Below are 272,906 nucleotides of genomic sequence, written 5' to 3'. Positions count from 1 at the left end.
TCAGGAAAAAGAAACAGGTTCATTCACATGGTTATTGCTTCCCTGCTCTCGCTCTGTCCTGCACGGATTGACCAAGGATAGTTTCTCCTGCCCACACCAAGCTTTGCCTGAGCCCCAGCTCCAAAGGGACAAGAGGATCACCCATGAATGCTCCCTCTTCTGTCCCCCCTCCTCAAGGAGAACAGTGACAGCTGCCTAACTGAGTTTCAAGGACTTAAACATGTTTGGGCAGAGCTGTGCAAAAAATACTCATTTAGACCAGCACGTGCCCAGGGGCTGAGGGAAAATGCTGTTCTCTCCCTGCAGCACCGAGGTCAGAGCAGCCTGTGGAGAGCCAGCTCCTGGGCATGCAGGAGCCAGCTGTGCTGCCACATTCCAGCCCTGTGCCCACACCCAGATGCCAGTCCTCCTCCCTGCTCTCCTCCCATGGGATGCCACACGGGGCAGCGGATGCAGCATCTGGCACTGGCTTTGGAACGTCACATCCACATCGGGCCCTTGCCCAGGACACCCAGACAGCCCCAGCGCTGGTAATCCAGCCCTTCAGGACAAACCCTCCCACCAACTCATTCCAGGACCAGCTGCTGCTGACAGACAGAGGGTTTCTGGCCTTGCTGGACCCAATAAACAGCTGTTCCTCCCCGCTCCCGGCCATCAATCGCAGCTGACAGCCTTCCCCCCATGGTCAGCACTGTGCTTTTCACCTTAATTTCTTAGAAGGGCTTTTTCACCAGTTGGAAACTCATAAATACCACTTTGCAAACCCAGGTAGGGCTAATGATGGATGGCTGCTCCATAGATATGCCAGAGGCTGTGACCTAATTGTCACCGAAATACTTCCTGATTAACTAATAGATAAAACCCAATTAAAACTTCTGCTCTTCCCAAAGTCCCTGCTGCCTACTATTTTTCCCCTTCTCAAACTCTGTCTTAAATTAGATCCAGCCTGGCTCAACTGCTCTGAACAGATGAGGACACTCTGCCCACCATCTTACCTGCAGCCAAGGGCACTTTTGTGCTGTTTGAGGCCCTGGGGAGGTCCCAATGGACCCAAAGAGGGTTCTGCAGCGAGCCCACAGGTGTAAAATCCCTCTGTAAAACAGAGGATAATGACAGCAGGGAGGGCATGCTCTATTCCCCCTATTTTTCTTTCTCCTCCTCCGCTGAATAGAACTGCTGCACAGAAAAGCTGCTTTAGCACATTTGCTTTGATGTGCAACAAGTTAATTACTGTAATAGGTTCATCCTTCTCCCCCAGTATTGAATCATGTAGAACATCCATATAAATTGTCATGGAGTTCCTCATTTTGACTCCATTTGCTCTTTAAGCAGCCCTAGCAAGAGTTTCCTGAAGAGGGATTTGTTCCAAATCCCAGGTACCAGGTGTATCCATTATTATTTGTTCTCCTGATACTCATCTCAGTCACTTTTGGAGGGAGGGGGCTCATGGATGCCTCATCCTACAACTGCTGGGCTAGGGAGCAATTCCAGAGAGCACAAGGCTCTGGAGCCCAACTGGCTCCTGGCCTGGGCCCCTTTTCCAGCTGCAAAGGAAACCCAACTCCTCATCTCATGTTTTCAGCATCAACCCCTCTGCCCACGAGGTGAGCAGCAGGTGGAAGGACACTATGGAAAACATCACCTGGAGGGGGATTCCTGCTGTGTTCTCCAAAGGCTTCAGCTCAGGCTGTGCAGCTGCCTTCCCAACAAGCTCTGAGCAGCTCATACCTGGGAGGGACTTGGTGTGGGGAGCAAGGTGGGGGAACGCCTTCAGCCTTCTCTGCACCATCCTCTGCTACCTCTCAGATGTGTTTTTCTCTTAAATGTTTATGTGAGGAGGGCTGGGGAAGTCCCTGGTGCCTCAGAAGGTGACACGGATGCGCAGGAAGCTCCCTACACCTGGGATTTGCTTCCTGCCTGCTTTCCTCTCAGTAATCCCCAGCCAGCACGCTCTGTCCCGCTGGGCCCTGCGTTCTGCCACTCACCGAGTTTGCCAACTGCCTCTCCTGCTGAGAGCAAGTCTCTTATCAGGGATTAAGGCCTGGGTTGAGGAGTGTGGTGACTGAGTGTGCTGGCAGAGCAGGCAGCCGGCAGGAGCAGGGCTGGCAGGAGCCACTGGCACACGCAGAACCAGCAGCAGCCCAGGGAAGCAGAGCTGCACCAGGTGGCACTAATACATGATGGGGGGCCTCAAGCAGCCCCCTTGGAAAGCAGAGAGGTGACTGAACCACTCTGGAGAGGCAGAGCAGAGCTGACGGATCGACCTGAGGTGACAGGACCTTCTCTGACCTTCCCACTTGCAGGATCCATAGCCAGGCTATGGAGAGGCCATTCCCAGGGGAGGTGCAGCCGTGCTGGGGTGTGCTGTGGCAGAACCCTCTGTTAGTTTGGCTTTGGCACAGTCCCAAACTGTCATTAAGAAACACCAAAACCTCACACAGAAAAAGACTGAAAGCATGAAGACGAGTTGGTGAGTGCTGCAGGGCTGCTGAGGAAGAGCTTCCTCGGGAGGAGGATGCTTGGTCTGGTTCAGCAGCCGGAGCAGAGCTGCATCCCCACGTCCAGGCAGCTCCTGGCTCACCCACCACTGCCCCACAGCTGCCCCACACCCTCTGACCCCAGCCTGGGACCCCCAGCACCCTCCCAGTGCGGAGCAGGGACCCCTCCGGCACATTTCTGATGGCAGGACACTAAACTCCCACATTTTCTCCGATTTCCTGCTCTTGATCCAGCTCCACAGGCAGGATCAGCTTGACCGGTCTCATCACAGCGGTGTAACCTCGGCAGCATCGCTCCAACGGCGGCGCCTCGGCGGGAAATGGGAAGGAAAATGCCGGAGCAGGGCAGGTCTGCGGCTGGCAGGCGGGAGCTGCACATCAGCTCCGGGGGAGCTGCACATCAGCTCCGTGTGAGCTGCACATCAGCGCCGGGTGAGCCGGTGCCGTGGCCCCAGAGACCTTCCCTCCAGCGCCGCAGGAGCCGGAGGGTCCGGCCGTGCCCTCGGCGTGGAATGAGCTGCCAGCTCCTGCAGCCCCTCGCCGCGGGCTCTGCCCCTGCCGGCTCTGCCCCTGCCGGCTCTGCCCCTCGCTGCCAGGACCCCGCTCCCCCCGGCAGTGCCCGCCCGGCTCAGCGGCGCGGCCAGCGAGGCTGTTTGCTGCTTTACACAGGCTATCATGTGCTGTGCCACAGCAGGGGACCGAAAATGACTTTATAGTTATTGTTCCTCAAATTGGACACCCCCTTGGAGCTTAGATAATATGAGATGAAACAGCCTGCGGGAGGCTGCAGTCAAGTGGAACAGTGATGGAGGCTTTTTTTCCCCTTCCCAAGAAGAAACACTCCACCTATTTACTTCTCCCCCACACATCCTCCTCCTCCTCCTCCTCCTCCATGCCAGCCTGTTGAGCAGAGCCCCACCTGGCAGTGCCAGGGGACTGAGGCAACACACCCCATAAACTGGGACGCCCACACCTTCCACGGAGGAAGACATTCCACATGCTGGGACTGGGAAATGACAGCGAGCCCTGCAGAGTGATGGGAAGGACGAGCAAGGCTGCTGTGGCTCCTCACTCCATTTCCCACAGAAGCGGGGTGTGCAAGGAAACGTTATTACTGGCACAGCAGAACCATCATCTCGTGTCATTTGGCTTCAAGGAGCCGGAGGAACCGTGCGAGGGGTGCGGCAGGGAGATGCTGGAGGGAGTGGGGAGGAGGCTGTGAGGTCAGAGTGCAGGGAAGAGGCAGAAATAATGAGGGATTCGGGGAAGGACGATGGCAGGGATTACAGCTGTGTGCAGGGAAGGCAGCTTGTTATGGAGACAGGGGAAGCAGAGGCCTGGAAAAGAAAGGAAAGAGCATCAGAGAGCAAAGAAGTTCACAGAAGCCTGTGTGCCTCTGGCAGGGAGGGAGCAGGGTGGCACAGGAGAGGGACGGCACCTGGGTAGAGATACTCAGCCTGGAGAAGAGATCCAGAGCCAAGGAGCACAGCTGGGGACAGGCAGGGGAAGGACAGCAGCATGAGGGAAGCACTGGAAGCACTGGGAGCTCACAAGGATCCCAAGCCTCCAGGCACATGCCCTAAAATCACAGAGTGGAAGAAAAACATCAAAATATAATTCCAAGAGTGGCGCTTCATAAGTTTCCCAAGACGCTGGGCACTGGAGGGGGACAGCCCTGCCTGGCAGGGAACAGTCCTGGGAGCTGCAGGACTTCCCCACACGCTGTCTGCAGGCACGAGCACACGAGCACGGAGATCTGAGCACACAGCCCTCCTTTCTCTCAGGGCACACGGAACTGTTCTGTACTTTACAGGCACAGTGGAGGTCAGGAGCAGCCAGCAGCTGCCTCCAGGTGCCCCCAGGGCAGAGGAACCTGCTCTCTGTGCCCCTCTGTGCCCCTCGGCCCCGCGAGGGGAGCGGGTGCGATGGAGGCAGCGCAGCCACCAGTCCTGGAGCCACACGGAGGGAGAGCTCCAGCTCCAGCTCCCAACTGCTGCTGCTCTGTTTGCCTTTCCCACAGCAGATCTGATGATTTAAATTAGGTCTCGATTCTTGTTTAAATTATAGTTTACTGTTCTGCGCCCCGCTCAGAAGTGAATTACCTTAAGCAGCAGTATTAATAACATGGTTATAATTAAGCTTCATTACTGTAGGCAGTTTGCTGAAACAAATTGCTGCTTCATTATTATTATGGCACCTTTGGTAAAAAGACATTTCCCCAGAATGCGACCTTGATGCTTTATATAGCAAAAGCCTGGAGATGATAGAGATGTAAGGATGAATTAGCATCTTTTACCTTCTAGATCAAGCTCATTAAAAGGAAAGCGACTCAAGTCAAAACCAAGCAGCCTTGATGGAAATTTTAATCCAAGTGAAATGGGTAATGAATAGGTTTGAACTTTCCCTGACATTTTTATGGCCATGCCTTATTTGTATTATGCTTCTGCTCCAACATAAATAAATAAAGCAGGGGCAGGGTCGAGGGTGGACAGGAGAGTGACTGCAGAGCCTGCACTGAGCTGCTCCTCCTGCCACCAGCATCACGTTCCTGCATGGGGCAACGCTTCCTGTGGGAGATGCCAGTTTTTAAACCACTTCCCCACCCCTACTGGCCATCTACCAAAGAGCACAAACCACCTGAGAGCAAACAGCTCCTGGGGAGAGGAGGGTTGGCTTTGCCGTGGGTGCAGAGCTCTTGCTGCCCTGTGGCACCCAGGGGCCTCCAGCCACACACAGGGACCCCCAGAAGAGCTGCTGCAGCAAAACTGACACCTCACACCACCTCTGCTGCTATCACAACTGAGAGAGACATTAATTTCTGCACTTTAAGTGCTCAGCAGCTGAAACAGGACATTGTGGAGGGATGCAAATAGATATTTAGAGTCTAGAAAGGTAAAGACGAAGCACTTTTGGAGGAGATGAGATTATGAGAGTACAGAGGGGAAACAAGCAGCATCAGTACATCAGAGGGATGTGGTTGCTGGCTGGAGGAGGGGCACCCCCTGAACAGAAACACTTGAGAAGCTCATTCAGAGCTGGTGTTTTGCTCAGCTCAGCCAAAGGAAGAGAGGAGACAAACTGGACTGGAAAAGTGAGCTTTTCTGATTGCTCCTGCACCCAAAAGAGGTCCTGAGGCCTTCCAGTACCCGAAGGGAGACTACAAGAAAGCTGGAGAGAGATTATTCACAGCCTGCACCCTGAGGTGATGCCCATGAAGTGCTGGCTCTGCCCTGTACCCTGCAGCTCTGGAACTCTGCGTGCAGAAAAGCTCCTGCACTGCCAAGGAAAGCTCCCTCACCCCAAAAACCAGCAGCTGCCCCTGGAACCCTTGGCACAGGTGCCCTGGCAGCATCTGCATCAGCTGGGGCTCGTGCCTGGGTGGCAGCCACAGTGCTGGACACGCTGTGTTGGAGCTGGAGCAGAGCAGAGTCCACCTCTAACGACCCTTCAAACCTGTCAGTGGCTCCCCCGCTCCCGAGCAGCCTCGGTGAGTGACTGTTCACATGCAATTAAAGCACCTTCTCCAAAGGTTACCGAGAAAATCATCCCTGCCCATTGTTAAACGGGGCATTTACTGGGACTGGCCGTGACCTTTTGGATGACAGGATGCAATGCTGGCTCTGCAGAGGCTCTGAGCCTGCTCTTGTACCAGCCTGCCCAGTCCTGCAGCCACAGCAGTGTGGGACCCACTGGTGCAGGTGCCAAGCAGTCCTTAAAATCGGGCTCATGTCCCCCTGATCTCCCAGGACATTCATCCTCCCAAGCTGACAGCTCACTGTTACATAAGAGCCTCCCTTCCTGGATTTGCATTGGAAATGGCCCCCTCCCCACGTGTGTACACACACTCATTAAACAAATGTGGCTATCAATTTCTCTGAGTGCTCCCTCTGATAATGGCTGTATTTATCATTTAGCATCTCTGGAAGTGGTCCAAGTTTAAAATCTATTATGGGTATTATGATATTTAATAACTGTGTTTTATTTTTAAATGCAATAAAAAATAAAGATAAGGAGATTTTTTTTTTAAAGCCCCCTCCTGGGCTCTGAATCCATCTCTGTCACCGACATGCTGGGTGACCTTGGAGAGGTCGCTTATTGGCTCCGTGCTGGAGCTTCTGGATTGTAAGATGGGGATAATCATAGGATCTGCTGCTTGGAGCGGGTGTGAAGCCTCCTCTTAATTAATGTTCATCCAGTGATTTCAGCTCCCTGGATGGAAGGGGTGAGCTCTGGCTGGTGTTTTGTTTGGGAGCAGCTGGACTCCTCCACGGCAGTGCCACAGTGCCAGGATGGTTCCCACCCCCTGGGGGGCACTGGAAATGGGGGCAAAGGAGGAAGGAGGCCCGGGTGGGGCAGGGCTGTGCTGCACATCCCTGTGTTCTCACTCAGCCCTCACTGTGCCTGTACATGAGAGCATCACCCCTAAATCACCTCCTGCTCACCAGACCATCAGCTGGGGTCAGACAGACCCTGCGGGATATCCATGGGATGTGGAGAGGCAGCAGCTGGATGATGGGAATGGAGGCTGGAAGGGGGCAGTGCTGTGGGATGCTCGGAGGGAGGGATGGCCACGGAGCGTGTGGGCTCCCAAACAGCCCCATGGGCCCTTTGCTGTCTGCGAGGGGCACGGGCTCTGAGCTCCCCCAGCATCAGTCACTACTGTTTTGTGTAATCATTTAATTATTATTAATAATGCCCTCCTTTCTGCCCTGCCAGGCCAACTGCCCCATCCCTGCCTGCAGCCAGCACGGTCCAGCGGCCTCACACCCTCCCAGCACAGAGTGGACAAACAATTTGCATACCTTAATTAAATTTACAGTAATCTCCCCCAAAGTGGGCTGTAAGGGACGGCGGGTACACGGTCCTGAGCAAATCACCACTGGTGATGAAAGAGCCTATTCCAGTTAAGCAAATGATGAGGAGGCGGGTGATGTCCTCGGTATAATAATTCCATGTGAATTATTTATACGGAGTCTGCAATTACACCGAGCAAAACAGTGCATAAAGCACACTTAATTATCCAACCACCTGTTAGGAGTGCCAGCACAGCCGATGGCAGCTTCTCCCATGAATTACCCCACTGCCAGTGGCAGGGAGGGGAGCAGAATCCTGCTGGAAGGGGGAGCTGGGGACCCCACAGCGAGGGCTGGGAGAAGTGGGGTCTCATCCCCTCCGAGCCCCAACCCCAGCAGCCTGCACAGGCTGGGGCGTTTCCAGCATCCAGGAAATGCTCCATTTCAGGTCAATGTCTAATGTTTATTTTCCTCCTGAGAAAGGTCCTGTTTAGTTTTTTAACGTGGTTGTTGTTTCTTAAGCTAATGCCTAATAGAGAGATTCAGTGAAAGGATTAGCTGCTTGTGTCAGTCCCTGGAGACTTTCACAGGGCAAATGAACTCTCCTCAGCAGAGATCCAAGTCACCCCCAAGGAAGGAAAATCCCCTCTGCCCCTGCCTGTCCCACCTCGTGCTCGGATGGAGCTTTTCTCAGTGATAACTCCACTGTTTTGATATTCCCTGACCTGGAGCACATGTGCTTTCAGTCCCTCAGAGGCTGGGCCACTCCTGAATGGTTAATGGAAAAGAAACGAGTGCTTTTTCTTTAAAGATTTACCACGTATAAATGTATGAGAGTATTAAAGGCAACAATTAACTTTATTGGAAACTTTATATTCTCCAGCCTCATTAGAACTGCCAACAAGATCTATTATTAGTATTACTATGCAGATAATGTAATAAAAAGGGTATTTAAAGTGGATACTTTTGCACTGAAATAAAATAGCTTTTCTCTCGTGTTCTTTCTGCCTCTCTCCCTTTTGCCCTGTGCTGTATCAGAGACCTGGACTGAGACCCCAGATCTCATCTCCCACACTCCCAGCCAGCTCAGTCAGGCCCAGCTTCCACTCATCCCTGGGATGTGCTCAGCAACCTTCATCCCTGCAGGGACTGAGACCTGGCTTCCCCCTGGGATGCCAGGACAGGGCAGTGGGTTTGGCTGCAGCAGACCCAGAACGAGCACTGTGGTCCAGAGGCCCCTCCTGCCTCGGGCTGGGGTGGGATCAGCAGCTCCTCCCTGCCCTCCCCAAGGGCTCCAGCTCCTTGTGCTTTCCATCACGTTTATTACACCCTGCAGTCTAATTAACAGAGAGGAGTCAAAGGACCCGAAAGCAATGATTGTAATAAATAATCACTTGGTGACCGCGGAGTTAATATTCCACCAGGGTATCCTCCTGGCCTCTGGAAGGACTGGCAGAGAGGGAAGGGAGGAGAAATGAAGCCTTGCAGTGAGGTGCAGAGCCCTGCCTGGGGGAGAGCAGCCCTTCTCCAACACCTCACCTCCTCCCCAAAACTTGAGAGCAAAGGCAACAACTTCTCTGGCAGCTCTTTGACTCGGCACCCAGGGTCTGGGATTTAGGGATGCTCAGGAAACTGTGAAATGACATGAAAAGCAATGGGTGCCAGCTCATCTCTTCCAAAGGGATTGTCCCAGAGGGAACAGGACCATCACATCTTAGACCACCACAGCTCTCTGCTTCTCATGCCAGCCTGTAGCTCCCAGCACACTGGGGTCTGTTCCCACACCCATGGAAACACCCACAGCTCAGAGAAGGAACAGCACATGGAGGCACTGGGATCACTGCCCTGCTGAGGACATGTGGACCCTGAGACCTCCAGGAGGAGGCAAAGGATGCTCCAGACACTTTGCTAGGTCCTCCCACACCCCCTTTCCCGTGGAGCTCTGGCTGCTTTCCCAGAGGCCCCACACTCCCTGTGAGGTTCTGAGGCTGCGGTGGGACCCTGCGCCCGCCCCGAGCAATTATCCATGGAGAGCTGGGCTGTGCTGATCATCTGTTAGCTCCACACATATCCCTCCTAATTATAAATCTCAGCTGAGATTTGCATTTTTATGAAATGCTTGTGCTGGAAATCTTTATAAAAAAAACGCACATATTAATTCAATCTAATTTCGGTCATTCTGGGTTTCGTGAGAAAGCGTTTGCAGAGAGCTCCAAAGCTAACAGCTCTAATTTTGGAGTTTCACCAGAGCATTCCTCTGCCTTAAATTGGACATTTATCTCCCGAGATGGTGTGTCTGATGGGAGCTGATGGAGCGTGAGCCCTGCAGAGCCACCAGCCCGTGCCCGAGACACTTGGCCACGGCCACGCCTGCCAGGTTCCAGGAGGGACACCCAGAGGGGCTATTTCTGATGCAGGATGGAGGTTCAGGAGTTCAGGAGCCACCCCAGCCCTGGGCAGGACACCTCCATCAGTGTCCCTGCAGGAGCCATGTCCTGCTCTTCACCTGTTTTCCATTTAATCCACACCAGTGCCCGGAGATAATGAAACCCAGCGTGTGAGGCCTCAGCACCTCGTGCAAGTGACCTTCTCCCCTCTGCTGGGGACTCCTTAAGTGGCCCTGTCCCAGCTGAGGCTCAGAGCCAGCAATCCATCAGCAATTTGTATCTCCTTCAAAATGCCTTTGTCTGGAGCCAGAGGGGAAACAGATTAACTTCTCCTGCCTGAAATATGGCTGCGGGATGCGAGGGAAGAGAGAAGGCAAATAAGCAAAGCAAAGTTAAGCTCTCTGTACAGAGCTGGAGGCTTAACGGCGCAGATTACAACAGCAGGTGAGGAGCAGCCCTGGCCTCCTCTGTGTAGGCTGCAAAAATCCTGTTAAACTGCAAAGGCGGGTTAGCTACAGCCTCCATCCAGGAGTGACTGAGCTGGGAGACACGGCAGGTGAGGGACGGCGCAGGAGGAGGAGACTGTCTCGGGGCAAGCTCAAGGAAAGGTCAAGAGCTTTATTTTTTGCCTTCAGTAGGAGCCCATCTTCAAAGAAACTGGTGCCAAGGACAAAACCAAATCCATGGAGGTGTCACAAAGTGGGAGCAGGAGCAGGAGGAGCAGTGCAGTGCTGGGAGCACTGTCCTCTGTGCCCTTCTCACATCCAGCGTCCTCAGCATCCCCCAACCTGCCTGTGAAGGCAACAGATGCCAGCAAAGTTTCAGCCATTAGCTGCTAATAAGAAACTAATTAGCTAATTAGCTAATATTTGATCCTTTGGACTGGATTCTGTGGGTCTCTGCAGATCCAGGCTGCTTCCAGCCCCGCTGGGTCAGGACGAAGGCAGTGCCATCCCCTCCACCAACTTTTGGAAAGGGAGGCTGCCTTTGCTCCATCCCGTGGCATGTGGCCACGTTGATCCTGGGGGTGACACCTGTGCAGGCAGAGCACCCCCCACCCTGTCCATGTGATCCCTGCCAGGCAGCAGCCCATGCTCTTTGACCAGAAAACTCTCACCATCATCATCATCTTTCTGTCGGCGGCACATCCCCACAGCCCAGCCCAGGCTGCACTGGAGCTCCCTGTCCCCTCAGCTTCAAAACCAAGCCAAGTGTTTACTTTTTCCCAAAGAAAACCATGCCAGAGGCCCCCTTCAGTTGCCCCCTGAGCCACACAGGGCCGGGAGCAAATGCAAGAGCTTTCCAACAGCGGGAAGCGCTGCCCGGCTCCGGATGCGCGGGATTGCCAGACGAGCTTTAGAAAAGCAGCAGAAGTTTTCCAGCTTATCCAAAGCGAATCTCCGGTCCCTGTGAGGGTTGTCCTTCACTAGGAATTAGAGACGGGTTTGCAGTGCTTTCCGCTGCCATCTGCCCCAGCCGTAGTTGGAATGCAGGGTTTTACTCCGGCAATCAGTAGGTAATCCTGTCAGCATCGCTTAGAGAGCCCCGCTCCGTCCTGCCCATCTGATGCTCAGTGCAGCAGAGGGAAAATCACGGCTCCCTCTTGAAAGGAGGGGAGAAATTAAGGTTGACTTTGGCACAGGAAAACAAGCAATCCGGAGATGACAGTGTGCCACAGGAGCTTAAAATAAGCATCAACTAATTCAAACAAAAACAAATCTGCATTGAAAACAGCCTCTTCCCCAGACCACAGCCCCGCTTTAAAGTGCCTTTGAAATCTCCCCGGCGCATTTACAACACGCTCCCCCTCCGCAGCTCCCGCTCGCGCTGCTTCGCTGTTTGCTGGCAGGCAAATGAGGGCTGAAGCCTGAAATGATGTTTTCTTATTAGTGCAAATGCAAATACTAATAAAAGGCTCCTCACACTGCGCTGGCTCCCAGTGCTCCTGCTCTGCCCTGGCTCCCGGTGCCCCATGCTCTGCCCAGTTCCCCTCCCACGGGCAGGTGAGGACAAACAGACATTCAAAAAACACATCATCACATTTTCTTCCTAAGGGCAAAACCCAGATTTGCTCTCCCAGGGACCTGACTCAGCCTGGGCTTCAGCAGCTTCAGCTCTGACCCTCCTCATCCCACCTCTGCTGAGGTGAGGGGCTGGCCAGGCTTCACCAAATCAGCTTCCCCAGCATCAGCAGCAAAGGAAAACCTGCAGGAAATCAGGACATCCTTCGGCGGAGCCAAGAGACCAGAAAACCACCACACCTCAACTGCAAATGGGGATATTTGGGCTTCCTGGCAGTTTGGTCCTTAAGGGCTGCAGCTTCCGAACTCGTGCCGGTGTTTGCCAGGCTGTGCAGGGAGCCAAGGCTGGCAGAAGCCACTGTGGCTTGAGAGAGGCAGCAGATGTCAGGGCATGTGGAGGGGCCAGCACCACAGCCACCCCCACAGTGCCAGCAGCCTCCCTCCCTCCAGCCCCACGTGCTGCCCCTGTGCCTGCACCACCCAGCCTACTGCTCTCCACTCTCCATGGACAGACTGGCTTTGCCAGTGGAAAGCAATGGGGAGAAAGGGAGGAGAAAAGCTCCTGCCAGCTCCTCAAGATGCCAGCCAGCACCTCCCACAGCATTCCCGTCCCCTCCAGACACCACCGAGCTCCTCTGGGCGCCACGCAGGAGCCAGCATTGATAACTAATAAATCTTGCAGAAGGGGCAGCTGGATGTGCAGGAGCTGCCAGAGCAGAGGAGGGTGAGGGCTGAATCTCTGGCTCGAAGGAACGGGCTGTCCTGGACGTGCTGCAGGGCGAGGGAACAGCCTTGTGCATCAGCCCCGGGTGCTCAGGTCTTGATCTGTAACCCCAAATCCCAGTGCTCGTGCCTGAGCTGCCCCATTGCCAGGTATGGGGCTACAGGGACACGTGGCAAAGGTGTTGCAAGAGAGCAAATGTGGCTGCCCCACCCCTGGAAATGCTCAAGGCCAGGCTGGATGGGGCTTGGAGCAACTTGGTCTAGTGGAAGGTGTCCCTGCCAATGGTGGGGGGTTGGAAACCCAAAGCATCCTGCTATTCTGTGATTCTATGACTTTCCTCACTAGCTCCAGGTTTTGGAGCAGATTATGAATTGTTTGATATGGAATTTCAAATGATCACTTAAGTAGCTAATTAGCTCATAGCAACTTTGAGCAACCTGGGTGTAGTGTGTATTTAAGTGTTTAATGCCATTTTTTTCCCTCTCTCTTCCTTTCTAATTGGCATTTAATTAAAAGAATAAATAAAAAAAAGAAAAGCAGCTTTGCCTGGGCTGCTTGGGTTTAAATATTAAACTGCTTGGGTTTAAATATTAAACAGTTGCTGCAGTTTGGGCCCTGCAGCTGAGGGGAGGCAGAGGGGGCTGGTGTGTGTCCTCAGCAGGTCAGACCACGTCCCTTTCCCTGGGTGGCCAGGCATCAGCTCTGGAAGCATCGATGCACAAGGAGATTAAACCCCTCCTGTGTTTGGCACAGTGGGTGACCAACTGCTGCGAAAGTCGATGTCCCGAAGTTTAACTTTCCACATCTCCATTAGAGTTCGGGTGGATTTGATGCAGAAGCCAGCAAAGCGCCTGCCTGTGCATACCGAGCGTGTTAATAGGGTAAAGTAAACCCAAAGTAACATTTGAAAGCTGGAAGATGAAAGTAGATCACAGGGCAAAGATCAAACAATCTAGAACCACTTCTGAGCCTTTTAGTGCTGAGGATTATTAGCATTTGAAAGTGAGGAGCATTAGTGGAAGAAGAGGATGGGAGGCGAGGGCAGGAATTTCTGTTGTGCAGAGGAAAAGTGAAGGAATGACAGTGGAAGAGGAAGGATGCAAATGATGTGGCTGTGCACACCTGAGCACACCGACCAGAACCACCGGCTGGGTTTGAGATGGCAGGCACGTGTCTCGGACCGTGTCTCTGCTGGGATGCTTCCCAGGAGCATTCCCAGGAACAGCAGGCCCTTCTGCACCGGCACGAGGAGGGAAAACCTCCTGAAAGGAGCAGCAGAGCCCCAGGGTTGGGACAGCCAGAGCTGCCCAGCACAGAGGCAGCGCTTCGGAAAAGACATTTCGCTGTAAAACGAACTAATGCACCTTATTTTGTATTTGGGACGAGACACAGGGAGCTGAGAGCCCCCTCCACTCAGAACCACAGAATCATTTGGATTGGAAGAGACCTCCAAGATCATCAAGTCCAACATTTGACCGACCACCACCTTGCCAACCAGACCAGAGCACCGAGTGCCATGTCCAGGTGTTCCCTCAACACCTCCAGGGACAGTGACCCACACTCGGGCACAAGGAAGGGGGGACCAGGACACGGAGGGTCCCAGCCTCCCCCTGAGCAGACTGAGCACAACCATGGCCAGGAGGAAGAGGGAGCTGGGAGCCAAGGGCCCTGCCCTGCCCTCCAGCTCCTTGGCACAGAACCTGCCTGCCTGTGCTGCCCTTCTCTGATTCACAGCCACAGTAATTGTGTGCAATTAGGCCTGACAGGCACACAGGTATCTGCTCCCACTGCTTCCCTTTCTCCTATCTTTAAGGGTTGCCAAAACCCTCTTAGTCCAAGGGTGGCACCTTAATAATTAATGTTTGCCAAAGCTTCCTGTGGTGCTGTCCTGCCTGTACTCACTTTGGTACCTGGGATCTGGGATGGAAGATGCCACGGGGAATAAGGCATCCCTCAGTTCCCAAGGAAAGGGGATTTTGGCTGGGGAAAAGCACAGCCTGTCCAGCACCCCCAACACCTGTGGCAGCCCCGGGAGGGACCCCAGGGACCGGGTACCAAACCCCCCAGCACCTCTGGCTGCTCATCTCTGAGTGCAGTTCCAGGCGTGGGTTCTGCAGGAGGGAGAGTCGGTGCCACATCTGTCACATGCAGCCTCGGCTGCAATAAACAGTGAAGCTGCCTCTTCCCACAGGGACTTGCTAATATAGGAGGTTGCTCACTGCAGTGTAACCACCCAAGGGCTTTACACACAACTCTGACTAAACTCCCCATAAAATCAATCCAGCCTTTTCACCACTTTTGACAGGGTGTTCTAATATTAATCTACTCCCCTTGTCAGTCAGCTCTGCTAACAAAGGCTCTAATGATCTTTAACCAGGCACAAGGAATATTACACAGGTGGGTGGAGGATTCCTGCATCCCATCCTTTGCACTGGTGAAGGACTTGTATTGCTACCAAAAATAGTCATATTGTAATTACTATTGACAATGAAGCGATGAAGATGCAAAGCACAGCAGGGCAAGGCTGGGCCCTGGCAGTGAACACATTTCACCCCTCCCATGCCCCAGGAAGGGGTGAGCAAAGTGAAAACTGGCCTTGGGAGGATGCTGGAGGAAAAGGCACAGGGCCTGATGGTGCCAGTGCCAGCGTGGGGACCGACAGTGCCCGGGAGGCACAGCAGGCTGATGAGCACCCTGCTGCCATCCAGGCTCTGCACAGCCTCGGGCACCCGGGGGAAACTGAGTCCTCCTGGAGAAAACAAAGCACCTGATCAATCCACACAGACTACTCCCTTCCTCCTGCACAGCTTCCATGTCTCTGACTCAGGGTGAACTCATCCTGCTGACAGCTAGACAGGCAGGCACCCACCTCGGCTGCCTCACAGTGTAATTAGGCAGGTCCAGAGACACGTGGGGACAGCTGTGAGCTGCTGGCAGGATGGAACCACTCTGCTACCAGAGGGGCTGAGCATGCTGTGTCCCCCTGCCCGAATCACCTCTGCCCTCAGCTGCCCCCAGCCTCACCCCCAGCCCAAACACACCTCTCCATCACCCCCCCACACATTTGGGTAGCACTGCCTTTCCGTCCCCAAATCGATTCCTCCCAGCGAGGTGTGACCCCCGCGGGGCAGGGGCTGCCAGACCTCATTTGGAGGTGTCATACAGGCTTGGGTTGGCACTAGATGTGTCTTACACATTGTGGCTGGATTTTTCCAAGCAGAAATAGGTGTTTTCTCACGTGCTTGCCCTTCCCTCATGCAGTCGCAGCCTCACAGCCCCCACAGAGCATCCCTTGCCTTCAAAGCATCACAATGGACACGGGTCAAAGCTGGGCTGGTTTCAGCCCCGGCTCATGTTTATTTGTTGGCTTTGGAAGAAGTCACTCACTGCTGGGGGATGCATTTCTTATCAAGGAAGCCCCTGAGCACGCCCAAGGAACGCAGTTCCTCAGTGCTTGCTCCCACTTCTGACACAGCTCCTGAGGCTGGAGCACATCACTCATCCTCTCCCACCCTGTCCTTGGTTTTGCTAATGTTTTGGTGACTGTGCTGCTGCAAGGGCTTGGCTGCCGGGTGCTGCTGGCTCTGCTGGCTCAGCCCCAGTGCCAGGGACACCAGAGGTGGCAGCTGCTTCCCTGTACGCTCTGCTGAGGGGGACACTTGGCTGCTGCCTGGGACAGGAGCAGGGAATGCTGCTCACCGTGCCAGGCAGGCAGCCCTTGGCCTCATGCCTCAAGCCCTCCCACTCCCATTCCAACGCTGGTCAGGGTTAGGGCAGATTTTCTGGCAGCATGAGCCAGCGGACGCTGCTGAGCCCCGGGGCTGAACACACACACACCTTGGCTCTGCTGCAGTCAGGCAGAGCAGATCTTTAAAGAGAGACACTGGAAATCAGAGAAGGAAAAGGGATCACGGTCTGAATTATCTAGGGGTTAACAAGCCCCCGAAAACCTGCAGGACCCTTCCCTGGACTTCTTTATACGGCAAAATACTCAGTCAAAATTAGCATCTCACAGGCATCATCAGGAAATCCCAGTGACCCAGCCCAAGGATCACCCTAATGCCACAAAAGTTGGTCCTGGGCAGGATTGCCCTCGCCAGGATGTTACAAACAGGTGCAATGCTCTGCTTTGCTTCCCTCCTCGACAGAACTTCTAATCATGTATCTTGTGAATGCGCTTGGAAAATGGATTATCTGCACCAGCTGCTCGCTGCCGTGGCAGAACCTTCTCCGGCGCCTTTGTAGCAGCTCCAAAGCATTATCTGCCTTTCCTGTTCTGGCAGTGCCAGTGTGCCAAGGGGAAGGGGTCATTCCAGGGCAGTGAGGAGATGAGCTGGGCTTTGAGGCCAGCTGGGTGGTGTTCAGCCAGCACCAGCCCCAGCCTGGGGGATCGGGTGGCTTGCACAAGGCTGGATGACTTTGTAGCTTGCCTTGTTCCACAGCAGGATGGCAGGAGCGAATTCAGAAGATTTGCAAACCCAAACAAACGGCACATTAAAGGGATTTATCTCGTCAGCCTGGCAGGACCAGAGTCTGTTCCCACAAAGCCCGTGGGAGCAGAGCACATCCTTCTGCTCTGCACAGCCCTTCCGAGCCCCGGCCAGCAGCAGCCAGCCGAGATCACTCACCATCAGAGGAGTCACTTTTCTGTCCTCTGTTTTTTCAGTGCTTGGCATAACAGTGTCCTTGGACAACATCATCACTGCTGGGACCCTGGGCAGGAGAAGGGCCGTGTGCCCATGGCCATGCCCCCTCCCTGGGACACTGGACACACGCCCACCAGCACCCCTCGCTGCCTCGTCCCCATCATCCCCGAGGCAGAGGAGGAGCCATCCCTTCAATGAGCTCCCGAGGACACCCATTAATAAAGCACCACTTATCTCTCCTCAGCGGCCTCGCAGGGTGGGCACTGCACCGTAATGGAAGTTTTAGCTCAAGCAGCAATGACTTTGACCGTGCAAAATTACACTCTATTCTGGCCAAATTAACTAGGTAATGCCTTGCATTAGTGTAAAATCCTCCATCAAACCATGAAGGCTGCCGTTAAAACCACTCAAGGCCAAAATGTGTGGTGGGGGGGGTAGAGGGCTGCTTGGTTAGAAGCCTGAGAGGTGGATTTTTCCACCACCTTGCACCTCGTGGGCAAAGCAGGAAGGGATATTCCACCATCCTTGCCTGGGGGTCACGGGCACTGCCTGGCCCTGCCTGGCCTGGGGGGTCCCAGCTCCCTCCTCATGTTGTGCCCCCCACTCCCACTGACAACAAGGATTCATCAGACACACAAACAGCCTTCACAGGAGTGGACAGCAGGCCAGGCCCCTCTGTTACATCAGCTCAGCACCAGCTGACTGCTCAGGGTTCAGTGATTTAGGCATTTTCAGTGGTTTCTGCCCACGTGGCACCACTGAGGCACTTCCCTTCCCGCTCCAGCACAGCATGACTCTTCTCATTCCCCCTTTCCCCCTCCTAACTCGGCAGCTCAAGCTCCCCATAACCTTCAGCAGCTCAAGCAGGAGCAAGAAGCCAAATCCCCTCTGATGAAGGGTGTGCAGACACCAAATGCAGCTGAACCAGGAAAACCCAACTTTCCCATTAACACTCCCCATCCACGTGACACCGGCAAAGGGAAAGGGAAGAAACTGCCCAAGAGCCTATTTGTTTTGCAATTATGGCTGAAATAAAAAATTACGTGGTCTAATTAGACCTCTCTGAGTACAAGAGCCATGCAAAATAAACCCCGCTTCATTATCGATGCCGGCTCGAGTCTCCCTTGCACTTTATATGTTTAAGTGAAAATGCAGAAGGTCAATTTACTATGTAAATTTTTGCAAATTTGGCTAAGCTAAAATGATTACTCTAATGTGTATGCAAATTAGCTTAATTGATAATGACTTCTCTGGTAACTTTAAAGAGGGAGGGGGGGAATTATTCCAATTGTGACAATCCTCTAAAGCGTTTCTTCGCCCGAGAAAGAAATGATATCTTGACAAATTAAAGAGAATATAATGAAATCAGATTAATTAATGCTAAGACCAATTAGCAGACGCAAAGAGAGAGGAAGAGATTTACAGAAGCAAAATTCACTAGAGAAGACTACAAGAATTCATCACCTTTCAAGATGTTTATATTCCTTCCTTTTCTTTGGAGTAATGAGTTCTTTGCTGGTAGAAGTGCTTGGCTTTGCCAAGAAGGAGTTTGAAAAGAAACAAGCCTGGAGGTGACGGCATTGAGGGATGAGCCCCCCTGGCTCTCATGTCACCGTGGCTGCACACAGGGGCTGGGGTGCAGGCAGGCAGAGAAGTGCAGGCAGGCAGAGAAGTGCAGGCAGCAGAATGGCAGCACCAGACCTCTGAGAGCCTCTTCCTGGCGCCAGCCCAGCCCCGACCACAACACCTGACCCCGGCAGGTCCCTGCTCGGCCGCCCCGGGAACGTTAATTACAGCGGGACGGGAGGCGGCAGCTCGGAACGCGCCCAGCCACCACCATAAACCTCACACGGAGCCATGAAAATAATTACCAGCAACACCGTACGTAATATCCTTCTGTGTCATCTCTCTCCTGTTGGTAATAAAGCTCCCTAACACATTAACTGCGAGGGAGGGCCCGTTATTCACCCTGTAATTAGACCGTGCTGGAAACGCTCCGTATGGAGCGTGTGGTGCTGGGGGTACAGTGGGGAGTGCTGGGGTGTGGTGATGTGCCTGGGCAGGCACCAGCACAGCACCACAGACCTGCAGGGGTTGGGAAATGGCACCCAGGGAATCCCAGGATCCCCCTCTGGGAAACCCCTGGAACCCCGCACTGGGACCCCCCAAGATCCCCACACTGGGACCTCGCAGTGAGCTGCAAACCCCAGCCCACCTCCATCCCCACTGCACCCTGGGCACACACAGAGCCTGCCTCACACCCCCTGACACAGCTCTGACAGACATTAGGCTGCAAGTAAATTAATTGTACTATTAAATTCATCTCACAGCCCTCATCTCGCGGCCCCGCTCGTGCCCTGCTATCCACAAACACACTGGTCCCATAAACACCCCATCTGTCTTTCCACCCTTTTTTTTGGCCACGCTCTTTTCTCCCTTTCCTTTTTCTGTCATTTTGTTGCCTGCAAAGACAAGCAGCAAGAAGGAGGGAGAGGCTGTGCTGTGAGATCAGCCACAGCGATCTCTCCTCACTCCGCTTTCCCGGGCGATTTGTTAAACTGTAAAACATTAAAGGGAAGCTGGGGAGGGGGGAGAACGTGTTTTTTTCGACTTTGTCTCTCATTTGTTAATTGTGCTCATCAGTGAAAATCATTCGTGGCAGAGCAGGGGGAGCGAACAAACCCGAGGAAGGAGCTGATCATATGCAGGGGAAATAACTCAGATGTGAAAATACTTCAGCCGGGGAGATTGTGCTATTTATTCACACAAGTGTCCCGCTGTGCTTCAGAAACGCAGTGATTTAATGAGGTGCTCCAAAGGTGTTTGTTATTACGGAATCCCATCTCTGGTTACCCTCCCCACACAATGAGAACAGGCCCAGCAGAAGTTCTGTCTCAATGCCTTATTGAGGACTGCAGAATCATTTAGGTTGGAAAAGAACTCCAGGATCATCAAGCCCAACCTGTGATTGATCGATTGCCACCTTGTCAACTAGACCAGTGCACTGAGTGCCATGTCCAGGCATTCCCTGAACACCTCTCGGGGTGGGGACTCCACCACCAGCTCCCTCAGTCACTCCTCATAGCACTTACTCTCGAGACCCTTCCCCAACTTCACTGCCCTTCTCTGGACATGCTACAGCACCTCAATATCTTTCTTGAAGTGAGAAAGTGAGATTTGGAGGCTCTTCTCTCCCACTCCCGGCTTCGAAGCGCCTCTTGAATCCACTCCAGAATCAAGCACTGAACAAGCCAAGCGAAGCTTGTTGAACGCAGATGCCGAGAGAGAGTCACTGAGAACTTCGGAAGGCATTTGTGGTAACAGATGTTCCTCCTCCCTGCCTTGGATGGAGGAGCCTGGCAAGGGGGGCAGAGGGGTGAGGGGCAGCTGGGAGGGCTGGTGGGCCCTGCCCAAACCCTGCACGGTGCCCATAGGGGGGCCTGGGGGCTGAGGAGCTCCCTGTGTTGCCCCAAATATAGCACGTGTGCCACAGAGCCTGGCACAGGGATGTGCATGCCCACCTGTGGCTCACCTGGAGGAGCATCCCTCCTCTCAAGTTGCTGGAGCACCACTATTACTCCAAGGCTAAGCAGCGCTCACTGAGAACGTCTTCCAAGTTTCATTTTCCTCTGTAATGGAAAATGCAAGAGCAAGATTTCAGCCTGTGAGCCCTTCTCTGAAAAAACAAATATCTTTCCCGGCGCTGGACAGCCTGCCAATCAGGCACAAAATTGCTGGCTTCTCTTTCTCCCCTGAAGGAATGCCTCTGCATACAAAGATACCAGGAAAACTTCAGGGCCGGAGGATAAAAGGCCCTTCTCTGCCTTTCAGAGGGTGATTTGCAATGCATTGCTTCAGCATAATTTCCCATCTCCAGCGCTCACAAAGGAAGTTCTGTTGCTATCTGAGAGTTTAATAATTTCTCTCCCCTACACCTCGCATTCAGAATGCAGCTTCCAACACCTTGGCTCCTGCTCTCCAGCTGGGCTGTGGCTCTGCCTGCGCTCTCCCTCTTAGGCAGAGCTAAAGTGATAATAAACCCAGAGCCTTAACATTCAAAGGACATCTTGAGCCCAGGGGTGGGTGGGATGCTCGGCTGGAGGAGGGAGGTGGCAGGTGGAGACACCAGCTCCTGGCACTGCAACAAGTGCCCACCAGCTCCATCCTTTGGTCCCACTGCAGGTGCCTCTGCAGGAATATGGTCTGAATGAGCATCCCTCATCCCAGGGCATCAGTGGTCCCATCCCTGTGGCCTCTGCCACCTTCCACATCCTTGGTGCCCCACCCAGGGCCAAGCTGCTTGTACAGGTTTGTCCTCCCTGGGCTTTGGGCCACACCAAGCAGGTCTGCAGTGTCCTGAGAGGGAGCTGACAAACTCACTCATCACCACCTGTGTTCAGCCTGCAGGATTTGCATACATTATTCCCCAAAGCCTGCAGTCCCCACAGGACATATTCTTTATCCATTTAGCCAGGAATGCAGCTATTAAGAGCCTGCAGACATACAGCATTTGCAAAATTAGTACAAGAGACTCCAAATAATCCATAAATCCATCTGTTACATGAGCTACATCTGATCATTTCTTCTCCCTCTGGCTTTCTAAGAGGAAACGCTACAATTCCTCTAGCAATGGTAGCAACCATTTTGTGTGTGTTCCAGGCATGAAGCCCCCATTCCCTGGGCTGGGAAAGGTGAATCAAGAGATGTCTGCTCTGAAACCCATGAGTGATTGCTGCTCCTCAGCCGTGCCCACACAGGGACCTCTGCACTTCAGCATGAAATAAATGTTTCCTGGCTCTCACTCACCGGTGCCTGACCCTTTTATATCCACATGCATCCAAAGGCTTCTCCCACACCAGGCAGGAGCATTTCCACAGCCCTGAGGAGAAGAAGCTGCTCCATTATTTATCAGCACAGTCCTTACAAAGTTTGGCCCAAGCCACAGTCCCCCAGTGCCAGGCACTGCAGCTCCCCTGCTGACACCCAGCTGTGCAGGGAATCCCCCAAAAAGCCACCTGACTCTGCAGTACCATCTTACCCAGTGAGGGCACAAAACCCTGCACAGGTACCAAGTTCTGCAAACCCAGTGAATTATTCACCTGCTGAGCCCTCACGCCCTGTGCCTGTGACACGAATGGGTCATTAGTTATCCCTGGCACGGGTGAAGGAGACCAAAAACAGGAGGAGGACCTGCCAGAGCCCCCACCTGGACCCCCCCCCCCCGCTGCAGAATGAGAGCCCCCACCCCCAGGAGCCCCCATGCCCAGACCTCAGTGACCGTGGTTATTTATTTTTGGCACAGTTCGGCCGCACACACATAAATAATGCAGACCACTAACGGCTGCTGCGGCGGCCACTTTCCAGGGGATTTAATGTTCGTGTCCCTCCCATTCCTGCCACAGCAAAACAGAGGAATTACAACGCATCTGCAGGAGAAGGCTCCCCTCCCTGGCTCCTCAGCAGCTGCTTTGCCAGGCTGGGCTCACCCTGGGATCTGCGGGCAGGGGACAGGCAGCCACACAAGCCAGAGGCTGCTCCCTGCTCCTGCCCACTCCTGGGGCCTCTCCTGCAGTCCTTGACATTTCCCTTCTCGAGGGGCAAGTCCCTGGTGCATCCTCCCAGAGTAATTGGGAAATTATTATGGTTGGTGTTTTAATTTAAATTGGATGGAGAAATGTTGTACTGCGGCTGCCTCATTTGCTATGGATTTTCACTTAACCAAATTGATTAGTCAACCAACTAGACTTACCTTGGAAGTTGTAATCATTCATTATTAGATCTAATTTTCCTGTCGCTCCCAGACTACGCTGGGAAATGGAAGTGCAAGGATTTTAACGGGGCCAGGGTGGAGCGTGTGAACCCTTTGGGCTGTGGTGGCCAGTGCCACCCCACAGCTGCCTGGTCAGGGAATGATGCCAGTGGCATCACTGCATCCCATCCCCTTCCCAGGATGCTGGAGCAGCATCCAGGCTGCTGGGGAATGACCATGAAATACAGCACCAAAGGCGTCCCTCCTGTGGCTTATAGTGCAAATTAATCAGTGAAAGGAAGGAAACAGGTGAGAAATAATATCTTTCACTGAAGATGTGTTTCCTGACAGTAAAACTCTCCTGCTTGCACCAGGTCTCACTCATTGCACACGCTGGGTGTTCAAAGCACTGGAGTGGTGCAGAGAGGGGCCAGGAGGAGATGAGGGACAGCAGGGATGGATTCAGCCCCTCAGGCATTCCCTCAGGGTCCCTGCCTCCTCTCACGGCTCCCAGTGCCAGCGCTGTCCTCCCCAGGGATGGGGACAGAAGTTCCTCACGAGACCATGACACCCTGTTCCGCACTGGTGCCTGGATCTGAGGATGGCTCTGTGCAGCTCTAATTGCTGCCAGGCACCACAGAGGCCACTGCCTCTTTAAATAAGCAGGCTGCATGCCAATTAATACCTTTAATTAACAGAGAGGACTTGCTGGAGGGACTAGGACTGGCTCTCCCAGATGGACTCTCTGCCTGTTGGTCTGGACGGCGCAGCTCTGCCAGGTCAGGCTGCCCGGGTGCCACCGCTGAGGCACTGCCCTTCCCTGCCAACCAAAATGACTGCAAGGAGGAGACACCACGGGTGGACGGACAGACGGACAGCAGGGGACAGCTGGCACAGCCTGGCCTCCTGCAGGAACCCGTGGGGTCAGGCGTGGGCACCCCTGGGGTGCTGCTCTCCACCTCCCACCCCAGCGACCGGCGGGAGGAGCGGCGGAGGCAGATCTTTATTCAAAGCGAGGTATTAACGTCTCCAAAAGCTTTTAGCAGAGACCATTATCCCGCCCCGAGGATCGATGCGTTTTAATTCCCTCCGAGCTATTTGTTTGCCTTGGCTTCTGCTTTTCAGACGCAGGAGCCGCGTTAAGCAAAACGAGGGAGCCCTGAGAGAGAGACCCGCGCGCTGCCTCTTCCCTTGAAACTACTGGAAGTTCATTTTCAAAGCAGGGCAGTTTTCTTGGAATCGATGCATATCAACCAAAATCAATAGTTACTTTACGCAGATGGGCCGAGACACCTCAGCGATAGCGCTCGGTGCCATCGGTATCCAAATCTGTGTGGTTTTCAACAAGTCGATGCATTTAAGCAGCTGCCACTGTCCTTTCACTTAAAAATAATCTGTTTGCAGATGAGGCCACGGAGCACACTAATACCCCTGGCAATTTGGGGACTGCAGCCCCCCCTTCAAGGGAGCCCTGCCCACGCTCAGCAAAGCCCCCTCAGTGATGGGGAAAATTCCAAATCCAAATAAATCCTGTGCTCAGTGCTGAGCCCCAGCAGCTCAGTTGCCCCTCTCAGCTTGGGATGGGAACTCCAATAGACAGGCACACCAGCTCCGACCAATTCCATTCCCACTGCCATTTCAGGAGCTCTTTCATCCAGCTTTGCTCTCCCCATGACAATCACTGGCACATCCAGAGGCACCGCATGAAAGCAGAATGTGAGCAAATTTGTGCAGGACAGGGACATTCCTTTAAGTTAAAAGGCTCTGCCAAGTGCAGTGCTTTAAGCAGAGAGGACTGTGAGTCCTGCTCATGCCAGAAGAACTCTGGGCAGGGAGAGCAGCCAGGCTGGCACCTGCTTCAATACCCTGTGATGTTCAGGGGTGTTTTCCTCAGCTTTTCTCCCTCCTTTTGCTGTATGCAAACTGGAGTTAGGAGATAACAAAGGGCTGCTTTCTCTGCACAGGCTCACTTCTCTCTGAACCTTGTGAGAGAGGAATTAAGGAATGCTGTGCAGAGGGGTGGTCTCGCCCCTTCCCAGCAGTCTCCATGAGGAACCACAACAGGTTTCCTCCATCTGAAACACAGCTGGGTTTGGGGGGAGCAGAGGACAGTGTGGGCCCCAGGTCAGCTGTCCCCACTCACCCCCTCCACCAGTGTGACCACGGATGTTCACCCCACCCCTTTCTTTGGATCCCATAAAGGTGCCTGATCCCGCTCAGCACCGCCCAGGGGACATGGTGAGCTGTCTGTGCCAGGAGCTGGGTGCCCCTTCCCTTCCTCTGGACCCCGAGGGGCTCTGCTGAAGCCCCTCCAACCCTGCCTTGCTGGTGCTGCCCACCAGGCACCCAGTCCCCCTCTGGCAGAGCATCCCAGCAGGCCACATCCTGCCCGCTGCCGGCCGTGTTGCCATGGAGAAGATTTCCATGCCACCGGTGATACAAAGGAAACGGCACTTTCCCGAGCTTGCCTGGGATGCAGCCCCCAGTGAGGAGGAGGAGGAGGAGGAGAGGGCTTGCTTTCTGCTTTCCTTCCTTGCAGGAATCATGGGAGAAAACACAACTGTGGATGGGTCCCACAGCTCATCCCTTGTCCCCTCTCCCACCCTCTGCACCCACCACACGAGTGGTGGGTGTGTGTCCCAGGGACACACGAGTTTGAGGACCGAGCCAGCAGCACCAGGGCAAGTGGCACCACATCGCTGCCCCTGTCATCACTGCAGCCCATTCAGCATAAATTCTCATTTGCTCTATAGCATTTGATTTTTGAGCATCTCCCAGACACTTCCTCACTTTACTACAATTGATGGGATCATGTGTAATTTGTAAATGATGTTAAGTGAGGTAATAACACTCTGGGAACCCAGAGAAAATCATAAATTATTAAAAATTACTGCCCTGGAATGTTACTACTTTGCTTTTGCACCTGACTGATGGCTCACACACTGTCTTCTCTGCCCTCGAGACCTTCAATCCCACTCTTCTCCATCCATTACACCTGCACGGAAACCCAGCGGGTGAAGCACGGGGTGAGCCAGAGGAGCAGCTTAGCCAGCACTTTCCTCTCTGCTGAACTTAGGGAACAGCACTCCAAAACTCTCACATCTTCCCTGAGGCCTGCACAGGAGGTTCCTGCTGGGTTAAAAATCCTCTCTACAACGTGCCCGGAGCTTTTCCCACTGGTAAAACTGCACTGGTATTTCCAGTGAGTGTGTTGCCTGGTTTAAGAGCGAGGGGCAACAGCCTCCTGCCCTCCTGCTCAACACCCATCATGGGCAAGGAGTGGAGAACCCCACATGGGCTGCTGAGATTTGGGGTCCTCTCCCTGCAGCATCCCCTCCGCTGCAACGCCCCAGTGGCATCACATCCTGGTGCCCGGGCAGAGCAGCACCTCTCTGCCCCACTACACAGGGACTGTGGCAAGCTGGCACTCCAGGTGGGGTGGATATCCCCAGCAGTGCCAGGGCTTCGTGGAATAATGGGATTTTCCTGGAAATTGCAGTAAGGAAACGGTCCCAGCCGCAGCAAAAGCGGCACGGCTGCCGCAGGCAGCAACAGCAGGGTTTGCTCTCCAGCGAGGGCAGAGCACGGCTCCACCGCCACTCCCAGGGCTGGGGAGGATGCTGTGGAGGATGCTGGAAGGCTGAGCTGCCCCTCTCCTGGCGAGGGAACACGCTCATGCATTTTTCAGGGCGATCGATGCAGGCCGGCACCCCGCAGACATAACGACCGCGCTGGCCTGAATGCAGAGCCGGGCTGGGGAGCGGCTCCTGCGCCGGCAGAGCAGACAGAGCCCGCCGAGAGCGGGGCATTATTTATAATTTAACTTATAATTTGCTGCTCGAACCCAGTGGTTAAAAGTGGTTGGATGCCAGCATGCCTTTGGAGGAAGGAGCAGGACGGGAGAGGAGGAGAGCACAGCGCTTCCCACTTCCCAACCTGGGGCGCTCGGAAAGCCCTTCGCTCCGGCTCTGACCTACTTTGCACGGCAGAAGCAACCTCTGCTGTTAACCAAAGGAGACAAGATGGCAAAATACAGGCTGTGAAAACATGGACCCCATTGCTCTGCACAGCAGTTGGAGGCAATTTGGGAACCCCATCCTGGGTACTGATCTCGGACCCTCTGCAATGGGAGGGGAAGCCAGACTGGGGGAGAGTCCCCACAACTACTGGGAGAGGAATCACCTGCACTGGGGCAGCTTTTCCTTCATCCTCCAGCACTCCAGTGTTGCTGCCCTGTCCTTGCCACTCTGGCTGGCTGCAAAAACATCCTCAAAATTAAAATCATCAGCACAAGGGCTGCCGAAGGGTGCTGGGGGAAGTGCTCTGATGACACAAGAAAGCGACTTCCAGTGCCGGCGGCGAGACAGGACCCAGGTTACTGTAAAAACGTTTTGTCAAAACTTTTTTCCTCCCACGGAAAACAAGGTTTTCAATCAAACCCTTTCTGGTTGAAAGCAATCTGCTTCCTCTGAGCAGCTTTCCAGACCCAGCAGCTTGGGCCAAAAACGTGTCACTTTTAAGCCAGCACTTTTCTCATCTTTCAGCAGATGATTTTTCACTTTCAACAAAGTCACAAACCGTCCCCTGACTGGCACCAGGCAGGTTACAGCACGCAGCCATCCCAAATGGAACGTGATAAGGGGTTGGAGATACCCCTTTGGCATTCCCTCGCAGCCCCACAGCTCCTTCCAGGACTGGGCAAGAAGCATCCCACACTGCCATGCTGGGCAAAGGTAACCACTTCCCAGCATTCCAAAGCAAGAGGAGCTCACCTGCCTTTAAGGGGAAAGGCAAGATGGAGCTTCATGTCTGTCCCTGAAATGCATCCTGCCCCATGTGACAAGTTGAGCAAACACCCTGGAGCAAAGACCCTTGGTGGCTGTGGGCACTGTCAGAGGGCTCAAAGAGGGGGGGCTGCATCCTGCCCACTTTATGCTGAGCCCGTTGGATCCACACAGCAGCCTGTAAACTGTCAAATTCCATTTTTGGAAGCAATTTGCTTTTATAATTAATTTAATTATTATTACAGTGCCAAGTTTTTGTATTGGCTTAATAAATGTAATCAGGTTTTCCCTCAGTCTCCTTCCCCACTCCTGCTTCCTTTCCTGAGTTGGGCAATTTGGGGAGGGGGAAATCCAGGCACGGACCGAGTAATTGAAGTTCCAGTTGCTGGTCGTTAATGGTACACGTTTTAATTACCCGCCCAGTCTGTGCAAGCACCTGTGTGGGCTGTGGCTGTGTAGGGGAACCAGCCCCAGCCCACGCTCACCCACAGCAGAACAGTTCCTGCCAGGGCTGCTCCCTCCTCCCCCAGCCAGGAATTCTGCGTTGCCATGGAAACGGGCGGATGGGGCAGCTCACCATCTCCTTGCTGCCACTGCTGTGGGAAGAGCTGACAACTTCCCCAGCCTGTGCCCTCCCAGCCCAGAAGGGACCCCAAGCCTCCATCCCAAACCTTCGGAGCACCCACTGGACCATCTCCCATAGCCAAGGAGCACCTCATCAGCACTGTCACCTTTATCAAGAAAACTTGCAATCAAATCAAAAAGATACCAACTCAGCCTGACGAGGTCTCTTTTCCAGGCCCCCGTGATTGGCATTTGTTACATCACCTCCTTTAATTTTTTGTTAATGAGGTCCCGTATCAGCCCTTCCGCAGCATCGCCCAGGATTGATGCCCGCCTGGCAGGCCTGTAATTACCCACATTATCCCACTGACTCCTTGGAAATGCTGACATGCCACGAGGCTTCATACAGCCCATGGAGCCCCCCTGAAGAGAGCACCCAGAGAGCACTGTGCCCGCTCCTGGAGCCGCCGTGCCAGCGCCGTGCCCACTCCCCCACCAGCAGCTCTCTGCCAGACGCAGCCACGGGGCTCTCTGTCCTGTCATCTTATTAATTCCTAATTTCCAATTTGCAGGAGGAGAGAACCTTAGCCCTCCATCTCGCCAGCCCAGCAATCACAGCGATGAGCCAAGTATCTCTGGACAGTCTTTAATTTATTTCCCGGCGCACACGGACACTGCTGAGAGACTTGATGGCACCAGCTTAAACATAATAAATTACTCAAGTATCAGAGATTAGTTAATAAAGTGTCAAGCTCCCGTAAAGTGCTGCTTTGTCAAAGATACAAAATATTCCTCTGTTTCTCCCAAGATAAATAGCTCCAAAGGCAGGAGGAGTGCCCATCTTCCATGGCACGGCTGCCTCGGGAGCCGGTGCTCCTGGCATGCAGCATCCCTGCCCCGGGATGGTGCCAGACCTGTCCCACACACAGAGTGCCCATGAGAGGAATTAGGGTTATCCCAGCCTCTCCCCATCCTCCCGCCAGCTCCGGCACCTGCCCGCTCACCAGCACGGCCCTCACCCTGCAGACACCACCCAGCCTGAAGGACACGTGCCACAATCCCTGCCTGAGCTGCTGGACTCCCCCAGTGTCACGAGAAACCTTCTGCTACCTCCAGGACGAAGCCAAATCACCGTTCAGGCTGAAAATTCCCTGTGACTGGCCGGCGTTTGGAGGACATCCCAGGCAAACAGAGCGGAACCCGGGCCAGCCGCCCACGGCACGGGCTGCTGGGAGCTGCCAGCCTGCACACCGTGACCTGCCTGGCACCAGGCTGCAGGGCGAGGTGAGGGGGGCACGGCACTGACCCCCAGCCCTGCCCTTCGCCTTCAGATGCTCCCACTAATCCCAGAGATGCTGTGGGAACCCCTGGGCAGAGCAGCGCCCTGCTCCCGGGGGCAGCATCCCCTCCCACAGCCTGCACAGAGGGTCCCAGAGGCCCTGAGAGATGTGAAAGCAGAAATTAAACAGTCTGTTCCCAATGAGTGCTCTTGAGGCTGTGCAGGCAAACGGAGGGATTGGCAGCTCCGAGGTGTTGATGTAACGCCAGAGCGCAGCTCACGAGGTGTTTCTGCCCTTGTGCTGCTTGATTTAATTACCAGAGAACGGAAAATGCGGATAGAGAAGGGTAATTACAGAGCAAGGGAGGATTATTTGGGGGTAAAACTATAAAATATTCTTCAGGGAGCTCTGGAGAGCCCCGTGGGCTCCCCAGCACTGCCCCCGGCTGCTCCCACCGGGCTGGGCAGGGGGAATGCTCGGGACACGGATGGCTCGAGTTGTCCCTCGCTTCATTGCACCACAGCAGCTCTACATGGAGGAGATAAAACACTGAATGAGGCTTTCAGATCTCCCGTGCTGCGGCCAAGAGTCTGCAGGTTGTGTTTTGGCTCCTTTCATCGCTGTGGAGCTCCGTATTTAATCAAAACGTACGAGCGGTTTCACAGCGCCTGAGTCACGGATCGGCGCTGTCCGCCTCCCCTCTCCCTGCCACAAATCTCCCTGGCTCCCGGCCACGCCGCCCGCCGAGGCAGCTCCTTCTCCCCGTCTCCCTTGGAGAGCGACGGCGCTGCCTTCCCTTGTCAGAGCCTCTCTATTTATCCCACTGGTGCCGAGCGCGTCGTCGCTGCTGACTCACACCCGGAGTCACCCCGCTCCTCGGAGATAACTGATGAGACGAAGGGTTTCGAGGGAAGTTTCCTTGACGGGCCAGGCTCAGCTCCTGGAATCACATCCCTCACCCTCTGCCTGCCTGTGAGCAGCGTTCCCGTGGGCCTGGTGGAAGGTGCCTGTTGCAGGGACAGAACTCAGCCCCTGAGGTTTCCACAGGGCACCATTCCCACTGGCTCATGAACAGCCCATACCCCTGATATGGTGTGTGTACTATTTATGTATGGTTGGTGGGGACGTTCCAGCTGCAAGCAAGAAGACAACTTGGGATGTCCCAAACTGCTTCCAGCAGTGTCCACATGCCATGGCAGAGCATAAACCACCTATTATTCCATAAAGACCAAAATAAACACAGGAATAAGCATGACCTGAGACTCCTACAGAGCATTCCCTGACTCTGCTCCATCACCACCCTATAGCAGGACCCTGCAGAGGCCGGGAGGGGAACAGGGACAGGATTCTGAGAGGCTGCTCTGAGCTCACTCAAAGCCGAGTTCAGCCCCCTGTGGTTCTCCTCTTCCTCTCTCCTGCCGCTGGCCCTGCCGTGTTGCTAAGCAATGGGAAGAGCAAACCCAGCCTGACCTGACGCAGATAAATCCTGCAGGGCTGGGCAGCGGTGCCTCAGCACGTGGACTGATGGGTCCCCGGCTCTCCCCTGACCCCTCAGAGGGTGTCCCCCCTCACCATCGGGGCAGGGACCCGCTGCCCAGCTGGTTCTGTCCCTGCCAGCACTGCTCCCACACACCCAGCCCAACCTCCTTCGGTGCTCTGAACTCCCTCTGTTGGGATCAATTGGAGCATTGACACGGCTGTGCTGCAGATCAAACCTGCCACCCCTGTTTACACGCTGTGTGACTCCCAGTCAATAATCCTTGTCGGAAAGATCTGCTGTATTTGCTCGATACAACCTTTAGGGCTGAGGAAACCACCGAGGCTCGGGGAAAAAAAAGAAAACAAACCAACATTTTAAACAGGATTTCCTTATTTAAGCCTGGGCACAATAACAGCACCGTTTTCCTGCTGGTGTTTCCTCCCTTGCACAGAGGGAGAGAGGTGCTGGCTCACAGGGAGAGTCCCACTCCTCAGGAGCATTAATAACCTGTTCTGGAGCAATGCCTGGGGACAAGGGATACCCAGGGAGCCGGGCATGCTGCTATCCCAGGTGGAAAAGCAGAGGGTGGTGAGGGAAAAAAACGGTACTTTGTGTTCTTTACACAATGCCCTGGATCTCAATGCCCGCAGTGGGCTGGGAGAGCCCAAACACAGAGAGCCATGCCAGGGAATCCCTGCGTGGGATGGCAGTGCTGAGGGGCTGGGGAGCTCAGGATGCAGCATCCCGTGGGAGGGGACAGGGTGATCCCACCACGGAGCAGTGATTCCCATGGGAGTGGGGAGTTCTGCCCCACAGCACCCCAGGAGCAGAGCTCAGCCTCACTGGGGAGTAGCAGGGGCTGACAGACTCCAGAGGGGTTGGGACAGAACTTTTTGTGTGCACAGCATCTGTGGGGATAGACGGATTATTCAGGAGCAAAAGAAACATTCCCTCACTGCTCTGGTGTTCTTGGGAAAAATCTGGTTCAACATATGGCATCAGAAAAAAAACAACCCAAAACCTTCCAAAAAGCCAAACAGGACACAAACCAGGTGGTGCAGACTCACATGGGGTAGAGCACACGGCCAGCCCCAAGGCACACTGAGTAGCAATAACTCCTAGAGCTATTTTGGGGAAATCTCTCTTTCCAGGCACTCCTGAGCAGGGGTTGACCCTCAGGAAACACCAGGTGAGGATTTCTTCTTGAAGCAATAATCCCAACCAGATTAACAACCTCCCAGATCAGATTAGCACCAAAACATCCTCCTGTGAAATCTGGAGAATTCCAATCACATTTTTGAGTAAACTCCAGCCAGTTAGGCGGGGATCTGTAATTCCCTTGTGTACATCTTTGCATGCTTCACTAGAGTTTGTGGAGTCTATTTACCACATCTAAGACCAATTTCCTTCCCTTCAGTTGCTTTGAAGATAATTGAAGGTCCTTGCATCGTCTGCTTTCGAATGTAAAAGCCGGCTAATGTCGAAATCGATGCTTCCCAGTTAACGCTGCCTGTCTGGGGCCCCGAGCGCTGTGTAACACAGCCCTGGCTGACTGGAGCAGCACATCTTGGCCGGCCAGGTACTCTGTTAATCAGAGCAGGCTGGGAGCGAGCCCCCGACCCTCCAACAGCACCGACTCTATTGACTTGTTAAATCGACTTAAATATTTAATAGCGCACTTTGCAGGGCCGTGCACGGGGGCAGCTCTCAGAGATGTGCTGCTGAGCCTGGGCTGTCCCTCTGCCCGTGGGGCAAACCCTGGGGCTGCTGCGGGCACCAGGTTAGTGCCACATCCTCCCCTCATCCCCCAGTCCCACCGGAACAGATTTTCCCAAGCCTGGGGAGAATTTCACAGAAAGGATTCATCAAGACCTGCAGAGACAGGACAAGGAGGAATGGCTTCAAGTGGCTTAGATTAGCTATTAGGAAGAAATTCATCCCTGTGAGGGTACTGAGGTCCTGGCAGGGTTACACAGAGAAGCTGTGGCTGCCCCATCCCTGGCAGTGTCCAAGGCCAGGTTGGATGGGGCTTGGAGCAACCTGGGCTAGTGGGAGGTGTCCCTGTCCATGGCAGGGGGCTGGAACCAGATGATCTTTAAGGTCCCTCCCAACCCAAGCCATCCTATGATTCTATGATTGGTTTTGTACATGGAGCCTCCAGCACCAGCTGCCTTCGTTTGCAGACAAGAAAGATATAGATCAAACTTAGTTACTGTTGTTATCACCAGTACTAGAGCCTAAAGGCTCTTCCTGACATCCACAGCAATGGAGAGAGGGATAGAGAATATTCTGGAGAGCTGGTGATGAAACCAGGCAGGGAAAGGCAGAGCAGAGCAACTTGGGGGTCGGTGCCAGGCAGGGGATGCCAGCCCCCCCCAGGGCCATGCTCAGTGTCACCATGGTGACCCACTGTCCCATTCCTGGGGATGCTGCTTCCCCAGTGACTCCCTCCCATCTCTCATCATCACCTCACTGCCCCTTTTAATGCCCCTTTTTAATGCTGCCATCATTAAAAGAAGCACAGGTGACATTTATCATTTGCTTTTGTCACCTGAAAAATGCAAATGAAATGTGAAATTATCTGAGGATCTTCATGAGACACGCAGGCAGAGCATGACTTGGGGGTGTGGATGGGCAACAGTCCCCTGGGACTGTGGTATCCCAGCACCAGCCAGCCCAGAGAGGGCAGCAGCCCCCAGGCAGCCTGGACCTAGGATTGAGAGACAACACAAATCCTCTGGAGATTTGAAATGGCAGTAGGAGAAAAAAGCCTTTGGGGAGCTGAGCTGCCGTAAAAGCAAAGCTTTGAGCAAGAGGAAGGACCCAGAATGTCAGGCTGAAGCAGATGGAACAGTGCCACAGTCAATAAAACCTGTGACCTGCGTGTGCAGCTGTAACGGGAGCTGGTTTGGTGTTTAATTCAGACTCTCTATGAACGTGTCCATCTCTGCTCCTGGTCCCAGATTCCACCGAGCCCTCCCACCACACACCCACACTGCCCCAGCTGGGGGAGAACCCTGCTCAGTGCCAATTACCACCATTCCCCTAATTAATCACCTGCGGGGTGCCCAAAGCACCCCCGAGTTCTCCCTCCACCCCTGCACTCCCCAGGTGCCGTCGTGCATCCGCGCGGAGCTTCATTCCTTTATGACTTCCATAAACTTTATTGCACAGCAATGAAAACTCATTATTTCACCTGAGCCTGCAGGTCATAACGAGCTGCCAGGCACTTTTATAAGGGGACTGTAATGAGGTCTCCCCTCACATTGCCCCATGGCACCCTGCAGGGCCCAGAGGGATCTGTGGGGAGGGGTAGGACAGGCTCGCTCCAGCGACCCACGTGCCACAGCAGAACCAGCTCCACACAGCTTTGAGAGCCTTGGGGAGGCAATTCCCAAATCCAGGTGTCACGTGAAAGACATCCTAGAAAGCAGGTATCTGGATCTCTTTTCACTCTCATCATTAGTGGGGCAGCCAGATCCCAGCATCCCTCCCCCCGAACCACCCCTAGCACGGCTGCTCATCTTCCCTGCCTTCCCTCCAGAGGATGAGGATCACTGCCCAGGAGCTCTTCAGTGAGGGATTAGCTGCTCTAAGGTGAAGTCTATGAGGAAATCCCGGGAAATGCTCGGCATGGCTGAAGGGCTTTCCCATCCAACTGGCTTTTCCCTGCAGGCACTGGGAAACGGGGACTCACGAGGGCACAGGAGGGTTGTGCTGGTCCAGGGGACTGGACAGCCTTGCTGGGATCTGCTTGTGAAAAACATGACACTTTTCCAGGAGCCTCCTGGAGGGCATTAGGAATGGCACTGAGCTTTTCCTGTTTCGGGTTGGTTACCCACTGCCTCCCCAGGGCTCTCTGGAAGGGGCCACTCCGGCCTCACCTGCAGTGGGAGCAGAATCCAGACTGGCATGGAAAGCTCCGTGCAGGAGCAGGCAGCCCTTTCCCTTCTCCCTGCCATGGCATTTGTGACTGCACTTGAAGGCAGAGCAACGTGCAGCAAAGCTCCTGAACACAGGGAACACATCTTTAATTACACCCAGGTCTGACCCGGATCCTTCCACGTTTGAACATTCCTGTTCCCGGCAGGAACACCCTTGTCCTTGTACAACTGAATTAAAAGGTTTGGGAAGTACAAACATGGTGTGGAAGTTAATTGTATTCTAAAAGACACTTGGAATAAGAAGATGAGTTCAGCTTCCTTTTAACTAGGCAGATGAACCTGCTGGAGCTGCCGGCGCTCCCTGGAAGCTGTTAGTGTTTTAAGGGGAAAGCAGGGCTGTGGGAGCTCACCCAGGAGCATTCCCCACCCTCACTACTTATAAACCCAGGACACAGAGTATGTAAATATCTCCCAACTCTTATTTACCAAGGGCAGGCAGCAGTCTGCTCTAAGCCCCGGCAGCAGTGAGTGTCCAGAAGCGGGCACAGGGAAGCTGTGGAGCGGGATAAGGAGAGGGAAGGGAATCCTTGCCAAGGAACACCAATGCTAATGACAGCAGCCAGGAGACAAAATGTAAAAGATGCCCCTTCTGCCTCTCTGTCCCTTCCAGAGCTGGCTGTGGCTCTGTGGACCCCTTGCTGTGTGCCAGCGAGCCTGTGGCAGAGCCAGGCAAGCACCAGGGAAAACAGGGAATTACAGGAGGCTCACAGCTGCTGAGGGTGCAGTGGGACAGCCTGGCCTCAGGGCTGGTTGTTCTTCCCTCCTGGAGCCTGGAGTCCCTTAGGAAGCAAGCCCAGCTCAGCCAAGGAGCCTGGGCTCACACTATCCCCTTGCCTGCCTTAGGATCAGCTGCCCCATGGCTTTGGGGTCCCTGGGTGTCTCCAGAACCATAAAAACATTTTAACCTCCATCTTCTCCTCCTCGGACGGGCGAACAGCTGCTTAACAAAATGGATCTGCACACAGCAATAATTTTGCTGCATTACTTAATATAGCTCTCGGCTAAAGACATAATTGAGTTGGTTCACTAATCAATCTCTCCATAAGCAGAGATTTCATTTTGGGGCCCATTTATAAGTAAAAATAATAAAAATAGAAAGCCAGCGAGCTAAAGAGCGGTAGCAACAGGGCCTGGGGATCTGGGGTCTAGAAAGCCTGAGCCTTTCCTGGAAAGGTACTCAGAAAAATTAAACAAGTGGGATGCAGCTCCGGGAAGTGACCGGCAATGGCCACTGCCAGGACCCCTGGCATGTTTTCCAGGACAGAGGAAGCGGGAAAAATGAGAGGGATATTTTCTGGCAATGCTGGTGTGTGGAATTGCAGTTCTCTGGCTTTCTCCTGGTAAATGCCCTTTCCTGGGACACAAGGAGCCGAGGCTTGGGCAGGTCTGTTGGACCAGGAGAGCCGGACACGCTCCCACACGGCCCCAGGGATGGGTCACCTGTATCCAACACCCAAACGGGGACTACTGGAGTCTGCAGGAGCGAACCCGCCGCAGCCCATCCTGCTCTTGGCAGCTCCGCGTATCCCTCTTTCCCTTCCCAAGGCACACGCCCCTCCCACAGCAGCGCTCCGGGGAAGGCAAGGCAGGCAGAGCCAGCACAGCTCTCGCTGCGACCTCCCGGTGTCCCGACGCCAGCGCCGGGTGCTGCGGGACCTGCTGTCGTGCGCGGAGCCAGCGGATCCGACAGCGCCAGCCCTGCCAGAGCTGGTGCTAAAAGCTTCCAAAAATAACCCCCGGAGCATCTCTGACTCAAGCGTCTAATTCAGGCGAAGGATTGATCCTCCTCCAACTGTTGTTTCACGGTGTTAAAAGCGAGATTGATTGTAAATTTATGTTGTAAAAGTGCATCATTATTTCGGCGCATTAATGCAGCGCCTTTCTGTGCAAATTGATGTTATTTTTATGATGTTGTTTATGGGCTTGAATAATCGGATTGATTCTTAATTTCTAAGGCACTGTTGGGAACGAAAGAGGAGACTCCAAAGACAGAACTCTCTCCCAGCACCTCCATGCAGGACCCTGGGATGCACCCTAATGCTGCTCCTTGAGTCTACACCAGGGATGCTGGACCGCTGGACCACAGGAGCGGTTGCCATGGCGAGCGCATCGCTTGGGGCCAAAATACAGATGTTGAACGTGCAGGGGCTGGGGGAATCCGTGGGGATGGACTCCTCCTCGCACCACTTTGGGTGGCCTGGACTGGCTTTGGCCAGAGTGGGTGCAGGATTGCTCCCAGGGACTCAGCAGAGGGGGAACAGCAAACGGCTGGAGGCAGCGATGGCTTCAAACGGCACAGCTGGTCACAGAGCCAGCGCCTTCCTACAGCCAAAAACCCCAGTCTGCAAATATTCCTGAATATTCCGGTTCTGGCAAGGATCCTCCCACCCACGGATACCCAGGCATGTCTGGAGAGAGGGAGCACAGCACTGCTCCCCACCTGTGCCAGCTCCTGCCTCGTGCTGCGAGCTCTGGAGGAAGGGACAGAGGGGTCACCGCCGCAAGAGCCACCCCATTGCTGCAATTGATTTCCAGATGTACAAACAAATCCTGCCAAGCTGCCAGCCATGAATAATTAATTCCCACATGCCCACACCCAGATCTCCTTGCTGGGGGCTCTTCCCCTCCATTTCCTACCACGTTTTCCCTCTGCCACTTCTCCCAGCCCTGATATGACAGATAAGGAGGGTGAGAAGCCACTGCTCCTGCGGAAGAACTTTATTACAAGGCCATTTAAATCATTCTAATTACTCCAGAAACACACCATTAACTTTGCCAATGAGGTCTGCAGAGGGGAGAAAGGGAAAAAAAAATATATATATATATATATACACACACATATCGAATGTATCTTATGCAGCTTACGGGAATAACACAGAGGAATAAGAGAAGGGCAGGGGGAAAATAAGCAGCAGTGAAATGTCCTGACATCAGGAATTCAGAATTCATTAGAAAAGCATTGATTGCCACAGACTGATTTAGCACAGAGTGTGATTCCAGGGATACAGTAGAGCCTGCAGAAACCCATTGTAATTCAGATTAAAAACCAGCAAGAAATAGCAGCACTGCAAGGAGTTACCCAAAGCACTGCTCCCGCTCCCATCTCCATCCTGGCATGATTTTGCCCTACAAGATGGGCAGACATCAGATCGAATGCCCTAGCTGGGGGAAAATCAGCTTCTACTTCCCAGGATCAGCTCAGATCCCATCCTGTTGGAGGGAAACCCCCCTCTGCGGCCCTGTGGGTCCCCATTCTGGAGGACCCAACCCTCTAGGGAACCCTCAGCAGGGCGACACTGGCAGGAATGAGTTGGATTCGGGTCCGATGCTGCTCCCGACAAACTCACTGTATTTCAATTCCCTGACTTGAAACGAGATTTCAGCCACTCGCCTCTTTTCATTTGTGTGATACTTGTGCAAAATTAAACTAAAACTGAAATGTCCCACTTTGCCAGTCATTTCTGGGGTATTTTGGTTGAGGCCAGCCCCCGTGTGGGTCGTTATTTCCCTGGAATGCCCCCACATCCAGGAGGCAGCTCCAGGCTGTCCCCACAGCGCAGGGCTGTCACTGGGAGCGGGGACGCTGCTCGTACAGACACAGCCCATCAGTCTCCAGGTGAACTTCAGCTGCTCCAAACGGGCTTTTCAAACGGTTAGACACAAAGTTCCCTATCCAAATCCATGCTGGAACATCCCCTGGCCAGTGCTGCCTGCTTTCAGGATGTGGGTAAGGGGGGAGAGCAGGGACCTCCTTCCCTGTACCCCTGCACCCCACCGAGCCAGTTCCCAGCACTATTTGACTCTGGCACTGTCTCCAGCAGTGCCAAGCCATACCTCACTTCCTCACATCCCTTTTCCAGCCTGAGATCGTGGGGTGTGCTAATGAGCATCATTTTTCCACGCTTTCCTCAGCTGTTAATTACTTCTCCCCTGCATCCAGCACCCCACTGTTCATTACGGCGCAGTTTGGCATCGGCACGTCCCAGAGCTGGGCTGGCAGAGCCGCCCCTCCTGCCACTTCCTGGGGCACATCCCACCTCTGTCCGGGACAGGGAAGGATCAAGCAGTGCCAAGAGCAAACCCAGCCACCCCCCAGCATCCAGCCAGGATCAGCACTAGCATTAGAGGTGTCATTCCTACTGTCAGCTGTGACTTAAACCAAGGAAAAGACAAGTCACTGGGGTTTTAAAAAGTGATACGAATGTGGAGTTGTTAAAATAATAGTTCTAATTCCACAAAGTCCATTCCTTTTTAAGAAGGGCAGAAACAAGCACTCTTTGACTTTGGTGTGAGGAGTATGGGAGGGCACAGCCAATCCAGGGCAGGGCTGCAGGACAGTGACACGACACCCTGCTTTACAAACTGGGCAAAAAGCACAGGACAACATTCCAGGGAAATGGACGAAATTCCAGGGACAGTCAGACCTCACTCCAAACAGCCCAGCAGAGCCCATCCAGAGCATCTGGCCACAGGGCTCTCATCTCCCTCCCACTGCCTGGATCCCGTCGGCCTCTCCACATCATCCTGAATAAGCCAATCTTGCTAAATGGAAAACGGGGAGATCTTGGATGGGAAGCGACACTTATTTATCCTTTTACCAGACGGTCTAATGAATAATTTCATGTTTGCAAAAGCTCATGTTGAAATTTGAAGACAAGAGATATATTGCCAAGGCGGCTGGGAGACTGCGACATTCATTTTGTGCTGAAAGATTTACTTAAAAATTAGATTTTACAATTTTAATGCCTCCATTCTTTTCTTTAAATAAGCTGTGAAATGCAGTTAATTAGACTTAAACCCTAGAAGCTCAGACATTTGGGCTGCAGCGTCAGCTACAAAGGAAAATGCTCTTTTTCACTTGCAAATTAAATCCAAATTCATTAGGTGGCAAAACCTCCCTTCTCCCACATGGAGCCCTAGAACTGTTGGGATGGGGGGCCAGGAACAGGTCGAGGGGGTTCCCCCAGATGTGCACAGGGAAGGGGGAAAAGAGAGCAAGGGAAAAAGAGGCAAAGCAGGTGCTTGGTTCATCTGCCGGATGCTGAACTCCAGCCTCGGGAGCTGAGGGAAGGTGAGGGGCTGGATACCGATGGAGAGGAGGGGGATTTCTGCCCCAGAAAGGACAGAGGCTCCTGGCAGCCCCACAGAGGAGCGAGGCTCTCCCAGAGCAACCCCCCTCAGAAGGGCTGGAAGCACCAAACACCCAAACTCACATGACAACAAGCCCAGGCCAACAGCGATCGCTCCGTTCTCTCCCCTGGGACCTGCCTTTTGTCTGCCTGTAGCCACTTCCCATTCCAGGCACAATAACTAATTTTCCAGGAACACAGGTAAATGGCAAAGACCCCAGTAAATTCAGCCCTGGCAGTTCAAAACCAAGCAGGAAGGGAGAGGTGCCGGGTCCCAGGAGGGAGGGCTGGTGCCGAGCCGGGGAGGACTGAGCACAGGTCATTCCCATTCTCCCTTCACCCTTTACAGAGCACCCTGGCCATGCATCCTGTGGGGACCAAATGGTAGCAGCTGCCCAAGGTGCCCAGTTATTCCTGGCTAAACTATTTTTCACAAAGATTTTTTGGTGGGGGCAAGAAGTTACTAGTTGGAAGGGGTAGCCCCAAATGAGAGAAGAGGGAACAGCAAGATCTCTGCTGTGCCAAGGCCCTCAAAGGAGGAGAGAGGCTCTGTGGCCACTGTGATGAATTATACATATACATAGATATATATTTATATACATGCAGAGGAGAGCCCAGTGCAGAGTTCCTGGTGGTGAATTCCCACTGGCACGGGGGTACAAGGGTCTCGTTAAGGAGACAGGAGAACAGGGCCCCGGGTGACAACACAATGTGTCTGTTGGTTCAGCCCCGGCAGCCCTGCGTGTGTTTCAGCAGCAGCCAGCTCTTGAGAGGCACAGCGGGTAATTGGGAATAGCCTCAAATAAAAAAGGCATCTTGGGGCCCCAGGGGAAGTCTGTTAAAACATGAAATTATGAATGGTGTTAAACTGTAGAAGACAAAACGATGTCTCTGTTTAGATGCTGAATTTATAGTAAATACCAAGCTCTCCCTGTGGCTGCTGTTGCATTTATTAATGTTATTTGAACACATTGTAATGCCTGTGTTCAAAGGGGCTGCCAACAGCAGGGACAAATCTTGTCCAGGTGCCTCCAAGAAGAGGCTGCTCAAGCCCCAAGGGCTCCACCCTCCCCGAAGGCTGAGGGACAGCCCTTCTCTAAACCCTACCTTGGAGCAGAGACCCCTTGCTCCCATCACCTCCTGCCCTTGCAGCAGCCCTGTCTCCTGTTTCTCTGCCGTGCCAGAGATGACAAACACACACTGCACAGGGCGCTGCGTGCCCAGGCCGTGCGTCAGCACCGCTCTGCGATACCAGTGGCAGAGGGATCTCAAGATAATAGGAGCCTCTTCATCTTCAGTGGGGCTGGATGGGAGCAATTGCGTGTCTGCAGAAGATTACCAGCAGTTCTGGATATTGCCTGTCCTGCTGCCATCAGCAGCCACTGCCTCCGGCTGACCCGGCCCTGGCACCTCCAGGATGGATAACACCAGAACTCCTGACCCTGGGAATGAACCCACCAGCTGGGACACCCAAAGGGCCTCCCCAGACCCATCCAGGAATCCCGCCTCAAGGATGAGGATAACTCATTCACAAAGCTGCTGGGGATGATTAACCAATTAATGCCTTTGGTCCTGAGCCAGAGAGCAACCGGTTAATGACAGCGCTGCCACGGCAGAGGGAAACACGGGGTTATGTGCCATCTGCCTTCCAAGCCCAAATGGTTAACCAGGAATATTCATTCTGTTCCTATTAAGTATAATTACCCTCTAATCTGTAGGAGCCTTTTATTTCTCTATAATTACAGGATATTTAACAAATAAGCCAGAGGAGGGTGGAATCGGCAGGGCTGGGGCTGGGTGCTGGTGGGAGAGCTGGGATCTGGAGGGGATGCCAGTGGCACAGGGATCAAGCACTCACTGTTTGCTGTTCCCAGGGGCTGGCAGAGAGCCCGCACAGGGATGGCTTCTCACAGGGGTGAGACTCACAGAGCCTGGATGGGAACACCCCTGCCTGGCCGGTGGCATCCACTGCAGAGCTGTTCTCTCGCCCCGGGGCACGTCAGGCTGTTAATATTTACAAAGCTCAGTTCCTGGGATCAGAACATAATCCCTGCCTAATTTACAGCCCTGATTTCCCTCTTGAAGAGCCCAGCTATTTATTTAGCCTATTTCTTTACTGCCTCTCTCCCTCCCTTGCTTGCCTCAGCTGCCTGGGCCGTGGTGGGAAGAGGCTCCACTGGCTCACACGTGGCACAAGCTGCCAGCGAGAGCCACAGCTCTGCAGAGGGGCCTGGGATGTGTCCTGCTTCAATTTAGAGCAAATCCTGGCTGCGGCCAAGCCTCTGCCCTACCTGAAGCTGTGCTCTCACCATACCCACAGCCTTTATCTCACACCACTGAAGCACCTTTGGCCAATTGGTGCTTTAGAGAAAAAAAATATATCAAAGGGATAATTGCTTAATTTAGAGTGATTTATTCCATTAAGTAACTCTTTACCATAGGCCTTTTTTAGATGTTCAAGTGTATTTTTCATTAGTGCTGCATAATAAAATAATTGCAGACATAGGATGGGATTTCTCTTTTTTTTTTCTCAGAAAATTGAAATACAGAAAATCTCCCGTTTTCTGCCTTTTCTACCCTTTCTGACACAAGTCAGGGATCATCCGGGAGCGCATGGAAACACCTGGCACAGGGACAGAGGCAAGGATGAGGATGAAGATGCTGCAAGTGGGTACTGGCTCCCCAGGGGCAGCAGCCCAGGCTCCTGCCATCCCCCCAGGCACACGCACAGCGGGTGTTTCGGGTGTGAAACACCAGCCTGGTGTCCCCAGCGCGGTGGGGACAGGCTGCGGGTGCAGAGCGAGGGGCTCCCCGGTCCCCTGGGCTGAGCCAGCCCTCCGCGCAGCCGAGAGGGAAGGAATGGGCTGAGCTCCCCCTCATGGCTCCCAGCGGCAGCGCCGGGATGCCGGGAGGATCGGGATGCTGCGGGGGACCGGGGGACGTTGGGGATGTTGTGGTCCCATCATCCCTGAGCTCTCGGCTCTGACCAAGCAGAAAAAGGACTCGCGGCACAGACACAAACGAGATCATGCAGATTCTCCAGGCAATTTGCACACAACAGGAAGCGAGATGAGAGTTACAAACTATAAATAAACAGGACTGCCTTCCCTGGGTGGCTCCAGGGATGCAGGAGCCTGGCAGCTCCCACTGGGGCACAGAGATGTGCCCGCAGGATGGTTTGGCACAGAACTGCTGTGGCAGGCAGTGCACAGCTGGTGTCTGTCCTTGTCCCTGTGACCACTTGGCATTCCCAGACCATCCCACCCCCTGAGCATCCTTGTCCATCCCTCCCTCCCCCAGCATTGCTCCCACAGGATCACACTGGAGCAAAGTCAGAACTGAAGGGTACTCAGGTCTATTTTGGAAATGCTGAAGCATTTCCAAATGGGGCTTTTGATACTTTTTTCCTCCACATCATCTTGGCCAAAGCTATTTGCCACATTCAGTCTCAGCAGTGCTGGTCCTCCCCAGCATCAGTGGGGAGCTCATTTGCCAGGTGTCTGGAAAAACACCCAGTTGCCAACAGCTCCCACCACCAGCTGCTTTGAGAGCACACCTCGTGCCTGGCCCTGGCTCCTCGTCATTTATTCTGGGAAAAGCTGCCCAGCTGCCTCCCCAGGCGATCTGTGCAGGACAGTGCTCTGGAGCTGGGCAGCCCACAGAACAAGCCTGTGGCTCTGATTCTTCCAGTAAAGACAAAGAGGAGCAGCAGGCAGGTGCTCCATGGAGACAGGCTCTCCAGAGCAGCTCACGCATGCAGGGAATTTAATGGAGCTCTTTGTTTCCCAGGTATCTCCAGGGCCAGGCTGCATTTGAGCAGTGAGCCTGACCCAGCAAAGCTCTCCTTTAGGGTCCAGCCTGGATTAGTTTCCATGAACCAATTAGAGACCCTGTCAGAAGGATGGGAGCAGGGAGAGATTAAATCCCAAGACACCACATTCCTGCTCTGGCAAAGGGTGGTGCCGGGAAAATCCAGGAGCATCCCCAGCAGCACCAACCAAGGGAAGACCAAGATGTTCAATGGCATCTCAAGAAAGGAGCAGCCTCCCCACATCCCTTCTCCTCCCTCATTCATCACCCTCACATCTGGAGAGGGGTTTATTTTAGCCATCAACTGACTTCCAATCTGGGGCTGGAGCATCTCGCACAAACCCGCCAAAGACGCCGGGGCTGGGAACAAACGGAGGAGCCACAGTGGTTAATAAAAACTGCTGTCAAAGTACATCGGGCAAGAGATCTCCTGGAGGGAGACTGCAGGACACCGAGATGCACAAGCGGCCGCAGCAAACATCCCTCCTCCTCCTCCTCCTCCTCCTCCCCACGGCCACCGCCGGGGCCTTTCAGCAGCGCAGATTTATTTATTTGCCTTCCAGATCGCCCCGTCTCACCTTGGGAAGGCAACAAAAGCTTTCAGCAACAATTTATAGGGAGATAAGGCAGAGGGGCTGGCAGGGAGGGCCCCGGCATGGGGAGCTGTATTTCTCGGGGAGCAGCTCCGTACCCTTGCCGGTAAGGTCATGTTGCAGCCGTAGATGTTCTCTGGAACAACAATTACTCTAGATAAGAAAAATCTAACTGGATAAAGGGACAGCTAATCAAGAGACTACAAGCCCCCGAATTGCTCAAGGAATCCATATTGATCTGAACAAGATATCAAATGTAAAATAAAGGATTTTGCTAACTCCACAGGCTGCTTCAGCCCCTGCAACCTGGCACTGGATCAGAAAGCGGAGGAGCCGGCAGCCTGCAGCTTCTCTCCCAGCAGATATTGCCTCGTCTGCCCCTTCAAAGGCAGAAGCTACTTTTTCCCCCCTATTCCTATCTCTCCATAAGTCCCTAAACGGGGCAAGAGAAGCAGCCCCTGCAGAGAGTCCCTCCTCCCAGCTGTGATCTCCACGGAGTGGGGGCCTGGCCGGAGCTGCTCCCTCCTGTGTAGGGGCTGGGGGTCTGTCCAGCCAGCCAGGACTGTGCCCTGTGGGGCCCGGAGGGGCTGCCAGTGCTCCCTCTTGGGGGTTTGGTCACCACCTTCACACTAGCAGGGAGGCATCAGGGAGGCATTCACAGCACTCATCCTGCTCCCAGCACAAACCCTGGGAGGGGGCACAGCCCTGGGGAGCCTCTCCCAGCACCTAGACCTGAAGGGAGCAGCCAAGACAGTGCCAGCCCGCCGTGCCCTGGGGCTCAAGAGCCAGCTGGCAGCCAGGAGCAGAGATGGATGATGCCCTCCAGCCCTGCAGAGAACACACTGGCAGCCCTGAGTCATGTCTCTGAACCACGCTCTGCTCCTGCAGCCATTTAGCAGGGGAGTTGGTTTATGCTAAACAAACACCACTGGATTATTAAAAGCATATTTATGGAGGCTCAGCAGCTCTGGTAGCAGAGATGGGGCTGGAGATGGTGCCAGCAAGCCAAGTGCTCCTTGTTTCAGAGCTGACCAGTGGCAGCAGGGTGGTGCTGGTGCCAGTCCCTGTGCCAGGGAGGATCTTGCATCCCCCTCTGGAGTGGCACAAGGAGTCACCGACACCCGTGACCTGCCAGTGCAGGAAATCCAGCATTTTCTTCTTTCCACACACGGTTTGCACCCAGCTGTTGGCTGGCATCCACAAAGGAGGTGGCAAGGGGCAGCAGTATTCCAAGGAGCAGCCAAACCCTTGGATGGGGAGGGAGTGAGCACCATGGATCTGGCCACGCAAGGAGTCAACCCCTGTCTCCAATATTCCTGCAGCAAGGCAGGGCTCAATGGCAGCTGGAAGAGCTCCTTCCTCCCCCATTAAACCCAGTTTCCCTTCCTGCCAGGCTCTGCTCCGGCTCTGCCTTCTCCTGGTTGGGGTTGAGCAGTGGCAGGGAGGAGATGCAGGGAGCCCCCCGGGGAGCATCTCTCTCCCACTTGTGTTTTGATGTTACCATGGTGATTGCCGAGCGATAAATCTTGATTATTATTGCCCGGCGCTTTCAGCTGCAAGCAAAGGCAACCTTTCCCGAGCCGCCGGGGTGCCTTTGTTCCCGCTCTCCACCCGCTCCTGGCTTTTCTGCGCCAAGTCCTCCCTCGCCTGGGCACGCACCCCAGGCAGGTCCTGCTGCAGAGAGCTGGTCCCCACTCTCCCTCTCCATCCTCAGCTGGGGGTATATCCCCCAGGGCACTGCCAGCCCTGCACCGCCCGTGCCCCTTCCCAGCCCTGGGCACCTGCTCCCAGGGGAGTTTGGTTCACCATCATCACGTCTTTGCCCAGCCAGCTCTAGATCAGTAAACCCTCCCACAGCCCAGATGCACAGGAGCACCCCCAGATCATTTCTGTGCCATTTGCCCAGCTCTAATCGATCTCTCTCCATCAGAGAGCCAAGAGAATTCGGGGGGTCTAATGGGCAGTTACCAGCTCTCCTACATTACCTGTGCATAGGTGATGCCCCCTGGGCCCCCTGCACCTCCACCCAGCAAGCCAGCTCTGGAAGTCCAGGCTTTGGACTCCAGAGAGCGCGGCCCCCCCTCGGGCACGGGCTGTGCTGTCCCTCCCGGACAGATGCCATTTGCAATGTATATTCTGGGCTCTGCTTTCATCTCGGTCCCTTTCCTATTTTGCCAGAATATTTCTCTGTGTAATTTCACCCAGGGGGAAACAGGCGTCTGAAATTCTGCTTTTAAAATTCCCTTTCCTCTGCGTGCCCGGCTCTCTCCCGTGCTGGCTCTGCTCCGCGCCGGCACAGCCGCGGCTGGCGCTAAATCCATAAGCCAGCTCCCTTCCCCTTTGAAGTGCACCCGGCGGTGCTTGGATTCCCTGACTTCTTGCTCCTTTTATCTTCCCCCCTATTTCACTTGTGGATATTCAGATCCTCAGATTACATTTGTCTTCCAAAATTGCTTTCTCAGTCGGCAGCTCCTTCCCCAGCTCTTTCTTGTGGGGTTTGTTCAGCCACTTCTGCAAACCTTCCCATTCCTGCCAGCTCAGTGCTGCGGTGACACGGAACCCCTGGCTGAGCCCAGGGACCAGAGCCCCACCCCTAAGACAGGCAGAAGCCTCAGGATGCCCCAGGACCCCTCACCATCCTTCAGGCTTCCAGCAGCTTTCCGAGGGGCAAAGTGCTAATGGGAAGACCCAGGCCAGAGTACCCAGACGGATCCAGCCCTGGCCTCCAACATCAAGGGAAGATAATCAGGGCTCCAAGTCCCTCCCAGGGCAGTGGATACTGCAGTGGATGCTTCTGCCACCCCTGTCCCCTCCTCAGACCCCCAGCTTCCATCTACAAAATCAGTAACTGAATGAACTCTCTGTCAGGACACTGGGACAGCTCCAAATGCCATCCTGGCTGCCTTGCCATGGTGGACCGAGCTCAGGATGAGCCCTGGACAGAGGAGCAAAAGGAACAGACCAGGGGGGAAGGGGATATTAAGGGACACCATCCCATGCCCAGGGACTGGCCCTGGGGGCCAGAACACCCTGGGAAGCTGCAGCGACAACCAGCCCAGTGCTTCCATCCATTTATCAAAGCTCCAGCAGTTCCTCATTCAGGGTGAGCAAAACAATAAAACACGTTGAGCATAGAGAGCAGCACCAGAACACTGTATTAAACACAGGGAAAAAAAAATAAAGTGGAGACCTGTTGGCTCATGCCATCTCTCCTTCTATATCAACTGCCTCGGTCCCAGACTAATGGTGTTATGTAGACTGTTATATTGGCTCTTTGCTTTACAGCACTGTACCTCCACCCCAACGCTGCAGATTTATTCTCCTCTGCTCAGCAATAACTTGCCACATTGTCCTCGAATGTCACTTGCTGCACCACGTTGCTGTGCCTGCTGCCAGCCCCGCCCGCCGTGCCAGGGCCCCACTGCCCGGGCACCAACCATGGGAGAGCCTCCAGGAGAGGCACAAACAACCCTCACCACATCTGGCTCCCCAAATCACCTCGGGCCAGTTGCTCCTCACCTCACCCCTCGATCTGCTCCTGTGTAAAATCCTCCTTTCTGCAAAGCAGGCATCTGCAAAAGCCAAGCACTCCCCACCTGGGGGTCCCAGCCTGCACCCTGGGTTCTGGCACTGCAGGGGAAAGCCAGGAAAGGGGAACTGGCATGTGAGAACACACCAAAACCCAGTCCCTGAAAGCACAGGCTGGTTGTCTTGAAGCAGGAATTGAAGTCCAGCACTGGCACATCCCCTCCTCTGTTGCCCAGCACAGAGCAGAGCGATGCTCGCTCGGGAACGGGGGTTTATCATCTGCAGGATTATTGGCAGCTGCGCCACGATGCTTTGCTAGAGAGGGATAAATCAGTTCCTTCCTCCACATCTGACTTGTCTGAACGCCTCATTTAAACATTTATCATAGGGCACGGCCTGATCTCCTCACCAACGGGACGCCAGGTGAGCTGACAAGCCGGGATTGCACCAGCAGCGTTTTGTCACCCTGATATTTCCCCATGTGCTTCTGTCGCTCTTGTGACTGCTGTTTGTTCAGCAGGTGTAACCATCCCTTTAAACAGCGCTACTGTAATTAAAGTTTTATATAAGCCTTCCTAAAGGAGGGGAAGGGGGAGAGGTGTCTTTGAAGCTGGCTCACAAAGGGATGTCACAGAGGGGGAAGGAGAAGCGTTGACACCACAGCAATCACTGCTGTGCTGCGAGGGTTCCCTGTGGTGCAGCAGCTCCTTCTGCCACCACCCCTGCACCAGCATCCCCTGCCTGAGCCCTGCCTGACCCCTTCCTTCATCCCCTTCCCTGCCCATGTGGCTCCAAAGTGGGGTTTTGTGAGCATCCTTCCCAAGAGCCATTCCTTTGGCCAGCATTTCAGGGAGGCTGAAGGACCAGAAGCACAGAGATGAAATGGCAGATCTGCAGCACGGTGCTGGCTGGAGCCTCAGGCAGTCTGTTTGGATGCTTCCCTGGATTAGCTGAGGCTCTTGACACCCTGTGCTGGAGCCAAAAGCTCCTCTCAGTGTGGAATACTCCAGTGCTGCACACCAGGGGCTGTGGCAGGGCCTGTCAGGTGAACGTGCCAGGTAAAAGAAGGTGGGACTGAACCAAACTTGGTGTGAGAAAGGGTTGTAAACCAGAGGGGAGTAGACTTGGAATCCCCTCCATTTGGATATGGGGCAGGTGTGGGCAGGACACATCCAGAGGTGGATGGTTTGGAAGATGCCCATGGCACAGTGGGTGTCCACGTCCTCCTTTGCCGAATGTGGAGCAGGAGGGAGAGCATGGAGCAGCAGCTTCCCCAGCCATGGGGTGCTCCATCCCCAGGTCATACAGACAAACATCCACAGTGGCACATGCTGCCACCCAGGGGGAACAGAAATGATGGGATTTTAAGAGCAGGAGGAGGAATTTATGGTCTGGCTCTCTTAGCACTTGGCACGACTTCCCCGCAGCAGATCGCTCGGCACCAGAGCTCGAGAGGTTTCTGGAAGGGCAGGGTTGGGGGGTGTAATCCCTAATAGCTCACACTAATTCTCCACAGGCAGAAGGGCTGTGGCAGCACGATGGGCTCAGAGATAAGGAGATTATCTTGTCCTGCCTCCAAGAGGAGCACTGACCCCTGACTCGCTGAGCCCGAGATTAAGGCTGAATTAACAGCCAGGAGGGGGTCTCATGGCAGAGCTTCCCCAGCCCCTTCTTACCAGTCAGGACCCGTGAGGGGGATGGAGCTTCTCCCACTGGACTTTTTTGGGGAGGTGCACTGTGTCCACCAGCCCCAGAGAGAACAGACTGGTGCAGGCAGATACTCTCTGAGAGCAGTCACAAACTGGTGTTTGCTCGGCCCTGAATTGTGAGTGGATTCAGCCACCTGGATTGCAAAGCAACAATAAAATTGTCCTCAAAAGGCAATTTTCAACCTCCTCAGATTTTTCTCTTTTTCCTTTCTCTTTGCTTTCTGTCAGTCACTAAAGACTGGAGAGAAAAGTCTGAGGGAAGGTGGCTATGGGTGCTGCACCCCCAGGTCCAGCAACAGGTTCTCCCCACCCCACTGTCCCCTCAAGACTCAAGGGTATTCCAGCTTGATTTCAACCCACAGCATTCCACTGCCTCTCCAATCCATCCATCACTGCCAAGAGCTCCCCTACTCATTTCCTGAGCCAAGGGACTTTATTTCATTCCACTCTTACCTCTGCCCACCTGGGGCTGAGCTGGAGTAGGAAAACACTGGATGGGTAAAACCCAGGTTCTTTCTCAGTGCCACTGAGTACACTGGTTACAGAGACAGGTATTTATTTCTTTCAGCATATGACAACCCAAGGCAGCCTTATCTGACCCAAACACTTTGTTGATCAGCCAGAGAACACCCCGGGCAGCAGAGCCATCTTGGCACGGCAGAGGGAAACGCCGGCGGGTCCGAGGTGGTGTTTGGAGACAAGAAATCACCTTGGAGTTCAAAGGCTGGGGAAGGAGATAGTCACCTTGGAAACCAGCCATGAGAGACATCTCTGAGACCCGGCCAATGCTGACTGCCCAGCCCTAGAGGATGCTGGCCATGGACGCTGAGGATCCCATGCCAAGTGCAGGCAGGGAGAGGGAGGAATCTCCCCAGGACAGCTGCTCCAGCAGCAGCCTCAGGATTCTGAGCCTGGTTTGGTCTTTAAGAAGTCAATTCTCATTCACAGCTGTGAGGAGGAAAGGGATTCACACACCTGAGGGGTGGGTGATCCCCTCCTTTTCCCTTAAACACGTGGATTGCAGATCCATCATCCACTTCCATGAGCAAAGTGTCCCTCTCAGGTATTTTGCCTCAGTGCTATGGGCTGATATGCCCATAACAGGGTTTTGCAGCCCCTCATGTACCTGTGGTTGGGAACAGGGGGTCAGCAAACCCCCTGAGCCAAGCAGGCACTGAGGACAACCACACCACAGCCCACTGGCTACGTCAAAGGGAGCTGGACAGGGTGACAAATCAGCATATGGCTGATGAAACCACGATATACATCCTCGGGCTGCCCAGTGACATTATGTGGGGGCACCTCTGAGCCCTGACATCACACCTGGCAGCAGCACGAGGTCACAGTGGTCCCCGTGTGTCCCCTGCAGCCAGGCCAGCCTGTCCCCCCTCACTGGGCTGCCTGGACCCCGTTCTCCCTGTCCCTGCCGCGGCACCGCCACCGCGGGGGCACCGACATTAAAGTCGTCCCTTAAAAGTTTGCTGGCTGGTTTTTCCCCGGTGAGCTGATAGGAATCATCTGCTGGCACAGAGCCCCGGTGCTGCTGCTGCTGCCTTTTCTCTGTGTGTACACACACAGACAGACATATACGTGTTTATAAAATCCCCAACTCGGAATTGATGATGCCTGGTACGAAGCAGTTTGTCACCTGTGCTTTTATGATTACAGCAACTAAGGGAAGAGAGATGTCCTTTCAGATAAGCATTGAAAGGGGGGAAAAAAAGGAGCTTTCAAAGGGTCTTTGTTCTCTTGAAGTGCTCCGGCTCCTGAAGCCACAGATTTCTCAGAGGAGGGGGAGGAGGGAGGATTTAAAAACAAAATGCGTCCTCATTTTCAAACTGTTTCACATTAGCAGTCATCAATTATAGAATTTGCCTTGACTAATGTTTCAGGCCATTATATCACCCTCTATGTTTATAATTGGATCCTAAACTAGGATTAATTCTCAAGGAAAAGGTTCTGAGCTAAACAGGTGATTTCCCTCTCTGGAGTTCTGACAACGTCCTCATTACCCAGCATTTGCTCTACATTGATACAGAGAGACCAAAAACCCTGAAGCACCTTCCACAGGTCCTGCCAGGCTGAGTTTAAAGGGCTGGACAGAGGCCAGGGGCTGATGGGGACCCCCAAGGCTGGTGAGGATGGGGGAGCCAGGCCCTGCAAGGATGTTTTGGGCTCTTACAGCCCCCAGCAGCACTCCAAGGGGCACGGGATGGCACAGGAATGGAACTGGGGAATGCTGCTCCACAACCCTCTGCTCCCAGCCCCCTCCCCACCGGGTGCCCTGGACACACCAGAGCCCTTCCATGGCCAGACACTGAGGCCTTGTTATTATTTATTAACCAGCCAGTGTGTGCTTAATAGAAATTTCATTAGGAGAGTTCAGTATAGATAGTCACCAGCCCAGAACCTACAAGTAATTATGTTTAATTATTATGCCGGTATGTTTGGAATAACGATATCTCCCGAGCACCAGGATTAAGGAGCAAAGTCAATTGGAACAGGAGCTATTTATTTTTTTGTCTTAACGGTTCCCCTCTGTTCTTAATTGGTTTTCACATTTCTCATTCATCGGTAAGTGCCGGAGAGAGACACCACACCACGCTCAGCCCTTCCCGTGCCAATGGCTGTGCCAAGCAGGGAGCACTTCCCTGGTACAGCAGGATGCTCACCCGTGGGGCAGAGGTGGATGGGAGCCCAGAGGGGAGCCAGGCTGGGGCAGCACCCCTGGCACATCTCACCTTGGCTCTCTGCAGACCCAAACACAGCCTTCTCATGCACCTTTCTTGGAAATACCAAGTATTTTACCCTGAAAAGCAGCTTTCTGGATGGTTTCCTTTCCCTTCAGAGCACAGTTAGAGCCCCTACCCTGGGGATTTCTGCGTTTTGGCTCCCAGACGGGAAAGTTGCCCTGGCAAAGGGGGCACCAAGCAGGAGCCCACAGGCAGCACCAGCCCCACACAGCCCCTCACCCCTGCCAAGGGCACCCGCCTTCCCCCGGCCTCCCCAGCTGGGAGCTGGGAGGAATTAGAGCGTTTGGGAAGGAAAACAGAGCTACAGAGAGACACTGTTGAATGTAAATACCAGTTAAATATGCATTACCATATGCCTGTGCCTCCGCGGTCTGTTCGGAGGCAACGTGAGCCAGGGAGGAGAGGCAGGAGCAAAGAGCTGCAGGCTCAGGAGAGCGAGCTCCTTCCCTGCCAGCCTGGCACCCCAGCCCACGATGGAGCCAGTGCCCATGGAGGTGAGCAGCTGTGGACCTGCTCCTGCTCTCCTGCCCATGGCCCTGCCGAGGCTGAGCCCACCCAAAACCCAGGACCTGCGGCATTCCTGGCGAGGGAATCCCATCCAGTGAGAAGGGGGGAAAGGATTCCCCACCGGTCCCACGGGGGGGCTGAGACAGCGATCCCTGTGCCAGGGACGCGATCCCCAAACCAGGGATGGGATGCCCCTGCCTGGGCACGGGTCTGCGAGTAGGCCGAGCCCAGATGGTGGCCGTGGCCGTCTAATGACACGTGCAGATGACAGTAGCCAAAAAGGGCTGATCTGGCCGGGGCCGCGGAGCAGCTCAGACAGCCCGGCCGCAGGAGGGGGGCAGGGATTACGCAAATGGGATGAGGCGCTGGCAGGCGGTGCTGCGTAATTCCAGCTCCCCTCTGCCCGGGGTCCCGCTGCCTCTGTCTCATCCCCACCGCTCACAGCGCTTGGCATCTGCCTCCACCCCGGGCACGGCTCGACTTGATCCCTGCGGGTACAGCAGGAGGCGGCTCCGGAGGGAGAATTGGGGTTGCTTTGCTGCCAGATGGGAGCTGGAACGGTTTGGGGAAGGATTCCTCCTCTCTCTGCCAAAGCAGCCAGCCCTGCACTGCACGCCCAGGGGACCAAGGTGGAGGAATTCAACAACCACAAAGGCTCCCTGCCCATTTATTATTTAATACTACATCTGAAGTGTTAAGAACACACCAAGTAGCACAAGATCCACAACCAAGTCACCCGGCTCGACTACAGAGTTACAGCACGGGCAGGGCCCCTCCCCTCCTTCCCCATGGCACAGCTACATAGGTCAGTGCTGCTCTTGGGACCCATCCCTCCAGCCCCAGCAAACCCCTGCAGCAAAGCTCAGCGGCTCTTACACACAGGCACTGGTTTTGAACAGGACACAGTATTTCTCTAGGGAGTGGTTGTGTTGGTGTCAGTGTTACAATGATGCACCCCAAGATCCCCCCTTAAATCTCAGGGTGCAGGACCCTCCTCCCTCCCCCCGAGCACCGGGCAAGGGATGGAGCTGCCGCCTGCTGTGGCCGCTCCTGTCTTTGTAGAGTGAAAATACTTCACGGGGTTACACAAACAAACCTTTCCTTCCTCAGTCTCACTTTCGAGAGGTGATGGTGAGCACGGAAGAAAAAACCCACACAAAAGATAGACTGCAGCAGCAGCTCTACACTTCTCCCCAGGGAGGGTCGTCCTTAGAGAAGCTGTTCCAGGGAAGTGAATTGACACAGGCAATTACTGGGATGTCCAAAGGAGCTGGTCCAGCAAGTCCCTGCAGCTCAGCAGCAAAGAGTAGACAGCACTGAAATACAGACACATCTTCACAGGGCCCACGTTCTGCTGCCCCAGAGCTCACAGCCCCGGCTCTCACCGGCACAACAGCCCTAGCCAGGACTAGCCAGGGATCCTGGGATCAATGGCTGCCTCAGGACACACAGGGGTGACCTGACTGACACTGTTTTTCTGGAACTATGAGAGATGTGCTGCAGGACCCTGGTTGGATCGATGTGCTGGAGACCCAGTGGGACCAGGACACATCCCAGGTGTCAGGCAGGGACAGACCATGTAGCCCAGAGTGTTCCAGCCTCCAAAACCAGCACCAGGCACAGGGAAGCTGCACTTGCACCTGTCAGGGATGCAGGTACAGCTCTCGCATCCTTTAACAGACACCCAAAGCCCTTCTGGGGGGAAGTCACACACTGTGAAGTCCCTGTCCCTGCTAGCACAGGGTACCTGTCCCCCCAGCATGGGAGGGGCCAGCCCCAATGGCATTTCTAGGCAAAAACCAAGGCTTTTCTGTCTGGAAAGCACCGCAGCATTTGACCTCGCTTTGTTCAGCTTCCCTTTGCAACTCTCCACAGTTTTTGGCCACTCTCCAGTTTCTCCAGCCATTTTTCAACTCTGTGTTCAGCAGTGGGCTGAGGCCAGCCCGGCAGCTCTGCAGCCATAAACCTTGGGCTGAGCTGGAGCAGGGGGAGCACCCAGTCCTGGACGCTGCTCAGAGGGCCCAGGGCAGGCAGGGGGGGTTCCTGTCCCACCCCAGCGCCTGCTTCTCGAGCTTTTGGCAGGGACACAGCCAACTCTAATTGCAATTTCCATTCTGGTGGCTGCGCTCTGCAGGCAAAAGCGGTTCTGTCTCTATAATGAGTCACTCCTGAATATCAATCCACGCAGGGTAAAATGGAGACAATAGCTGCTTACATGCATAGTGAGTTAATTATGAGCATCTGCTATTAATCTTGCTATCAGACTGCTAATTGCTCCTTCTCCTCCGCAAAGGCGTGCTGGAGGTGAACCGGCTTTGCCGCCCTTCCCTGAGCCCCGACTCCCTCCCACAGAAGCTCTGGAGCCCTGCAGTCAGGACATCATCCCCGGGGACATGGCTGCACCCACACCTGCAGGCACCACCAGAGAAGTTCAGACCCCAGGAAAGGGGATGAGCCCCCTCAGAATAGGACGAGCCAGCCAACAAACTGGTTTCTGGCTGAAGGAACCCCACAAGAGACTGGACACTGTCCCTCCCCACTGCAGCCATGGGGCAGGGGGGCACAGCATGGGATAGGAGCCGCTCTGAAGGGTGCTAGGCTGAGGGAAGAGCACTGGGAAGGTGGGGGGGCAGCTCCCCCCGGCAGCCACCTCTGCAGGGACCCTGTCAGCCGGGAGCTGGGAGCCTTCCGAGGGGAGGGGGGCGTGCAGGGATGTCGAGTTGCACTCTCGCAGGTGAGGACTTGACATCTCATGTGTAATGAGGAAAGAAAATGCATCAGGAGCATTTGGGGAAGATGACAGCAGATCAGAACTGCCTCCTTCTCCCACAGATTTATTGTGTCAAGCAGTCACTCAGGGAAGTGGCAGCAGGCACTGTCAGCAGCCTGGGCATGGCAGGCTGGAGAGCCCGGCCCTTTGATCCGGCGGGCGCTCCGCGATGGATTTCGACAAACTCCCGGTGATTGCCTAACAGGAGAGCAGCTCACACACCTCAATTAGCTGCCGAGCAAGGTAAGAGCCCGAGCTCATCTCATTAAGGAGCTGGCTCGCTTCCCCACAGCACAGGAACGGAGCGCTCGTGGAGGGCACTGCAGTGGGATCAGATGTGGGGGGCACCGACGCCCCTGCTACCAATCCCATACACTTGATGCTTGGGCAGGGAGGCAGCCAAGGCCACTTGTAGCCTCTACAAGGCTTTTCTGGCTGAGAAAGGGGTTGGGAAAGCTCAAACAACAGCTCCTGGAAAGGGATGCTCAGGGCCTCATCAGCATGTGAATGAACGGGAGATTTAATCTGAGCCCCGAGTATTCACCGTGGGATGTAGGAAATGTTTACTCCCGCGTTCTGAAAAGCCTGAGACAAAAACAAACCCGACGGAGTTTCCTCCTCCTTGTCCCCATTCCAATCCAGCCTGGATGGGTGCCCTCTGGTCCCGAGTGCCAGGGCTCCGAGGGGTCCCCATGGCCTTCAGATTGAAGCCTCATCACCCTCACGCTGCAGAGCTGCGCAGCAGCCAGCCAAAGGGAGGGAATTCAAGACATTTTAAGGCACTTGGAAATCTTCCGTATCGATTTTCCCGTCTCAGTAATTAGATGTAGCGATTAGGCTCTTTCACTACGCGGCGGGGCGGCTCCGAGCGGAGCTTCCCGGCAGTGTTTACATCGGGGATGCTCACGCAACCTCATCCTCATGCACAGCAAACAGCCCAGCTGTGTGACCGGAGACACCTCCCCGTGAATCTGGCACCGGGATGCGATATACATAATATATAACAACCATGTTTATCAGACGATAACACATCGCAGCTGCTGGTAAACGAGCGCGCGAGCCTTGAACTGCACGGAAACTTCATGTATTATTTAAAATACTTTCCCATGAATCCTGTCAAATCAAACCCAGGCTGTGCCCATGAGGATCGTGGTCGGGTACTGCGGTGCTGCCTCGCAATGCTGATGCCTGGCAATGCTGATGCCTGGCAGCGCCCAGCCCGACTGCCTCAGCTGGGGAGCTGGCACCCCACTGATTCCATCCCTTCCTCCAGGGAATTCTTCCAGGCATCTCCATTCATCTGTCAGTACAACCCATCCACTCGCAGGTGTTCACAGGCCCAGCGCCCACCAAACCAGCCCCAGCTCAAGTTGCTTCTGCCTCTCTCACTGCACGAACCCCAGTGCTCCCGGAGCTGCCACAGGCAGGAGGGATGTCCTCATCCCTCCACCTGCCTTGCATGGATGAGGATTTCGCACCAGCTCCTCCCCGAGAGCTGCAGCAGGCACAGGAAGTATCGATCCCTGCTAATGCCCCGGCGAGTGAGCCGTGTTCGCTCAGAGCCGGGATAATTTGGAGACTGTGCTGTAATGAACAGATGATGTGTGTCTCAATATACAGAGCAGGGGAAGACGTGGAGACCTCAGCCAGGGAAACTGGGAGCAGGTCTCTCCAAGGACGTTCATGGCTCCCCAGCAGAAGGGCAGGCCATGACGTGAAGCCCTGGGATCCAACCCCGGGTACTGGATGGAGATGGCCAGAGAGACAGCAAGGAAGAGACACCAAGTAAAGGACCTCCAAGAGCAGCATAAAGCCAATCTACCCCAAAATCCCACTTGAGAAGACCCTGACAGGGAGGGCAGCAGCTCGAGGAAAGCATCTCTGCTCTGCCAGGCAGCTCAGCAGCCCGTTCCCCTCAGACACTGCCTGCATTGGGTTTCTCCCCAGATTTTAGGGCTGGAGCAGCCCCGTGTACTCTTGCTCAGCAGGGGAGCAAAAAACAAATGGTTTAATATGTGCTAGATCCAGGCTCCAGCTTCACCACTTCCTTTTGTCTCCTTTTCTCTCAGTATTTCCTAGTGTCCCAGATAAGAATGAATGCAGTGCTGCCATTAAAGTCCTCCTCTATATCATGCACAGGGGTCGAGGCAGTTTGCCCCACTCTCCACATTTTTAAAGGTGTTTCAAATCCAGGCTTGCTTTTTCACCAGGAAAATAAAACAAACCTGTGTGCCAAGCTGGAATAATCCATCCTCAACTGCACTGAGACGAAGGCTGCTGCCAGGGCCAGCAGGAGGGAAGGATCTCTCTGCCAAGCTGCATCTCTGCTCCCTGCCTCCACTTTCCCACCCACAGACGATGACGCTCAAGTGCTTCCCCAGGAGCAGAAGGCTCCATCCATCCATCCCTCCCTCCCTGCCTGTTATTCCTGCATTCCCTGCAGCAGCATCCGCAGGGTGCAGCCTGTGATGGATTCCAATCTCAGAGGCATTTCCCACAACACCCACCTCCCCCTGAGCATCGTGTCCCATTGTCCCACTGCCCACCGGGATGCTGCTGCCTCGCCCCAGTGCCCAACCAGGGCTCCTGTCCATCCTTATTTCTGTATTTCCCACTCAGCCACCCACATACAGCCTGGGAGAAGCAGCCAAGGGACCTCCTTTTGTTTGGGGAAAGAAAAACTGCCATAAATTTACGTACTTAAAGGATTTCTCACCAGAAAAGAGCCCCTGGAGACTCCCATTTTCCGAGAGTGAATCTCACACCTAATCACAGAGTGCAGCTATTTACTGTATCTGCTATGAAGCAGCAGCTCTGTCCCGCCTCTCCCTACGTCTATTTACCAAATCCATTTGCAAGTCTAAAATTTAATCAGCCAGGTTTCATCTTAGAGGCATTAACATTCAAATGGGACTCACTTCCAGGGATGGAGCCGGAGTAAACCGAGGCATTAATAGCGGGCAGCTCCCAGCTCAGGGTGCAGTGAGTCACTCACAGGTCAGCCACAAGCCTGCAACCAGCCTGGGGGTGGGAAGGGCAAGGACCCCCATGTCCTGGAACCAGCCTGGGGGTGGGAAGGGCAGGACTCCCCAAACCTGATGGGCAACACAGTGGAGGTGACACAGGATCATCCCCAGCCTTTCCCACGAGGGATCCCAGCAAGAGGCTGGTGACAATTAAAGCACTGGTGCACACACCACCTTAGACCCTTCCTATAAAACCCCACTGCTTTGGAATAAACCCCCAGGGCCCCAAGGCAATGCACTCCAGGGGGATGGAGAGGAGCTATTCCCAGCACCAAAGCGTGTGCCTCAGGGGAGGGATTTGTTAGCCAGCGCTCATAAAGCAAGTTTTATGGGCTGCCCTGCTCATTGGGACGGGCAGCAGGGCCACGCTTGACCTCGGGGAGAAGAGGAGACAGATGATGACAGGAGCCAAGGGTATTTTACACTGCCCAGATTAACGGGCCCTGCAGAGCAGAGGGCTGGGCTGCCCAGGACAGGCGGGACTCAGAGGGACACGACACTGCAGAGCAGGATCCAGCAGCTCCATCCAAAGCAGGAGCACTGCTGGGGAATTTCATGGGATTTGGGTGTGCAGCTGCTCTGCAGACAGCCCTGGTGGGCACCTCAGCCCAGCGGGCACAGAGCAATGCTCTGCACAGGACTCACCCCTCGCTGCCCAACGGGGCTCCCCACTGCCTTCCTGGGGACTGGAATCTCTCCCTGGGGACCAGGATCCCTCTGGTCCCCAGAATCCTTCCCCAGGGACCAGCATCCCTCCCTGGGGAGAGCAAAGACAAACACTAAGTTTCAGGCTAGTTAAACCTTTTTCCCTTGTCCCTATCCTCACTTTGCTAATGCCCCAGCTCCCTCCAGGAGAGCAGGGACACAAACAGGCTGCCCCAGGGTGTCACACAGAATCCAAGATCATTAGGTGACATTCTCCTGTCCCTGGACCTGGCCAGGGTCCACAGCACCACACTGAAGCATCTGCTCAGTTGATGTACCCAGGACATCAGGTATCACCAGGGCTCCTTTTATTTCCCTCACCTCTCTCTGTCTCTGGCCCTGACAGATTTTAATTATTTGCACTACTTTCTCACATATCTCATTAAATTTGCTCTGGTGCTTCTCGGTGGTACCTGTGGCAGGAGCCAGTGGCACTCAGGACCTGCCAAGGATGCTGAGTGCTGCCTCCAGCTCTGCCCCACACCAAGGCCACCCAGGACACACTGGATGAGCTGGCAGCTTGGTTGGGGATGGAATTGCAAGGCTCTTGGAAGCATCCAGTGTGGGCAAAGGTGACACACAGTTCATCCATGCTCCAGCTCAGGGAGGGCAAACACATGCCCAGCTCTGCAGGCAGGGATGCTCCATCCAGCACGGCTGGGTACTGGCCCCACAGCAGCCTCTCCCCTCTGGAAATAACCTTTGCTGGGCTTTATTAGGAGCCATAAAAAGCAGGAGAGGGAGTGTGAGTGAAGAAAGGCGAGAGACATTATGTGTCTTGCTGTGAGAGCCTGCGATGGCTTTGGCGCCAATAAATAAATAACGGAAGAAATATTCCCCCAGGTCCCTCTGACATATCTAATTGATATCACCAGGGCTCCTCTGTGAAGCAAACAGGAATCTAATCTATGGCCTCGTACAGCCGAATGGAAGCAGCAGGGTGGTTGCCACAGAGCCTCCTGCTCCTGACAGGAAAGCAGAAACCAATTCCAGGCAGTCCAGTGTCCCCAAAACAAACAGAGGGCCAGGAGAAGCAGCAGCTGTGCTGGCCTCAGAAAGGAGCTCCACTGTAGAGTCCAGGGAAAAATATAATTTTCCAGGGATTCCCCAAGGGAAATAAATGAAACTCAGGGCAGGGCAGGAGGTGGTAGCACACTGGAATTTTCCAGCTGCCCCCCAAAAGCACTGGCACCAACACGAGCAGACAGTGCTGCTGAAGGCTGGCTCCTGTCTGGCGCATTGTCCGGCGCCACACTGGAGCTGTGACTCCACGGAGATGCCCTGAGCCACCTCTGCTGCCACCTCCCACCTTCCCTGTTTAATTAACTCCCTCCTGATGTAGGTAATGGAGCTCCCGAGCTCTTAAACAAAGATTTAATCAGCCCTGGCTCTGCACTGGCAGCATCCAGCTCCCTTTGTTAGATTGGTGTGAAATCCGGGGCACGGCCAGCCTGTGACAGCGTCCTCACTGCTAATGGCAGCCAGGATCCCTTGTGTCCCTGGATAGTCCAGCTCCGAGTCCTCTGGACTCTTCTCCGCGTATCAAAGAGTCGCCGGGTCATTGATTTTTAGCGCCATGCAAATGGAGCCAGCGGGGAGCTGGCAGCTCCAGCACATTATTATTTAGGATGGATAAACTCTTATCCCAAGTTCCCAGCACCTCGCTGAGGCCAGGGGAGGGTTTCTGATTTATCCTGATTGTTTTCAGTCCTGTGGAGGAACAGCAGCAGGGAGGGGAGGGGAGGGGAGCGGGCACAACCACTTCCATCACAAGGGCGCGCGGAGGAGCCCCGGCCCCGCTCCCTCCAAAGGGCAGAGCTCGTGACCTCTGTCGTGGGCTTTGTGGGGAACACTGAGTCCACTGGAGATGGGCACGAACAGAGCACCTGACACGTGGCCACTGCAGCACGTGGAGTAGCCACACAGATGTGCAAACCCCCCCAGTCCAGCAGCAGACACCCCTCACCAGGCACCGACACGCAGACAGCACGAACGGCACCAGGAATCACTGCTGAGCTTGGAAGCATCTCCTCTGGTGATGGACAACGAACAAGATGCTGATCCGTGGGCAGAAAGCAGCCATCCACAGCCCCCCAGAGCCCTCTCCCACCCCCAGCCCGCTCTGCCCCCGCCGGCAGCTCCTTCCCGACCCGGAGCCGACTGCGGATAGATTGGCTGCCGGCAAACGGCAATAGCTTTGCAGAAACCCATCTTCATAAGTGCATCTCCCAGCCAGGGGTGAGAAGCAGCAGCTGAAGCGCCGGCGTGGATGTCAAGTTACAAATGAGACATCCAACTGCTTCATTTATTAGAGGGAATCAATTCGACTTTTCATATTCACCAGGAGCTGGAGGCAGGAAGGACCCCATCAGCCTCCGGCGCTCAACCCCTGCGCTCCGGCTCGATGCAGCACACGGGGGGAACGAGGGAATGAGAAATGTCTGCCTGCACAGCACTGCTGGAACACACCAGTGCTGTTCTCCAGGCCCAGGAGGGGGGACAGCGAGAGAATTCCCATCACCCCAGCTCTGCTGGGGGCAGCCCCAGGAAATGGCAGGTGGGAGATGGACCATTCCGTGGGGATGCGGCTGCCTTTGCACCAGGGAGCCTTGGCTCTGCCCTTTAGATGAAGCCAATGGGCTCTGTGTGTGTGTGCACACGGTTTAATCCTCCCAGAGCTGTAATTGCCACTGTACAAAAATATTACAGGTCACTGGAAGCAATTTAATGATAATAAAAATTAAAAGAAAAAAAACCAACAGGAAATGAAGCAGCTGCCATCCTCGATTTCCAGGCTTCTTTATCATGCCAAAAGCTCCTGTTCATTTTTCCACAGACACTTTATGCATTTGCAACTGCAACAGAAAGGCCTCCTCATCCTGCCCTGCACCCCATATTCACATATGAGAACCTGTTGAGTTCTCACAGACAGGAGTAAACTTACACAACCCCTGAGAGCACAGAATTCAGTACTCACTGCTGCTACTAAAGAGAAATGCGTCCTGCATTTATCTGTGCCCAAATGCCAACGTCCCTGTGACAGAGGGTGCAGGCTCTGAGCAGAGGGAGGTGGGCAGCACTCCAGACAGGGGGTCTGCACTGCTACCTCTGCTGAGAGAGCCACACAGTCGTGTGAGGAGCAAACTCTTCAGCAGAGACCGTGCCTTGGTGAGATCCCACTCCAGTTGCTGCAGCCTGAGCAACCATGACAGGAAAGAGAACTCATGCTGGCACTGCTCCCTGTGCCCAGCATCCCTCCAATCCCTTGTCGTCTCCCCGCATCTCCCCTTCCCCTGGAAAACCACAGCTGGTTCCCTGGGCAGGCAGGGCTGGTGCCAGAGCTCCAGCAGCTCCCAGTGCTGCCCAAGCCCTACGGACAGGACTGCAAGAGCCTTTGGGATGCAGGAGCACAGCCCAGACACACACGGGCCATTTCCCATTTTCCAGGGGGATGCTGGAAGTGTCTCTGCCACCGTGCCATGGAGCAGAGTGGTGCTGCTCATCCCTGCCTGTTGCTCCCTCTGCCAGCTCCTGCCACTTCCATGTCCCATCCAGGGCCACAGAGGAGCACGAGCGGGGTCTCGGGGCCCTTCCTGCTGCTGCCACACTGGCACTTGTCAGAGCCCAGCAATGGCGACACTGTTATTATACACGGCCTCAAAGCCCATTCAAGGCACTGGAAGATGAATTATGTTTCATTTATATCAAAGAAGCAATCTCAGAGCCCATTTGTGATCAAATTTGCTGTCAGAGAAACTTTGCTTTATCTCATTACATCTGATATCTCTTGGCTTCTTGTCCTTGAGACTATTAAAGTTTAATGTCAAATTCGAGATGAAATGGAATCGTTGCTGTATCATCTCATCAGGACCTGGTGCGCCCCGTCCATCCTCGCCATCCTGACAACTCATTACACCAGGGCAGCTGGGGAGAGGAGGAGAAGGGAGGAAGGCACCGTGGGTGTGAGGGAGGGTGAGCAGAGCACCAAGCAGCACCTCGAGGAGGTGCATCCTCACAGCACCTCACACAGCAAGGGGGGCTGAGCAACGGCAAGGGCTGGCACAGCCACCACCCCACTGTGCCACTGCTGCTGAGGAGCTCAGAGCCAGGGACCAGGCAATCCCAGGCCTGGAAACCATCAAACACACTGCACTTTGGTCCTTCTGAGACCAAGCCGGGCCCAGAGCGCGGTGAAGGGTTTGAAATGCAGAGCCAGGCAGGGAACAGACCTCTTTGAGGTGAAACATCCTCTCGGTATCATTTAGTCTCTGCAATCCTGCTTCCTGCAAAGACTAAACACCTTTGATGATCGGCTTTAGTGGGCTCCCAGGAGACTTCCCTGGAGCCAGCTCGTTCAACCTCCCAAACACGCTGTGCTGAGGGGTCTGCCGGGTCCAGATTAAAGTCAGTCCTCCCGGACTGATCCACAAAAGCAGCCAGAGGCAAAAACAACGTGATTTTTCAGCTCTCCGGGAAAACAACTCCCAGGTACTGCTCTTCCCACCTCACCCAGGACAGCGGGGTTCCTGCCAGCACCAAGGAAAAGGGCAGGAGCAGAGTGGGCTGTGGGGAGCACAGCAGCACAGGGAAGGACAGGGAGAAGCAGTGACTCCCCAGCTCCCCCAGACACAGACCCTGCAGCTCCCAGCATGGGGACACCAGCTCAGGGCAGAGAGCACAGTCAGGGGGGAGGACTCGGGGAAGAAACAGTATTTCCCTTGGAAATCTGCTTCTGAGAAGGAGTTATTATCTATCACAGGAGAAAAAAGGGAAAATACAAACAGAAACTTCCCGACAGTCACTCGCACAACGTCAAAGCCCACTGCAAAAGCAGAGGAGCAGCACAGAGCCGTGATGGGGCGAGTTCTCCAGGTACCCTATCGTTTTCAGGTGCCCAACCTTCGCCTCTCTGGCTGGGAATTTCAAAGCAGCCGAGGGACGAAGAGGCACAATTCCTGCCTCACTGCAAAAGTCTCAAGGAGTTCAGTCTCTGCAGATTAACAAAGGGAAGGTGATGAGGTGACTTGATCAAAGTCTTTAAATACCTACACAGAGAACAAAAAAAAATTGATAATAGAGGGCTCTTCAGTCTAACAACAAAGGTGGAAAAAAACCAGTGGCTGGGAGCAGGAGACAGACAAATGCAGCCCAGACATCAGGCACAGGTTGAGAGGAATAAAACATCGGGAGCTGGGCAAGAGATCTCAGCACCTGGAATGTTCTAACCCCAACAGGGATTTGGGGTAGGAAATCTCCCCCACTAAAGGAAAAGGGAACTCCTCCAGTCCCTGTCACCCAGGATGGACAGCCAAAAGCAGCCACTCTCCAGCTGTATAATTTATGGGAGAAGCTATTCCTTGTAAAGTACTGGCTGACCAGATCCCCCGGGTATATAAATCAGGACACCTCTGTCCCCACGGCTTCAGGCAGTGATGGAAGCCATGCCAAGAGCCCAGTGAGCCGGGGCTGTGTGGCTGGAAGTGACCCCCAGCCCCGGGGTGGTGAATCAGCCCAGACATCGCCCCTGCCCCTCGGTCCCAGCCTCTGCACTGAGCTTCCTGCAGAGATCAGCCCCTGTGATTTGTCGTCTCGAGGGTCAAACCACTCACCCCACACTCGTCCAGCAATTCCAAGCCCACATTTCCCTGGAGCCGCTGGGGCTCCGTGTTGGTGGATGTGTTTAACCATCAGCGAATACGAGCCCAAGCCTTGCCTTGCAAGAGGCAGCCGGGCTCCCTTTGCATCAGTGATTTAACAGAGACACAAGCCATCCATCCCACAGAGGGAATTCCCCGAGGGAACAGCAGCGTTATGCACGATCAGCACATCACACCAAGAGCTGGATCCTACAGGCACCCGACACCCAGCCCAGCCCCTGAGCTCAGGGCCCCGTCTCCCCCGGGATTACTGCGGGAGCGGCACCCAGGGCAAAAGCTGCCAGGGATAAACACAGACTCCTTTCTTCAAAGCGTCAAGCGGCTTTTCCAGCCTGGGCTAAACCTTTGGCATCAATAGCCTCTAAACACATCATCATCCACACTTAAAAGAATCAACAGCAGCCTTCATTAGGGCAGCAGGCGGGGGCCAGGGCTCTGCTTTTGTGCTTTTCTGGGTTTAATGGGTTAGTTATGGCACTTTCAAAATGAATGAACTCCGAGCCCAGAGCCCCCAGCTCAATTGTCAGTTATTGCTGGCAGTTTATCAGCATTAACTGATTAGGCTCAGGATGATGGATGCCCCTGCCTGCGCCTGGTGCGGGCCGAGGAGCAGCCGCCTCTCCCTCGGTTCCTCTGTCACCCAGCAGTAATTGCCGGCTCTAATTCCCCCCACCGCCACCTCCAGCAGCAGCTTTTGTTTTCATCCTCCCGCAATCACAGAGAAGTCATAATAATAAAATAAAATTCAAATGAGAGGGAAGCTCAGCCCCGGCAGAATTTAATTGATGATCATTACACTTTGGAATCTAAACTCTTTTAATTTCATTGTGTTTCACGGAGATGAATTATGAAATTACAGCTGGTCAATTACTGATCCTGCCTTGGCTTCGTGTGCCTTTCCATTCCTCCTGCCCCTCCAAACACCCAGCTCTTCCTTTGGGAAGGACGGGTAGAAAAGGGAAAATGTTGCTCTTTGTCCCTGGAACATCTTCCCCTTGGTGAAAAGCACTGAGGGGAGAAAGACAGAGGGCTGGAGTGTTTAATCCATTGGTTCCCAGCAGGAACTGGGGATGGTGGCTCCTGTGGATTCTCTGCCCCGGTGCCTGGTGCCACCAGGCAAGGAGCATCCTGAGGATGCCCAGGGATGCCAGCACCAGCCTCTGCATCCCAGAGGTGGCTCTGGAGCGGGAATGGTGGGCACCCATCTCACAAACACCTTGCAATTGTCTTTCGAGGGGCTGTAACAGAGGGAGATCTGGAGAATCAAGCCCTCAGTGTGATGACACAGGAGCTCCACATGCCCACAGCCCTTCCCGAGGGCCGGGAACCTCCCACATCTCACCCACCAGCTCCAGACAGGCTCAGAACCCGCTGACACAGCCCAGCAGACACACAGTGCATCATTCCTGCAATCTCATTCAGGGAAGCTTTCAGGGAGCCTGTTCCTCAGGGCTCTCCAAGACTCCATGCCTTAAATTCCTCCTTGTTTTGTTTCACTCGCTGCCAGATTTTGCTGTAAGTGGAGCTTTCTTTGCCTGCTACAGGAAGGGAGAGAGAGACGTGCAGACACCCGCGGTGCTGCACAGACTCGCAGCTCTCTCCCACGCTGTCTGCTCCACTCAGCTCACATCTCCTCCTCAGCACTGCCACGCAGCCCACTGGTGGGCTCACCCAGCCCCTGCACCCCCAGCCCAGTTTCACCACCCCCCAGCACAGACCAGCACCCACTGGGAAGCGGATCAAACTGGGAAAACCCACCCCACACCCCAGCTCTGCCCCCTCACTGGAAGCAAAGTGCTCTCCCCCCCATCCTGCACTTCAAAAACCCTGGCACAAGTCAACAGCTCATTCAGAAAATCAAACCAAGCAGTGGCTGACAAGTGCTGCTGCACCAGCAGCGGTGTCAGAGCAGCCCAGCAGCAGAGGTACCATGGGAATCCAACACAAACTTATCTCCCGGACCTGCTTCCAGTGGGGTTCATTACGGAGCTGCCTCCTCTTTTAGCTTGGGTTTGGGTTTTTTCCCCAGGGCTGAACGAGAAAATAAAGCCTTTTGCAAAACGTCACTGGAAGAAAAATACAGGCCACCACCAGAGTCCTGCCAAATAAATAAATAAGTGGAAAGTGATAAATTTTGGCTGTCTTATAAAGACAGACCAGCATTGCTTATCGGCCACGATGTGACCAGATAGCTGCCTCAGAAAACAGGCGCTGGGCCTTGGGTAATAAATGAAAGCAATAAAGGCAAAGTGCCTCCTCTGAGCTATAATTGAGCCCCGCGGCGCCAGCGGGAGCCGCTCCCCTCGCAGGGGCTGCAGTGTGGGCACCCCCGAGGAGCAGTGCAGGGATGGGGGTACCCAGTGCCTCTCCACGGAGGATGCTGCTGCCCAAAGGCCATTCCCAGCAGTGAAGGCTGCTCCTGCCACCACCCAGGATCCCAACAGAGAGCAGGAGGGAGCCCAGGGCTGTGCATCTCCCGACAAACATCCCCGGAGCAGTTTTCCTTAAAGAGGTGTCTATTTAGCACCATTTCCGTCACAAGCGACTGCTTTGCATTTCTCCTGCCTTTATTAAAACTGATTTTCTATTTGCTCCACACAAGCCGATCTGATTACATTTCCATTTTCCCCCGAAGAGAGGGTCTCGCTCTTCCTAAGGCAAAATGGAGATGGGGCTCGGCCCCCCCGCCTCCCGCTCAAGGGCTCTTCTGCCAGGGAGCAAGGATGAGGACCAGCCTCCAGAGCCGGAGCCAGAGGAGCTCTGCTCTGCAGCATCCTGCATCTGTTTCCATGGGGACACAGATTCAGCAGGCCTGATCCTGCCTGTGCCTGTAGAAATACCAGCCAGGAGCCATTCCAGCCAAGAAGCTGGATTTGCCTCACAGAGAGGCAGAAGCAGGTGAATCCAGGCAGGAGCCAGCAGAGATACCTGTCCTGGCACACTCCCCTTTGGGCTGGCAGCTGGAGCATCTCCACACCCAGGGGCTCACCCACCCCAGGATGCAGCTGGACACCACCAGCCTTCCTGCACAGAGGCTTCTCCTCCCTCCCTCTTCCTGCTGCCCATATTGCATCCCCACGGGATGTCTCCTGAACTCGCCTCCCCCATGTCCCGAGAGGGGACTCGGGTCTGGCATCAGAGGGAAAGATGCCGGTAAAGCAGGTGCTGATAAATAGGTCAGCAATTCATCCCCCAGCACGGTCCCGGCAGCACCGTAAGTGACATTAAAAGCCACAGCCAAGCACAGGAGCCCTCCCACTGCTGGTGAGAGAACGGGCCAGCAGCGAGGTCTGGGACAGCCATTGCATCCTCATGACTTCCAGACCCACTTAGTGACTCCAGGATTAAAAAAGCAACTAAGAGTTTTCATTTTGGGTAAAGATTTTAAAAATTTATTTAGTTAGGAAGTACCCATTAATGTCCCTGCCTTCTACAAGGCTCCAAACTCTCTCTCCATCTTCCCCTCACGCTCCTCACCAACCTTGTGGAAAGCCATTACCAGGAAGCAGCTTTGAAGTCCCAACTTTATTAAGATTGATTCCGCCTGCCTCCAGTTTTGACAAGTCCAAAGCAAACATGCAGGGCCACGGGGAGATTTGGTAATAATTACCATCTTTAATTACTACTAAAACATCAATTGCTCTTGTTCAATTAGTATCAGAGATCCAGGCATGGCAGATTTTGTAGCACAAAATAAGCTGAAAATTGATTTCGGAGCACTTAGCGCAGATCCCAAACTGCAAACCCGATAAGGGGGCGCTGGCAGAGCGCGGGCACCGGGGGAGGCACCGACGGGACGGCTCCGGGGGAAGATTGATAACTTGGGAACTCACATCCCACCGTGGAGTGGGAGTGGCTCGTGAGGGGAGCGCAGGGGAGGGGACAGTGCAGTGACAAGGACAGAAGCAATTAGAGATGAAACCACTGGCGATGCCACGGAAAGGGGACACAGAAACTCCACTCTCACCGATGCAGTGCCACCCACCACGGTCATCACAGAATCATTTAGGCTGGAAAAGACCTCCAAGATCATCGAGTCCAACCTTTGACCAGTCACCCCCTTGTCACCCAGCCCAGAGCACTGAGTGCCACGTCCAGTTATCCCCTTCAGGGATGGGGACCCCACCACCTCCCTGAGCAGCCCCTTCCAAAGCCTGACAACCCTTTCTCTGAAGAAATGCCTCCCAATGCCCAACCTGAACTTGCTTCCAAGAAAAGCACTGCCAACCCTTGGAGGACCCAAAGCCAGAGCCCCCCATGCCACCAGACATGTCCCTGTCAGAGAGGGAAAGGGGTTCATCTGCTCTCCAGCTGCTTCCCACAGATACTCATTGCCCAAAGCCCAGCCAGGACACACCATGGGTTTTACTGTCATTAAAGATGAGCATTCACACCACAACATTCCAAAACTCCACTCCAACGTTCCAGATTCACAACCAGCCAGTGTTTTCCCTTCCATTCCCAGCCAGGAAGAGGAGGAGAAAGGCCCAGCTTCCTCGCCCCAGCACCCCAAGCTGGAGGGAGCAGCTAATTGCTGCCGAGATGGGCAGAGCCATTTGCATAATGAAGCGTGAAAGGGATGTTTAGCTCATGTATTTTTTAGAAGGTTTATCTTTCATTTTATTTAGCTTAAGAAGGGCACGTCACTCAAAGCCGGCGGTCATTTATAAAGACATTTGCACTGTGCCTGCGCAGAGCTGTCTTCAGGCCTAAGTGGCTGCTCTGACCAGCCTCGAATACTAATGGGAACAGAACACCAGCAAGGGATGAGGCTGCTCCCTTTCTGGTATTCCTATGTGCAGCTTTGTCTGGAAAAATCTCCAGCTTCCCCCTTGTGAGCAGGTTTCTCTCTCCAGCCTCCCGAGCACCGTCCCCACGAGGGAAACGCCACCACTGAAGTACCAGGTGCCCGTGGAAGCCAAGGCTGCCCCAGATTTCATGCAATTTAGAGAAACTGCCTTTTCTGTAGTCAGCGAGCAAAGGAGTTCTCTGGACCCCCTCCAGCCTGTCCCAGATGTATCCAATGCCCCAGTGCACAGCTGGGACCCTGTGGTACCCCCAGGATTGCCCTGTCCCATCAGGCTGCTGAGCAGGACCCAGCTGGCACCAACTGGGACCTGGCACAGCACATCTCACCAGCTGGTTTTCCTGTAGCACCAAAGCCTTGCAGCACCCCATTGACTGACCAATACCCTCCCCAAAACTTCTTGAGACCCAGTATCTACCCACACCACAAAGACAGGGCTTTCTCTCGCCAAATACTTGAGCCAAACAGGCAAACGACTGGAAAGTCATGCAGAGGGACCAGCTGCCCACTTGCTTGGCTTATTTCCTCCTCTCTTTCATCTGCTCTCCCTCCCACACTGCTTCCCCTCCCACTCCTGCCCACGGCTTAAAAGGAGAAGCTCATCTCAAGCACTGAAAGCCAGAAATTCGCTGTGTGCCTTTGTCCCTGCCACAGGTGGCTCCAGGGACCTCTTCCACATTGTCCTTGCTCCCACACAACACAGCCCCCATCGTTCCTCCCACGCTCCCTGGAAACCTCTCGAAGCGATCACCCGTGGGCTGTGATGACGTGTGGCAGCACCACGTCACTCCCCAGCAGCCCGAGGTGGCCCCTGCACTGCCCACTGCCCCAGGGCACAGACACCGAGCCAGAGACCACCTAAACACATGGAGACAGAGCAGGTATTGCTCAGCTTGGAACTATTTCACGGAGACCCTTTGCAGCATGGAAACAGAAAGCAACCGCCCAGGGAAGGGCCATATTCAGGGCTCCACCTCCCCCTTGCCAAAACACACAGCATTTTCCTTTGACACAGAATTTCCACGTGCAGACGCGCCACTTGCCTGGGGTTCCCGCGGCGTGAGCGTCTCCCTCCACCAGCAGCACACGCAGATCCTGCACGGCCCGGGTCCTGCAGCCCCGAGCTGGGTGTGGCCACCCCTATTTAAAGGCTCTGGATTAGCCCAAAATCGCCGGGACAGCCCCGGTTCTAACGGCCAAACTGAGCTCAGGTGGAGCTGATGAACCCGGCACGCACAGGTGCCCCTGAGCTGGAGAGAGGGCTCCAAACTAATTAGCACACGCACAGCCACTCATTACTGCTATTACTGTGACATTATTAATTTCCCCACCTCTCATCTGCACCTTTTCGGTGGCTTCATTTCAATCTGCTTCAGCATCGGGGAGATGGAAATTAAACCCCAGCATTTATCCTGGAGTCACGCAGCCCTCTCCCTCCTCCTGCCGCTCCATCGCACCCTCTCCCCGTGTGCCACAGGCTCCCAGCACTCCCAGTCCGGCTTGGGGCTGGCATCCATGGCCCCAGTTCACCCCACAAACAGGGACTGGGTAACTCCAGGGCAGCAGCCAAGCAGAGGATGCAGCAGCTGAGATCTATTTGTTGGGAGTCATTAGCTACTCTGGGCGATCAATCTATTACCATAAACTTAAGCTTCCAGATTCTTTCATTTTAAATGAATTTTCACATCGTATTTCCAAATGAGCTCTGCCTCCAGTCAGCTCCCCTTTATCTAATAAAGCTATGCAAATATTTTGTTATATTTCAATGAAATATGTCGAAAACTATTACCCAGTGCATTATCTCAGCATCAGCAGGGAGGCTCTGGTCTCTGCCACGGGCAGGCTGTCACTCATCGAGCCCTGAGGTGACAGAGGATGAGTGTCCCCTGCCCCACTGCCACCTCTGTGAAGGTCACCTGAGGCAGGTAGTGCTGCTGTGGGGCCAGGGGGCTCAGAGGGGGCAAAAGGGACATGATACCACTGCACATGTGCTGCTCTGCTCTCCCAGGGCACGAGGTGGCACGAGGTGGCAGCTCTCCTGGCACCCAACTGTGCCCAAGCCAGCCAAAGGGCTGAGGCACTTGGATACACACCTTGCTGCCTTTGATTTGCAGCAGGTACTATTCTTCAGTCCTCCCCTCCCTCCTCTAGACTTGTTATTGCCAAAGGACACAATGTGCCAACCCACACCCAGCCCCCTCTCCTGATCTCAGAACTCGCCTTTATAGATTTATTTTTTTAAAAAGCACTTTTATATTTTTAATTGGTATTCTGCAAACTCGGAGCCTTCCCCAAGGAGCTGGGATGTTTGTCTTCAAAAAAGCCTTTCTTTTCTCGACAAATTTTTTAAAGTACAGATTTTGCTGGCACGGATGAATGAGCTGCCACGTGCCCCCCGCGACCTGCCCGCAGACGAGGCGGCTTCTCCCTCTCCCAGGCTCCAGCGTGAGAGGAGGAGAGGCAGTGCAGCAATGCAGCAACTTCCCGGCACCAGACCCCCAGCCTGTGCCCTCCCCAGCCCCCCAGGCAGCTCCTGCCAGGTCCGGGGGTCTGGATCCCAGCCCGGGAGCAGACGCTGCTCCCCCGGCTCCCGCTCTCCTGCGCTGGCACCAAATTAAATAACTGCAACTCCCTTTTTATTCTCCATTTGACAGTAACGTATTGCAAATGCAGCTGGTTTTGACATCCTAATATTCAGGCTTGTACCCCTTGGGATAAACACGTCATCTGTTATCTGAGCAAATGATTTGTACCGGGACAGCAGGGAGCAGGGAAGCAGAGCAGACAGGCGGAGTGGGGACAGGGCACAGAGCGGTGCCCAGCCTGGCCGTGGGCCTGCCCGGGCTGCCACAGCACCCTGGTGGCCCTGGGAGGGCTGGGGACACGTGTCCTCCACTGCCAGTGAAGGATGTCCCCATGACCCAAGCGTGGGGTTAACTGGCTTTTATCGCACCCACATCCTTCCCAGGGCAACGCTGACAGCCCAGTGCACAGGGCACAGCTGAGTGATTAGCAGGGTGATGGCACTGCTGCCACCAGCAGGGTGAGGGCACAGCTCCAGCTCCTGTCCCTCCTCGAGTGCTGCCTGGCTGCCTGTGATCCACTGGGAAGGCAGCCAGGACGTCCATGGTGCCCCACAATGATGAGCCCACACCATGTGCCCGAGCATCGCCTGCCCGGCTGTCCACGGGCTGGCATTTCCCTGAGGTCACTCCCTTGGGGTGCAGCAGCATGGCCAGCTCATCCACACGGCCACAATGTGTCTGTCACCAGGCTGGTTTTACTGGGCAGGATCTCAAATGTTCATTTCCTTTTAGTGATGAGCGAATTAGAAGAGTCTCAGATCTGTTTTTAACACACTTGTACTGAATGAAAGGCAGAGCGGGACTAAATTCCTCGTGAAATGTTGTGATCTCTGTGAGAAAACAACGGGCACAGGAGCTGTGAAAGCAAGGAGGTCCATATCTGCTGTGTGTGATGGAGCCTGGGCTGGGAGCCTGGAGCAGAGGGTGGCTCATGGTTGGTCCCCCCTGCACCCTCCCCAGGCCACAGCCAGGGATGGGCAGCGGGGTGTCCTTGTTTGAACTGTGCAGTCACTGCAGCAGGTGCACGGAGCCACTGGGAGCACTGGGAATTCCAGCTGTGCCTTCTCCTGTGCGGGTTTCTTTTCAGACCGTCACAGCTCTATCCACTCCCCGTGGCTTCCCAGGAACAGGCTTGCAGGGCTTAGGTGATATCAAAACCCCATTGATTGTTTTGCTCTGTGTTTAAGGAATAAAAGTGGTGGAGCTTTCCCAGAAATCCTTTGAGCAGCAAGACACAACAGCGGCTCGGAGCTGAGTGCAGAGCAAACGTAGGGGTTTATTTCTCTTCTCTTTATTTCTCTGGACTTGCTCTGCAGAGGAAAATGATTGTGGATGTTATTTAATCAGAGGCAGGAGCTGATTCCTGACTATCTGACTTCCTGCTGTACCTGATAGCTGCCCTCCCACTGGCTCTAATCCAGGTATCCATGTGGTGCCCCCAGTGCCCTGCTCCAGCTCCATCACCTGCAGAACCACCTGCATCCCCTGGTCATGATCCCGTGTCAGTGCCATGCTGAGCACTGCAGGACCTGCTCCCACCTGGGACTCCCTGTCCACCAGGATGAGGTGCCCCTGGAGCTTCCTGGGAGCTGCCAGGCATCCTCAGCCCGGGCTCCTTGGAGGGAACACCAGGGCTGAGGCGATTTCACACCAAACTCCCCATCCTCTCACCCCGTGCTGCCACCTTTCCAATTTCCCTTCCTGCCAGGCACCAGGCTCCGAGGGGGGAACTTGGCACAAGGTTTGAAGGTTTATGTTAAAATCTGCAGGAAGACGCTTGGTGCCTGTGAATATTCCGTAGGAGGAGATGGATTAGTGACTGAGACGTATCTGAAGGGATTTGTGAGGAATTATTTATGGTGGTAACAAGTAAGCACTCATTTAGCTTATATTATACATTATCCAAACAAGGCGTTGAGCTCTGGAAGTTAAGGCAGTAATGCCACTCCAAATTAAATTCATCAGTGCCTTAATTAAGATCTATATTTAGTTGTTAATTAAGGGGAGCGAGCAGAGGGTTGCATGGTGCGTGAGGAGCGATGCTGTGCCGTGAGGAGCGTGCGGTGGGCACTGGGCAGGTCGGGGCCAGTGCCAGGATAAAGTTTGGGAGGGAAAAGTTAACTTGGAACGCCGGGAAGAGATGAGTGGCGGCGGACACGGACACGGCTTCCCTCTCCTGCCTCCCCTGCACCCGCCTAATCAGCGGCTACAGCCGGCTTTGATCCCAGAAATCAAACCCCCGTCTGATGGGTGACTGGATGTTATGCTAATCCGGGTTGATTGAGCTGAGATAATTACACTTCATCCAGGTTTCCTGGGAGTTTTGAATAAATATTGATGCACAGCTGTCCCCCTGCTCAGGTACCTGAAGTGGAGAGCTCTTTTCTGGCTCCGAGCTTGCCTTGTGCCAGTGGACGGGCTGGGAACGGCACCAGTGGTGGGGCCGGGGACACCAGTAACCACTGGTGGCCCTCCTGGTGCAGGAATCACATCCAAGCTCTCTTTCAAGGTGCTGTGGGCTGATCATGCCTTCTCCCTACCCAAAGCAGCAGAGCACCTGGCCACGGGGCTCAGCCTGTCCTCCTTGAACCTTCACCAGGGTGTTTTCCAGGGCCACACCTGCCCAGGATGCTGCAGGAGAGGCAGCAGCACTGGCATCCTCGGTCTGCATCCCTGGGATGGGCAAGGAGCAGCTGGAGCCTGCGGCCAGGAGCCATCTGAGCTGACTCGGGAGCAGGAGACACAAGAAAACAAGCAAATCAAATTATACATTCCTGGGAAGCATTTATAAGCTGTGTGCATTCTTTAATCTTAATTAGAAATCTTAGCAGCTCCTGCCGACTCTGTAATCAACGCTGGAGCGCGGCTGACCCCCATCGTGCTCACCTTGAGAGTCTGGAGCAGGTATTTGAGGAGGGAGCTGGGGAACCAGCCGGCTCCATGTGCTCGGTGTGGTGGGGAAGCCTCGGGGTGCGGAGCCGGGATCGGAGCGGAGCGGCGGGGAATGATGAGTGTTACGGCTGAGCTCTAATTAAACATCCCACACTGACAATTCCAGGAGCCCCAAATAATCTCCTTGTTTGTCTCAATAACATCCCTATTTGCAATAAATGTGATTTCCTTGCGTTCCATGAGAGCAGGCAGGCGGGAGCTGCTGCCGGCGTGGGGGGGAGCGCCGGGCACTGACACGGGAGAAAACAGATGCTGGTGTGGCTGGGGAGCCTGGGCTTGTTGGAAATCTGCTGACTGGATAGGTGTTGCCAGGAAAACACCCTGTCCTGTCCACATGCCCCCTGCACACACCGTCCACCTCCAAGTTATTAATGGGCAGCGCTCGCCAGCTCTTCGTTAGCGGGAGGATAAAGAGCCACGGTCCAGCTTCAGCTGAGCAAACTTGGAGAGGGATGGGCAAACAGGGAGCTGCTGGCCAGGCTTGTGGGGCTCATGGCCATGGGAGAGCTGTGCCAAGTCCCATATCCCAATGGGACCTGGGCTGTGCAGGACACTGGGCTGGGGGCTTGGCAGAATCCCCCCGCAGTGCTGCAGACCCTCTCTCAGTGCTGCAAGGGGCTTTGCTTCTTCCACTTCCATTCTTCCACGAGGAAGATGCAAAGGATGTTTGGGGGGGGCAGGAGGGGCTGGCAGAGCCCCCGGACAGTCGGTGCCTGGAGCAGCAGAGGAGAAAGGAAAGCAGTTCTGCCTCTCCCATCAGCCGGGGGGCTCGTTTGTTCCATCATTCCAGTATTTTGGATGTCTTCCAGGGAGTTTTGCTCTGCCAGCCCCCTCCCACTGCGAGCTGCATGCTTCCCAGCCCAGCCCCTGTGCGTATGTATCTACGTATATATACACTTAGTGTGTGTATGCAGCAGGCACATTCACAGCAAACAAACAAACAGGGCTGCTCTGTATTTGTACACAGAGGGAGTGACTCCCGTCTGCCTGCTCTTCCCAGCTGGGGCAGGAGCATGAGCAGGGGTGGGAGCAGAGCTGGGGCAGTTCTGCTCTGCTGACCACCACCACTGGGTCTGATTTTGTAGAATCACAGAATGGTTTGGGTTGGAAGAGACTTTAAAGCTCATCTCGTTCCACCCCCTGCCATGGGCAGGGACAGCTTCCACTAGCCCAGGTTGCTCCGAGACCCGTACAACCTGGCCTTGAACATTCCCAGGGATGGGACAGCCACAGCTTCCCTGGGCAGCCTGTTCCAGAGCCTCACCACCCTCAAAGCAAAGAATTTTTTCCTATTTTTTTGCTGGGAGACCCCACTGGGATGCGCTGCTCCGACCCACTCCGCTCTGAGGTTCAGGACAATCCTGTGCCGTGGAGGCTCTGCTGGGCCCTGGCTGCTGCCCCCAGATCCCACCATTTCTTTCAGGCCTGGGAGTAAATAAAGCAGTGGTAATAAATGAGAGGCACCATCCTGGCACTCCTCGTGTAATTGCACTTATTTAATAACCTCCTTGTGACTTAAGCAAGGCAGCCAAAAATCCTTCTCTCTGAGGGGACCACGCCGGGTACTGCATCCTGCATTGCCACTCACAACAGCTCATAAGCAATAAAGCCCGAGTTTTAGCAATAATTAAAGCTCCCAGTGGCTCCTGAGTCCATGGCACTGATGCAGCCACCCTGCACAGGGAAGGGGAGCAGTGGCACCTGAGCTGTCCCTCCAGGGTCGTGGCACACAGTGCCAGCTTGCCTGTGGATGCCAGAACACCACCCCGTGACACCCTCCCCTGTCAGACCCCAGCTCCCCACCTGGTTTATTTTATTAAGCACCCTCAGAACAAGCAGAACTCGCAGAACTGTGATCTGCTCCATCAATTGGATCTGGTAGAAACTCACAGACTAATTAAGTCGTGTCCCTCCCTGCCCGCCCCAGCCGGAGCGCTGCGGGGAGGGCGAGTGGGACCCGGCACGGTGCCATCCTCCCTGGTCTCTGCAGTGCCCCGCGGCGTGGGGTGCCACCAGGAACCCCCCCAGCCCCTTCGAATGGAGCAGGGAAAGTAGGATGATTTGTTGACATCTCTGCTTCTGGTCATAACAAAAATAAATAAATAAGGGGGGAGAAAAATCCCTGCGAACATGAGTAATGGCCCAGGAATGAGCAACCCAAGATAAAACTGAATAATAACATGTCAAAAACTACACGATGTGGGTTTTTATTCCCCAGCGGAGTTTCCTTCCTGCTAATCCATCACTGTAGAAGATGCAAGATTACTGCTTTCAGAAAAAACTCCGGGAGATAAATGTGAGTAAATTAGGGTTTATTATATTATTTAGGACGATATAATTTCCAAAGTTCCTTTATTAAATTATTTATGCCCTTGGCGGTGGCTCAGCTGGGCAGTGGCCCTCCCTGGCAGCATCCCCCTGTGCTGGGTGGCCATGGCAGTGGGTGAGGCAGGGACAGCAGCAGTGACAACCATCCTGTCCCGTCAGCAGGGATGGCACCCTGCGTGGATCCATGGAGTTGCACCATCCTGCCTGGATCCTGCTCCACAGCCCCCTGAGGGGTGGCACCTCCCAGGATATCGGCGAGGGGCAGCAGCCCCCAGGAGCTCCCTGCTGCTACCGAACGAACGCGCCGTGGACGTGCCCGTCCCGCTCCCCTCCCCGCTGGCACTTAGACAAGGAGCCGGGCACTTCTGTGGAAATTGCAGCGAAATTACAGCCCCATCCGTAATGAAAGGCTTGTCCTCCGGAGGGGAGGCTGGCAGGAGCCAGCCGTCCTGCTGCAAGACAAATGTACCCTGCATTTAAATCCGGCGGAGGAGACGCTCACCGGTGAGCGGCCTCTCCATCAGCACATGGCAAAGCCCGGCGGAGAGGTCAGGCCTGGCATGGAGGGAATGGAGCCACGGCGCCAGGACAGGTGAGGCAGGAGGGGAAAGGTGAGCCTTGTCACGGCTGGGAACGGAGGCTGCTGGCAGGAATTTAACATGCTTAATGAGCCATCCCAGTCCTCCAAGCTGGGAGCTCTGTTTCCCCGAGCAAGCGGGGTCACCGAGCATCCCAGACGGGAATGCCGTGCCCCAGCCCTGCCACCTCCATGGACACACCCACGCCCAGCCCTCGCCACAGTCCCTGCTGGCATCATCACCAGAGCCATGGTCCCCACCACCAGAGCGGTCACGTCACGCCTGTCATCCGCTCCTCAGCGCCGGCAGCTCGTGGCATCCCTGCTCGTTAGCTCCGGCCCCGCCGGCCGGCTAGCGAGGCCGGAGCTGACAGAGGAGGATTACCCGCTCCCAGGAAGCCGGCGTGATTGTGTTTACTCCAGAACCTGGGCCGATTTAGTTGTCGGTGCGCATCATTAATCTTCTTCTACAATCCCTTCCCCATCTGCTCCCACTTTTTAATGAACTGCCACTTGCCACATTCAATAAAATCAACACTTTCCCAGGATCGCAGCAAGAGGGGAAGCGAGAAGCAAGGCAGGGAGGGAGGGACGGAGATAAAGAGATGCACTTTGCTTTGGGAAGGTGTTTTCTCATCTACATGGGCAAACAGAGTGCAGCAGCCCTCCCTGAGACACTTTTGGCTGCCTTGCCCCGAGCCAGTCACAAATAACCACATCAGACTGCGCCGAACGCGAGCCGTACAACGCCAAGTGTCAGCCCAAGTTTGATCCCAGCTCTGCTGTTCTACACAATTATTTTCAGCGCATCAATACTGCAGGCGGCACCGAGATTGTAGTTTTCCAGCTTGCTGGCAGCTCTGGGGATTCATCCGATATCAGGCTATTACCTTCTGATTACTTTCCTTGGCAGCCAACCCGTTTGGAGCTGGCAAATAAACAATAGGGAAGAGTGTGATGGGGAGCTTAGCTTTCAAATTACACTTTTCAATCATTTGTCACACCAAAGGTATAATGAGTGTTTCATACAAAACTCAAAAGGCTGCGAGGCTGGGGGGGGGCTTCACTTAATGTGGAGGGTGCTGGGTTTGGGTGGAGCTCAGAAACTCCATCTCTATTTCTCAGAGTGTTTGTGGATGTGGCCAGCACAGCTGGGCAGGACCTGCTGGAAAGCCCTGTGCTGGGGAAAAGAGCCAGAACCCCCAGGGAAGGGGAAGGACAGGGCAGGTGCCATCCCAACACACCTCCAGTGACCTCCCTGTCCCTGGCAGTGAGGACTGGAACACCTACACTAATCCTTAAGCATTTGTTCCTTAAAATTACTCGGGATCAGAGAACCTCATGTTAATGTGGATCTAATGTGGAAATCCATATGAGCCATTGGGTATTAATTAAATGCCATCACTCTATTGATATTCTCAGTGTTTATTGTTCCTGCAATTAGCACCGAGCCTGCACTGCTGTGGCAGTGCCCCCTGCACGGAGCATCCCCCGGGCACCCAGCAAAGGGCAGCAGTGAGAGCAGCCCCAGCCCGGCCCCTTCCCGACAGCCACCTCCCGCCCTGCACAAAGTTTCCTGCAGCAGGCTCAGAGGAGAAGCTGCTTTGGGAGTCAGGATGCTGCTGCCTTGCTCCCTGCATCCTCCCCCGAGCTGTTCCAGCCCCATCTCCCTCCTCAGCTTGCAGTCCCACTGCCCACATGTCAGAGCAGAGCAAGGAATAGAAATCGCTCCTTAAAGTTCACAACCCGTCACTCGGCTTTCAGAAATACAAGCAAAAATGGCAAAGCAGTAGGGGGAAAATCCATTTCTTTCGAGATGATCTTTCCCTGGAACATGTCCTGTTGATCTGCAGTCAGGGAAAGGCGAGTGTGTTTGTCTGAGATAGGGGAATCAGATCTGTCTGAACTCTCCTCTGCTCCAAACTCCCCACTTCAAAAGAGCTTTCACAAAAAGAAAAGCCTTGAGAGAGCAATCTCTCCTGTTCCAAGACCTTTCCTTTGGGAATGTGCCCCTGGAGGGAGGATCAGTCCTTCTGCCCTTCTCCCATGCCAAAGGAAACAGGGAGATGCATCTGGCAATACCGCCAGGAGTGAGGACAGGACTAGGCTCTCCCCGGCTGGTTTTGGGCTGGATCTGTGACCCCAGAGGCACTGGGGGTGTTTTGGGCTGGATGCTGTGACCCCAAAAGCACCAGGGCCGCACTAGGGACTGCTGACCTGTCGCATCCTGCTGTGTGGCTGAGCTGAGTGCCTGGCAGGAGGCAGAAAGAGCCTTTATTGCTACAGGGATAAAAGGGCTTCGCAGGGACACCTCTGGCTGCCACAGCTCCTGGGGCACCAACACATCTGGGGGGACACAGACAGCCCTGCCCATGGGGGCAACACTCGCAGCATCCTCACTGCCGCGGGGCCACCAGCGGCGTGGGGACACGGTCAGTCCCGCCCTGGAGGGAACCAGGCTGCCATCTCGGGGGACACTGCGACCACGGGGGCACCGCGGAGCGCTGGGGGTCTCATTAGAGCCTCTCGCTAATGGCAGCGGCGCGGGGCGGGCGGCTGCGCGGGGATGCGGGTCCCTGCGCCGGTGCAGCAGTGCCACCTCCCGTCCACGCCGCGGGGACAGCCCGGGGCTCGCCCGCACTCTGCGAGGGTCCCTCCGGGGCTCTGTGTCCCTGCACCGCTGCCGGGGGTTCGCTGTGCCCGGGAGTATCCCCTCCAACACGGGGGGCTGCCGGCACCCCGACACTCGCCGGGGTTTGGTGGCCGGTGCTGCTGCCCACAGAGAGGGAACACTGCAAAGTAGCTCTCTGCTAGCAGAAGAAACTGGAGAAAAACAAGCTCTTCGTCAAAAAGAAAGGGAAAAAAACCCCAGCAGCGTGACCTATAAACATCTGCTCCTGTTCCCTTCAGTTATTGCAGAGAGAGAAGCCAGAGATATTTCAGGCTGCTCATACATCTGGGAAGGGGTTTGGGGTTTGCCTTATTTTCCCCCCTGCCCCCCCCTCCCAACCACTTTCCAGGCTGCCAGAACTGAAAAGCCCCCGCAGAAAGGATTAGAGTTAAACCTCCCTGTCATTATCTCGAGGCAGTGTCCCTAAATGCTCGCCCCGAAGGGGTTTGCTGTGGGGCATCTGCTGCGGGGGTCTGGCAGGTCTCCGAGCCCCTTTCTACCCCCAAGGAGCCCCTCTGTGATGAGGGGACAGGCAGAGAGGCACCAAGAGGCACCGCAGGGTGCATGTCCAGGGGCTGAGCCTGCTCCTGTCCCCACAGCTGCGACGGCAGCCAGCAATAAGGAAATAAACACTGTATGTTCACGTTTGCTCTCCTGCTGCCCTGATTCCTGCCAGGATGAGCAGCTCCTCACTTCGTCTTCCCGAAGGCAGCCTGTGTGGGAACCCACCCTTCCTCAGGGAAGCAGCCCAGGGTCTTCCCAACAGCTGCCAGATCAGCCAGGATGCCCTGGAGTGGTCCTGGATGCTCTGAGTTACGGGGGAATTTCTCTAGAGAGAGAGTGTGCAAAGTCCTGCCTTCCCTTTAGCCAGGTAGGCAAAGGATGCTCTCCAAGGGAGGATGCAGTGGCCAGACGCAGAAAGGTGCGGGAGAACTGGGAAAGAAGACGAGAAACAAACCCCAGCTGGTGAACAGCATCGGGAAATCCCACTGGGAGCTCAGGAGAGGAGCGGGAAGTGGTTTGTGTAACCTTGGAGACGGAGACAAGGAGCCCGAAGCGGAGGGAGCGGTGCCGGGGCGGGCACCGGCCTGAGCGCTGGGATGGGAACATCGCAGGGGGCTGGGGCAGGAGGGGTGTGAACCCCTTCCCAAAGCTGGACAGAGGGCCTGGGAATGAAGCCCACGGAGGGCCTGGGGAAGCACAAAGCAGTTCTGCGGGGAAGCAGGAGGGTGAGGCAGGTGAGACTGTGGGAGAGAGAAGGGGAGGTGGAAGGATAGAGGGAGTGAAGTGGGAAGGAGATGATGCAAGAGCAAGAGAAAAGATCAGATAGGAAATAGGGAAGAGTGTGGATAAAAGCTGTACCCAGGCTGCACCGGCGCTCCAGCCAACACATCACAGCCAGAACTGTCTGTCTTGTGAAGCGCTGTATCCGTTTGGATAAATCCTATCCATCATCCAGAGCAGGCAATGGCTGCAGTTCCCTCGGAACTTGGGCTGCCTTCTGCTTCTCTTACTTTCTGTCCACCCCATTTCATGCCCCTTTTGCGCTTTCCCTTTGGCACAAAGCCCTTGGAGCAACCCTCCACATTCTCTCCTGCCTGGCCACCAACTCGGAACTGGGGACAGCCACATGTTCCCTGCTCATCCCTGGAGGGAGCAGCAGCCCAGGGAGCCCAGCACTTCCCACTGGCCAGGCAAGGGACACCTCGGATAACGCGGGGCATCAAACAGCCGCAATTAGCTCCGATCTTAATTACACACAATACTGATGAGCTCATCAACTTAATCTAATTAGTCTGCAGAGCTCAATTGCCTGTCCCTTTTTCTTAAATAATGTGCTATATAAGCCTATTATCCCTTTGGATACAACCTGTTTGCACACACGATCCCTCAGCCAGGCACGGCCAGCCCTGCCCTGTGCGCCCATGGCACCTGTCACCGTCACCTTCACGTCCCTCTGCTCCCTGGGGAGGGGAAAGGTGCTTTCCCGAGGGGCTGGAACCCTACAGCATCCAGGCTCTGAAAGTACCGTCAGCTCTGGGTAGTGGTTGGCACACCCAGGGATCCCGGCGAGCCCCCAGCGCCGCAGCCATCGCCCCCAGAACCTGCCCTCGCCCTCTCCCCGAGCAGGAATCAATGAAATCCCCTAAAAGCTCATAACTCGGAGGTAATTATAAGAAGCATCAATTACCCAGCGATGCAGGTTTCATGAATTCAATTAATTTGCATAGTGATCGATTGAGGCAGGGCCCCCGGGGGCCCCGGGGAAGGGAGGACATTGTTCTGCACACCATTGATTCCACAATGTAAAACCAAAGCGCTCTCCCCTCATTCAGAGCTGCTCATTCAGCCATATTAACTTTCAGATCATTTATTTTTGTATGTCTTTCAACTCTGTTTGTTGCTATCACACAAATGCAGAGTATTACATTGTAGAGAATAATTGAATCAATACAGTCATGGTGCTCTGGGTCTCCCAGACCCGCAGGAGCGCGGGAGCTGGCGGGAGCCTGTGCGCAGCCGGAGAGGGGTTGTTTTAACCTTTCCAGTTATTAAAATGCCCGTCTGGCTCTGGATTAACTTTCTGCACTGCACGGTTGTCATTGTTTTGCCGGGATCAGAGCGGGAGCCGCCGGCGCTGTGAGGAATCCACAGAGAGGCTGGTCCCTGTCCCCGAGCATCCTGAGGCTCCATGTCAGGGTGCAGACCCAGCCAGCCTTCCTTCCCCTCGCCGTCCTTCTCCATTGCAGGCGGCCACACGCAAATAAGGGCCTGGGAGAGAGGAAGAAGCCCCTTGAAATGAAAAGCCGGCGCATAAAGGAAGAATCCTTCAGATTGAAACGGCTCTGAAAAGAGACGGGTTTTAATTCCGCCTCCCCTCCCACTGGGATATTAGACAGCTAAATAGCAGCGTGCCTGTTTCCTTCAGATAACCGGCTCCCAATGAGCACCGTAATTGTCCCCGGCCCCTCTCCGGCGCCGTGCCGAGCAGGTCATTTACCGCCCGGCACACGCAGCTAAACACAAATCCATTTTCCAGGGGAAATTTCTATTCTTATCTGGGCTCTGCAAGAGGGTCGCACGCGGCCCCCGTTAATTGAAGCTTTGGTGCTGGTTGGAGGAGGCCTCTGATCGGCTCCGCAAAGGGCTGAGGCGCCGCCGCGCGCCTGCGCCCGCCGGGCACCGCCGGGACGGCCACGCCAGGGAGGGCATCCTAATAGGGAAGGAGGGGGCACGTACACCCCACCTCAGCAGTGACATGCCCCAGGGCCACCTGCCTTCAGCCCCGGGCTGGTGGCCCACACAGAGCCAACCTGTAGCGCCGAGCGCCTGCCCAGGGCACTTCCCGTGATCCGGCGTCTTCCGAGCGCTTTGGCTCGTTTGCTGCAATATCCTCCAGCAAATCAAGCATCCCCTTCTTGGGATGTTTTCAATCTGTTTTATGTTGATTTTAATTAAAGAATTTGAAACTGAACAAACAGTTCGTAGCAGGTGGCCATACGAGTGTGAAATAAGCAAACTGTTCTCTCTGCCACAAACCCCACCAGTAAATTCCTTCAAATTAATCCCAGCCTCCGAGAGGCTGCCGGCTCTGTCTGAAGCAAGCCGGGCTCTGCCATTCTCCAAATATTTGCCTTCATCCCGGTGCCAGGAGCTGGGGAGCAGGGATGGACAGAAGCCCTGTCCTCAGCAGGGCTGCTGTCTGCCCACCTTCGCTCCTTGAGAACAGCAAGGCTGATTTCCCACTGGGGAAATACTGCACCACGGATTTGGGAGAGGCTCCTGGAGCCTGGCTGCACCCTGTAATGCCACCAGCATCAACCCTAGCCAACGAGGAACCCTTCCTCATCCTCCTCCTCCTCCTGCCCAAGCATCCCTTCTCTGCTCCAGGACTGTCCTCTGCAGCAAGGAGCTCCTGCCTTGACCTTGACGGTACAGAGGGAAGGGCCCCTGCCCAGGTAACAGCCACTGCATATTGATGGCCCCCAGGGAAGGCAGAGGTGAAGCACAGATGCCCACAAGCCTTTATTCTTGCAAGGCTGCACCAGAGACAGCAAGGGGAGAGAAAAAAGGAGGGAGAAGAAACACACTCACGCTCCTCTTCATCTCACACTCCTGCCCTCTGCCAGGAATCTTATCAGCATCTCTAAGAGATCACATTTTGCCCTCTGGAAACACCAGCTCCCTCACTGACTGCAGGTGGAGAGGAGCCATGGGCTCATGCAGGGTCTTGGATCCTGTCCCCTGGCCCTGGGGTGCAGAGGCACCTTGTGCCATTTCCATTTTCCTCCTGGTTCCCACCTCACCTGCTCTTCCTGCTTCTCCAGGCACAGCCAGGGCTGTGCTTTTAACAGATTCCCTGCCACTTGCTGTCTCCCACCCCAGCTTTTGGTCTCAATACCATTTTGGGGAGGGAGGCAGCTCTGACCTCACCCCAGCCACGGAGCCACTGAGCCAGCAGCTCCTCACTCCACTCCTTTCAGAGGGACAGACTTGTCCATCACTCCCTTTTCCCTCTGCAGTGCTCAGAGCACGTTTAACATCCCATCTCTCCTGTCCCCAGTGACCCAGAGCCAGGGCTCCAGAGCCACGCTGCAGTCAGGCCACGCTCCCGGGAGCCCGTGTGTGCCCACGCCAGCCGAGCTACCCGGATAATTACAAGATGTTCCACTTTCCCAGGATTACCGTCGGTTTTTCTTCCCTTCCCCTCAATAAATATGGATGCACAGCTGCTGCTAAACACAAGCAACAGAAATAAAAAGGGGGCAGGCTGCGAGACGCCGCTGCTTCCCTCTGCTTCCCTCCCTGGGTGCGCTCCCAGCGCTGCCGCTGTCCCGGATTCAGGCGGCTTGGAGGCGAGGGGGTGGATTGGGATTTTTTTTTTTCCCCAAATGCCAGGCCCAGGTGTCTGTGAAGACAAAAGAATGCTAACAAACACCTGGGGAAGGAGACTGGATTTAATAGAAAAGGAGGCAGCACAGCTTCTCCTGCAGCCTCGCCCCGGAGCCTGGAAGGAAGAGCTGAGATTAAAGAGCTGAACCCCTTCCGTGAAGGCACCACGGGAATGCCTCATCCCAGAGCTTCCTCCCAGCCTTTAAAGGCAAGGATATGCTCTGCTCCATATATTAATCTCCTAATCACTAAATTAATTTCCATCTCAGTTACAGCACGCTCGGAGTCTATTAGTAAATCCTGGCCTGGCTGCTTGGCAACTTTTGTTGTAAGATTCCTATTAGATCGTGTTTCAAACCGGCGGAGATGGAGCAGTTATTATCTTAATAAGTCAAACATTAAAGGCACTACAGCGGGGATGGGAGGGCTCCTGCTGCTCCCAGCCGTGCATCCAGGCACGCACAGCACACCTGGATGGATGGCAGGGATCCCCACCCCTCCCGCCCTCGGGGAGCCCACCCTGCACCCCCAGCACCCCTGGGGCCAGTTCCATGCCATGCTGCACGTCATTCCTCACTCCTGAAGCCCACGAAGAGCTGGTCTCCTGCTGGGCTTCATTCCAGAGAGGAACAACCAGAAGTGTTTGCTCACTCGTCTGTGAACTGATTTTCACCCAACCCCTGGCACATCCCCTGCACAGGCAGGACGGGGGCACGGGCAGAGGGCACTGGGCAGCACCTTGCTGGGCTGTGGAGGGGCTCAGGACCAGCACAGGGGGACACAGCCCGGCTGGGGATGCCCGGGAAGCACACGGGCATGGACAGGCACCCCGTGTGCCCCCCAGGCCAGCGCAGGAGGCTGTGCCAGCTCACTGCAGATTTCCTCCACCATCCACCCCTCTTCCCGCGCCGCACGCCGGCTCCTCCGGCTCAGTGGCGTGAAATTTAATTTGCGGCAATCAGCTGGAGGTGAGGCAGGCGCCGAATTAGCTCGACGTGATGCTCTCGCCTCCGCCCAGACCCCCCCCGCTGGCAGGCGGCGGAGGCACACGGTGCTCTCTGCCTGTCATCCCAAACCCAGCACACCCGGACAGGGGTCACCCAGCCAGGGCCACCGTGGGAACACGGGATCAGCCGGAGCTGCCGTGCTCCTCCCGCCTGGTTACAGGAGCAACACGGAGGGTGAGTTATGGCGTGGCTGGATGCACACATATTCTGATAAGGAAGAATAATAACTTGTCAAAGATATATATGATATGTGTTTTCTTTCCAGACAGAATATATATTGGGATAATTCATCAACTCGGCCTGGCACTGGCCAGAAGAGAGAAAGAAGAGAAAAAGAAACTCAATAAAAAGAAGTCAAGGCAGAAAAACCCCTTGGCACTGAGTGCCACCTCCCTGCTGGCTCCCTCTGCTCCAAACTTTGTCTGGCAGGGACTCCTTGGCTGTTCCACTGGACTCCACAGGGATGGTGTGCCATGACCACCACAGTGGGCTGGGACAGCTGTGTCCCCAGCCACCCCAAGGCCATGAAGAGGAGTAAAATGTGAGTGATAGAAAGAAACACTGAGAGCAAACCTAAGCACCAACAACCCCAACTCCATGCTGCCTAACTCTGCTCTGAGCACCTCTCATGAGCAGGACTGTGGCACAAACACCAGGACACAGGGGCTGGAAGCTGGCACATCCCAACCTGGCACACCCAGGGAACCACAGGAAGATGCAGAGGGGGTTTGTAAAGTGATTTGTCAACTGACAAGCAAAAATATATTACCAATTTAGGCCCGTGATTTGCCTGCAACTTTTTTATCCTTGAGATGTTGTTGAATAGATTAAAGTGTCAGCTTTGATCCGTGCATTTGGATGGAAACATAAATATCTCTGGCGCTTCTCCTCCTGGTCAGCTCCTGCCGTGGGGCCGGCGGGCCCGGGGGTGCTGCCTGGCCGTGCCCACCCCCAGACAGAGCCCCAGGGCTTCTGCAGGGACCTCTGGCAGTGCCTTTTGGGCTGCTCCTCGTCCCCCAGGCTGTGCTTGATGGGAGGAGGCAGCTGTGGCTGTGGAGCAGGAGCAGGATTTGGGCGGTAATCCCGTCTATCCTCCCTGCATGCTCGGCTGAGCTCGGCGTGGCTTCCCAGCTCCCAGCCCGGCTGGCCGAGCAAATCCTGCTCACACAGAGCTGTCAAAAGTGGATCGGAGTGTGCAGGGCAGCAGCTTCCCTCTGCCCCTCAGTCTGGGGCTGCATCCCTGCTCCTGGGCATTTGCACCCTCCTGCCTCGCTCCCTCCATCCCGCAGCCCTGGCGTGGGCACAGCAGCGGCTGCCCCCAGGGCAGCACCAAGGCAGCACCCCCAGAAATGCCAGGATAGCAGGGCAAGACCTGGAATTACGCTGCTATTCCGTTTAGTTGGAATTTGGCTGGACCTGCCAATGTTTTAATGCTGGTATAGAGCACAGGCTTGGCTGGAGAGCGTAGGGAGGGATTTTGGATGCTCCTGGGATGCGGGATGCACATCCCAGGTGCAGGATGTGCCACTGGGGCATTTCCCATGCTGGCACTACCCCTCAGCCATGTTGGACACGGCTCCGTGTGGTGCCACATCAGTGCCAGCCAAGCACCTGCTCCTGGAGCAGTGAGCAGAGATCTCTGTTCTGGGTAATTTCCTGACACAGAAATATGCAGCATCATTCCACTTTCAGGCAGGGAAACAAATGAGTCTCTTCTTGCTCCCTCTCGTGTTTTCCCCTCCTTCCCACCCTCATTTGATCCCGCTCCATGTGGCAACATCAAACGAGTGTTGAATATTTTAGCTCCTGTAAAATATTTATGTTATAATGCACGGAAGGAAATCGGTTGCTTCCAGGCCATGTAAACATATGCCTCCAAACAGCTGGATCCCTGGCAGTGCTGGGTGAGGATGTGGCTGCACAGCTGTTGCATTCCCAGGTATTTAAAGCCCTGGGAGGCCAAGCATGACCAGGAAGGGGCAGGGAAAGGAGGACCAGGATCTCAGAGCCCGAACGGCTGCCGATGGAGCATCGCTCGCCCTCAGGCAGCTCCTCTGCCCTGCCCCACAGAAGGGTGGGCAAAGGTGGTGCTCTGAACCCCTAGAAGAGTGAGGGCCTCCCCTCCACCCAGCAACTGAAGATTAATTGAGGCCTGCCATTAAAATGTCACCGAGAAAATTATTAAGTTAAGGTAAACCACTTCCACGCGTCAAAAGCAAAGGCAATCAGTCCCAGGCATGTCCCCCTAGGAAATTATGTGGAGTAATTAATCAAAAAGCTAATGAGAAATGTGTTTTCTTTCCCAGCCTAACACCACATCATATTCTTATTAGCCAAGGTTATTACAATAGTAATCATGCATGCTCCGAGTTCAGATTGGGTTTTTTGCTCCACTGCCACCAATTTAGAAAGCCATTAATGGGAAAGATAAACCCCGATACACAAACCAGCCTTTTGTGTTTGTGTGCCCGGCGGGTGATCCTTGCCTGTCACCCAATTCCAGGCCACCCCTCCAGAGACACACCACAAACCAGGGAGCTGCTGGGGCGAGGCTGCCAGATCCCCTGGTGCCCTACTCTGCCTGCTCTTCCAGTCCTTTCCCAGGACGGAAATAATCAACCCCCAAACTCCAATAGACATTCTCACTGTGCACAGGAGACAGGTTAGGATCAGGGTTCGGGAAATTGGGAACAGCACTGTTTGTGAGCACCCAGTCCTGGCACTGGATGCTCATCCCTTATCCAGCTCTATCCTTCTTGTTCCAATGCCAGGAAGGGGGACACAAGTTGCTCTGTAAATCCAGCTGGAAGCAGGTAATCTGCTTGCTACAATGGGTTCCCCCTTGGCCCAGCTCAAAGCACAGCCACCTGCCAATCTCAGCAGCCCCAAACTGCACTGTCAGCACCTGGCAAAGGGAAACCAGCTCTGCTTGATATTCAGCATTAAATAATTCAGCCCCTACAGAGAGACGGGGGAGAAGAATGAGCCTGACAAAAAATATAAAGATTTCCTATGCCCTGTTAAAAATGCATTGACCTGATTAGCTCAGCTCGAGGAATGCTGAGCCACGCTGGAGCTGAGCAGGGAATCCCAGTCTGCACTGACAGCGGCTCGGAGAGGACCTTGGCGGGCAAATCCCACTCTCCAGTGCACAGGAGCACCTTCTGTGGGGGGTTTTTTGTGTGTGTTTTCCTGCTAAACCTCTTTTCCTTGCTTGCATACACGTGACACATGGGAGATCTTGCTGCAGGAGTGCCCTTCCTTCACAGAATCACAGAAACAGCTGGGACAAGTTGGAAAAGACCTCCAAGATCATCATCAAGACCAGCCTTTGACCAATCACCACCTTGTCAACTAGACCAGAGCACTGAGTGCCACGTCCAGTTGTCTCTTGTCCAGGGACATCCCACACCTTCCCTATGTAGCCCCTGGCAGCTCCCTCAGGGCTCCGTGGGCACGAGCCAGAGCATTGGAGCCCCCCTCCCTTCCCTGAGCCCCCCTGCACAGCTGCCCCTCTGCCTCCCCGCCTGCCACACCGCTGAGGAATCCCACACAGTCTCTCCAGGATGTTTGGCAGCCCCAGCTTTGATGTGTGGATTAATGAGAACTGACACCGCTGGAGCAAAGCCTTCAGAAGCCCAAAGGCAGGGCCCGGGGCAAGCCTGGAGGGGACAAGGCTCTCTGAGTGCTCCCTTTGATTGCTCTGTGCTTGGCTTCACCTCCCAGCAGCGGGAGTGGGGCCTGGAGGGGTGGTGGCACACACAGTCAGGCTGCCCAGGGCTGGGTGGTGCCAGTGGGCACCATCCCTGGGGCTGGGTTTGCAATGGCACCCTGGCACAGCCACCCGAGCACACACTGGCATCCCAGCAAGGGCCTCCCATGGGAGCCAGGCTGGAGCCTCCCAGCACTGCTCCCTCCTCCCTGCCCACCCCGGCACAGGGCAAGGTCGCAGGTGCTCACCTGTAGCACTGGAGCTGCGCTGGCCAGGAAGGGGATGTGGTGTCTCCATGTCCTCTGCCTGGAACAGGGCTCCTCTCCTCTAGGCTGGGGACCTCATGGCACGGCACTTGAGCAGGGCTGGATTTGGCCAGTGTCCCAGCACAGCACCCAGAGAGAAAACAACTGCATCACCAAGAGAGGAAACAACCACATCACCACCCAAACACCCTAAAGAGGAGCTGCTGCAATATAATAAACTCCCTCCTAATCCACTGAGAAACCTCCTATCGTAAACCTCCCTGGGATCCCAACAGGAGCACAGCCGGGGGCAAGGAGCTGTTAGTGCCGAGCGGGATGAGGAGGCTGAGGAAGGCTGTGGTGTGAGCAGCAGCCAAGAGCTCTAATCCCTGCTGCCAGCATTGCTCTCTGGGGCTCTCCACAGCCCCCCATCGATGCACTCAGCAGAAGGGGCTCCCCCAGGGTAGGTGGGCAGAGCCCTGGGTGCTGCAGCACTCAGAGAAGGGCCCTTCAGGAGGAAATCTGTTCGTTAGCCAGTGATTACACAAGGGCCAGAACACTGCCAGGGCATCAGGGACATAAAGCACTCCACAGTTATAATCTGGAATTCCTTCTGGAGGGTGTTTACTGCTGGAGCAACACTTGGTTTACAGCAGGGCACCAGCCTGGCCCTGGGGCCAGAGGTGCCAACAGGCAGAGGGTCCTGCCCTCGGCCACTGCTGCTGGAATCCCCTGGAGCAGCCACAGTCACTGGGGACGTGGCCATGGGCATCCCTCGGAGCAGCCGAGGCCGTGGGCCTTGCTTTGTCAGCCCTGCAATCCCTGTCCCCACAGTAGAGGGGACCAGGCTCCGGGCACTGCCATCCTCACCTTCTCCTGCACAGGAACTCGGGCTGGCGGCAGCGGCGGGCGGCCTTGGCTGATGAAGTTATAATTCCTGAAGTTCCTCCAAAATGAATATGGATGCACATCTGCCTCCACTTAGGTGTAACAAATTGGTAGAGATTGTGTTAAATTATGCTGAAACCGTGTCCACTGCCAACATCCCAACTACCCCGGGCATGGAGCGGTTGTGGCCCGGAGCTGCCGGAATCTTTCGTGGACTGGAAGAAAGAAATGCTGCAGTTTTAACTCTTCATCAGTTTAGTGCAGAGGGGGTCCTCCACGTCCTCCTGCTCCTGGAGAGGATGAGCAGACACTCTGGAGGAGGCAGGGGCGGCCAGGCTGCCCCTGAGACCCCATTCCATGGTGGGGACACGGTGCTGTCCCCCTGGGGTGGCCACAGGGTAACTGAGGCACAGGAACCTTCCCACACCCTGGGTGTGCAGCAGAGCGTGGCTGAACCATGAGCCCAATTACCCAGGGCCTTGCTCTACCCGCCAGATAACGCATCTAAAACATGTTTATTTCCATCCAGGCTGCTTCTCAATTTGATTATTTATCTCCCATTTAGCCTCTGACAGATCAAAGGCTCGGCAGAGGGGAAGCGGAGCCGGGCTGCGCATGAAAATGAGCCTTGATACATAATTAATTAACAAAAAACAGTTTCATTAGGAGATGGTGTTACATGGCTGTTTGTCTTAAAAATTTAAGCTGTGTAAAGAGCACGAGGGAAAATACATCTCCCTGCCAGCCCCTTTCCCCTTGCTGCCCATCCCAGCCCAGCTCCAGCTCCAGCTCCCGGGAGCACAGGGAGGGGCTGGAGCGTGGCCCCTCTCCCTGAATTGCACGCCATGCCTCCTACCCTTGATTATTAATCTGTTTTTAATTCTATTAAGAGATAGCCAGGAGAAAGAGTATCAATTTTAGATTAACAAGGTTATTAGCACTTAATTATGTGAGGTATCTTTGTAATTGAAAAGGAAAAGAGGAAGCGCCATAAATATCCCGGCCCCCGAGCTCCTGGGGGGTTGCGGGTGGCTCTTTATTCACGAGGCTGTGGAACCATAAATATTAAATATCTGGTGAAAAAAAATTACAAGGCAGAGAGAGGATGCCCTCTGGATATTCCGGCGCCGAATGCTCTTGCATTTACAAATATTCATTAACTGGGATCTGCAAAGTTATTTCCACCAAGACTCGGCAAAGGAGGAAGAGAGAGAGAGAGAGGTTATTGAAAAAAATAAGAGTCTAGAGTAAATATTATTAGTAATTTTTATCTCTGCGTGTCCCTAATTATTCCATAATTAGGGAAAGTGCACATATGCATATACAATCACTAACCTGTCGGTCTCGGGGATCTTCATTCCCAGCCCTGCTGTGGGATGGAGTTGCCGGGAAAAACTCTTCTCCCCCAAAAAGAAATGGGGAGGGGGGTGCCCTGGGAGGACCCCACTGTGGCACCATCCCCCAGTGCTCCCTGCTGAAAGCCTGGGACGATTTAGGGAGCCACCAGCTCTTCCCAGCACCCGCGACCTGGAGCTGCTGCCAGTTAGAGAGAAATTAAATGACAAATCTCAGGCTCTTTTTAATTAAAAAATAATAGAACTCAGCAGGAAACGGTGCAATAACACAGCACTTCCAGAATCCACTTTGCTGGAGCTGTTAAAAAAACAACAGCCAAGAGGCAGGTGAGGGGGGGAGAAGCCACATTCACAGGGACAGGTGTGACAGGACAGGTGTGGCAGGACAGACACAGGGTGGCCAAGGGTCCCTTCCCAGGACCATCCCTCCCACCAACCCCACGAGTCCCCGTCCCGTGGGCAGGGGGCTCCTGGGGGGCAGGCAGTGTCACACCCCAGGAATTAAGCTCTTAATCTAAACACATTACCATGAGCTCATCAACAAAAATCTAATTACGACGCGTGAGGCCAAGCTTAATTGCTCGTCCTTGACACGAGCAGTGCCCACGGAAGCCCACGAGCCAGAGAGAGCCTGTTACTGGTATTATCCTGCTCCTTGCAAAAGTAGGAAAGGAAAACAGGGGAAAAAGTACTGTTGTGCAATTAGCAGCAGAACACCAGACAAATGAGCTTGTTAATTGTTGGGGGAAGCTCCCAGGGTCATTAGCAGGTGCCTGTCTGGGGGCTGGGCAGGGGGAGGCTGCTGGGATGCCAGTGCCAGCTCCAGAGGGACAGACAGGCAGTGGCAGGACCTCAGGGACTCCAAAAAGGAGGAAAACGGCTTAAACCCCAGCTTTTCTCAGAGTAACAGAGTGTAAAGACAGGAGCTGGAGCAGATTCTGAGCTCAGCCCTCTTGTCCCACCCTCGGGAGCCAGGCCCCAGCTTCCCCCAGACACCCCTGGGCTCCTCGTTAGCTGATCCCACTAATGAGGGAATCAGGATGCAGGAGGTGGCTGAGCCCCGCTGCCTCCCCCGCACGCTCCTCCCTGACTTATCACTAGTCACAGGATGTTTACAATAATTTTTAATTTGCGCAATTATTAATCATTTTTCTATCTGTCTCATTTGCATAATAATTACTCTGCTCGCTGTTTGCCATGACTGTGAATGACAGTGGTTTAAATTAAATTAAGATTTTAATATTCATTTTTTTGGGTTAAAGCTAATCAAAGTTGCTGCTCTATGCCAAGACGGGGGCTGTGCCCTTCCAGAACCACTAATGAAGAGATCCACGTCCCGGTGTCACTCCTCCATCTCCATCACCCCGCTCGTCCCAGAGGATCCCGCAGCATTCTCCAATTGCTCTGCTGCTAGAATTGCTCAGACAAGGCCACATGTGGGACAGGACATGTGGGATGCAGAGCAAGGGCACGGGGACAAACCTGCCTTCCTGCTCCCTGGGCAGCACACGGGGACAGGATCATCACCCAAGCTCCCCGTGCCCTCATTTTGCATAGATGCATCTTAAAAACAAAATATCTGGTAACAAACATACAACAGATGTATAAACCCAGCATTGTGATGAACGAGGAGGTCCCCAGGGTAGTACCTCTAAAATTTTTAAACCCCAGTTTTCAAAATCAGCTGCAAGAGCAGAACTTGGTACTGCTTCCAGGTCCTAAGCACAACATTTTTTTTAGTACCAGCATTAAAATTGCTTTACTTCCCTAAGAACAGCTTATAATTCCAGCTATGACACGAGCCAGCTGTGACTGTGGCTCTGCAAGAGCAGCCACTGTCACTAAGCAGGTGAGGAAGGTACCAGCATCCACCTGAGTGACAACTCTGCTCACAAGGGCAAATTCAATCATTCCACAGTAGGTTTTTTCACATTTCCAGCAGCACTCAGATAAGTGAGAGCAAAAACGAGTGTGTGTCAAGTGGAACTGCACTTGTCAAGGCTGCACCTGCCTCAGGTTACAGGGGCAAAAAAATAGGACCTTGATGACAGAAGGGGGAAGTACAACTGGAAATACCTGAGCAGGCTGACAACACCCTGGGAGCCCCCACCTCACACCATCACCTCCCACTCCCAAACCATTCCCTGCCCAACAGGCTGCAACAGGGCCCAGGCTGGGAAAGATTTACCCACCTTGGAAAAACCACCACCACACAAAATCACGTAAAAAAAGAAAGGTGTTATTTACAGGTGTACACACCAATTCCAGGACTGCTAGAAACATTACACAGGGATAAAAAACTGCTAAGTCCCAAGAGTCTGGCACTCCAGGGCAGATTTTGCCATTATCCCTCCCACCCACAGCCCTCCTAACGCTGGAGAATCCCTGGAAAGAGCGATCCTGCCCTGCCCCTGCCCACTGCTGCAGCCAAGGCACCTCCATGGAAACTGCTGCCTGCATTCCATCCCTGCTCCCCAGCCCCTCAACAAGAACAACTGTATTTATTTCCACAAGTGCTTTCTGGCACGCAGGGATTAAGGGAAGCTCTGCCCGGCCTCCAGCTCTGAGACTGACAAATCTGATCACAGGGGAGGGGTTGTTGCACTTCACACCAGAGCCCCAGGCAGCAGCGTGGGGGAAGTGCTGAGATCAGCACTGTCCAGAAGGGTCTGGGAGAACCAGCTGCTCCAAAGTATAAGGGAGGCAATTTAACCACTCTCCATACTTTTACTTCCACAAGAAATGGACCCCCCCAAAGAGTTGCTGGCACTCCAGAAGATCCTGCTGCCCAATGCAGGTCGCTCTTCTAGTGCCAGAGCATTCCCTGCTCACTTTCCTGCTTGGACAGGGCCAGGAGAAGCTGAGTTTGAACTTCACTGCACTTTGGTGACTCTGGGATCTACAGGGCACAATAACTACACAAACTCAGCAGAAGTTCAGAAGCCAAACTTAACGTGAGTTCTGGAGCAGACCAACCCACTGCATGAGTGTAACTCCCTCGTGACCAAGCATTCGGCATATTTTCACCTGAGATTTAGGACACCTGAGGCTTGGGAACCACTCTCAGAGGTCAAACCATTTGGCATAGAACAAAAGAGTTTGTTAGAAGACATCTAAAGGGACCAGAAACCAGTGTCTTCCACAGAGAGCTGGGGGCTCCTGCAGGCAGTGGCCCCTGCAAGTCTCTGAGCTTGTCCCTGGTTGACAGGGAATCCAGCCTTGCCTCTCAGAAGATGGTCCACTGGGATACTGGATGCCAAGGACAGGGCTTGTTCCAGGGAGAGCAGGCCACTCTTCACAGCTTTGGCAGCAGGTGATGTCCAGGGGATCACTCCAGGAGCTCTGCACAGTTCTTGTCTCACCTACATGTCCTCAACACTCCACTTGTAGGCGAGTTCCTGCACTGCCTTCTTGTTGGCAATCCGGGCAAAGCGCTGCTGCTCGAACCCATTGGACCTGCAAAGGGACACCCAGGTGACCAGGAGCTGCTGGGCAGAAGCTTTTCTGAAGCCACAAAGCTTGGTAGAGGTCCTACAAGTTTTCCACTACATTTGCTCTGGTTACTGTGGTTACCAACAGTTCACATCTCTGAGGTTACTCACACCCCTCCTGAGAGTACCAGCCTTGTCCTTCTGTCCCATCACCCATTTGTAACTTAATCTATTCAAACTTCCAACTGCCAACAACCTCACTCATCCAGTAACTGGGAATCTTTACACTATGGCCACTCTGAAGCAAAATTCACTTATTTTTACTCTATTTTAACAGAAACAAGTACCTGTCCACACCGTCCCAGCGATGCCCAGGCCAGATGTTAAACCTGTTGAGTGGAGGTGCTGGTCCCTTGTACCTGGGTTTTTCTGGAACAAAAAGAGCAGAACAGCTGTTTTCAGCACAACCAGGGGGTCACATCCTCACCCATCCAAGGGGTGTCTGCAGGTACACAGGCAGGGTGCACAGGCCACCTGACAGCCTCCCAGCTCCCAGAGGAAGCTCCCAAAGGCCCACTTCAGCAAACTGCACCCTGCCGAGTTTTAACTCAGCAGATCCTGCTCTGAGCTAAGAAATCATAGTCACCATTACTGGTAACAAGGCAGTAACTCCAGAGACCACAGAGAAAGTCCCTCAGGACTCAGCTGTTCCAGCAATTTACAGAAGAGCAGCTGCCTTTCTACACTGCTGAGGCATTAAACCACACACAGGTGTAATTCCAGAGCCAAACCTTTTTCCTTGTTCTCCTTGGCCTTCCTTTTTTTGATGAGGGCAGCCATGGGGTCTCCTTCCCTCTCTTGCTCCCTCAGCATTCGATCCAGATCCTGGTCATCGATGTAACGGGCCAAGGGCTTCTGCATCTCTTTGATGGCATCTTCCACGTTCTGCTGCTGCTGCCTCTCCTGTGCCAGCCTGGAAAACACAGAGTTTCACCCAAACCCAAGCAATCGTTCCCCGGGACTTGTTCAGTTTGCAGGATGCATCACGCTCCTCAACTCCCACTGGGTGTGCAGCATTCCCAATGCACCTCCAGCAACACAGGGAACAACTGAGGGGTCTGTAAGACATGTGGAACATGCACTCCCCTGGTCCAGACCCAAACTTGGGATGAAGTGAAATGCAACACCACCAGACTGGAAGCAGATCCAAACTAGGCTAAAGGCAGGAGATGGGGAGCATCGGGAGCACCTCACCCTTTTCCCCACTTGGCATATTGCTCTTCTCTCTTGGCCTCTGCTTCAGCCTTCAGCCTCTGCTCCAGCTGCTCCTGTGCCAGGTTCCTCTTGCGCCCGGACTTGTCTCGGAACACCGTCTTGGCATTCCGGGATTCCTCTGGAGGGGACAGATGCCTCAAGTCACACATTTTGGAATGTTTCACCACCTCTGTGCAATTCAATTGCTGTAACTTTCATTTTGTTTGTCCTACTCTCCCAAAGAGTCTGTCACCCAAAGCCACAGCAGCTGAAGCAGAGGAGAAGGTAAGCTGGGCTCGGGCCATGTTCCTACATTCCTACCTTCCAGGTGCTTCATGCTTTTGTCTGGCTTCTGGAGCTCCTGCTTCTCCTTCTGCAGCACCTCCGCTGACACCAAGCCAGCTCTGACCCCAGATGACATCGTGTTTGCCTGGAAATCAAACAAACCCCACGTTTAAGCTGGCTGAGAACAGCACACTGAGCCAGAGGTCTAACAAGGGACCACCCAAAACCACAAGGGACAGAGCAGGGACAGCCCTGGTAAAGCCATTTGTACAAAAACTTCCCCAATTTGCCAGTCATTAGACTTCCAGTTTTTCACAGCAGGAAGCAACAAACAGCTAGAAAGGAAAGAGGCAATGCTTACCTTCCTGGGAGATCCCCTGGTGTCCTGGCGATGTGGGGAGTGGTCCGGGGGACTCCGTGACCTATGCTGGCCCTTCCCAGCTGGAGAGCTCCGTCCTGGAGGAAACGGATCAGAGTGTGAAAATTTGATAATCCCATACAAGGGAACAGGAATCACTGTCATGCCTGCAGAGCACCAACCCACCCGTGGATCCACCTGTGGGAGCGTGGAACATGGTGGCAGGGCGGGGAGAGCCCATGGCACAGGGCAGGTGTGTCCCACCTGTCCCCACACTCACCTTTCGTTCGGCTCTTCCTCAGACTGGGTGAGCTGGGCTTGTCTCTCCGAGGGGATGGATCAGGGGTGTCGTGACGCTGCTTCCTGGCAGGCGACAGCTCCGGGGTGTCGTGGCGGCGGCGCCTGGGAGGGGACAGGTCTGGGGTGTCACAACGCTGTTTTCTGGGGGGAGATGAGTCCGGCGTGTCGTGGCGCTGCCTCCGGGGAGGTGACGGATCTGGCGTGTCACGGCGTCGTCGCCGGGGAGGGGAGGGGTCTGGAGTGTCCTGACGCTGTCGCCGCCTGGGAGGGGACAGGTCTGGGGTGTCATGACGTTGTTTTCTGGGAGGTGACGGATCAGGGGTGTCGTGGCGTTTCCTCCTGGGAGGGGATGGATCAGGGGTGTCATGACGTTGTTTTCTGGGGGGTGATGGATCAGGGGTGTCGTGGCGTTTCCTCCTGGGAGGGGATGGATCAGGAGTATCGTGGCGTTTTTTCCTAGGAGGGGATGGATCAGGGGTGTCGTGGCGTTTTCTCCTGGGGGGTGACGGATCAGGGGTGTCGTGGCGTTTCCTCCTGGGGGGTGATGGATCAGGGGTGTCGTGGCGTTTCCTCCTGGGAGGGGATGGATCAGGGGTATCGTGGCGTTTTTTCCTAGGAGGTGATGGATCAGGGGTGTCGTGGCGTTTCCTCCTGGGAGGGGATGGATCAGGGGTGTCGTGGCGTTTCCTCCTGGGGGGGGATGGATCAGGGGTGTCGTGGCGCTGCCGTCTCGGGGCAGAGGGGTCCAGGGAGCCGTTGTGTTCCCCCCTCGGTGGCGAAGGGTCCGGGGAGTCGTGGCGTTGCTGCCTGGGAGGGAAAGGACAGGAGAAGGTGACAATGAGCTCAGTTTGTGTTTGGTGTGTTCAGAAACAAAACTTGCAGAGCTGTGGAGTCAGTCAAGGCTGAAAACAGCTCTATGAAGGTGAGTTCACATGGATTCTGCACCTCTGTGTAGGGACCTGCAGCACTGAGCCACAGCCTCCCCAGAGCACACCCCAGAAACCCTCCCAGGAGCCCAGATCATGGGACAGCTGGAATTTTCAGTTCTCCACCCTCACCATCACTCAAATCGAGAGCAATCATCACCCTGATTTTCCTGGCACTGTCAGAGGACTATGGGACCGCTGTTCCCCATGTCACACACACCCAGGGAGCTGCCAGCCCCCCTCCCAGGCAGGAGTTATCCAGCAGGGAAAAGTCCCATGTACACCTGTGCCCACAATTTACAGCAAAGCACTTGGAAACTGCAGAACCAGAGAGACAAAACCAGAAAACCAGAGTGAACCAAGAGCAGAATTCCTGGTTGAAGCCCCCCATACCTCGTGGCAGACTTGGCAGGTCCCGAAATATCCGAACTCTGGGAATCTTCGTTCTGGTCTAGAGGAAAACAATGAGAGTGACCACTGTTAGGGCTCTGCACAGCTCAGGAGCCCTCCAGTGTTTCAAGGATTTAGTTTTAACTTGTGTCACTGTTTAGAGCAGTCAAACATTAGGGTGGGAGGGTGGAAGGCTCTGCTCCCACCTCCCAAAAGCTTCCACTTGGAGTTTGTTCGGAATTCCTCCATGAGCTTCACCTCATCAGGACGTTCATCAATGAACTCTGCCACCTGGAAACACATCACCACGGTAAACAAGAGGGCTGTGAAGGAAAAAAGAGGCAGGATTCCCACCCTCCAACACAACTTATTCAGCAGAACTGCTGATGGACACTGATGTGTGACCATCCTTTAGCTGCCTTCCCAGGGAGAAATCTCAAAACAATTTTCCAAAGCCTTTTTCTTCAACGTTTCTCCCTTCACTGCCAAGGTTTCCAGCCTGAGCTACACTGCAGCAGCCACCAGCCAGCCCAGTTCCTCCTGCCTTGTTCCAGCAGCTGTTGCGATGCTCAGAACTGCTGTGCTCTTGGAAAACGTACAGCCATTAAGAACAGGCTCTACACAGCTCACACAGCTCTCCAGGGCTCCGAGCAGGAATCCCACCCGGGGAAACAGGAGGAGAAGGGATTTGGCGTCTGAAACCGCCGGCTCACCACAGGCATGTCCGCTTCGTCGTCCTCCTCCTCCTCCTTCTGCGGGGCGGCGGCGATGCTGTTCCAGCTCACGTCGTCATCCACGATCCGCATCCTGCGGGCGGGGAGACCGTCAGGAGCGTCCCGGCTCCGGGAGGGGAGCTCAGGGCGGGGTTCTGGGGAGATTTTGGGGCACCGCGCAACCCGGGCCCGCCGCAGGCCTCGCCGCCCCCTTTCCCCCCGGGACTCACCCGGCCCTGCCGGTGCTGCCCGGCGGTCTCTTCTTGCGGCGGCGGCGGGGCTGGGCGGGCGCGGCGGGGCCGCTCAGGTACCGCTGCAGGTACTCGGCCTTGGACACCCCCGGCGCCGCCATCGCGGCCGCTGACGCGCAACCGCCGCGCCGGCAGGAAGGGGCGGGGCCACACCGTGTCTGCTGTGTGGGCGTGGCCGGAGCGCAGAGCGGCCACAGACAGAGCTGCGATTGGGCGTGGCCAGACGGGCAATGGCCATTAAAGGCGCGGGGGGCGTGGCCAGGCCGCGATCGGAGCCGTGGGCGGAGCCATTAATGGGGCTGTGGGCGTGGCCAGGCCGCGCCCAGCGTTGTGAATGGAGCACGCGGCGCCTCCCTTATTTTGTCCGTGTATCTTTATCCAAACACCTTTATTTGGGGGTCGCGGCCCCGATTTCCAGTCCCCCGTCCCCCCCATCAACATAACACCTCCCGCAGGGAGGCCCCGAGGCCCAGCTCCACTGCCTTCAGCCTGGAGCAGCTCCCCTGACTCCCAGGAAGGGGAGAAGAGTCCTGGCCCCAGATCAAGTCCTGGTCCCTAGAGCGGCTGGGAAAGGGGCCGGAGGGGTCCAGCGCCCCCTGCTACCGGCCCGAGGCGCCCTCAGGCTCGTAGCCCTCCGTCTTCATGTCGTTCAGCCCCAGGTCCTCGTTCTGCTCAAAGGTGCGCTCGTAGCGCTCCACCCTCAGCTCCGGGTCCTCCTCCGGGGCATACACGTTCTGTGGGGAGAGGGGAAAACCTCCTGCACTGCCCTCTTTCCAAAGGCTGGGGCACCCTGCCCCCAAGAACCCCCAGAGGAATACAGAAGAGCCCACGCCAGGGGCCCAGGGCTGTACCTGGAGGTAGCTGTTGCCTGCAGGGTCATCCATGATGAAGTGAGCCTTGTTCTTCCCGTCTATGATCTGCAGGAATAGAGCAGGTCCAGCCATCAAGGCTCTTCCTAATCCTTCAGCACTTCTGGTAGAGGATGGGAATCCAGAGCACACTCACCTCCTGCAGCCTCCCAATGAACTCCTGCAGCTTCCCCGTCCTGCTGGGCGTGGAGCTGTCCCCCAGAGTGAAGGGGTTCCTCTCCACCTGGAAGGGCAGGTGAGCGAGCACCTGTGAGGCAGCCAGAACCAGGGCCAGCCCAAACAGGGGCACAGAGGGGGCTGAGCCCCACCAGGCTGGCACAGCACACTCACCAGGTCACGGATGTCCTTCAGCAGCCCCTCCAGCGTGGTGAACTTCCCCCCCAGCGCTCCCATCCCCAGCTCAAACTCCAGCTCTGGGATCTCCACACTGCATGTCTCAGACTGTGACAGTGAACACCCTGTGAGTCCCCATGGAGGGATGGCTGGGCCCCTCTGGACTCCCCACAGCCCCCATAGGAGGACAGGGCAGGTATCCAAGGGTAGTGTACCTTCAGGATGTCCCTTGTCATGTCAGAAGGGTCTGTAATCCGGAGGGTAATCCTGGTGCCTTGTGGTTCAATCGCTCCTCCAGACTTCACCTAGGAACAGCTGGCAGTCAGCTCCATGCAATTCACACTCAAATCACACCACAGTGCTTTAAGAGCAGCCCAGAGGCCACTGGAAACCCGGTACAGTGCCTGAAGTCAACCCCAAACCTGGGACAGAGCCTCAACACCCAGCATAAAGCACCTCCTGACACCGCCCCCAAATCCAGCCTCTCTCCCAGCCTAGCTCCAAACCACCACACTGGGAAGCAGAGCTCAGGGACAAAGGCACCCACCCCCCCCCACAAAAAAAAAAAAAAAAAAAAAAAAAAAAGAGGTCAGCACTTTTCCAGCTCACCTCATTCGTCCTGTGCCCACAGGAGTCGCAGTTTGTGGCCATGATAATCACTTCCTTGAAGTGTGGGATTTCTGGAGCAGACAGTCAAGGAAAACCTCAAGGCAGCAGCCTCGGTCCTTCCCGAGGTACTGCAGGAGCTCACTGTGAGCGGCCCTGAGACAGCTCTGCACCCTGGCAGGCCCCACTAGAGAATCCATCCAGGTGCAGCAGGAGGAGCCCAGGGTCAGCACAGGGACCCTCACCTCACCCCACCTCCCTGCAGACCCCCACCCACGCCCACCCCTCTCAAAGGATACGCACCACCTTCATGTTGGTGTTGGCCGGAGCGTTGCACTCAGGGCAGTTGGTGTTGAACTGCAGGACCTGGGGCAGGGCAAGGAAAAGAGGGGTCAGGATGTCCCAGTCAGCCCAGAACACCTCTCCTGGGTGTCACCTCTGCACTGCAACATCACCCACCTCGTCCCTCAGATCCTCTGCAGCGTCAGGCGGCTTCGCATCCACCTCCTCCCCCTGCAAGAGAAGCAGGTTCCCTAATTTGAGGACTCCCAGGGAACAAGGGATTCATCAGCCCTGCTCCCCAGGCTGAGAGCACATGGCCCAGCAGGCCCCAGTCACCTCCAGTCCCAGCATAGCAGCCTGCTGGGGGGTCCTCCTGTAGTGGGTGACCACGAGGGCGTCGTCCCGCCGCGGCGCGTGGGGGTTCTCCACAAAGCTGTTCCCTGAGGGATCGTCGATGATCTGCGGGAAAAGGGAGCCTGAGGGAGCCATCCTGCACTCCCCGTGCCAAACAGGGGCCTCCCTCCCGTGTGCACTCACAAAGGTGAAGGGGGAATTCATTTCTTTCAGCTGCCTCAGTTTTCCAATGAACTCGTCTATTTTCCTGGCCACCTCTTCGTCTGTCGCCTGCAAGATGACACGGAATCACTTCGGTTGGAGAAGACCTCCAAGATCACTGAGTCCAGCTGCTGCAGGGGCTGCCCAGAGCTGATGGCAAAGGTGATCCTGGCACAAGAGCCCCCAGTGCTCTCCCCCACCATCCCTGCACAACACCAGCGGGCAGGGGATGATCAACCCACGGATTTGCCATCCCTGAGGAACTCCCCCTCTCCCAGCACCTCACCCTGCGCATGGGCTGGTCCTGCTCCAGGCCTGCCACAGCTCTGTCAATGATCCCCTCGATGGTGGTGAGGACTGGAGAGGGGAAGAAAACAGAGGTGATGGCACCATTCACACACCACAGCACCCCCCCAAACTGCTCTGAGCTGGGGGGCACGTCACCCACCTCCCTTCTGGGAGAAGGCAGGGATCTCAAAGTCCAGCTCTGGAATTCGAGCCATGGCACAGTCAGTCTTCACCACCTCCCTGTTCATGTCCTGTATACACAGTTGGGGAGCAGCATTAGGATCCCCAGCAGATCCAGGGGCTCCCACACTGGGCTGTGCAGCAGCATTGGCTCCAGCCCCCTCTCCACTGGGAACGTGCACATTTTGTGCTTGGAACAGTTACTGCCAAACAAATAAAGCTATTTGCCAAACAGCACAGAAGATAAACACTTTGTGGCTGGAGCCAGACCAGCCCGTGAGGGACAAAGGTGTGCACAGGGCAGCCCCCAGTGCCCTTCACCTGGCGCGAGGTGACAGCCAGGGTGTAGCGCACGCCCTGCTCCTGGATCCTGCCCGCTGACTGGATCTCTGTGTTGGACCAGGAGCAGCTGTCGCAGGAGAAGGAGCTGACGATGATCTCTTTGAAGAAGGGGATCCTGGTGAGCAGGAGCCGCGTCACTCCCTGTCGTGGGAACCCGAACCCTCAGGGCAGCGTTCCGCAGGCCCCACATCCCTGTCAGCCCCTCCCGGCGTGGGCAGCTCCCTGATCCCAAACCTCTCCCCACCCCAGCAGCCCCTGCCCACCTCCCTCCACATCCCACCAGTGCCCCCCGCCCCAGCTGCGGCCCCCAGTGGATCCTCCCTTGCTCCTGCAGCCCCCTGTACCGAGACCCACATCCCTGCAGCCCCCTGTGTCCCCCACCCGCCAACCCCTGTCCTGCTCCCACCCCGACTCCCGCAGACCCCTGTACACCCTCGGACCCCTGCACACCCCGACCCCCGCAGACCCCCATGGGGGCCCAGCCCTGGCTCTCCCCGCTCCCTCACGTTGCGGAAGCAGTTCATGCAGAGGGACTCGATCTCCGCCGGCTGCTGCTCGCCGTCGTCGGCGCTGAGGGGCCGGAACAGGGACCCCCCCGAGCCGGGTCCCGACCCCGGGCCCGTTTCCATCGCCCCCAGCGCCGACATGGCGATGCCCGCCCGCCGTCACGTGGCGGGGCGGTCACGTGTCCCAGGGCGGTCACGTGCCCCGGGCGGTCATGTGACACGTGCTCCCATGGCCACGATGGCGGCGCCTTTATTGCGGTTCATGCCCGGACCCAGGCCCGTGACCCCCGCCCATCACCGCTCCCCGCCCGCCTCCCCGCCCAGGCTGAGCGCCAGGTCCCTCCACAGCGCGTCCAGCTGCGCCCGCAGGTCCTCCACGGGCGGCGGCGGCGCATCCCGCGGCTCCTCCGGCGGGTCGGGGCGGGCGCTGAGCTTCAGCCGCATTTCCTCCGTCTCCTGGTCCAGCGCCCGCGTGAAGGCCTGGATCTGGACGTAGGTGTCCCGCCGGAACTCCTCCACCCGCCGCTGCACCTCCCGAGCCAGCGCCTCCCGGTATCGGCCGGGGGGGGCCGGGGGCTTCCCGAGGCTCTCGGGGTACAGGCTCAGCTTCGCCTTCAGCTGCTCTAGGTTTTTCTGGATTTGCTGGTGCAGGTCCCGCGCGTTGCGGGTCAGCTTGGCCGACAGCTCCTGGATGTGCTGGTTGAGCTGCTCGGGGGTGGCGCGGGCGTGCGGGGCCACGGAGCGGTGCAGCTCCTGCACGTTGCGGTGGATCTCGGTGACCAGCCTGTCGGCGTACGGGTGGAAGATGTCCTTCACCTGGTCCGTGTGGAAGGCGATCTTGTCGGCGTAGTGGGCCATGAAGCGCTGGAGCTCGCCGGCACCCTCCAGGAGCTGCGCCGTCACCTCCCGGCTCGGCAGCAGCTGCCGCCGGAGCTCCCGCGCCCGCAGGGACACCTCGTCCAGCAGCTCCTCCGTGAACGGCTGCAGCTGGTGCCGCAGGTCGTCCAGGTGCTTCCCGACCTGGTGGTGCACCTCGTCCACGTACGGGGACAGCTTCACCCGCAGGCTCTCCAGCTCCCTCCGGATGACCTTCCGCAGGCTGTCCGAGTCCTGGGACAGCTGGGGCTGGGGGCCCCTGGGGAGGGGTGACAGCTTCCCCAGGAAGTCTCCCATGTAGCCGACTCCATCCTGAATGCTCTCCTTCAGGTTCCTGCAGGAGACAGTCACCAAGCACCCCTGACTGACCACAGCACCCCTCTGTGCCCACACTGCCCCCTAATAAACACCAACACCCACGAGGGCCTTCCCGTGAGCTTCTGTGCCCCCGGGGAGAGAAGCAGGGCCCTAGCTGTGCTGGGGGACCCTGGGCACTGTACTCACGTGATGTCCTTGCCCAGCTTGCCATGGCCATGCTCCAGGCTGTCCTTGTCCCCCGTCAGCTGGCTCAGGTATTCCCAGAAGCTGCCCTGCCCCGCCTGGGCCGGTGACACTGAGGGTGGGAGGGTGGCATGAGTGGGGTGTCCGTGGTGCTGCCCCCCCCCCCCTCCCCTGTGCCCACACCCACCTGGGAAGGCAGCCAGGAGGGAGAGGAGCAGCACAGCCTTCAGCAGCATGGTCTGCTGGGCCGGGCTCTGCTGGGCTGTGGGAGAGATGGGAGAGGCTGCTCTGCCAAGTGCTCACAGGGTGGTGGCTCTGCTTCACACCCTGTAACACCTGGGGTCTCCCATAACACTTGGGGTCCCCCTATAAACACCTGGGGTCCCCCATAATACCTGGGTCCCCTGTAACCCTGCCGTTGTGCACCTTTGAACTCACACCCAGCTCCTCCGGCTGCACAAAGCCAAACCAGGCACAAGGTGTCCCCGTCCCTCACCTGGCTCTTGGTGCCTCCCGTGTCCCTCCCGCCGGGAGCCGGCCCGCGGCTCCCCTTATATAGGTCCGGGGGGAGCAGAGGAGCGGGCGATAAGGCCCTGCGGCACGGGAAGGCTTTTTGGACCTCACTCCGTGTAAACACAACGTGGAGGTCCGTGCCCGTTCCTGGGAGGTGACCTGGGGGACGGTCACCTGACCGCCCGCTGCCCCCCGCGCTCGCTGACCCTGCCCCGAAGCCGACCTTCACATCCCAGAGGGAATGCTGGAGGGAACCGCCGGGGCGGTGGGGATGGGGCCGCCGGCTGCACCTCCTGTCGCAGAGGCCGAGGGGGTGGAAAGGGAGCCTGGACCCCTGGGATGGGTTCGGGAGGGTGAGCCCGGCGCCGGCTGTGCCAGGGAAGGGTGGCATGAGCGGTGTCAGCAGCCCAGACAGGGAGCACAGAGCACACCTTTCCTGGGGCTGCCCGCTCCCGCCGGATACCCAGCCCGCCGTGCTCGGCTTTTTTCCCCCGGGAATACAAACGGGCACCCTGGGTGGGGGGCGAAGTCCGGCGCTCCCGGGGTGAAACGCCGAGCAGTCGCCGGCGCTGTTCCGGCACCGAAGTCCGCGCGGCTCCCTCGCCTGTGCCAACGCGTGAGGTCGCTCCAGGCAGCGCTGGCCGTTCTCCAGTCTCATCCCAACCCTTCCCTTCCCGTCCCGCCAGCAGAACGGCTCGAGGGGCTCGCTGTGACCATCGCTCAGTCAGTTCCCTTTTCCTCTCCCTGAAGCACGGCCCGCAGAATCCCGTCCTCCGCGGCACAGTGGGGATGCACAGCTGCATCCCGGGGCTCTGCCCTTCTGGAGCCCCCCGGGCTGTTGTGGCACCCCAGTGAGGTGATGTCGGGGCCCTGGTCCCGTGCTGGCCCTTGGGCTCACCTGGCTGCCACCACCTCCAGCCAGCACTGAGCCCCTCGCCCACCTGCCTCCCCCTTTGTGCCCTCTCCCAGGTTCCCCAGAACATTCAGGGTGATGGTCCCCCCTCAGAGCAGCTGGACCAGGTTGCCCAGGTTGCCCGTCCTGGGGCAGGACAGCAGGATACTGTGGGGAAGGAAGGACACAGACCAACATGTTCATCACAAGGTTTATTTCTACTGCGGGCAGAGGCTGGGAATGCTCGGAGTGTGTGGGGACAGCTGGCCAGCCCGTGTCACCTCCCCGTGGCACCGGGGGGGACTCAATTCTCGGGGGGCGGGATGGTGCTGAGGAAGGCAGACACCTTCTCCCGCACCTCCTTCTCCAGCAGCTGCAGGTGATCCTCCACTCCGGCGGTACCCGACTCCAGCTTCCCGCGCATCTCCTCCAGCTGCTGCACCAGCTGCTTCCCGAAGGCCTCTCCGAAGGGAGCTGCCTGCTGCCGGAAGGCTTCCAGGGTCTGCCCCACGCGCTGGTCCAGCTGCTGGGCCAGGGGGGCCAGGCGCTGCCTCAGGCTCTCGGCGTCGCCGCTCGCCGCCTCCCGCAGCTCCCGCGCCAGCGGGCTCAGCTGGGCACGCAGCTCCTCGGAGCTGGTGGCCAGGCGGGCGCGCAGCTCCTCGGCCGCCCGCTCCATCTGCGCCGTCAGGCTCTCCAGCTGCCGGTTGAGCCCGTCCTGCACCTCCTGGGCGTAGGGGCTGAGCCCGCGCCGCAGCTCCGCCACGCTCTGCCCCACCTGCGCCTTCAGCTCATCGGCCATGGGCACCAGCCGCTCCTTCAGGCTCTCCACGCCGCCGTCGATCTGCTCCTGCAGCCGGTCGGCGTAGGGGCTGAGGGAGGCCTGGATGCTCTGGGCGTTGTCCTGCAGCCGGTCCCGCAGCTCGGTCGCGTAGGGCTCCAGCACCCGCTGCAGCTCCCCGGCCCCGCGGTCCACCTGGGAGCGCAGCTCCTCGGCGTAGGGGCTCATCTTGGCCTGCAGCTGGCGGATGTTGGTGCCGATCTGCTGGTGCACCTCATCGGCGTAGGGCGCCAGCTTGGCCTGCAGCTCTGCCAGCTCCCTCCGGATCTGCTCCTTCAGCCGCTGCGAGTCCTGCGCCAGCCGCGCCTGCAGCTCGGTGGCAAAGGGCACCAGCTTCTCCTGCAGGTCCTCGGCGTAGGCGCTGACACTCTGCAGGTTGGTCTTCAGGAGGGTGCTGGGGAGAAGGGACAGGTCAGTGCCCGTGTGCCCCCGGCACCCCCCGAGCCCCCTGAGCCCCCACGAGCCTCAGCCCATGGCTCAGCTCACTTGATCTGCTTGGTGAGCTCAGTCTGCTGCAGCTGGCCCACCGTCTCCTTGGCATTGCTGCCCAGCTCCGTGAAGTACTTCCAGATCACACTGGCCACCTCGTCGGGGTTCACATCAGCCCGTGCCCCTGCAAGGGGATGGTGGGATCAGTACCAGGACAATCCCACTTCCCCGGGGACAGCAGGTCCCCACTGCTGCCCTGGGGTGGGACCCCCCTGCGAGCACCAGGGACCCACACATCACCTCACCTGAGACTGCAAGGAGCACCAGGACAAGGGCTGCCACCTTGGGTGCCATCCTGAGCACTGGGGACTCCTGCGGGAGCACAGAGAGGAGGTGAAGGGAGCCCCAGAGGCCGGGAGCCCCCCAGCCCCCTGCCACCTGCCCCACCACAGGCCATGGAGGCACTGGCTCTCCCCAGCCCTTGCAGCTGCTCACCTGTGCTGCCACGGCCGTGGTACCTGCCGAGCCGGCAGCTCCCCGCACTATTTATGCAGCCTGAGCACCCCCGTGGCTTCCACGCAGGCTGTGACACAGCCCGGGCTTGGACTTTAGCAAAGTTGAGACGTGGAAGCACCTGATGTGTGCGCAGCCCTGACATCACCTGCAGCCCTGACATCACCCGTGGCCCCGGTGAACCCACCAGCTCCCAGTGAGGTGCCAGGGCAGAGAGGGGTTGGGGGTACACGGGACACACAAGGGCTGAGCCCCTCCTGAGGATGGGAACCCTGGGCAGAGGGGACAGTTCACTGCTCCGTGGGATGCCGTGGTGGCTGTGCTGGTGCCAGCTGTGCAGTACCCAGGGTGTGGGGTGGTGTACCTGGGATGTGTGGGGATGGGAAAAGGCATGGGGTCTGGGGGACACTGAGGGGACTCCCCAGCCCTGCCACCAGCTGTGCTGTGCCTGGGATGGGCAGCAGGGCAGGACACGGGCTCAGGGTGATGCTGTGATGGAGCTGGGAGTTCACAAGGCTGTGTATGTGCGGAGTGGCACTGCTCCTTCCCAGTCCAGGCTCCTGGAGGAAGCTCTGCCAGAGGAACAGGTCAGGACCCCTCAGGAACTGCAGCCACGGGTGCTGGTGTGCCTGGGAATGGGGGGGCCGTGCGTGTCGCTGGCCGTGGGCACTGGGCCCTTGGCACACCCCTGGGGTGCAGCCCTGCACCCCCGGCTCAGCCCACCCCCACCCCGGGCCCCTGCTCGGGCTGCAGAGCAGCCGGGATGTGTCACCGCGGGCAGGGGCAGGGACCGGCCGGGCACTGACAGGACAAGGTCCAAAGGGCTCTCGCGGTGCCCGAGGGCGCCGTGCCCGGGGCCGGAGCCGCTGGATGTCACCCTTGTGCCGTGTGTGCCCAGGGCCCCAGGCGTGTCCCCAGGGCTGCAGTCACCGCGCTGTGCCCTGCAGACACACATGTGCACAGACACACGTGTGCACAGACACACATGTGCACAGACACACGTGTGCACAGGTGTGTGCACACACACGGACACACGCGGAGCCCCGGCAGGCTCCATCCCCGCGGGATTTCCCAACTCCTGGCCGGATGCAGCCCCCCTGCAGCCCCCCCCGTGCCCCACTCCCGGCCAGCCCCCCGCCCTGACCTTTGCACAAACCCCCTCAAGGGCGGCCGTGGGGAGGGTATAAAGGGGGAGCCCGGGGCTGCCCCCGCGTCGCAGAGCCCGGCACAGGTGAGTGGGGACACCCCTGGCGAGGGTCGTGCTGGGAAGGGGACGGGGTCGGGACCCCTGTGGCCCCCCCTGCCACCCCCACCATGTGCTCTGCTCTCTCCCCAGCCATGAGGGCGTCGCTGCTGCTCCTGCTCGCCTGCACGGCCGTCCTGGCAGTGGGAGCAAGTAAGGGACAGCGAGGGCTGTGCGGGAGGAGGGCGTCGGGGCTCACTCCGGGGGGGCACAGCCCCGGGGCCCCGTCCCCCCACTCCCAACTGATTCCTGCTCGCAGGGGCCGACTCGCCCGAGGAGCCGAAGGCGCTGGTGCAGAAGGTGCAGGAGCTCGCCCAGAAAGCCTCGGCCATGGCCAAGGATGCCTTCAGCAGGGTGCGGGAGTCAGAGGCAGCACAGCAGGCCAGGTGCCCCCGACTGCCCCCAGCTCAGGACCTGTCCCTGTCCCCCAGTCCCAGTGGGGAGCCCGTCTGGGCCCCGCACTGATCCCCTGCCCTCCCTCCCCTCACAGGCAGTGGCTGACGGACAACACGGAGCTGGTGAAGCAGCGGCTGGTCTGGCTCAAGGAGCAGCTGGCAGAGCTCTGGAAGAAGACACCGGCCATGTAGCCCCACCAGGGACTGGCTGGGGTCCCACTGGGCTGGGGTCCCCCCGGCTCCCACCCGCTGTCGTGGTTCTCTCAATAAAGTGGGGCTGAAGCAAATGGCTGTGGTGACATCGCTGTGGGGATGGGGAGGAGGAGTGTGAGCTGTGGAGAGAGGGAGGGCTGGGACAGACACCGGCACTGGGGCTACACATGGCCCTGTCACGGTGCCCAGGGTGACAGGAGCTGGGGTCTGCTTCCACAGTCCAGGGGGCTCCAGGTCCTGCAAACCCAGTCCCAGCGCCCTTTGTGTGAGTCCAATCCTGGCTGCACTCTGAGCAGAGCTGGGCTCAGTACAGGGTGAGCCCAGGGCACCCCAACACCAGCTCCCTGTCCCCCCATTCCCTCTTGGGTTCTCCAGTACCCTCAGCCTGGAGAATCCCTTGCCCCCAGCCCCAGTTCAGGCTGTGCCCTCCAGCATCCACTGCAAAGACTGAGCGAGCTCCAATAACTTAAGTCATGTTTATTTGACAAAAGGGAGGCAAAGCTGAGAGTGACACCAAGGAGGGGAGGGAAGGGGGTAGGGAGGAGAGGAGAGGGTCTCTGGGGAGGACACCCCAGGGCTGGGCTGGCCCAGGGCTCTGGCAGCTCATCCCCAGAGCCCTCCGAGGGGAAGCACCCGGGGCAGGGCAGGGAGCACCCCGAGGCGGCTGCGGGGCTGGGGTCAGTCCCTGGCCGCACTGGCTGGCGGCTCAGGCCACGCTCTTCTGGAGTTCGTCCAGGAAGGAGATGAAACGGGCCTTGAGGGTCTCGGTGTAGGGGGTGAGGCGCTCCTTGAAGTCCTGCACCAGGGGCGTCACCTTCTCACGCAGGTTGCTGAGGTGCTCCACCACCTTGGCCTGGTACTCGGCAGCCTGGGGGATGCCCTTCTCCCGGATCTCCTCCAGCTTCTGGCTCAGCTTCTGCCTCAGCTCGTCGCTGAAGGGTGCCACGTTCTTGCGCAGCTCCTCGACGTGCCCGCGCAGCCGGTCCCGCGCCTCCTCAGCCACGGGGGTCAGCTTCTGCTGCAGCAGCTCCACCTTCTGCTTGCTGAGCTCCTTCAGCTCCTGGGCGAGGGGGGCCAGGCGCTGGCGGTACTGCTCCAGATCTTCCGTCCACTTGGCAGAGAACTGGTCCAGGAAGGGCCGGATCTTCTCCTTCACCTCCTCCAGGTCCTTGGTCAGCTCCTGGCGCAGGTTCTCGGTGTCCTTCAGCCACATCTCCCGCACCTCCTTGTAGTAGGGGGCAAGGTCCTCACGGAGCTTGGCGGTGGCTGCACCCAGGGTGTCCAGGTTCTCACCCAGCTTCAGGCTGTGGGAGCAGAGGGAGGTCACACACAGCACCCAGGGATCCCCCTCCAGCCCCTGCCACACGGCCCCCACTTACTCCAGCTGTTTGCCCACGGCAGAGGCCTCGAACTGAGAGATGGCTTCCTTGCCACTGGCCTTCACTGTCTCCAGGTACACATCCAGCATGTCCCTGAGGCGATCCAGGGGCGCCTGGGGCTCATCCTGCTGCCAGAAGGAGCGGGCCTGGGTGCCTACGGAGAGAGCCGGGTGTGCTCAGGACACACTGCCCGGTGCCGGCGGGACCGCAGCGGGGACGGCTCCAGCCCTGCCGGGGTCCTGCCCGGCTCGGGAGGGGACCGGGGAGCCTCTTGGCTGCAGCCTGACTTGCAAAGCGCTTCGGAAGCCGGAGGCTTCCAGCAGCGCCCGCATCGGGCTCGGCCGCCCCGTCCCGCTCCGTCCCGCGGGGATTCGCAGCCGCCGCCGCCCCAGCCCCGTCCGGACCTACCCGTCAGGCAGAGCAGGGCGAGGGTCAACACCACGGCTCTCATCTTCGCGCTGAACCTGGGGGCAGAGCAAGGAAGTTGGGCAAATCCAGCCCCAGCGGGAGCCGAGCCCCCAGCCCGGCTCGAGGGATCCCCGCCGGTGCCGCGGGCGAAGCCCGACGGTGGGAACCGCGGTGTCCCACGAGCAGAGGATTCTGTCCCTGGGCACCGCGGGTGCTCTGGAGCAGCCCAGGCTCTTACCAGCAATCTCTGCCGCTGCTGCTCGTCCCGTCTGAGCGGCCGAGGCTCCGCCGCCGCTATTTATGCCGGAGGGGCAGTTCCGCGGAGATAAGCCAGCGCGGCGGCCCAAGAACTCGCTCCCGGCGGGCGATGTGGCGCGCAGGGTTCAAGGATCGCGCAGCCCAGCGCCGAGGAGCGCCGGCTTGGCAGGGACGGCGAGCAAACAGGAGCTCCCGGCGGGACGCGCCTCGCCGGCCAAGGAGCCTGTTTACGCTCCCGGTGACCCAGATTCCTGCTGGCCGCTGTGGCCTTGCCGGGGCCTCTCGCAGCCCCCAGGGATTGGCCGGAGGCCCAGGGACAAGGTTTATTCCCGCAGGGATTTGTCCTGCCGTACCCAGACCCCTCGCCTGCACCGGGGGTCTGTGCCCCGTCCTTCCTCGGGGCCGGTGAGACCCGCACTGCTCATGTCACCCCTTTTCCTGCTGTGTCCCTGGCACAGAGGTCCCGGGAGCTGTGTCCTGCTGCCCACTCACACCAGCCTGCCTTGGAAACCTGGGCAGCAAAGGCTGAGCTCAGAGCCAGCACCAGCCTGACATCAACACCCCAGCACGGCCACCCCAAACCCCCCCTCGGCCCGAGGTGCTCCCTCATCCCACTGCCACCAGCCCAGGGACCCACAGGAACCGAGCCTGGGAGAAGCACCTGGCAATGGGGACAGGGAGAGAGGGGACAGGGAGAGAGGGGGTGCATCCCCTGACAGGGCTGTGGGGAGTGTGTGGCCAGCAGGGCTGGGAATGCCATGGGGAGCTGCTACAGAGGAGTGATGCTCCCTGTTTTGGAGTGGCACCAGCTCCCAGAAGCCTCAAGCCTTGGAGCTGCTCACTGGGCACCTCATGGGCATCACACAGGTATCACCATCCCCTGCAACACTGCAGGGTGCTGGAGGCACAGCTCCCTGCTCCTCCCAGATTCTACTCATTCCTGGGAAAGCCTGGCTGGGGAAGGAATTGCCCCACAGCAGGGTTTATCCGCAGGCATTTCCCCACACCCACGTCCTTCGCAGGATGAGTTGGGCTCTGCTGAGCTCTGGTGCTGCAGGAGGGCTGTGAGTGCCATGGGGGCTTTGGGAAACCCAACTAGCTGGAGCCCAGGGGAGGTGACAGCCCCAGGGATGGACTGGGGACACGGCACCTTCAAGCGCGGCCGCGCTGCCGCCCCTTGAGCTTTGGCGTTGAGCAACAAGGCAAACAAGAGCCCAGGGAAGATCATAATCATGGTTTTATTTGTTATGATCCCACTGTCCAACTAATTGACTAGTTGCAAGTGACCCACAAAAAAATGGACTGAAGATTTTACCGAAACTTTTTTTTTTCGTCTGTTCGTTTTGTTTTTAGTCCAACATAAATGAGGAAGGAAAAAAAAAAAATACTTCTGACATTTCCAAAAAACAGAAATAATAGCAAAGTATATTAATATACATTCAACATATACTGCGCGTATTGATTACTACAATACAAAGCCATGATAAAAAAAGTGTGATACTGCAGATGGCACGGTGAGCGCGGCCCCGCGGGGCGGCGGCTGCTGGGGGGGGCCGGCGACTCTCCCAGGATACAGTGTCATGTAAACAAAAGGAAAACAAACCCAAGGGACAGAGCAAAAAGGCTTTCAGTGTTTCCCACCCTTCCCGCCGGGCTCCCCGCGCCCCCTCCCCGAGCCCGCGGGTGCCGGGTGAGGAGCTTCCCTCCTCTCTGATTTTCGGGATTGCAGAGCCATTAGCGTTGTTTTCCCGGAGAAGGGGAGGCCGGGAAGAGGCACGGGTAAGGATAGCAAAGTCACCTCTGCTGTGCTGGTTTCACGCTTCCTTCTGTGCAAAGTCAGGAGGGCTGGGCTGATTTTTCCTTTAGTTTTATAAAATATTCCAGAAAAGTGTCAGTGAGAAGGATCTGAGCTGGAGCTTGTCAAGTCCCAAAGGCAAGGGTGACACCACGTGCTCCAGAGCCCCGGTGGGGGGGATTCCCGCTCTATCCACCAAGGAAAGGATGGAAAAGGGACAAAGAAGAGACCTCTGCACGTCCCAACTGTATAAGGAGAATTACCACTGTCGCCACTGGCACGAGAGAAAACCAGTCACAAGTACAATGTCGTTAAAAGAAATAAAATACTTTGAACAAAAGGTGCAAGTCACAATTCATATAGAACAGAATCTAGTTAAAAATTTCTCTCAAACAGAAATTCCTTTTGCCTTTTATTAATAACAATAATAATAAAACAACATTTACCAAAAAAAAACCCAATTCCTACGTGATCAGGAGGAGAAGCAAAGGAAACAAAGAAAAATTCGTCTGCCCTACATTAGCCAGAAAAAGAAAAAACCCCAAGTCGTGGCGGATTTGGAAAGAAGAGGGGGAGGAAGGGCAGGGAAGGGGTGATCCTGTCAGCACCCCGGCACACAAGAGGGAACAGAGCAGACAGAGATGAGACAAGAAGCGCATTGCACCAGGGTGGGAGCTCCTCGCACCGGCCGGAGCCCCAGGTGGGATGGGGAGGGCCCCAGGCTCAGCTCCCCCCAGTGCAGCGGGACAGAGGGGAAGGACAGCACAGGCTCCATCCAGGAGTGGCTCCAGTCCCCTTGGACTCCTCAGGGAGGCTCAGCCCCGGCAGTGACAGCCCCCAAGGCAGCCCCAGTGCCGAGGCTGCGCCGATCCTCCGCTGCCGCATCAGGCTCAGGTCTCTGGTTGTTCGGTGGTAGCTGGAGTTACAGGCAAGTGTGGCAGAAATTAAAGAACCCAAAGGAACACACTGGATGAGGTGAGGATGAGGAAAGGGGCCATGGTATTCCAGTTAGTCAGAAATACTACGGCAATTTGGCGCAATGCTGCTAGATACTGTTGGTTTAAAATGGACCTTTTCGTTTCAAAGCTGTACACAAACCCTGCAAGAGAGGAGAAACAGAGACGTCAGGAGACACCAGAATGGCAGTTCTGCTCCCACAGCCCTCCAGCACTCCCACTCCATTCCCAACCCTGTCCCAGGAGAGGGGCTTTGGAAACAGCACAGGCCTGGAAGGAGGGGTGTTTGCCCTGGGCAAACAGTGGACAGCAAACAGCCCCAGCACAGGAGCTCGGAGCTGATGGTCCCATCCCCAGCACTGGAGCAATGAACAGGGAAGGAGACCCATGGAAGCCAGGCCATAAAGGCAGCCTGAGAAGTATGTGGGAGAGAGGAGGACACATGGATACTCACTCCCTCCTGGTTACACCCCCGCCTGCTCCATCCCAAAGGGCACCTCCGGGTGCTTGTAGCTCAGCAGGACGTCCGTGATACACGTGGAGGGGTAACAGGAGGTGTTTAGGTGCTGGCTGCCGTCGCCCAGGTTGGGGTGCTCTTGACCTTCCAAACTCTCCCCACATTCTGCAAAGAAGAGGTGGCTTTGCAACACAGACCACGAGCTGGTCCTCTCAGCTCCCCACCAGACCCCGAGGAGCCCCCCACGCCCCCTGTGCCATGTCTGCAGCTTGCCCAGGGCCTCACCCTCGCTGTCCCTGTCGCGCAGCTGCTGACTGGTCATCAGCGACGACTGGCTGAGCACGGCGTCCGACATCCGAGCAGAGCTTAGTGCTTTTCCTGCCATTAAACTCATTCCAGGCAAGTTATCTAACTGCACCTGGGGAGAACACAGGACACACGTCAAGGGGGAACTGGGGAGAGGTGCCCCAGTTCCTCCCACCTGCACCCCAGCTCTCAGACAAGCTGACTGGGGAGCTTCTGCAAAACTTCAGTGAGGGTTCAGAAGGACAAGAACTGTGCATCAGGCACAGCTTGGGTGCAGCCAGTGTCCCCTCAACAGGAGAATGGACTGAACAGTCCAAATCCCTCTGAACTAACAGAATCACAGAATAGTTGGGATTGGAAGGGACTTCTGGAGATCATCTATCCAACCCCCCTGCCACGGCACAGTCATCTAGAGCACGTGACACAGGAACATGTCCAGGTGGGGTTTGAATGTCTCTGGAGAGAGAGACTCCACGCCCTCCCTGGGCAGCTGTTCCAGTCCTCTGCCACCCTCCCTGGAAAGTTCCTCCTCATGAGGAGGTGGAACTTCTTGTGTTTTAGTTTATGGCCATTACTCCTCGTCCCATCACTGAACCAGGGAAGCTGCCATTCTCATCTACAGCACAAGGCAGCTGTAGCAAAGCACACATCAAATTTGGGCAGGACAAAGTTCCCAGCACCCCAAACCTCCCAGGGAGTGGAGCAGTGAGGTCTGGGCTGCCATGACCAGCTCCTTCCCAGCCGGACCCAGGGCTGGGCTCGGTGTGTCTGCAGAGCCCCGTGTGACCAGAGCCAGGTCAGAGCCAGCCTGGGCTGTTTCACTGGAAGGGCCTTGGAGGCCAAGGCACCTACATAGGCATCATCACTGTTCTGGATGGTGTGATGTCTCTGCAGGGTCCTGGGCCGCGGGTGCTCGCTGGACGTGGGGCGCACGGGGTAGCCCAGCCCGTTGTGGTCAGGCAGCTGCATGGCTTGGCCAGGGGAGCTCCTGTCCATGCAGTTCCCTACGATGGACTCTTGAAAATCAGACAAGACAGGAAAACAACAGGTTAGTACAAGGGTCTGCACCTCCCAGCCACGTGTGCCACTGCAGAACCAGGGGGCTGAGATATGATGCCATGGACAAGTGCTCCCTGCTGGCAGAGCAGAGACAGGACCCCCGGCTGCTGTGGTGGGAATGGTGCAGCACCAGTGCCCCTGACTGCACCCTGGCAGGCTTCTCCCTACAGCATTAAGATCCCAATCCTAGCACTGGGATCAGGTCTACAAAAGCAGCCTAAAATTGGAGGGACAGGGGCAGGAGCACAGGAACCAGACCCCTTCCCACTGCCGCCTTCCCCTCAAGCCTGAGCTCGACCCCCATCCTGTGCTCATCGTTACACAAGAGCTGGGGGAGCCTCCAACACGGGATGTTCTAGCAGGGCCCCTTGGCAATTGTAAGCAACATAATCCTGCTGGAAGAGCTGGCCGGGATGTTCACTTTTATCAGATGACTTCTCCCTGCCCTCCCACAATCTGGCTGCAGGAGCACACGGGTGTTCTGCCTGGCAAAGTCCATCCGCGCTGCAAGCTCTTGTGACTGAGGGCAAAGGCCACATTCCTATCAGGCAAAGCCTCTCGTCATCAAGTACAAGATGTTTTGGATAAAGTCCTGAGCCATGGAGGAGCCTGTCATCGGGGCTGAGCACACAAACAGCTCGCTCAGCGCGGACCCCGCGGAGCACAAACACGGGACGTGGCTGTGAGCGCTGGGGAGCTGCCCCGAGGTGACACAGCTGCAGGTAGATCCCTCAGCCAGAGCTATCGGCTTTCCCAGGGCTTTGGCCAGTGGGAAGTGATCTCCTGCTGTGCTGGGACACTGTGCTGGGACACCACAGCACCCAGCTGGCACTGCAACTGCGAGGTGCCACTAAACTGCTCCCCAAAGGGATCTCATAGAATCACAGAATATCCTGAGTTGGAAGGGATCCACATGGATCACTGAAGTCCAGCTCCTGACCCTGCACAGGACAGTCTCAAATCTCTCCATAAATTCAGCAGGATCCAAATGAGACCCCATCCCATGTGCTCTCCATGCCACTCCCAGGCAAGTGAGCATGGATAGCACACTGCTCCCCATGCCCTTCCTCTATCAGGGAAATGGCATTCCTGCTGGAGCCCTGTCCCAGGCCAGTCAGAGATGCAGCTGGCCTCCCCCTTCCTTTGCACAACCATGGGGTTACGTGCGGTTAACAGTCAGCTTTCCCGGAAAAGCGAGAAGGAAAACATGAGGTAACAGATGTTGGCGGAGCAGTGCCACCCACACACTGCTCAGGATGCTGCTCCAACTGTGGGAGCAGTGGCTGGGGCCAGCAGCCCTGCTGCTCCCACTCCAGCTCCACAAACAGCCCCGGTACTGGGGGTGACGAGTCCCCCAAGCCCGGAATAGCTGGGACCCAAAAACCAGCCACACGCTTCCCAGTGCCAGCACTGCACCTCTGGGGATGCGGCTCAGGCCAAGGGGCAGACGCCCCGAATTCAGGCTCCCTTCCTTGCCCCAGCCCTGCAGAGCCTTTCATCCCCACATCCACAGGGAATGGCTCCTTTGTGTCAGTGTGGCATGTGACTCTGGCACGGCGGGCAGGGCCACCGCCAGCTCGGCTCCTCAGTGCCGGGGCAAGGCAGGTTTCCCATGGGCAGAACTCCCAGCCTGGGATGGCCACGCTGGAGCAAAACTGGAGCAGGGCTGCTCACAGGCAGTTTAGTCACATCCCAAGCGGATCTGGTCGACTCTCACGGTCCCTGGCTGCCATCTCTGGCAGATGCTCCCTGGACAGCCAGGGCTTTGTGATCAGCAGCAACATGCTCCCAGGGAAGCTCAGCCACTGAGAAGCTACACCCTGCTCTAGGGAAAACACATTTGGAGAGCTGGGGCAGGGAGAGAAGGTACTACCCGTTCAAGAAAAGCTGCAGCCTCGTAACGCATTCTAGGAAAAATAGTGGGAAAACCCAGAGACATCAGATTTGGTGTAGGTCAATAGTGAGAAAACCCAGGGATGTAGGATTTGGTGCAGGTAAGGGTCCCTGGACAGCTTTGAGGCAACTCTGCCTGGACCCAAAGTGGTGCAGGCCTGAGTCCAAGTGGGTTATGGAGGCCTTGAGGAAAGTGGTACAAGCAGTTGCATCCCAAGACATAGTTTACTACGTGATCACTCCAAACAACCCTGTCAGAAGGGCTTACACAAACATATTTGTAAACATTTACTTGCCTTTACTCATTTACAAGGCCTTGTAGTCTAAAGTCCTGTTCCTTGTGTAACCAGCAGTGTGGGTGTAGAGATTTGGCTTCTGACTTCACCAAACCTTGTTGTCCATCTAATGGGCTATGGTGGCAAGATGCAACTCATGATTTGGTACCAAAAGCCCCTCCAGAGCTTCCCACCTCCACTGAACCTGGGGCAACTCCCTCAACTCATGCTCCAAGCACAGCAGGGAAATGGAGCTCTGAGAGCAAACACATCGGTAATTCAGAATTTAGGAGGATTTCAGAACAGCCCTGCCTTGTCCCTGCCCCCCGCCCACGCTCTGGGGGGTCAGGGCTTGGCAGCCCCACTCAGACCTCTGAGCCAGCCTGTTCCAGCCCGGTACTTTCCCAACAAACCCGTGCTGTGTCCCCAAACAAAGCTGGGCCTCCTGTGCCCTGGACACGGCTCCTCCGCAATAGGGCCCTCGGTGCCAAGGGCAAGCTGGTGGCTCCAGCCCAGCACCCCCAGTCCTGCAGGGAATACTGATCTGCCTGCTCAGCCTCTCCTGAAAGCCCTCTTAGTGAGGGGCTCGGAGGGTGTTTTTCCTGCAGAGGAGCCTGGAATTACAGCTCAGGCAGGAATTCTCTGACAGCACAGCGCTGCCAGCAGAGCCACTGAGGAGCAAAGGCGCAGCTGCTTCCAAGGAGCAGGAAAGGTCTTCAGAAACAAATGGCAAGTTTAAACTCATTTTCTCCAGAATTCACCCTTTCCAGTTCAAGCAAGGATAGAATCTCGCTGCTGCTTCCCAAGTGCCAGAGAGGCTGCAAGGCCACCTGAGCCACAGGACACTGACCAGCACTGTTACTGTGTGGGTTTGGGGCAGCTTTAGCAGTGCCTGGACTCGAGGGTCTGTGCTTAAGAGCAGGAATACATGGACACACTGCTACAGTTCGGGGTGTGCTAGCAGCTGAACTCTTCCTATCCTGTGTTTACAAGGAATGGGGAACATCACCAGCAAGAATAAATCCATAGCCAGCACACAGCATCCCTGAAAAGATGGTGGCACACTGGGGCCTGGGCTTTACCTGCTTGCAGAAGTAGGCCAAATTCCTAAGGGAAGCAGCCAGTTGGGTTCCCTCCTTACTCAACCCTGTTTATTACAGAGGCTGTGCCTGCCATTTACTTAAGGCCACAAAAGCCAAAAAGAATGTCAGTAATTCCATGCTGTGCAAAACATGTCAGGAAACCCTTGCCGTGCCGGGCGGGGCAGTGTCCTGGGCAGGGACATGGCCGGCACGGGTGGACACTGGCCTGCACGGGCAGCAGGAAGCCTTACCTCTGCTGGGCACCTTATTCCTGAATCCGGGTGCGGGCTGATGCCTGTACTGGTGCGTTCCCAGCTCCTGCGCGGGATTAGCAGTTCCTAGCAAAGATTCGGGGTCCCCGTGCCCTCCTGCGTTTACAAGCAGAGGGGTCTCGTGGCAACCTTTGGTCAATGTGTTTGAACTCTTACTGTCAGGAAAGCTGTCCCTGTTTCCCTCGCAGGCGCAGTCCTCCTCCATGCTCTCCGAGTGGAACAGGGCTGGCTGGTGTCCGTATCCCTGCGGCGGCGGCACGGACGCAGGGACCTGCTGGATACATTCTTGCGCCCTGATTTTTAAGAGATGCTGGGGGCTGTTCTGGGGGTGGTACGTGTCAGCACTCTGATAAGGCAAAGACAACGACTGGCGCTCCGAGAGGTTCTGTCCCACGCTGGTGCCCATATTCCCAGCATCCCCTTGACTCATATGCCTGAACAACTCTTGGAATTCTTGCTGCTGCTGCTGCTGCTGCCGCCGTTTGATGAGCTGTGCAAATTCTGCCTGGGGCAGCCGCATGTCCGTGTGCCCCGTGAGCGAGTGCCGGGGGGAAAGCAGTCCCTGGAGGATGTGCGGTACCTGCTGGTGTCGGCTGTAGTCGGGAGGTGTTGGGGACAACAGTGCCTGCTGTAGTGCCGATGCCGTGTAGTGCTGCTGCTGCTGATGTGCGTTTTGAGGGAAACTGGGATACTGGTCAAGCTGCGGGACCTTCAGAGCTTGCTGAGCTGGAGGGAACCCGACTCCTCCCGACGGGCTGTAGTTGCTGGGGGAAACGCGGGGCTGCTCCGGGAACAGGTGGGGGTGTAAGTGCACCTGGTCATAGTTGGCGGGGGGATACCTGTTCACGTTCAAGGAAAAGGACGAGTGACTGCACTGCAGTGGCCCAGCACGCCAGGCTGCCCGCCCTGCTCAGCAGGCAGCCCGAGGGGCTTCCTCAGGCACGTGGCAGAGCAGCCCTGCAGAGCCCTGGCCCGGCTCAGGAACTCCTTCCGAAGGGCGGGGAGGGAGCGAGCCCCCCAAAACCAGCACAGCACGGCCCGGGCTGGCAAGGACACTGCATCTTATCCCGAGACACCCCCTCCCTGTTCCCCACCCCGCTCCCCGGGCCGGGAGCAGGCAGGGAGGCCTCACCTGTGCGACTCGGCGCTGTCGGCGCTGAGCTGCTTGGACAGCTGCCGGTGGCCGTAGCTGAGGGAGGCCATCAGGTTGGCGCGGTGCTGCATCTGGATCTGGCTGGCGCTGGGGCTCAGGGACATTCCCCGCGCGTGGGACGCCAGGCCCTGCCCGCCCACGGGGGCTCCGGGCAGGAGGCTGCTGCCCACCATGTCGCCGGGCTCCTGCACTTGGATTGTGACCTGCTGAGGCTGCGACTGCTGCTGCAGGCCCAGGCACGTCAGCCCCATGGCTGGAGGGGGGGAACAGTTACCGGACTGCGGGAAGATTGTGTTGTGGGATGGCATCCCTTGGAACTGGGACTGGGAGGCAGCACCTACAAGGAACAAAGACCCTCAGCACTCCCGTCAGCCCATGGTGAGGCTTGGGAGAGAGATCTGCTCTTCGTCCCTGGAAGTGTTCAAGGCCAGGCTGGATGGAGCTCTGAGCAGCCTGGTTTAATGGAAGGTGTTCCTGCCCATGGCAGGGGGCTGGAATGAGATAATCTTTAAGGTCCCATCCAACCCAAACCAGGCTATGAAACTATGATTCACTCTATGATTCTGGGCCATGCTGGGAGCCCAGTACGTGTCTGTGGGGGTGAGGAGTGAGGCTCCTGAGTGCTCTGTCATGCTGTGCCAGTGTGCAAAGGTCACAGCGAGAGCCCCTTGCACAGAAACAGAAACTCAGCAGAGCTGACAGTGATTTGCATAAACCCAAGAATATCAGCCCTTCCTCCCCACCCCCAGGAGTGATAAGTAAGGATCTTGTGACAAGAAACCCAACAGCACATTCCAGCTGGCAGCTCCTCTTGAGCTCTCGATAACACCAGCCCTTGCTGCCAGATGGAGAATCTTTTACATCATCAGCAAACTGTGCAGCGCCTGGGCCGTGGGGGACTCAGGCCCTGGCACCCCCACACTGCTTCCCTGAGGTTTGAGGGACCACAGAGCCCTGCCAGGGGCCCACCCAGCTCCCAGGACTGCTTACCATGGGGCTGGAGCACACTGCTGCTCACGGGGGGTGGGCTGCTGTTGGGTTGCCTGAAGAGGTGGTTGTTGGGGTGGTTCGGGGGCGGGCTGGATGGCTGGATCCGTAACCTACGCAGGGAAACAAGCACCTTCTCATCATGCCTGCTCCTTGTTAAGATTCCTTCTCAACTGTGAGAGCTGACGCCAAATGCTGCACGTCTCGTTCTAAATAAACACCTCAAAGCCCTTGTTGGGGATCCCAAGCTCTGTGCAGCTTGTCTTCTCTTCCGAGAGCCACCTGCCTTGTCCAAATTACACAGGGAGTGAGCATGACCTGGTGACTACAACAGAAAACTGGGGACAAGGACACCCCAGGCTCAGCTCCTGACTCACTGTGTGCAGTGACACACGCTGCTCTCCTTTCCCATAACTCAGCCTGCCTCACCCACAGGTCAGGGTGCTGAGGGCAAAGACAGTGACCTCACTGAGGGCCTGGAGAGGTGTGAGACATGCAGGAGGCATGAGAGAGCCCAGCTGCTGAAGTGGCATCTTCAAGCCACTCAAAAGGCAGGACTGTCAGTCCCCTGCTCAAAGCAGATCTGTGCCTTTGAATCATGTTTCTCTGCTTCTAAAATCCTTCTGACAGAATCCAGCTCAAAGGATCAGGCATGTTCACCTGGGAACTGGCTGTGCCAGTCTCACTTCATAAACCTCCAACTCAGCCTGGCCTCTCCTGTGTGTGTCAGCTCATCCCCAGGTCTGAGTAAGAGTAAAACCCACTCCCCAGAGTGTTTCTAAAGTCATTTCTTTACCTCTGAAGCTGGTGAGTGAGCAGAGCTGGCTGGTTTTCACATGGAGCTTGCAAGGGTGGAGATGGCTGTGGAGGTCGGATACAGTCCTGAACCAGGCACCACAAGAAAACAAAAAGTGTTTGCAGTCAATGTTTCAGTTAGTAAATTTAGAAACATTGCTGGGTGAAGCAGGATGTAACCAGATGCACTGAATTTCAGTCCCTCACTGCAGCCCTGGCTACCACAGCTACCACAGCAGCTGTGCAAACATCTCTGCTGAAATCCTTCAGGCTTGGTCTTGCTACAGCAAGCCCAGCAAAAACTGCCCTCCCTCAATCCCCCCGGGACCCGCTCACGAGTTGTGTCTGCAGCAAAGCAGGAAAACACAGCTAAGCCTTCAGCAGCTCTGGCTCGAGCTCCAGTACCTGAATCTGCTGATGAAGAATCTGATGGTGCTGCTCCTGCTGGTACAACATGTGCTGCTGCTGCGTCTTCTCCAGCGTCCTCTCGTCCATGTGCCCACCGTACATCTTCTGGAGCTGCTCACACTCCTGCAAGGAACCAGCACGTTCTGGAAATGACCTTCTCGTGCACACTCACTGCTGTGCAAAAAGGCACGCTCTGCATCCCACCCCTCCGAAAAAAAGCTGGCAAAAAAAGCCTAATCCATTTAATTTGACAGAATCAGGTGTGCAATAACGTGGCAAGACAACAGAAAAGCACTGGGTGCATGTGACACCGAGCTGGCACCGTTGTGTTCCCTTAGTGCAGGCAACAAGCTCTGGTAATGACACTTCAAGGTGAGGAGAGAATCTCATTTCTATCATGCTGCAAGGGGAAAGGCCTGTCCTGGGGCCAAATCCTGCTCCAGCCATCGGCAAGATGTGCCTGGCTGTGCAGGGAGTATCACACAACACACTCCAAACTGCGGTGGCTGGAGCTGTCCTTCCCTGGGACACCCTGGAACAGCCCCAATACTGCTGCCACAGAGAATGTGACAGAGGGCAGCTGCAGTCCTGGTGGGCCCTGCAAGAGCAGGCAGGACACACACGAGTGGGCACAGCATGACATTTCCTCCCCAAAAAGAGGGGGGTGGAAGCTGCCCAGCTCCCCAGCTGCAGGTGAACCGCCTGTATGCTCAGAGAACACTCAGGGAACAGCCCCTCGGGTGGGAAGTCCCCACTGTGTCCCCTCAGCCTTTAACATAAAGATTCCGCCTTTTCCTTCCCGAAGCAGCAAGGCCGAGGCAATAAAAAGCCCTTGCAGTGGCTCTTTTGAGCCCCCTGCCCCTCTCTCACCTGCTGGAGCTGTTTGATGCTGCTGTTGTTGCCCATCTTCTCCAGGTGGGCTTTGAAAGCCTGGATGCTGGCAGCACCGTCGGAGAAGCGCCGCACCGGGGAGAAGCGCTCGGTGGGGAGGTGCAGGGTGTTGGAGTCCTTGTAAATAGAGCTGAACATGGGGAAGGGGGTTAGTGGCACCAGTCAAAAAACAAACTCCAGTACACAGCCACTTCACTTCCACCAGCTGTGCCAAGTTCTACCTGCCCACTGACACAGAATAAACTGTGGTTTAGAAGGAGAAATAAAGTGCCACCATCACCTTGAGGAGGAAGCAGGATCACTGAGTATCCTTGGTGTCTGGGCAGGTAAACGTGCTTTATGTTGGAGACAACTCAGCCACAAATGAGATTCCAGATGGGCAGCAACTCACTGTCCATCCAGACAGATGGATCTATCCCTCAGATGGAAAAGGTTTATAGAAACCACTCAGCATCCTAAAAAGCTAAAATTCAGCAGTTCAGTAGCCACTTCCTGAGTCTTCCAGCTCCCCTGACTACACTTGATGTCTGTGGAAAACAGGAATGGCATATGGAGAGAGAGAAGCCTGATGTGTTCTGCAGCTCCAAAGAGGAAGGGAGGCTGGCATCCATGCTTAGGGATCCCCTGAATTAAAAAGGGGATGGGAAGGGAACTCTGCACTTGGGGGAAATCCTTCTCACTTAACACCCAGAGCCTCCCTGTCACCTGGATGCCCTGCATTGGGCACATCTCAAAGGTAGACACAGCCAGTACTGAGGCAACTGTGCCCAAGGCACCACAAGCAATTTCCCTTCTCAATGAGGTTTCTTCACCATCAGAGGGAGCCAGATTTTTTTCAGGAGCTGTTTTCTCCCAAGGTTGGGGCTCCCCATTACCACTGAGCTCCTCTGCCCTGCCATTAGGTGCCACCTGTATTATCACAATATTATTAGGTGCCACAATGTTATCACAAGCAAAGATAACTTTACATACACACATCACAATGTGCATCACAACAAACAGATGGGTTTCTCTGCCTGCCCTCATGGCTTCTGGGCAAAGGCTCTCTAGAGAACCTGGTTTCTGTGCAAATCAGAATCACAGAACGGTTTGGGTTGGGAGGGACCTTAGAGCTCATCCAGTCCCACCCCCTGCCATGGGCAGGGACACCTCCCACTAGCCCAGGTTGCTCCAAGCCCTGTCCAACCTGGCCTTGGACACTTCCAGGGCTGGGGCAGCCACAGCTTCTCTGGGCAACCTGTGCCAGGGCCTCCCCACCCTCACAGGGAAGAATTTCTTCCATAAGTAAAGAATTTCTTCTGTAAAGATTCTGTAAATGCTGCCTACAGAACCCAGCAAGTAATACCTAATGCACAGGCTCCAGTAGTAGCCTTTGCCTGAGAGAAGGTTGTGGAGACATGGTCTTTACAGCACCTTTGACACCAAACCCAGCAAGAGCCCACTTGGCTGCACCTGGACTGGTCCTTAACTCCAGTGCCCATCCAAGGCCTGTTCCAGGCTCCCTTTTATCAGAGAGTGATCAATGCTGGACCCCTTCCAGCACACTGGGTTCAGTTTTGTCACTGTCTCTGCCTTAGCAGGATGCACTGCAGTTTCTGTAGATCACACACAACCTTCTTCCAAGGACAGAGCTGTGCTCCTGCCTTTTGATGCCATCCCATCCATTTTCCTGATCCATTTGTTCTCCTGTTGCATTGATGGAAAGCAGAAGCTACAGATAAAATCAAGGTGCTGAGGTTCTGAAGGTTGTGTGGCCAAGGCAGAACAGCTGCACTGCCCAGTACAGTTGCTGTACTTCAATTTGGCTTCCAGATACTTCAACGTGACCAAAATTGGGGGCTACATAAGAAAATATAAGATGGCTTAAAAGAGGTTAAGGGCTAAAATAAAACCCATCTGCCATTCAACAACGGGGTTTATTTACACGATGACACAAGACTGGTAATTCCTGTGCCAGGTATGTCTTGGACTCAATGTGGGACACTCTGTTTAGGCCATGGTCAGACGAAATTTCCGTGATTTCACAGGAAAAACACAAGCCAGGCTCACAGCATGTTATGACACCGAGGGTGGAAAGTGCAGATACCACCCTGCTCATGATGCAACGGCCTCAGGACTCCGGATCCAAGTGGCAGAGGTGACACCAACGTTATTTACAGGGTAAATGTGTTTTAAGTCTTGTAAAAATTCCGCTCCTTTCCCTGTGTGAGGGACCTGGCTTACCTTGAGGATTTGCAGCAATCCTGAAAGCAGGACACAGCACATTCCGGTTGTTTTGCAAGCTGCTCTCCTCTTCCTATCAAGCTGTGGCCCTAGAAATCTTTCCCCTCCTGCTCTTCCCATCCCCCAGGCACCTCTGAGGGAGTAACTTCAGGGCAGAGAGGTGCTTATCTTGGTTTTCAGGAGCTCCAGCGTGGCACTAGCACTGCCTCAGTCTGCTCAGAGTTCACCTGTCCCTGCTGATTACATCAGTGCTCAGCTCAGCAGGTTTCTGGCTACAATAAAAAGGGCTTTGTCAAGCCTGCCAGTGTGAGCTGCCTGAGGGGCTGGACACCAGCACCAGCCTGGCCTGACAGCCACTGCTTTCCCAACAGGCAGCACACTCCAGTGTGCAGCTGGTTTGCTCCCGGCACAGAGGGTTCAGAGCACTTTTGAGCATTTTTATAAGAGGGTTTTTTTTATTAAGAGGTTCTTAAGCTCCCTCTGGAGCATTAGCATCTCCGGTTTGCTGCTGTGACAAGGACTCAGTCACATTAACACCTCTCCTTCAGGAGTGTCCCTCCCACACATTCTGAGTCTGTTTAGATCCAATCCCACAGTTCCCCCTTTCCCAGACACTGATTGTTTTTCTCTTACCACCCCAGCTTCCTTTCCCCACATCATTCCCACCAAGGGTTCAGATTAGAAACAAAATGACTCTTGAGGAGCTTTGCAAAGAGACTTTGCAGTCAGAACACACAACTCTGGTGCAGAACAGTGAGGGTTTTAAGCCCTGGTGTGGGTGACTTGGTGTAATCTTTTGCTTGTATCTGCCTCCAAAAAACATTCTGTAGCAAATTTGCTACTTTGACACTAACATTACAACAGGGAAAAGCTTTCCTTTAAAACAACAGCTTATTCCCAACCTTTCTGTGATGGCAGCCATTCCCAGAAAGCATCTCCAGCCACAAAAATGGGACTGGAGGGAAGAGCCAGCCAATTCCTGCTCGCCCCTGCAGGCAGGGAGCCTGTGCCAGCGCGGAACTCACGGCCCCAGCACGGCCAGACACCCTCTGCTCTGTGGGTCTGCTCTTCATCCCTACTCCTCCTCCTCCTCCTCACCCCTCCCTGCCAGGCAGGATGTCCTCAGAGCTCCGTTCTGGATGCCAGCTGACAGGGTTCCTGGCCCAAAGCTGCCCGGCCGGCCGGTGCCGTTACTCACCGGTGCTGGTCGGGTCCCAGGTGTGGAGCCCAAGCCCGGGGTCGGAAGGACTGCTGTCCTAGCTGCCTCTGCAAGTCTGGAGGGATTTCAGCTGTAGGGTTGGTCATGGCCAGAGTGTGCCTTTTTGACCTATTTGCCAAGTATCTGCAACAAGCGGGAGCACATTTTATAAGAGACTGATGGGAGTACTCCAAAAACAGGGAGCGTTAGATAATCCAAAGAAAACGGGAAGGAAGAAGCTTCTGCAGTGCTCAGAACACGCCATGGGCACGCTGCCCATGCCTGTCACAGCACTGGGTTGTCAGTGCCTAGGGGACAAGTGTAGTTTCAGTTGCTGGTGCTCCAGCCTCGGAAGGAAAGAGGAGCCATTCGCTCTTCCCAGCAGGAAAGCCACGTTGCTGGTATATCCCTTTGGGAATACCCAGGTGACTGCCTGCCCTCAGTAGGCATTCCCTCCACTGGAGCAGGTCTGCCTCCCTCTCCCAAGGCCCCAGTGTGCCCATGGGAGCCAAGACAGATGATAACCCAGCAAGAGCCGGGCAGAGAGCAGGCACAGAGCGAAGCAGCTGCACCTTCCAGGGTGGTCTTTGCACCCCAGATCCCGCAGGGAAGGGTGCAGGGGGGACACCCCAGCAGAGATCGGGGTGGGCAGAGCCTGGGGCTGCCCGAGGAGCACGAGGAAGGGCTGAGGCTGAGGAAGGGCTGGTGCCAGCCCGGTCCAAGTGCGCCATCTAGTCCCTGCTCCGCTCCAGGGAGTCGGGAACCGCGTGGGATGCACAGCAAATGAGATCCCGAGCAGTGAGAGAGTCCCTGGGCTTGCCTCTTACCACAGCTGGGAGGCAACGGCTTGAAGGAAAGCCCCCTCTGCACTGGGAAAGAGCTGCAGGTCTCCTGCAAACCCCCCAAAGACTGGGCGTGCGGAACTCGGAGCCTCTGCTCCGACGAGGATGTGAGGAAGGGCCACACAGCGCTGAGAGCCACTGCCCTGCCCTGCTGCTCCTGGCACAGCCCTGCCCAGGGCAGCCGGGGTGTGGGCCAGCAGAGAGCAGGTGAAGCCCCTGCCCAGGTTGCCCTGGGGGTGAGGAGGGGGCTGGGGCTCCCTCCCAGAGCTGTTCCCACTCAAGGCCAGGAGGGATGAACGCCCCTGTACGAACTCAACTCCTTCTGCTCCTGTGAACCAGCAGTGAGGTGGTAACCGGGCCAAAGACCACTTGGCCAGTGACACCTGGAAATTCTCACCTTTGCTCTTGTCCCCTGCAGCTCCCACTGTGAAGCAGAAAGAGCAGCAAGCAGTACAGTTGTTGCCTTGCCCAAACCCAGCCTCTCTTTGCTACTGAAGCCACTTAAGCAGAAGAAGCAGGTTAAGAGCGCTGTGGTGCCCCGCCAAAGCCTGTGCCATTAGCTGTTTAAGAATCATTTGATGCAGATGGGGAAAGTTTCCCAAAGAGCTTTGCTGCTGTGGTTTGCTAAGATCATTTTATTTCAGCCCTCCAGGGAACAATCCAATCATGAGCTCTAACAGCGTTTCGGGTGGAAGAAAGTTTCCCAAAGCTCAAAGGAGATGTGACTGTTCCCTGGAACAGAGAGAAGACCTACGCTCTGCTTTCAAGGTCAGATTAAGGAGGGCAAAAGCTGCTCACTGGTGGCTGCAAACAGAGTATTTGGGGCAGCGTTCTGAGAAGCTAAATATTTGCATCTGTCCATTATGGTAATGCTATTTACCCTTCTCTGATGACTACTGACATGTTGCAACACAAGGGGTGGAGAGCAAGTTAACACACAACCTGGATGGTGCTTTTTCAAGGCCATCTGGTGGAAGAAGAAGATGTGCTGTGAAAGGACTAAAGGCAGCACTGTCGAGAGCAGCAGTGACCTCTTGGTCCAAGGGGATTTGGCTTCCAGTGGGATCTGAACATTTCAGTGCCTTGCAACCTACAAAATGCTGGATGGAGGTTTCAAAATGTTTCTAGCTGAGCTAATGCTTTAAAGGCTCAACCGAAACCTCTGGGTTTAGAGCAGTGAAAATCTGCCCAGGTAAGATGTTCAGGCATCCCCTTGCCAAGAATGAGATTTATCTGGTTTGCACAGAAAGACTGCCAGCTGTCTGAGGACATTATGGGCCCTAAATTACAACTTTTAATGACTACCGAGGCTATTATTGATGCTAAAAGTAGACATTCTAAGCTCAGGTAGGCAAAAGGAATTTCAGTGCACAGTCTGTCACTGCTCAGACTTCCTCTGGAGCACCAAGAGGAGCAGAGCTGGCCAAGGCTCTGGAGTATGACCTGCACCCACCCCAGTGTCATTCTGTCTGTAACAATCCCCAGTCTGAACCCTTCTGAGCCCCTGAAGAACCCCTCCCTCACTCAGGTGCTGGCCTGTACAAAGCAGGGGATCCAGAAAGCTCTTCAAGGTAAGAAGCAGGAGCACCCACCACACATAGTGCACCAGCTGGTTAGCAGAGAACTATGCAAAAGCTACTAAGAAAATGTTAGTGAGGCCATGGTTAGTGTGTTCATGGACTGAGAAAGTACAAGCATATTCTATCCCCTTCCTACTACATGTTTGGAGCAGACACAGAGAACAGAAGTTCCCAGCCTGAGAGCTCATAATCCTTTCCTTATTGGAGCAGGCTATTTTAAGGCCTAATGCTAAAATTAGCAGCTAGAGGTACCCGTATTTCCAGCAAGCTCACTTTGTTTGAGGCATCAGAGTTGGATGTTTACTGCATGTCTTGATACAAAAGCTGCACTGGCACCCAAGGCCACAGAGGAGATCCTCCCACCTCCAGCACTCAGCAGGGAGCGGGAATCCCTCAGCACTCACTTGGCAGGTTAGTGTGGATTGCATGCTGCTGCACACTAAGCAAAGGAATTTAGCAGTTCCAAGAGCTTCTGGAGAACCTACTGCTCAATCAGCTACCCATTTCAGGGGAATCCAGCTTTGTAAGCACCCAGTAGTGCCAGAGGAGCAATTGCCTGCAGTAATCAACACCCACAGGAACAGGAGAAGTGTTGAGCTTTCGCTGTAAGCAAGTTTGGTGCCCTGGTGAGGTTGCTGTGTCTGAATTCAGCTGTGGAACACCCCAGGGTGAGCCTCATGGAGGTAGGAAGGGCAAACGTTAACAGAGTGGGAGTTACCTCTGCACAGCTTCCTGATCTGGCTCCCCATCAGAGCTCTCCTCATCCACAGGGGTGACAGCTGGGACAGCCTGTGGAGAGAAGAGAAGCCACAGTTCTAAAGGACAGCCAGCACAGTCCCATCCACTGAGGGGACACCTGACCTTCCCAAAGGAGCTCTTGCAGGGCTGTGTGTTGGCTCCTCTGCAGCACCAAAGAAACTCGGTCAAGAACCTCTTCCAACATTCCCTCCCCAGTCAAACTGCCTGTACAAGGTTGCTGCTACATGGAAAATTCATTGATACAGATGCACCGAGGAAGAAAGAACATCCATGAATGCCCAAGACAAACACTTCAGTTTCTCCATGGCATCAGCAAAGGAGAAGAAAAGCAATCATTAAAAAAATGCATAAACACTGTCAATTCCAGAGAGGAACACCATCTTGGCTGCCAGATATCAGAGAGCACAGCAACTCTCCTGCATGGGGATAGAGCACCCCACTGCTCCAGAGCAGGGGAACCCTTGGAAGCAAGCAGGCACATCCTACACGCGGAGTCTGCTGTGACCTGGACACAGTCACCTCTGCCTGCAGGAGGAGATATTTTTAAGCACACCCCCATTCTCCCCTGTCCCTTTGGTACTCACTGGCGTCATGGTGACGAGCGGGGAGGGGCCCCGGGGCCGCTTGAGCAGCTGCTGTGCGTGCAGCTGGATGTTGGCCCCGCCGTCCGACGCCCGCCGGCCCAGCGGGCCCATCCCGTTGAGCAGCTGCAGGGTGGGGGGCTGCAGCAGGGACTGCTCCTGGGGACACAGACAGCCCAGTCACCCACCCCGAACCAGACCCCAAGGTCACAAACCAGACACGGGCAGAAGAGAAGCCTCCTGGGCTTCAGGAATGTCACCGACATGTCGGGTGATGTGGGGCAGCGGGTGATGTGGGGCAGCGAGAGGCAGTGTCAGTGGAGGAGCAGGGTTTAACTCTCCATCTCCCTGCACGCTGCTTTAGCTGCCAGCCTGCAACCTGCAGCTCAAAGCCAGGCAGCACAGTCCTATTCCTCCCCAGCCCACTAATTAATCTCATATTGCACTGTTCTTTCGTTCTTCAGCTTTTCCATAGAATGACAGAAACCCAGAACGATTTAGGCTGGAAGGAAGCTTAAAGGTCATTTTGTTCCAACCCCCTGCCATGGGCAGGGACACCTTCCACCAGATGAGGTTGCTCAGAGCTCCATCCAACCTGGCTTTGAACAATTCCAGGGATGGGGCAGCTACAGCTTCTCTGGGCAACCTGTGCCAGGGCCTCACCACTCTTACAGTGAAGAATTTGTTCCTAATATCTAATCTAAACCTACACTCAAGAACCAATTGGAGTCCTACCTAAAGAGAGTAAATCTTGAGGCTTCTGGACTCCAAGGAACTGGCAAACAGAGCGAGCACAAACACCCCCCCAGCCTGGCAGGGCACAGAGCACAGCAGGGAGCACAGTGGGCACTACCTTGTACTCCAGCTGCCCCGTGGGCTGCAGGTTCTGCCTGGGCAGCACATTGTGCATGAAGTTCACATTCGGGGTCACCTGCAGGAACGGAGCCTGAGGAGTGACACGGGGGAAGCCGGGCAGGAGCTTCTGCAGATCTTCCATGACTTCCGTCCTGTGCAATCACATTCAGAGAGGTGAATTAGCCATGATGGGAGGAAAACCCCTCACAGACCCAGTACACACAGCTTCCCTTCACAAAAAGCTTCTTATTGCTCTGGAAAATGGTCACACAGATCAGCCAAGTCACTCGTGGGTTTTCGTTTGTTCCTTTTCCCCCTCCATGCTGAGATTGGCCAGAACTAGCTCTTGGCATTAACCTTGATGGCACTTATCACAAAACCTTCACCTTGGACATGACATCAGTGCAGCTCAGGTGAGACACTGTCTTGCACACCAGTATAGCTTACAGAAAGCTGATGAGGAAGAGGAGCAGGAGGAAAGCATCTCATCCCTATCTGAAATACTAACCAAGTTGTGCAATGGGACTGAGACTTTTAAAGGAACACTCAGAAGGACCAAAGTCATGTGCTGGGAATAAATCTTCAGGTCCCATTAATCCTCCAGCTGGGAGTTTAGATTCCATACTCACCGTGGGTCAGCCACTCCCACTGTGTGCCTCCTCATGGAGAGGTATCGGACCAGAGCCTCGGGTGAGGGCTCTTCCCCTTCATCACTGTCCAGGTTCATTGTTCCATCAGTCTGGGCAGGGAAAACATTGGAGAGGTTGAAATACAAGGATCAAGGGAAAGGCTTTAATGCAAGCCAGGAAAAGAACTTGCAGGGACCACTGGGGAGGTACCTCACCTCCACAATCTGGTTCTCAGGGTTGATGAGCTGGACTTGTGGCACATTGATGTTCATGGTGTTGCTTGTCTGTTCTGTCTGCTGAGTGGAGAGATCAGCATCAGAAGACACAAAGACAGCACTGCTTACAACCCCTTTACAAACACTGCTGGATTAACACCAGTGCACAGTCCTAAGCATCTGGGAGGTTACCCTGGAGCCAATGCAGAGCTGTTCATTCTCAGTTCTCAAGGGGTTGCCTCATTTCCCCAACTCCCTTCTGCTCAGGCACGGTCCCTTCTGCTTCCCCTATGAACTGGCCTCCCCCAAAACAAGTGCTCATTGCTTCAACAGCAGCACAAGTCGAGGAAGAAGCACCACAGAGCAGTCCTGAGCAGTGAACTCCAGCTCCCAGTAACCCTCACAGTTCCTTCTCCTCTGTCAGAGGAGAGAATTCTCAGACAAGGAACATTGAGGACACCCACAAGCAAGCCTGTGTTTAGCAGGTAAGGGACTGGCTGGCCTTCCAGGGCTGGAAGGACACCAGGTGAGTGGGGTGTACCTGGATATTGGCTGAGGGGAAGGTCATGGTCCGTGGGATGCTGGGGGACGGCGCGATGCGCAGGTTCTTGTGTCTCTTGAGGCGGTCGCAGAGCAGGCTGTAGATCGCGCTGTAGTGATCGTAGGCATCGGCCCGCAGGGACTGCAGGGAGAGGAGAAGCACTCAGTCCTCTTTGTCAAGTGATAAAATACACCCTATGCTCTGCTGGGATGCTCAGCTGCCTCTGAACACACTGATCTCCAGTGGGAACAGGCAGGGCCTCACCTGGACCGTGCGCTCCTTGTCCAGCCCCATGTCCGCCATGGCCAGCAGCACGTCCTCGTTCAGCGGCTCCAGCTGCCTCTCGGTCTTCAGGTGCTGACACTCTGCTATCAGCTGGGAGGGCACAGGCTCAGAGTTAGTGCTGACATTCCCAAAGGCACACTGATGAGTCACAGTGCACTGGGCTCCAGCTGCAGCTGGCGTGAGGTCTGAAGGCTGATGGCACAGCAACCCAAAATCTAGTGCCTCAAGCTCCCAGCGCCACAGGGAAAGATACAAAAACGTATGCAGAGCAGGAAGGATGTGACAAGCAAGGCCAGGAGACACAGAAAGGGGAAATGCAGCACACCAGCACTGGGAATGAGAGTTCCCAGAGAGCTGGACCAACATGGCAGCACCACGTGCCCGGAGCCTGTTTGAGGCACCGAGCAGCCCCCACTCCCTGCTCACCCTGTCAAACTCTGCGTCAGCCTCCCCCAGCTTCATCCACTTGTGTTTGCAGATCTGCTCCATGGAGAGCCGCTTGCTCGGGTCCAGGACCAGCATGTGGCGGATCAGGTGTTCACACTCTGCCAGGGAAGAGAGAGGCTGTGTCACCCTCGGGAAGGGACAAGGTTGCTGCAGAGGGGGAAAGGGCTTTTTCCTTCCCAGGCAAAGTGTGTCAGTCTTTGCTGCAGACATTGATTTCCCGTGCTAGGAGGGAGGGAAGCCACCCTGGCCACACAGAGCCCTGAGGTGGTTCCCTGTCACCCTGTCCCTCCCCACCATGACATGACTGACTTTTGGGGATTGAAGAGCAATCTGAACATTCCCCACTCAACAGCTCACTGTGAATGATTTCTCCATCATATTACCCCTGGGCTGCCACTGTGGGGCACTGCTGGGGCTCTCCCCCTTTGGGGTGGGATCTAAGCTTGCTTTGAAAGCACCACATTTTAGTGGAATTTGCTGCATGAAGAGAACCAGTTTTCAGCTGGGAAACTCCATGTAGCCCATGTAAAATTATTCCTTAACCTCACAGCAGGCAACCGAGAATCCACGTATGACTCTTTTATCTGAAAATTAATCACGCTTTTCAAACCCAAGATTCATTACTAAAGCACTCAGAGGTATTTTTGCAGCACGAGGACACAGACGCCCATCTCTGTGGCTGCAAATCCACCAGCCATAATGCTGCAAAGGGCCAGAACCGAACCAGGTGTGGTGAAAGGCCCTGCACTGGCGAGCCCCCGTGCCATTCCTTACCTGTGGACATGAAGAAGGGGATGCGGAACTTGCCGCTGAGCACCCGCGCGCGCAGGTTCTGCAGGGTGCTCCCGTCGAAGGGCAGGGCCCCGCACACCAGCACGTACAGCACCACGCCGAGGCTCTGCGCCCAAAAACAAACCCCTCGTCACAAACGGGCCGGTGGGAAACGAAATTAAAATGCATTTCCGGGCAGCTCATGGGTTTGGCACCTCCCCATAGAGAAAACACAGGAGGTGGCGGCCAGAATGTGATTTTGGAAGCGTTTTCTTCAGAAAACACTTTTTGCCATGTCAGGGCTTTTCTCTGAGATGTGCACTGAGTGTTCAGGAAGCAAAGCCAAACAAACAGAGCAAGAATTAGATCAAAGTCGGAGAGAAAGAGGTTCATCACATACCCAAATGTCAACCTTTGGCCCATCGTACTCCTTGCCTTCAAAGAGCTCTGGAGCAGCGTAGGGGGGACTCCCACACCAGGTTTTAAGCAGCTGGCCAGGGGTGAAGATGTTGCTGAACCCAAAATCTGAAAGAACAAAGAGAATTGATTGGAGGACTATGATTCACTCCAGCTGTCCTGAACTAACCAGAGCACTGAGTGCCACGTCCAGTCGTTCCTCCAGGGGTGCTGACGAAAGACCAAGTATGAGCAGTGCCACATCCACTTTGTACAGTATAAAACACACCTGCTGCAAAAAACCCACTACTTCAGCCTGCTCCACACACTAAACCCACACTGCTTTTGCTTAGCAGAACAAAGATCTTTCCAGAATTTTGCTCTTCATTTTTCAGCCAAGTGATTTCCATGCTGGAATCGATACACCAGGGATCACATCACTGAGAGTTGCTGAAAGTCAGGTGGATGGTCTGGAATGGGGTTTTCATCTTGTAATCAAGAAATCCCACATAAATCTTCAGTTAATTCCCAACCTTTGGATTCTTCCATGTCACGTTTCCCAATTCCCTGGGGCCAGGGCACCTGCCAGCACAGACAGTGCAAAAGCAAAAAAGAAGAGGAATTTTGATTTTTCCAGAAAGCACTACAGGAGCTGGAAACTTTGGTTATGGTGGGCAGCTCTACAAATACTTCACCAACAGCAAATAATAAATCCTGAAAGGGAAATCAAAAGAAAGGTCTTCACCTCAGAGGCAGCCAGCCATCAGCTTATGTGGGCACTAATGGCATTCTCTGCTAATTAACCTGCCTCCCCCTGGCTCACAGCTGGGACCTGCACTGGAAGGGGTAAGGAAACAAGGCTGAACCCAAGAGAAGTGAGCTGGCTCTCCTAAACAGAAAGAATCTTCACTGAATTGCTTTCCCCTTTTTGCCTCAGCTGAACTGAAGCCAACACACTGTCACAGAGGTGTGCCCACATCCCGTGAAGGAGGTGTCCTCAGCAGCAGCTCATCGAGGAGCGGGGCCACTGCCAGGGCTGTGCCTCTGTTTGTGCCAGAGACGTGCCAGCAGGAGGGCAGGTGACATTAATGCCCAGGGACAGGGACCCACAGCAACAAGGCCATTTCTCATGGCATTTGCAGCAGCAGCAGCTCCTCACAGCAGGGTGTGGGAGAGCGAGGAGGACCAGGAACACTCAGTTTGCAAATTCTGACGGATTAAAGCAAAAAACATCGTGGCAAAAACACACAGTGCAGCTGCAGCAAGTGGAAACCTCTGAAGATGAGTTTTGCCTCTGTCACTGGTCAGAAAGAGGATCCAGGGTGATGCACAGCCTGGCAGTGAAACAGAAGATCCCAAAGTTGTGCAAGGAAAATTTGACTGAAAATGCGTGTTTTAATACCTGCATACAAATGATAAAGAATACCTGAGATACAAAAGCACAAAGGTTTTTTTTTTCCCCATTTCTTGAAATAAATACACATTCACCTTGAAAATGAATGTTCATTTTTATCTGCTAATTTCTCCTTACAGCTTTTTATCCATGCTTCAAGGGAAGGACTTTGCATGAATCCTGTAGCCATAGAGAAAGGTTAGTTTTCCTAAATCACATAAAACTCCAGGTTTGCTCTAACACATTCAATACTACCAGTTAATTACCAATTAATTACCAGTTCCACACCAAATCCCAAGAGCAAGCCATCAGTGAGGCCAATGATGGCCAACACCTCTGTGCCAGAGGCATGGCAAACCCCACTAGCACTCCACAGAATGCACCAACTGTGAGTCCGTGCTCCCACTGCTTTCCTCACAGGATTTTCCATGACCTAATTTCAGGTGACTCCTCTCCTCCTTCAAACAGCTTCTGCAGAACTCAGCAGACCACCTGGTGCTGCTCCTGCCAGCTCAGCTCCAGGAGGGCACAGCCGAGTTCCTTCTTCCTGTCCCTCCACAGGGGGAAAGTCCTTGCTGTGGAGATGATTTATGCTTATGAAGAATACCTAACACAGCCTGTTCCTGTGGAAACACCTGGAGTGCAGACCAGGCTGCTCAAACCCTACCTCAAAACAGCACAGAGATGGTAAAATGTTCTTTAAAAGCACCACGGTATCAGAACAAGGCAGTTACACACCCTTTGGGTTTTCACTGCCGGCTATGAAGCCATTTAAACCTCCAGTGAGCCTTTGGAGGACCATTCCAGGGAAACAGCACTCAGATGCACAATTGTCTTTTCCACCTCTGCAAGCTTTTGAGCTGCTGTCTCAGGTTTAAAGCAGGATGTGTAACAAGTGCCTGAATTATGGCCACTGGAACAAGCACCAAATGCTGCAGCACTGGATGTGACTCCACCTCCCAACACAGCACTTGGGTCAGGTTTAGATGGAAACTCCTTCCGACTGTGGAATTTTGGTACTTCCCATATTCTGAGCAAGTTATTCTGGTTTAGACACTTTTATTTGTCCTTTTATGTACTCGGGGGGGCTTTGAGCACTTGGGGAACCACCTGTATTTTCCAAGGAGTGATTATTGCCCTGCAGAGCCAGGAGCAGCTCCAGCCCTGCACACGAGAGGCCCAAGGTGCACCAGAGTGCTGCACTGGTCATGGTGAGCGCCAGCAGCACAGGTAGGGTGTGCCATGCCAGGGATGGGCCATCCCAGGGATATGCCATTCCTGGGCTGTGCCATCCCAGGGATATGCTGTTCCTGGGCTGTGCCATTCCAGGGTGGTGCCATTCCAGCTGGCAGCACCACGGCCTCAGAACAGACATGCAACAGCTGCCTCCCACACCCTTCTCTGCTTCCCAAGAGCTGCTGGAGATTGGCCGGCTGGGAAACTTCACCCCTTCCACATCATGCTGAGGTTTGCCCAGGGATTCACAGCTCTTTTGGCCAGGAACAGGAGGTGGGCCCAGAGGAACCCTTGGAGTCTCTCCTTAGGGCACAGGGCCAGGGGACCACAGGCACGGCACCATTCAGCCAGCAGGTCCTGGAGCTGCTGCACTCACCCCATGGCTGCCCCGGATTTTGGGATGACAGCTTCTCCCTGTGGAGAGCTGCTGCTCTGCCCGGCACCTCCACACTGCTGGGCTCTGCAGGGAGCTGGAGCCAGAGGCTCTGTCATACATGGACACTGCCCAAAGGCTGGAAACAGCTTCCAGCTCCCACCTGTGCTGAGTGACCGAGGTCAGGGCCGGGGAAAACAGCAGGGTTTTAAAACCCCAAAAAAAGTTCAGGGAAGGATTTGAAAACCCCAGAGCAACAAACAAAATCTAAACCAAACAAAACCGCAAATTACCACTTAAATAAACTTTCTTAAAATCTATGGGAAATCACAGGCCAAGTTGACCTATAAATCCAAATCCTCAGGAGGCAACCAGGTCTCATTCCACAAACAGATGCGGAGGGAAAAGGGCATTTTTGTAAGAGCAAGGTAAGTCACAATGATGCGATATAGGGAAAATATTTAAAAGAAACATCTCTGTTACAAAACATGGGCTCGGTCCCTCACGTTTCCTCAGAGCACAGCTCAGGGAGTGGCGTCAGTATTTGCCCAACGGGGATTTTATCCTCAGGAGGGGAAGGAGCAGCAGACTCTTGCAAATGAATGCAAAGCGATGCATAGATCAGATTCCTCTCCAAAACCATCCCCGGGAAGGCCTGGGTGTTTAGCAATCATCAACTCCTGGCTGAACTCTCCGGCCGGGAGCACAGGGAATGCAGTGCCAGCAGCTACTGACTCAGACTCTGAGAAGGTACACTGGAGAAAAAGCATCCATGGGAAAAATGAGAGCGAGGGTCACGGCGCTGGGATCTCACTGTTTATGGAAAAATAGTACAGCAGCAATCAATCAAAAAAAAAACCCCAAATAGTGACCATCAGTGAGAGCAGCAGCACTGCCCCACTCCGGGGCTGCCACGCTCCCTCCCTCAGAGCCAGGTGCCTGCCTAGTGCCAGGTAAGGGATTTAAAGCTGCAAATGGAGGTCAGGAGGAATGTGCCAGAAAATCTGCACTGCTGAGAGCCTGGAAAACTCCAGAAGTTTGAGTTAGACACTGTTAATGGGTTTGGCAGTGAAGGTTCAGCTGATTCTCCACCACTGCAGCTGGCTTTGTGCACTTATCCTGGGAGGTCTGGTGTGAAGCAGATCTGTTGCTATCACTTCTTGATTTTTGCACTCTTGAAACAATGGAAGAACTGGTGTCAAGTTGTAATTGATGAGTTATAGGGAGAAAACTTAATACTTGGAAAATCCTATACCATAAATCAGCTTTTCCAGGCTACCTTTCAAAGCACTACTGCATCTTCCAGCCAAGGCAAACACTGCCACCACCAGGGTGGGGACTATCTCCTGCAGTCATTCTGGGAGCACAGATTTGGAAGGAAAGGAGTTTCCAACTCCCTTAGATAAAAAAAGGTTTCCACAATTTTCAGAGCTTGTCAGTCTGCTCACGAGGACACTTCTTCAGCAAATCCAGTCGAATTCCAGTTTCCACCTGGGTTAGTTTTTAACTCCTCGCTGTTTGCCAGGCACCCTCCCCCTCCACACAGAGCGGATTTTCCCCGTGAACACAAGATGGCCTCAAATCATTAGTGCAGCACAAACCACCAGAAAGTGCTGCTCAGAGACCTCCTGAGCAGCCTCTCCCCGGAGCTCCATGACCTCTCCACTCCTACTCCCAGGAGCTCCACTCCATCAGTGTCTCACTTATCTCCTGCTCCCAGGACAGCACGAGCAGGTTATCACCCCTGTGCCAAGCAGGACATGGTTCAGACTGTTAAGCGTCCAGAGGAAGGTTCATCAGGTCCTTCCCTCCTTTCTATTCCCTCCCCATTCCCTCCTCAAAAAGTGAGGATGAGGGAAGCCTAAGAAATTACTAATCATTTTACCAGAGCTGAGTGTTAAACTCTAACCTAATACCTAAGGATGGTGCATGAGAGAACAGTAAACATAACAAACAAGACTGTTTCCTTTCTTCAAGATGGTATCAAGATAGAGGAGCAGCTCCCCACGTCCCAGCAGTAAAATTGCTCAGAATGAAAAGTTTTGTAGCCCTCAGTAGTTTAAAAACAAAACAAAACAAAACAAACAAACAAATGACAAATGCTTGTAAAAGGCACAAGCTCTCCCAGGAAGTCTGTTAGGAGAGGGGGCAACAAAGGGCTTTCCAAAGCTGCTCTGCTGTGCATTAGGCTCTGCTAGAATTAAATGGTGAGTATGAGGTCTTCCACTTCAAAAGCCCATGAAATTGGATGACCAGGCCAGCATTAAATCTTCCTGTTTCAATCAGTTGCTACATAATCCCACAAAGCCAAATAAAGTCAGACCTAGTCAGTGCCCCCCAGAGCTCAGCAGCCAAGATTCAGTCTCACGGTCAGAGGATCAGACATGCAGGTCTGTGTTAGGTCAGTACAGAAATGTCCAAGGAGAAAGGTCTCTGGAAGGGCAGTTAGTGCCAAAAATTCCCACTGTCCTGCACAACTCTGGGAACAAGCAGAGGGCCCTGTGTGTTCAGCAACTTCAGCTTCTCTCCCTGCAGTGACTAAAGCCCCCAAAGCCCTGGGGCCACTCTGGCTCTGTCAGAGCTCATCCTGAGTGACTCCAGGAGTGCTGCTTCCCCTTCACTGCTCTGCCATCCACCTTGTCATCCCTGCTTTGCCATTCCTTCCCTCTCACCTAGCCTGACCTGCTCTGAAGAAGCCCTAACCCAGCAGCAGGACTCAGAACAAGGTCACTTTTGTGACACTGTCTCATCCATTACCCGGAGGACCAAACACGGGGTGTCTGCAGCCACATGTCTGCCTGGGAAGCCAAACCTGCTCTTTTTCCTCCTTCTTTTACTTTGCACTAGTCGAAGGGAGACATAAATCTCCTGGCTGCAACCTGGCAGTTTCTGCTCTGGGCATCAGGCCACTCAGAAATCCAAAGCTTCCTTCAGCTGCACTGCGTTTCCTTCCCCCTGAATACCTGGAAGCAGCCAATGCCCACATTTATGAACTCCTGAAAGCAGCTGCCTTCCCCCCACCCCGCTCTGCTCAGCTCACCTGCTATTTTGATGTTCAGGTTCGCATCCAGGAGGAGGTTTTCTGCCTTCAGGTCCCTGTGGACGATGTTCCTGCAGTGACAGAAGTTGACAGCAGCCACGATCTGCTTGAACTTCCTCCGGGCCTCCTTCTCGGCCATGCGCCCGTGGGCCACCAGGTGATCTGAGGGGGCAAGGACAGACAGTGGAAGGGCTTAACATTTATTTTATTTAGAGGACAGCTGAGGGCACGGCTGGGAAAACAGAGTTGTTTTGTGACAAAGGCAAAGGTTTTAGTATCTTTTTCTACATCAAAGTAAAATCAAAGCTTTCCAACCTTTGCCTTCAGTCAGGCACCAAGCCTCACATCACATCATCTCCACAGTGAGAGGTGCAGGTTCCTGGCCATGTGCCATCCCACCTTCCCTCTGGATTTTGTGTCTTTGGTCTAACATGCCTCACAGATAACTCCTGCTGGAACCAGTGAGGTCCCAGGTAGTTACAGACACAACCTGCTCCTCACCTCAGCTCTCCAGCCAGCAGAGCTACGAGCTGCAGGAGGTATTTAACACCATCCCTCTCTGCAGATTGGTGAAAAAACATCCTTGCAATATCCAAGAAAGCATTTCATTATAAAAATGGAACTGGCTTCCACTACGGAAATCTGAGCACTCCCAAATATTTTGCTGAAAGCCTGCACTCTCACTCAAAGGTAGTATTTGTTGCCAGCTGGGCTTTCCTTGGAAGGCAGCGCTGCACACACGGACAGGAAAAGCCTCTCCAAGAGATCACAAAGGCAGGCACACAGCAGTGACCCAACTGGAGTCAATCCACCTAAAACCTGGAAGCACCAGGCTTACAGAAGCCAGTCCTCACTGTCCCGTGAGCAGGGATGGGCAGGCAGGAGACAGGCGGCAGAAATGGCAGAGAAAGGAGGAAAAAAAGCATCCCTCTCCCTGAAGCATCAGCAGAACAGGCAAAACTCTGCCAGTAAAAGCATAAAAATCGAAGTGGCAGATGAATTATGAGGTACAATTACTGCCCTTTCCTAATACCTTTCTACCCAATATGCAAATCTGGCTAAAACTAACGTAGCAGGTAAGAGATACAGGTAGGAACAGCAGCTTGCACGATTATGGAACTGAGGACAGCGCCATAAAAACCCAGGAGAAACTCAAGATGTGCCCTGGAGAGTCCCCAGTAACCACACGTGGGACCAGGGGGGTTTCCAAGTTTCCCCAGCTCACAGGAACAGTTTTGGAGGTTTACACAAGCCCTGTCCCCTCTGGCACAGCCCACAGGATAGGTCAGCAGAGGCACCAGTCACCCAAACCCCAGGGGCTTGTTATCCCCTGGCCCACTTCAGGAGGTTCTAAGCCCTCAGCAGGGACATCGAGTTGGCCTCGAAAGACTTCTGGCCAAAATTAGGCTGAAATGCTCCATGTCCCTCCCTAAAGCCCATTAAAACTGGGGGCTCGATACAGATACCTGTTCTGGAAAATAATAACAATAAATCACTTGTGCAGGTTTCTCATCGGGTGGCTGTGTTTTTCCCCAGTCACCCATTAATTAAAATACCTGTGACATAATTGACTCGCAGTAAATACTAATTACCAAGATCCATCAAAGCAGTTGTGCTGCTCCTGACTGCACAGCAACCTACTTCTGCCTTTGCCTGCTCATGTTGAGCAACAGACTCGAGGTGTTTTTTCAAAGAACTTGTCAATTAACTTTTTATTCATCAGATAAACTTATTCCATAAGCAAGTCTGAGCCAGGGCTGGGGAAGGAAAACCATCACCAAGTCAAATCTGACCCCCAGCTCACTTGCTGGGAAAAGCAAAGGTAGCATCTCAAATTGCCCCGTCGTATTTCATTAAGGCATTTGCACGGTCATAAATTTATTACTCTGAGGAGCTGGAGACTGACAGCAGAGCTCAGCAAGGGCTGCTCCAACTGAAGTGTTGCCACTGATCAACAGGTAATAGCTCAGCTCCTAAACAAGGGCATTCACACCTTCTGCACCGCTGGAATTTCGGAGCGCAGCGAGTGCCCTTAAAACAAAGCACAAGGCTCCAGTCTCTCAACAATTTCGGAAATATTTTAGCAATTCTCCTGCAGGCAAGAAAACAAATCCAGTTACTGCAGCAGGTGTCTTCCTACTAGTTCTCTCCTAAGCATATTTTTGCCCAAACCAGGGTCCCCCTGTCCCCGGCAGGGACAGTGACACAGAGTTGCAGCACACTTCTCTCTGCCCTGTGCCTCTCACACAGAAAACTCTGCTGCCCCTCTGATGAGTCAGTCCTGCTTAGGCTGCAAAAAACCCTTTTTAGGTTGGGCGTGAAATTTCACTTTTGATGAAGAACTGGGAGCAGGGGCCAGCCCCCGAGCCCTGCACGTAGGCACAGCCCTGCAGCCCGCTGACATTTCTGCACAGGCTCCAGAGGAAGGACAGGAACAATGAGGCTACAGAATACTTCACATACCACCAAGGGCAACTGGATGCCAAAATTAACCATTGAGAGCTTAGTCTGCATAAACCTCTCATGCAATGGAGGTTCCAGAGCTGACCTGAGTGCTCAGCTGGGAGCCAGCACCCTGCTCTGAGTGTGCCAGAGCACCCAGACGTGCTGTGCCAATGTCACCGTGCTCCTCGGGGCTGGAGGTGCAGGGTGATGCTCCTCTGAGTGTCTCCCAGAGAGGAAGGAATGTGTAATTTCATTCCACAACCCTTAGAAATATCAGTCACTGGTCTCTGTACTTATATGAAGCACCTGACGCCGCTCTCTGAGTTAAAAAAACAATAAAATCCTCCACTGAAGAAAAATGAGCTGGTTCAGAGACAGGACTGACACACAAGTTTCCACTTCTCGCCTCTGGACAGACGCCTCGTGCTTTTAAGTTGCTTTTCTGTCTGGAAAGCAAACACTGCTGAAGCTTCATGTCTCCATGTGGTGGATTAAGTCACATTTCCAGTGAATTTGGGGACATTGTGATGTCAGAAACAGCTTGACCTTCTAGAGATGGGCACCATGTAGTTGAATGCTCAGAGAGTTCAGGATGAGTGGGCAGGAGGTGAGGAGACAAGGCAGACGTGGTAACCACATTAACCAAAAATCATTTTCTAAATTTTCTGCAGTTTTTTTGTCAGTCAACCAAGAACCCATATTCAGTCAGTGAGGACTGCAGATTGTTTACAGTGTTCATAGTAAACAGCTGAAATCAAACCAGATTTTAAGACTATATCCCGTTTGACCTCAAAAAAGGACACTCGAGGGACCTGGAACAAAGAGCACCCTATGTTTAAAAGGAGACATTCATTTGTTCATAATGTCAAACCAGCAACCCAACCACACGCAAAACATGGATAGGGACAAAAATAACAATTTACATTTGGCTGCTCAAACCCACAGCAAACCCAAGCTCTCTCCCTGGTCCCCACGCACCGCTACGCAAACAAAGTGAATTATCAAACCATTTCCAGTAACAGATGAATCAAAGACACTTACGGCACAGCTTGGCCACTGAAGGAGCTCTCAGCCCTTTTACTGGCAGTTTGGATAAACAGGTGGTACAGCCCTCCCAGGTGCTGACCCGGGATCCCTGCAGAGCCCAGACCAGCCAGGGACAGGACAGACACGTGGCCAACACTCCCTGACTGTGGCCATTTAGAGAAACCACCATTCTTTCAGTAAGAATTCCAACCTCCAGCACTGTCTCTGTAATACTGACAGCTGCATGGCACAGTTAAAGCCTTGGAAAGTTTTGAAAGCATCACAGAAGCAACTTAGGACGACAAAAACTTGCAGTTCACAACAACACAGTGCTGTAACTCCGGTTCCTCGAGGCACTGGCTGCGTTCAGCTTTACCCTGGGTGTCTGGCATCCAGACAACCATGGCTGTCAGTCTCCTTCCCTTTCTGCAGATCAGCACCACAGTTTAAAGTCTAGGTCATGCAGGTGTTAGGATACAACCAAAAAAAAAGATAAAAAAGACTCAGCACAGGCCCATTTCCCAAAGGATATCCTGGTGCCCAGCAAGGGACACAGTGACAGCGGCTGCACTGTTCATACACACCTCACACACCATCTCTGCAGCACATCCAGCATTCCCAAGAAGCCCCCCTGCCATAAGAGGGACAGACACTGTGCTGAGGGCCCTGCAGGGAGGTTTTACCCAGCAGGTGAGCCCCAGCTGAGCGAGCGGGCGCAGACCAGCCCACGCTGCCGTCAACCTTCACGACACGAGGACACGAGATCCTTCAGTGCTGGAGATGTAAGGACTGCAAGGAAACCTTCCCAAAATGGGCTCCTGTTTCCTCCCTGCAAATTGCTTCCGCTGTTAGAACAAAGTCTTAATGGCTCCTCAGGAAACTCTGAATACAAAAAGCTGAGACTTGAGTTTCCCCCTCTCTGCTCTCGCACCGAGGGCAGTGCCCGAAACTCCTCAACACCGGGTAGAGGGGCACGATCTCCTGGCTCTGCTCTGGAGAAACCTCAGCTATTACAGAGCTGGCTGCTCCCAGCTATCAACAAGGAGAAAATGCTGGGCAGCAACATGGAAATTAGCCATGCTAATGAGCTGAATTTACTACAGCAGAAAATCTTTCAGAAGGCAATTAGGTTTTCACTTCGACTCATGCAGAAGGCTATTTTTGTAACCAAAGAATTCATTCCAAGTTTGTATATGAGCTTGCACATAGTTCTGGATTTAAAAAAAGATGAGCCCATCTCTGCCAAATTCAACAGAAGAGGGAGAAAAAGTAAAAAGGGGGTTTATACTTTTCTGTGGTGATCCACACACAAGTGAACTCCAGCACACATGCAGGTGATTTCGTGCACACTGGAAGGGGAATTTCACAAGCCACTGGAACTGCTCAGTGTGCCCAGCACCATGATTCATGTTTGAATAAACCACTGCAAGACTCAGCAGGAGAAAGTCAGTTCTTCACCGGGCAATCCACACTTGCCCAACATCAGCTGCCACTTGCTTCCCCTTTGGCTGTCACCTCCTCGGGCAGAAATCCAAAGGACATGGGCAATGTTGAGATGGAGCCATGACAACCATCCACAGAGGTACTGGGGAACTGGTAGCAGATAACAGTTACTGGAAACCAGCACTTTTCAGCTCTTATTTTCCTTAATTTGGGGCTTCCCTTGCTTCACTAAAAGCTTTGTCTTTTACTGCAACTCAGCTTCTCCTCCAGCAAAGTGAGAAGTGAAATCAAAAGTGAATCTTCTGCAATGACTGAAGAGGACAGGGGGAGAGTTCCCACAAAGCTGACAGTGAGTGACTGTCCTCACTCCCTTGTCTGAACCCAGCTCACCTCAAGCACATGGATTTTCCCCCTTTTCAGAGGCTCATACTGGCAAAACCAGGCCAGAATCTTGCAAAATTTTGACTCTGTCACCCAGCACAAAATTCCAGTGTGTAAGTAAATTCCTATTTCTACAAGCTTTATTATTGGTCACCAAACAAATTAATAAATCAGTCAGTAGTTCTTGCAGTTGTGCTGCACAGACACTTTTTTTCCTTTCAAGAACAGCTCCTGTGGTCAAGAAAGCTCAGCCAAAAGACTCTTAGACAATGGTGTTTGGAAGGGATGTAACTGATGCTTGCTAAGATAACACCAGATATCAAAGAGAAAAGACAAGACATGGTTTTGAGCACAGAACACTCCAGAACCACACAACTGCCTGTTTCTTTGAAAGCTACCAACACACACCAACAGTTCCACTATGATCAATGAGGTTCATATAACTTGCTGGGAAGCAAAGTATTCAGCAACACTAAAATCCGACTGGATAACTATTTCCAACACCTTTAATCCCAAAGTCAGCACAAAAGAGGAGCAGCACCACCTGTCAGTGAAACCCAAAGAAGAAACAGAGGTTATGGGGATTATTTTTCCATCAAGTTGCTCTCATTTATTCCTTTACTCCTCTTGTCAATGGAAAGTTTGCAGGCTGAAGGGCACCTCTCAGCTGAAACAGGAGAGTGTGGCAGCTATTTTCAGTTTACTGTAGTTGACCAAGTGCATTATCTGATTAAAGAATGCAATAAATGTACTTACCAAATATTTCCCCTCCACTGGCATACTCTGTCACCAGATAAATCATCCTCTCCGTCTCCATAACCTGCACACAAGGACAGAGAAGTGACACATAAGGAGACTGCTGAGTGCAGCAGGAAATGGATCTAACCCAACTTTATTCTTCTTTATTCTTCCTCTCACACACGTAGCTGCTTTCATCACATCCAAACTGTGACCTTCCCCTTGCTTTACAGAACCACGTGAAGGAATGGACTGGAATTGGGGAAAGCAAGAATGAAACAGCAGGTTTCAAACACTAAATCTGTAACTACGCACAACACTTCACCTGCACCTTCCTCCTCCTCCTCCATTTGTCTTCCCTTTAGCATTTGCTCCCTGGTCTTGTTGTGTTCCAGCAGCCTGGGAGACTTCTCAGGGCTGCTACCACCAAACCAGTTCACCTGTCTGGTTGCTCAGGCCACTGCAGGCACTAAAACAACCATCACAGTCTCGCCAAAGGGGGGAACATTCACTGAATCTGTGACTTCCCAATGAGTCAAGAGCTGTTAGAATTGAACCAGAGCTCAGGCTTTGCTGGAGGGAGTCCCCCCCCTGCAGTCAGGTAACACCCTGCTTTCAGCAGCTTTTAACACATTTTTCAGAGTCTGTTAGTACATTTGGGGTGCTTTCCAAAGCTTGATACAATTTATTTAGCAGCTCTGTCAATGGAAAAACACCTGGTGTTTCAGTTCAGGACCACACTGTAGCACCCTCCCGTGCCAGGCCCAGCAGGGTAATTTCAGTACTCCAGGGTGTTTGGAAACATTTTGACTTTGTTTTGGCTGTTCTCTGCTTCAAAAAAAAGTGAAAGTTCCCCTTCTGACATGAAATGGACTGTTATCCCCACAGAGAAGGCAAGCACTGAGAGCCCAGCACCGCCTGTTCTTCCTGGGAATTAGGGTTGAACACGTAAACTTCATTTTTTCCAAAATCTGAGCTTGATCCAGACAAGTGCAGCTGCTTCAACAGCTGGATCCCCCTTATTCTGGATGTTAAAACATGAGTATAGCAAAGATGAACCTCAGTTCTGCTCCACTGTCACAGGACAGGATATACAGCCCCACTTAATGATCCTACTTGTCCGGAAAACTCTTAGGTAGATTTTTAAGCACATTTCTGTTTCCAGACAGAATCTCTCATATTATACACAACTGTCATTTATAGACAACTCTTCTTTTTCACTTAACATCTTTTAAGTCTTACAAGCTCAAGAAAACACGATTTTTCAACTCAACATTCCTGATGCAAAGATGTGACAGGGTCTGAATTCCCAACTCCAAGTTTCAGTAGTTTTTATCTAAAAATAAATGCCAGTGAAAGTACCAAGAAAGATATGCCAGATGAAAGAGACTCCACAGCAGGGACTCTTCTCTCACCTTACCAAAGCCAAGCCACAAGTGTCACCTGTTCAGTATCACATCAAAACCTTTAGATGGAATAAAACGGGCTGAAAAAGGTTTTTTGGCTAAAAAAAATAAAAAAAAAAGGTTTGAGGCATCAGTTTGCAAAGCAGCATTCCCTGAGTACCTTCAAAAACACTGCAGTTCTGCAGGGCCTGCTGTGAGCATCTCACATGTGGTTTGGCCAAGGCAGCTAAACATTAACCTGTCACTTCTGCTCAGTTTTAACCCTTTGGAGTCCAAATAAATACTCATGTCCCTCAGGCACAGACGAGGAGCAGACCCCTCTGTTCCTCTGCTCGTGTGATGCCTGTTGCACCTTCCTCACTGTTCTATTGGATGGTGCAGCAGGAGGGGCATCACCAGATACCTGCGTAAAGGGCAGCACATGGATTCTGCCTCTGGGGCGTTTGTTTGCAGACAAGAAACGTCAAACAAGCTGCACAAAAAGTCTGCAAACAATATTCCCAAGTGGGTCTGCAGCCAGCATTGATCCCCTTCCAGGAAAGGGCTGAGTACACCAGCAGGTCCTGGGGGCCACAGGGAGCTGGGCAGGGAGAGGACAGCAGGGCAGCTCAGTCCTGCTCCAGGGTGAGATTTACTCCCTCCCTTAACTGAGAAAGGGAACCCGCATCCGGTTTCCACTGGGAAACTGAGAAGCACACAATGGCCATAAACAAGTGGCAAGAGGCCAGCCCACAGCGGAAGCACCATGTCCCAGAAAAGAGAAGGATTAGCCACACTTTCCCCCTGCCCCTCCAATCCAAGTACTCCAAGACCTTGAAAACATAAAGGACTTTCCCAGTTTCAGGCAGGAGGAAAGGAGGGATAACACTGGAGAAAGTGCTACTACAGAGTGTAAAGCTCTAGGGCCAAGGGATGGAAAGCCCACCTCAGAGTGCTCCTACCTGGTACAACCTGATGATATGTGGGTGGCAAAGCATCTTCATGATCTGGACTTCTCTAAATATCTTCTTCAGGTTCTCTTCATCCAGCTGAGTCTTATCAATGATCTTTATTGCAACCTACCAGAGGGGAAACAAAAGAGAAGTTACTGACCCAGCTGCATCATCCACACACCAGCTCACTGCACCAGGGCTGATAAAACCCAGCAGGGATGGAAATGGGAGGTGGTGTCAGGCTTCTAACAATTGAGGTATTTATTTATCTGTTTGAAACCAGAAGTGCTCTGTAACGCTACACTAGGGGAGTTTAAACAAGCCTAAGTGCTTCCAGTCAGCTGCTCTCCAGCCTCCAACACTTCCTTGCTTCTTTTCCCTCCACCTTCCCAGAGCTGGCAGCTCCCAGTTCCTTTGGGCATCAGAATCCAAATGGGGAGACACTTCTGTGCCAAGCACTATCTCACCTCGAGTCCACTCTAAGCAAGCACCTCGTTTCATCCACAGGCACACAGTAAGGGAGGGAATCTTTTCTGGAATGATGGGATGAGCAGGGGAGAAAAGGCAGAGTGAAACCTTGCTGGAGCAAACAGCTGAGAGAAAAAGCTACTCTGCCTGGCAGAGGAACATCTGCCCTGCTGCTTCTAAATCAAATTTCAGCCTTAAGTATCTTCCTCCCCACCATGAAACACCCGTGCAGGCGAGCAGCCCCAGCCTGCCAGCCGAGTGCGGGATTTGTGGGATGAATTACCATCCCCCAGCAGGTTTTCTTGCTCAGAGATGGCTCTCCCTGGGAAAAGAACCGCTTTTACAAATCTCCTGGTTGCTTTGCTCGAGCCTAATTTACACATGTCCTGCCCAGGAAGGCTGCAGGATCATGCAAAGGCCTGGGGAAGGGCATGCAAAGCAGCACCGCCGTGAAAACCGCTGAGGATGCACAGCCAGGAAGATCCGACACAGGAGCCCAAAGCCCAAATACAGAAATGCTCAAACTGTACCAGGACAAGTGCTCCGTGCACAGCAACATGCCAGGACCGTGGGCACAAACCCACAGGGGCACACAGCCCAAACACACGTCCCTCTCCTAGTGCCAAGCCCAAGTGCAGGGCTAAAGGGCTCTCACAGGCACGGTGCTACTTGGAGAAAAACCACCAAAGGACACTTTAAGGGAATCTTTATTTAAGGGAACAATCTGAGGCACATGAAAATTAAGCTCCACATTTTATGATCAAATCCCTGCCAGGGCAACAACCGCCCTGCATGTGAGCAGAACTCCAGCAGAATCCCAAAAAGGCACCCAAGCACAATAAGCTGTTTCTTTCATTTGAAACCTTCGATTCAGAGCGCAGGAACGGCTCCAGGAGCCTTCCAAGTCACTGAGCATGCTTCCTTACAGCGGGAGCGGGAGCTGGACGGCGGCCAGGTCTGGCACTCGGCGCTGGGAGCTGCTGGCAGGAGCGGGGCTGGAGCCCAGGCACAAGGTGAAACGGCAGCCCCGGCCCCACGGGGGCTGCCAGGCACTAAAGGGGCTGTGATTAACGGGGCTGTGATTAACGGGGCTGTGATTAACGGGGTGCTGAGCCGGGCCCCGCTGGCAGAGCTCAGCGCGTGGCTCCTCGGCCGCGGGGTCGGCAGAGCTGCGCTGCCACAGCTCCAAGGACAACGCTCAGGAGTGGGCTGGAAAAGTTAGAAGAGAGCCAGAGGGGGATTGGGAAGCACTCCCCACACGCTTTTCACCAAGGATTTTCCTGCAAGAACGGGCTTTTGTGAAGTTTAAACATAAATATACATAAAAGCTAAGAGACATTGCCACGAAGAGCGAAGCCAAGATGTCTACCCGGAGACATGAGTCATTTTCAGGCCCAAATACGCCAATGAAAATCCACAGATCTGGAGTATTCCTAAGCTCCTTACTCATTTCCCACCTCTATATTTGCTCTAAGGAAATCTCATTTCCCAGCTTAATTATATGGCTTGAGTTGACACTCTCAGCCAAGTTCAAGGTATGCAGAGCACCTGATCGCACCCAACTCGGTCAGTAGGGCCAGACACAACACAACTGAACTACTCTGGTTCTCTCTGATAACAGGGGTAGGGAGAACCAGGCTGTCACCTCTGCTGTCACCTCCCCTGTCACCTCCTGACGCTGCGGGATTTCCACGTGGTGTGCTGAAAACTCCACACCCACAAGACACACAGTACCTGGATCAGCAGCAAAGGAACACAAACAGCAGCCAGGAGATGTGAAGGATCTTATCCCAAGCTCAGCCAAGCAAACCCAAACCCAAACCCATCCTCAGCAGTTACACGGAGGAGAGACCTGGTGTTTCCAAAGGGGTTTCTTCCAAATGTTTTCATTCCATCCAAATGCCTCTGGCAACTGACGTAACGTAAAAGGCAGAAGTCTCCTGAAAAATCCTGGGGAAACCACCTTGTGCTCCCGTTTCAGGAAGTGCAGAGCTTCCTCACGGCCGTTTGAGGGTGGAAGTAGGAAATCCCCTCCGTGCTCCGTGGAAGGGAAAGGAAAGGCAGGGAATTTCAGGGCTGGGGAGCCGTGTTCCACCCGGGGCGCCGCAGAGGAGCTGCACTTGGTTTGTTCCAGAGGTTTGCTTTGGATTCCTTTGGAGAATTGCTTTTTTTCCAGAGGGAAGGAGTGGTTTAAAGGCTTTCCAGAACAGACCAAGTTGGTTTCTCCATTCCTGCATTTCTCAGCTGGCAAATGTTCTCCCTTCCCTCGAAAGATGATTTGAAATTTCAACAGAAGAGAGACTGGCTGAAGTCCTTGGGTCGGACCAGCCACACTGACTCCATCTAAAACTCAGTCACAGGGAACAGCTGCAATGGATCCAGCCCTTTACTTATTTATGTATTTATTGGAGATTATATATTGAGGAAAAACAATCAAACAAAAGGATCTTTAATATCTTCAAGGGGACAATCTGAAGCACACGAAAATTAGCTTTCATATTTTATGAAAAAATCCTTGCCTTGCCTCCAAATATAAAAAATATTTATTTAGTAAGGAAAGTGCCTGCTTTCCTTCCTCTGGGAAAGTCCTCCCTGCCTGGGCCTCCTGACCAGGAAAGAGCCCTATGACTGCACAAAGTCCTCATCCTCCCAGCCATCCTTGCAGGTCATGAACACAATTTGGCAAGTTTTGGTTGCAGTTCTTCCTGCTGCTGCCAGTCACTAAACCACCTCACCCCAGGACCAAGCATCAAGCACACAAACACTCCAACCAAAGGAACACAAGCATTTATGGCCCCACTAGAAGCAGTGTTCTGTATTTATTCAAAAAGAATCAGTTTCAGGTAGTTGAAATACTAAAATAAACCCCAAACCCAAAAATCAAGTGCATTCCCTCATGCTTACAAACATCACATAACATAGAGAGCGAGCAAGACTAAACATCATTAAATAAAGCACAAATCCAGCTACAAGTAGAAGTGGAAGAAAACCATGATCTAAATTCTTAAACAATGAAATACTCTAAAAAAGGAGTCTGAGAAATTAACTATTCTTTTATCAGAAGTTAATGAAGCTTACAGGCAGAAGGATAAATGCCAAGCCTGGAGCATGCATGCTGCTACCAATTAACAAAATGTTCCCTCCACTTCTAAACAGCTCATTTATTCCTTCTGGGATCCAACTAAAACTTACACTAGTAATTTGAGGAAAGAATTGTTATTTGGAAGGAATGACAAGTTGCTAAAAACAATTGGTAGAGGGCAGGTAAGGTGTTCAAACTGACACCTGTAGGTTGCTGTGGAGGCCCCGCTCTTTGGAGCCAGGTGGCTTTTGTCCATTGTTTTTCCAGATTTTTCTTCTCCTGGTGCACTTCAGCTGAACACTGCTCCGTATTTTTGTGATCCTAAAGCTGTGCTGAGTATGTGTGCACGCCAGGCAAAAGCCTTGTGAGATGGAGTGGGAATTTCAACCCCATGAAAGCAAAAGTGGTGGTTGGGAAAAGGAAGGAGAGGTACCAAAACTCCGGAAGGCCAAAAGGGAGCACGGAGTTATCCCTGATATCAGCATGTCCCACTGCATCCCACGGGAAGTCAGAAGGGACAGAAGGTACACTTCAGGCCAAAACAGCAAGTTGCCTTCAGTGTACCCAAAATGCTCAGAGATATGAACTCAGGCTGCCCCTCTGCCCTGAGCACTGACCATTTCCTTCAGCCCAGTGAGTGGAGTTTTGGCAATTCCTGCTCTCAGACACACAGGGTTCTCCTAAAATTCCCAAAGTATAACTACAAACATTATAAATTCTTAAATTGCCCCAAGATACCAGATTTTCCAATCTGGCAGCCACCAGAGCTAAAGATCATGCCAAGGTGAGGAGCTCCTAAATGAAGCACAAGGTTTGGAATTGGAGAGAAAACCAACTTGCAGGAGTTAATATTTAGGATGTTTCTCAGTTGAGCGTGGTTAATAATCTGACAGACTTCCTTGAAACTGTACTGCTCTGCCAACAAGAAGGGAAATTAACTGCTGGTTGCCCAGGCAGATGGGCAGGTGGAGGTCAGGGTGGCACAGGGGCAGGGAGAGGACAGGCACCCTGCTCTGAGCTGCTCCAGCCCCTTGGAAGGCTCTGACAGGGAAAGAGGTGGAAGCACAGTCTGTTTTCAGTGGAAATGAGCCATGGAACAGTGCATGCTTCCTTTTTCTTCTGTGCTGTGAACAAAGGAACAAGCTCGAGATCCTGGCCTGGGCAAACATCTACTCCTTCATGCCATGCATCTGCATAGATCTAATTATAACTGTAATTCAGCTATAATTAAACTTTCCTGCATGAATGATCATTCCATAAAGAAGGCACCTTTTCCATTGCAGTTCAGCTGTTTCTGTAGCAGTGACAATCACAAAACCCCACTTCTTTCAGGAGGAGCCCATGTGCCCTGTCTGAGCAGTGACTGCTACAGAAGTGGAATTGTGGCAGTGGCATTCCCTAAGTCAGCACGGATCTCCTCCATGGGACGGGAGCCAACAGATGGCACCGGCAAACTGACTGCACTGAGAAACTCAGCATGTTCATTTGGGAGCAAACATCTCCTAGAACTGTTCTGAGGAGTCCTCCTGCTCCACATTCCTCTCGGGAAGCCCTCAGTAAACACTCACTGGATGTCTTCTGCTGTGGATGGACGTGTCCCTGCAGCTCAGCTCCCATGTCACTCTGAGGACACGTGGCAGAGCACAGCCCCACGAGGAGCTGTCACCACAGAGGGTCCTTGGACTGATAAATGGATAAGCCTGGAAAAGGCTCATCCCCCTGAATTCCTCTACATTTGCAGTTATGTCAGCTGAGGAGCCCTCTCCTCTCTGTCCACCACAGCTACAGCCTTCCTGGGCTGACAGCATGAGCTGTCACAGGGGCTGACAGGGAACAACTTCCCTTCCCAGTTGCTCCTGCCTGCCAGAAACACTTGGGAAGCTCAGGAATAGGGCCTGTTTAGATTAAGCAGCTGCTGGAGGGGTAAGAATCACTCCCATAAGCAGATACTGAAGCCACACAGGACCTTCAGGAGAACTCCAGAAGCAGAGAGCAGAACTAAGACACTGAAGGGGGGAAAAAGAGGAATAAGGAACTATATACTGGAGATGATATGCAGATTAGTAGAGGCACTCAGCTGGCATATGGACACAGGGCTGTGATAAAATCACAGTGTGAACTCCAGGCTCCTGCGGGCCGTGCCCCTTTTCGGGAGCTCAGTCGGATGGATGTCACCCCACAGCATGGATGTCACCCCACAGCATGGATGTCACCCCACAGCATGGATGTCACCCCACAGCAGCGCCGCGGTTCCGTACGGACAGTCGCTTGGCAGAGGCACATGTTTTTCAGGCAAGCTGTCAGCACAAGCCTGCTGGTGTGTTTGGGGTCACTAAAAGTGAGCTCTCTACATGCAAATAGGCAATTTGTACAATTTTCAGTCGTAAGAAAGTGCTCGGCAAAAAGGAGGCCCTGACACTGCAGACACCCAGACTGCTCCTGGCAAGCTCATGGGCAGAACAGGGGCACCTCCTCCTCAGAATTAACTAACCAGCAGGACCCACCTAACTAAAAGTGATACAGCAAATAAAACTAGGCCACTCTGCAGCAAAATCAGTGGCTTTTGGAGGTGGCACAAATGCAAATATTGGCAGCAACTGAAAGCAGGAAACTGTGGACGAAGATGTGCACAGAGAAGCTGCATTTGCTCAGGAAGGAAGTTCTCACCTTGTCCACATCCCTCTGCACAATCAATGCAGGGACTTGTGTCTTGCACAGGGTGAAGAAAATACTGATGGTGTTATGAGAAAAGTCAATACATCCAAATCCTCTTGGCCTGCTGCAATGTTAATACCTGGCTTGTGTGAGCGCTGTGCTCTGCCATGACCTCTCCTTGTCCCGGGGGGAACAGAACTGGGATTTCAGTGACCAAAGCACAAACCCCACATTTACATTTACAGCTCAGTGAACCAGCTCCACCCAGGTCAGAAAATCTCATCATTTCATGGCATGTATGACAGCCTACAAACCTCACAGCCAGAGGACACTCATCTACAGCATCCTCAAGGAGCTCAGCCTTTACCCATGCTGACAACCAACAGACCAATTCCTCCTTTTCCAGTCCTGGAAACCACCAAACCACCACACAGCAGCTGCAGCTTCTCTTTACACACAGAAGCCACCAAACAGGCACAAGAGGTGAGTGCCCTGCCTGAAACTCGCTGCTCACAACAGGACCCTCAGTGCCAGTTCAATGATGATTTAATCCCAAAAGCAAATTCTTTCTGTTCCTCTTCTGGAAGTTGCAAGGGATGACAGGTAAGCTCTGGCATGTTCAGCCACAGTAAGGGAGAAATTTTGCTCTGCAAGCCATGAGCAACCTTGGTTGCATTGCTAGAGCTGGGCTTCCTGTGCTCTCCTCCACCTGCCACCCTCACCTGGCATCCCAGGGCACAAACCCTTCTGCAGAGCTTCTCATCATTTCATCACCTGGGGCAACAGCAGGAAACAACACAGACACTCGAGTTACCTCCCCTGGCTGACAGACACTGCACCAGAGCACTCTGAACAGCATCAAGGGCACTGGGATTGCAGGAAAAGGCAAGGGAATGGGAGCTGGAGATGCCCATTAGATAAACAAACCATTTCCGTGCATGAAGAACCTCCCGCTGCAAACGGGAGGTGCTGTGAGGGTGATTCCATGAATTATCACCTCAGGCTGCAAACACAGACCTGGGAAGAGGCTGAGCAGAGGGACAGGACACAGTACTCCACACAGAGCTGCTGCTGCTTGGCTGGGAAGAGCATGTCCAGGATGTACGGAATCACTGCATATCCCCACAAAACCCGATGGCTGCTCAGCGATTCCCTGGGGCTCCAGGCTGACCAGCAATCCAGGGGACCGAGCAGTGACCAAGGAGCTCAGCTGGCCACAGCTTAGCACAGGAATCCCTTAAGCTACACCACATCTACCTCCAGCCTTTATCCTTCTTAATGACAAGATTTCCAGAGCTTTTTAGAGTTCTGGTCAGACACTGAATCTCCCAGTGCCAGCCACTGCTGCCTCTTCCTTCTTGGCTACAGCCAGAGACTACCTGGGATTGAGCTGAAGGCAGAGCAAGTCTCAGCAAACCAGACTGCAGGTAGCCACACCTAACCACCTCAAACACAGATATGGTAGAGCCACACCACTCCTGTCTCCTAAATTCCACTGGGTTCACGCTGCATTACAACTGACCTCTCCATCTTTTCATTTCACACTCTGTTACAGGAGAAAACCCCTCCAGCTCCAACAGCTTGAGCTGACATTTGTGCCAGTAATTTGTTTTTAGTTCAGAAGCCTTATAAAATTCCAGTAATGCTTTCCAGATGCAAGGCTGAGAACTTCACAGGAGTCAGAATGTGAACTAGAGGTGGTATGGAAAATTATTTATTTGATTGAGGGAGGAGAGCAAACCACACCCACAAATGCCAGCCTACAGTGAGTACTGGTACACTGAAATACATCCACATGTCCATCCACAGACAGCAGGCCTGGGCTGTCACTTAATAACACTCCTTCATACCTTGACTACAAATGCAGAATATCTAAAAATCAGTATTAAAATTAGCTTAAGCCAAAGGGAAAGAAACTGAAGTAAAACCCAGATAAAGACCCCTTTCCCCCTCACAACTCTTCCTTCCCTTCTTTACCTCTTTTTTCTGTCTCAAGACCTTTTGATCTGAACAGTGTCTTTATGGCAGAGATGGAGACTTCACAAACCCTCAGAGCCTTTCTGTGGCACAGACTGAGCTCTCCCAAGCCTGTGCTTGCTCTAATCAGCTCACAAAGCTCAGGTGCACATCAGGCCCCTCTCTGGTCACATCTAACCCATGTGCAAGTGTAACATGTCATACAGACCCCAAAAGAGAAAGCAGCTCCTGCTTGCAGCACTAGCAGTGTCCCTGTAGGAATTCCAGAGGATCCATCAGGGCAGTTCTGAGTGGAAGGAAGGAAGGCTCAGCCATGAACGTGGCTGTGGTGCAGCCCTATGATCTGCTGACAGTCTGCAGCGCTACCTCCATGGCTTCCATGCAAATTAAAAGCAATCTTGGCACTCACTACACAAAGACTGCACTTGCTAATTAAAACCGGTTTTTGAATGACCTTAAACCAGAGCAGAACCTCATGGAGGTGCATTTAAATGGATGCAAACCAGTTAACCAACAAATGCCACCTGAAAAAGCAGATCCCGGTCACGTAAGCTCCACTGTTCCGAGGAGCTCAGATGCAGGTGCTCTGACAGCAGATGGGAACGCTGCAGTTCTGCCTAGGCCTGACTGGACTCCTGCTGGAGCTACAGCTTGGCCTCCCACCCACCTGTAGGCAAGCAGAGCCAAGAGGCAAATCAAAATCTGGGAGGACACTTGCCCACCCTGGTCCCCTTTCAGTCCAGGTCACGCCATTCAAACCACTTCCTTAATTGTTCTCCACTCAGTTCAGCAGCTGAACTGAGGCACTGCAACCTAAACATCCCATAAAAACAAATAAAATTCGGTTTACCAACAACTTGAGTACCCATTTGTCAATATTAGGACAGGAGAAGTTTGTTGTGCATGGCAACTGACATCCCTGCAGGCATCTGATCCCAGCACCTCCCAAGATTGCCTCTGTGCCATTTACAGAATTATTTACAGAATTACAGAATCACTGAGGTTAGAAAAGACCTCCAAGATCATCGAGTCCAACCTTTGAACAGACACCCCCCTGTCAACCAGCCCAGAGCACTGAGTGCCATGTCCAGTCTTTTCTTGGGCACCTCCAGGGATGGGGACTCCACCACCTCCCTGGACAGTCCCTTCCAATGCCTGACCACTCTTCTCGTGAAGAAATTCTTCCTGATGTCCAATCTAAACCTCCCCTGGTGCAACTTGAGGCTGTGTCCTCTCATCCTGTCCCTTGTTCCCTGCGAGAAGAGGCCAATCCCCACCTTACTATGACCTTTCAGGTAGTTGTTGGGAGCAACAAGGTACTTCCTGAGGCTCCTTTTTTCCAGGCTGACCCCTCAGCTGCTCCTCACAGGACTGACTCTCCAGACCCTTCCAGAGCTCCATTCCCTTCTCTGGACACGCTCAACGTCTTTCTTGCAGTGACAGGCTGACAAAGAGCCAGCGCTGCCAAAACTGGAAGACCCACCAGTGCCCAGAGAATCGTTTTCCTCACCCACCTGTTCTCCAAGGGGCCCATTTCCCACCCTGCTACTGCTCCTGCCTGCAGCCAGAGCTGGAGGAAACCCTACGGGGCTGTTACTTGTGGGCGCTGCTCGAGCAACACCGGCCTCGGAGAGAGTTGCTTAGCAGCAGAGTTTTGGAAATGTAGTCGCATGCAGGAAGAAATCTGTCACAGCAGGAGACGCATCAGGAATGCTGCACGGCAGGGCCACGGCTCCTGCTGCAAACTGAGCCCCAGTGGAGACCTTCCCTCGGAGCAGAGGGGCTGCAAGGCACGGAGTAGCCTTGTCTGAGGGAAGGGCCCAGCTCAAACAGCAGTCCAAGTCTTTACAAAGCTGCCAGGATATTGCAGCAAGCAGGTTTTGAAAGTGTTACTGAAAGTTCCCTGGATTGTCATTTTGCTCTAATTCAGTCACGACCTAAAAATGCAAGTGATGAGGAAAAATAGAGCATTTCAGGTACAGAGCGTCCAGCCGGAGCCAGGTCTGAATTACTGGATTAGAAAATAACAAAAGCTCAGAAGTGAGGAAATTTAGAAGCTGGTGTGCATGAAGTGATGTGTTAAGAACATACTGTACGTCAGGGTGTGAACATTTTTAAGCAATGCTTATAATGCAAAGAACACTACTGGGACTGAGAGGAGAGGGAATACCTTAACCTCACTCCTGTCAAACAGGTACAGAGCAGCCAGCACTGGGACACCACAACAGGTCTCTCAACAAGAGTAGCTATTCTTTAATGACAAAAAACAGCTGGTTTTTAATGACAAAACCAACACACACAGCAAGAGCACCTCTGGCTTGGTTCCCCAGCCTGCTGTGCACCACAGAAATCCAGCTGCTGTAAACTGTTATCAGGAAAAACACCTGGCACCACACCAGGACGTGCAGCAGAATTACAGATTCACTTAGGTTGGAAAAGACCTCCAAGATCATCGAGTCCAACCTGTGACTGATCACCCCTTGTCCCCCAGTCCAGAGCACTCAGTGCCACAGCCAGTCCTTCCTTGGACACCTCCAGGGATGGGGACTCCACCACCTCCCTGGGCAGCCCCTTCCAGTGCCTGACCACCCTTTCCAGGAAGAAATTTCTCTTGATGTCCAGCCTGAACCTCCCCTGGCACAGCCTGAGGCTACATCCTCTTGTCCTGTTGCTTGTTGCCTGTGAGAAGCCGCCAGAGCCACCGGGAGCATTTGCACTGGCTTCCAGTTTATTTCCCGAGGCTCTGCAAGGGTTAAAGCAAAGGACTTCTGGAAGATATTAAGCACTGATGTCTTGGCTTCCCTTCTGCAAACAGCAACAAGCTCCAGAGGAATCTGTCATCCCATATAACAATCCCTTTCACTCAGCCTCAGTGGCCTGTTCCCTTCTCCTCGCCACAGCCCGAGCAGTGGCTCCGTGCTGGGCTCTCACACTGGATCCTGCCCACATTCCAGGGAGGAGGCCAGGCTCTGCATACACAGGACCTCTAATGTGCACTTAGATTCAGAAGTGTAATAGCTCCTGGTTAAAAAAGAAGGCTGTAGAAACGTTAAATATCACACTGGGATCACCACAGTACCACAGAAAATCAAAAGCGACGGATAAGATGGAAGGAATCACTGTTCCTCTTCGTCTGTCACCAGGTCCATTTGGGAATATGGTATTCTAGGCTCTGAAACAGACTTGCACAGATATTTTTCTAACCCTGTAAGCATTGGGTCTTTTCTATACCAAAGTGAAACCAGTGGGATATTCAAAATAAACTATAAGCAACAGCCATGCACTTGCAGATAAGGAATTTTTTCCCAATATCTAAGATTTCAGATACATCCAGTGCCTCCATGTGCATCATCCTGCTGTCAGCAGGGACTGCAAACACTGCTCCCTCACCAGCATCTCTTGAACCACAATCAGGATGTGACAGTGTCACCTTTATTTCTGGGATTGTTTTTAAGGTGCCAATCCCAATAACACTATGGGATATGGAGCACACTGGGCGGGAAGGGGACGAGATTTTGCCAGGAAAGCCAAGGATAAAGTGAAACGCCCGATGTAGATGATGCACTCAGGAATTTTCGAGGCTGCTTTTGCAGCGGGAGCCTTTGTGCAGTGTGCCAGGATCAGATGGCAGTTTCTATGGGAACAAACAAGCAGTGGCCCCGTCACAAGATGTCTTGTAAATGGCACTTTGGTGCAGCTCAGCATGGAACATCCCCCCTGCTCAGCAGGGCCAGGGCAGCCCAGGGATGGGGTTGGGATCAATACCCACGGCTTTGCAAGTCTGTACCAGCCAACAGGACTCGTGTAAATCAGTGGCACCAACCCAGCCCAGCCAGAAGACACTCACCTCTGGGAAAGGTACAGCAATCTGGAGATTAAAAACATGAGGGTTCAGCACTTCTTACCTTCCAAACCAGATGTTAGAGCTCATGACCACTCACCCTCACCCCCCCTGAAAAGCATCCCCAGCATCTACAGGCTGAACTTGAACCCCTGATGAAGGACCTGAGTCTCAGGGAAGTTTTCCATGCTGCAGTGTAGCCTGGCAAAGATGTTCCAGGTTGGGTTACCAGCTGAGAAGGCAGAAATATAACAATACACACAAAGTATTTTCAAATACAAAGCCTACACAGTCATTACATTCAACATTTTGAGCCCAGTCTTTGTGTGCACATAAGGCTCTGGAAGGCTATAGTTCACCTCTCAGATTCTCCATCACTAATGGTGTTTGCTGTGTGCCACAAAACCCAGTCACTTGAGCCTGTGTTTGGCTCCAAATGGAACAGAAACGATCAAAGCAGTGAGACACAATTTTTTTAGTTCTAAACATCAGAATTTTCATCAGTCACAAGACTTCAGCAGAAAGCAATTTTCTTCTCAAAACCACTGCCTCTATTTACCATTCCCATTCCCACCCCTTAAGTTAATTAAAAATCCTTCAATTAACTGATTTAGGGAGGGTTAATGTTACTGTCAGGAAGACCGGTTCCCCTGGGCCTGAAAACAACTGTGGCTGCCTCCAGCCCCTGATTACGCAGAGCATTTTCAGACTCAAAGGTTTCAGAATATCACCACCCCTCACTCCAGAATTGTTATGAAATGAAGTGGAAATTTTTAGAAAGAAAAGCCAAAAGTGAAACTTAAAGGAACGCAGCCTTCAACACGTTAACCCTCAACAACCCAGATAAAACACATCCAAGCCATGGAGAGCCCCTTCCTCACCCTCATCCTACATGGGTTTTGCAGGAGAAGCAAAACAAACCATGCCAAATTTACCCCCAGTGAGGTGGGAGAGCCACTGGCTGTCCCCAGCCTGCTGCTCTCAGCAGAGTTTATAATACCACAAAGGAAGATGCAAGGTTGGCAACCTGGCTGATCATAAAGTCTGGCTTAAAATAAACTGATGTTCTACAGTGGTATTTCCACTGAAGGGTGAGGAGGGAATACCTGAATAAAGTCAGGAATTTCCTCACTTTCAACAAGTGAAAAGCTCGAAGCCTGCTGAGGATAAAACACCCTTGTAGTTATTTCCACTAAGACTGTCCAGTGATGTCACAACACAAGGCCTGCCTCTTAGAGCTTCAGAAAGCTTCTGCTCCCCCCCAAAACCACAAAGATTTGCTTAAAATTTGAATTTGTTTCATAACAAAGCCAGCTTGACAGAAGAATCTTCCACAGCAGTAACTGCACAGACCAACTTGTTAGAGAATCACCTTTCACTTGGGCGCAGAACTGGATTGCAACACTAGAGAAGCCTACAAGGCACTTCCAACAAGAGTATCTGATTTCCCTTATCAGCAGAAATGACTTAAACCCACAGATAACAGTGCTCAGGAGCTGAAAACCTACTTCAAAGCCAAAGCATGATACAGCCCCGGGCTCTCAGGGCCCTGTGGCACAGCATGGTGTGAACAAAAGGGTGCCCAGACGGACACTGCTGTGGGACTTGGGACCAGAGGCTGCCAAAGCCCCCCAGGAACCTGCCTCACATGCAGGGCAGAGACCTGTGACAGATCCTGGGTGTCACTCCATGGCAGAGGATGGATCTCATGCTCATGATTCACTTTCTCTGCAAGCTGCAGCACAGCACAGCTCTGAGGAGGGAATTCAGGTGAGGAGGGGCAATGGGAGCTTCCCACTAATCACCCCCGCCAAGCCTCTGCCTTCCAAATGTCACACACGGCCATTAGCCCCAGGTTGGTGACAGCACGTGGCAAAGGGCCAGAAATCAAACAGCAACGGGTGTCACTCTTATCCCTGCTGCTCCATCCATGCAAATCAAACTGATTCCAACAGGCAGCACCAAGGGCTCGGGTGCCCGAAGAGTTCTGAGAGGGATTCTGCCCTGGGCACCCTCAGGGCTCACAAGTAACCATGGCTGTCACCAGCTCCAAAACTTAAAGCAGGAGACAATGGAGTATTTTTGGAGCACAGACACTGCTATTTTGAAAGCACTTCAGTGCTGTAGTACCCAAATTCTAATTGTGGCTGCTGCTTTGCTTTGCCACCGTAAATCCTGTTCCGAGGGAGTAAGACAGCAGCCAATACATGAGCGTAGGCATTGCACAACTGGGCTTCTACAAGCACTTGGTGTGAAGAATAATGTTCTTAAAAGATTTAATTTCTAGGGAATGTTTAAATACTGAAGAGTAAACACTGAGTCAGAGACATGCACTAAATACAGGTAAATGCAGCAGGGGCACGTGGAAGCAAAGCCGCAGCCTGGAATTCTCTCAATGCCTCTCCTTGTACGTGGGAAATTCAGGGCCCACAGAGGACAAAGCCTCTTTTATATATGCAGAAACTGCAAGAAAACAAAAACCAAACAAATACAGCCACCCTACAGATCCGTTTGGGGGTCTTAAACCAAGTCTGCAGCACACAACTTCACGTGTCTGAATTTTGGGTATTTGAGCCACTTCACACATATAAAGCAGGTCAGACAGCTCATGGGATGCCAGAGTAACAGCAGCACAGAGTAGACAAGTCCGTGACCACTGCAAACATCTGGGGAACCACTGTGCAACTTTGGGAGGCGACTCAGTGACTCTCAGCAGCACTGCTCCCTTCCACACACGTGCACCAGGCTCAAAATACATCGCTTTTCCCCTGTCACAGTATTTCCTATTTATTCCAAGCAGCAGGTCAGGACTCATTGCACCAGGACACTGACCAGACATTCCCATTTGCTTTCAGTAGACTGAAAACATTTACCTTCCCAAGCACAAACTGATGTGCTACTAAATCATTCTACTTAGCCTAGACCTTAGAGGGGCACGTAAAAGCAAAAGAACTATAGATTAAGGCAACTCTCCAGTTCAAACAGCCACAGAACAGGGGTGTGTTTTCCTTGACCGTACAGCACAGGGATAACAGGCATTTTCTGATCCCAAACTACCCTTCCCAAAGTGCAGCAGCAGGAACTAAAGCTGTTTGGCAGCATCCAGCACGAACCAGGAGCGCGGAGCTTCCGAGCGCGTCACGGCTTTTGTTAACCCCCTCACACAGCTCAGCTGCTCCTGCAGAACCAACCCCGTGAGCTGTGGCAGGAGCAGAAGGCAGATGGGAGCTCATAAAATCTCTGTGACTTCAGAAACAACACGGGTCAGTCCCAGTCAGGGGTTTCCCTGCCAACACCTTTCCCTGCCCAGAACCTGCACATCCCTGCCCTACTCCATGTCCCAACAAAGCTCAAACTGCTCTCAGCCAAGGGATTTTTACCTCCTTAGAAAGAAAAAGGGACCACAGATAGTTCTCTGCAAACTTGGCAGGCCATGTGGGAACTGATACAGCCAGGGTGGGCAAGCTGGAGCCAGGAGAACAGTTTTGGCTTCTAAACTAGAAGTCTGAGAAATTGGAAGTGGCGCTCCATTTGTTTAAATTACCTTCTGAAACCATGCTCCATATGTGGGAATAAACAGTCACTCTGGTAGCCCTAAACACTACCAGGAGTAAATTGTTCCAAGATGCACATCTGCACTTCCCAAAGATCAGACAGAGGGGCTGCCAAGGCAGGGCTTCATTTCCCTTAGAGGACTTTTGTTGTTGTTTTCAGAGCTCTTAATTGAAAATGGCAGCCCAGAAAGGTGCTATGCATGGAACAGACCATCATCACTCCTGTCTCATCAAATAAAGGGCTCAGTCTGTCCTGCTGCCTTGGAATCACAGAATTGTTTAGGCTGGAAAAGCCCCTAAGATCAGTCCAGTGACACTGCCAAGGCCACCACTAAACCATGTTCCCAAGTGCCACATCTACACAGCTTTTAAGACCCTCCAGGGATGGTGACTCCACCACTGCCCTGGACAGTCTGTTCCAGTGTTGGACCAGTCTTTCTATGAAAAAGCTTTCCTAATATCCAGTCTAAACCTCCCCTGGCTCAACTTGAAGCCGTTTCCTCTTGTCCTGTCACTTGTTCCCTGGGAGCAGAGCCTGACCCCCACCTGGCTCCACCCTCCCATCAGGGAGTTGGAGAGAGTGAGAAGGTCCTCCCCGAGCCCCTTTTACTCCAGGCTGAGCCCCCCCAGCATCTTCAGCCACTTCTCATCAGACTTGTGCTCTTGACCCTTCTTTGGACTTGCTCCAACATCTCAGTGCCACTTGGAAAGCAGTTTTCTGTATTCCTGCACATCCACAAAACACAACAAAATTGCAAGTACAGATGCAAGCTTTGAAGTGATCCTTTCTTATCATGAGGATGGCCGGAGTCCCATCTTGAGGGCAGGATCTCCCTTCTGAAGGGAGCTGCTCCAGCCTTACGGACACGAAGCCAGCGCGGGGCAGGTTTTTTACACCCAGTTTTTTACGTGGCCCCTGAGCTCCAGCACTTGAGAGCCCTCAGCCCTGGGCTGTACAGTCAGAGGGGACTTCAGCCAGGAGCTCATACTGTACGGCTATCGGATGACATGCCCAGTAAAACAAGCTGCCTGCCTTCTAAACCTGGAGTATCACAAGACCACTACATAAATGTCAGGCCCGGGAGCTCACCAGTGATCACAGCACAGCACACACAGAGCCCTGGGCAGCACTGCCCCACTCCCCTGCTCAGCAGCCAAGACACAGGATATGCCCCAAGACCTGCAGTAATTAAGCACAGAACTTCTGTAACAGGCCTTAGTTTTGCAGTTCTGCTTATCTGGGGATGTGCACATGGGTCAGGGCACGTCCAGAACGCATTGTTGCCACTGGAGTACCTGAGCACAAGAGCTAAGGAGTTATTTAACAAGCAATTCACCAGCTTTGGGCAAAAGGTTGATTGCAGCTGTACAAGAAAGCATGGAAAAGTGCAGCAATCCAAACACTACCTTATTCACACTTGGTATCGACATTCACCAAAACTTTTCCTTGCTTTTGTGTCTGGAGAAGGGAATGGAGCTGGGGAAGGGTCTGGAAAGTGAGTCCCATGAGGAGCACCTGAGGGAGTTGAGGGGGCTCAGCCTGGAGAAAAGGAGGCTCAGAGGGGACCTTCTGGCTCTGCAACTCCCTGACAGGAGGGGGGAGCTGGGGGGGGTTCAGGCTCTGTTCCCAGGGAACAAGGGACAGGAGGAGAGGGAACGGCCTCCAGCTGTGCCAGGGGAGGTTCGGGCTGGAGATCAGGAGGAATTTCTCCATGGAAGGGGTGGTCAGGCACTGGAAGGGGCTGCCCAGGGAGGTGGTGGAGTCCCCATCCCTGGAGGTGTCCAAGGAAGGACTGGATGTGGCACTCAGTGCTCTGGGCTGGGGGACAAGGTGGGGATGGGGCACAGGTTGGACTCGGTGAACTTGGAGGTTTTTTCCAACCTCAAGGATTCTGGGAAATATTGACTGCTTGGCCTCAGGGAGCTGATTTACACCTTAACTGCGCTCTTCACCTCTTCGGCATTTTTAACCATCCAAGACTCCTGCAACTGCTGGAATGCCAGAGAAAATGGTGATGGTTGAAGGAAAAAAAATAGACCTTTGGGCTGCACAGAGGTTCCCAAGCCCCAACCCTGGCTGCAGAGCCGTCCATGGGAGCTGTGCAGCTCTGCTGAGTGCACACTGAACCAATTACACAGGAGCCTCCCAAGACCCACACAACCTCGGGAGCTATCACATTATAGATCCTTATGTAAGGCACAGTGACGTAAATCCAGGCTCCCTTGACACACGGAGGGTGCGAGATGAGCGAGCCTGCAGGAATTTCAGATCACATTTCCCATCTCCCCTATTCATTCATTTGTATCGTTTGCCATGACCTTGCTCTCCAGGGACATATATTACCAGAAGGAGATAAATGAGATTTTTATTAATTTGAACTACAGCAGCAAGAAACTAAGGGCATTGTCTCACAAGGCTGATTAGTATTTTTTCTCTCCTTAAATGCAGTTGAAAAAAATGTTTATTTACCCACTGCAGGACTGGTCACACTAACAATCATCACCACTCTCAGTGGTGCTGAGGAGAAGAAAGAGTTGAGCAGAGCCAGAGATCTGTGTGGTGCAAGAGAACTCTGTCTCTGCAGAACCAAGCTGTGTCATGTTAGCTTGACTTTCTATGATTCAGGTACAAAATGAAAATGAGTTTCTATTCTAGCACGTACCAAAAATTCCTTAAATGTAACAGCTGCCTCAGGGAAAACAAGAACTTTTCCCTGGTAATGGAATGTGGTAGAGTCTCAGAGAATAAATAACAGTGACATCTGAGATAACTATAATGGGCCAGGGTCATTACATGCACCTTGTAAAGAACCCACGAGCCTGCTGGGGAGCAAGTCACTGCCATCAGCAAAGACCTACAAAAAGGGGTTTCGTACAAGCTACAGCTTCAATGCATCACATTCCTCTGCTCATTCCCAGACATAACCAACAGGCTTGGAGGTCAGACTATAAAACCTGCTATGAAGTCATTAGCTGCACCCTCATAGCACACAGCCTGTGTATCCTGGGGAGCTGCAAACGACAGGCCCATCATTCCAGCAGGATTAACAACTTGGAAAGGCTTAAAACTTCAATAAAAACAAAAATCACATTAAGAGGAGTTAAAGTTTAAATAATGGTTTCACACCCTAAGAGAGGCAAGTCCAGCTGCAGGGCCAGCTCGCAGGGGTGACGGAGCCAAACCGTGCTCAGTGTCACCAGAGGAGCAGGACACGGGCACACACAGCACCCCTCGGCTGGGCAGGGCACAGCTACCCACGGGCACAGAGCATTGCAGCACTGCCAAGCTGAAATCATTCCCAGCTTACTGTTCAGGAACAACTAGTCCAGGGAGCGCAGCTCACCAGCGCACAGATAAACACAGCTGGAAAGCAGCCCAGGAGCGAGAGCGATGCTCCAGGAGGAGGAAGACGTGGCTGCTAATGAGCAAGACAGGCAAGCAGCTCTGAGATAAGGTGCACACTGAGGGCAGTTTCACAACAACCAAGAAAAAACAACCCTACATCAGCAAGTCTGGAGGAACAGCCTGGAATTATCTCCCGGCAAACCTTCTGGGATACACTCATCTCCACAATCACACCACAGCCACACAGGCTCTGACTCTGGCAGCCCTGAGACCGAGGTGTGCTGCTCGTACAGAACGTGCCTCATTTCTGGGCAGCAGTTTTGCAAGATGCAGCTCTCCGAGGAGCAGCTCTCGAGGGACGGATCCAGGAACTACGCTGCAGCAATGGCACTCCACAAATTGGCACAAGCAGCTACAGAGCCTCAAGCACAGTCCCACAGCTAAATGCAAAACCAGCCCATGTGCTCTGCACAGCCCGTGGAAACCCAAACAGAGCTGCAGAAGTCAAATGAACAGCAGCACAGCACCTCAGCAGGTGAGGATCAAACTGCTTCCTCTCGGAGCAGAACCCGTGCTCTCCCCTCCTTCCCCCTCACGCTCATCCCGTGTCCTGCTCTCCGAGGGGAAGCTGGAGAGCTGAGGGTAAACAGCTCTGCTCGGTCTCTCTGGGGAAAAAGAAAGAAAAAAGCTTTCCAACGTCACTGAAATGGAATGTGAGGGAACCAAGTGCACTTGTAGGGGGAGAAAAAGGACAGCCTCACACTCCAGTGTGTCTGTACACAGCACTTGGTGCGGAAGACACACACGGAGCATCCAACAGTGCATCTGCTAAAGATCCCTTTAGCTCTGAGGGTCTGAAGAGATATTTTGGTTCGTAGAAAAGTTATGTTAATCCAATGAATCATTTGATAGGAATGTACAGTCATCCCAGTGCAATGGAAAATGTAGAGATTCAAATGCTTGATGTACGCATCCAGCATAAAAGGTTAGGGGAACACTTCTTCCAAAGGCATTACTCATCCCTGCCTCGGCTGCACATCCCTGCAGAGGTGTGCAGGAAGGAGGATGAGCAGCATCAATAACTTATCAGCTGCGGTACAAAACCACCAGGTAAGAGCCATAAAAAGGAGAAAGCAAGACCTAAACCACCCCAAATGTAGTCTTTGTGGAGCAGGGCACAGATTGTCACTGCATCTCAGAGTGGGTAGCCTAGGGCAGCTCTACCCCACTCTTACTGCATCCCAAGACATTCATGAATGGTGGGACTTGCCCTTCTGCAAGCATTAGGAGAAACTCCCTGTCTCAAAGAGCTGACAGAGGGTTTGCTGAAGTGCTGTAGCTATTTACCTAAGGAGAAAGAAGAAAAGAGTGCAAGTCTTGGTTGGAAACAGCAGGCATTCTGCATTGCACACATGCTCTCCTGGGCTCCTAAAGCTACATTCAAGAAGGGCAGCCATCCAGTCACAGATCAGAGTTTTTCTGCAGAGGCTGTTTAAGGAAATTAATTTACAGCGATGAGGCTCCACAGCAATCCCATATACAGCCCATTCTTTACTAGGGAAGGGTTTATTTACAGTGCCATGACGTTTTCTGATGTAAAAAGTAACAGCACACAAGCAGATGATTCCCTCGCGCTCCCTGAGCTCTCTGCACCACCGTTCTGCAGGAAGTCTGGAGGACAGGCAGTGGGTTTACCCCGACAGGAGGTAAGCTGGAATCTCTCCCATGCCACACACCCTCCTCAAACCCCTCCTCAACTGCACTCAGCTCTGTTGAGAAGTAACGCAAGGAGAAGAGCATATGGATAGATCCAAAGCTATTCTGAATCACTGCTGGCTGCCAGCAGACATATTGCTGTCATTAGCCTCTAGCTCAGTCGCAAGATTTGTTTCTGAAAAGTCTTTGAGCCAACAGATTATATAAAGCTCAGACCCTTCCTCTTCCACATGAGCTGATAGTCTCCTTGCTGGGTGGCTGGTGTTTGTGAGGAAAACATTCATCCCTGCACAGACAAGGATGATGCAGCTAATCAAAACAACTTCCCTGGCCAACAGTCGGTGGTGGTGCAGACAAAGCTGGCGCTGCCACACAGTGCCCGAACACAGGATCATGGAATAGAATCATAGACTGCTTTGGGCTGGAATGGACCTTAAAGATCACCCAGTTCCACCCCTGCGCCATGGGCAGGGACACTTTCCAGCAGACCAGGTTGCTCCAAGCCCCACCAGGTCACCCCATTCCCTGCCTCAGCCCCCTCCCCACCGCGCTGGCTGACCTGGCTGCCCCACAGAATGGGCTCATTAAGTCATGAGCACTTGTAAATAACTGCAGGTTACTGCCGAGGGTTCTCTGTATCTTTTATCTAAACAAAATGCTACAGGACCAGGCTTGTTTTATGCAACAACGCCCTTGTAGTTTCTACTTCTGATAGCAAGTGAGCAGTTACTTCTGTACACCTCACCTGGCTTACCTTTTTCACCTTTTACAAACCAAGGCTGAAAAACATTAGAATATATTCTGTCTTCTGAGCTGTTAAGCAAAGAAACCCTTTTTGGTTTCTTTATTAATACATAGCAGGACTGTCCCCCCAGATTCTGATAAACTCCTTGTGGTTTAAGCTTACTGGAAACCAGGCTTCCTACCTTCCTACTTTCATATTACTCTCTCTCATTAAGCAATTTAGATACCCGAGTAGTAAATCAGAAGTGAAAGGACTTAATCACAAGATCTAAACAACACTGGTTCTTTGTCAGCTCGTAACTCCTGATAACTACCTCATCTTCTGGTCAAAGCTGTCTCACACACTGCATTATCTTTACACCTTTGGGTATCTGAAGAAGGTCAAACAAACATGCTGTAGTTTCCTCGTAGAACACTGGTAGTACTCCTGTGGTTGGTTAATACTTGCAGTGGGCACGAGACGTATTAATTCCCTAAGCTCTGGTAACTCAGCTGTAAATAACCAAGGTCCCTGCCCTAAAAACAGTCTAAAAGAGACAAGGCAAGTGCAGAAGCCCCAGTGGTGGTGAAGCACAGTCAGCCAACCCAGTACACCACCATTTACTCCTCAGAAACTCAGTGCAGCTCGAGATGTGCTTCATCCAGCAATTCTCAACACAAAATACATAAACAGTCCCTGGAGCACAGATGGAAGCTGATCCCTATCCCCTCCCAGGGGAGTTCCCTCATCACCAGGCTACAAAATCATGTTCCCTCTTGCTTTCAGCCTTTGATGATACAAATCTTACGTTCCTTCCTACACAGTGCCCCGGTTTCAACATGAGAGGCAGAGCCTCTCCTCCCTCCGCAGTCGGTAGCTCGGGGATTCGGGCACTCTCAGAGCTGCAGCCGGGGCTGCCCCAAGGCTCCAGGAGATGCCTCATCTGCTATTGCAGCCAGTGCCATTTCCCACCTCCCTTTCACTCACCTACTGGGTCTGGTGCTCATCTGCCACCGATGACCTGGGGTGCAGCTGATGAACCCCATCGCCACTCACCTTCCCTGCCTGTGGATTTGCTCTTCCCATGAGAGCAGGGTGCTGAAGGGAAGGGTCAAGCTCTTGAAGAGTAGAAGTCATTCTGCTTTTCTCCTCACAGCAAACCACAGCTGTACATCAGCGTTTTGCCACAGTTTGCTTTTGAGGACTCCCACTCCGACTGCTAGTGACTCTCCTGCAGGGCTGGTGCTCACACAGCACCTCATGCAGCTGCCCAGCCAGGCCCCAAGGTGTGCTCAAGGGGACAGATGTGCAGTCCACAGCCAGCTGGAAAGGCCCCAAACCCAAGCTGGGGGCCCTTGGGAAGGCAGAGGATGAGCTACCAAAGAGCAGAGGACAACTGTGCCCACGGAATTAAAAACACCTCTCCTGACCCTCCCTCGCCCTGCTGCACAGCTCAGTCCACTGTCCCACCAGGGAATCCCCACTCCAGGTATGGGTGCAGTGCACGCAGCTCAGCTGCTTCAGGTCACAGAAGCAGTGAATCTTGTAGCTTGTATTATACTTTAAAAAAATCCAATTGAAATTCAAGCTCTATCACAGCCTTGTACTGCAGCTTCCCAGAGTCCTCCAGCCACTTGTTCTCTCCAGGGAAGACAGATAGGTTGCCAACCAAGAACTGCACTGTGGGATTAGCCAATGTTTATGAAGTGCTTTAAAGATTAGAAGTGTCACCTATGTGCTAAATATTTCCCTGGCACTATCAGCTTGAACAGCAACCGAGTATCTTGTATCTGCTCCTGCTGATCTTGAGCTGGTTGCCGAAGGCGTCACTCAACCTGACTTCCAACCACCGTGTTTGGCACTAATTCCAGGGGCGGTTTTAGACATATCGCAGGAGAGGACAGACTCAGGGAACCACTTAAACCCTAACTTCTGAAAACTACTAGCAGAGTAATGACAGTAATATCACCAGGAGAGGCTTAGGGATTTATGTTTTTACAACATTGTCATACGTGTGCGTGAGATGGAACACCCTGGAGCGAAGCCCAACCGCGCGAGGAGAGGCACTCGCTGCCGCTCACCCCGATGGAACTGGCTGGGCAGTGCCATGAAAAGGTACTTTGTACACATCAGCGAGAATGGATCCCAATTCCTTCACTCCCCCAAAAGCTTTTTGCAGCAGGATTAAGAACCTGAGCAGTGAGTCCCAGCACACAGGAGAGCAGCACAGCACTGCTCATGCTGTCCGTGCCACACAAACACAGACCAAACAGCAAGGACACACATATTTTCCTTCCTTTTTTCCTCTTGTTCCCATATCACCTAAATTTCTCTTCCAGCTAAAACACAGAGTCTGTGTCAAGACCTTCCCACTACCACCACTATCACAGAGCCAAGGTGTAATGTTCAGCTGGAGATCTGTGTTTCCTGTTCACACACCTTTTGTCACCCGTATTCCACCCATCCTTAGAGGTCTTACACTGCATATAGGTCTAGAAACATCCAAAATACAGAACTCAGCCTTCCCGTCAGCCTGTGGGTTTCACCAACAGCAGTAGAATCCAACAACTATTATGAAGCAGTCAGAAAATGAAACATTCAGTTTCTAGAGTTTACTCTGCACTGGAGAGAGAAAAACAAAGCTGGAAATCCCTCGCTTTATAAACAACAGCTCCTCTGAAAGCACTGTCAGTAGGAAGTTGTTGCTCTAAACTGTGTACACATTTGGCTCACAGTTTGCCAACAATGAGGAAAATGAACTCCACGGAAGGATTCCCACATCGCGAGCCCGGCGTTGTCACCCTCAGTGGATGCTGCCAGGGCCAGAGCAGCAGGACCACGCCAGCAGGAGTTGATTTGCACCTTTGTGTTGGAACAGGGCACAATTCCCTTCCCAGCCTCACCAGCTCTATAACCCTTCCATCAGCCACAAAACCACCCAGACAGACCCAACGAGGTACGTCAGCCCCAAGCTTGGGCTGCACCTGCCCTGGTGCTGTGTCTGCCCTGCGCCTGCCGAGCTGACCGCGCCGACAGCCAGAGACACAACCCCAGGACACCCAAGGACAGAGGGGCCATCACAAAGAGAAATGTTATCCAAAGCCAAAACAGTGTCACCAGAACAGTGTCACAACACTCTCTGCCCAGCAGTGGGGCCAGAGGCCGGGCAGCTTCTTAACACTTAACACAAACAGCCAGAGAACCAAAAGCAGTGCTCCTCAGGCAGGAGGGCACCTGGGAGAGGAATCTCCCCAAAAGCTGACAGGGTAGGAGCGTGGCAGGAGGCAGGCCACAGCTGAGGTGACAGTGCTTTTCCCACGCAGGTGTAATGGTTTCCCATGGGAAAAGAAGGCTGGAGCCCCAGCCAGGCCCCTGCTGGAGGTGCCCTGCTCGGGATAACCCCAGCCAGGTGTAGTGCACATGGGTCGGACCGTGCGCAGGTCGGTGTGGCTGACAGCTGCCTCTGACTGGAGGTGACTCACTCAAGTCACACATCACAAACAACTCTTACTCCAGCCCTGAAATAGGAGGACTCTGAAATCTCAAACCACCCTCCCGTGACACTGTCACTCTTGCAGAGCCACTTGCAGCCTCTCCTGTGCAAAGCCTGCTGAAAACAAAGGATCAAAACAAACAGAAGACTGGAACTGCCTTCAATATCTTAAAACACAATTAAGATAAGGAAAAGGAGCCTGGCAAAAAATAAAAAGCTATCTTAATCACCATTTAAATTGAGAGTGGATATTCCTATTCTAACCAACCACTGGAGCATCCATCCTAGCACTGAATCACGCCACTAAACTCAGATGCACAGCTGAGGTTTCCACCTGCAAGGAGGAGGAGGCACCAGTGGAGACACTGCAGAGCAGCCTTTGTTCTGGGACCCAGCGAGGAAAACATCTGCTCAGCCCAAACCACTGCTCCCTCCAACTCGATAGGATCTGACCTCGGAGGACAGGAAGCAAGCTTTGTTCCAGGCAGCAGGGAGGGCGGTGCTACCACATCGACTACTGTGCACGGTTTGGGACTCTGGAGACCTGCAGGTGGTAAAACAAGAAGCGTTTTGCTGTTCACCTCAGACATGTAACTGCTTCGGAGCAGCCGGGGTGCCTCTGCAGAGCTGCTCTTGTTTGGACAAGCACGTTTGCTCTGGTGACTATTTGAATGATGACTCACTCCAACAAGCCAGGGCACCCTACCACACACAGCCCCGAAGTGCTGACTTAGGGCTTGGGATGCAAATCCGGCAGGAAGCAGTGCTTCCCGACCAGGGCCACCCAGGCCTGGTCACCGCTGCCATTTCCCTCCTCCAGTTCAGTTGTGGCCTCGAGGACGAATCCAAAGAGAAGACAGCAGGAATAAGCAAATTGCATAAAATATTCTTGCTCTCAGAGCACTTCTAAAGTTGCTTTTTTCCCCCCCTTTTAGTATTTGTTTTCTGCAAAGCTGACAGCCCGGTTGCAAGCTCTTTGTGTGCCTCCGAGGGGCTCATGGCAGGCGGGTGCAGGACACCTGCCCAGCACCCCTTCCCTGGCTCAGGAATGCTGCCCAGCACCCTGTCCCTGGCTCAGAGGCAGACCTGTGGCCACCCCGCTGGTGGCACTCCTCCAGCCACTTCCACTTTTGTCTCCCCAAGCATGTGAGAGTCACAACCCGTGACGAGCCCGGCAGTAATTGCCGTATCGATTTCGACGCTCCTCCGGCCAGAGCAACGCCTGTAACTGTAAACCATAAACCTTTTAATATCCTGCTCAATTATGGGGAAAACAACTCCTGAGTGGCAGCACCGTGGGAGCATTGCTCAGAGCCCGCTGCTGTGTGTTCCACCGTGGTCTGGGGCCTGCCTGGGGATGGCCAAACCACGTGTGCTGAGAGACACTGTCGGGGGGACAGAAGCAGAGATGGCTCTTCCATGTGTCACTGATGCCACTGCTGCTCAACCCTGTCCTGGTGACCTCATCGAAGGGCTCAAAATGCTGGAACACATGGAACAAGAAGATGGATGAGAAGACTTGTGGTGTGCCATCAGAACGTGGTCTGGTGCTCATGCAACCCGTGGGCTGTTCACAAATCCAAGAGAAAGAGTCCAAGAATTAAGCAATTATGCTGGGCACTGTCACATACAACCTCTCTGTTATTTACAATCAGTTTCAGGGAAAGGGAAACAATCTGAATGACTGTTTGGTATTTATAAAACATTCCCATCCACTGTGGCCTTCCCAAAGCATAAAATCATGGAATGAAACACTATCCTGAGTTGCAAGGGACCCACAAGGATCATCAAAGTCCAACTCCTGGCCCTGCACAGGACAGCCCTAAGAATCCCACCATGTGCCTGGGGCTGTTGTCCAAACACTCCTCGAGCTCTGGCAGCCTTGGGGTAGTGACCACATCCCAAGTCAGATGCTCTGCTGACACAAGCATGAGATGGGCAGAACCCACTTCTAATTCCCAACCCCAAATCCTGAAGTTCATTGTCACCTTACCAGCCCTTTACATCACGTTCTCTTGCCCAGGAAAAGGGTAGGTTTGGAGCCTGGAGAAGGCTCCCACCTTGCTCCACACAGACCTGACCTGCTTTTGTCTCGCTGTGCTGCGAGCAGGGCTTTGTTGCCATGGTGAAAGCTCTGACACGTTTAGTTTTCCCACTAATTTCCTGCTGCACTAAAGCAACTGATGCTTTGTACCTTGTTGCTATCAGAGAGCAACAAGGAACCCAAACACCCCCACAAACTGTTTGGCCACGTGCTGGTTAGTTTGCCCACAGCACTTTTCAAGGCAACTTTAGTTACACCTCTTATATAAAACCTCATCTGGATCAGGATTAGGTGCTCCCTTCATGTTGTCTCAGGACATGCAAAATTTGACATGTCTCTGAAGAGTTTATCTTGCATCCTAAACCCACCTGCCTTTTAAGTTAAGCCTTACAAATAATTTGATCATCATTCAGAAAGGAACTCAACAATTTAGTGACCCTCATAATTAGGGGCTACATCCCACCCTTACCTTTAAAAAAAGGTGGTATGGTTTCAAATCCCAGACTGCAGTCCCTGAACCACTACATTTTCCTTTGAGCTCACATGAAGGAACTAACTTCATACCCAACTGTGTCGATGGTGAGTGAAAACAAGGATCCAGTTGTGTCTGTGGAACCAAACTGGGACCAGCAGCACACACACACACACACACACACACACACGAGGCAAACCAGAGACTAAGGCCCACACTGTCAGCAAATGACTCAGAAACTGCACAAGCTCCCACTGAGTGGGAAAATACCTATAGTCAGCCTTCAGCTTGTCATTTTACCATGTAATGGGAGTCTCAACTTGGATGAAAAAACACATGAATATTTTGTTCTGACTAAGCACAGGTTTCCCCCTGCACCTCAGCTCTGCCAGGGCAGTGGGCACACGACACCCACGCTGCAGCAAGTGGGGAGGGAGCAACTGTGATTTCCTTCTCCACCAGCTCTGCACTTTGTTTCTAACACAAACCAGCTGAATTAACCAACAGAAAGGAAAAATCTTTGTTTTGGTTTTTTTTTTATCTTACACTTCCCAGAGCAGCTCAGGGGGAAAACCACCTCTGTGGAAGCCAAGTATTAGAATCCTTATACAGAGAATGAATCAGGATGATTTTTATTGGTTTCCAATGAGATTGTGCTTGAAAACAAACAGTTGCTGTACGACTGACAACCCCCTCACTGTGTCAGAGTGCTGGAGATGCGAGAACATAGATGGGCTTTGTACAGCTGAGAACATGCTCCTTCATGGCTGCTGGGGACGATGCAGTTTGGTTAATGGGACATTTACATGTGCAAAAAAATAGACTACAAGCTAAACTGTATTGTCATCAATTTGGTGGGGGGAGCAGGGGGAGCCCTACGACCTCCAAAAGCACTGAAAGCAGCTACAGCTGTTCCAGCCTCAGGGTGAAGAAGACACAACTGCAACAGGAGCTTCCCGCAGAAGAGCACCATTGTCTGCTGCCACCTGGGAATGAGAAAACCTGCCATAAATCACACAGCACATGACCCTTTCCCTGTCTGAGGCTGGGACAATTCCCGGCAGCAGCGAGCAGGCAGCACAGGCTGCCCGGAGCCCGCCCGTCAGCGGCACTCCAGCCAGGCTGATAACCTTGACAGAGCCACTTGCAAGATTACAGCCCAAGGATTTCCTACAAGCACATCTAGAGAGGAAAGACTAAGTACCAAGACTAATGCTTTTCATCTTCGGTTGCTGCCAGTGCTATGAGCTCAAACTCAAATTTGGGGCGCGCAGAGACGCGGTCACGCTGCCACAGCCACTGAAAGCAAATGCTTTCCTCTAGCACTGATTGTTTCAGCTGAAGGGAAGCACAGACAGACACCTTTGTAAGGATTTAGCCACACATGACACGAGGCATTCTTTCACCTAATTTCTTTACTGCCATTGTCATGCAGTCTATATTCCAGAAGACCTAACCAGCTATGCCCACCTGGCAAGGGCAAACCTGTGCATCAGCACTGCTCTAGACTCCTGCAAGGGCAGCACGACACCTGAACAGACTGTATCCTTCCATCCAAGACAGGGACCAGCCCCAATTAGGATCACTGCTGCAATTCAGCGTGTTATCTGATCACACTTCACACACAATGACATACAGCTTGTCAACTTACTCCTTCCATTAAAAACACTTCATGTTGCGAAATGCTACAATTAGTTTTTAGGCATCAGCTTCAATCCAGCTGCCTTTGCCCAGCAGCAGAAGCCTCAGGGCTCCAAAGATACCCTCCCCTGAGAGGGGCCAGAAACACACCTGGAAGCACCTGAGGAGCCTGAATGCAGGCAAAAAATTCAGAAGCACTTCAGGCTACACGACAGCAGATCCCAGAGCCTTAAAAAAACCACCTTGTGCACGAAGTGTGATGGCCGTGGGTCTGTCACACACCCTGCTATCTTCCATACACGTTCCATACGTGTTCCCGCACATAACACTCCCTGCACGGGCAGAGGTTATCCAAGAAAAGACACAGCTGAAAGCCCAAGTCAGCCAAAGAGCCCGAACAAGCTGAGAGAGCCTTGTTTAGGTAAGGAAAAACCTGGAAAAAATGTGTCTTCCCGCCTGCTGCAGAAATCCACACGCACTTCCCCAGCCTTGAAAACACCTCACCGCGTCCCTGTCACTCAGAACTCCTTCCAATAGGACCAACCACATTTCAAAAGTTATTGGAAGGAGACGAGAAACATCCATCTGCTTGCTGAAAGGCAGCAGACGCAGGCAGCCTCCAAATCCAGACTTTAATTGAAACACTTTAATCTGCTGCCGCGGCCCCACATTCTCTGTATTCCCAGCAGTGCCGAGGCGTGCGCTCGGCTAATGGAGCTCTGACAGTCGTCCTGGGCCTGGCTCCCTGTCAAACCACTCCGGCCTCCAGCTCTGGGCCCACAGTCGCCTGCTGATACCCCACAGACTCCTTTTCTTCTAAACCATCTTCAAAACTCGATAATTAATGCACTATAACTGCATGAGACGCTTTAAGGAGCTGAAGGCAGAGCTTGCGACTGCCAAACCATACAGGAAAGTGGGAAACGTCGGGGAAAAGCTGAACTACAATGAAAACACCCAACTGGGCTGTCAATAAGTCACCTCCTGCATTGCACAACACTCAAATTCAGGCCAGTCACCTCATCCATCTGCAAATCAAGGTGATAATGCACGCAGATTGCTCCTGTGAGCAGGCCCTAGTTAGATGGCCGAGGCAGGACTTGGGAAGCTGCTCAGGCTCCCACTCCAGTCCCTGGCCAGATTCTCTCTGTGGCTCAGCTGAACTGCTTCAGGCTGTGCTGAATCACCTTCTGGACAAGCTGACCCCAGCACTCCCATCCCAAGCCAGGTGAGCCACATCCCGTTGCAGCTGCACCTTCCAGCACGCCAGGGCACATTTTGTTCCTGCAGCCACATCCCCACGTTACTCACCAGCTCCTTCACACAGATTCTAGGGAACTCCAGCTCCTGACTCCCATGGGGAGCTTTCCCAGTGCCATGTTCACCTCTGACAGCCACCACCAACCCTGCCCACACCAGAGCCACTCCCACTCCAGCTGAAGGGCATGAGCCAACACTCATATTATACATTCTTTTCAAACCTTTGATGGCCAAAGGACTTTCAGGAAGAGCATCTGCACTCCTGCCATCAAGTTGTATCAACAATCAAAGCTACCAAGGCCACAAACTGCAGGTTTGTGCCCATCTCCTCACAGTAAAGTCCTGCATGTCACACAGGCTGGAGTCACTCCCAACACGCCTGTACTACAAAGGACCAGCTCTTTGCTACAGTTCTTCCATGCTATGAGAACCCCACTCCCAAACTCCAGCTGGCCAGAGATTGCCCCCAAGACTGGATGCAGAGGATAACCAGAGGCAACAGCAACATTTCACTGTGACCAGGACACGGGCTCTGCAAGAACCAAACACCTCAAGGTAACACCCGGCAAGGTACAGTGGGATCCACCTCGGTGCTGGGGCTGCTCCAGGATCTCCTGCCCATCCTCTGACGTGCAGAGCAGAGCTCGGCTCAGCTCCCCCCACACACGCTGGGCTATTTTTGAGCTCAACGTGTCAGTTCCACTGGCTGTGGGAGTTTGTTTGTGTGGGTTAGCATGATTCGACTACTTTGAAACTTGGCTGAAGCCACATAATTCCCTTTTTATGAAGCCCCTTTGATGGCCATTTAACAGAGAGGGCAAGGTTTAGCCTCAACTAGAGAGATTTGGGGTCAGAACTACTAGAAAAAGACACATAATGACTAATAATGAATCAGCCTTCAGTGGTTTCTTCATCTAAGTGTTAACACAGCGTATTAAACCCCTGGACTGGGATCAGCAGAAAGGGCTTGGCTGCACTAAATGGGTACAATGGTTTAACTAGAGAATCTCCAAATTGCTCTATTTAAACCCTGCAAGCTCCAAAAGGAGACACTGGAGCCAGTTTAACCCTTGCTCGTGTATGTTCAGCTGAAAGCAACAACTTGCTGTGCAGTTGATGGTGGGACTGGCAATGGTGGGACCCATCATGCTCACAATTCTCATGAGAATCTCTTCAGCCAGGGAGAACTTCCACCACAAAGCAGTGAATTCTACTCTGCTGGCAACGCTGGAGCAACTTCCCAAAGCTTTCCTTTCATGGGGAAAACACACAGTTGTTATGCAATCGTGTTGATGAGAGCAAGAAGGGGCAAGCTGCTGGGGCAGCACATTGCCACAGCCATTGCACAAGGCTGATACAAGAGCCAGCGAGAGGAAAAAGGAGCTTAGTGCTGCTTCCCCGTGAAAATGTCTAATACCCAAGGAGCCCAGTCTCCCAGCAACACACTGCCATTTCCTTATTTCCCTCTCACGTAATTCCTCCTTCAAACACAAATGAGGAGACAGCTTCTAGAAACCCTCATTAGGCCTCTGCAGCATTCACAAAACCTCTGTGAGACCCTCCAGGAAAAGAGACACCGACCCCTGTTTGTGTCACAGCCGTTCCTCTTCCTGCTCCTGTCAGTGGCTTTTCCTCACAGGGGCAGTTTCTGTACCTGCCCAAAGATGCCACCACCTTGTTGATCAGGGTTTGCTTCACCTTCTCTCCTGTCGTAGCAGCTCCAAAGCTCCTGCCCAGCAAACCTTTGGGAGGAAGGGACACTAGACAGGAGGTGGGAAGCAGCCAGGTTGAAGAGGTACAAAAGATGTACCCCCCTCATGCTCCAATTAAGCTAACAACCACACAGCTCAGAAGCAGGTATTAATTATCTTGGCTCTTTCAGATTATTCCTCCTGCCCAAATAGGCTCAGGGCAGGTGCCACAGGTCCACTAGTTCACCCTGCCCACAGTGACCTAGCCCCATTTATACCTGTTGGCACTCCCTGAGAAGCAGCCTGGTCTCCAACTCAATCATGCTCTGGCATTAATCTCTTGGTAATCAAATGTTATTTGCTACAGCAAGAGAAATGCTGTAATGAAACATAAAATGTCAGTACTTCAGCCCACAGCTGATAAAGGCAATGCCTCTGTGAGGTTTTAGGAAATACTCTGTCTTATCCCCACTGTGGCAACTCTGCTTTGCCAAAGTTCCTGTCTAGCTTTTAGGCTTTTACTAAATCTCCCCACCAAACGAGAACTAAAATACAACTCTCCTGCAGCACACAAGCAAGGAGAACAAAGGCCCTGTGAGCAGCAGGATAATGCTGCCTGCGGAATTAGCCATCCACAGCCATCGGCTTTCCTCATGGCCATGAGAAACAACCACCAGGACGGGTGAAGCACCAACAAACGCTGCAAAAGAAAAGGAAAATGATCACAGAAAGGTGACCAGGCGAGGCCCTTGCACAGGTCATTGCGAAACGTGCGGCACCGGCACTGAACAATTCCACTTGACACGAGGATGATGAGTCACGGCACGGGGCTTATCACACGGGCACGCTGCTGGAGGGAGCAATCCACAGTCATCCCAGAGCCACGTGCCTCGCTGCCACACGCCGGGGATCGGGAGGAGCAGGACACAGCAGCCACCGAGGCTTTTCCACCCACTGGGCTGAGCGCGCTCTGCACGCGAGGAGAGAAATCCAGGCAGGTTCTCGTTGGGCCCCCAGAGCGTGCCAGGCCAAACCCAATGATCCATGAAGTCTACCAGCCCACTTTTTATCCTGGGTTTAAGTGCCACAGTGCCCACCTCCAAGAACTCCGGTGCAAAATGTGTTCTGCTGATGACTCCAACTCACCCAAAGACAAACCACAGAAACTAAGCCGGTTCTCTCATGGAAGGGAACATCCCCTCCAAGTTAGAGCAGAGCTGCCTCCCATTCTCCAGGAAAAGCTTAGCTTGTTAAAAACCTACCAAAAAAATCAGCTTGATTCCAGCCTTTCTCCAGTGCTCCTGTGCTGAGAGAAGGGCTGTGTTCTGCCGAGGATTAAAGCATCATGGATTTGGGTTACTATCCACTAAAACAACTCCAGGTACCCCCTTTAACAGGATCCCACCACACACAGTCAGTGAAACCTGCTCTGAGCTTTGCTCCCTACCAGCTATTATTGAAAATAACTCAAAAGTGGACAACCAGCCTGGAAGAAGCTAAGGCAGCCCAGTGGGAAGATCAAGGCACTTGGGAGGGAGCTGTGTTCTCCCAGGACTGTCAATTCCAATCTCCACGAGAAAGATGGGGGTGAAAATGACTCCTCATCTCCCAACGAAACGCCCCATGAGTGCAGTGCAGCCACGGCAGGAACACAGCACTCCACACTGCAGCTGGGTCTCCTGTCTCCGGGATGGTGCAAGGGAAGGAACAAGGACAGCAGGGAGCTCTCAACACTGCCCAGCAGCCACAGTGGTCCCTCTCCTCCCTCCTCATCCCCAGCAGCTCCTGAAGGCTGAAACGGAGCATCCAAAGAGCACAATCTGTGCTCCACGGTGCACTCATGAAGTCCTCTCTGTGAACATTCCCTGACCAGCCCTCATGAAAAAATGTGGCATTAAAAACAACCCCAGCGCCTGAACAGAGCTGGAATTCTAATGAAGTCACTTGGATGATTTATAAATGGAAATTCTGTGGAAAACAATTAATTCAGCAGGTCACTCAGAAGATTTTTAGCACAGAAGCAAGAAAGGGTTTCTTGTGAAAGATGAGAAGAGACAAAGGCGAGGGGGACAGGAGGGAGGATGCAGCAAGACATCCTGCAGGTGCCCAGTTCATCCCAGTCAGAGCAGCACCTCCAGCTCCTGCCCAGCCACCGGAGCAGCTCTGACAGAGCACAGGAGTCCAACTTTGCATGGGCAGGGACTGAATGTAAATTGCTGCCTTGGTTAATACGTAAATTGCCGACTGTTCCCTTCTATTCCATCAGCTCCAGCAGAGACAATTATGAATACAGGCCTCCTGCCCTTTGGGATGATTAACATTCCCTTTCCTCAGTGTCCCCAGCACTGCTGACCCACATTCAGCTCCTGAAATGCAGTTCTATGTAAACTGCAACGTTCGGTGTCAGCAGAATGTGCCAGCCCAGCAGGGCCAGGCACACACAGCTCACGCTCTCCTCCTCTCCCTAAATAAACGCAGTGCTCGACTTCCAAAGGGCCAGGAAAATCCCAGTCCTTTAATATCAGACCAGGCACCCAACTACTCCCTCGCTTCTCTTTTAAGGGAAAAGGGGACACAAGCCAGGAATGCTCAGGCTGTTATCTCCAACTGTCATGTCAAAGTCCACTTGACCTGGTAAATGTCCATCGGAAAGGAAAACAGGCTCCAACACCTAATCAATAGACCACCTTTAATTCCAGGCTCAGCAATGGACACCAGCCTACACCGTCATTAATTTCACCTCCTGGAAGAGGCCCAAAAACACAGGGTACAATCTATTTCCAAGCTCACACAGACATTCACAGCGGAATTCCTTCTGAGACACCGGACGAGCGCGGTTCCCAAGGAGGGGCCGTGACGAGCAAACCAGCTTTTCTCTAAGAGAATGTGACACGGGGTCAAGTTTGTGCAGGGATTTGGTGGCTATATTTGAACTGCCCGGTTCTCCTACGCAGCCACTACTGGGAGAGAGGGATCACCTCAGGAAGGGACTGCCAGCACACACAGCAACGGGGCTGCATTTGCGTTCCGTGATCAAAGAATTCTTTCAGATCCCTAAATGGGACCGTTTTGCCAAGGTTTTGCTTGCTTCCAAGTTGTTTCCATTAAGTGTTTAAAGTGTAACTGTGATGAAGACAAGCTCGCAGTAGCATTATTTTGTATTCCTGCTGCCAGTCGAAAATGCCTTCCTATACGGATTTGTCCTTTCCAACACATTTCTGACACCTCCCCTCTAACCTCCTGAATCCCAGAGCCTGAACCAAGCAGCTCCTCTCTCCTTTCCTACTCCTTTCCCAGAGCCAACAGCAACAGTCCTGTCAACGAAGGAAAAGTACTGAACCCACAGCGCTCTGGGTTTGCAGGCAGAATCCAATCCACTCGCTCGCACTCCTCTCCACAGGCTGGGATTTGAAAGGAAACCCGACCTTGGAGTTGAGAAAGCTTCCAGGTCAAGTTTCAGCTCCAAGCTATCCCAGCTCAGTGGAACAGATGGCAGTTGTTCCAGCACAGGTATTTCCCCGGGCTCGGGGAGCCCTCGGAGCTCAGAGGGACAGGGACAGGATCTCCTCGCTGCAGGCTAACGTGTCACACCCCAACCCACCACCCACTCCAGAGCCCACCAGCACCTCACCAACCCACCAGAAAGGAGCTGTGCTGCTTCCCAAGGCCCACAACCCGCCCTCGGTCACCCCAGGGCAGCAGGAATGAGTGTACGCTGCTGTTAAGCATAGCACAAGTTTTCCAAGCTTAGCATCCTCTTCCATCACCCACAAACAACGTGCAAAATCCAGCCTTGGCCCTGCCAATGCGGGACACGATTCCCAGACAAAACTTCAGTGCATGCTTCAGACAAAATCAACTATTTCCATGCAAAACATGGTCTCTGCTTTGGTATTTTGCAAACTTCAGAGTCAGCACCATTGAAAAGAAACCTTGACCCAACGAGAGAGGCTGGAAACAGGAACAGGAAAACAGCTTGGAGTTGGATCACTGCTTCTTCAGGAGCGATGTCCACTCAGGGGGATCAGTGCACTCCAAGCACCTGAACCCATCACCCTGTTTCTATCAGCGAGGTTCAGGTTTATCAGGGGGAGAACAACAGCACAGAACAGCTGAAGTGCAGGTTAAATTGTGGCATGGAGCACTTGGAGGCACAGGGCAAGCAAATCCAGCCCAGCCCTGAAAAGAACTGTCCAGGAGGTGCAATAACCGATTTTTAAGCAGCCCCTGCAGTGACTCTCACTTTGTTCCCGGGGCGCAGGGCCGGAGCTCCCGCAAACCCGCGCCACGGTCACTTTCCCCTGGTCAGTTTCCACGCACTGTCACCGGGAAACTGACCAGGGACACCCCGGGCAGCCCCTGCGGCCCTCCGGGAGCCCCGAGCGGGGCCGTGCCCACGGCTTGTCCGCTGCCGGCCCGGCGCTGCCCCGCTCCCATCCTGCTGCAGTTCCCGGGCAGGATTCCGGTGTGGCACTGGTGCATGCAGGAAGACGAGCCCTCTCGGGGAGCTCGGTGTCACGGGCGGAATCACGAGCACGGCGCCGGTGCCGCGGATCTCCCGCCGCGTCCCAGGGCTCGCCCGCACCCGGATCCACGCGGAGCTCCCGCCGCGCTCCGGGGCTCACCTGGGAGCGCGCCCGCACCTGGATCCACCTGGATTCGCCGCTCCCCCGGGAGGCCCTTCCTGGGGTTTCTCACGGCCCTGGGAACGCTCGGCCACGATCTTTTCTCCCCGCTTGGGTAAGAAACGACCTGCCCCCGCCCCACCTCCACGTCCCCCCCGGCTCCAGGGGCGCATCCCGGGTACCGCGGGCGCATCCCCCCCGCTCCACCTCCACGTTATCCTGGCGCGGCGGGGACCCGCGGGGACACCCCGCTGACAGCGGCCCCGGGCCCGCCCGGCCAGGGGGGAACCGGCGGCCACCCCCCCGCCACCCTCCGCACCCGCCCGGGGGGTGCGCGCCGGGCTCACCTTGGCGCGGGTCACCAGGTGCGTGGCGAGCTTCACCACGGCGAAGTTGCCCTTGCCGATGGTGCGCTCGATCTCGTAGTAGCCGATGCGGGCGGGCCCGGGGGGCCGCGGGGGCGGCGGGGCCGGGGAGAGCCGGGGGGCCGCGGGGGGACCCCCCGCTCCGCCGCCGCCGCCGCCTCCTCCCGCAGCCGCCGCCGCCGCCATCTTGTCGCGCGGAGCGAACCCCCCCCGCGGGGCTGCGGCACCGCGTGAGCTCATCCGCGGGGGGGCGCCGGGGGGGCGGCCGCTGCCATGGCAACGGGGGCGGGGCCCCGGCGTCACGGCTGACGTCAGCGGCGCGCGGCGCCCCCGCGCGGCCGACGGGGGGAGCGCGGCGGACGGTTTTGGGGAGAAACCCGCCGGGAACGGGATTCTTGGTGCTCGTGACGTCACTGCGTCACGGACCGCGCTCCCGAGCCTCGCCCCGGCGGGGAGAGAGACGTCGGAGAGCGGTGAAGTGACGTCACGGCCGCGGGGCGGGAGGCGCCGCGGTTTTGGGGGGAAACCCCGCGAGGAAACGGGGAGAAGAGAGATGGGGGAAACCCGCCAGTCGTGGAGGAAACTTGTTTTCGTGACATCGCTGCGTTTGGGGCCCCCCTCCTCTCGGCAGCGTGACGTCACGGGGAGGCGCGATTACGTCATGGGGCGAAACGCCGCAAGCTCGCTCCTCGTGACGTCACTCCCCGCGGGAACATCAGACAGACAGACAGACACACACACACACGCACGCGGGGCCGGGTCGCGCCTCCCCTCGAGGATGGCGGTGTGACGTCACAGTTCCGTGCAATGACGTCATTTCGGGGCGGGCGGGCCTTCCCCTGGCGCGCGGGGCGGAAGCGGAAGCGGCGGCGCGGGCGGCGCAGGCGCGCGGGGCCGAGCGCAGGGGACGCGCCCGCCATGGAGTCGCGGGGGAAGGAGCCGCAGCCGCCGTGAGTGCGGGGGGCACCCGCGGGGAGGACCCGGCGCGGCGGGGGCATGGCGGAGCACCGGCGCGGGGAGCGCGGGGAGCGGGAGGGAGCGGAGCGCGGCGCGGAGGGAGCCGCCCCGCTGAGCCCAGCCCGCCGCGGTGGGTGCGAGCCCATCGTCCCGCGGCTCCTCCTGCGGTAATTCCCGCGGGATCCACAGGGACGGTGAGGGGTCTCGAGCGTCCCCCCCGTGCGGGAGCCGGGCCTGGTTAGTCCGGAGAAAAGACTGAGAGTGGATGCCGTTAGGCCACACAGGTACCTCCTGGGGGTGCTCAGAGCGCCGTGCCACGCTCTGTTCGGCGACACGGCCACAATCGGAACCAAACCGTGAGGAAGCACTTCTTTCCAGAGCGCTGGAACGGCTGCCCAGGGAGGCCGTGGAATGTCCCTCTCTGGAGACATCCCAAGCCCACCTGGATGTGCTCCTGTGTCACCTGCTCCAGGTGGCCCTGCCTTGGACAGGGTGATCCCCAGAGGTGCCTTCCAGCCCCAGCCATTCTGTGATTCTGGGATCAATCCCGCTGCTCCTGGAGCCAGATTATCCACCTGGGCTGTGGAGCTCAGTGGCTGTAAGCTGGATCTCTGGACATTAATAGGGGCTAATCCCCAAAGTATCCGTGTTTGCTCAGGTTATTAAAGCTCAGGTGTGGGTCTGCAGAGCATCCTTGGAGCTGGCCTTTGTTTTCCAGTCCATGGCTCCAGGGGGAATTCCAGATGCATGGAATAACATCCCTGTTGTTGTCAGCCAGCCACCAGCACGCACAGGAACTGTGGATGTCAGGAAGGGCAGTGTTTTCCAGCAGCCAGGCAGCCCTTATTTCCCAGCCATGGCACTGCTGGAAGCAGCTGGTGTGGGAACTGTTCTTTCCACAGGAACAGGATGGGCATGGGGGACTCCAACCCAGCAGCAGTGCCACATGCCGCTGAGGACATCCAGGGGGATGACAGGTGGATGTCACAGGTGAGGCTGGAGGGGCACAGGGAGCCCTGGGAGGGGGGATCCCCATCCCTGGTCACACTTGTGACCCTGAGGCCACAACAGCCCAGCAGGAATTGCCACCATGCTGCTCCTCTCTCACAGCACAATCGGTTTGTCCTGGACTGCAAAGACAAGGAGCCCGACGTGCTCTTCGTGGGGGACTCCATGGTGCAGTTGCTACAGCAGTATGAGGTAGGGATGAAGGGGGGAGAAAAGTGGGCTGGAGGAGCTGGAGTGTGTCTCTCGCTAACCCAGGAGCTGGTGATCACGTGCAGTACTGATGATTCCCTCTGTTCCCATTTCACTGCTGTCTCCCGAGGCGTTCCTGCCCTGCTTCCTGAAAGCAGTGCCTGGGCACGGCTTTACGTGGCCGCTTGACCTCCCTGAGCTGTTTGTCTCCTCCTCTGGGGCCACGACCAGCTGCCTTCATTTTGGCACACATACAGAGCCCCTTGGCTCTCAGATTCCAGCCTCCCATCACATCCCCTGTGGGTGTCCCTGGTATCCCCTACATTTAATCCCATAGCACTCAGGGTGCCTGAGGCATTGGCACGCTGGCTTCTCCCTAAAACTGCTGGGGCAGAGAAGAGCAGAGGCTCTTTGGCTCTTGGGGCAAAGAAGAGCTCTGCTCCACCGTGGTGGTGGCTGAGCAGCTTTGTTCTGCAAGAGCTGCTTCCCTTTGTTCTAGTTTTGTTACCTGGGGATGAAAAGGATTTAATCAGGTCACAGATTCCTTCTTCAGAGGCCCCGTGCCTAAGTCTGCAACAGATCAGCGCTCTGGGTCTCTGCTGAGTTGGGCAAATCACTGCTCAGGAAGTCTTCCCCTTTGTGCCAGGTCTGAGAGACTGAACATCAGCAGCTCTGTAAAGCCTCATCCTGTGTCTAAGTGCCCTTTGTGGAGTGAGTTTTGAGAGAAGGGCTCCCATTAACTCAGTGCAGTGTGTTCCCTTCACAGTCAGGATGCTGCTCTGAAACAGCACCTTGATTTCTGCTTACAGATATGGCGAGAGCTCTTCTCACCACTCCATGCACTGAATTTTGGGATTGGTGGAGACACCACGGGACATGTTCTATGGAGACTGAAGAACGGTGAACTGGAGAACATTAAACCCAAGGTACCAGCAGAGAACCCAACTGGGCAGCCCTGTGCTGACTGAGGGGAGACAGAGTGGGGCAGAACTCAGGGAGCAGATGGACTTTTTTGTCTGAGCACCTGCTGGCACTGGGTGCTCCAGGCATTGGGGTGTGCTTGGGAGCAGAGCAGGGGGGGAATGGCTTCAAACTGAAAGAGAGAATGGCCTTCCAACTCAGGCCATTCTGTGATTCTGTGATTTACCTGTGCCAGGTGTAGCTTGGAGTTGCAGCCGCCTCTTGGGCCTGAGCTGTATCCATGCCCTCTGGAAAGGGATGAGAAGTATTCACTGCAGAGTTGGGGAAGATGTTCAGGTGTGCAGTGAAGGTCACCTGCCCTCTCTGCACCTGCAGTTGCAGCCCTGGACAGTGTCTTCCCCGAGAGCAGTGGGCATTGCCTGCCCAGGGCTAAACTCTGTCAGCCTGAGTTCAGCCTTAAGCCCGACCCTCCCCACAGCTCACCAGCCACCGATGATGTTTATGCAGGGATTTCAGGGTCATCAGCCCGTTAAAACTTGCTCTGGAAAAGCTGCAAACATTCTTTTTTTTTTTCTCTTTGTAGGTCATTGTTGTTTGGGTTGGAACAAATAATCATGAAAACACAGCAGAAGAAGTAGCAGGGGGGATCGAGGCCATCGTGCGCCTGATAAACACCCAGCAGCCACAGGCCAAAGTCATTGTACTGGTACGTCTCCAGGAGCAGTCACTTTATCTGTCCTTTGCTTTATGCCTCTCCTTGCTGGCTTGGCTTTGCAGGAGCCCTCCTCTGGCCCTTCCAGAGGTGGGTGGACTCATCCCGTTAACTATGCCACTCCAAAGTGTTGCTGAGGAAGTCCTGTGAGGGGAAGATAAGTGCCCAAATCCTAGTTGGCTTCCTTATCCTAACAGCTTAGCTGCTGCCTCTCTTGCTGAGGAGCTGGGCAATGGCAGGAAAAAAGCTCAAAAGAACAGAAGCTGTTATATTTAAAAATGAAAAGAAAACAGGTGCCCTGCCAGTCATGCTTGTAGCTCATCTGCATTTCACATTAGGTCTGGACGGACAAATTCTGATTCAAGGGATGAGTTTCTCTTGTCACAGACATCCTGAATCTTGACAGGCAGCCCAAGTTGGAAGGGAAAGCAGGCCTCCTGTTGCCATCAGAATCATGCAGAGCACTTTTTTTGCCTCCTCCTTGTGCCAGGGCCTGCTACCTCGTGGAGAGAAGCCAAACCCGCTGCGGCAGAAGAACGCCAAGGTGAACAACCTGCTCAAAGCCTCGCTCCCCAAGCTGCCCAACGTCCAGCTGCTGGACGTGGATGTGGGCTTCGTGCACTCGGATGGCACCATCTCCTACCACGACATGTTCGATTTCCTGCACCTGACGGGCGGGGGGTACGCCAAGGTCTGCAAGCCCCTCCACGAACTGATCATGCAGCTGCTGGAGGAGACCCCCGAGGAGAAACGAGCTGCCCTGGCCTGAGCCGCTGATGTCGGCGCCGAGAGCATCATCCAGCCCATCAGATCAGTTCTGTCACTGGCACTACAGAATCCTTCTTTCTTAAAGCACTTTCCATTATAGAATGTTACCGGATGTCCGTACCTAGTGTTTTGAGGGGGAAGGCTCGTGTTTAACTGGTCTTGTACATACGAGGGCCGGCTTGGTTGGTTTTATTGCAGGAGGAAATTAGCTGAAGAAGAGTTTTACTTTTAAACCATTCCTCATTTAAAACGAGAACAGGACTGTCACTCTGTGCCCCTCTCATGTCTTGTTGCTCTGTGGTTGTCCTAGAACCCCTTGTAGCCTGTCCGACACCACGCCTGGCTCACCATTCCTGGCTGCAGCCATCGTGCTCTGTGTATTTGCCTGGGAACAAGAATCACATTCCACTTGCAAAAGCCAGAACAGATGCATTTTTCCAAACTCAGTCCCACCTTTTAGAGGTTTGGGGTTTTTTTGATTTTTTTTTTTGTTTGTCGTTTGTTTTTTTTTTACTGGGGGGTTTAAATGAAACGTGTTGTTTTCTCACTCCTTTCTGAAGCAGCATGAAACTGGAATTCAGAAATTTAAAGAAGCAAACGGTTACCTGAGCTCGTGCAACACTCCCAGGTGCTTGTCTCGTGCTTGTCTCCCCATGCCTGCTAGCCAGGGCATCTTCCCTCCCACGCAGCTCTCCCGGGGCACCTTCCTTCCCTCCCACGCAGCTCTCCTGGGAACACTCCCGTTCTGGTGCTGCTGCTCTGCCCTGCTCCTGCTGCCTGTGGGGTCGCTGGCTTTTGGCAGTTGCTCAGTGTAGGATTTTAATGATCCAATAATCTGGCAGTCACTTCCTTGCTCCCTGGAACTGACAGACATCCCTCTGAGGTCCCTGCACCACAGGGCTCTTTGCAGTGCTGTTCCTTGTTCCTTTTTTTCTTTTTTTTTTTAATCAAATATGACTGTTACATCCTTTTTTTTTCTAAAGCAAACCCACACGAACAGCCCCTGGCTGCAAGGCCCAAATCACACTGAAGCTTTACAGATCCCAAGGTGTATATTTCTTTATTGCTACTGGTTTACTTGTATAAACATTTTATTTGAACAACTACAGCCTCTTACAGTAAAAAGTGAAGTTAAGGCGTAGCTTTCCCTGCCCTAGACACTGCTCCTCACCTCTAGCAAGGGAGCTGGAGGGGCAGGTGCCCCCCTAAGGGGCTGTGGCTAGGTGGGACTTTGGTTTGGTTTGTAGTTAGGACTTGTTTTAGTGAGACAGCCTTTCATTTAAAACTGAGAGGTTCTCTTTCAGAAAGAAACAGTTTGGACCCAAGAAGCAGGGCCCTGGATGAATTGATAACTTGCAAATTGATAACTATTTTAAACCAAGTCTCTTCCTCCCTGGCTTACCTGCTGGAGCTGGAGCTCAGTGGTGCCACACAGGCCTCGCTGTGTTTGTGCTTCCCGTGGGATCCACGTGCAGGTAAATCTGGGAGGAACAGAGAGCTTCCCTCTGTGTGCCAAGGGAGGTGCTCAGGTGTCAGGTCCTTGCTGAAGCCCATAGGTACTGTACATAGTCTGTCTGCCCTTTGCTGTAGCCAAGGGGCTGGTGTGTAACTCTGACCTAGCATTGAGGAATCCCGTAACGTCCCACCTCATCCCCCTCCTCCTGTAGATTTGATCATAGCAGGATTCCTGCCTGGATTGCATGCATAGTGTGTGTTTTGTTTCCAGTATATGTGATCTACACACAGATGAAGGAAAGGTGAAGTGTTCCCCTTGCCAGGATCAGACGCAGGGAGTTGCGGAGTGCCACGGGAGAGGAGGGATCACATCCTGCCCCCATGATCCAGACCAGGGATGCTGCTCCCTGAGGCTGGCTTTGCACTCGTGGCCTTGCAGGGCAGGCTTTGAGGGAATGCTGCTCACCTTCCCGTAAGGTGCTGGCTGGAGAAATTGGGGAAGGGCAAGTGGAAAATCAGATGTTAAAAGTACACTGCAGTGGAGAGTTCCCGGGGAAGGGCTTATCCCACCCCCAGCCCCCTCAGGGAGCCAGGATAGAACTCATTCTACTCCCTGAGAGCTTTCCATCTCTCCAGGCTTGTGAGAAAAGGCAAGTGTGTGCTAGTTAATCTGTGCATCCCTGCTTCCCTTCCCGCTGCTGCTGCTGCATTTGGCTGAAGAGATGCTAACCAGGAATGTACTCCAGTAAAGCTCCGGCTTCTCCGCTCGGCACCCTGTGCCCGCTGTGAGTCAGCCCCTTTGGCAGGGTGCCGAGTGGACCGGGAGGTTTGGCAGGCTCCGGAGGCTCTGGAGTGTCACCAGGGAGGCTCTGCTGGCTCTGCTTTGGCTTGGCTTGCTGAGGTGCCACGCTCTGTGCTGGTTCAGTGCTCACGGCTCTGCTCCGTCCCTGGTGCTGGAGAGGGAGGACGGCGTCTTCTCCACTCAAACTTGGCTCTGCCGGGCAGGAAACTGCCCTGCTCATCTGAGAGGTATTATGAGCAAGAGGGTTCTGCCTCCTTGCTCACCTAGTGCTGAAAACCGAGTGCCTCGTGTGGGAAAGCTTCAATTCCAGCTCTGGATGTCCCTCGAGAGGGGCCTGTGCTGGAGCTAAGGGCTTCTCTAAGTGAGCATTCCCAGTTTGGTGTTTATTGCAGCAGAGAGGAAAACAAACAAACAGAAGATGTGAAATGACAGAGTCTTGTGAGGTGCGGGGCGGGAGGACGAGGCAGGATGGGAGCCATGAGGAGGAGGAAGGCCTGTCCCTCCCCTCGCTGCCCACCCACCGCCCCGAGCCTCCCCCGGGACACAACCATTGTGATTCTGCTTTGGCAAAAATGCATCGGCTGGTAGAACTCACTGTTAGTGCATATTTCAATATAAATGTCAATGTTTCACCCACCGTGTCGCAGCCTGTGTGTGTGTGTGTGTGTGTGTGTGTGTGTACGTGCCGAGGCGTCTCCTGCCTCTGTCTCGGTCACTCTTGGTTGGTCTCCACGGGGCCGAGGAGGTGCTGCCAAACCTCCCACCGAGGGCCCTCCCTGGCCCTGGGAGCTGTGCTCAGCCAGATCCTCACTCCTGATTTAATTCCTGCTTTTCCCTGCTCCGTTTGGGGCTTTTTCCTGTCTGTTTTTCCTCCTTTCTCCGTGCAGAGCTGAGGTCCTGTGAGTGCGGTGCTGCAGGTAAAGGGAACCGGTATTTCAGCCCTCGACAGGACATCGGCTTGTGTTCAACTGCCGAGTGGTTTATCTCTAATAGCCCTGGAGGGAACAGGGAAGGCACATCCCCACGCAATCCCCCTCACGGCCATCCCACGGAGGCGACTCGAGTTCGATCAGAGTCGGTTGGAGTTCTGCTTCTAGTCCCGCATGGGCGTCCGTCTGTCCCTGAGGTCATTCCATCTGCCACCAGCGTCACCACCTGTACCTGGAAACAATGTGCAGACTGTCCAAACCGGGGGATCCTCAGGGAGAGGAGGCCCAGAGAAATAAAGTGCACAATAGCAGCAGCACCTGTCTCGTGCCGTTTGTCCCACGGAACCGGCAGCAGAGGTCCTGGATGTCTGAGCGAGCCCGGAAAGTGGCTTTGTGACAGGTGACGTGGGGCTGAGCTGCTTCAGAGGGGGATTTTAAACCAAAAATCCCAATTGCAGACACAGAAAACGTGATAAAAAGGCCCCAGAGACCTTGGAGAGAGGCCTGGAGGTGGTCGGCTCAGCAGCAGCTGGGACAGGGGTGTTTTCAGAGACAGCCTCTGGTGATGAGGGGTGCTGCAAACTGGAGGGAGGCTGCAGGAGCCCCTGTGGGAATCCAGGGAGCATCAGGAGATGGGGCAGAGCCATCCATCGCCTGGCAGGGGATTACTCTGTCTCCCCATGGACTTTGGGGACAGGCAGGCTGGGCAAGGGGCTCAGTGAGTGTCTGGAGCATGGACACGGCCCTGGGACCTCCCTGCAGGGTGGGGGACAGGGATTCCAGTACAGGGTCTCCTCTGAAGCAGGGGCTCCTCTATGGGGCCAGGCTTCCCCTATGGGGTCCTGTATATGGGCAGGGCTCCACAATAGAGGAGGGCTTCCCCTGTGGGGTCCCATATGGAGCAGGGGCTCCTTTATGGAGCCGGGCTTCCCCTGTGGAGTCCTATATAGGCTCCTATAAACCAGGGCTCCCCCTATGGCGTTCTATATAGGACAGAGCTCCCCTATGGCGTCCTATACAGGGTAGGGGCTCCCCTATAGGACACGGCTTCCCCTGTGGGGTCCCATATGGAACGCGGCTTCCCATGCGGGATCCCGTACGGAGCAGGGGCGGCCCTACGGCCCCGGGCTTCCCCCGCGGGTCCCTCGGAGCGGGGGTTCCCCGCCGGGCCGGTCCCCCCGGCCCCGCCCGCCGCGTCACTTCCCCGGCCGGGCGCTGCAACCCGCGACGGGAGTGACGTCACCGCCGGTCCGTGTTTACCGCGGCTGCGGAACGGGAAGGGACGGAGGGACAGCGCCGGCATCGGGATCGGGATCCGGGCACCGGCTCCGCGCTCCGCCCGCAGCGCCAGCGCGGCCCCGCTCCGGCCCCGGCCATGGGGCAGCGCGCCCGGGCGCGCCCCGGCTGAGCGCCCCGTCCCGTCCCGTCCTGTCCCGTGCCGTGCCGTGCCGTGCCGTGCTGTGCCGTCCTGTCCCGTCCCGCCCCGCGGACCTTGGCCGGGGATGCTGGCGGGATGCCGGGCTCCGGAGCGGCCGCGCTGGCCTGGGCGCTGCTGGCCGGGGCGCTGCTGCTGCTGCCCCCGCCGCCCGTCCTGCCCCAGCCCCACCGGCGGAACGTGAGCGAGACGGAAGCCCAGTTCAACACCACCTACACCGACTGGGTGGACGCCGACCTGCTCCACATCTACGCCTTCAACCACAGCGTGCGCAGGAACACGGTGAGCCGGGTGGTCGCCACCGCCGCGTCCCCCGCGGGCTGGGTGTCCCCTGGGATCCTTCGCACCGGGAGTGTTGGGCGTGCGGGGCACGGCAGCCTCTGCCACGACGGCCGAGCAAAGTCCAGCCGTCGGGATGAGCCGCCGCCGCCCGACCTGCCCGGCCAACGCCTCGCCTTCCCCTGTCCCCGCAGACCGAGGGCGTGCGGGTGTCGGTGAACGTCCTCTCCGACCACAAGGACCTGCCCGTGCTCTTCGTGGTGAGGCAGAAGGAGGCGGTGGTCTCCTTCCAGGTGCCGCTCATCCTCCGGGGCCTGTGAGTACCAGCGGGTTCCCCACGCAGGGATGGATCCCCGGGCTGGGATCCCCCCGACAGGGTTTCCCCCTGCGAGGGAGGTCACGCAGCCCCTCCTGCCCCAGGTACCAGCGGAAATACGCGTACCAGGAGGTGAGCCGCACGCTCTGCCAGCCACAGACCAAGACCGAGGTGGAGACCCAGCACTTCTACGTGGATGTCTCCACACTCTCCCTCAACGCCTCCTACCAGCTGCGGGTCACCCGCGTGGAGAACTTCGTGCTGCGGTGAGGGGAGCCCCGAACCACAGACCCGCTCCCTGCCTGCTGCCCGTGGGGGCTGTGGGGGCTACAGGCTCCCCTTGCCACCCATCACCTCTCCGTGCTCTCTCTGCAGGACAAATAAAAGGTTCAGCTTCAACGCCACGGCCTCCCAGCCACAGGTGAGGGGAACTGGCACAGTGTGGCACGGGAGGGGGGCTGTGCCACGTGGCCACTGTGGCAGCAATGGGCCCTTTCTCCCCCGCAGTACTTCAAGTATGAGTTCCCTGAAGGAGTGGACTCGGTGATTGTGAAGGTGACCTCGGCCATGGCCTTCCCCTGCTCTGTCATCTCCATCCAGGACATCCTGGTAGGTTTGGGCAGTGGGGTCTCGGGGTGATCCGTGGTGCCCGGCGGGGCTGACGGGCCCTCTGCCCCCCCAGTGCCCTGTCTACGACCTGGACAACAACGTGGCCTTCATTGGGATGTACCAGACCATGACGAAGAAGGCGGCCATCACGGTGCAGGTGGGCACGGGGCTGTGCCATGAGGCTGTGCCACGGGGCTGTACCACGGTGCTGAGCTGCACCCAGCCCCTGCCCGGTGCTGCCGGGTACCTCTGGTTGTCAGAGCTCGCAGAGGGTATCCCTGGGATAACCTCTGGCATGGGAGACCCCCAGCTGGGCTCTGCTGACCCCCATCTCTCCCCCCTGGGACGGCTGCTGCAGAAGAAGGATTTCCCCAGCCACAGCTTCTACGTGGTGGTGGTGGTGAAGACGGAGGACGAGGCATGTGGGGGGCCTCTGCCCTACTACCCCCTCTCCAAAAATGCCTCTCCAGGTATGTAGGGGGCTGGAGGAGGCACCCACCCTGCTGCTGTGGGCTGTGTGTGGGGACACACTGGGGATAGGGCAGAGAGCTGAACCCTGGCCATGCCCTCTCCCAGATGAACCTGTGGATCAGCACAACCGGCAGAAGATGCTGGAGGTGATGGTGTCACCTGCCATAACCTGTGAGTCTGGGAGGGGCTGGGTGTGCTGGGGGTGGTGGGCTCTGCAGGGACCCACAACAGGTCCCCAGAGGTGCCACCCCCCCTGAGGGCTTGTTCTGGCTCTGCACAGCGGAGGCCTATGTGAGCAGTGTGCTCTTCTGCCTCAGCATCTTCCTCTCCTTCTACGTCCTCACGCTGCTCATCGCCTGCTGGGAGAGCTGCCGGTGAGTCCATGGGTGTTGCTGCTCCTCTGGGTGCTGGGCCTACGGGCACCATCCTGTCCCTGATGTGGTGGGGGCCCTCAGGCTGTGCCCCCTCGCCACAGCCGGGCTGATGGCTGCTTCCCTCGGCAGGCAGCACAAGAGGAAGGGGCTCCTGTCAGCCATGGACTCGCCCAGCCTGGACACAGGTGAGGGATGGAGGCAGCAGACACCGGCATGGAGGGATCTGCCTGCGGGATTCCCGCTTATTCTGGCCTCTTGAGCCCTGATTCTGCAGGAATTCCCCACTATCCCCCTCAGCCCTGCTTGCCCTTCGGCTCCCTGGGGACAAATCCCAGTGCCAGGGGTCCAGGGAGGTCCCAGACTTCGCCACTGTGGGGCTGGCAGGGCTGCACTGGGGCTTTGCATCTCACCAGCTCTGTCTCTTTCTTCCCACGGCTTTCCGGGGACTCCCAGCATCGCTCCTGGGTAGGTGCCAGCTCTGTCCTCGGCTCTGAGCTCGCTCTGTGCCAGGGCAGGGGTGCAGGACTCTGCCCTGAGCCCAAGGGCCATGCAGCCCCGGGACAGGGGTGCCACCAGAGCTGACAGAGACCATCCTGTCCCACAGGTCACTCCCGCAGCATCCCCGACTCCTTCCTGGGCCGTGGTTATGACAGCTACGGTTACGGCTCCTTCGGTGAGTGCCTTGGGCTGTCCCCCCGTCCTTCACCCCCCTGCCCACGGGCCGTGCCCACCCTCTGCCCTCCTTGCAGGGAACGGCTCCTCCAGCAGCACCGAGGGTGTCACAGACAGCCTGGCCTCCACAGAAGTCTCCTACAGTTACGTGGGTGAGTTGTGGGGCGACTGGTGTGGCCGCAGCCCTGCAGAGCCACGTGCCCGGTGGTGTCCCAGCTCTGCCCCTCTCTGTCTCCGGGGCAGGTCCCAGGGCTGGCAGCCCCTCCGTGCAGCCCACGGCGGGGTCTCCATTGGCAGACACGTGTGGGGGAGCCCTGCTCCAGTAACTGTGGCTTTCCTTTGAAGGGCAGGAGCAGTTCAAGCGGCGCACACCCTCCGCCCTGACGAGGCCGCTGAGCATTCCCATGGGTAGATGCTGGTACTGGGCAGGGTTGGGCCAATCAAAGCAAAATCTGCCCAGCCCCAAGTTCATGCCCAGGGCACAGAGCACCCCAGCTCCCCTCCCTCAGAGCAAGGGCAGCACCAAGGGACTGCAGGGCAGGATGTTGTTTGCCTGTGCCCCAGCTGTCCCCAGTGTGGCAGAGCCCCGGGGGACGGGCGTGGGTGACATTCACCCACATGGCACAGCCACCACGTCCCCCCTGGGCAGGGACAGCGCAGGGTCCGGGGGATTAGAGCCCGTCCCTGGTGAGAGTTGTCAGGGGAGCAGCCGAGTGGTTAATTGGGTGTGATTGGGGTCCCACGGGGTGGGTGCCGGGGTGGGCTGGGCCAGGGACTCCTCTGACGGCCCCGGCTGGGCCGCAGGGGAGCGATCCCTGGAGAACGTGGCCGGCCGGCCCCGCCTGGACTCGCTCAGCTCCGTCGAGGAGGATGACTACGACACCCTGGCTGACATAGACTATGACAAGAACGTCATCCGCACCAAGGTGTGTCCCACCCCGGCCCCTGCTGCCCACTGCCCACTGCCCACTGCCCAGACAACCCCTCACCAGCCTCTCCTTCCAGAAATACCTGTGTGTGGCCGACCTGGCGCGCAAGGACAAGCGGGTGCTGCGGAAGAAGTACCAGATCTACTTCTGGTGAGCGGGGGGCAGTGGGGATGGGGGCATTGAGCAGTGTCCCGACCCGGGGCGGGCAGCAGGGACCCCCTGACACCCCCTGCCTCTCGCAGGAACATCGCCACCATCGCTGTCTTCTACGCCCTGCCTGTCATCCAGCTTGTCATCACCTACCAGACAGTAAGTGGGGCAGGTTGGCAGCAGCTGGGGCTCCTGGGAGCTCTGGGGGCTGCAGTCCTAAACTGTGCTCCCCAGCACAATGGGGACACTCCGAGGGGTCTCCCCGACCCTCACCCTGCCTGTGAATGCAGGTGGTGAACGTTACTGGCAACCAGGACATCTGTTACTACAACTTCCTGTGTGCCCACCCGCTGGGGAACCTCAGGTGGGTTCAGGGTGGCTGGGGGTGGGTGGCTGAGGGTCCCCTGTGCCCAGGGCTGTGCTGTGGCGGGGCCCCGAGGACAAGAGAGGGTCCACAGCACTCAGGTGTGGACTGGCCCCTCGCAGCGCCTTCAACAACATCCTCAGCAACCTGGGCTACATCCTGCTGGGTTTGCTCTTCCTGCTCATCATCCTGCAGCGCGAGATCAACTACAACCGGGCGCTCATGCGCAACGACACCCACGCCCTGGTAAGGGACGGGGGTCGCTGGGGTGCCCTGGGGGAGGGCTCAGCCCCCCACGAACCCCCTGCTTCCCCTACCCTCCACCCCACAGGAGTGTGGCATCCCCAAGCACTTCGGGCTCTTCTACGCCATGGGCACCGCGCTCATGATGGAGGGGCTGCTCAGCGCCTGCTACCACGTCTGCCCCAACTACACCAACTTCCAGTTCGGTGAGTGCCCCCCCAGCCCCCCACTGCCCACGCCGGGGCCGCCCCCACACCCCTCTCACCGCTGTGCCCCCCCCAGACACCTCCTTCATGTACATGATCGCGGGGCTCTGCATGCTGAAACTCTACCAGAAGCGCCACCCAGACATCAACGCCAGCGCCTACAGCGCCTACGCCTGCCTGGCCCTCGTCATCTTCTTCTCCGTGGTCGGCGTGGTGAGTAGGGTGGGCGTTGTGGCGGAGGGGGACACACACGTGGGTCACCCCCACAGCTCACTGCCCACCCCTCCACTCTCCCTGCAGGTCTTTGGGAAGGGGAACACGGCCTTCTGGATCGTCTTCTCCGTCATCCACATCTTGGCCACGCTGCTGCTGAGCACCCAGCTCTACTACATGGGGCGCTGGAAGCTGGGTGAGGGCGGGCACCATGAGCAGGGTGGGCGGGGGGCAGCGCAGTGGCCCCCCAGTGTCACCTCCCCTCTCCCCACAGACTCGGGCATCCTGCGCAGGATCCTGCACGTGCTGTACACGGACTGCGTCCGGCAGTGCAGCGGGCCCATGTACGTGGTGAGTGCTGGCACCGGGGCCCCCCTGGCTCTGCAGAGACCCCTCCTGGCAGCCCCCGCCCCGGAGCAGCTGCCCACCACCCCTCACAGCCCCCCTGCCCTTTGCAGGACCGAATGGTGCTCCTGGTCATGGGAAACATCATCAACTGGTCACTGTAAGTGCAGAGCCAGACCCCAACCTGCTTCTCCCCGTCCCTGCCACTGCCCCCACCCTGCTCCTGCCATTCCTCTGCTGGGGCTGGGCTGAGGACAGCCAGATCGTGACAGCTGTGAGCCCAGCATGACAGATCCCCCTGCAGCTGTGGCACCACGATGTCACCTCACGCTGCCTGACCTCCCGGGGGTTGCTGGCATGCCTGGGGACAGCAGGCACACGGGCACCACAGGGGGCCCCAGGCTGTGCTGACCCTGCTGCCTGCCCCTGCCTCCCCAGCGCTGCCTACGGCCTCATTGTCCGCCCCAATGACTTCGCTTCCTACCTGCTGGCCATCGGCATCTGCAACCTCCTCCTCTACTTCGCCTTCTACATCATCATGAAGGTGGGAGCTGAGCCCCCGGCCCCCATGGGCCTGGTGGGGAGGGCAGGGCAGGGCAGGGCACCGCTGCCTGCTCCTGCCTGCACAGTGACACCGGACTCTCCCACAGCTCCGCAGTGGCGAGCGCATCAAGCTCATCCCCCTGCTCTGCATCATCAGCACCTCTGTGGTCTGGGGCTTTGCCCTCTTCTTCTTCTTCCAGGGGCTCAGCACTTGGCAGGTGAGCAGGAGGGTGGCCTGGGCAGTGGGGTGGGTGGGATGGCCACGGGCGGGCACAGTGACACTGGCTCTGTCCCCGACAGAAAACGCCAGCGGAATCTCGGGAGCACAACCGTGACTGCATCCTGCTCGACTTCTTTGACGACCACGACATCTGGCACTTTCTCTCCTCCATCGCCATGTTCGGCTCCTTCTTGGTAGGTGCTGGTTCCTCCAGCACAGCAGGCCCTGCCCCTGCCCCCCAGCTCCCCATGCCCCGCTCCCCTCACTCTCCTTGCTCCGCAGGTGCTGCTGACACTGGACGATGACCTGGACTGCATCCAGCGGGACAAGATCTACGTCTTCTAGGAGCCTGCAGCCTCACGCTGCCCTGGGACTGTGCCAAACACCCCGCTGCAGCCCCAGGAGGGGGCACCCACCCCCGGGGAGGGATGTCCGTGCTGCAGGTCCTGCCAGCCGCTCCGTCCCCCTCCCCACGCAGCCTGGGGGTCCCGGTGCACCTCCTCCCTGTCAGCCAGGTCCTTCCAGGCACTACGTGCCCGTCCCTGGGCCTGTCGTGGCCAAAAACAGGGCTGGGGGGCCACCGGGGCACCATCCTCGGTGGCAAGTGACACTGGAAAAGGTGCTGCTGCTCCGTGTCCGTGTGCCCGTGGGCGCGGCGAGGGGATTGTGGCGAGTACCATGCCAGCAGCCCCGCGGCCCCCTGAGCTCGTGGGTGTGGGTTTCTCTTCAGTGCCTGAGTCGTATGGGTGGGAGGTGGGGGTGTGTGGGGCCAGCACGGTGGTGGCAGTGGCCAGAGAGGCCCCACTCGTGTCTCCTGCAGTGTCCCGGGGGGTGGCTGTGGCGGGCCCCCGTTGCCGCTCCCACCGAGGTGCCGCGTGCTGTCCGCGCGTGGATCTGCTGGGAAGGGACTCGCATTAAAGTGTCTGCACTTTGCCTGCCTGTGCCTCCTGCCTGGGCAGCAGGAGCCCGGGGGGGTCCCAGGGGCATCTGCCACGAGGTGTCAGCCAGGCAGTGCCGTGGCACTGTCTCCTCCTTCCCGCGGGATTTTGGGAGAGTGGAGATGCTGCGGCGCTGCTGCTGCTCTGGATAACCTCTGTGGGAGGCTGGGGGTGGTCTGTGGGGCACAGGGTGAGGGCTGGCAGCCCCAGGGGTAGGACGGATGCCCAGGGGGTTCCTATTTCACAGGCAGCAAAGCTCCTGGTGGCCCCCGTGGCATCGCAGCGGTGCCAGGGCTGCTGCGTGCCCCGCCGTGCCCTGACCCGCTCCAGCTGGTGCCCGCGGGGCAGAGGGAATCCCGGGATGCTGCGGGATGCCCAGGCATGGTGCCAGCGGGATGCCCGCAGCTCGCAGCCTGCCTCGGCGGTCCCGGCCGGACTCCGTGGGCGGGGGGTCACCACGGGGACCTCTGTGGGCCGCCCCGGCTCCCGGTGGTGAGCACATGGGGAAACCAGCCATGAAGTCAGGGCGGGAGCCCTCGGCGCTGCCGCCTGGCTATAAAAGGATTTACTCCATCAGCCCCCGGCCCGGTTCCGCCCCTGCCCCGCTGGGGCGGAGGCACGCGGGGAATGCTTGGGCTTTCGTCGCTGGTTTTCGGAGTCTTTCCCCAAATATGGTGCCTGGGATGGAGTCATGGAGCGCTGCGGGGCCGGGCGCCCCGGGAGGGAGGGCCGGGGGGGGCCGGGCCCCGCGCCCCGCTGACATCACCGTCCCGCCGCCCGCCTTTTAGCGCAAGGTCGGGGTCCCCGCGGGGCAGAGCGCTGGTCCCGCGCCGAGCATCGCCCTCGCTCCGTCCGCAGCCGCTTGTGAGTCCTGCGCGGGGGGAAGGCGGGGGGGGCGGCGGGGAGGGTTCCCGGAATACGGATGTCAGCCCCCGGCATGGGGGTGCTCCCCTCCGGGTTGGGGACCCTGTACCTGGGATAGGGAAGCCGCTCCCGGGGCTGCCCTCTGCTCCCTGAATTATGGGGATTCTATTCCTGCGGGCGGGACGCAGCTGCCCGGGATGGGGATGCTGCTCCCCGGATTGCACTGCTGCTCCCCGGAGGAGGGTCGGGCTCTCCTGCTCGGACTGGGGTCGCTGCCGGGGTTCTGTCCTGCTCCTGCCCCTCAGGACCGCGTTCCCATCGGGGCTCCGCTGCTGCGGGTCCACCGGCCTCGGCCCCGCGGGGGCCGGAGGGGCCGTGCGGGGCTCAGGGCAGAGAGAAAGGGGCGAGTTCAACCTCGACGCGTCCGTTTCTGCCCCGTGTCTCGGCAGGGGGCTGGCAGGGCCGGGGGTGACTGCCGGGCACTGCCTCGTGGCCGAGGGAGCCGTGGGGCTGTGCGTGAACCCTCTGTGCTAGCTCGGGCCAGGGCACAGAGCGGGACTAGCTGTGGCATCGCTGGAAGTGCCCAGTGGTGCTGGAGTCTGGGCACAGGCTGCCCCTGGGGCTCATGGGGTACCCCTGCATTGCTGGCAGCAAGCGGGGTCAGCGTTCTCTCCTGCACTGAGCTGTGCCAGGTCTCAGCCCGTCCCGCAGGAGCCCCGGTGCCTGTGCCAGTGGTCAGGATGAGCCCACGGGAGGCAGGTCGTGGGTGTGGGACTGAGCACACGGCTCTGAGGGCACAGCCCTGGCGCTCAGAGGCTTCATGCCAAGCAAGGAGGGCTTGGCTGCTGCTCATGGTGCCTCTCCCTCCTGGCATTCTCCCTGGCATCTTCCCTGGCACCTCGGGCCCTGCCTGCAGCCAGCTACCTGCCATCACTGCCACAGCATGTCCTTACAAGGGCACGGGCACAGCTCCCACCACTCCTGCCTCGCCCATGCTCGTCCCTGGCATCCGGACCTGCCACACCAAGGCCTCCCTGTGGGCACCCTGCTCTGCCATGGTGCGGCCACCATGCTGCGACACAGCCACCCAGCCCTGCCGTGGTCACCCTGCCACCTGGATCCTGGCATGGCCACTCCAGGGATGTTTGTGCCAACCAAGGGACAGGGATGAGGCTGTTCCCCTGCATAGCCTGAGCCAGGCAGTGAGGACGAGGCACCTCTGCCAGAACAGGAACCATCTGTCTGGGCAGGTTTTGGGGGTCATGGCTGTGAACTGACCGCCAAATGCTCCTGGATGGAGCAAGGGAAGAGCCAAGAGAAGGGCATGTCTTTACTGCACCAGTGTGGGTGGTGGATGCCACAGGGCTGCCGCAGGGTCCCTGGGTAGGGGGACGGCATCTCCACAGCCTGACGGTCTCCATCGTGCCACCAGGTCTCCCACCACTGCAGCCATGGCAAACAAAGGCCCAGCCTATGGCATGAGCAGGGACGTGCAGTCCAAGATCGAGAAGAAGTATGATGATGAGCTGGAGGACCGGCTGGTGGAGTGGATCGTGGCGCAGTGCGGGTCCTCCGTGGGTCGCCCCGAGCGGGGCCGCCTGGGCTTCCAGGTCTGGCTGAAGAACGGCATCGTAAGTGGGGTCCCGGGGGGGGATTGGCTGGCGGGGGGCTCCGTGGTGTTGCAGCAAGCCCAGGCTCTCCCCCGTGGCAGGTGCTCAGCAGGCTGGTGAACAGCCTCTACCCCGACGGCTCCAAGCCCGTCAAGATCCCCGACGCGCCGCCCACCATGGTCTTCAAGCAGATGGAGCAGATCGCCCAGTTCCTGAAGGCGGCCGAGGACTATGGTGTGACCAAGACAGACATGTTCCAGACCGTCGACCTCTTTGAAGGTGCAGGAGGGGGGCAGTTGGGGCTGGGGGATCCAGGGCTGCCGTGCTGTGCCGTGCCCTTCCTCACATCCCTCCCTCTGTCCCTCGGCAGCCAAGGACATGGCGGCGGTGCAGAGGACGCTGATGGCCCTGGGGAGCCTGGCGATCACCAAGAACGACGGGCACTACCACGGGGACCCCAACTGGTTCATGAAGTAAGTGGGGGAGTGTCAGAGCTGGGTGTGGGGACCCCCTTGCCCTGTGGCTGCCCAGAGCACCCTGGAGCACATGGAGGTGGTACACTGGGGAGGAAGAGGGGCTGGGGCACCCCTGGGGATCGGGGGGGGCTGCTGGTCACCCGGGTGGGCGCGGGTGCCCCACGGCCTCTCCCCGTGCCCCACAGGAAGGCGCAGGAGCACAAGCGGGAGTTCACCGAGAGCCAGCTGAAGGAGGGCAAGAACATCATCGGGCTACAGATGGGGACCAACAAGGGAGCGTCACAGGCGGGGATGAGCTACGGCCGGCCCCGGCAGATCATCAGCTAGGCACCCCCCCGCCGCCCCCAGCCCTCCCCAGCCGGGACCTCCGTCTCCGCTTCCCCCCGGCCCAGCGCCGCAGCCGCCCCAGCGTCGGCGGCCGCCACCAGCCCCGCACCGATTGGTATTTATTGAGGAGCAAACGCCAGCCAACAACGCCCCAACGCCAGCGGCTGCACGCGCCCCGCAGAGCCCCCCGCCCCGGGGCCGCAGCCCCCGCGCCCAGCCCCGGGCAGCCTCTGCCCCCCGGCCTCGCACCCCCCGCCAGCCGGTCCTGCCCCTGCCGGCACCCACGGGTGTCCCACGGGCGGGATGGGCACGTGCCCCAGCCCACGGGGTGGCCCCCCCTGCCCGCAGCCCCCCCACGAGCCCCGCGCCACTGCCGCAGAGATCCCTGCGAACGGGGAGAAAGAGAGAATTGGGCCTCGGTTTTGTACTTGGTTTTTGTCGAAATTAAAAGGTTATATTCATCTAGTTGTGGCCTGACGAGGTTTCCTCCCGCCTGGCTGGTGACTCTGGAAAAGCTGAAGCCACCCTCCCTAAAAGGCCATGGCTGCTCCTTCTTCCAGCTCCAAACCTGGGAAAACCACAGCTGGGGATCAGGCTTTCCCTGCCCGGCTTGGAAGACTCTGCCCTCTCCCCCCTGAAGCTCAACACCCACCTTTCTCCTCACTGCTTCCAACACTCTGGCCCAGCCCTTGCATCCCCCTGCCTGGAGCAGCTCCCGTTATCCCAGCTCCTGGAGCAGGGCATGGAGGGCTCACGGCCCCCACAGACCCATACCCCAACACTGGGTCCCCCCCAGTGCTGGGAGGGGATGGGTGACACATTTTTCCACAGTGAGGAAGCTCTGGGAGAGCAGAGGAGTGACGGATGGGGGAGAGGAGGGTTTTTCAGGCTTTATTTGGAAAGCTACACAAAAGGGCTTTGCTGATTAAAAAACAAACCCCAGCCTTAAAAAAATAAACCACCAAACCCAAAGACATGTGAACAAGCCAACCCTGCTCAGAGAGCCACTGCCAGAGCAACTCATCCTCCCCTCCCTGGCCCAAACCAGGCATTGCTCCCGGCTTTGTCCCTCCTGGGTGGGGAGGGAGATCTGGGACAGTGGATCCAGTGAGCTCTGCTGCCAGAGGGACTCCTGTGCCCACCGTTGCAGGAACAGCCTCATCCTGACATCCAAACAGGCCTGTTCCTGCTTCCCCAGCCCCACAGCTGCTCCATGCCCAGGGGAGAGGAGGAACCAGCAGGATCAGAGCACAGGGGACAGGGAGAAGCGCTGGTTGGAGATGAGTAAAGTAGCTCCCTGCTTCTAAACTGGGATAACTGGTGGGTAGAGGCCACTGCCAGCCCAGTGGGCAGGAAACTGCCAGTGCTGTGGGGTCCCTGCCTGGAGAGGCACCTTCCAGGGGCCCTGCCGGGTTTTCCAGGCTCTCTGGAGAAATCAGGGACAAAGGGACACGTCTTGCCTGCGCTGCCAGGCTTGGGAGCAGTGGCGTGAAGGGGGTGGTGTGGAGCTCTGCCACAGCTGCCACGCTCCCAGCAGGAATGGCACAGGGCCCTGCTCCACACACAGCAGGGACCTCTGAGTGCCCTGCAGGACAGGCTCCCTCAGGAAGGGGTTTAAGGCTTGCTTTGTTTTCCAGAGCGAGGGAAGGGGAGCTCCCCTTCCAGTACCATCACTCTTTTTTCCTTGTTTCTGAGCCACTTCCAACACCACCTTCCACAGAACACAGTGGCAACGGTCCACGCTGGCTCAGGAATGAGTCTGTGCTGCCTGTGCCCAGGAGGGTCGTACCACAGGGGAGGGCCCCAGCCCAGCCCAGCCCCAGCCCAGCCCCAGTCAGCACGGCCGGTGCTCCCTGTCCTCCAGGAGGAGCTCAGCCGGTGCCTCCCGGCCCAGGTATCCCGCTCCGGCAGGAGCTGCCTCGTGGAAGCTCACAGCTCTGCCATTGCTGGGAAGTTCGGGGTGGGTGGGGGTCCAGGACCCCTCCTCCCCATCCCGGGCAGGCTCTGGGTGCTCACACTCCATCTCGGCCTCCTCCACGTCCTTCTCCCGGTACAGCGGCACCGACTCCATCTCCAGGCCGCTCTCCAGGGCTCGGTGCTTCCCGCCCTGCTGGTACCACCTGCAGCTGGGGGAGCTGGAGCAGGCCAGGTCCAGCCCCACGTCGTTCCTCGTCAGGCAAACCTCCAGCATGTAGTAGAAAGTCCAGAACACGGCGAAGCATCCCAAGAGCAGGAGGGTCTACAGAGGGGAAACTCCTTGAGAAACGCCACCCTCGACCCCCCCGAGCCCTGCCCACTGCCCACAGAGGGGTCACAGTGTCCCAGGCAGGGTCCTGCTCCTCCAGCCCATCCTGGGGGATACAGGGACCCCCTGGCTCGCAGGCAGGCTCACCTTGAGGGTGTTGGCTGTGATGGTGTAGTGCTGCTCCTCGGGGATGTCCAGCCCCGGGGGACAGGGCAGGGAGAAGTTGCTGCTCAGGTACTGCCCACTCATGGCTTCCTCCAGCAGCCTGGGGACAGAGGTACCCTGTGCAGGTCCTGCAGGCAGAGGGGCTCCAGGGAGGGTCCCAAATGCCCACCAAGGGTCTGCAGTGCCTCTTTCAGCAAACAGTGCTGTGTTCTGCAGCCCACGGCTGCCCTGTGAGGTGTAAGGGCCCCTGCCATGCACCTTGCAGCAACACGGCTCCACCGAGCAGCACCTGCTCACAGGTATGGGCAACACCCCTCAGCCTCCTGCTCCTGCTCCCCACCAAGCCAGGACTGTGGTGCCCTACCTGTGCCGTTCCCTCATCTCTGCCGGGGACCAGGAGGAGCCGTACAGGGTCAGCTGCCACTGCTTTAAGGTGCCAGGCCTCAGGCTCTCATCTCCTGGGGAAGAAGCAGGTTGGTCCAGCGGGGAACTCTCCCAAGTGATGAGCTGGCAGCTGCCTGGGACATGGCCCAGAGCTGCCACCCCCCCGGGAGTGTCCCCTGGCAGGCAGGACTCACCGATGTCCCTGACGAGCAGCCTGTACGTGCCCTGCGCCCCCTCGCCCCAGCACCGCACCGTGGAGAAGGTCCAGTCAGAGAAGCCATTGGGGTCCCTGCCAAGGGGTGAGGGGAAACGACCCATGAGAGGGTCATGGAGCCTGAGCCACGAGGCTGACACAGGTCCTGGGGTCCTGCCCTCCCCAGCCTGACCCCTCGGTGCTTACGAGTCCATGCTCCGGGTGGTCCCGATCAGGGACATCATCCCACTGGGGCAGAAGAGCCTGATCTCCAGGTTGCCACGGCGAGGGTGGGTTATGGTGACAGTGACTGCCACATGCTCCAGGGTCCTCATGCCAGACAGCTCCAGGTCAGCGGTGGTGACTGGGAGAGGGTGACAGGGTTTGCTGAGGCTGGTGGCCAACATGGAGTCCCCACTCCCAGCCAGCCCCATTTAACAGGACCTGTGTGGGACTGGGAGGAGAGACTAGGTGTCTAGGCTCCCTGATCCCATTTCAAACCACTCCCAGTCCCACGGATCCTCACAGCCCCAGAGCTGCCAACCACAGCCCAGGGAGCCTGGCACGCTCCAGAGTGAGCTGTGGCTGTGGCATGGCCTGCTCCTGGCAGGTGGGTGCTCCCTGGTGCACCTCTGCCAGCAATACAGCTGGGACAGTGAGAGGTGCAGGGTCAGGCTCCCAGGACCAGCATCTCCAGTGAGGCATGGAGGGGGAATGTGCTCAGCCTCAGGGCAAGGAGCTGTACCCAGCAGAGCCAGGAGCTGCAGGGGGGCCAGGAAGGGCTTGGGCCGAGCTCTCCTTCCCACTGGTAGCAGCCTGAGCAGCGCCTTGTTGATGTGGACAGGGCTGGCCAAGTCGGGAGCTGGAGCATTACCTAAAATGGTCAAAGGCAGTGGAGCGGGTCTGGCTGCTGCCCAGCCCTGTCTGGCTCCCCAAACACATCAGTCCATGGGATGGGGTTATGGGGAGGGGACGGCAGCAACAGGCAGATCCCCTGGGGAAGGGCAGCGGAAAGAGAAGAAAAAGCCCAGGCAGCCCAGCACTTAACCCCTTCGTGGCCTCACACAGCCCAGGGCTGCTCCTGCCCTGCTGGATCCTGGCCTGGGTGTGTGCAGCACGTGCTCTCCATGGCACACCTGCTCTTACCATTCCAGGCGACCTCCAGCTCCCGTGGGAGCAGGGGGATGCTCCTGCCCTCCTTCAGCACAGGGCTCATGTACGAGGCGAGGTATGGGACAGACTCCCAGATCTGCCAGGGGGAAGGGAGAGGATTCAGCATGAATTGCACCCTCCCTGCACATCCATCCCTCACTCTCCTGGGGCTCTCACAAGCTGCTCCTGGATGTGGGCCCAGGCCAAGGGGCCTCTCCCAATGCTGTTTTGGGGCACACAGACCTGGGCAGCACACACACTCGGTGGTGTGAGCACTCTGGGGATGGAAGCAGTGCCCACACACCCAGGAGAGCTGGAGGGGGGTGAGTAAGACTTGGGACTCCCCAGCTCTGGGTCTGTCCCCACCATTACCCGAGTGGCTTTGAGTGGTTACTCGAGGCCATCCCATTCCAGCTCTGGACACAGTGGGGCAGGAAGGGGGAGCAGTGTGGAAGTCCCCGTGGCACTGGGGGCACGGCTGGCAGTGGCAGTGACCCAGCACAGCTGCTCAGCACTCCACACACGAGCTGGGACCAAGTGCCAAAGGGACGTGCCCGGGTCTCCGTGCGAGCGGAGCAGGAAGAGACGGGGATGCCGCTGCTGCTCCGACCACAGCACTCCCTGGAGCTGCCAGCTGAGAACACCCTGCTTCTCAGGGCAGGACACCCTCCCTGCAGCCACTGTGGAGGGAGGGAGGAAGGTGCTGGGGCTGCTGACAAAAGTCCCCCCACTGTGAATCAGAGCTGTGGGCTCCCGGCAGCACCATGGCTATATATAGTGCTGGAGAGCAGCAGCCCGGGGCAGCTCTCAGGCACTGCCAAAAGCCTCATGACTTCATACCAAAAGCAGCCTCAGAGCCAGGGCCAGCAGGATGGTGGCCAAAGCACTGGCCCTGAACGGCAGCAGTGTCACCCCACGGCGTTGCCAGGACAGGATGTGTCCCAGCCGCTGGGCTGGGCTGGGCTGCTCTACCTGCCCAGAGGGCAGGTCTGGGAAGGAGGGAATTACCTTGGCAGCGTTGACCAGCCTCCAGGCGTTCAGCAGGCCAAAGCCATGCTGATGGCTGTGGCTGAAGCCTGCCTGGTTCGTGTCCCACTTAGCGTGACGGTCCTCGTACTGCAAAGAAACACGGGGTGCTCTGGTTACCCTGGGGGACTGTCAGCCCTGAAACCCAAAGGGAACCAGGCCTGAAGGGAAAGAGGCTCAGACACATCCCACAGTGGCAGGGAAGCAAACCCACATGGCCTTATTAGAAAGAAACAGGTTGTCCTTTGTTTGAAACAAATCCCAGGACAAACTGGCTTCCCAGCACCTCAGAAAGGAAATAGAGCAGCACGAAAGGGCACAAATGCCTCTGCTCTGAAACATCCCAGCTGCTCCCTGCTGCCCAAGCCACAGCCTGTGGCATGGCAGAAGCCTTGGAGAGAAGAAACTGAGCCCTTTAAATCAATAGGAGCTGGGGCAGGACAGATCTGAGTCCCATCACTTAGTGGGCTGTAGTGCTCCGGCAACACTGGCTTGGAGTTATGGAAAACACTGCCCCATGCCAAGGTGAGCCCAGCATCAGCTGGACACGGACTCCTGCTCCCCAGTGGGGTGTGGAAGAAGCCCCATCCCTAAACCAAACTGGGCAGCTCCAGCCAGTTCCCACTCCTGCTCTGGGCAGCAAAGCTGTGTGGGAGCTGAGGCCAAAGGAAGGGCTGGGTTTGCTGCCCAGCTCCCTGTTGTGGCTGTTTCCAGGAGCCCGGCTCTCTGGAGAGCCCAGGAAAGGCCAGAGCAGGGCAGAGCTCCTTGCTTTCCCACTGCATGGACCATGGGATGACATTGCAGAGATGGCTGGGCCAGCCCATCACACACACCTGATCCCAGGGCCTGAGCTCCTGGAACCTGCTGAGCCCCTGGAAGACCCCTACGCTGGCAGATGGAGGCATTCCTGCAGCAAATACCCCATTTATTATCATGACAGAGGAAAATGCCTCAGCCACATTCCTGGAAGGAACGAGGGGTGAGGGGAAAACACAATCTCCTCGCTGGGAGCCAGACGAGCGAGAGATTTATGGAGGGGCCGCAGACGTAAACACGGATACAGCAGGGACTTGGCCTTCCTGCAGCATCCCTGAGGGGCAGAGGAGGGAGGGAAGGGGCGGGGAGGGAGGGCTCCTCACCTTGGTGGCAGTGAAGACGATGATGTGCTGCACGTCCCGCCAGGTGAGGCAGGGCCGCACCTGCAGCATCAGCGCGATCATCCCGGCTGCCAGCGGGGCGGCCGCCGACGTGCCCGTGTGACCCTCCGTGCAGCCCGTGCCCTTCTGCAAATCCCAGTCCGTTGTCACCTGCAGAGGAAGAGGAGAGGTGCCTCTGTCAGGCCTCTTTGCCCTGCTGGGGTGGCTGGAACAGGTACTGGAGTACTGGAGCACACGGCCCCGGCCCTGAGCTGTGTCCTCGCCACCCCGGCTCCACCAGCAGCCCCTGCTCAGCCTGTGACACAGCTGTCCCTGCTCACAGCCAGCCAGCAAAGGTCCTGGGAGCCCCTCACTGCAGGGGCAGTGATGCCAGCTGGGAAGCAATGAATGGGAACAGTTCCCTTTGGAGAGAGAGAGGAATTGGGTCTAACTAAGCATCTTTGTGGGAAACTCCTGGCAGACACAGTTTGGGACCTTCCTTATGCTCACTGTTGACCGCAGTGTCACTCCAACACAACCAGGCTGCAGAGGGGCCACATGGAGTGCAGAGCACACAGAGCCTAAAAAGAGGTATTGGGAGGTTCCCAAATTATGCCACCTCACTGCAAACCAAGTGCATCCACCTCCAAGTGCTCCCTGTGGGGATAAAGCCCAAAACCTGGAGGGTGGAAGGCTCCAGCTCGTGCTGGGACTCTGCGTGTCCCACACAGAACACCCCGAGAGCACAAACTTTCAGTGGGAAGCACAGAGAGTGCCAGAAGCTGTATTAAATTCTTCCCATTAAGGAAACCACACAAAGTTTATGGTCTGGTAAAAGAAAAAAAACGGAGCAGATGGCTGCAGAGATGTTAACTCTGACACCACTACAGTGAGTTCCAGGCTGTTCAGAAGCTGACTGCACTCCTGAAAAAGGGGGTGTTTGGGTTTGTGCATGGCACAGGATCACGGTATGGGATGTCTCTGTGGCACATGCCGTTCCTAGGCTACGTGTGGATCTTGTCCTGGCTCCCCCATGGAATGCCAGCTCCCGTGTTAGTGTCCCACAAGGCCAGTATTCGAAATAAACGTGCATTTGAGACCTTCAAAGCACTCACACCAGGCTTGGGAAAGCCAGTCATCAGCCCACAAGCCTGGAACTCCTGATGGAATGCAGCAGAGCCCTCACTGGGTTGCTGTTCCCTTTTTTCCTAATGTCAGTACTTTCCAAACCAGCCTGGGACAACTTAAGCTATTTCTGAAAGGAAAAATCATCTCAATTCTGGGTTTTACTTTCCCTGTGGCAGCTCGTGCTGTGCTCTGGCTGGGCATGGATCCCTGCCCTGGCTCTGGGCTGCAGGAGGAGCTTGGTGAGTCCCAACCAGGTGGCTGAGGATCCCAGGCTCTCCCTGTTCCCCTGGTTTACCCAGCATGCAGGGAAGCCTGTTTGACAAGCCTGGATTCACCTCCTCTGTGGCAAGCACAGAGCCACAGCAGCAAGTCCCTACTCCCAAGAGCACACCAGCAGACCCCCTGAGATCCCCAAGCACACACTGAGGTGCTGATCTCCACTTGGCTGCCTCATCAGCTTTGCCAGGGAAGTACTTTTGGGAAATACCTGTCCTGACAGGAGATCCTCCAAGCCAGGGACAACACAACCCCAAACATCAGGCCTGGGAGCCAGCAACATTTCTTCCCAGTTGCCCCAAGGTGGGTGGGCTCTGTAGATCCTGCTGGCACCACAGGACAGGAAGGGGTCACACTATGGGGTGGAGGCAGCCTGACAGCCCCCCACAGGCACCAGCACCAAGGGAGGGAAGGGTTGGATCAGGCCTGTGGTGAGGAAAACAGCCCTGGTTGCTTGGCTCAGGCAAAAAGGACATTTTGTTGACAAGAAGTCATTTTTTGGCAAAAGAAGGAAAAGCTGATAAAAATATTCTGAAAAATTCAGCAGGGAGAGGCCCACGTGCCAGAGCAGAGCAGGAGCTGCGGTCAAGCGGCTTAAAGAGCCCGAGGCTGCTCCCTGCACTCCCTGCTCCCAACAGCCCTTTGGAGCAGGAGCCAGGGAGGGTGGCTGGGCAGGTGTGGGGCAGCTCCCACAGAGCTGAGAAACAGGAACCTCCCTCTGAGAGCACTCTTTGTGCAGGACCCGGACAAAAGGCACCTCTGCTCCCCGGCTCACGGAGGAATCGCGTGGCGGTCGGGAGGGACAGAGCGTCGTCCTGGCTGTTCCAGGTGTGTGCAGGAGGACACAGCTGCCTTGTGTGGGTACTCACAATGCTCCTCATCATCTTGTCCCCACCACTGAAGGTCACGGCCAGCATGGAGGCACATTCCTCGGCATAGAACGGCATGGAGCCCGTCTCATCCACTGCTCCTGGGAAAACGGGAAAGGCATGGATTGCATGAAACCTGCTTTGCTTCAACTGCTGAAAGTCAAGGTGACAATGCCCTGAGAGCCTCTCCTGCCAGCTGTGCTCTTCCAGGGGCTGGGAGCTGGGCAGGGAAATTAGAACCAAGCCTGTATTTTTTCCCGCCTGGAAGATCTACAGGAAAGGCAGCAACGATAAATAACCTTTCACTGTGCTCAGTGTCACACAGATCTACCCCTACTGCAGCTTCTGCCCTCGAGAACCTGGATTACACATTTCTCCTCTAGCACTAGTGATGGGAATGCTGCATGTCAGGTCATTCCCTGAACAAGGCAGTATGTCACAGCCCCAGGAGGGAGGCCTGGACACAGGCAGGAATTCCCCTGGCCTCCTCTTTCTCTGTGGGTCAAAAGCAAACTGCAGGCTTGAGGGCTGAAGCCCTACACACTGCCATGCTCGTTCCCAGACCCTTTCCCACAGATTCCCAGTACCCAGCCATCTCCCGGCCGGGCAGGTTGTGTGTTTTTGGGATGATCTCGCTGTTGCACGCTGGGAAGGAAGGAGCCAGGAGACGCAGGCACTCACCTATGGTGACAGTGTAGATAGAGTTGGCGTACCCATCGTAGTTGCAGTTGTCACTGTGCTGGCCACCGTTCCCACTGGCCACCACGAAGATGCTCCCGAAGCCGCGGCGGCCGGCGATGACCCCGTGCTGCAGGGCAGCCTGGGACAGGGAACCGTGCTCAGGCCAGGGGGGCTCTTCCCGTGCCCTCCCCTGCTGATCCCGGTGGTTCCTGCCAGCAGCCACGTGTGGCTCTGAGCCAGGGGGATCAGAGCTCCTCACATGTGGCCACTGCCCTTCTGAGAGGGCCCAGCCCCACAGACACTGCTGAGAAACACAGCACTGCCAGCCCCACCTGGAATTGCACTTCCAGCCTGATGCCTCACCCAGACATCCTTCCCACCCAGGGAAAGGACATATCTGATGGACCAGCAGGAACCCAATCCCACTGGAATTGAACCCCCCTGCTCTCCCTCCCTCTGGCAGATGAAGGTACATTCTGCCCTCCCAGCTCTGCTGTGGCACAGAGAGCTCTGCCTGTGCTCTGTGTCCCAGAGCTTGTTCCAGCTGTCTCTGCATGCAGGAAGAGAATACATTAACTTGCAGAACTGGAAACCATTTGTTATGGTGAATGGGCAGCTCAGTTGTCAGGGCTGCTCCAAACAGCGCAGTAACTGCTGAATTGTGGTTGGAAAAGCACAGCAGAAGAGTAATGGAGCAGAACCACACCCCAGTGCCGGTTTTGGGGCCCCCTCAGTGAACCCTCACCGTGGCACAGGTAGACCAGCCACATTTTGCAGCACAGCAGCTGTGAGAGAGCCTCAATGGCCTGGGAAGGAGCAGCCTCAGCTCTGACTCTTCCTCCCACTGCAATCCCACTCCCCTTTCCTGTTCCCAGCATCCAAAGGCATGCTCCCTGCCTCGAGAACCACCCTCAGCACTGGGAATGCTCAGTGTCCTAAGCAGAGAGCATCCTGTGGGTTGCAAAAGTTGTCAGAATAATACCACAGGTTGCGAAAGAGCATTTTCCTGCTGGGACCAGCCTCTCCTTAGAAAGCTCATCCCACACTGCCTGAACGCCACTGCATCACCTCTCCCGACCACACAGAGACAGGTGACACCTCTGCTGGCAGCCATGGACACAAACAGACGTGCACAGTGTCACAGCAACGTCCCTGCATGCCTGTCCAGGCAAGCAAGAAACCACAAGCCCTGGAGGGCCCTCCCAGGGCCACCTGTGCTGCTGGGACTGCTTTTTACCTTTCCCAGTTGATGGGGGCCATCCACGGTTTTCCCGTCGTCATCGGGACCCCAGCTGGAAAGAGAGACACCGTGAAGTGACAGCCCCAGGAGTCACAGGCAGCAACTCCTCCTGCCACTACAGCGAGCTACGGGCAGCCAGCAGCTGCTCCAGCAGCACGACTGGGATCGGGGAGCACTGTGCTTTCCCAGCCATCAGGATGGCCCCTCGCTGCTGCGAGATCGCTGTCGTGTTTGCACTGTGCCCCTGGGTCAGATTCCAGTGGACAAAATGTTTGATTTCTATTTAACAACACATTCCAGTCCCCGTCACACGGCTCAGCCGGGGCTGCCTGACCACAGTGGGGGGCAGAGTGTCCCCTCCAGCTCAGACAGCCCAGGGGACGTGCTGCAGCAGCACGCAGAAGGAGATCTCACAACTGCAGTCGCTGTGCAGAGCCCAGGGCAGCTCTCCAGGAAGAGGATTTTGGTGCTCTCTGGAGCCACGGGAGGATGGGAGCTGGTGTGAACACTCAGCCACGAGCTGTGTTCTGTCCCCAGGCAGATCAGGGCCCACATGGCTCTGCTGGGTGCCAGCTCAGGGTGTCCTTGGGGCTCACCTGCAGCTGTAGATGTCGTTGATCTGATAGTGCTTGTTGAAGGCGATGGCCTCCATGCTGTCCGTGAGGGGCCCATCCAGCACTCGGATGCCTGCGGGACAAAGGACAAGGAACGTGACCCACGTGGGTCAGTGAGCTGGATGAACTGCAAACAAACTCCTGGCTCAAGGCTGCCCCTGCAAGGCTGGTCCAGCTTTGGAGGGCTGAGGCCTGAAACAGCGCTGGGTAAACCCTCCCTGCTCCCTGTGCTGGGGTTACGTGATGAGCTCATCTCTGCTTCTGCCAGCTGGGAGCCTCTGCTGGCTGGAGCTCTGGGACCCTGCTGTGCCACCATCAGGGTGGGTGCTCAGGGAGGGAGGGAGCCCAGGGCAGGGGTGCAGAGATCCCTACAGTGCCCCTGGGAGAGCCCTGACCCCCAGCACCCTGCTGTCCCCTCAGGGATCATGGTGTGACCAGGTATGGACAGAACCACATCCCAGCATCACTGTCCCTGCCCTGCCAGGGACACGCCCTGCCTGGCACACAGACCTCCCCTTCCTCTACAAAGGAGCACAGGAGTTTGGAGACAGCCAAGGACACACACACATTCCCTGGCCCTGCAGAGGAGATGCAGCACTGGCCCTTCACCCCATCCATCCCCACGAGGCAGAGTCGAGACCAGGGGCTGGGGGAGGTGGGAGGCTGGCCAAGATTGGCTTCCCCGGGGCCTCCAGACACAGCCTGCAGCCTGCACAGCAGCAGGCACGTTGTGGCATGACTGCCTGGCCCAGCCTGCGTGGTACGGCTGCTCTGCCAAAAGCTCCGCAGATGGGCAGGCCAGGAGCACTCCAGAACACTGGAAAAGCTGCCACACCCACACCTATCCTGCTCTGCCGGGAGCCGTATCCTCTGGAGAGGAGCTCAGGCAGGCACCGGGCCCTCCCTGCGACAGCCCCAACCAGCCTGAGCAAGGCACTGCTGACTCAGAGCTGTCCCAGCCCCACGGAGCCGTGTCCAGCCCCACGGAGCTGGAGGTGAGACGTGCCGGGCACCTCGGGGTGCCACAGCCTGCAGGTACCTGCGATGCGGCTCCCGTAGGCAACTCCCACCGTGCAGAAGCTGTTGTTTGGCACAGCCGCGATCTCCCCGGCGCAGCGGGTCCCGTGGTGGTTCCCGTTCTCCTCGTCGGGGTGAGGCATAGGGTCGGGGTCGTTGGAATTCAAGTCATAGCTGCCTTCTGGGCTCTGAAAACAGACCCACGGTCACGACTCGGGGCTCTCTCTCTCCTCAGTTTGGGAAAAGCAGGAGTTAAGAGCACGCTGCAAGGGCTGAAACACAGCCTGGGAGTCACCAGAACTTCCAGGCTGCTTCCACACGGGGCTGCAGCTCAACACTGCTATCTGCTGCCCTGGGGAAGGGACCAACCAAGGCAGCTTCAGCCACTGCTGCAGGGCAGAGGGAGACCAGCTGCAGCGTAGCACAAAGGCAGGTAACCCTGAAACCTGGGTGCAAAATCTCCCAGGAAAGGTCTGCCGCTGGCAATTCCCGCCCTGGCTGAGCCCAGGGTCTCACACGCTCACGTCACACTGCCCAGCCTCCAGCCTGCCCTTTGGCCTCCCAGCTCGGAGCAGGACTCACGTAGTTTGGCTGTATGTCCTTGATGGTGTGCTCCACACCGTCGTCCACCACCACCACCGTCACGCCGCGCCCCGTCACGTTCCGCTCCCACACGCCCGTGACGTTGATGTCCTTCCCGGGGCTCTTACGGTTGTTCTAAGCGCCAGAAAGGACAGTGAGGGGACAGGGTCAGTGGTGAGGGGTGCACTGGTTATGTGTAGGGCCAGGGCCATCATGGGAAGGAGTCACAGGACACCCGGGGAGATTGTTTGAGGTGGACAGTGAGGAACACTCGCTCAAGCCATGAAGAGGAGTGCACAGTGTGCTCCGGCCAAACCTCTCTGCCCACCCCAGTGCCACGAGTGCACAACCAGCCACGGCACCTGCCTCCTCCTGCTATCAGGGCAAGCACACAACAGGCAAGGTGAGCTCTCACTGTGCTCCCTCCTCACCAGAGAACAGAAAGAGGCTGTTTTGCCTCCCGTGTGACAGCTCACTCGTGGCCACACAAACAGCCTGAGCCTGCGAGCACAGCAGGAGCCGGAAAACCACTCACCAGATGCCACTGCTGGGGGTATTTGGGATCGTTAAAGTGCAGGCTGCGCTTGGAGCGCTTCAGAAGCTTCTGTTCCGAGTGCCACCGCACGCTGTCGTGCTGTGCAAACAAAGTGTCCACCGACCTCCTTATTGCCTCGGGCTCACTCCCCGCGCCGTCGGGCTGGTAGGCGAGGAGGTAATGGCCCTTGAGCTCCCCGACACGGCCCATGTTCACCAGCCCCGCAGTCCGGGCCAGCTCCTCTGCCCGCTGCTCCAGCTCCTCCTCGGGCGCATCCAGGCTGACGGCCCACGTCAGCTTGCCGTGGTGGCCCTCAGTGTCCGGAGAGCACTGCCCGCCGCAGGCTGCTCCGGCCGGCGAGGCGAGGGGGATCCAGGCGGCGCTCAGCCAAAGGCACGTGTGGATGCAGAGCGTGGCCTCCATCCCTGCGCTCCATAGCGGCACTCCCTGCCTCCAATGCGGCATCAGACAGGCGGGCTGGAACGGCAGAAACGAGACTGGTGAGAGTGTCCTTGGACGAGGAATGGGGAGGCCGCACCTGAAGGTCCCACAGAGCACCACGCTCCTGGAAGGCAACGCCAGCACACCTGGGCTTGCCATCAACCCCGTCCAGGGGAACTCCAGCCGAGGCGGCTCCTTCCCAGCGGTGCAGCACAGGAGGCGCACCCAGGCTGGGCAGGGATCGATCCCAACCCTGCCCTGCCCGCCGGGGGTGCAGCCCCGGGCTGGCAGAAGGAGACACTTCCTCCTCCTCGCCGTGGCACCGCAGGAAACTGCCACGAAACTCCCGAAGCGCAGATCCCCAGGAACAACCACCGCGGGCAATGCCACGCTCCGTGGGCAGCCCAGAGCCGGTTCCTCTTCTGCGGGGGCACCGCCGAACTCCGCGGGGGAGGACGGACCTGCTCCGCGGCCGGAGGAACCCGCTTTCACCCGGCACGGGGGGAAATCACCGCCGAGCCCTGGCTGAACCCCTGTTCCACGAACCACGGCAGTGCACGGAGGGGGAAACACCTCCGGAGATCCCGCACCCGTGGAAGTGCCCGGAGCTCGGCACCCCCTGGCCCCCGGTCCTGCCCCGAGCCTCTGGTACAACTCGCCCCGTGCTGGACACCGATGTCCAGCTCTCCCTCCCTAGAGGAAGGGCTTTCCGTGACCCCGCAGGAGCGGCACCTGCGCGCCCCGCAGCTCCGGCGGGGACACGGCGGAGGTCACGCAGGGGCAGCGCATCCCCGCCGCCCCCACCCTCCATCCCCCGCGGGGAGCCGCGCCGGGACCCCCCGTCCCTCGGCCCCGCCGTGCCCCGCCGTGCCCCCGGGCTCTCACCGGGCATGAGCCGCCGCCGCCGGAACCCCCGGAGCCGCTGACAGCGGCGTCACATCCGCCGGGGCGCGGGCAGGAAGGGGCGGCGCGGCGGGGCCGCGGGTCGAGCGCTCCGCCCGGTGCCGCCCGGTGCCCCCCTCCCGCCCCCGGTGCCGCCGCGCCGGCCCGGGCTCGGCTCCCGCCCCAGCCCCGCAGCCGCCCCCCTCCATGGCGCTGGAGCAGGCGCAGGGCGACGGCCCCGACCCGCCGCGCCTCTGCGAGCCCGGCCCCGCCGCGCCGCCCGGCAGGTAACGGGGGGGCCGGGAAGGGGATGGAGCGGGGATGGAGCGGGGATGGAGCGCGGCTGCGGGCGGTGACCGATGTGCTCGTTCCGCGCAGCGGGACCCCGCTCTCCGCCCCGGAGAGCCCCGGCGAGCCCGGCCCCGGCGCGGAGCCGGACCCCGCGGCCGCCCCTGCCGGCCCCTCCGGCGGCGATGGGGAGCCCGGGGCCGGCGGCGCGGAGGCCGCGGGGCAGAGCGGAGCGGCGGCCGAGGAGCCCGACGAGGAGGAGGCGGCCCCGGCGCGGCCGTCGCAGAACATCGCGGTGCAGGTGGGTGCGGGTCCCCCGGGGCTGTTCGGGTTTGTGGTGTGCGGGGAGAGGTCCCTGAAAGGCCGTTTCGGGAGCCTGGAGGGCAAAGAACTGGGTAAGTCGAGGCTGGAGGGTAAAACACATCCATACCTGGAGCCTTACAGCTGCTGCTGTGACTGTGGCCTTGTGGTTTGAACAGTCTTTAATTAATATTTAAATTAAAATTTGGCCCCACTGAGGTTGCATCTGGAGTGCTGTGTCCATTTCTGAGCTCCCCACTGCAAGAAAGACAAGGAGCTACTGGAGAGGGTCCAGCAGGGACCACAAAGATAATTAGGGGTCTGGAGCAACTCTCTGATGGGGAGAGACTGTGGGAGCTGGGCCTTGTTAGTCCAGAGAAGAGAAGACTGAGAGGGAATCTCATTAATGCATATAAATATCTCAAAGGTGGTTGCCAAGAGGATGGTGCCAGACTCTTTTGGTGGTGCCCAGCAAGAGGGCAGGGAGCAATGGCCATAAACTAAAACACAAGAAGTTTCATCTCAGCTTGAGGAGGAACTTCTTTCCATGAAGGGTGGCAGAGCACTGGAACAGCTGCCCAGGGAGGGTGTGGAGACATTCCAAACCCACCTGGATGTGTTCCTATGTCATGTACTCCAGGTGACCCTGCCTTGGCAGAGAGGTCGGACCAGACGACCTGCAGAGGTCCCTTCCAACCCCAGCTGTTCTCTGATTCTATGAAAAGAATAAAATAAGGGTTGCTTAAGTGGCCAGTCAGAATCCAGGGCAGGTCATTCCCCCGCCACTGGTGTTTCTCCAGGGCTGGCTGATTATCTGGCCAGCCTTGGAGGTTTCTCAGGGGTGAGGGTCTGACTGTCACCATCTCCCTTCACAGACCGACTTCAAGGCGGCCGATGCGGACGTGAACACGGACCAGGATATCGAGAAGAACTTGGTGGGTACCAAGGTCCAGGCTCAGCCACTCAGGCTCCCAGGCTGCTGCTCCTGGGCAAAGCAGCTGAAGCTGCTCTTCCCATTTTTTGCTTGTCAAAATAGAATCATCAAGGTTGGGAAAGACTTTCAAGATCATCAAAATACCAGCCTTAAAGTCCTTAAGCTGTCCTTGTTACAGGAGGAAATGCAGCACCAGCTGCAGCTTCGAGCAGTGTATCCCTTTGTCTTTTCCAATCTAGAGAGCCTGAGCTGTGAAAGTGGAAACCACTTATCTGTGGTTCTTTTCAGGGCTCTTACACAGTGCTGAGCTTTCCTGTGTCCCTTTAGCTTGAGGGAAGGGGAAGGTTCTCCCTAAATTTCACTCTCCACTGCAGGACAAGATGATGTCTGAGCGGGCGTTGCTGAAGGAGCGCTACCAGGAGGTGTTGGACAAACAGAGGCAGGTGGAGAATCAGCTGCAGGTCCAGCTTAAGCAGCTCCAGCAGCGGAGGGAAGAGGAGATGAAGAACCACCAGGTATCTGGTGAAGTCCTGGTTTTGTTTAACCTTCCCTTTAGTTAATTTTAAAATCCTTATGAAGAGGCAGAGAACTTGTGGTCCAGAGTGTCTGTCTCCTGAGTTTCCTCATAATAACCCATATATATCTTGACTGGATCTGCAAAAAAGAAAGAGTTGGCTGTGTAATCTCACTGATCAATTAATTTAAAATAATAATGGGTCTTAAATCAAAGCCATTACTTGGGAATTTTGCTCCGTATTTGCATGATGCTTTTTTTCACTCCAGGAGATCCTGAAAGCAATTCAGGACGTTACAATCAAGCGAGAAGAGACAAAGAAGAAGATGGAGAAAGAAAAGAAAGAATTCCTGCAGAAAGAGCAGGATCTGAAAGCTGAAATTGAGAAACTCTGTGAGAAAGGAAGAAGGTATTCCTATGGAGAAAAGTGTTTATTTCTGGGGGGAGAAGGTTTTGCTTAACCCTGATGTTTACCTGATGGAGCAAAGAGCTTTAAACTCTTTGGAAGCAAGGAGTATTTAGGATGGCCCTGTATGTGAATTTGCACTTTTATTCTGTCACGTTGTAGAGGTTGATTTCTTTTATTCTGAGGGCTCAGTGCTGAGTTTGGGTAAAGCTCCTTCAGTGATGGCTCCAAGTCCTCAGCCCCTTTCTCCCCTGAGTGGGCATTGCAGGGCACATGCTGCTGGAGGGGCACAGCTCCCTGGCTGAGCCTGGTTCTGTGCCCCAGCCTTTGTGCCGTGTCATGGGACTACAGGATTTGTGCTCCGGAGGGTGTTGGTGGCTGTTTTCCCACACAGAGTGGAGCTGTCCCAGCCCATGGTGTGCAGGGATGTGCCAGGAGGGGTTTGAGCGTGGGCCCTGCACCGTCCTGACTCCAGCTGTGCTGTCCTGTTCCTCCTGTGCAGGTTGCTGAAGGAGCAGGAGGAGAAGGAAAACAAGATTGCTTCTCTGATCGCGGAGCAGTCCGATGAGAAGTAAGGCTCTTATCCATTACCTGATTAATGCTGCTCAGTGCACTTCTCCTTCCTGTCATTTTGCTGTGGAGTGAGTCTGATGCTCCTGGTGGGATAGAGAGAACGATCCAGCAGTGCTGGCCAGTTATGTACTCTAAGGGTTTTATTTCCTCTTCCAGCATCGGGTCTCTGGATTAAATCCTCTTTGATCCTGGTCACAAGCAGGCTCCTGGATACTTGTGACATAAAGATCCCATAAGATTAAAGTTTGTGCTTGGTGGATTGACTCAGCTTGTAACTGCTACCTCTGAATTTCAACTTCCCAGAACTAGGGCAGACTGATTTCCCTGTCTGTTCCCCACAGATGCCCAGCTACACTAAACTCTGGTGTGCTGGGGCATTTAAAGCTGGGCAGAGAAGCTCCAGATCTAGGTGCTCCCACGACACAGGTGGAAATGCCCAGCTTTGAACTCCTCCAGGATCAGAACACGATAGTTCCATGTGCTGCTTAGGTTGGTTCCTGGGTCAGACCTGTGCACGCTGCTCTGGAATCGGACCGAATTCCAGGGGGAATTCCTCTCTTCTCATTCTGCCCAGTGTGTTTGCACACTGGTTGCCTGTGTGCTCTGGAACAGCTCACTCCTGGCACAGTAACCTCTGCAGCCCAGGGTGCACAGTGCCTGGTGTCATGGTCTGGAAGCTGCTGATCTTCCACAGTTCCACCCCATGCAGAGCTCCTGGGATCGATCCCTTTGTGGGAATCTGTCAGCACTCCTGTGCCATTCTGGTGCCTGAGCCTAAGGAGACTCCTTCTCTTCTGTGTGCAGGCAGCTGTGGGAGATGGAGCTGGACAAGCTGAAGAACCAGCACAATGAAATCAACAGGAACATTCTTGAGGAGACAGAACGGGCCTGGAAAGCAGAGGTAACTCCTTCCCTGCAAAGTGATTGGTTTGAGATTCCAGATGGTTAAGGGGTGGTTCTGTGAAATCAGGAGCAGTTGAGGGCAAGGCCAAGTCCCACTTTGTGAGACAAGAGGGGGAATAAACAAGTCCCAGTGCAGTAAACATTAGTGGGGAGCAGTGCCTGGTGCACTGAGCATGACTCCTGTGGAGAGATTATGGTCTGGCAGCATGAAGTGAGTCAGTACAGAAACTGCTCTTCATGTGGGGCCTCTCTCCATTAGATCCTGTCCCTGGAGAGCCGGAAAGAGCTGCTGGTGTTGAAACTAGAAGAAGCAGAGAAAGAAGCAGAGCTACACCTCACCTACCTCAAGTGAGTCTGTGCAGTGTCAGGAGTGGCAGGGAGGGTAACTCAGGTGTCCCTACATCCCATCTCCTCTTCCTCTGCTTACACTGGAGGCTGGACTGGAATAGTTCAGGTTTTCCTGAGGGTTTCTTATTAAAACAGTGTGATTCAGTATTGTCACGTGGGAGTATATGGGGCTGTGCTTATCCCCTGTTACTGTTGAGTAACACTACTGAGTAACATCTGCTGAGCACAGTCAGTGAGTGCTGTTGACTGTGGTATCCTTGTGTGTCCCCCAGTCACTCTCTGGTAGCACCACAGGCTCTCCCTTCATGGGGTTCCTCACCCTGGGGTGAGCCCTTCCCGCCCAGCTGGATGAGGGGAAGGGAGGAGGTTGTGGGGGGGTTACTTGCTCCCACTTTGCTGTCAGTGAGAGCACAGTTGCAAGTGGGAAAGTTTAGTTGTGCTTGCAGGTCTGCACCACCCACGCTGGAGACGATGAGGCCAAAGCAGGAGTGGGAGATGAGGCTGAACAGGATACGAATGACCAAGGAAAGTGTCCGAGTAAGTCCCTGCTGAGCTCTCCCAGCTTAGCAGTGAGCAGTTCTTCACATCCACACTGCTTTCTGTGCCTAGCTTCAACCCTCTCTGGGAGAGGACCGAGCCCCCAAAAAACTGTGTGCCCAAAAGCATGGCACAGTCAGTCAGCCTTTGCAGGCAGCTGCAGAGATCTTCTGTCTCCTCAGGCTCATGCACGTGGATCAACCCTGTGGAATGATCTGTGATAGGTTATTGGCAGAGGCACTTAGTTTCTCCCTCTGGGTCCTTATTCATTCTCCTGACTCCTGTGGAACCCAGCAGTGCCACTTTAGGACCTGCAGCTGCCCTGGGGCTGAGAATGCCCCAGACTTCCTCAGGTTTGATGAATGTGTCCGTTTTCTTCCCTCTCTGGTAGGATCAATTCAACGACCACATCCAGATGGTGAGGAATGGCACAAAGCTGAGCAGCCTCCCACAGATCCCGACTCCGACGCTGCCGCCTCCGCCCTCAGAAGTGAGTGTCTCTCCAGCCCCACGGCAGGGCTGGCCTGGCCCCAGCCCTGCTGTGCTGTCTGTGTGGGATGGTGTGTTCTGGAGCCCTGTGCCCAGTCCCTGCCGTCCCTGCAGAGGAGGGGAAGGGTCTCCTTCCCTTGCCAGCTGCCAGTGACTGCAGTTCGTCCCATCTGTCTGGCTGGGGAGGAGGGCACTCGACTCTGCTTCCAGGTGGGCTTACTCTAACCAGCCTTTCCTTCTTCCCCTGTTTTTCTTTCTCAGACAGATTTCATGCTGACGGCATTCCAGCCCAACCCCTCCCTTGCTCCCCGGCTCCCCTTTCCCATCGGGCCCGTCCCCGTTCCCATGGTCATGCCGAGCGCCGATCCTCGGGCGCTCTCCTTCCCTCTCCTGAACCCCGCCATCTCCAGGCCCAACCAGCCCTCCCCACCACTGCCTGCCTCCCAGGGGAGGAACAGCCCCGTGGTGGCATCGCTCATCGGCACGCACAGCCCTCACATGCCTCCCGCCGCCTCCATCCCTCCTCCGCCCGGCCTGGGCGGGGTGAACGTCACTCCCGAGTTCCACAGGCCCCAGCCGGCCGACAAGCTGGAGAAGCTGCTGGAGAAGTTGTTGACTCGGTTCCCACAGTGCAACAAGTAAGTGCCCGGCCTTGTTCTTCCGGAGAGCAAGGGCTTGTGTGTGTGAGATGGGATCAGGGCTCCTCCTGGCGTGTGTGGGATCTGGGTGAAGTGAAGGACGGCTGAAGGTGTGGAGCAAAGGCTGGTGGTCTCCATCAGATTTGCCACAGTGCTGGGAATGAGAATCTCTTGGAGCTCTGAAGAACATCAGGGATGCCTGGGCACAGCCAGGATCCCCCCTCCTGTCCCTGGGTGTTCCCTGCTCTTTTCCCAACATTTTGGGGAGAGAAGTTCCTCAGCATGTGATTCACCTCACTTGGGAAGGCAGACATTTAGAGCCACACGCTCCTCTGCAGTGACACGGCTTCCCCTGGGGCAGGGGTGGCTCCTCGCCGAGGGTCCCTGTCTGTGAGGACTGGGAGCTCTTAGCAGGCTGCTGTCCACACAGGGCCCAGCTCACCAACATCCTGCAGCAGATCAAGACAGCTCGGAAGACCATGGCCGGGCTGACCATGGAGCAGCTGAACCAGCTGGTAGCAGCCAAGCTGGCGGAGCAGCAGGAGCAGGCAGCGGCCGGGGCACAGGTGGGACAGCGTGGGGGCTGCTGGAAGGGGGGCCCTGGGGAGCAGGGAGAGCTGTGCCTGCTCCCTGGATCCCTGCAGAGCTCGGGCTGTGCGTCAGGGCTGTCCCCTGGGCTCCCCTTTCCGCTGACGGCGGCGTAACCAGGGAGCAGTTTTCCCCGGGGTGGCTCGGGGTGACTCGTCTGTCCTTTCCTCCTGGGCTGTTGTGACGTGCCTCCTCTGTCCTGCTGCAGCCCCTCGGCCGGATCAGGGCCCCCATGTTCTCTGCTCCGCTGCCTCAGATCAGCACCCCCGTGTTCCTGCCCCCGGCCCAGGTCGCTTACCCTGGAACAGCGTCACACGTAAGGCTGTTTGGATTCCCCGGTGGAAAGGGGAGGGAGGGAGGGAGCCTGGTTGGGCTGAAGGGATGAGCCCACGGAGCTGGGAGCTCTCTCCCCACACAGCTACTCAGGCTGGTGGGGTGAAGAAAGGATTAGAGGCACAGATCCATTGTGCTTCATGTTGAGGAAGAGGGGAACGGTGATGAGATGTGTCAGCGGTTCTCACGGTGTGCGATGGCAGAGGGGGGGACTGGGCAGCTGAATATGTGATCAGAGCTGAGTGTCTGACTTCCTTGCTCCTTTCTGTTCCCTCACTGCCTCTCCCAGACCCCAGCTGCCTGTAAGCTGTGTCTGATGTGCCAGAAGCTCGTGCAGCCCGGTGACCTTCACCCCATGGCCTGCTCGCACGTGCTGCACAAGGAGGTGAGTGTGTTCCCTGCTGCTCAGGGCTTCCTCCTGATCCTTCCAAGTGCTGATTCCCTTCCTGAGTCCCTGTGGTACTGGCACTTTGCCAAAAGGGGACGATCAATAAACAATTCCTTGCATCCTGTCATCCCATCCTTTCCGTACTTGTGGCTGGGCCACTTAAGTGTGGCCATTGGGTGGTGGCTTTAAGAACAGGCTGCCCTTGTTCCTGTCCCTGAGCCTTTCTCGTTGCTGTGAGGGTTAGACCCTGGAGCAGGACAGCCTGGAAGGATCTAGAACACAGGGTGAGGGGAGAGACCTGCCACTGCTGCCCAGGTGTCTGGGCTGGGGGGCCCGGACAGGAGCTCTTGGGAAGAGGAGGAGACTTTCCTATCCAGTGGGTCTGGCAGTGGGTCACCTGTGTGGGCAAACCCCTCGTCCCAACAGCTCTGGGGCCTCCAGCAGTGGCCCCTCAAGAAAATGGAAACTCATGTACTGAGGAGGGCCTGATGGTCCTGGAAGGGTGACAGGGGCTCCCTCCTCATGGTAACCTACTGGTGGAGGCTGCCAGGAGCAAAGGAACCTATCCCTGAAAACGAGTGCCCTGGCTGCACTGCTGGGGACAATGACATCTCTGGGTTGTGCCAGTAGCTCTTGACTAACTCTCTTCTCTTCCAGTGCATCAAATTCTGGGCGCAAACCAACACGAATGACACTTGCCCCTTTTGCCCAAGCCTCAAATGACGGCTGCTGGAACAACGTGGGCCCATGGGAGGAGTTGCTGTGAATAGACAGGATCAGTTCTAAGATTTCTACAGTTCTATATTTATACGATCATGTATACACATGTACATTTTTATTATATAGGTAATGTGTGTATAGAAAGTCTGTATACATACAAATTCATAAATAAAGTGTGTATATTATGCAGTGATTTGCTGCTGCTCCTCATTCCTTAAGTCTGCAGCCTAACTGGCTTCTTCCAAATGAGGGTTAGTGTCACCTGCTTGGTGGGACACTCATGGCTCCTGCAGCTACCTTTTCCCACGTGGATCCCAGCAGCTCCTTTTCCAGGGCCATCCCCCGTGACTGGACGCCTCACCCCCCTCTTGGCAATGAACAGGTTGCAGATGAGGATTTTTTTTTTTTGTGGTCTTTTTTAATGTCATAATAATTTACCGTGTTAACATTCATTGTTCTTACATAGACACTGGGTTACAGAGTACTGGAGCCTCCAGCGACAGCCCCTGGTCCTGTCCCGTCCCATCCCCTGCTGTCACCGGGCCCTGGGGAGGGAGCAGACGGACACGGCCGTGCTGCAGCTCAGGATAAACCAACCTGTCACAATTCCTGGTTTCCCCTCTCCTCTGCTTTCTCCTAAAGCACGGGCTGAGGCACCAACCCTTTCTCCATGGATTTCGGTGGGATTACGAGGTGCTCAGCACCACTGAAAATCTTGCACTGACTCTCTTAAAAATTTTTTCCCCCCCTACTTTGCAGTCTGCAGCAGGAATTCGGCACTGCTGGAGGCCCCTCTGCCTCGGGGTGGGCCGGGAAGCCCCCCTGGTGCAGCACCTGAGCTCGGCCGCAGATCCTTCTCCGCGCACGCACACGCTGGCAGCGTGTTTTAAGGCAGTGGTCCACAACAGAGTCTCTGGGGTCCTGGGGGTCCTGGGCAGGCACGAGGGTGGGGGAGAGAACGTTGCCCTCTTGCGTGGAGTGGCTGGATGCAGTTTTGGAGCAGGGATGGGGTGGGGGGTGGGTGCTGTGTGAGCGCACTGGGAGTGAGGTGGGACAGTGTGGGGGCTGTTGTGGCGGTGCCCGTGCGAGGGCTGGCTTCCTCCTACACTGCATGTGTTTCCTGGCTCCCTCGCTGCTTTTCCAAAGAAATGTTTATCTGCAGGATTTAGTTAACAAGCTTTACACTCGGTGATTGCTGCGGTCCCTCAGCCTGTCCCCGCCTGACCTGGTCACTCCGCTCCTGCACGTGGCTCCGTGGGGCAGCTGCCAGCTCGGCCCTGGCACTGCAGGTAGGCCCTCTTTGCAATGCCTTTCAATTGTGGAATCTCGGAGTTTAAGCACTTTCCTATCCAGGCTGGAGGCAGAGAAGCAAGGGAATACAGCACTACCACTGCTGCAAGGTCACAGGTGTCTGCCCTGGGGAAGGGACAGCGATCCTGCAGCACGGGGAGGAGGGGAGGGTTGTCCTCACACACTGGAAAATCCTCCCTGTGCTGAAGGAACATCATGAGGACAAAAGTGCTCAGTGTCCTTTCGGCTTGTGAGCCACTGCCCTGTGTGCTCCAGCCCTGCCTTCCTCCTGCACCTCCTCCTCAAACCAGCTCCGACCCCCTCACCATCACGTGCTCCCACCGAGCACATCACTGTGGTGCCATGGGTGGTGGTCATGGCCCAAGGACTGAGCAGAGGGCTAAAAAGATTTAAAAAAACCCGAAAACAAAACAGGACTGACCCCTAATGTTGGGTTTGGAACAGTGGCTTTCAGGGCTAGAATTAAAAATAGAGATATATGGGTATATTGTACAGGTGAGAGGCGGCTGTTGTCTGCACACCCGCGCGGGTGGGGCCTGCTATGTACATGCTCCGACTGCACTACCAGTGACTTGCTTCGTAAAAAAAAAAATGAAATAAATACAACCATGTGTTTAAAAAATAATAAATGCTGCAGTCCCCACAGCTGCTGCCTGTCCCCAGACTGCCAGGGTGTCTCACAGCCGGGGCCTGGACACGTGGAGTGAGCGGAGAGGAGCCGCCGTGCCCCGTGCTGTGGGACGTGCTGGAGGTGAGGCCGGGGGGGCTGCAGGGGGGGCCCAGGCTCCCCTATGGCTTTTGAAGGGGTGGGTGGGCTGGGGAGCAGCCAGTGCCAGGGCTGGGAACTTGGGTCTCTTCTGGCACTGGCTCCTCTGTGGCAGCCGCTGCTGATGCTGGAAGGGAGGGCAGGGAGTTGCCCCTCCCACAGAGGGTGGGTGCCTGCTCCTGCCAGTCCCAGGAGAGGATGAGTGGCTGCTCCTGCCTGTGTTGGGAGGGCAGGGTGGGCACAGGGAGTCCTGGGGCTGGCAGCAGCGGAGGGCAGTTTTGGAGGGCAGGGAAATGCCAGAGTGAGCAGTGTACGGGGGTGAGCCATGTATGGGGGAGCAGGAGGGTGGGAGGGAAAGATGTGTCCGGGCAGCCCCAGGCTGGCCCTTTGGGGAGGCTCTGGGATGATCCCCAGAGTCCAGCTCAGTGCAGGGAGCCACGGGGAAGGCACAGCCACAGGGCACATGCGTGCAGCTCCCTGCACAGAGAGCCTGGGCCAGCGGCTTCCCGGTGGGGTGAGCAGAGAAGGGATGCACAGGGATGGAAGGGGACAAGCAGGGGATGGCTCATCAGTGTCACTCGGTCAAGCAAGGCAGGGACAGGCAGGAGAGCTTGGGACAGCCTGTCCCCAGCCCCCAGGACGGGGTTGCTGCGCTTCCCCCCTCTGCCACGCTCCTGCTGCGGGTCCCAGACGAACAGAGCCCAGACCTGGGGCTCCCACAGCCGCTCCCGGCTGCTGGCCCTGACACACACCGAGTCCCCGAGTCCTGGGCAGAGGGTCTGAGCTCTCCACGCTGCTGTCCTGCCCCCGGAGCCAGGCCCCTGCCCCGCCTCACCTGCGGCCCCGCGCTCCGCCGTCACTTCAGCAGGGAGATGTCGTCGGCAAAGTCGTCGTGGTCCCGGCGCAGGCAGCGGAAGCAGCGCCACTGGAACACCATGAGGCAGAGGGGCAGCATGAAGAGGGCGCAGATGGCCGCCATGACGTAGGCGATGGTCATCAGGGTGGACTCGTCCGTCTGCGGGATGTTGTAGCCGCAGTCCTCCATGTTGGAGTGCAGGTGGGGCCCGTCCACCGCCGCCGTCCGGAACTCGTCGTGCACTGTTGGGGGGAAGGCAGGGCTCTGGCTACTGCACTCCCACGGCCACTCTGCCCTGCTCTCCCTCCCTCCAGGCCCAGTGCTCACCGTGGCAGGCGCTGACAGCGAAGCCGATGCGCTTGCGGGCGCGGTCGAAGACCACGTAGAAGCCCTCCATGATCACGGCGCCCATGACGGTGCCAGTGGAGGACTGGGAGATGGCAAACTTGTAGCAGTCATCCTGAGAGGTGGCCACGTCCTCCACCGGGCGCAGATATTGCTGCAGGGAGAGAGGTGCCGTCAGGAAAGGGGGCAGGGAGGCAGCTGTGCCCACCCAGTGTGGTCCTGCTGGTCCTGCTGCTCCAGCCCACTCTGGCTGGGCCAACGTTCACCTGGGGCAGGATGGTGATCCGGAAGGACTGGTTGGTGGCCTCCCCCATCAGGTAGAGGGACAGGACCGGGAAGATGTGCCAGGGGGTGGTGCCGACCTGCCAGCAAACCAGCTGCTCCCCCAGCCAGAAGCCGTCTGGGAACTTCTCCGTCTGCCAGAGGGAAAGAGGAGGTGAGTGGAGCCAAGCTGGGCAGGCAGCAGAGATGCCAGGCTGGTAAGGGGCAGCTGTGCTGCCCACGGGCCTGGGGATGTGCCCGTGGGGAAGAGATGGATTTCACTGACCGAAGATGCTGTTTTGATGGATTTCACTGCAGCCTCAAACACCTTCTTTGGCAGCCTGAGGTTGGTGGTCCCACTGTCCACGATGCTCTTGTCGTAGTTGTACTGGGGGCAGAAGAGGAGGGGTGACCCAGGTGCAGGACCCCAGCCCCACTCCCCTCCCGACCCCTCCAACCAGTAGCAGGTCCCTCCAGTGCCATGGCACAGCTGAGCCCGGCGGGGGTGCCCTGGGGCCCCCTCACCTCTTTGCAGTCCATGTTCAGGTCCTGACCGTTGACCTCCAGCTTGACAATGATGACCTCGTAGTACCACTCCTTGCGGATGGGGGTGTACCAGATGTCCCCCACGTACAGCGAGCGGTCGATGCCACCGATGATCTGCAGCGGGGACACAAAGGCGCTGCCACCACACGCCACCAGAGCCCCGTGGGAGCCCCTGGCAGCCTCCCCTGCCTGCAGAGCCCTCACCATGCTGCCTCCCACCGAGGCCACGGCCTCCGTCTCGTTGGGCGAGAAGCCCGTCCCACACAGCTGCAGGGAGAAGATGTTGGGCACCCGTGTCTGCTTCACCAGGGAGTCGAAGAAGGGCTCCAGGCTGTCATCAGGCTGGTGGGAGGAGAAAGCAGAGGCAGGTCAGGGATGCGTCAGTGCTGTCCCTTCTCCAGGGGCTCTCCGTGCCCAGGGAGCTCCCCTCACTGGGATTGCTGTGCCCCAGGGGACAAACAGAGCCGAGGGAAGAGGCAGCTGAAGCCTGCTCGTGCTCACATCTGCTGGCAGGGCCAGGACTCACCCGGGCAATCTCGGCGTACGCCAGCCCCAGGATCCCTTCCCAGTTGGAGCCATTGATGAAGAATTTGTCTGACTCCGTGATGGCAGCGATGTTGGCTCTGACGGTGACGTTGGGGCCGTGGGGGATGGTGACCAGGTCAGTGCCCAGTTCCCCTTCCCACTTGCCCTGGGTGTAGGGCACATACACCCCCTTCCGCAGGTCGCGGTAGGTGCTGGACCTGCAAAGGCATCAAAGGGACGAGTAAGACTGGAAGGGGCCGTGTGGATCCTGCTATTCCAGAGGCCAGTTGGTACTTGGCAGGGCCTGGCCAGACCCCCAGCAAGAAGGGGCAGTGTGCCACTGTGGGGCTGGGACAGTGGCTCTGCTCTGTGTCCCCCCACATACTCACAGCTGCCGCTGGTAGTATCTCCGGAGGAAGGGGTGTGGTGCAGCTCCCACAGCAAAGTTACTGCTCCCTGTGTCCACCAGGATGTTCAGCTGGGGAAGAGAGACAGGGAGGTACATGAGTGCAGTGGGACTCTCTCTTGCTGTGCCCAGAGAGGAGAGAAGAAGGTGGTGGAGAAGGAGGCAGCGACATCAGGGCGTTGGACAACAAGCAAACACCGTCCGGCACCATGAAAACAGAGCATGAGCTCCTCGCTCAGCACGGCCTGGCCTCAGCCCCCCAGTCCACAGGATTTGGGAAGCACCTGGCAGGTGTCATGGGTCTGAAGAGCAGCAGCAAGACAGGATGCATAGGCTCCCCTTGCCAGGAAAGCTGATTTGCTGGCAGAGCTGGTGGGAAGGATCGCTGCGCCCGCTAATCACCACCCATATGCCGAGCCCTGCTCCCGATTCATTCCTGCCTGTGCGGGATTACCAGGTTTGGCAAACATCCCACCGGCAGGGCTGGGAGCAGGCCAGCTGGATCCTGCCCCCAGCTGACCCCTGCCTGTGGCCCCTGCGGGGAGCAGGGTGGGACTGCCAGGGTGGAATTGCCAGGGCAGGATTGCTGGAGTGGGATTGCTGGAGCGGGATTGCTGGGGTGGGAATGGGGCTCCAAGCCCTGCAGGGCAGCAGTGCCTGGGGTGAGCCCTGACCCCAGCCCCGGGGGCTGCTTCACAGCACCACCCCAGCCAGCACTGCCAGAGCTTGGGCCCTTAATCTGTGGAGTCAGAGGGCAGAGAAGGAGGTTAATGCGCTTGTGCTAATCGCAGGAGTGCTGGGCTGCAGCTGCTGAGTGTTCTCCACGGCCACCTGACAAGGGCTGCCATGTCCTGGGTGCCCTGTGCCCCAGCCCTGCTGCCTTGCACTGGGGGACGGCCTCTGCTGGCCAGCTTCCTGCCATGGGTAAAGATCAGAGCAGCACATTTGCACCTCCAATATCCACCCTGGGTGAGTGCCAGCTCAGCACCTGCTGCATAGCCCAACCTTCCCCTGGCAACCGGCACCTGCGCTGCTCCCAGGGCTGTTCCCAGTTCTGTGGGTGGGTCACCAGGGGCCACTTGCTCCAGAGAGCTCATCTCTCATCCCCAGGGCACCCAGAGGAGACATGTTTCCCTGGAGAAAGACCTGCTGAGCTGATGCTACAGGGAGAGAAGGAAGCGAGGAGGGGGTTTTTCTCTCGCAGGCTCCATCCTGCTGACAGGGTCACGCACAGGACCCACGTGGAGAGGACCCGGATCCTTGAGACTCAGCCCAGCCATCCATTCGGGCCAGGACACAGCACGTGAACTGGTGAGGCCAGGACATGTGTGACAGGGATGCTGTCTGAAACCTGTCCCTGGAAGTGACAGCCCCTCCGGGCACCTCAGCAGCAGCACTGGCTCTGTGCCACGCGTGTCCTAGTGCTCAGTGCCGCTCCTGGGGACTAAGCCTGTGCCATCTGTCCCAAAACACCAGCTCTCCATGCTTGTCTCACCCCTCTTCCCTCTGTGTTTATGAATCAGCCCGTCCTGGGGAGCCAGGGAAACCAACATGCTTGGGCACACGGAGTGTGTGAGCAATCGGCTGCTGATGGTGACTTGGCAGTGCAGCACAGCTCAGAACCAAAATTAAAGCACAAGAGGATACAGAAACTCCCCTGTCAGCACCAGGAAGGTGAAAGGAAAGCTGAGGAGATGGATCACCATCTCCCTGCTGTATGTGACCCTTTGGGAAGGATGCACGCACCCCTCGGGACAAATATGCCCCTGATTTCCTGCGAAGGCACAGCCAAACTCTTTCATATGAATCTTTTAATTCCGTTGCAACGCCTGGAGGGATTTTGCTCCAGCACACACACACACACACACACACATTTGGAAGCAATCCAAGGCTGGAAGATGCTGCCCAAAAGGGCGACTGGCTCCGGAATGCACGAGTGCCTGGGAACAGGTGGTTAGCACGGAAATTATCTGGCAGCTGCGACACGTGGCAGGCAGGAGATGATGAAATCACATTTAAAACTAGATTTCAGAAATAATCTCCTCCCTTTTTTTCCCCCTAAATGCACCCTGCCAGAGCAGAGAATAAATCCCAGGCACACAGGGACAACACGACACCGCTCCCAGAGATCCGATTTTCGTGGTGGTGACATTATTCTCCTGTCCATGGCTCACGTCTCGCTCACATGGCTCTCCCCCACCACACACACAGGGCACAGCCAGCTCGTGGGGAAAAGCCAGTCTTTATTTCAGAGCCTGTGTGGGCACTGGGTGTTTTGGCAGCACCCAAAAAGTGGCGGTGGCAGGCACAAGGGAACGTGGTCCCGTGCTGGGAGGAGTGCAGAGCCTCGAGTGCTGGGCTGGCCTGCTCCCTGAGCCAGACTAGCTGCTGGTACCAGTGGGGATCAGTAGGGGCACAAAGGGATTTGGCAGCAGGAGCCTCCACGATGTCACCCATAAAAGCAGGGAGGAGCTGCTCTCCCCGTGCTGTGTGACCTGGCCATCAGCACCCATCCTGTCCCCAGCACGAAGGCACACGGTGCCACAACGTGAGCTGGGCAGCGCAGCTCCAGGACGTGAGGGATGCTGACAGAAAGATGGAGAAGGAGCAGAAGCTGGTGATGCACCAGCTCCTTTTCCAGCCAGGCCACCCCATTTTCCTACCCTTTGCCTCCCCATGCTGCCCCGACTCCTGTGCAGTGACAGAGATCTGCAGACTCCTGTGCACGAGATCCCCGGGAAAACAAAGCTCCGGAGGATTTCTGGAGAATTTGCCCGGGTCGGGAGCGGCACACGGACCCGGGCAGCAGCTGCGCCAGGCGCTGCGCCGGGAGGAACGTGCCAAGCACGGCTTGGCCGTGGCTTCTTCGCGCCTGGCTGTGCCCGCTCCAGGCGGGCGCGGGGCTGTGCAGCCACATCCCTCGCTGCCCACACACGGCGACTGCCGGAGTGGCAGCAAGCTTTGGCTCGGGAGAGGGGATGGATGGAAGAAGGGAGGGAGGGATGGAAGGGGGAAGGGATGGATGGAGGGATGCAGCCCCGCACGCAGAAGCACACGCAGCACCCGCTGCCTCTCCCCGGAGTGCCCGGGCAGCCCGGGAGAGCTGGGGTGACCTTCGGCGGGCGCCTGCGGCCAGTGTTCACCAAAAGGCAGCAGGAAAAGCATCACCCGAGCGATGAGGAGCGACGGGAAGCGCGGGCTGTGCAGCGAGAGCCGCGCAGCCATGGTGGCACCCGCAGAGCCTCCGCTCTGCGACCCCGGAGGGGGACTCGCAGCCCCCCGGGGCGCGGGGAATGCAGAGGGATGCGGGAGATGCGGGGGATGCGAGAGATGCGGGGGATCCATCCCCTCCCACCTCACCTTCTGCGGGGGGCTGCCCACCGTCATCTCCACGTAGTACCCCTGCCCGGACTTGCCCCGCAGGTTGTCGATCATCTCCACGAAGCTGCCGGCGCGCTCGGGCTCGGCGTCCAGCGGCGCCCGGCGCTGCCGGAGCCCCGACGGCGGGGCCGCTCCGCCCCGCAGCGGCAGCCGGATGCGCGGCGGGGCCGGGAGGGCGCGCACGACCCCCAGCCACAGCAGCAGCAGCAGCAGCCAGGGCCAGGCGGGCGCCATGGCCGCGGGGGAGCCCCTCGGGGGGACGCGGTCAGCGGGCCCGCAGCGCCCCGCGCCTCGGCGGGGCGGCCGCGCCGGGGCGGGCGGGCGGCGCGGCGGCGGCGGGCATGGCGGCGCGGCCAGACCCGCCCCGGAAAGCCCGCCCGCCGGCGGAAGCGCTGCCGGGGAGACCCGCCCCGGCCCTCCCCGCCGCCGCCGTCCCTCTCCCGGCCCCTCTCCCCGTGCCCGTCCCGCTCCCTGGTCCCGGTCCCGGTCCCGGTCCCGCCGGGATGCGCCGCGGGCGGTACCCACGCGTCGCCATGGCAACCGCAGCAGCCCTCCGGCGGCCCAGCCTCGGTGACGTCATGCGTCCCTCCTCCCCGCCGGCCAATCCGGTGCCGAGCATCCCCCCAGCGGCCAATCGCGCGCGGGGGGCGGGGCCCGGTTCAGCGGCCGCGGCTGCTCCCGCGCTCCCGGCAACGGCGGCGGCCCCGGAGCGGGTCCGGGGCTACGGTGAGCGGGGACGGGGCGACCGGGCCCGGGGGGTCCCGGCCCCAGGGGAGGCTTCCCTCGGGAAAGGGAGGCTGCGGGGAGCGGTCCTACCCTCCCGCCGCACGTGGGGTCTGCCGGCTCCCGGCGGTCGCGTGTGCGCCGTCGTGACTTGGGTGGAAAGGGCTTTCTCTTTGCTTTTATTTTATGCTTTATTAGTCAAAGCTGTTTCTCCTCCTCGCCAGCTGCGCGTCTCCCGTGGCTCCAGGCTGCACGGGCTACACTAGCTTTGAATTTCGCTTTGCGTAGAACCAGGGAACGGTTTTGTGGCTTGGCAGGGATCCGCTCATCCAGTTTCACCCCCCTGCCATGGTTATGGGCACTTTCCGCTATCCCAGGTTGCTCCAAGCCCCGTCCAACCTGGCCTTGGGCACTTCTAGGGATGGGGCAGCCACAGCTTCTCTGGGCAACCTGTGCCCGGGCTTCGCTAGTCTCACAGGGGAGAATTCCTCCTAATATCTCATTTAAATCCCTCCTCTTTTAGTTTAAAACTGTTCCCCCTTGTCCCCATCTATTATAGGTGCCCGTCAGGCACTGAAAGGCGGCAGGAAGTTCTCCCCGGGTGCGCCGAGGCAGCGTCTCCAAGAGAAGAGTGAGCCATCCAGCGCTAATTCCGGGGATGGAAAATGGGGCTGAGTTAGAGCTGGGACAGGAAAACGCGAACGGAGGGCCCTGAGTGAGTTGCTCACATCCAAATGCTCTAACTGGGGACGTTTGCAGGGTGGGGGGTGGGTGTGTGAGCCCCGTGATGCTGTTTTGCTTCAGGCGTGTCCCGAGGATATCTTTGCCTGGAAACTGCCAGGATTAGTTGCTGCTTCTGAGACTTGTTTTACATAAGAGTTATAAATACGGAGTGGGCTGAGGACAGAGGGAGGTGAAGAGGGCAGCGACGGCTGGTTACAGGCAGTGGGTGGTGATCCTGCTCTGGGCAGTCATCACTGGGGTGTTAATGCTGCCCAGACCCCTGGCAGGTACTGCAACCCCCTGGGTCTCGTGAGTATAGCAGAGGAATGCTTTGTGCATTGAGAACTTGGGGGTTTTTAGGCTGAAAGGTTTGAGCTTGTATTTGAGCAGCAGGTCACGGTCCCCTCTGTGCTGGCACTGGCATCTGGCCCCACACACAGTGGTGGGAGGCTCATGCTGGCCAAAGGTGGCCATGCAGAGCCACAGTTGGGGACGTTTGGGGTGAGGCAATTAAAGTCCAAGTGCCTAAACCTGTGCTGGATGGGTTGCAAGGGCCCAGCTGTGCTGTGGTCTACGAGTTAAATAACGAAGCAATGGGCTACAGGTGGGATGTGTTAAATTAGGACCCTTTTACAGCTTCTGGAGTGTTCTCTGAGAAGGTGGGAGAGGTGAAGGTAAGTAGGGAGAAGCTGCCTTGTCCCTGGGCAGTGCTGATCCAGCCCTGAGACTTCTCTCAAAGCTGAGCTCTAGGAAAGCTGCTTGCTTTCTCTTCCTTCCCTTTCTCCTTTCAGCTTATTTTTTTTTTTTTTTTGCCTGGTTAAAAAGTGCCTGAAGCAAATGTTCATCTCCTCTGTAGAAACTTGGAGGCCTGGGGGATCTGATTATGACTTTGTGCTGCTTCAGCTCTGCTCCTTGTTTCCGCAGCCCCTGGAAGTGTGTGTGGGAGCTCTTTGGTTTGGTTTTGCTGCGTGTGCTGCAGGTGGAAGGTCTCTGCCATGTGCTGGGGGACAGGGAACCTTTGTTTCTGAGGGCAGTTGTGACTTTGTGTTGCTTCCTTCTCGCCCCCAGGTGTGGGAGCCATGGAGAGGGGACTTGTGGCAGGGGCCGTGCGCATCGGGACCCAGCTCATTCTGGAAGAAGATTACAACGATTCCTATGTTCCTGATGAGCAAGGTGAGTGCTGCCTGTCCTCCTGGGAGCTGGGAGAAGGGATTCAGGCACACAGGTCACTTCTAGGTGTATTCAGAGAGCGGGAACTGGGGAGGGTGTGGGTGGAGAGGGTAAAATACATAGAATTTCGCAGAAGACAGGGCTGAAAAATGAGCTCTTTGTTTTCTATGGACACACAGGACCATGCTGGTGGCTTTGAGCAGCTTTGGTTTGGATTTTCCAGTGTGCTCCCTGCTATAGCTGGGAAGGTGGCTGTACTGTGTGGTGGCTGGTGTAGACTGTCTTCACAGAGTCCTCTCGTGTTTTCCTAGAAATCCGGAACTTTGCACCGATAATCGGGATTGACCCCGAGAAGGAGTCAGAGCTGCTGTGGCTGGCCAGGGAGTGCCTGGTGGCCCCGTTACCCCCTGACTGGAAGCCCTGGTGAGACTCTGGCTGCAGCTGTCCTGGGTGGTTCCCAGTCACAGGACAAGGGGGAATGGCTTCAAACTGACAGAGAGGAGGTTTAGGTTGGATATCAGGGAAAAATTCTTCCCTGTGAGGGTGGGGAGGCCCTGGCACAGGGAAGCAGCTGTGGCTGCCCCATCCCTGGAAGCGTCCAAGGCCAGGTTTGATGGAGGTCTGAGCAACCTGGTGTAGTGGAAGGTGTCCCTGCCCATGGCAGGAGGGAGGATGTTTAAGGTCCTTTCCAACCCAAACCAGTCTATGATTCCTGGTCTTTCCTGTCCTTCCCCTCTGTGTGCTGCCCTGGCATTCTGGTGGTGAGGAGGAGGGATATTTTACCACAATATTTTACTTCCTGTGGCTGAGGGAGCTCAGGGCTTTTTGGGGTGGCAGAAGAAGGGGGGAAAAACTGTTGGGGAAGCTTGATAAGGTCATGAGCATCCTAGGAGGGGCTGCTTCCCCACACTGATGTGTTCTTGGCCTCTTGGAGGCTTCATGCTCCTCTTCCCTGAGCTCCAGGTGGTCAGGCCACCCAGCAAGGATGTTCTGGCCTGTGCAGCTGTGTTTTTATGTGCCCTTCCATCTTTTCCCGCTGGTTTTTGCCATGCAGCCAAGACACCACTGGTGATGTGTATTACTTCAACTTTGCAACGGGCCAGTCCATGTGGGAGCACCCCTGTGATGAGCAGTACAGGGAGCTGGTGGTCCGGGAGAGGGAGAAGCTGCTGGCACAGGGCAGCCTGAGGAAGGAGAAGAAGGAGAAGAAGCAGAAGAAAGAAAAGAAAGAGAAGAAGGACAAGAAGGAGAAGCAGTCGCTGAAGCAAACCCCTGTGAGTAGACTCTGCTTGTGGTGCTTCTGGGGAGGGCTGGGCAGAGGGGACACAAAGGGCTTTCTGAACTCAAACCCAGGTGATGGGCAGTAAATCAAGTGAGTTGGCAACACTGAATACAAAATCACCTTTAATTTGGGCTATAAGGCTCTTTGTAGTAAGCACACTGTGAAGTTGGTCTTTTCCCTGGAGGTCCTGCAGTCTAAATTGAGGGGGAATGGCTTATTCAGCTCTTTGCAGCTTAGTTTTGATTGCTGGATCTCGAGTCCCAGGGTGAGTTGGTTAAGGTGATATAAGAAACCACAAGTTGCAGTCACCTCTCCTTCACCCGTGGCCAGCACCTTGAGAAATGGACTCTATTCCCTCTTAAATGGAAGAAAAATGGGAGAAAGTTTGAGCTGCCTCTTCCACACGGGAGGAGGAGCATTCCCAGTGGTTACTGGGCTTTGCAGGTCTGAGCACAGTTGGGTGGCTGTACCTGTGTCTTAGGACACTGAAGTGACTTACAGGTGTGATGGAACCCATCTGTAATTGTAATTTTCTCCTTCCTCTGGGAATGGCTCAACCATTTTGCTCAGTTTTGCCCAAACTTTTCCCTCTGTTGCCTATCACAGGTCCTGCCTTTACCTGGGGAGGACATTCCAGGTTGTTTTGTCTTTGTCCATAAGTAATGGCCTCAATTTAATAAGAACTTACCCAATCTCTTGTTCTGAAGACAAAAATGAACTGAAAGGTCACTGTGTGTAGCATTAATGGATTGCTGTGCTCTGCTGGTGCCCAGCTGTGGCTCCACTGAGTTGCCAGTTCAGGTTTCTCATTACCAGTGTGGTAGTTCTCAGGCAGCTGATAAGAACTATAAATAACAGATAAACTGTAGATTATCCCAAAAGTTTTAATTAGCCTGATGGAAGCACATTTGTCTCTGCTGAAGGACAGTGAACATTCTCTGTTCTGTACGTGTGGTTAGTGGCCATCTGTAGAAAATAATTAGTTTAAGCCCAGAGTGTGATTTATTCTGTTACCATTGCTGTGGTGATGACATCCCCCTGTCCCCATCCATCAGTGAATTAACTCTGATTTCAGTCTGGAATCCTGTGTAGGCACAGGGACTGTGGTTTCTGAAAACACACGTGCTCTGCTGAAGCACCAGCCCTTGGTTGTAGTGCTGTGCCACAGGGAAAACCCTGGAGTGCCACAAGTAAAACCCTGGCATACATGTGCTTCTGGTTTAACCTGTGCTGGGTGAGACTCCTGGGATGGGGAATTCCATGCTGTCCAACAGGATGGTCACATTTCTGGGTGATGATAACTTGGGGTGTGAGCTCAGAGGTGAGGATGTGGGATGGCTCCCAGGGCTCCTGCTGCCCTCTGAAAGAAAGGAGCATTCTGGTCCCATTCAGATGGGTCTTTTGGAAGGCAAAATATTCGAGTAGATCAAAGTGTGTTTCCTCCCCTGTCCCATGTGCTGGTGGCTGTGGGGCCCCAAGCAGGTTTTCAGCTGGGCTTGCACAGGGGAGCCCCTCCTCCCTTTCCAAAGGGAGCTGCTCACCTTTGCTCTCCTGTCAGCGAGTCCCCTCTCTGTATTCCAGCCCCTGGGCCCCCACCTGGCCCCCATCCAGCTGCCCCTGGGGCCCCTCTCTCCTCTCCGTGGCCTCGCTCCGTCTCAGCCCCTCGTCCTCCGTGGCTCCCCGAGCGTGGGCAGCGTGGTGGACTCCGACCTGATGGCCAGGGAAGGAACTCAGGTGAGGCTCCCTCTTCCCTGGAAGGCACACTGCAGAGGCTCACGGGGTGGGGACACTTAGAAGCTTAAATGGCAGTATTTGTGATCTTCTGCTGGCTTTGAAAGGCAGCTTTTTAGCAGACAGCAGTATTTCTTTTCTTCTATTTCTAGGGAGCCCAGTGCTAAATTAGTGCTGAGCTTTCTTCTGCTATGTTCAGCAGATTTAAAGAAGGAATTGTTTCAATTACTGTGGGGGAAACAAAATCTATTCAGTTTGTTTTAGCAGAACTTTGGTGGGCAAGTGAAGCGTGGTGAACAATACAGATAATACAGTCTAATAAACAATACTTTCACTCATCTATTTGAGAATAAAAAATTTAAAAGAACAGTTTTCCTGATAAATGTAAGACTTACAGTCATGTCAAATGATTATTTATAGAAACTGACCTTTGAGTCAATGAAACAAACCTGTTAAGTGGTAAGAAATTGATCTTTTAAAGGAAAGCAAAGCAAAATGTGTGCAAAACACACAAATAATCACCTTTACAAATAAACAAACCTGTTAAGTGGTAAGAAATTGATCTTTTAAAGGAAAGCAAAGCAAAATGTGTGCAAAACACACAAATAATCACCTTTACAAATAAACAAACCTGTTAAGTGGTGGGAAATTGATCTTTTAATGGTAAGTGAAGCAATATATGTGGGAAACATACAAATCAACACCTTCACTAAAGGTTTTCTCGCTGAGTTAAGTCTTGTCACTGGTGATATCAAATATTTTATTGTGGTCTTGCCTGAATCAGTGTTCAGAGGCACAGGAGGGTTTCAGATGTGCCCCTCTAGGACAGGAGCCTCTTTGGCCTCATTAGGAACATCTCTCCCAGCTGGACATGGCTCTGGCAGCACGAGGGTGGCAGTGAAGTCCTGAGCTCCTGCCCAGATTCCAGCAGCTGCCCAGGGTCTCAGTGGGTTTCCATCTTCCCTTTCCTGTCATCTGTCCTCTCTCTTCCCTTTCTGCTGGCCTGCACAGCTTGCAGAGATCTGTAAGCCCACTGGGCACACCAGGAACCTGCTGGGCTTGCTCTGTGACGACGAGAAGATTTCCTTGGACACGGCGGCTCTGGATAAATGGAGGAACGAGGAGGACGACAGTGAAAATGAGGTAGTTTGTGTGCCTTGGCTCTCAGTGTGTGTGACAGTAACCAGAGTGCACGAAGCCTCATGATGCTCCCCTGGTAATGGCTGCTTGACTGTGGCTGTTCCATTTGCCTCTTGGCTTTGATTTGTGCTGCATTTTCCCTGTGCTGTTCGGTGGCCAGAAAACATCTAAAACCTGTTTTCACATTGTAATCCCCCCAAATCAACACCTACCGTGGTGCAATTCCAAAATGAGCTGGCTGTAGGTGTATTGCCATGGCTCTGCTGCCTTGTTTCACTGCTGAGGAAGCCTCAGTTCTTCCCCTGGGATCGCAGAGGGCAGGGCTCAGTTTTGACCATCTCCTCTTTGAACGCTTTTAGAGTTTCCATGGGACATCAGGACTGCTAAAAAACCTGTACTTGGATGTGGACGCCCTGGGAGGCAGCTTTGACTTTGAGGTAAGAGCAGGGGTGATGGGATGGGCAGGTGAACCTGCCCTGCTGGGAGAGGAGCTGAGGCACTGCCAGCACCCAGGCAACGAGGGTGCAGGAATGGTGCCAGAGGGACAAGATTCTTGTGTCACTTAGGAACGACCTGGAACAGGCTGAAGAACAGGAAGGCACAACCTCGGGGCTGGGGGTGTGTGAGAAGCCAGAGGTGGCCCACAGGGGGCAGTGGGGTGGGTGCTGAGGGCAGGTTTTGTGTTTGGAGGAGGATGGTTGTGGTTTGGTAGCTGGGAGTTGAGGAGACATCTTTGCACTTTGTTTCACTCCAAAGGAGAGAAAAGTAAAGCCATGTAGGTGACCCAGGCAAGGTGGAGACCTGCTCTTGCAGGGAACAGCAGGAAGAGGGTCTCGGGTCAGAGGTGCCACTGCACTTGCTGTGGGAGGAAGGCTCGAGGAGGAAGAGGCACACTTTGCTTCCATGTGTTTTTTGGCAGTGAGTGAAGGGAGAAGGCTCATTTTCAGCTGAAGTTGCAATGGTGGCACTGGGGAAAGGAGAAGGGAATGTCCTCTGGGAATGCTCTTGCACTGTCCCTCGGTCCCACAAGGACCTTAATGTGGGCTGCACGTGGCCACTTTTCTGTGGCAACACAAAACCTGTTTTCTTTCTTCTTGCACTGGGGATAAATCCCGTGGCTGAGACACTGAGCATTCAGTGCACCCAGGGCCTTGTGCAGACACTGTGCTTTCCCTGTGCTCTGCCTTAGCCGGGATCAGGCTTAAGATGACAAGGGCACAATGGGAAGTGCGTTGTAAGCAGCTCTGCTGATTTGGCCCGACTGTTTGTGCTGACATTAATCCTTTCTCACCGCTTTGAAAATCCTGTTCCAGTATCTGAAAGGCAAATTAATTTCTTTTAAAGTGTTTTAGAGTATTTGCCTTATCCTTTTCACAGCACACGAAAATTAAGCTGTAAAGTACTTTGCTGGAGAACCCATTCAAGGTGCTGGGCAGGATCTGTGAAGGCTTATGCTAAAGTGGATGTGACAAAGAGAGCCCTGACTCTCTCATCTCCAGACAACAAGCAGCCTGTGGGGGCCCAGTTCCTCACTGAAATGTTAATGTGTGCAGGAACAAAGAGCTGTCTTGGCATGTCAGTGCCCTGGGGATGGGGCTTCAGGAATCTATTATGGAATGGCAATTGCTGCCCAACAGCCAGGCTGTTAACCCAGATGGGTGATGTCCTAGTCCTGATAAGGTAGCAGTGCCCCACTGGAAAATAGAATTCTTTTGTAGTTCCATGAGATGGCAGTAGAAAAGCATTCCTGGGAGCTCAGACTGTTCCTGAGCCATCCTCCAGCTTCCTCACAAAACAGAGCCAAGGGTTTGTGTAGCAAGTCCTACAGGGGGAAGTCTAAGCAGCAGTGGGTGAATTAATGAAAAAACTGACTTCGTGTAGCCCATGGTCAGGGTTGAGTGTCTGTATTCAAAGGAAATATGTGGGTTTAGTGACTTGCAGAGACGGGATGTTGGGTGAGTGGAGGCAGCATCGGAGTGTCTGGGAAGAGAGGGAGGAGAGGTGGATGTTCCCCCCTCAGTGGGTGTTTCTGGAGCAAGGAATGGGTTAACTGGGGCAAAGGCACTTAAAATGAAACCCAGGTCAGATGCTGGAGAACTTGGGGTGTGAGGTGTAGTCTGAATGTCCCCTTGGAAAGAGGGTCTCTCCCAGAGCTCAGTGTGCTCAGCTGCCTGTGGGGTCAGCTCTCCCCTGGACCTGCTTTCCTGCTTTCTGGCACCCTGAGTCCTCCCTGCAGGCATGGGAGACTCTTCCCTAAGATACAAAAGGGCTTGGGGATAATGCTGGAAGGGGCAAGAGGAGAAATAGGTCTGGCAGCACCTTTGGGTGCCTGGGGAGAGTCCTGTGGCAGCAGAAACATCCCCTGTGGCAGTGCTGGCACCTTGGCATCAGTCTCTGGGTAAATGCTGGGAATCAAGGGGGTCCTTTGTGTTGGGAAATTACCATTCCTGACTTCTTTACTAGCTGGAGGGTGAAAGGGAGCTGCCTCTGCACATGAACATGGAGCAGTAGAGCTGGTGTGTTCCCGCAGGGATGTAGTGCAGGAAGCAGTGCTGCTGCTTCCCAGGAAACACATCCCTGGGATACCAGCACAGGGCTGGCTGGTGGGGGGGGAGGAATGGCTGCTGGGTGTGTAGCCTTGCTGTCCCCTGTGCTGGGGGAGTGTGGAGACACAGCTCACAGGGAGTCTGGAGCTGGGAAGAGGCTGGGAAGAGTGTCACAGTGTGTGACTCTCCCAGCTTGGAAAGGTGGCTTGGGCACTTCTGCAAGTGGCTGTGTCACCCCCCCCTTCAGGAGAACAGCGAGGCAGAGCAGGAGAACCCCAGCAGCCCGTTGGCTGATGGTGCTGATCCCCCTGGAGCTGCTCCCCAGCACCCCGGGAGTCCTGTGGAGGATGCTGGCAGCCTGGCAGAGGTGATGGTGGCTCTGGCATCTCCCTCCTGCTTGCACAGTGTCACTGAGCTTTTGCATGCAGTAGGCAGCTTCTAGTGTTGTGGTTGCATCTGGTGGCTGCTTGTCTTGTTTCTTTTGCTGGTTAAAGTGTTATGTGCATGGAGAGAGGTGTAAACGTAAAATCCAAGGGCAAACACTGCCCAGATATGAGTTGTGGCATTCCTAACCCCCTCTCTGTGCCTGAGAACAGCCTGGAATCAGGGAGCAGGAAGGGAGCACATCACCCTTCAAAGTTATTCTCCATGCAGTATGAGATTTGTTTCCCAATTTTTCCTTTTAAAGGTAGAAAAAATGTGACATTTGTTGTACTCTCACATTCAACATGGTAAAGTGCAAGGGTGGCAGGTCATCCTTCTTTCTGAGTTGAGTTGGACTGAGTTTTGGTGGGTGCTGTTTATCCTGATTGTTCACTTCTGGATCACATGTCTTTCCCAAACCTGGTCCTGTTGGTATCAATGTGCTTTTCTCCAGACTTATGGCAATCACTGGGAGTAATGGTTTGATAGACAGGAATTTCCCATCATTTAGTGCCACTCAGTGCTCGTAAAACATGTTGCAGCTTGTGAAAAGATCAGTGAAAGCCAATTATGACCCAACTGACTTGTCCCAGCTCTGAAATCCATAGAAAATCCATAGTCTGTTGCAGGAGGAAAACCTCCCTCCTCTTCTTCCACCTGTGTCTCTGGCTGGCACAGTTCCCTCTTCTGGAGAGTTGCATTTGTGATCATCAAGGTGTAACATTAGCAAAAGCTTTTGTCTATAACTGCTCTTAAAATAGGATTCTGCCAGCTAAAGAAATTATTCTGGGATATTTTAGTAACTGAAGTGAACTTGCCTGGAGAGAAACCCTGTTGTGTGCACAGTATTAGTGCTACACTGCTCTGTTCTGTTGTGCCCGTGCACTTTTCAAGCATCAAAATCCAGCTTGGTCTCATGTGGGATATCCTGGATGCTGTCAGGTCTCCTGGTGGGGTGTCCTCAGGAGAACTCTAAAGCAAGTCTGTCCAAGAGGAGCCTACCTTTCCAGCCACCCTAATCCCCAGATAAAAGGAAGCACCATGAGAGCTCCTCCACTGGAGCAGCTGTAAAGAAATGGCCCTTGCACACCTTTCTCTGGGTTCTGGTGTCACCGAGGCCTTCCCAGAGCCTGCAGGGTGACTCTGGGGACCTCTGCCAGCCAGGCACTGCTCTGCACAGGGAGTTATGGGTGAGGCTCAGAACTGCAGGGTTTTCGGGAAGGGATTGGATTTCCCTGGCCCCTCCAGCCGCGATGGATGGCTCCCCCGGCCCCAAGGAGAAGGTCTCACAGACAAATGGCACGCCAGGGAGCGTGCCCCAGCTCCGGGCCTGGAGCTGCCGGTGTTCCAGCGGCGCTGGGATAAAAATACCCCGTTAAATGTGCACTGGGTGTCCGGGACGCGCCGCGCGCGGGGTGAGGGGACGTTTGACGAGACACCACAGCATTAATAAAACAATGAGGAAGTGGGACCTGCGAGCAGGGCCGTTTGCATGCTGATGAGGGAACCTTCTCCTGCTCCCTCCTGGCTATTCCTCTCTCCACAGTGGGGGTTGTGGCGTCCCCACTGCTGGGAGAGGCAGTGGAGCCTTTGGGTGACTGGGCTTTAATTTGGGGTTGCTTTTTTCCCCAGGCCGGTGGGTTCTGCCATCTCTCAGCCTCCTGTGTTAGTCACAGGCTTGTTCTGAGCTTCAGTCAGTGCCCACCTTCAAGTCTGTACTGCTGGAAGGTGGGATGATGATCCTGCCTACTGTTCTCTGCTTAAAACATGAGACAGAAGTAGAATGACCGGTGATGGTCTCTAACACATTCCCATCTCTTACTGAACAGATCTGATGTGGAAGCATAAATGGGTCTGCTGTGGAGCACATGGGGTGCTGCCCACTCTTGTCCACTGAGACCCTGTGAATGAAAAAACCAACAGATGAAAAAACCCAAGTGAGAGCCCAAGAAATGAATGAGATTATCTCAGTGAGGTCCCTTGTTTTGGAATGGGACTGTGTGAAAAGCAGTCAAACAGGTCTCAAAGTCACCCAAAGCTTTGTGATTTATTTTTTTTTTGCTGCTTGCTGTAGGAGAGCCTGTGCTATTCCTGACCCCTGCATCCCCCCAGAGAGAATGTTGTGGCTATAATTGTGTTTGACTTGCTGCCTAGAAGGAATCTTTAAAATCAAGACATGCTGAAGAAGTGCAAGAGTCTTCCTTGGATTCTGATGCTGCGTGCCCTCCATCTCCAGTTCAAATCCTTCCTGGAGATGCTGACAGCAGCCTGTCTGGCCAGAACAAGGAGGGCTCTGGTGGGGAACTTGCTGGGGATGAGGTACTGGACAAAGATGATGTTGAGGTGGAAGGTGACGTCCCTGCAGCTGAGGAGCTGCCCCAGTCTGTGGGGGAAAGGAGCACAGCAAGGATGGATGTGCCCAGCAGTCCTGGACAGCCTGGAGCTGCTCCTGCAGCTGTGGAAGATGCTGAGGCAGATGAGCTGGGGAGCCTGGCTGCCACTGCTGACACCGTGTCCTGTGGAGAAAAGATGGTGGATGAAGTGAGGGAAGAAGCAGCAGCTGATCCAAAACCAGAGAGCAGGCTGGATGCTGGTGAAGTAAGAGACCTGCCTGCATGGTTTGGGGTTGGTGTTGGCTCTTCCTGTCGTCTCCTCAGGCCCTGACTCAGGAAAGCCCTTCTTGGGGCACTGCCTCGTTTTCTGTGGAGCCAGTGCAAGTGCTTTCCTGGTCAGCAGGGTGTTCCTGGGGGGGCACAAAGTGCTCTGAATTTCCAGACTGGCGTTCCAGGATCGAGCTAGGCAGTCATTCTCTCCTGCACGCACCAAATGCTGTCCAAAGCCACTGACAGGCAAAACCTTCAGCTGCCAGGCGTGTTTTGAGTCTTGGAGGAGAAACAGCCTCAGCTTCCAGCGCTGCCGTCTGTCCTGAGCGAGCAGGTTTGAGGCTGGAGCTCACGCCGAGCCCAGCTGTCCGTGCTGCTTTGTCTCCCTCCTTCTGTTGTTCCTCTCAGCTTGTGCAGCGCTGGGGCAGGGTGTGAAGTGAGTGCCAGCCGCGAGATCCGTGCCGCATGCGACGGGAGCCGCGAGGTCGGAGCGGGGAAGGAAGGAGCCCTGGGGCTGGCTCTGGAGCTCTCCTCTGAGCACAGAACCTCCCAGCCTGCCCACTCTGGGAGGAGAACTGGCCACAGCCGCTGCAGACCTGGGGGGGTTGGGTTTGCAACCTGACAGGAGGCACCGAGTGTCACAGTGGCCTGGCCCCGCAGCTGGGCTGCCAGACAGGCACTGTCTGCTCGTGGTCATGCTCCAGGATAGGATCTGAGTTAGGGTATGGGCTCTGATGAATGATCTCTTTCCAATCTGGCTGCCTTCCTGCTGATTTTGATGATTTCTCTAGTTCATTGATGCGTGATGTCTGTAAGAAATGATAAACCACAAAGCTGAGCCTGGAAAACATGCTCTGTCCTGAAGAGCTTAGAGCTGAAAGCATTGCTTTTCCAAACCCTTCCCTGGGTGCTTCTACACCTGAGTTGTCCTGCTGAAGTCAACAGGGCCACGGGGTGTTCCCATTGAACAGTGGCTTCATGATGGTGAGAATGTAGCAGCCCTCACTGCACTTAGGCACAGCAAGATGAGCTTTTAAAGTGCTTTTAAGAGACCCTGGTACTGTTCTGGTGGTGGGCTGGGAGCTCTTAGAGCCACAGACATCCTTGCAGATGAAGAGGGAAGCAAGTGCCTTTTATCAGGGGTGTTTGAAGAGCACTTCTCTGCCCTCCCCAGTCCCATCTCCTGCCCCTACCTGTGGTGTTTTGTGCTTGTCTTGTGGATCGTACCCTTAGTGTCTGGTTCAGTCACCTCATGTTTCCCGTGTTACAGAGGGGACAGATTTGTGTTCCCAGTGCCAGTTGTCCTGTTGGGAATGCCCAGGTGAAGCTGCAGGGGTAAGACATGTACAGGCTGTAACGTGCATTCTCCTCTCAGCTTTCAAAGGCATCAGAGATCAGTGGGGAGGACCTGCATGTCTCCAACAGCTCCAACAGGGAGCTGGCTCAGCCTGTGGTGAGTCACCAAAAACTCCTTGTCCCTTGGGTGTGGGGCTTCAGGTTCCTCTGGGATGGTGCAGCCAGGGAGTGCTGTGCCTGCCTCTTGCAGTGCCCTCACAGCTGTGGCACAGGCCAGCAGTGTCACCCTGCCCCTCGCAGATTGGGGCTGTGGGTGAGGCAGAATCCCTGGAAAAGTAGGTCACACAGAGCTGGGACTGTGCTCAGATAATTGCAAAAAGGAAAATAATAAGCGGGGTAAAAATTGTGCTTTAAGGGACTCGGCAGCTTTTGCTTAGGGGTGTGTGTGTGGCTGGGAGACCTGGCTCTGGAGGGTGCCTGTGGGAGGGCAGGCAGGAGAGAAGCCCTGAGATGGGGGGAGATGCCCATCAGCATCTCTTCATCTCCACAGGAAGCTGCCATTGCCATCTGCCAGTGGGAGCAGAGGCAGCATGGCCAGCAAATGGCTGAGAATATCATTATTTATCGGGGTTGGTACAAGCCTGTGTTGGCAAGTGGCTCTGCCTTGTGTAGTGCTTGCCCACGGGCATGTGTGTGCACACACTGCCCTGTGCAGCCAAGTGCAAGGACCCCCACAGACTCTGCCAGGAGGGAGGATTGTCTTGGAAGATGGACAGCCTGTGGGAGCTGACTTTTAGGAAAAAATGAGAGGAAATGAATAATATCCTAAAGGGGAGCAGCAGAGGCTGGGGGAGGACGTGTGCCCTTTGGATGTACCACGTGTCACCCCTGCCTGCTGTGGCCAAAGTGGAAGGGTGCACTGGGAGTGTGGCAGAGCTCTCGGTCCCACAGTATCCTCCCTGTGTGGCACTGATGTCCCTGGACCCCACAGGGAGGGTTTCCTTAGGGACCCAGCGAAGGGAACTGCTGCTGAGCTGCTGTCAGTGGGGTGGGGAGTGGGGATTCCAAGCCATGGCAGGATTTTGGTCTCAGGATCTCTGGCAAACCCTGTGTGTTCTCATCAGACACTTATCCTTTTCTGCTTTTTTCTTTAGGTGTTGGGCTTCCAGAGCCAGCTTCCTGAGGAAGTACTGGATGCAGGGGCTCCTGTCTTAGGCAGCCCCGTGTGCAAGGTGAGCTCTGTGTGTGTGATCAGGGGTGATCTGTGAACAGGCAGGTGAAATACTGGGGTGAGATGCACCACCAGTGTGATGCTGTCAGTGTGAAGGCTCTGCAGAGGTGAACAGTGAGGTGTCAGGGGTCAGAGCAGCACTGCCAGGGCACTGTTTTTGCTGCAGAGATGAGGTGCACGGAGCTACATAAAGAACATAAACCTTGAGTAGGGGATGGCTTCAGGGGTGCACTCGTGCAGGCTCCCCTGTGTGTTTTCCCTGCCCCAATGAGTGTCAATAAATGGCTTTCCTGGGGAAAGATGGAAGTAGAATCTATTTTACTTTCTTCTTTTGTGGCTATATTCGTCCTTTTCTTTCACTTAAGCAGATAGGAAGGATTTGTGTAGCAGAAACACGATAGAATCAATGGGAAGAAAAGGAGGTTAACTCCCTCTGACAGATTTTGGTAGAGGGAAGCTTATTTTTAAGCATTTGGTTTGTCTTGCCTGCTTTCATGTGGAGGGAAAATGGGCTCCTTTCAGGGAGTCTGTGGCACTGTGTGAGCATATGCCTGTGCTCCTGTGCTGTGTTAGCCTGGGATGCAGCAGTGGCTGGGCAGTTCTGACTGGAGGTTGCTGTGCATCTCGGGTTTACCCTTGTCTTCCCAGCACGTTGCCAAGTTGGCTTCCTGAGCCCCACGTTCCTCTGGAGCTCTCCCGCTCCGTCCCGGCTGGCTGGGAGCGCCGTGGAGGGCAGGATCCAGCTGGGGTTACTCAGCCTTGTGCTGATTGTGAGTGATCAGCTGCTCTGGAGGAGACCCTGAGTGGCAAACTCCCCACCTGTCCAGCAGAGAGGAGCAATCCGGTTTGTGAGGTTGTGTCTGGAGGATACACCTGTCCTCTTGTGCCTAATAATGAGCATAATCAGATGTGAAGGGAAAACAAAACATATGCCTGCTGTGTTCCCCCTCTCCCTCCCTGCAGTGCAGGCACTGTGCATGCAAATGCTTGCTGGAGCAGCCACGCTGGAGTTTATTACAGCCCTGTTTGGGGAGGGCTGGGTGTGAAATGGTGCTCCCTGCAGAACTGCAGCTGCTCTTTTGTGTCTGTACACAGAGGCTCGGCTGGAATGACTCTGGTTGTAGGAATGTGCCTGCTTCCATGTGTAAGGAGCCTGCCTTGCTTTGAATGTACTGGCAAAATGTTCTGTTGTTAAAAAATGACACCTCTGGAAGCTCCACGAGCACGGAATGGGAGGGGTTTGGTTGGTGTGTGTCTGGCAGGAGCTGTGGTGGCTGCAGAGGCTCTGTGGGATGTGTCCTGCTAGACCTGGCTGCTCTGCTGGCAGAGGGAAGGCTGCTCCTTCCACCCTTCCCCTACCAGAGACTGAAAGTGCAAGATGCAGATCATGGAATGTAGAATATCCTGGGTTGGCAGGGACCCACAGGGATCACACCAAGTCCAACCCCTGGCCCTGAACAGGACAGCCCAGCAATCCCACCCTGTGCCTGAGAGTGCTGTCCAAACACTCCCTGGGCTCTGGCAGCCTTGGGGTTGTGCCCACTGCCCTGGGGAGCCTGGTCAGTGCCCAAACTTCAGGACAAAGGCAAAGCTGAAGTGCTCAGTGCTGGCACCTTGCTGTGCCCAGGGGATGGGGGTGAGGAGTGGGAGCAGGCATGATCCGAGCTGATGTGAGATGCTCCTGCTGAGTCCCTTGGGATCTGTGCTGTGCAGAGGGAAGAGATGGCCCAGGGTCTGTCATTCCTGTTGTTCACACAACTGATTTTGTGTCTTGAGCGTGTGAGGTGTCCTCTGGGGATGCAGCTGGGGCAGGAGGGGCAAGGATCTGACAATTCCACAGACAGGGCTTAAAATCTGCCCTCATTTCCTGCAGGCAAGTGCTGTCTTCACCTTCCAAATGTGTCCAGAGATTCCTGCAGCCCATGATTCCTGGGGAGGGACTGCCCTGTGGGGTAGAGGGGCAGCAGAAGGCCCATGCCTGGGCTCAGCAGAGGTGCCCTGTGACTGTTATCCTTCTCCATTTGTCTGGCTCCTTCCCGTTCCCAGGCAGCAGTGACAGAGCCCATTTTGAGCGAGGAAACATTTGCTGAGCTCCTCGTTCCCGGGAATTGCAATCATTAGTTACAGGGGCAGGAGGGGGGCTGGGGGTGGGGGGCTGCTGCAGAGCTCTGCCCAGGCTGATGTGATGGAAGGTGACAGCACTTGCAGGGAATCCTTCTGCTGTTTGCTCCACTGAACATTTGCATAAATTACTGCTGTTTTAATTCTGTGTTGTTTTGGCCCTGCTCCACGCACAGGAGGGGCTGGGCTCACCTGCTGGGTCCGTGGTCACCAAGAATTTATGAATGGAATGTGTTTTTGGGGACCCAAACTCTCAGCAGGGAGGGGGAGCCCTCGCTGCCTCCTGTGGAGCTGGCAGGTGAGGAGGGAAGTCCTTTCCCTGCCCCTGTGCTGTGGGGACAGAGGGATCTGGGAGCTGGCAGGTGGGGAAAGGAGCAGGTGATACTATTTCACATTCAAATGTTGGCTATTCATATTTCCAGTATTTCCTGTGTCATAAATAAGCCAAGTGAATGCTCAGGGGGCAGCGCCCACCCTGATGTGTCCTAGAGGCAGAAATCCCTGGATTGGTGACTCTGTGTGTGTGTGTGCTGCCCAGCACAAGCTGCCCTAGAACCAGGATGGGAGGCAGGACTGAGCCCTGATGTGATTCTGGTCCCAGCCAATGCATCAGTTTGTTTTATGGCCCCACCACGTTAGTTTGTGTGTGACATTTCTCTTGTAGGAGATTTTCGTCCTGCATTTTTCAGGAAGTTTAGTGTTACTTGGGAATGTGAAATGACCTTCAGGTAAAAGCCAAACCTGTGTCCCAAGTGCTTAGTGCTGGCAGGGAGTTCATCTTCTGTACTGAGACAGCTGAACTCCCAGGCTTCTTGTGCTTCTGGAAGCATTCCTGCAGGGCATTCCTGTGATGCTTGGAGCCCCTTGCTTACCCCCAGGGGGGGAGGTTGGCACATCCAACATTCTGGAACAGCCTGTGGATCTGTGTGGTCCCTGGGCTCAGTGCTGATTCCATGGACCTTCAGCAGAACCCCCTGTAAGGTCTTTAATGGTGAAGGAGCCACAAACTCCACCCTGTTTGCTTTTACCTGCAGGCCCAGGAGCTGGGAGAAGAGGAAAAAGACCAAAGCAAAGCCAGTACAGAGGAAGAGCAAAGCAAAAGAACAAAAGCTCCTGAGAGGTAAGTATGGTTCAAACAGAGAAACTCAGGAGGCATGGACAGCTCTGGCTCCTGGTGCCCTTCCTGCCTTGTCCTCCCTGCTCTGCTCACTGTGACCTGAACAGGAGTCCCCTGTACAACACCCTGAGGTGCTGCAGCTTCTCACAGGGTCTTTCCCACTAAACCTCTCCCTTCTCCTGCCACCCCCTCAGCACTCTCTCAGCACCACTTCTGGCTGGGTGAGCAGTAAAACTGCCTGTCCATCATTTCCTGGTGGCTGCTCCAGCTGTGGCTCTGCCTTCTGTCTCCCTTACAGCTCCTCTGTCTCCCTTACAGCTCCTCTGTCTCCCTTACAGCTCCTCTGTCTCCCTTACAGCTCCTCTGTCTCCCTTACAGCTCCTCTGTCTCCCTTACAGCTCCTCTGTCTCCCTTACAGCTCCCTGCCTGCTCTAGAAAGGTCCAAAAGTCACGCTCTTGCCAGGAGGGTGTGAACCTGTTCACGCTGTGCTGGGCCCTGTGGTGCTGAACCAGGGAGGATGTGGTCATTGGCTGTTGCCTGATGACTGTTCTGGTTCTGAGTCAGCCCCTCGTTTCAGCACTGGTCCTGCTGGGCTGCCAGCTCCCCCCTGGGCAGAGCCTGTACCTGAGGGCTCTCAGGGCCAGCCTGGCACCTTTTTGTGGTGCCAGGAGAGTCCAGCTCTGATGTGAACAGTTCTCTTCTCTCTAGGCCACCACAGAGGTGACCTGGACCAGGTGTAAGCATTAAACTGTTTTATATCCTGGTATGTGGACAGCTCACCAGCTGTTGCCCCAAGAGGAATGCTGGCTTCCCGACCCTCAGTCACCATGAGGACTAGGCTGTCTAGCAGAGCTGTTTTCAGCCTGTTTGTGGTGATTTGTTTAAAACTGTGCTAAGCAGTGAGCTCCCTGCTCCCTCGAGCCCCTCCTCCTTGGAGAGCTGCAGTGTGGCATTTACAGATGAGCTGTGTCAAAGCTCTTGGCCTCCACGCAGAGTTACATGTTCTCCAGGGCTCTGGGAACCAAGGAGCTGTTGCCTGTGCCAGGAAAACTTGTGAGCAGAAGAAACTGCAACCCATCTTAATGACTGGCTGAGTGACATGGGATTTGCAGCCTTGTTCTTGGAGAAGCTGTTTGTGTGAGGGTCCCCAAAAACGTGTTCTGCCTGCAGGAATTCTCTTTATCACTTGATACCTGCTTGCCAGCTGAGCATCCTCTCCTCTCTGCCTGTAAAGCTGCTTGTGCTTGCCTTGTCTCTCCTTTCTGTACTTCCAAGATGAAGCAGGACTGTAGATACAAACATGCCTGCCAACACTTCCATCTGCAATTTGGACAGCAGTGTGAGTGTTGCTGATAGGGCTGATGTACCTTGGGGACATTCTCCAAGAACCTGGAAAGGGGGGGGATAACCCAGGGAAGGCATCCAGCATTTTGAGACCGGCACCTGTTACATCCTCAGCTGCCTGTTAGTCTGCTATGAGGTGGTGGGAATGGTGTGGAGCTTCCCTGTGGCTTTGGCAGCCCCGTGTTGGGTGTTTGTGTCCCGTTGGCAGCCGTGGCTTGGTGCCACCTCTGTCACCTGCGTGTCCTGCCGTCCCCTGCCTTGTCCACCTGCAGCAACCACTAGCCTGAGCTGAGCTAACGTGGCCTTCTGTCCCCTCTTTTTGTGCTGCAAAAGCGAGAGGGATCTCGGTGCTTGTGAGACACCAGAGGAGTGTTTGGGTTTAGAGAGCCCCGATGGGGAGGAGGCGGCGGAGGGGTCGCTGGGCAGCCCGATGGATCCAGAGGAGCTGTCTGCCCCACGGGACACGTAAGGGCTTCCTTTCAGTGGCTGGTGTCGTGATTGTGACAGCTTGTGTCCTTTTGTCCCCCTCTGTGCTGACTGGGCTCGCGTGTGAACGGGAGCTGCGGTTTGGTGGGCACGGCACAGCTCGTGTGCACATCCCAGCAGCTGTGCTGCTGTGGGGTGCCAAGTGAGCAGTCTGTGCTGGGGAGGGCCAGAACAGCAGCTCAGCCCTGGGGGTCTGTGGCTCAGGACTCTGGGGTGAGGAGCCGTGTGCCTTGTCTTTGGGAGAGCCTCCTCCGTGCCGGTGTCGCTGGCGAGGCCGTGAGTGCCACCCTGCCTGAGAAAGGCTTTGAGTGGTGCTGAGATGGGGGGACAGCAAAAACCCAACCAGTCACCCCAATTTTACAGCCACTAGGAACAGCACTGAAATAATGAAACGCTGAGGTCAGAGCTCCTGCCCGAGCCACCCTTCTGTTGCTGCAATTCCAGTGGTATTTGTGGATCCGTAGCTGCAGCTCCTCTGTGACAGAGGAGCTCAGTCCCTGTGATTGTGCTGACTTTGCATTCTGTGTCAGATGACACATCAGCAGATGCAACTGGAAAAATTAGGCAGCGTCTCCTGGGACAAGGTGGGGGAGAAGGATTTGTGCTGTGGAGGCCTGTGCAGTGTCTCCCCTGTTCTGCTGGGAATTGTGGTGCTGTGCAAACCCGTGTGTGCTGGGTCTCCTTTGGAGCAGGAACTGGGGCTAAAGGAAGAACATGATGAAAAGGTGGAAGTGGCTGAATTGCTCTGCAGAGCAGCCTGATAAAGGACACCTGCTGCAGGTGGCATTATGGGGAGCACCAGTGAAGCAGGATTTTTGCAGAACCCCACTACCTTCCTGTCTTGTTCTTTTTGCTAATGGCTGCAGAAGTGACCTTTTCTCTTCTGACTCGAGGCTCTATAACTGGGGCTGTTACTTCCCTGATTCCTGGCAGAACAGAAGTCACTCTGCCTTATGCTGGCAGTCTCACAGCACAGTGAGACCTTCCTGCTCCAGCTTGCACTAGCAAAGAATGAGAATTTTTCTTCATACACTAATCTCAATTTTCCCCTCCTTCCCCTTCAGCCTCTCTCAGACCTTATAATTTTGCTGCTGTCTGTCTGAAAAAAAAAACACCTTAATTAGAACCAGACTGGGTTTGAATTTTTGGAGTGCTGGGGGCTTTCTGTTGCCTGGAGTTGGCAAACTCCCAGCACACTTCAGGTTGCAATTGCAGAGAAATACCTTGTCCATCAGAAGCACCAATCCCTGGGCTGGAAGCAGGTGCTGGTGGCATCTGCTCCTGCGCCTGCCAGCCTGGCCAGGGCTTTGTAGCTACTAGATCCTTCATGATCTAGTATTGCCCTCACAAGGTGAGCTCTGGTGGGCCAAAATCCAAGTTGTTCAGGAGTGCTGCTGGGGCTGGGGCTGGGTCTCATTTATCAGTCAGAGCTGATGATCCACCAGTGGTGGGCCTGAGTGAGGCTTCTGAACTAGGGGGTTCTGAGATTTTTGGTGTGGGGTTGATACTCTTTGGGGGGGATGTTACTGTTCCTTTTGTGTTACTCCGTTTTCTGTCGCCCTTTTGCCAAAGGACCTTTCTCTCTTTGGTAGGCAACCTGAGGAGGAAATCAAGGACCAGCAGTCCTTGAACCAGCCTAGAGAAGAATCCCTGGAGGAAATAGCCAAGAATGTGGAGACAGAGCTTGAGCAAGAGGAAATTAATTTATTTCAAGCAAAGGAGGAGAAAATTCAGCAATTCCAGGAGGAGACAAGGCAGGAGGAGGAAGCAGAGAAGCTTGATCAGCAAAAAGAAAAATCCCTCAGGTACTTGCCTTTTTTACTCCACCTTCCCTGAGCCTTTCCAAGCTGGGATTTCATTGCTGCTGGTCACAGACCCTGTGCTGTGGTAGCCACCACCTTGGAAGTGGTGCTGCTTCCCAGAGGTGTGGGAAAGGAGCAAGATCCAGGCTCTCAGGGAGGAGGAGGAGGAATGTGGGCCTCGGACAATCCTGTGCATGAGGATCTGCACACCTTGGGGTGGACAGTGCCCTGCTGTCAGAGCACAGGCAGCCTCAGGAAAGAGCTCTCCAACACTGACAGGAGAGCATCTTGCCACCTCCTGTGAGATGAGCTCTGATTCCATGCACACGCAGCCTTTGGAACTTGTCTCTTATGTTTAACCTGGGAGAAGTTTCCAGCTCAGTGCTTGGAGCTTTGCCACCTGGCAGATGTTCAAATCCTGGGCTAAATGGTTGTAACAGGACTGGAAATGGGAGTGTTAGAGGAGATGAGGTTACCCCAGAGGGTCTATCTGGAGCTCTGATGCTGCATGTTTTACAGAGGGACTTCCAAACAAGGCTTCCAGGAATAGGGCAGAAGGGATGGCTGTGTGAAACCCAGGATCTGAGAGCAACGCTGGGAGCTGTGTCCTTTCCCTGGGGGAATTTTTCTCTTGAGGCTTGTATATTATTTTGGTGGACTTGATACTTATGTTCTTAGCACGCTGAGCAGCCAGAAACAGCATCTTGACATGAGATGTCCTGGGGATGCAGTCTGGGTGTGAAGGAAGATGCAGAAAATGCACCTGAAGGGGAAAACGTGTAGTAAAAGGTGTCATGTGGAAATATGGAGCTTCCAGATGTACTAATGCATCCAGGTACCTTGCCTGGGAGCCTGCATCCATTTAATGAGAGTTGATTTCATTTACCTGCAAAAAAATCCCCAAACTAAGTGCAGCCTGTGATGATATGGTGTGTTTTAAAACCACACTGCTCAGGTGTGATGCTGGGGCTGCATCTCCTGTGCCAGCAGCAGGTCCTGCAGGTGTGGGGGAAATGAAAGATCTGGAGCCCTGAGAAAGCATAATTTGGGCAGGTACAGCCAAGTGGGAGCAGCAGCTGAGCTATAGCCCTTGGGGAGGTGATTGGAAGGTTTTAAAACCTCCTGAACCTTTCTTCTTTTTCTTTCTGGCTGCTCATCTCCCAGGACTCCAGGAGAAGACTTGGCAAAGGTTTCTGAGGAGGAAGAGCTGCGTGTCAGAGAGGAAGAAGCTGAGAGACTGGCAAAGCTGAGAGCCAAGATCGCCTCAGAGACGGAGGCAGAGGAGGAGAGGATGAGGTGAGAAGTTGTGCTGCCATCCCCGGGGATACAAACCGGGCTGGGCTGGCAGGGAAGGATCTTGCAGCCACCAGCAGCTGCTCAGAGTGGAGGTTCAGAGCTGTTTCCCTGCTGTGGCAGCAGGTCTGAGCCCTGACTGGGCAGGACTGAATCCTGACTTCTGTGTCCTTGTTACAAACCTACCAGGGCAGAGCAGGAGGCCACGCTGCAGAAACTAAGGGAGGAGTGGGAATCCCAGCAGCTGAAGGAGAAGGAGAGCCTGGAGAGGAAGCAGCAGCTTGCCTTGGAGAAAATGAAGCTGGAAATGGAGGAAGCCCAGCAGAAAGAGATCAGGGAGCTGGAACGAGAGAAGGAACAGTTCCTGAGCGAGGTCAGGGACAGGTTAGACAGGGAGAAGAAGAAGGTGAGATCTTCGTTACAAATCAGGGTCAGCCCCGAGCCGTTCCTGCTGGCCTGGCTGGCACTGTAGTGCTGAAACGCTGGGATTTAAATCACACCTGTGTGTTTATGATGCACTTAAAGCACAAAGGGAAGGTGCCAAGTGGGCTGTTAGGGGCACACTGAGGAGGGGAGAACTCCCCCAGTTGTTATTACAATGGTGATTAACTAACAATTGTTTAAATAGCCATGTTGGATCTGAAGACAAGAGCAGGATAGTTGTGTGTCTTGCTAAGCTAAACCAAGCTCTGTTATCAGATCAGAACTAAATGAAACCACTTTATCAGCTCCAAACACCACTTTGGGTACAGCTTTAGTCCTCCAGGGACATGGGGAGTCCTTGAATGGGGCAGTTTCTAGTTTTTCTAGCACAGCATGATTGAGATCCATCGAAACCCCTGGGAGGGGGAAAGCACAGAGAGAGTAAAGGCACCTTGTACGTGATCCAGTTTGGAAGGGGGTTACCATTGTTCTTTTTGATGCTTACGGATAGAATTTAATTGCAAATCCATCATGTCCCCAGACTGCTTTGCTCGTGTTTCCACAGGCAGTAGAGGAGCTGGAGAAACAGTTTGCAGGTGAACTCCAGCAGCTGAAGTCTGCAGCAGAAGAGAAGCACCGTGAGGTAAAGACGGTGTCCTCAGTATGTGAATTGTTGGGTTTTTCCTCACACACTGTCACCAAAGGTGGCCAGGGAGGGCGGCATTAATTTTTTTTCCACTTCCTCGCCGTGGTTCTGGTCTGGCTCAGCATTTGGCCATGCTCCAGGCAGGGGGTGGTGAGACTGCAGGCAGGGCTCTGCCGTGCTGCTGGCTCCCTGTAGGAGGGCACTGAATGGAGCCTGTCGGAAAGGTGACGAGTCTCTGTGGGTGGCTTTCATGGCAGGTCATTTCCAGCCTGCAAACCCAGCTAGCAGAGGCACAGAGCAGCCAGGAGGCTCAGCTGCGTGAAGACTTGCAGAGAGCGGGTCAGAAAGTGCAGCAAAAAGCCTTCCAAGTGAAGGAATACGAGCGGGAGGTGAGTGTTCCCCCACCTTCTCTCCCCAGGGGTGTGGTGAGGTCTGAGAGCCCACGTCCCCTGCCCAGGGGTGACAGTGGTGCCTTAGGGGAGAGGATATCTCACCTCACTGGGGTGAAGCCTTTGTGCTCCCCAGACCACAGCCTGATCACACTCTGGATTTCAATCCCTGGGCTCGTGTGGGAGGTTGATTCCTGGGGATTCCCTGTCATGCAGTGCTGTCGTTCAAAGGGAACATCTTTCCCTTTCATCCCCACAGCTCAGCGAGCTCATGAGTGAGAAACGGCAGGAGGTGGAAAGAGACCACGAGAGGAGGATGGAGAGGATGAGACAGGAGCACAGGGAGGCCTTAGCCCGGATTAAGGAGCAGTTTGAGGAGGAGGTACCGCTCTCCAGAGAGTGTCCTGTGTGTCTGTTCACTCGTGGAGAGCCCTGTGCTGCACTGAGGGCTTTTCCTCTCCCCACTCAGGAGCGGAGGCGGAGGTCAGAGCTGCTGCAGAGGGTGCAGAGCGAGACCCTGCAGCTCTGGCAGTCCCACAACGCCGAGGTGAAGGCTCTGCAGGAGGAGCTGGAGGGGAGGCTCACTGACCTGAAGCACAGGCACAGGGAGAAGGTGAGGAGCACCCCTCTGCTCCGTGTGACCTGGCTGCTGCTCGTGCCCCTGCCACCCTCCACAACCCAGGGGGACTGACACGAGTAACAGGTCATGCTTCCCAGCCCGTGTTGTCCCCCCTGTGGCAGAGCTCTGCCAGGTGAGGGAGGAATTTGTACCATTCTCTCCTTAACTCAGTGTCTCTGTACAGGAAAGAAAAATCCAGGATGCGGAGAACGAGCTTGAAATACGTGCAAAGAGCCTCCAAGCCAGATCAGAGCAGCTCCTCAGCCAGGTGAGTCGGCCTGGTGGGCTCACAGGGGTTCCCTTACCTGTGCCAATCCTTTGGGTGCTTCCTCATGGGGAGCTGGTCAGAAATGCTCAGCCAGGGCTTCTGCTGCTGTCCCAGTTGCAGGTACAACTTCCATCACAGGTCAGAGCAGGGCTAAGCATTCCTGGTGGTGCAGCCTCAGGGCTGGTGTTTGCAGTGAAAGCCTGAGCTGTGGGTTTGCTCAGTGCTTTGGGGGATAGTGAGTGACTGTGAGAGGGGCAGAGGGATCATGAAGCAAATCTAACAATCCTTGGGGATTTTGAATCTTGGGCCTGATGTCTGTCCTTGAGGTGGTGCTCAGTCTCCTGGCTCTGACACTCACCTGCTCTCTCACCTGTGCCCAGGAGGAGGACCTGCGAAGGAAAAGGCAGCAGCTGCTGGATGAGGACAGGAGGACACAGCTGGAAAGGGATGTATGTATGCCTGAGCTCTGGACAGGGGCTGTGCTGCTGCTGGGGCTGAGGGCACCAGGCTGGAAGTGTGGCTTTAAAAAGAAAAGAAACCATTGCTTCCAAACCGTGAGGCTGAAAATCCCTCCCTGCCCCAGTCTGGAGTGCCATCCTGCTGGGAGGGGGATTAACTCCGAGCTGTTTCCCAAAGAGAAGAGACAGTCCTGCTTTTCCAGGACTGGGGTGTGTGTGTGTGCAGCTCTGGACCCCTGTGAGCTGTGCAGGCAGCGAGCCTTTGTGTGCTGTGTGTGCCTCTTATTTTGGTTCTGGGGAAATGACCACGAGGGATTTTTTTTTTTGTTTTCTTCTAGGAAGCTGCTTTGGCCTCTCAGCTGCGCCTGGAGGAGAGCAGGAAGGAGCATGGCAGCCTCCTGGAGTCCGTCCGGCAGCTGAGGAAGTCTCTGGAAGAGCTGCAGGACCAGAAGGCTGAGCTGGAGGCCCAGGTGGACCTGCTGCAGACCCGCAGCCAGAGGCTGCAGAAGCGCATCGGGTGTGTAGGAGCAGTTTTCCTCCCTATCAGTAGCTCAGGGTGGGAATTTGCTCCTTTACCTCTGCTCCTCAGGTTTGTTTGTCTCCTCCACACCTGCCTTGTGTGGCTAGTGAGGTGCTGTGAGAGGAGCACTGAAATGCAGAGACTTTCCTGAGGTGGCTGAGCTGCTGGGGAAGGTGGGAAGCGGTTTCCCTGCCCAGCCAGGGGTTATGATTGGCACAGAACCAACACTGGTGCTGTCTCACACACCTGTGGCCCTTTCCCTCCTGGAATCTGGACACCACTGCAGCCAGGATGGACTGCAGGCTAATCAAGTGCCTCCACTGTTTCCTTTCCTGTGGCAGTGAGCTGGAGGAAGCAGTCAGGAGCAGGCAGGAGACTCTGAAAGAACTGGAGGCAGAAGAGAGTGTGGAGTCCCCAAGAAAGCAATCTGAGCTCCGTATTGAAGACCTGAGAGAAAGTACTCAAGCTGTGAGTAAAGCAGACTCTGAAGGTGTTTGCTTTGTGAGATCTGAGGCTGTAACTCTCTTGAAAATCCCAACTTTTGTTCCTTCTGTGTGAAATCATTTGAGGGGATGCATTTCTCTTTGCCACTGTGTTCAGTAGTATTTGCTGATTTCTATCTGTTATTAGTGGGTGGAGAGGGGTGTGGGATACTGGAGTCAAAAGCAGGGCTTGAGTTGGAATAGAAATGTCTGTCTCTCCTTCAAAAATCACATGAACATCCCAGGCACTGTTTTTGGATCTAGGCAGTACCATGGTGATGTCATTCCAAGTTTTCGCTCCTAATGGAATTCTTACAGGAGCCCTGGGGTTCTGTTTCCCATACATGTTTCTTAATTTCTGAAATGCTTTACCTCCTCAGCCCTCATCCAGAGAACTTGCTTCCTCAGCCTCTCAGAGCCACGAGGAAAGCGACTTCCAGTGTGATCCGTGAGTATCCACGTGCCCCAAAGCCTTTCTTTTCGCTCTGGTTTTCCAAGCAAATGCTTTAGCTTGGATTCACACACGGTGCACTGACAGTCTGGTTTTTGGGAGGTGCTGTGTGAGGCGTGCAGGAGGGCACAGGCAGCCAGGACTCACACCTGCCTCTCTGCTCTAGTGTCCGGAGCTACATCTCCGCGGAAGGGGCCTCCCTCCGGAATGCCAAGGAGTTCCTGCGGCACCAGACCCGCTCCATGAGGAGGAGACACTCAGCACTGAAGGCTGCGAGGGTGCAGTGGCGCCAGGACCTGCAGAGGGCACAGGAGGCACTGCAGGATCCCCACAGCTCCCAGCTCCTGGAGGGCATGCGCCAGAACCTGGAGGAGGTGAGCCCTGAGCTCGACACAGGGGGTGGACACTGTGGCTGCACAAACAGTCCCACAGCCCTGGGATCAATTCCTGGCTCTGCAGGTGTGCTGACCCTGTTGGAAGTTGGGTTTGGAAGTAAAACCTTCTTTTCCTTGGGCTTTGAGCCATGTGCTCTGCTTGCTGTCCACACCACTTCCCGAGCTGTCGAGGACTTGGGGGCAGTTTCGCTCCAGCAGCATCATTTCCTGTGCTGAGCAGATTGAGATAATGAAAGTCACCCTGACTGGTAACAGATCATTTTCTGTCATTCTGGTTTAATTTCCCTCCTTGCCTGGCTGTTGATCCCCTGCAGGAGGCCAAGCACTTGGACAAGATGAAGTCGACCATGCAGAAAGGGCAGGTGCTGCTGCAGAAGAAGGAGGAGAAGCTCAGCCAGCTGGAGTCTTCACTGCTGGAGGAGGTAACACCAGCATCACTCCCAGGGTCTTCCCAGCTGCATTCCCCCTGCCCAGAGCTCTTGGCCTCCTCCCCCAGGCTGGAGGCCCTGAGGGACTGGTGGTCCCTGTGAGGACCCTTTAGCTGGTGGCCAGAGACTGGAGTTTGCCAGCAGAGCTGGATTTTGAAACACATTCTGTGAGATCACAAGAGACTGTTGAGTGTGTGGCTGCAGAGAGCAGCCTGGAAAAGAGCCTAGAGAAAACAAGGTCTGGGATGGAGTCTGCTCTCCTGACCAAGGCAAGCCTTGGAATGTCTTTGGCTCTGCCTGGGACCACGTGGCCTTGGGCAGGGCAGCAGCAGATGCAAGAGCACAGACTTTGGATGGTGCAAAGAGGGAACCCAGCCCTGCAAGAGTTCTGAGGGTTATTTAAAGCACAAAACACATTGACTCCTGTCTAGAAGGGCCAGTTCACATGGCTGTTGGATTTGGCCTCTCACACTTCCAGAGCCTAAGCAGTCTCTTGATACTCAGATTTTGCTGTCAGGGACTGAAGACGAGTTTGCCTTCACTTGACCTGTGCCTGACTGAGTAGACAACTGTAGGCAGATTTCCAGCAGCTTTTATGTTTCAGGGATGATACAGCAGGTTTTGTTGCTTTGTCTTCCTCCTGATCAGCTCTCAGATGAGGATACACTGAAGAGTGCTGCCTGCAAGAAGGTGGTGACTTTTGATCTGAGTGACTCTGAGGACACAGAGAGTGCATCCATTGGAGAACTGTGTCAGCCTAAATGTAAGTGCCTGACTGGCTCGGTGTGCTGTGCCCAACCTGTGAGGCTCTAGACCTATTCTGGCTTTGCCTTGCACCTCTCTGCTGATGTTCTCACTTGTGCTCAGTGGTGTCTAAGGCAGGTCTGGTTTTCATAGCTGGGACTGCACTGTGCATGAAACTTGATTGGAAAAACTTGTTTCCTGCCTGTAGTGGCAGATAAGAGGGATGGAGACTGTGCACAAACTTGCCCTTGAAATCTCTGTGCATTGTAAAATCTGGTTGCAGCTCTTCCCTCTGCTGCTGCAGAGCTGTATTGCTCTTCTGCAGGAGTCTGGGTTTCCCCTTCCTCACCTCCAAGGCAGGAGAGGCTGCTGCAATTCCCTCTCTGCTGCATGTGCTTTTTGTTGGCCTTCAGTTGCCTGTGGCTGGAGTTGTGCAGGGGAGGAGGGGCAGGAGGGTTGGGTTGCTTGCACAAAGGCTGCTCTTGTTAGCACTTGCCTGCGACCCCTTTTTTCTCCTCTCTTTCTTCAGTTGATTTGAGGATGGATTTATGGCCTGTCCCCCAGCTGGACAAGATCCAGCACTTGAGGGACTCTCTGCAGTGTATCACCAGTGAGCTGAACGGGGTCCTGGGTGTCCTGGACTCCCTGAGCCATCACCACACCCCTCTCTTCGCCTCAACAGCCCGTGATGGCATCCCTCTGTCCACATATTCCTCCTTGGCAGGCCTGCAGGCAGGCAGCTCCCTGGGGGATATTTCCAGGGTGCCTTCCACTGACAGGTGGGCCTGGAACAGTGGGCTGAGCGCTGGTGTCTCCATCTCAGGGCGGTCAGTGGACAACATCCTGGCAGAGAAATGGCACAGGTATTTCCCAGGTGAGTCTCCTGTCCTTAATCCGTTCTTCTTCCTTGCCTGCAGCTTTTGATTTCTCAGCCCTGCAAGTTCTGGCTGTCTCACCCTTCCAATGCTGGAAGGGCAGATGCACTGGAGCTGCTGATAGGGAGGGTGCTAATGGGATAAGGAGTGATAAGGAATGTTGATTTTGGTGAGTCTGTATTTAATGTCTGTTTTCCAGATGGGATCTCATCGCTCAGTGGGAATCCCAAGCCTCTGGACAACAAGCTGGGATACATACCTGCAGAGTAAGGGTCTTCTTCCTTGAGATGTTCCACTGTGCTGATGTCATTTCTCTGGGATGATTATTGGGTCACATACAAATTGTAAATTACGTGTTGGTAACAACATGTTACATATTAAAAATAACAATAACAAATTACATATTAAAAATAATATATTAATAAGTTATCACATTAGCTGTTCACTGCCACGTGCTCAGGTGAGCTCCTTCTATAACAACCCATCACTTTCTCATCCGTTCTGCCCAGACCTCTCTTTCCCACCCACCCTCTCACTCTCTCTCATGTGCCACAGTGAACAAATCCGGCAGCTGCAGCATTCCAGGCTCCGTGAGCAGGGGAAGATGAGCATCGAGGGGATGATCGAGAGCAACAAGAAATGGCTGAAAAGCTTCAGGAAGGACTCAAAAGCGTATCCTTTACCTGGGTCTGCCCTTTAATTGTGTTCCTGCTCCCTGCAACAGGCAGGAGGAGGTGAGTGAATTGGGAGCACCAAAGCTTAGTGTCTGGTTCTGCAAAGGAATGTGGTGCTCAGCAGTTAGAGCATGAGTGACCTGTTTGCTGCTCCTTGAGCTGTACATGACTGAGGAATTCTCCTCCCTTCCTTTCCCTGCTTGTGATGCTCTTTAGTGACTGAGGAATTCTCCTCCCTTCCTTTCCCTGCTTGTGATGCTCTTTAGGGATGCTGCTCTGCCATAAAAGAGCAGTTAGAGCTGGTAATGTGAGAATTTAGAAAATGTGAACCAAACAGTGCAGAGTGGAGGAGGTGGCAGGGAAGAAGGGGGTCTGCCACAGGCAGGCCCTGCTGAGCAGCCCAGGATGAAGTGAGGGCACCTGGAGACATGTTGACCTGGCACATGGGGTGGCCACAAGGGCTGGGCTCCTCCTGGAGCTCTTCTCCCATTTGAAGGCATCTTGCAGCATGAGGTTGGATCCAGAGGGCAAGACCTCTCTGTGCTGTTAGCAGGGATGTTTCCAGGCTGTGTGGTATGTTGGTGTCTCTTCCAGTGTTCACTGTAAGCAGCAAATCCCTGGGGCCTCTGTGCTGTCCTGAGCCTGGTGCATCTCTGAATTCCCTAATCCCCCTTTAATTCCGTTTGACTGGGATGCAGCAGGCTAAATACAGCATGTGTGCACAAGGCTGGCTGTGTACCTCAGTACCTGCCCTGTCTGGCTGTGCTCAGGTGTGCTAATTCCTGCTCTAAGCCAGGCTTTTCCTTCACCCGACTGCCAGACCTCTCTCCCCACGTGCACAGAAGCCCCCGGCCAGCAGCACCAGCCCCAGCCTCCTCCAGCTGGGAATGGATGAAAACAGGCAAATTAAGGTGTACCACTACTGAAAGGTGGGGGTTTTCTCTGGAGAGATGGTGGGGGTCTCCCTGTGGTGTGCTGGGTCTCAGTGATGCCCACTCAGCCACCACTGCTGAGTCTGTGTGTCCTTGAAAACAAGTCTCTTTGCAAGAGAGTGGAGGAAGCAAACTTCCCAGGTGGATTCTTCTAATCCTGTAATGTGTCCAAATATACTTTATAGACTATTTAATCCAGCGGTGACATATCAGGGCTTCGATAAATCAACATTTCCCTCATTAGTATTCTAGCAGTGGTGAGGCAGAGCTGTGAATCATGGAGGACTTTGAGTAACTGGTCAAGGGGGAGGATTTGAATCCAGCTGAGACTGTGCTGGAGAAAACGTGTCAGGAAATGAGCCCAGCAAATGCTCCATGGCAGGTGGGCCGTGTCAGCTGGCCTGTGGCACGTGTGAGCAGGGAGAAGGAGCAGTGGAATGGTGCAGAGTCTGGGGACAAAATCAGGGAATGACAGATTCTGGCTCTTGGGGAATGTTCTGCTTGTTTGGGGTGGAAGCAACAGGAACTGAGCCAGGAGTGGCTCTCCATGGCAGCGTTGGACAAGCAGTCCCTGCTCCTCTCTGTGCCAGACTGGCCAGAGCTGCTCAGCCAAGCAGCTGTGGGAGCTCTGTTCCTGTGCCATGGATGTGCCAATGGCAACGGGAGCAGGGATGGCAGGGGAGTGTGAGGAGTGTCTGCTGGTGCAGGCACTGCTGAGGAGCTCAGTCTGCTGTGAATGTCGAGACAGAGCCCCACCTGCTCCTTCCATGCCCTGGGAGAGGGATCCAGGGCTCAGCTCAGCAGCTGGGCTCTGTCTGTATATACAGCCCTGTCTGTATATTCCCTGGGCAGGGCTGGGGAGCCCTTGGCATCCAGCCTGAGCCTGGCCTGGCTGCTCCTGCAGCAGCTCCACAGGGATCCTGGGAGAGGAGAGTTGTGGGACGGGCTCTGGAGACTGGAAAGCTGGCTGAGGGGTTGGGGTGAGCAGCTCCTGGACCTCAGCTGCGAGATGGTGGCTCGTGGCTTTGCTCCCTGGGTGGCTGCAGTTGTGTTCCTTGGGAAAGGCCGTGTCCAGAGGGTATCCCAGCCCCCTGGGATGCACGAGGGGGCAGATGGTGCTGCTCTACCCGGTGGGGAGGGGTCAGGATTTCGTGCTGCTGAGCAGGAATGTGGTGTTTGGTTGTCTGTTGTCAGTGTTTTCTCCAAGCTGACTCTAAATATTTTATGCCCTAAAAAGATGCCGAGCCACTTGCCATTTTGCCTGATGAGGACGCCTGCACTTCAAGGGATCCCATCTGTGAAAAATGATCTTCAAAGCCATTTCTCCTGAGATGCCCCTCACCCTCCGTGCTGTGTGTGCTCCTCGGGTGGGTGATGATGCACAGCCCCCTCCTGCTCTGCTCCTGGGTGGTGTGTGCTGGCACACGCCGTGAGCACGGCAGGGGGATGTTTACATGCAAAGAGAAATAATATTTTTGATGAGCATCATTTTAAAACTCTTAAGAATGTTTGTATATTTTATTTTACTTTTTTTTTGCTTATTTTCTTAGAATTTTTGTAATTACTCAGCCAGCCTTAGTCCTCTCTAGGAAGGGAGGGATCAAAACACGGGTTTCCCATCTGCTGTCGGATAGGGATTTTGCTTTTAGTTTCCTGGATACTGGGGGAAACATGGCAATCCTTCCAGTCAGGTGTTTTAGAAGGGACTCCATGGTTCTGGCTCACTGTGACCAAAGCCATTATCACTGAGTCCACTCCGTGTGTTGGGAGAAGCATGGATTAGTGCTGCAGAGAAATGCCAGTTTTTTTAACAATAACTCGGTTTGAAACATGTTCCTTTTTCCTGTTAAAACCTGGGATAGCAGCTGTATCTGGTTTTGTACAAAATTAAATCAACATGAGCCTGTTTTGTGTGATGGTGGTGGTTGTAGCTCTATTTTGTTGTAGCTCTGGATATCCAGCTGTACTTGCCTCTCACATCTTTCCCTTGCTTGTCTCTGGGCAGTCTCATGTTTTGTCTTGTCAAGGTCATTTCTGGCAGTTTCCAAGACCACTTCAGCTCATTGTGGCTTTATTACCATTATTCTTTTAAGTATCTGGTCAGGGTAGCAAATGCAGGGACAGAAAAAGCTAAAAACCAAAACTACAGAACCAAGACAAGGTGTTTTGCTGGAGCTTCTCTCTGGCACCTTGGGATCTGTTAAAATTGTGTAACTGGAGATTGGCTGGGGCTGTATTTGGGAGCAGCCAGGAATTCCCCCAGCAGTGCACTGGGTGCTTCTGGGATCCTGTGGTGGGATTGCTGAGTAATGCTCTCCCTAGGAATTAGGGAGGATTGGTGACGCTCTTCTCTCTTCCCGTGGCTTGTTCCTGTCCCCTTGTGGCTTCCTGCCAGCCAGCCTGTGGGAGCTGGAGGACTGGTGAGGCACAGTGTGTGGATCAGCTGGTCATGCAGAAGTGGAGGCTGATAGTTTTGTCCTTAAAAAGAAAACAGACCACCACCAAGCCTTGACTTGCCCCAGTTCCTGCAAAGAGCACAGGGCGGCTCTGAGACATCCCAAGTCCTGTCTGGACTGTGAGAGCCTCCTGGTGTGGGGGTTTTGCTGTGATCTGAGCCCAGCCTGGGGCTGGGCTGTGCATGTGCCTGTGCTCACTGCCCTGCCTGTGTAGGTGGAGAAGGGGATTTGCTTTTCCTGGAATGCCAGCAGCGTGTCTGTTGGAGAAACTCGGCGATTAGAAGTTAAAGGGCAGCGCTCGATTACTTCACCAGGAGGAGCTCGAGCCATAAGCTCATTAAGGGCTTGGTCTCTGCCTGCCCAAGGGGGGACACTTCAGTCCCTGGCTGCTCGGACATCACCGTGCTCTGCTCCCAGAGCTGTGCCTTCCCAGGACAGAGGGAGC

The 272,906-nt window shown here is 55.3% G+C and overlaps 15 protein-coding genes and 1 long non-coding RNA gene across 43 annotated transcripts; 7 read left to right on the top strand and 9 right to left on the bottom strand.

The window, feature by feature from the left end:
* Nucleotides 1–95,295: 95,295 nt before the first annotated feature.
* BUD13 (BUD13 homolog) lies at nucleotides 95,296–101,124 on the bottom strand. Of its 9 annotated transcripts, XM_051812177.1 has the most exons (13): nucleotides 100,965–101,124; nucleotides 100,735–100,828; nucleotides 100,228–100,312; nucleotides 100,025–100,082; nucleotides 99,364–99,512; nucleotides 99,286–99,324; nucleotides 98,686–99,246; nucleotides 98,409–98,503; nucleotides 98,084–98,192; nucleotides 97,763–97,901; nucleotides 97,300–97,481; nucleotides 96,856–96,937; nucleotides 95,296–96,533 (listed from the first exon to the last, which is right to left on the bottom strand). In XM_051812177.1, the coding sequence occupies exons 1-13, from the start codon at nucleotides 101,084–101,086 to the stop codon at nucleotides 96,440–96,442; spliced, it is 1,809 nt and encodes a 602-aa protein (XP_051668137.1). In that variant the 5' UTR covers nucleotides 101,087–101,124; the 3' UTR covers nucleotides 95,296–96,439. The 9 variants fall into 9 exon arrangements, with proteins under 9 accessions (XP_051668137.1, XP_051668134.1, XP_051668136.1 ...); XM_051812174.1 differs by having other exon boundaries at nucleotides 99,286–99,512; XM_051812176.1 differs by lacking the exon at nucleotides 99,286–99,324 and having other exon boundaries at nucleotides 99,325–99,512.
* A 212-nt stretch (nucleotides 101,125–101,336) lies between these two features.
* Nucleotides 101,337–105,121, bottom strand: ZPR1 (ZPR1 zinc finger). Its single transcript, XM_051812187.1, has 14 exons — nucleotides 104,947–105,121; nucleotides 104,420–104,581; nucleotides 104,079–104,169; nucleotides 103,917–103,987; nucleotides 103,613–103,699; nucleotides 103,412–103,534; nucleotides 103,253–103,306; nucleotides 103,093–103,159; nucleotides 102,797–102,867; nucleotides 102,403–102,492; nucleotides 102,185–102,295; nucleotides 101,991–102,077; nucleotides 101,837–101,902; nucleotides 101,337–101,719 (listed from the first exon to the last, which is right to left on the bottom strand). The coding sequence occupies exons 1-14, from the start codon at nucleotides 105,085–105,087 to the stop codon at nucleotides 101,585–101,587; spliced, it is 1,356 nt and encodes a 451-aa protein (XP_051668147.1). The 5' UTR covers nucleotides 105,088–105,121; the 3' UTR covers nucleotides 101,337–101,584.
* Nucleotides 105,122–105,233: 112 nt separating this feature from the next.
* On the bottom strand, nucleotides 105,234–107,327 carry APOA5 (apolipoprotein A5). 4 transcript variants are annotated; one of them, XM_051812186.1, is made up of 4 exons: nucleotides 107,268–107,327; nucleotides 106,511–106,585; nucleotides 106,327–106,435; nucleotides 105,234–106,156 (listed from the first exon to the last, which is right to left on the bottom strand). In XM_051812186.1, exons 2-4 carry the CDS (start codon nucleotides 106,557–106,559, stop codon nucleotides 105,241–105,243), a joined length of 1,074 nt encoding a protein of 357 aa, XP_051668146.1. In that variant the 5' UTR covers nucleotides 106,560–106,585; nucleotides 107,268–107,327; the 3' UTR covers nucleotides 105,234–105,240. The 4 variants fall into 4 exon arrangements, with proteins under 4 accessions (XP_051668146.1, XP_051668143.1, XP_051668145.1 ...); XM_051812183.1 differs by lacking the exon at nucleotides 107,268–107,327 and adding an exon at nucleotides 106,762–107,261; XM_051812185.1 differs by lacking the exon at nucleotides 107,268–107,327 and adding an exon at nucleotides 107,060–107,201.
* A 600-nt stretch (nucleotides 107,328–107,927) lies between these two features.
* On the bottom strand, nucleotides 107,928–109,588 carry APOA4 (apolipoprotein A4). The gene is made up of 4 exons (XM_051812188.1): nucleotides 109,491–109,588; nucleotides 109,301–109,367; nucleotides 109,053–109,179; nucleotides 107,928–108,960 (listed from the first exon to the last, which is right to left on the bottom strand). The coding sequence occupies exons 2-4, from the start codon at nucleotides 109,347–109,349 to the stop codon at nucleotides 108,033–108,035; spliced, it is 1,104 nt and encodes a 367-aa protein (XP_051668148.1). The 5' UTR covers nucleotides 109,350–109,367; nucleotides 109,491–109,588; the 3' UTR covers nucleotides 107,928–108,032.
* Nucleotides 109,589–110,674: 1,086 nt separating this feature from the next.
* APOC3 (apolipoprotein C3) lies at nucleotides 110,675–111,433 on the top strand. The gene is made up of 4 exons (XM_051812190.1): nucleotides 110,675–110,739; nucleotides 110,845–110,904; nucleotides 111,011–111,137; nucleotides 111,242–111,433. The coding sequence occupies exons 2-4, from the start codon at nucleotides 110,847–110,849 to the stop codon at nucleotides 111,336–111,338; spliced, it is 282 nt and encodes a 93-aa protein (XP_051668150.1). The 5' UTR covers nucleotides 110,675–110,739; nucleotides 110,845–110,846; the 3' UTR covers nucleotides 111,339–111,433.
* A 388-nt stretch (nucleotides 111,434–111,821) lies between these two features.
* APOA1 (apolipoprotein A1) lies at nucleotides 111,822–113,496 on the bottom strand. The gene is made up of 4 exons (XM_051812189.1): nucleotides 113,385–113,496; nucleotides 113,147–113,202; nucleotides 112,739–112,892; nucleotides 111,822–112,663 (listed from the first exon to the last, which is right to left on the bottom strand). The coding sequence occupies exons 2-4, from the start codon at nucleotides 113,187–113,189 to the stop codon at nucleotides 112,066–112,068; spliced, it is 795 nt and encodes a 264-aa protein (XP_051668149.1). The 5' UTR covers nucleotides 113,190–113,202; nucleotides 113,385–113,496; the 3' UTR covers nucleotides 111,822–112,065.
* A 1,127-nt stretch (nucleotides 113,497–114,623) lies between these two features.
* Nucleotides 114,624–188,601, bottom strand: SIK3 (SIK family kinase 3). Of its 5 annotated transcripts, none has more exons than XM_051812527.1 (25): nucleotides 188,405–188,601; nucleotides 151,478–151,594; nucleotides 149,149–149,212; nucleotides 143,098–143,259; nucleotides 137,060–137,184; nucleotides 136,663–136,786; nucleotides 135,868–135,986; nucleotides 135,421–135,531; nucleotides 135,157–135,297; nucleotides 134,616–134,696; nucleotides 134,401–134,510; nucleotides 133,770–133,923; nucleotides 132,920–133,075; nucleotides 132,295–132,365; nucleotides 129,155–129,298; nucleotides 125,713–125,863; nucleotides 124,840–124,965; nucleotides 124,436–124,521; nucleotides 123,643–123,752; nucleotides 122,632–122,989; nucleotides 121,479–122,338; nucleotides 117,771–117,934; nucleotides 116,898–117,030; nucleotides 116,610–116,777; nucleotides 114,624–116,298 (listed from the first exon to the last, which is right to left on the bottom strand). In XM_051812527.1, the coding sequence occupies exons 2-24, from the start codon at nucleotides 151,517–151,519 to the stop codon at nucleotides 116,620–116,622; spliced, it is 3,750 nt and encodes a 1,249-aa protein (XP_051668487.1). In that variant the 5' UTR covers nucleotides 151,520–151,594; nucleotides 188,405–188,601; the 3' UTR covers nucleotides 114,624–116,298; nucleotides 116,610–116,619. The 5 variants fall into 5 exon arrangements, with proteins under 5 accessions (XP_051668487.1, XP_051668488.1, XP_051668489.1 ...); XM_051812528.1 differs by having other exon boundaries at nucleotides 134,616–134,693; XM_051812529.1 differs by lacking the exon at nucleotides 129,155–129,298.
* On the top strand, nucleotides 187,902–195,870 carry PAFAH1B2 (platelet activating factor acetylhydrolase 1b catalytic subunit 2). Of its 3 annotated transcripts, none has more exons than XM_051812546.1 (6): nucleotides 187,902–188,172; nucleotides 190,282–190,369; nucleotides 190,490–190,579; nucleotides 191,386–191,502; nucleotides 192,081–192,203; nucleotides 192,700–195,870. In XM_051812546.1, the coding sequence occupies exons 1-6, from the start codon at nucleotides 187,913–187,915 to the stop codon at nucleotides 192,976–192,978; spliced, it is 957 nt and encodes a 318-aa protein (XP_051668506.1). In that variant the 5' UTR covers nucleotides 187,902–187,912; the 3' UTR covers nucleotides 192,979–195,870. The 3 variants fall into 3 exon arrangements, with proteins under 3 accessions (XP_051668506.1, XP_051668508.1, XP_051668507.1); XM_051812548.1 differs by lacking the exon at nucleotides 187,902–188,172 and adding an exon at nucleotides 188,773–188,895; XM_051812547.1 differs by lacking the exon at nucleotides 187,902–188,172 and adding an exon at nucleotides 189,262–189,372.
* Nucleotides 195,871–196,131: 261 nt separating this feature from the next.
* On the bottom strand, nucleotides 196,132–197,929 carry LOC127482338 (uncharacterized). The gene is made up of 3 exons (XR_007908523.1): nucleotides 197,815–197,929; nucleotides 196,482–196,768; nucleotides 196,132–196,395 (listed from the first exon to the last, which is right to left on the bottom strand). It is a non-coding gene; the product is annotated as an uncharacterized LOC127482338 (long non-coding RNA).
* Nucleotides 197,423–204,466, top strand: SIDT2 (SID1 transmembrane family member 2). Of its 10 annotated transcripts, XM_051812535.1 has the most exons (28): nucleotides 197,429–197,880; nucleotides 198,072–198,193; nucleotides 198,298–198,459; nucleotides 198,569–198,614; nucleotides 198,701–198,802; nucleotides 198,876–198,959; nucleotides 199,161–199,272; nucleotides 199,379–199,444; nucleotides 199,554–199,647; nucleotides 199,777–199,832; nucleotides 200,101–200,112; nucleotides 200,252–200,320; nucleotides 200,397–200,471; nucleotides 200,665–200,727; nucleotides 201,124–201,245; nucleotides 201,325–201,398; nucleotides 201,491–201,557; nucleotides 201,689–201,762; nucleotides 201,885–202,008; nucleotides 202,094–202,211; nucleotides 202,288–202,424; nucleotides 202,512–202,620; nucleotides 202,699–202,775; nucleotides 202,883–202,929; nucleotides 203,208–203,313; nucleotides 203,420–203,530; nucleotides 203,613–203,726; nucleotides 203,815–204,466. In XM_051812535.1, the coding sequence occupies exons 1-28, from the start codon at nucleotides 197,677–197,679 to the stop codon at nucleotides 203,875–203,877; spliced, it is 2,610 nt and encodes an 869-aa protein (XP_051668495.1). In that variant the 5' UTR covers nucleotides 197,429–197,676; the 3' UTR covers nucleotides 203,878–204,466. The 10 variants fall into 10 exon arrangements, 9 of the variants coding, with proteins under 9 accessions (XP_051668493.1, XP_051668492.1, XP_051668494.1 ...); XR_007908520.1 differs by lacking the exon at nucleotides 203,815–204,466 and having other exon boundaries at nucleotides 197,423–197,880; nucleotides 202,699–202,768; nucleotides 203,613–203,650; XM_051812532.1 differs by having other exon boundaries at nucleotides 197,427–197,880; nucleotides 202,512–202,775.
* Nucleotides 204,467–205,191: 725 nt separating this feature from the next.
* Nucleotides 205,192–208,525, top strand: TAGLN (transgelin). Its single transcript, XM_051812549.1, has 5 exons — nucleotides 205,192–205,334; nucleotides 206,767–206,965; nucleotides 207,046–207,223; nucleotides 207,315–207,417; nucleotides 207,606–208,525. Exons 2-5 carry the CDS (start codon nucleotides 206,786–206,788, stop codon nucleotides 207,745–207,747), a joined length of 603 nt encoding a protein of 200 aa, XP_051668509.1. The 5' UTR covers nucleotides 205,192–205,334; nucleotides 206,767–206,785; the 3' UTR covers nucleotides 207,748–208,525.
* LOC127482334 (uncharacterized) lies at nucleotides 205,366–206,815 on the top strand. Its single transcript, XM_051812545.1, has 2 exons — nucleotides 205,366–206,662; nucleotides 206,728–206,815. Exon 1 carries the CDS (start codon nucleotides 205,532–205,534, stop codon nucleotides 206,609–206,611), a length of 1,080 nt encoding a protein of 359 aa, XP_051668505.1. The 5' UTR covers nucleotides 205,366–205,531; the 3' UTR covers nucleotides 206,612–206,662; nucleotides 206,728–206,815.
* Nucleotides 208,526–208,622: 97 nt separating the features above from the next.
* Nucleotides 208,623–222,371, bottom strand: PCSK7 (proprotein convertase subtilisin/kexin type 7). The gene is made up of 16 exons (XM_051812541.1): nucleotides 222,317–222,371; nucleotides 220,991–221,467; nucleotides 220,456–220,590; nucleotides 219,896–220,061; nucleotides 218,839–218,929; nucleotides 218,240–218,294; nucleotides 217,003–217,141; nucleotides 216,322–216,422; nucleotides 214,052–214,219; nucleotides 212,895–213,002; nucleotides 211,881–211,983; nucleotides 210,942–211,098; nucleotides 210,736–210,830; nucleotides 210,522–210,615; nucleotides 210,140–210,257; nucleotides 208,623–209,986 (listed from the first exon to the last, which is right to left on the bottom strand). Exons 2-16 carry the CDS (start codon nucleotides 221,453–221,455, stop codon nucleotides 209,582–209,584), a joined length of 2,400 nt encoding a protein of 799 aa, XP_051668501.1. The 5' UTR covers nucleotides 221,456–221,467; nucleotides 222,317–222,371; the 3' UTR covers nucleotides 208,623–209,581.
* A 49-nt stretch (nucleotides 222,372–222,420) lies between these two features.
* On the top strand, nucleotides 222,421–230,465 carry RNF214 (ring finger protein 214). 2 transcript variants are annotated; one of them, XM_051812542.1, is made up of 15 exons: nucleotides 222,421–222,600; nucleotides 222,692–222,902; nucleotides 223,777–223,836; nucleotides 224,210–224,350; nucleotides 224,619–224,758; nucleotides 225,258–225,326; nucleotides 226,133–226,229; nucleotides 226,491–226,579; nucleotides 227,014–227,116; nucleotides 227,508–227,606; nucleotides 227,867–228,243; nucleotides 228,674–228,809; nucleotides 229,040–229,147; nucleotides 229,454–229,549; nucleotides 230,210–230,465. In XM_051812542.1, exons 1-15 carry the CDS (start codon nucleotides 222,521–222,523, stop codon nucleotides 230,273–230,275), a joined length of 1,872 nt encoding a protein of 623 aa, XP_051668502.1. In that variant the 5' UTR covers nucleotides 222,421–222,520; the 3' UTR covers nucleotides 230,276–230,465. The 2 variants fall into 2 exon arrangements, with proteins under 2 accessions (XP_051668502.1, XP_051668503.1); XM_051812543.1 differs by having other exon boundaries at nucleotides 222,490–222,600; nucleotides 227,026–227,116.
* Nucleotides 230,466–230,632: 167 nt separating this feature from the next.
* On the bottom strand, nucleotides 230,633–238,973 carry BACE1 (beta-secretase 1). Its single transcript, XM_051812544.1, has 9 exons — nucleotides 238,649–238,973; nucleotides 235,272–235,360; nucleotides 234,884–235,100; nucleotides 234,562–234,699; nucleotides 234,337–234,471; nucleotides 234,098–234,199; nucleotides 233,817–233,966; nucleotides 233,533–233,704; nucleotides 230,633–233,447 (listed from the first exon to the last, which is right to left on the bottom strand). The coding sequence occupies exons 1-9, from the start codon at nucleotides 238,901–238,903 to the stop codon at nucleotides 233,206–233,208; spliced, it is 1,500 nt and encodes a 499-aa protein (XP_051668504.1). The 5' UTR covers nucleotides 238,904–238,973; the 3' UTR covers nucleotides 230,633–233,205.
* A 402-nt stretch (nucleotides 238,974–239,375) lies between these two features.
* CEP164 (centrosomal protein 164) lies at nucleotides 239,376–271,495 on the top strand. The gene is made up of 34 exons (XM_051812205.1): nucleotides 239,376–239,395; nucleotides 239,952–240,107; nucleotides 241,184–241,288; nucleotides 241,597–241,708; nucleotides 242,340–242,559; nucleotides 244,149–244,301; nucleotides 245,310–245,441; nucleotides 245,798–245,875; nucleotides 248,232–248,351; nucleotides 250,562–251,005; nucleotides 252,386–252,463; nucleotides 253,461–253,538; nucleotides 256,693–256,778; nucleotides 258,454–258,585; nucleotides 260,199–260,411; nucleotides 261,573–261,704; nucleotides 261,891–262,107; nucleotides 262,690–262,767; nucleotides 263,028–263,159; nucleotides 263,419–263,541; nucleotides 263,629–263,772; nucleotides 263,963–264,046; nucleotides 264,427–264,495; nucleotides 264,843–265,021; nucleotides 265,366–265,492; nucleotides 265,887–265,954; nucleotides 266,124–266,331; nucleotides 266,667–266,774; nucleotides 267,429–267,543; nucleotides 268,054–268,398; nucleotides 268,599–268,665; nucleotides 268,955–269,071; nucleotides 269,894–270,002; nucleotides 271,243–271,495. Exons 3-33 carry the CDS (start codon nucleotides 241,195–241,197, stop codon nucleotides 269,997–269,999), a joined length of 4,359 nt encoding a protein of 1,452 aa, XP_051668165.1. The 5' UTR covers nucleotides 239,376–239,395; nucleotides 239,952–240,107; nucleotides 241,184–241,194; the 3' UTR covers nucleotides 270,000–270,002; nucleotides 271,243–271,495.
* The last annotated feature ends 1,411 nt before the right edge of the window (nucleotides 271,496–272,906 follow it).

The sequence above is a fragment of the Manacus candei genome, unplaced genomic scaffold (genome assembly GCF_025592945.1).
Source record: "Manacus candei isolate 608988 ecotype Guabito, Panama unplaced genomic scaffold, ASM2559294v1 h1tg000086l, whole genome shotgun sequence".
Classification (NCBI taxonomy): Eukaryota; Metazoa; Chordata; class Aves; order Passeriformes; family Pipridae; genus Manacus; species Manacus candei.
This window is presented reverse-complemented; position numbering and strand designations above follow the sequence as displayed.

Coding starts and splice junctions, on each gene's coding strand:
- BUD13 (XM_051812173.1), bottom strand. CDS start 101,086: ATGGCGGCGCCGGGGGTGTCCAAGGCCGAGTACCTGCAGCGGTACCTG. Junction 100,083..100,227: donor CAAGTGGAAGCTTTTGGGAG/GTGGGAGCAGAG, acceptor GTTTTCCTCTAG/ACCAGAACGAAGATTCCCAG. Junction 97,482..97,762: donor TATGCCAAGTGGGGAAAAGG/GTGAGGTGCTCC, acceptor TGTGTTTTCCAG/GCTGGCACAGGAGAGGCAGC.
- ZPR1 (XM_051812187.1), bottom strand. CDS start 105,087: ATGTCGGCGCTGGGGGCGATGGAAACGGGCCCGGGGTCGGGACCCGGC. Junction 104,170..104,419: donor TGGCTGTCACCTCGCGCCAG/GTGAAGGGCACT, acceptor CTGTGTATACAG/GACATGAACAGGGAGGTGGT. Junction 103,700..103,916: donor AGGACCAGCCCATGCGCAGG/GTGAGGTGCTGG, acceptor GTCATCTTGCAG/GCGACAGACGAAGAGGTGGC.
- APOA5 (XM_051812183.1), bottom strand. CDS start 107,227: ATGCCACCCTTCCCTGGCACAGCCGGCGCCGGGCTCACCCTCCCGAAC. Junction 106,586..106,761: donor TGCAGCCGGAGGAGCTGGGT/GTGAGTTCAAAG, acceptor TCTCTCCCACAG/CCCAGCAGAGCCCGGCCCAG. Junction 106,436..106,510: donor CCTCCTGGCTGCCTTCCCAG/GTGGGTGTGGGC, acceptor TCCCACCCTCAG/TGTCACCGGCCCAGGCGGGG.
- APOA4 (XM_051812188.1), bottom strand. CDS start 109,349: ATGGCACCCAAGGTGGCAGCCCTTGTCCTGGTGCTCCTTGCAGTCTCA. Junction 109,180..109,300: donor GGTGCTCCTTGCAGTCTCAG/GTGAGGTGATGT, acceptor ATCCCCTTGCAG/GGGCACGGGCTGATGTGAAC. Junction 108,961..109,052: donor GAGCTCACCAAGCAGATCAA/GTGAGCTGAGCC, acceptor CCTTCTCCCCAG/CACCCTCCTGAAGACCAACC.
- APOC3 (XM_051812190.1), top strand. CDS start 110,847: ATGAGGGCGTCGCTGCTGCTCCTGCTCGCCTGCACGGCCGTCCTGGCA. Junction 110,905..111,010: donor CGTCCTGGCAGTGGGAGCAA/GTAAGGGACAGC, acceptor TCCTGCTCGCAG/GGGCCGACTCGCCCGAGGAG. Junction 111,138..111,241: donor GAGGCAGCACAGCAGGCCAG/GTGCCCCCGACT, acceptor CTCCCCTCACAG/GCAGTGGCTGACGGACAACA.
- APOA1 (XM_051812189.1), bottom strand. CDS start 113,189: ATGAGAGCCGTGGTGTTGACCCTCGCCCTGCTCTGCCTGACGG. Junction 112,893..113,146: donor CGCCCTGCTCTGCCTGACGG/GTAGGTCCGGAC, acceptor CTCTCTCCGTAG/GCACCCAGGCCCGCTCCTTC. Junction 112,664..112,738: donor GCCGTGGGCAAACAGCTGGA/GTAAGTGGGGGC, acceptor CTGCTCCCACAG/CCTGAAGCTGGGTGAGAACC.
- SIK3 (XM_051812527.1), bottom strand. CDS start 151,519: ATGAAGATGCTTTGCCACCCACATATCATCAGGTTGTACCAG. Junction 134,511..134,615: donor CTGAGAACCAGATTGTGGAG/GTGAGGTACCTC, acceptor TTCCCTGCCCAG/ACTGATGGAACAATGAACCT. Junction 124,966..125,712: donor GCATCAAACAGCTCCAGCAG/GTGAGAGAGGGG, acceptor GGTTCCTTGCAG/GAGTGTGAGCAGCTCCAGAA.
- PAFAH1B2 (XM_051812546.1), top strand. CDS start 187,913: ATGCAGGAAGACGAGCCCTCTCGGGGAGCTCGGTGTCACGGGCGGAAT. Junction 188,173..190,281: donor GATCTTTTCTCCCCGCTTGG/GTAAGAAACGAC, acceptor TTCTTTCCACAG/GAACAGGATGGGCATGGGGG. Junction 191,503..192,080: donor TGGAGAACATTAAACCCAAG/GTACCAGCAGAG, acceptor TTCTCTTTGTAG/GTCATTGTTGTTTGGGTTGG.
- SIDT2 (XM_051812532.1), top strand. CDS start 197,677: ATGCCGGGCTCCGGAGCGGCCGCGCTGGCCTGGGCGCTGCTGGCCGGG. Junction 200,728..201,123: donor GCCGCTGAGCATTCCCATGG/GTAGATGCTGGT, acceptor GCTGGGCCGCAG/GGGAGCGATCCCTGGAGAAC. Junction 203,314..203,419: donor CCTTCTACATCATCATGAAG/GTGGGAGCTGAG, acceptor ACTCTCCCACAG/CTCCGCAGTGGCGAGCGCAT.
- LOC127482334 (XM_051812545.1), top strand. CDS start 205,532: ATGGGGATGCTGCTCCCCGGATTGCACTGCTGCTCCCCGGAGGAGGGT.
- TAGLN (XM_051812549.1), top strand. CDS start 206,786: ATGGCAAACAAAGGCCCAGCCTATGGCATGAGCAGGGACGTGCAGTCC. Junction 206,966..207,045: donor TCTGGCTGAAGAACGGCATC/GTAAGTGGGGTC, acceptor CCCCCGTGGCAG/GTGCTCAGCAGGCTGGTGAA. Junction 207,224..207,314: donor GACCGTCGACCTCTTTGAAG/GTGCAGGAGGGG, acceptor GTCCCTCGGCAG/CCAAGGACATGGCGGCGGTG.
- PCSK7 (XM_051812541.1), bottom strand. CDS start 221,455: ATGCCGCATTGGAGGCAGGGAGTGCCGCTATGGAGCGCAGGGATGGAG. Junction 210,831..210,941: donor ACCACCCGGAGCATGGACTC/GTAAGCACCGAG, acceptor ACCCCTTGGCAG/GGACCCCAATGGCTTCTCTG. Junction 210,258..210,521: donor GAGATGAGGGAACGGCACAG/GTAGGGCACCAC, acceptor CTCTGTCCCCAG/GCTGCTGGAGGAAGCCATGA.
- RNF214 (XM_051812542.1), top strand. CDS start 222,521: ATGGCGCTGGAGCAGGCGCAGGGCGACGGCCCCGACCCGCCGCGCCTC. Junction 224,759..225,257: donor CTCTGTGAGAAAGGAAGAAG/GTATTCCTATGG, acceptor CCTCCTGTGCAG/GTTGCTGAAGGAGCAGGAGG. Junction 229,550..230,209: donor CGCACGTGCTGCACAAGGAG/GTGAGTGTGTTC, acceptor CTTCTCTTCCAG/TGCATCAAATTCTGGGCGCA.
- BACE1 (XM_051812544.1), bottom strand. CDS start 238,903: ATGGCGCCCGCCTGGCCCTGGCTGCTGCTGCTGCTGCTGTGGCTGGGG. Junction 233,967..234,097: donor CCATCAAAACAGCATCTTCG/GTCAGTGAAATC, acceptor TCCCTCTGGCAG/ACGGAGAAGTTCCCAGACGG. Junction 233,705..233,816: donor GGATCACCATCCTGCCCCAG/GTGAACGTTGGC, acceptor CTCTCCCTGCAG/CAATATCTGCGCCCGGTGGA.
- CEP164 (XM_051812205.1), top strand. CDS start 241,195: ATGGAGAGGGGACTTGTGGCAGGGGCCGTGCGCATCGGGACCCAGCTC. Junction 258,586..260,198: donor CTGTCTGCCCCACGGGACAC/GTAAGGGCTTCC, acceptor TCTCTTTGGTAG/GCAACCTGAGGAGGAAATCA. Junction 260,412..261,572: donor CAAAAAGAAAAATCCCTCAG/GTACTTGCCTTT, acceptor CTCATCTCCCAG/GACTCCAGGAGAAGACTTGG.